The following is a 251089-nucleotide window of genomic DNA, read 5'->3' as shown; positions in this document are numbered from 1 at the left end:
TGATAGAAAGGGATTTTTGTGTAGTTTTTAAAGATATTATTTACTACCTTTCCAACTCCTCATGCAGTTGACTGTTACAGGTCTATACAGGTTCATGGTACAATGCATAAGCTTCAAATCGAGAGACTGAAACTGTATTTTCCTTTACCATTCTGTTTTAATTTCACAATAAAGTTAATAGTCATATTAGCCTATGTTTGATATTATTATGTTTTATTAACTACACCACTGGTTTTTTAACCCGCACCGCCTAGTGGTTAAAGCAGGTTATTGAATTTGGTTGTTGAATAAGTTTTATTTGATGAAAACATTTAAATATTAAGAGTAGCCTACATACAAAATTGGGGGAAAGTAGAAGGCATGATAGAAATATAGAATAGAAAGAAGATACTGTAGCAGGGTCGGCTCTTGAACAAATCGAATGGGGGGGGCACACACTGCCGTCAACAACCAACACACAAACACCAACGCAACTTCAATTTAAAAAAACATGCTGTAAAGTCTATTGTCTTTCGCACACATTGCAGGGTGTAGTGCTATTGTATAGCGCACCTATGACTTGTGCATATATGCACGGTTGTGGCACAACCACCAAAACAGAAACATATGGACATAGGCCACCATATAAAAAGTGTGCAAATGTATTTAGTATCCTATCCATGTGAACATGTTTTAGGTGGGGGTGGACCTAACCTCATCTAGGAGGGTCTGGGGGCATGCTCCCCCGGGAAGATAATTTTTTTAATATTGAAGTTAAATGCATCAATCTGGTGCACTTTGAGAGCTAAATGAAGAGATCTATGGATAGCCTATACATCTCTCAGCATCCATATGAAACAGAACTGTAGCCTACACAGATTTACTTTTTCTTTATGGATATTTTACTAATCACTCCCCTTTTAAACTGTATTCTTGTGTTACTGTCCTATAGTATTTCATACCCGTTTTTCATTTATTCTCTTATTTTTGAATAACTATAATGATCATATAAAGGTGTTCCTCGCAAATACTTGTTTACATAAATGGTGACCAAACCGTTTGAGACCCACTGAGATAACTTACACTAAAGCTGAGCTGAGGTTATACGATCCTCTCAGTCTGACAGGAGAGGACTCTCCTCCACCTTGGTGTAGAAACAGCTCTTTATATCCGTTAGCATAGCTAGTTAACCAGATGCTAACAACAACATTCCACGTTACCGCTCGCGCACTCACAAAATGCGCTCACAGAGAGCACACAGAGCCGAGCTTGAATGAAACACAGAGACCCAAAAGTAGGCTATACTTGTACTGTACTGTATATCATATTATTTTCGATGGCTTTACTGTATAATCAGTGTAACAGATGAACAGATCGCCACTGGGCTTTCATCTAAACACATAGCCACGTAATGATAACAAAACAAAAGTCGGGGGTCATCAGAGAGCAGCAGTGAGCACAGCTCAGGCTGTGTTTTTGTATTCTTTATTTCTGATGTATTTCACACAAAAAACCTTTAGTGGAAACGTTTTCACTTATATGATTTATTTTTTTTAAACGGCAAAGTGGCAAGGCTTGCCCACCCTGTGTTGGGGGGACACAGTGACTCATTTGGGGGGGGCATGGCCCGCGAATGACCCCCCATGACGCCGACCCTGTACTGTAGTGATCTCTACAGCTGAGCCGGGTGCTGGACCCGTCCAATTCCAGTTTTGGAAAGTCTGCCGTGGTTCCATTCCATTTCATAGAGCTGTGACCAGGCCCGGTTCCAGAACAAAATGACTCAGGGTGCATCTGAGATTAGAGAGGTTGCAGGGGTAAATTGCTATTTTTATAAGTGGGGAGTGGACCTAACACCCTCTAGGGGGGTCCTCACCTCCTCTAGGAGGGTCCGCACCTCCTGTAGGGGGGTCCAGGGGCATGCTCCCCCGAGAAGATTTTTTTTTAAATATTGAAGTTAAAAGCATCAATTTGGTTCACTTTGAGAGCAAAATGAAGACATCTATGTGCTCTTTGCTTGATTCATTCATTCACCAGTTGTGGTGAAGGCATCTGACTTACTTGAACCGAAATGTCTAAATGCATAGCAGAAGATGGCATATTTTTTACATGAATATTCCAGCCAATCTCTGTTTTGAAACCATGAGCTGCAAAATGAGGGCCTTACCCCACTGTACAGGCGAGTTGGGTACTTTTTTAAATATACCTGGGCAGGCTAAGGCCGACGTCCTCTGGCACTTGCGGGCCGCTGAGGGGTGGCGGTGTTTGGGGCAACGAAGACGGCTGCGGCTGCCGGCGAGTCGGGTGTTAGTGTCCACGACAGTGGCCGCGGGTAACGTAATGTCCCCATGATCTGAACTGTTATTACCTGCAGTAGATGCAGTGTTACTGCTGGCGATTAGGACTGGTTGTTTTAACCATTTTCTGAGTTCCATCATTGACTGCTATGTAAGCACCTTGCAGATGACGAACGCGCAGCGGCACAGGTCACGCACACCTGATATAATAACGTTACTTACCGTTTAAATTGAGCAAATACATGCAGCAGACAATGTTATTTAACCACATTTACAATTTATTTTATTTCAACTAAATTCTTCTTCTTATTATTATTATTATTATTATATATGTAATAGTTTTACTTTTATTTTTTTTTTTTTCATTTTTCACTTTTCAAATGAGGGTGCATAACGACTCAACTGAGGGTGGAATGCACCCTTATGCACCCCCGTAGAACCGGGCCTGGCTATGACGCTCAGCGTAACCTTGTCGCACTGCCACTCCAACATCCAATCACAGGGCTTGATGACTCATCACGGGGTTTGTAAAGCAAGGCGGATGTTGTAGTCCCAAACGATAGCTGGGGATTCTGGGTAGGGTAGTGTCTTCGGAAACTGTAGCGTCTTAACTCTGAAAAAACTATTTGTTTCTCTGAATCGAAGGTTAAAAACACAAAAGCATTGTACACAATTTAAACTAATCAATATTGTGTAATTAACAAGGATAAACTGATGTTTTTTAGTGGATGAGTAATGCAGATATCACTGTGTAATCATTTGACAGTGAGGGGAATATATCCGGTTTTATTATGAAAACTTCGAGACCGGAAAAACTGTTTTCACCCACTGAGGGTGGACGCTAACTTTACATGGAAGCTGCACGTTATCCTGGCGAGACCTCAAATCATCTCCGTAATATCTATCAAACTATAGATCCTACACATCGACTGGACGTGGATTCTAAGAGTACAATATACACTTCTCGCCAGAAATTGAATCAAAAAGTATTTTAATGGCCAAAGTATTCCACAATTTAGGATTTTCCAGAGAGGGTTATTTGTGAATAAACGTCCCTCCGGAGCGTTTGTAATGAACGGGCCGGGAGCATGTTGTTTCTTGCACGACCACTAGAGCACCTCTAGTGGTCGTGTAAGAAACAACATACACTTTAAAACGTGTCTCTGGGTCGTAATAAGGGCATGAACAATCGGCCCATATGGTCGTTTTTTGTAGGAGGACAGGCTGATCTGGACATTTAAGTATTGGGTAAAGATTTCCTTATAAATATGAACTTTGTATTCATTAGGGGCCTACATTCGAATCAAATCAAATCAAATCAAATCAAGTTTTATTTATATAGCACATTTATAAACGATTTATGGTCGAGCCAAAGTGCTGTACATATAATACAATTAGCCTACAGTAGAGACACTTTACAGCAAATACAACAGCACAGATTGTTCAGAATATCAGTATGAGAAGAAAAAAAACGACACCCTCTATCCTTACATTGCCTATTACACTGCCACCCTGATACATTATAAGTCCAGGCACATCAGATAACTTGTCATTTTAACAGTAAATACAGAATCAAAAACATCAGTTTGCAATTGCTTCACTTTCAATTAGCCTAATATTCCTGACATTCGGTTTTGGCTTTTGGATGTGGTGTGCTACAAGATTTCCAATGGCCATAGCAACCCTTATGGAAAATGTATTGTGGCAAAGTTTATTTTAGGCCAAAAATAAATAAATGTGGTTTGTTTTTGTGGGTTGGAGCCTTGGAGGTTTGAGTGGGGCATAGCTGAAACTCGCATCCTATTGAGGAAGATTCTCAAAGAGTCTTGTCTGGTTTAAAGCTGACATGATGATAACTATAGACTGCCGATCTCATGCTGGATTCACCTCAGCCTGCCGGATGAAGCTGATGATCAGTCCGTGTTGTGACAGCTCCGCCTGCCACAAACCACTTATGTTGCATGTAAATTGTGGCATCAGATGATCTATGGCTGTGCTTGGTGTGACCTATAGTGATAATATGTCTGGAATGAAAATGTGGCTGCTGCATGATCTCATCTGGCGGGCCTCTCTCCGGGATATTGACCGCGCTTTGTTTGGAGATGCGTCTTCATTTCTGGCAGTCCGGGCACTTCATATTCCCAAATTCCCACCGAGCTGCGTCTCTGCTTTGTATCGGCCGATGACCTTTTTTCAGAGCAGTCCGACTTGATTAGCACATCAGGCGGGACAATGAGCGGCCGCCCTGTACACAGCCATTACCCAGATCCCTTTATCAATGTCCTGTAATTAAAATGTCACCGTTTAATTTTCGAGCCGTCGCTTTCCTCTCGGCGGAATCTTTCCTCCAATAAAAAGTGCAATCGAAATGCTCTTTTCACTGGAAACAAAAAAGGCTACGGAGAAAGCGTTTAGCAGCGAGGGATCAATAGGCCCTTTAGTCCGAGAGGAGGATTGATTGGTCTCTAAAATGGGATTTATAGGGGTCATGGTTTTATAGGGTGCTGATACAACTGTTAATTATAAAACATTTGGCCCCAATTGCTGCTGTTATTAAACCTGTCCTGATTGAGGCGGGCTTGATTTATCTTTTGACATCATGAAAAAATGCATTTGTTTGGGAAATAAACACGTCCTGCAGAAAAATATAATATAATCAGCTTCAGCTGCAATCCGTTTAACTCGGATCAAAGATACCCAAAATCCTGTGGACTGCTTTACAGATTTATTTCACGTTTTTGTTTAACAAGGATACATTTTTGCATGCAGTGGACCACTCCATTTTACAAAAACACGTGGCTACAGACTTTTTTCCTATCATTTATGGGCTATGAATGAGATTGCAATGGACAACAATACAGGAAGTTAAATAAGAGGTTTGAACTAGATCTGCTAAGAAGGCAATCAATAAATCAACATAAAAAGGAAAAACGTAACAAATTATTTGTGGAATATATAGGCCTACAACATAGTTCAACACATAGCCTACAAAAATAATAAAATAAAGTTAAATCAGTAGTAGGCTATGTTATGGATACAAAAAATATTTGTTTATGTAGGCTAACTTGGTGACCTCTGAAATTTAATTCATTTTGTCGCATTAATTGCGAATAAAACGCTGATTTAATGTTATTTCACAACAAAACACGTCGCATGCAGTGCCGTGTTAAATAATCCATCAGGTCTGGGTTCACCTTGTGAGTTGTGACTCCGAATGACCTCAACCTGAAGCGCAGAATGAATGAATGTTTCAGGTTAAAGGTTTGTTTAAACAATTGAGAGCATATCAATGAGGCCCGGGTAATTTGTATCCAACAGTAATAATAAAGAGCTCGCCTAAAATTACCGCTGAAATGTCTAATTAAAAACTCCTCGCTGCTGATCCAGCCACGTCAGCTCACGTTTCTCCGGAATAAGCAGCGACAATGGCTGCATTCAAGTCGGCGGTCTAAATAATTAAAAAGAGAGGAATAATTACAGTATAAAATTGTAATTATTGGCGGGGGCTGCAGGGGAAGCCTCTTGATGGGGAAAGAGGAGAGGATGCGCTTAGGATCAGGTTCGGCATCAATATTGCAGGGAGGTAAAACTGGCGAGCTCAGGCTCATGATGCTCCATACAAAGTTTATAATACACACACACACACACACACACACACACACACACACACACACCAAAAACACACACACACAGCCTCTGAAGTGTTATCTGCTGCTGTGTCACTCATTCTTGATAAACGGACTTATTTCTTCTTCTTCTCTTGGCTGCCTTATGCTACTCCCCATAATAAAATGTATTTACAGTAACTGAGCTTATAGGCTATAGCAATTAGCAAAATAATAATATATTTGTCTACAGATTATGGGAAACCCATGACTCTATCATTATTTAAGGCATGGCCAGTCCAAGACTTTCCAAGTCCAAGGTCATTTGATGCGCTCGAAACAAAATACATGCAGTAAACAAGGTGTCCCTCATTATCAGACAGTGAATGTTAATAGCTCAACTTAATTTTCCTTTTATTATCTTGTCATGAGATTTTTTTAACAACATATGAAATAATACAATCCTCATCTTCTCATTTTTACTTCAGAGCTCATCTAGGACATGGTTGTTTTCTCCTATTGTTTTATTTAGCTCTAACATGAAGACGTTATTTCACAATTCATATTGTCTGTATAGTCACCTTAATATAATAAAAATAAAACAATAAATATGTGAAAATGGACCCTAACTTTACACTCCAACCCAACCAATGAAACCGATATATGGGTTAAAAACTTAATATATAATTATTTTATATCAGATTGTAATTAGCTTTTCTTTGTTACTTTAACCTAACACCATAACAACACAATATAAGCAACTTTGTTGATAATCTCTTCAAACCCATTAAAATATGTTTCTCTTTATAATAATAATAATATACATTTAGTTGGACATTCAAGTAGAAAAACCAACCTGTCAGTGCTGGCAAACACACTGATACAGATATAGGCAATATCATTCTTAAACATAGGAGACAATTAATGTTATGGTATATTTTAAGTAGAAAAGATTGGTTGATAAAGAAGTCTTTCACATTCACATTTGTTATCATTCTCAATGCAACAGCCAAAATATAACCACGTCATTGGGGGGGAGCTTCTGTCTTTGAAGGCGTGGCTCTTTTTCCAATTATGCTACATGATGAAAAATGTCTGAATGTTTTAGCCTTTTCCTCCCTCAACTTATTATACGTCCTTCCCAAACTCTGTAAGTCTGCAGGTATCGACACGTCTCAATCAACCATCGATCCGCTTATTAATAATACATTAAGGTCCTCAAGGGCAGCCATCGGTTTGACTGTCATCATTTACATCACTGACATAAGTAATGTGTGTGTGTGAGCGCCTGAGCGCCTGAGGCATCATCATGTCATCCCAGATTCTCTTCATTTTCATCACAAACATGAAGCATCTCCCTGTGAAATAGTTGCTGCATGAACAACATACTAATTTCCCTTGTCCTTCGTTTCTTCTTTTTTAACTTCTCTTTTATCGCGCAGGCGATTGATTTCCGTGGCCGGTGGAAGCCTAACAGATGGCGGTGTAACTTGATAAATGAGCGGGGGCTTTTGTCATTCCTGTTGCCCTCCAAAGTGCCACTCGCGCTGCCTCTTGTTGTCAGCTCGCTCCCGCTGCGGTGGAAATAATACGGCATGTAGAATGATTACATGAACCGATGTTAAAAACACACTGTGCAGTGTATGTGGGGTCCCCACAAGAGCGTCATTGACATATATCACGAATATCATTTTGAATAATATTGTATTATTATTTTGTAGTTATTTCCCAGGCTTTATATCTGATGTTGCTCTTTTCTTAATTTCATAATCCCAAATATATTAATGTTTTTTTAGGGCTATAAGGTTTTCCATGTTTTAGGGTCAGCAGGGGCCTATTTTCTGTTTCTGGTCATGTTTGTGCGTTAGAGCTGCACATGTGTGAATATGAAGACTGCAGCTATCCCCCCCAAAAAACAAACAAACACACACACACACACACACACACACACACACACACACACACACACACACACACACACACACACACACACACACACACACACAGGTGTTCATCGTTTTCTTCTGATTGTATGAATTGTGCATTTGTTCTTTTGCTTTGTAATCTTACTTGTCTTTGTTACACTCAGGTTAATAACGCTTTTTGGATTGAAGGCACATCAGCATGACAGGAGAGTGTGTGAGAGAGAGAGAGCGTGAGGGAGAGGGGGAGAGGGAGGGGAGGGGGAGAGAGAGAGAGGTGCCATGTGCTTCCTGACTCCACGCCATTCACCTCCCCGGGATCCAACAGGATGGAGGTCCTGTCTGCTGCTCTGAAATAAACGAAATAAAGCCTCCAGCTCAGAGTTTCTACTCTCAGACCGCCTTTTCTGCAGCATCGCTCCCTCTGGACTCTGGACCTGCTTTTCCATCCTTTTATTTATATTAATCATCACTTTGTTCATCAAGGAACCTATTGGAGTGTGTTGTCTAGGAGATTAAGGTATGTAGACTATTTTATTTTAATCAGAATTAAGACAGCAATTAAGCCAAAAATGTGCAGTCGCTCTTTAAATTGTTTTCAAAATAGCATGCACATTTGCAGCTTATTCAATATTTAATGTTACACATTTTTCGCGTATCAATCACTAGTAGTATGACTGTCAGTTGTTTAGAGAAATATTGGATCTGCTGCGGGCTGTTTACATGTTGAGGCCTTCGTGATGACGAGATGCCAAAAGTAAGTATGCGCAGGTGAACGTGAGATAGGCCTCCTGCTTCAACCTCATTCCGAGCAACTGACAGAGGCTAATCTACGTAGAAGCTTTAATTATATATAGGGCTGGTCTTTTATTAACAATGCGAAGACGCGCTAGATCTGTGTAATTACCAGGAAAGCAGCTTACAGTTGTTCTTTTCCTCTCTGTAAGCGCATTGGCTCAGCTCAGCCTGCATTTTCCTTCTGTTCTTATCCGTGCATAAGGATCTTATGTGACCCTTAAGTAGTTTCCTCATAAGTGACTGAGCCGATTTCAAGATAAGAGCAGCAGCTATCCACGAGCCGGGATAACCTGAGAGAAGAGGCCGAAAACAGCCAGGAAGGAAGCGATACGAGAAATGATTAACAAGACCTCTGATTGATTTCACTTTCCAATATTACTTCCTGCAACTCCCGGATGTTAGTAGGCCTAATATTTAGCAATTTAAAATAATAAAAATAACTTTTTTTTGGTAAATAATTATTTTATAAATATAATTATTAACAGTGTTATTATTGTCTTAGGCCTACTACCACTACATATATATATTTAATGATATAAATACTCTAACGAGCTTTTTATTATAATAATGAGGATTGTTGTATTATCGACGTTATATTTAGTTAAAACTTGATATCTATTTTACATTTTGAAACCCGAATCCCATACTTAGAAGAAGAAGAAGAAGAAGAGGAATGTATTAGTTGTGTGTGTGTGTGTGTGTGTGTGTGTGTGTGTGTGTGTGTGTGTGTGTGTGTGTGTGTGTGTGTGTGTGTGTGTGTGTGTGTGTGTGTGTGTGTGTGTGTGTGTGTGTGTGTGTGTGTGTGTGTGTGTGTGTGTGTGTGTGTGTGTGTGTGTGTGTGTGTGTGTGTGTGTGTGTGTTTTAGTCCCAATGATTTAGTCTAAGTCATTTAAAAATAATCCACAGAAAATTGCCCCATGTCAAACACCCCCCCTCACTCCAGTTTGCTGTTTGATTGACAGGCTTCCAGGAATGGAGTCGATGCCCGGACAGCTTCGAGACGCGGGACGGGACGCCAGCTCTTCCCCAGTTTCGAAGCATGACGCCCCGAGCTTCTCCAGCTCCCTCAAACCCAACCAAGTGAGCGAGACCGCCCTGTATGGGGTGCCCATCGTATGTCTGGTCATAGACGGAAAAGAGAGGCTCTGCCTGGCGCAGATTTCCAACACCCTGCTGAAAAACTACAGCTACAACGAGATACACAACCGCCGGGTCGCGTTGGGCATCACGTGTGTGCAGTGCACCCCCGTGCAGCTGGAGCTCCTGCGGCGCGCGGGGGCCATGCCCATCTCCTCCCGGCGCTGCGGCATGATCACCAAACGGGAGGCAGAGAGGCTCTGCAAGTCCTTCCTTGGGGCGCACAGTCCCCCAAAGCTACCGGAAAATTTCGCATTTGACGTGATTCATGACTGCGCCTGGGGCTCCAGGGGTAGCTTCATACCGGCCAGATACAACAGCTCCAGAGCAAAGTGCATCAAGTGCAGCTTTTGCAACATGTATTTCTCCCCAAATAAATTCATTTTCCACTCTCATCGCACCCCAGAGTCCAAGTACCTGCAGCCGGACGCGGCCAACTTCAACTCGTGGAGGCGCCACCTGAAACTGACGGACAAAAAACAGAATGACGATATTCACCACGCGTGGGAGGATGTAAAGGCCATGTTCAACGGGGGGAGTAGAAAGAGGATTCTGCCCATGAGTGGGTCGGGGATGCACTCGTCAATAAAATCGCAGGCCTCGTCCAGCCTGGCCCAAACCAGCTCCCCTGAGATTCCTCACAAAACGTTACGCTGCGAAGAGAATCAGGGAAATAACCTGAGCTTGGCGAGCGGCACACGGACCTACCCAGTCATCCCGGTGCCCAGCAAGAGCTTTGGCATGCTTCAGAAAATCCCCCCACCTATGTTCCCCCACCACCCCTATGGCTTCCCCAGCTATGGACTGTGTCCGAAAAAGAGCGACGGTTTGCCAGATGCAAACAAAACTAGTGTCTCTGGTGTGTTTTGGCCTGGCGCTAAGGACGCCCTCTACCCTGCTTTCCCCATGTTTTGGCCTACAGCTGGCGGACTAGCCATGCCACCCTACTCGGGGTCTCCACCCAAAACTCTTCCAGAACTGCCAGGCGTCCGGCAGGCTGAGCTCGACTTATCGGTCCAAAGCGACCGGGGCGCCAACACAACCAAAGACACCAACCACCACCCGCACCATCAGCAGGACGGCGGGGAGCGCTGCTCCAGCTCACATTCCTCCTCCACTAGGAACGACGATGACAAGTCCGGGGACGAGACTCCCCAGAGGAAAATTAGCTACATTTCGGCCTTTCGACCTGTTGTGAAAGACGCAGAGACCATCGCCAAACTCTACGGCAACCGGGACAGTTACGGTGCGCGCCCCGGTTACCTGTCCCCGGATTTTATCAGCGAGAGCTCCAGTTACAGATCCGTCTCACCGGACAGAGACAGCGTTGTGGACGACGATGACGACCTGGACGTGGATGTGGAGTCCAACCGGGGACAAGATGAGGAGGAGCCGATCCACATCTCGCCAGGTGCGGACCAAGTTCCCTCACCTGTCCCGGACCGGGTCCCCTCGGCTGCTGAGGAGAGCCCGGAGCAACCGGAAGCTTCGAGCCCCGGAGCAGCAGCAGCATCATCGGAGGACTCCGTGCACTCTGGCTCATCAGATGAGGACAGACGGATGCGTAATGGCTCTCCTCTTCATGAAGTAAGATTAGATTAAATGAAACTTTAATGATCCCCGTGGGGGAAGTTGAATAATCACACTTGTGGATAATATGAACCTATTTGAGAGAAGAGAGGCAGCTGATACAAATGTGATCAAGAGCAATTTCCCTAGAATTTGAAAAAACATTATATTTGATAGGCATTAATAAGAAGAAGAATAAAGCTTAAAATGGGACCTTACGTTTGTAAAACCAAAAACTGCCCGCTGAAGTATCGCAAAAGGCAAAACGCTGATGTTCAGTGAAAGAAAGTTTACCCAAAAAAAGAGATCATTTATTAATGTGCACTTTGAGGTTTTCAAATCAATCTGCACTATTTGGAAGACTCATCACTTCTTAATTGGGGTCTTCAAAGTATAATCCACGATTTAATTAAGTTATTCCTATTTAAAATCTGTGTCAGTTCAATAATAAGACCTATTATACCGCCAAATTAGTTTTTTTTTAATGCAGAACCTTCAACATCTTCACAACGAATTACAGGGATGCTGGTTTTTTTAAGAAAAAATGGCCTCAATTATGTGAAGAACTGCAGTAAATGACATATAATTGTTCTGCGTTATTAAACACGATTGTCCACCTCTTACAGGTGTACGCTCATGAAAAGGACGGCCACGTGCTTCTGAATGAGCCTTCGTCGTTTTCGTCCAAACACTCGAGCAGCCCCCGCAGATCCAACGGTAATTATTGCACCAATTGATGCTTTGGTTTTTTATGCAAATAAGTCTGTTTTGCGTCTCTTTTAATTTAAAATTCGTCTTTATGTTAAGGTGCTCACCACGTGTCTGAAATACAACACCAACGCATCACAACTCCCTATCAGGAGCAGAAGGACAGACAAGGTTTGTTATTAGTCTGTTTATTATTCTTAATGTATTTCATTCTTAATCAACATGTTCTTATATTTGAGCTGCTTTCATCAGAAGGCTTTTACAATATATGTGTTGCACAGATCACTTATTGGTAGGTTAAGTTTATGTGTTTTATTGTTTTTGTGCAGCCGATGGCGCTTTACGCATCAATATCAGCGTGCATGAAAGAGATCTGGAGAACATGGCTAAAGGTAGGAGGCTGTTTTCAGGATCAAAAAGAGAAGACATGTGTAGCAGGTGAAGATAATTATCATCACAAATTATTCCTGTTTTGATCAATTAACTAATAAAAACCGTTTTAGGTTAGCCAGCAAATTGTTCTACATTTGATCCTAAATACGTATATTTCAGTTAATTGCGATTTAGGGTGCATTTCTGGATTTATAAACCCACATTTAACTCACCCTGCGTCCATAGTTGTTTAATTATCAAAAGTAAAATATCTATTTTACATTAATATTAAACATTGAATTATCGCTCATTTAAATGCAGCTAAATGCCCACGGCTCGCTAAAGATGACGTGCCGAAATCCAAATGTGAATTTACATTTTGTGGGCCTAAAGTGTTTCCATAGTTGTTAACCACTTAATCACGAGATGTGGGAGTTTTGACTTATTATTGTAAGAGGAAATCGTTTAGAGGCTATTAATATTTTAACGAACAGAACCATAACCCCGAGGCACGGCAGCTAATTATTTTACAACGCTTGGAAAAACCCTGGGACTCCATTATTATCGTCTCAAGCTCCAGGCAATGCATGGCAATTACTGTGGCAGCGAGCGAGAGCAAAGCGGTGAAATGGTTGTTACCAGGGATGTAAACGCACCTGAAGCCGGTGTACTGGCCTGACATAAATCTTACCATGAGGATTGAGAAGTAAAACGTTTTTTTTGTTTTTTTTTGGGGGATTTTTGCATAAATCGGTGTTGTGATTGGTGGTTATTTGCATTATTTGGCATGATTTCTTATTGCACCATTTTCCTGCTTGTTATTCAGAAGTCCTTTAGGTGCTGATGGGGTGTGTTCCAGTGTTTTAGGATGAATAATTACATTACCTTGCAGCAGATGAAAATAAGTTGGTCTTGAAATTGACACATTTTTGGCTTCTGGCTTTGCAGAGGAATTGCAGAAGCAGCTTGTGGAACAAGTGGAGTTGAGGAAAAAGTTGGAGAGAGAATTCCAGCATTTAAAAGGTAGGAAAAAAGTGAGTGGAAGCCACAGAGATGTTTGTTTGGATCTTTAACCCTGTGATTGCAGCCTAGAGGTTAGGAAAAGAGCTAGTTGTATTGTGTCCTTTTGTATCCAGGAATATGTCTTTAAATGTATCACAATGTCAGAGATTTCATTCTGATGTGGCCTTCGGTACTCTTCAGATAATTTTCAGGATCAAATGAAGCGTGAGCTGTCCTACAGAGAGGAAATGGTCCAGCAGCTGCAGATTGTTCGAGGTTTGTCTCTCTCTATACTTTGTGCCTCAATAGATTATGACTGTAAAACGGATATAGATCAATGCTCTTTAAGTCTATGGGAAAAATAATCAAGGCTATATAAATCAATCTGAACCAACTAGCTTCTGAACTAAAAAAAGAAAGGAAAAGTGACACTTGCATATTGAGATATTGGCCGTTCCTCTCCACCCTTTTTCTTAACTCCATCTTTTCTTTCTCCAGCAGTTGAGTAAATTATTAGATATCAGAAGGTGAAACTGAAACCACATTGTTTTGTTTGCAAAGGTTATTTTCTCCTAAATCATGCTCTGGAAAATTGAAAAGACAGACCATTATGTAGTGCTGTATCGGTTACATGTAGTAGACAGCAACTAATGCCAGCCGTTAAAGGATTGGTTTAATGTTACAGTTGTTTAAATACAAGGTTCAAGTACACGGAGGGGTCACTCTAAATACCATAAGGGCAAACGGAGAACATTACACTTCTCGACTGCAGATGCAACGCAGCAGCTCACATTTTCTTCTATTTTTTCTTTTTATACCTTTTTTTGACCATTATTTTATTCTTGGGTAGACACTTTGTGCAGCGAGTTGGACCAAGAGAGAAAGGCTCGTTATGCAATACAGCAGAAGCTAAAAGGTAATTTGATCTGGTCCAAAAGAGAAACAAGAAACCTTACACAAACATAAATATGCAAGTGCTCCTTTTTTTATATCACATTTTATTTTTTCCCCCTTCAATCCATATTTACAGTTAGACACCGTTTTGTTTTATCAAAAGCTTTCTTAAAACCACACTCACATGCCCATATTTGCGTACATTTTCTACTGTTTCTAGCTATAAATGATCCTTCTGTTCATTGTGAATGGAGAGGGGTCTGAAAGCACTTTCATAAGAGTGATGAGGAAATCCACAATCCTTGTTCTGTGCAAAATATAATTTAGAAAAGAAAGCAAATGTAATGCTTCAAATGAGAAATTAGTCTAATAAAGTGTCTTTCAATCTTCAAAAGTTTTTATACAAAATGTACCTAATTTATCAATATCAAGAAATCTCAGTCTATAAGTGTGTTTGTGGTTTTTTGTATAGGTTTTTTACACTTGTCTTGCGTTGAAAAAGCTGGTGAATTAAAATATTAAAAGCTTTATTTAACAACATGCATTAGTAAATCATGATGTATGAAGCATGTCACTTAAAAGTTCAATGAAGAGATTACAAAAGCATTTTTAAAGGCCACATTTGTGTATGTTTTTAACATTTTAAGGTTTGACTCTTGCTCTTTAATTACGTCATCTCATTGTGCCCTCTTCCTCTGAAATGGTTTAATGGCACCAAATTGAAATTAGCATCACCAGCTGTTCATCTCTGATGAACGAACTCCTAATATTTCCATACATTCATATATCATGCTTCCAATTTCCTAAAATTTGATTGAAATGTACATAACACCTGGCTGATGAAATCAAACAGGGGACATTTTATGGAAGACTCCAAGTTAATATGGTGAATTAAAATAGCGCTTTATCCTCAAAGCACTTTCCATATACAAGTCCTCATTCATCCTACTTATTCATGCCTGCTCAAGGAAGCTACAATGCACACACATTCACACACCGTTGGCCACGTCAGTGTGCACATGATGTATTGAAATGTTAGCTGCTGGGGTTGATCTCAAACTGCTGCAGTCTCCAATAAACTTCGGCTCAACCTAAAAAGTGCATTCACAGAGCAAGGGTTTTGGATTTGTATGTCCATCAATTACATTTGAATGATGTTAGAGCACAGATCTCTTCCTGACCCGTAGAGACTGTTTAAAAGTGCACGTTAGTACTGTTTTAATCTGTACATTGAAGAATTATCAGTGTGTTTGTTTGCTGTTCTAACTGATGGACTTGTTCCTCCCCAGAAGCTCACGACGCCCTTCACCATTTCTCCTGCAAGATGCTCACCCCCCGGCAGTGTACCGGAGCCTGCACCTTCAAACCTCCGCTGCTGCCTCCCTAGAGCCCGGCACCACCCTGCAACTGACCCCAGCACAGCCAAAAAATAAATAAACACGTGTTCTTCTCGAGAGCTGTCATGTGTTCACTTCACAACCGTAACCCAAGGATTACCAACCTGCTGTACAGATGCACCTCTGATGTTAGCACTTGAGCGAAGACTCAGAGAAGGGACTGGCTGCGACCTCTCCAAAAAACTGAACTCTGGAGTAAAGGAGATCTTAAAATGGAGTTCATTTTGTGCTATGAGTCAAAGGATTGTTGATCCGACACTGCAAAGCTCAAACCAAGGAGTCTCTCTGAATCAAAGTCGTCTGCTGATTAGCCTTTCTGAAAAGAAAAAACAACACTATATACATATAAATATATATATCACGTGACGATGTGCAATGGCTCGTATAATTGTGATATTAAGTTCGAAATGTATCTCATTATTTAGCTTTTGTTGCTTTTTGAATGTCTTGAGTTTTTACATAATATGTGTTGTTTATTGTTCTTTGGTTTAATTTATTATTATTTATTTGCAACACTGCATATGTTGTTAAGCACTTTAAAAAAGGACAACATTTCTGAATTTGACCATGTCGTCCTATACCAAATTATTTTGATCTAAAACACGAGGATTCCTTAGGTTTCAAATATAGTACATTATTAAGAGCACTTACTTCAATAGCGTTCAGGTTTGACATAAAAAAAAAAAAGGTGACAAACTTTGAAGATACAAGCTTTCAAGTTACATTACAAGTGATACTTAAAAAACAGTCGAGCCACTTATAAATAACATGTACAGTTTAGACTGAGTATTTTAACACAAATTTGATCCTATCATTTTCTCTGTTTCAGGGTTTTTCTATCATTAAATGAATCTGTGAGTCACAACAGACAAAACCAAACGTTTTTCTTCTCATCTGATGGTGTTTTTATACGAAGAAGACACTTTATGACTTGTGTGTAATCTGCCATTCAGGTGGCTGCATTTCATTTTCTCTCATTTGTTGTTTCCGACACAATCTACCAATAATTTTCTCATTAATGTATGTACCCATGTCAATATTAATAAAATATGAATACCAAAGTCTGCTTTTATCCTCACTTATTTGTGTGTGTCTTTGCTGGTGTGAGGCTGACACCTGCTGGCCTCCGTACAGAAGGACATCACGAGCTGATCATATTTCCTCTTATTGTATTTGAGTTCAACATGATCTCTTTCATTAGGCGGCTACATCAGTGCCTGACATGCCCAGTCGACTTATGAAGTTTGACGTGGAGTCAGGGGAGCAGGCTGATCTAATAGTGAAATCTAATTCTTCTGATGGGAGCACTAATAGATATTGATTACACGGCTCTCGGTCCCTGGATGCTTCCTTCTGAGAGAGATACTCACATAATGTCACTGGCACACGATGAATGTTAATTTTCTGTGAATGTAATTGCCCTCCGTGGCAGAACTGCTTCCCTGTGAATACTAACAAGGCCTGTGAAGATGAACAACACTGAACTACTGTGGGAATGATTGGCTGCTTTAATGGGTTTTCATTTAGCTCTTTAACATTATATGTGGGGACAAGCATGGAGGGATCATATGACAAGAGGACCCTGGGCACAGACATGTCAAAGTGTCCCCCAACCCCACCAATCCTCATAGACAAGAAAAAGAATCACAGGTTAAAGAGACCCAAAATGCCCCAAATAACACCGCCGAGTGTGGTTATGAGTCTCTTTGTGGTGGTTATTTATATTTGGTCATTGTTTGTTATTGTGGTCGTTTTTGTATCTCCTTTTTCTTGTTGTCACCTATTTTGTTGTATTGCATCTTTTGGCGGTCAGTTTTGTTTCTCTTTGCAACTCTTTAAATGGTTTTGTGCATCTGTTGAGTCTCTCTGCATAATTGTGTGTCTCTTTATGTTTGTTCTGCACCTCATCTGGGTGGTTCTTCTATAGCCGCAATGCATCTTTATTTGGTCATTTTGTATCCGTGTCATTTTCCCTTTTTTTGTGGAAATGACTTGTCTCTTTGTGCTCTTTTGCATATTTATCTGGTCGATTTGTGTCTCTTTTAGTTGTTATTTGTCTCTTTGTGGTTTCAAAAGCCCCTTGCCCCCCTGGGCCAGCCTGGTAGATTTGTTAAGTAATACATGAGCAACATATTTCAGTGGATTTCAGGCTTTTCATAAGTTGAACTCTAAGGGGGCAGAAAGCCTTAAAAGTAGCTGACTGCAGGCATCATTCATTATTTCATGATCATTTTATAATCGTGCAACTTTATAATTTAAAGTAGGACTTAGGGCGCTCATTCAAAATGTGCCCCATGTTCCCACAGTGCTTCATGGTGCATGTACGTACCTACAATAGCAGTTCATCTAAACCAAAATACATTGCAACATTTATTATGGCATTTATTGCCAAACCAAGCAATGAACTAGAAATGGTTTATATCTATATATAATCTTGTAGCTGGTATGCAACTGATTTGTTTACATGTTTTATGTTGTTTGTTTAATTGAATCTAGTAAAAAAACGATAAACTGGTCGTATTTTTAAACGTAGAACCATAATCTGAGAAGAGGCTTGTAACTTTAGCAGTAAAATAAAATGTACTATGAATTTTTCTTTCAATATATCAAATGTTGTTTTATAAATACATACAGAATATGAAAAAGAACAAGTGCATTTAATCTGAGAAAAATAGTTCACTACTGGGATTATCAATTTATAAAAACAATTAATATTTTTGTATATTATATCCATGAAGAATTTCTGAATTAATTTTCTATATCATGACACATATTTTTATATCGCAATACAAATTACACAAACAGGGCTGCAATTTAGTATTTTATCCATATCCTTCAACTCTGCTTTTGTTTACACATTGTGGATTTGAGCTGTCCTGATACAGCACAGTGAGTGCATTTACACAAGCACACATTAAATCCATTCACTGTGATATCAAACATTTTAAAAGAAGAATTATGTTTTATCCTGCTGCTGGTCATATTGTGTCTCAGTATTTGCATTGTGCACTCATCATCAGATTTGCTTATATAAACATGTGAACTGAGCGGACACCTGTCCCATCACTGGCCAGCAACAAAGCAACAGATGGCAGCGATGCATGCTGAAATAATAAAACCTCTGTGATTAGTAACTAGTTTGTCAAAAGATTATATTTTGTATACCAGAGGAAATAAGCAATATCTGATAATAGATTTGGGCCTGAAGCCTAATGTGTTTGATGTGATGGCGAATTCTGTATAAAAACACTAAGTAAAGATGTCAATGCTTAGGAATAAATATGCTTCGCAGGCTGATAACACACTGAGCAGGACCTGAGAGCTCACTTCACGTCATTGTAGTTTCATCTTTATTTGAAATGAGAGGGCGCCATCTACTGGCTTTCCCTTGCTCTGAGCTTATTGAGCCACTGTGTTGTTTTTTCTTAGCCTTTTTTTCTGACTGTACTAAAAGGTGATAGAGAAGGCATTGCTGTTAAATTAAATCCCCTATCCCCTTGCCTTGCCTAGCCTATATGACAATTGTCTCGTCATCATTTTAGAAAAGTAAGTTCTGGAGACACATCTCACCACAACTCTCCCGCAGGATTTGGAAAACTTGTCCATGCCTTTATCTTCAGTAGACTCAACTAGACTCTAATGGTGTCTTTGCAGTTGGGTTTAGGCCCAACATAAGTTTCTTACCTCCTGCTAAATGATGAACCATCCAGATCTCTCAGGTCTTCAGGGACTGGTCAGCTTTCTGTCCCCAGAGTCAGAACTAAACATGCTAAAGCAGTGTTCAGTTATTATGCTCCAAATATCTGGAACAAACTCCCAGAAACCTGCAGGTCCGCTGCAACTCTTATTACTTTTAAATCCAGGCTGAAGACTTTCTTTTTGTCGCTGCTTTTAATTGAACTCTTCATATCTTAAACTGCACTGTAACTTTTATTCATGTATTTTTCTTTTAATGTTTATTTTATTATCTTTGCTTTTTAATGACTGTTTTTAAATGCCATTTTCTTAATGTCTTTCATTTTTGTAAAGCACTTTGAATTGCCTTGTGTTGAAAGGTGCTATATAAATAAACTTGCCTTGCCTCGCCTTGCCCAACAACATACAAACAATGCCTTTACATTTTCTTCCAACAATTTATGTTGTGTATTTATTTAAAGGTTCAATTATTCATTATTTTCTAGAGACTCTAGAGGAAATATTGAATCATTAATTGTGGTTTGACAAAAGATTGTCAAATAATACAAATAATTCTGCAGGGCCCCTGTTTGCTTTACGGCTTACTTATTTATGACAAGGATGTAAAAATACAAATAATAAAGGCAAGGTTGGGCTTGTTAGTCTAATTAGAAATCTGAGTCACAATTAAGTATTATAGACTTACTCACTCAGATTAAACACCTTATACATTTGAATGATTAAACTATACACAATAATACAAATACACAAAAAGCTAACAGTACAGCAGAGTCAGCTAATATTAAATGACATGACATTGATCTACAGGAGGGTCAAAGGTCAGAGTCACTTCAGCGGGTTTAGTGACTCCTGAATCTGGAGTTTGAAGCTCTTTGTCATTCTTCTACACAATTTAGATATTTTTCAGAAAACTCATTTTTTTGTTTTTGTTGCTAACCTGACAGGCACCATATTAGTTATACTCGGCACACCCCTGGCAAGACTAAAGGAACAGTATGATTGTGCATGTGGAGATTCACAGTAATCTGTCAGACAGTGATGTGAATATATATTTTAACTGCCTAAAAAAATGGCCCAACATCAGAATATTTCCTCACAACGGTTAAAAATGGCTGCAGGTCCAACATTAGATGCATCTCTTCTTTTGCATGTAGTTATTAAAATGTTTTACATTTGAAATGAAACGTACCTTAAGTTAAGAGTTGCCACAATATCAGATTTTCCTTACACTCTTATTTTGGCCGAAATGAGTATTGGACATTATTGGGATATCTATATAAAATCTAAAGATGCACTGATATACAGGATTCAAAATGTAGTTTTTTCATAAATAATATATCTATTGCCTTTATATCATTGTGATGTCTGTGTTAAGAAAATAATGATTGTCAAACTTGCCATTACTTCCCTGTGATTGAAATGCTCTAGTGCAGTGGTTCTCAAAGTGGGGGGCGCTCCCCCCCAGGGGGGCGCAGGGGCATGACAGGGGGGGTGCAAGAGACCAGGGGGAAAAATGGTTATTTAAAAAAAAAAAAAGATTTAAAAAAAAAAAAAAAAACTTATTTTGAAAAAGTATTGATTGAAAATAATATGATGCAGTACAGTACTATTACGTCTGGGTCTCTGTGTTTCATTAAAGCTTGGCTCTGTGTGTGTGTGGAACGAGCCATTTTGTGTGTGTGCGCGAGCGAGAGAGAGCGCACCGGTACCGGAGATTATTCTTGTTAGCTTCTGGTGCTAGCGAGCTACGCTAACGGATATAAGGAGTTTTTTCAACAACAAAGTGGAGGAGAGTCCTCTCCTGTCAGACTGAGAGACTCAGTGAGCTAAAGGACTCTCAGTGTTATCTCAGTGGGTCTCAAACGTTTTGGTCACCATTAATGTAAACAATTATTTCCGAGGCACACATTTATATGATCATTATAGTTATAAAAAAACAAGAGAATAAATTAAAAACAGGTATGAAATACTATATGACAGTAAAACAAGAATACAGTTTAAAAGGGTGATTTGTAAAATATCCATAAAGAAAAAGTAAATCTGTTTACAGTTCTGTTTCATATGGGTGTTGAGAGATGTATCCATAGATCTCTTCATTTTGCTCTCAAAGTGCACCAGATTGATGCTTTTAACTTCAATATTTAAAAATCTTCCCGGGGGAGCTTGCCCCCGGGAAGATTGGTGGATTGGAGGTCCACACACCACCTATAAAAATAGCACTTTACCCCTGCTTACACCTATATGCCGTGAGCTGATTATCGAGCCTTCATTGTAACAGTTGTGGGTACACTGTGTATGTGCGTGGGGATTGTTGCAGTAGAAAATTCCACTGTATCGACAGGTACATTAATGGGAAACCCTAAATGTTTGAGCACCCTCTATGAAACGTCAAGCTACCCCACAGCACCTCCAAAATAAATCTCTGGCGCCGCCACGGAGCCTGACTATTTGTGTTGGGGGGGCCCGACTTTTTTTTTTCTCCAAAGGGGGGGCCTGACAGAAAAAGTTTGAGAACCACTGCTCTAGTGTAACAGGAGGATTATGTCTAAAAGACTTTGAAATGTAGCTTTTCTGGTGAAACAGGGTAGTTCACATTTTGTATATAAGAAAGACAAAGGAATGTAGAGTGACAGGTCTATTTAAGGGGCAGTTAACCATTACAAACGAGAAAACTAATATTTGAAAGGGTTCAGCTAATCAGATAGCTTTGGGTATATTTGTCCATGTTTTCAGCTCAACCCAATGGAGGTGGGTGGGATTTTGTTTGTGGAGACTGAAGAAAATATGCTATTTATTAAATTATTTGTTCAGATTATAGGCATATACGCCTACTTGTAAGACATAATGTCACTCTGGATTTTTCATATGGACTACTTCTACAGTAGTTCCACTGAAAATTGAAAGGTAAATTGCTGTGAAACGTCTTCAAATGTTTTCATTGTTTTTTAAATGTTCTGTGGCTTCGAGCAGCACAATTGAGTACATTTTTAAAAACAAGCCCAAGGCAAATGCTTTATTTATGTACGTTATGTATATATATGATTTTTCTATTAGAATACAAAAAAAGAGTTGATCTATTGCATGTGTTAGACTTATTCTATTCTTCAAGATAATAATGAATTCAGAGTGCCAGTAGCTAAACTACAGGCTGGATGAACGAATATATTCAAATTGTTTTGATCAAAGAATGATGTAACCCACAGAGCAGCAGGATCTCCTGGCCCTCAGGTCAGTGTTCAAAGATTCAAAGGTTTTATTGTCATATGCGCAGTAGCTACAGTGCATAGTTATGGCAAGGAACATTTTAAATCGCAGGCTCCTCCAACAGTGCAACATAAATATATATAAGACATACAACAATACAAATAGTGCAAAAAGAAATAGTATTGATATAAAATAGTGCAGGTAAATGAGTAAAAGTAAGAAGTAAACTATACACATGTAGAACATAATAAATGAGCTAAAAACTGCATTTAAATGAAATACTCTGTGGTTTATTGTAATAATAAATAAATATGACAAATAAATATGTATTGGCCAATGGCCAATGAGTTAAAATGTATTAAAAGAACACTTTAAAACATTATTATATCTGATTACGCTAAACAATTTATATACTAAGACTTAAGAAGCCAAAATAAACAATTAAGATAATTTAAAGCTAAGATTCTGCCGCTGTTTTTCCCACCCATTTTATGAGTACCTGAACGCACCCCTGTCTCTGTGTGCGCGTTCACGCAGAGGCTCAGCGCGTCCCAGTCATGTGACAGCAGCTAACCACGCATGCGCAAAGAAAATACAAGATGGCGGAGAGTGCGGAACTGAAGGTAAGGCGCAGCCTGAAATCGTTGTAATTTTACTCGGTTACTAAGCGCTTGGTTGTCAAGTCCTAACGCCCGACAGTCATTTTTAGCATTAAGGTAATGAAATGTTGTCATATTGTATTTCTTACCGCTCAAATGCAGGAGCAACTTTCTTGTATCGACGAGCATGTTTATGTTGATATTGACTCTCGCTGCTGAGAACCGTTTTGTGAGCAGCGGCTGGCTGAGCGGCTTTCACTTTAAAACATCCTCTGTGTGCTCTTTAACCCCGGAGACAGGCACTCACCTCCGGGCAGCATCCCCGCCTCTGTCCGGTGTTTGGGTTATATATATTTGAGAGGGAAAGTCTTGAGCTGCAGAGTATTTTGTCCCGCTGATAATGTGCAGACTGTGTTTGAATGTGACAGCGGCTTGGTGTTTTAAAGCATGCACACATGGACGGATACTGCTTACTTGGGATGTGCATGGTTATAAAGTTTATAAAGACAGAGGTAGACTGTCTGCAGCTGCAGTAACGTCACCTGGTCTGCACTTTACCTGTTGATACAATTAACTCTGTATAACGGTGCCCTCCACGCACCGTTATACAGAGTACACTCAGGGGGGAGAGAAGCCCTTTACTTTTACTCTCTTACTCTTTGTCCTCTTTAAACAGTGTTTTATTTATTTTTCAACAATAATAAGTCAAATAGAAATACATTATTGGAAAACCTTACTGTGGGAAAAAAGCTAAAACAATAAAATGGTACAAATATTTGGTAAAAGTCAATATTTGTTTATCCTCTCGAGAAAAAGATAAAACAATAAATTGGTGCAAATATTTGGATACAAGCTAAATAATTACACATATATACCTCAGCCCCTTGCTTGTGTTAAAATACTTGTATTATGTTTCAAATTAAGTGAATACATGGTAGTGAATAAGCAGTGGTGTAAAAACTACAATATTTTCTTCCAGAATGTTATGAAGCAATAATATAAACTTGCATAGAATTGAAATACCGGAGTACAGTACAAGTACCTCAATTATATTAAAATGCAATACTTGTCATGTTGTATAAACTTGTATTGAATAACTTTGCACCACTGAATATTCATCACTGATGCACCCTGCCTTTAACATGATTATGTTGTCTCTGTAGCAACACTTTAACACTGTTTAAATTTAGCCTTATGAAGCAGAGTTGGAACATATCTAGCAGTTATTGATCACAGTCTTGAGCTATTTTTAGACTTTCCCCCGCTGTGTTTCCACTGCCTGGCTCTGTGGATCTATACGTGCTCCTTTGTGCCAGCTGCTGTTCGTCTGCACACTGTAATGAAGCCTCGCCTGCTTTGAACAGCCAGATGTGGTCCTACTAAAGGCTTTCGTTGATTTAACTAAGTGATATTCTCTATGTAGAAGGCTTCTTAAACTTCTACATTTGCTTGCTTTTTCATTTTCTTAATGTAAAATGAACACTTGGGGCTGCTGACAACAGACACAAATGTTCAATATCTTTATGTCAGATAAAAGTGATATGCCCACAAATCTAAATCTATTTTGTCTGACAAAACCCAAAATAAACGTGGGGATTTTAAACAGCTATTTCATTGCCAAAGTTATTTCATGATGATTTCAGCTCTGAGGATGGAGGGGTTTTTGTGGTTATGCTCTTTAGAATGATCAGAAGAATTGGTGCCTTGCTTAAGGCCGGACACTTTCATCCTCCATGAATTTTAACCTAGCACTGTGATGCAGTATTGATGAACTACTGAGGAAGCTTTTATAGATGCAGATGTTTTAATTCACCCAACTGTATACAACCACTGTAGACGAGGATAACATCAACAGCTGGTCTGAAGTCTTTGTTTAAAAACAAGTGAGGTTCCCTTCAGTTGTGATTCAATGCTGATTGATTTGGCTCTTTCTTGCTGTCTTTAAGTTTTATAACAAGAGTCAGTTACTTACAAAATTCCTGTCAAAATCCCCCTTCTGAAAATATATTTGTCTTGGTTGTAGGTAGAAATATTTCAAACCCGACATAACTCTTGAGGAAAGAATAATATGAAACTGTCAAATATGGGAAGCAGCTAAACCTTTTCTGTTACATTTGTTTTTACAAAACCAAAATGCTCAGAGACTTCAACCCTGTGCACTTACCATATAGTATTATCTTCAATGGTGTCTAATTTCTAAGAGAATATTACAAGCTTGTGAATATCGATCATAAATTCCCACATGTGTTAAATTCGCTTTGTTTACTTGGAGCAGGTGAGAGGTGATGGCCACTTATTTTGGTGTCATTAGTTTTAAACCAAAAGTACTCTGGGTAATTTTTTGTGTCATTAGTACTAGTAGTATAATTTTATCGTCCAGGTTCTCAAATAATGTGCTAGTATTATCCAAGCCCCCAAAAAGTGCGCCGGACTCTGAGGAAAATATTCGTTGTGGCCAAACGGCAGTACTACACTTCCGTATCAGTCGCTGGGCCCGGAAATACTTTTTCTCATTGACTAACATGGGGAAAGATACGTCTGTAAATCGTTGGATAATTTTTTTTAAACTAAATAATAAACTACCCAGTATGAACATTGTATAGCCCTTATTAAAAACATTCGGTCCTCAAGTTGTAAAATGTGCTAATAACGTTATTCTGAGAGTTATTTTCCTCTGCATTATGAACGCGCATCTACATCCATGGATATAACCGATCTAACCCACAGGACCGCGCCGCCCGGCACGTTCATGTGACGTGTTCCGTACTACATGAGTTTTACCTTTACCCATGGATGCACAATAAGAACGGATTATATGATTATATGAATACTTTCGTGACGTTTCGCTCTCTCAAAAGTTGGGCCATTTTGTCTTCATGCGCCAATGAGCAACTCTCATAGGAATGAACAAGGCCCCGCCTCCCACACTGTATCCAGTTCTTATTATACATCCATGGTATTATCCCACAAACCAGCAGTGACTCCTTGATGCTCTCCCCTGACTATGAGCACATTTAATGATGTTTTTAAGTATTTATGGTGCAGGGCATCTTGCATTTTCAAAGCACAGTCCGCACACTTTAAGGTGTGACAAAGCAGGGGACATGGCTCAGACAGTTCACAGGAAACCAATGATACTTTTAACACAACCGAACAATAAGTGTTTTTTATTTCGTCTTTATTTTGTACTCGTTTGCAACAGGTACATGCATGAACAAACCCTCTGACGTTTGCCATCTTCTCAAATACATTTTGTTTCATTCAATGATGCCTAGACCTCTGTGGGTGAGTACGGAGGATCCTCTCCTGAGAATTAGATTTTTTAGGTGAAAAATATAATAAATTGATTCATCTGATGGTTTGGCCTAGCATGTGACCGCTTTATTTGTTTGATTTCAGTCAAAGAAATGTTCATCCTTCAGAGTGTTGGTTAATGGCAAACTTATCAATTAATCAAGATATTCCAAAAACATAGTCCTTTGGTAAAAAATGAAAAATACCTGAAACCAAAAGTGGCGTCTTCAAATCGCTTATTTTATCTGACTCATTTTTAAAATTCCAAATATATTCAGTCAACAAAAAAAAGCAGCACATATTTGCAACTGAGAGGCTAAACATTTGTAGTATTCGTCCTTGAAACATTACTTTTTGCTTCACGTTTGTTCATGGTTGGCCTAGGCTTTGTATTATAGATTATACCCCAAATTGGTGCATCGATCTGTATGCAGTCACCTTAGATGAAAGCTGTTTGTGAATGCCTCTGATGTTACCAGCCCCTAAATGTGTCCTGTTGCATCGCATTCTGTTTGGTGGGAGTCCCGATCCGCCTCAGCCTCTTTGAACTGTCTTCTCTGTTCTGCGGAGCTGCAGCAGCTACCTGGCAGTACAAATAACTGTCTGTGCGCTGGCAGCTTATAGGTGGAGACAGTCTATTTGTAGAGCCTGTGGCTAGGTTAATCCCTAATGATACAGGCCCTCCGCTCTGCTCCCCGACATCCTTTCAACACTTGCCTATTGCTCTTGTTGTCATCGTCATTATCGCTGCAGTTAATTTTCAGTTTAAAGAGAATTAGACGTTGGAAGTGACAAAGAGTGAACCCTCTCAGCTGAGGCTGTATTTAAAGCTTACATGCATACGCAGATGTTGGCGCGTGTGTCAATCTCATACTGGAGGATTAAATGTTAGCACTCGGTGCGTTTTACGGCATCATCTCAGCCATAATGTAAAAAGTAGGGATGCACGATATTGGGTTTTTGAAACCGACACCGATACCGATAACTTCCTGCTTCTCAAGACCGATACCGATAATAAAAAATGTTTTACGCCACTAATTATTTTAACGCGATTAACGCATGTGTATTTTTTTTCCTTGGCCGCCCCGTAGTTTCAGAGCGCATCGAGTTTAAAATACCATCTACAAGCTGATGCTGACAGCCCCGCTCCTGCCGCCCGCTTGTGGCAGACCACACTTCCATGCTCACCGGCAGGCACCGACTGGCCATCTGGAGGACCGGGAGGGTGTGTGTATGTGTGGCCCGAGCGAGCGAGAGAGAGACCTTACGTGCATTGTTGTTGTTAGCATCTGGTGCTAGCTAGCTGCGCTAACGGATATAAGGAGCTGTTTAAATGAAAACAGAGGAGCGACATTTCGCCACAACTGCGCCGAGCACTTGACTTTATGCAGGAAGCCAGACAGTGGGACATTGTACGAAAAGTCAGCACACTCAGCACGGATAGTGCGCAACATGATTGCAGCGTCCAGGCAGCTCCGGTTCGAGCATATGCCTTGAGTTGCACATAGCTCCAACGCCCATACCACCGACCAGAGCCATATAATAGAAGAGTTACGACATCTCACTCCAATGGACCACTTTTTTACAGCAATAGCGGATCGTGGAGCCTCTCAATCGTTCCCCGGAAGTTAGCGCCAAGGCTAGCAGAGCTGTAGAGTTGCAGCATAATAGACCGTTCGTGACGGACTTTTAAAGGTAAGAAGAAGTTTAAAGATTTATATTGCGGATATTATCAGTACATCTGATTCAAATTAACATGTGTATTAAAGGATGTCAGTGGATTATCCCTAAATTAGTAGATTTAGGGAACGTTTACAGATAACAGATTAAGCTAGGAAACCGAAGCAAGTTAGCAACAGACGTTGAACAGCCTTTTAATTGTAAATTCCGTTCTCTTAATGTCAATTCGTCCAACGTTGTTGAATTAGAGAAGAGGGGATTGTATGCGGGGGTGGAGGGAGTTAAATATTAGATAAATATAACTTTGGTGCGTGTAAGAGTGAGTGTTTTTAGCAGAGCCATATTGTGTCCTTGTGATTATGTTGATTATTACCTGTCTGTATAATGTTGCAGCTCAGCTGATTTTGGATTGATGGCAAAGGGAGAGGGACAACACAAGGTAAGTTTAATACTACTGTTTTATATAAGTAAGCATACTAAACATGTATTCTATCACTGTATTATATAAGTAATCTTGTTAGTAACCTACTGTATGGCAGGTGGAGGGGCAGTGATGTTACAGGTGGAGGAGCAAAACGGCAAGACTGCAAACTCTCAAGACAGAGAAATCAAAGTTTGTTCTCCAGAGAAGAGGTTGATTTCACTTCAATTTTTTATTTCATATTTTCTAAAGATGTGGAAATGGCAACAAAAAAAACTTGAGAGCTGTAACCAAGACAACTGTAACAACATGAGTAGAGAGCCACCAAGGTTTTTCAAGTCCCTCTCTTACTCAATTTTGCCAACCCAAAGTTCCAGGTACATGACGGGACACCTTGCATGTTTTTGTTGTTTGCGCTCCTCTGGCTGGGTGCTGGCAGGTGGAGGGCAGTGATGTTGGCAGGTGGAGGGGCAGTGATGTTACGGGTGGAGGGGCAGTGATGTTAGCTGGGTGCTGGCAGGTGGAAGAGCAATGTTTAGTCCAAATATTTCCATTGCAACGGCTAATGGAAATGATTGCAGCTGTGGATCTGTTTTGGGGTTGCTGGATGTGGTAGCTTGGCTGCTGTTGTTCCTTTTCACCTTTTTGGATTGGCTCTTGCTTCCAAAATGGCCATCTTTTAATTTAATTTTTTTTCTGTCATTTCTGATTTGTTTGGCCTCAATTCTCAGCCTCAGCCGTATGAATCTTTTTACGAGTTTTTGTTGTACTCCACAGCATGACGGAAGCCTGCTGGAGAGGGCCTGAGCTTCTTTCTCCAAGACACCCACTGCGTTGGGGAGCTGCATGAGGGAGGAACCAGTCTTGGTCCTAAATAGTTCCTCAATTTGGTGAATGACGTCAAAGGCTTCTTGGGAGGGACGACAAAGAGCACCTGCCTCATCCCTTCTTCCCTCAATCTTTGAGACTAATGTAGAAGACATGGCACTGTAAATGTTCGAACATTTTAAATATTATACCACTTAAAAATAACAAATATTACTTTTGTTACTAAGAGTTCATACTTATTATACCTGTGTCACCTTTCACACTATAGCTGTGATCATGAGCTATGGGCTTTGTAGATACAGGTCCCGAGGTGAATCGTGGTGCAGGGGCCCTTCTCTTTTTGACCACAGGGCGATGCACGAAGATGGTGGGTATAGCCTCTGCTCTCAGCCTAGTCTTGCCCTTTTTTGTCTTGACAAACTGGTCTGCATCAAAATGTGCCTGCGGAGTGACTTGAGGTTACTTCACACACAGAATAACTGTGTCTGAATCTTGTCTACCCACATACATATTCCATAGTGGTTGAATACACAGTATTAGGAAACACTTTATACTTACTGGACATGTTATACTCATTACATACTGTATATAAAATATGACCAAGAATGTGAGACAACTTTATAGAAATTCATATCACATCTGTTATTGATGCCATTTGTCATACTTTGTTAAACTCACAAATAATAAAGTTCTATAACTTCAGTTGGGAACAAAGACCACACCTTATCTCCCCAAGGCAATTTCCCATCCAATAGGTGTGCTATATAGGTGTGTATAACCAGGGCTGCACATAACTGGTGCGCAGGTGCGCATGCGCACCTCCGCCAAAAAAAGAGCACCGGGTCATTTGAAACAAAGCGCATTTGCGTACCAACATTGAGAGAGAAAATAGAGGAGAGATGAGAGAGAGAGAGAAGAGAGAGAGAGAGAAAGATATTTGCGAGTTGCATACATGTATGAACCATGATATGAACTCAGGGTCGGTCCGTAGCACTGGCTAGATGTTCGCCTAGGGCGCCAGATCTGTGGAGGCGCTGCGCTGGCAGTTCTGGGAGGGAAAAAAACATTTTGACCGTCGGGGCTCATCCTAATTTTCGGCCTTGATGTAACAATATTCATAATTAAGTCAATGTAACACCCTTTTCACCCCGGTTACACGTTTCATTTGCCCTGTACGATGGGCGCTGTAAGTGATGAAAATGGGGGATGTTGGCTTATCTGGCGCCCGCAGCTCACAGCCAAAATGCGAGTGAGCGAGGGAGGGTGCACCGGTACCAGCGCTGTTGTTATTAGAATCTGGTGCCGTGCTAGCTGCTCTAACGGATATAAGAAGAAGATGTTTCTACAATAATGTGGAGGGAGAGTCCTCTCCATTCAGACTGATAACTACAGCTCAGTGAGGTCAAGTCTAAGTTCAAACGGTTTGGTCGCAATTTATGTAAACACATATTTCCAAGGCACTCCTTTATAATTATTGGGATAAACAGGTTTTAAATCATTCCAATGTATACTATAGGACAGTAACCAAAAATATCCTTTAAAACTGGAGAGATAAAAAAAAATGCATAAATAAATGTTAAGGTAAAATAAGATATGAATAAACAACACAAATAAAATAAGTTACATTCATTTGTTATTGGCTATGGTAGGTTATTGGTTATGTTCACATACTTATTTGATTACATCCACTTGTCTAAGATGACAACAGAGACTTTCGACCCAAAACCAGCTGATGACTTGTGGATGCAAGCAGCTAATCGCAGACTCAACCAGAGAGAAAGAAGTAGGCCTACATCATCAGCTACCATGTCTGACAGAGAGGAAGACAGTGAGGAGAACAGTCAGGAGGGTAGTGATGACAGCTTGTAGGATTACTGCTCGTGCTAATGTTGTCTTGTGTTCACCTCTGCATGTGTGTCCAGTGCCGTGTGTCTGGCAAATAAAGTCAAGACCCCCTCAAAAGTTACGGTTTATTTCATTTTAAGGATGAGCACCAAGCAACATCTCCAGGTGCTCCTTTGAGAACCAGGGCAAAAAAGTTATGTGCACCCCTGTGTATAACCCTTTCTCCTGTCTGTTTATCCCTCTTTCAGCACAAGAACCAGAGGGGGATTCAATGGAGCCTGAATACCTGCACTGAGACCCTCACATTACATTACATTGCATTTAGCTGACGCTTTTATCCAAAGCGACTTACAATAAGTACATTCCACCAGGAAGACACAAACTTGAAGAAAACAGAATCATATAAGTACATCAGGTTTCATAGAGCCAAACATTTCAAGTGCTACTCAACTGGCTTTAGGTAAGCCAGTCCTTTATTAGTATAAAAGTGCTTCGTTAATAGTTCTAACGCTCGAAGTGGAGTCGAAAGAGATGAGTTTTCAGTTTGCGCCGGAAGATGTGCAAGCTATCTGCCGTCCTGATGTCAATGGGGAGCTCATTCCACCATCTTGGAGCCAGGACAGCAAACCCACGTGTTTTTGTGGGTCTCACCCTGCACCCTGAGTCTCAACTCTGTGTTTTTCAAGCCTTTCCCTGTTTTTTTGTATTAAACAAAACATTAAGCTTTCCCAATGGTGTGGTTTTCGTTTTGTGAAAAAGTGCAAATGCAGTGTTTGTATATAATTACCTCACATATTTTGTTGCTGTTGGTCGTGAAATTGCTCCTGCTGACTTGAGCCAGCCATTTTTTCCTCCACTCTGTGTCAGTGGGGAAGCTGGACATTCGTACTCCTTTCTCGGAGCGATTTGAGCATCCCCAGGCAGCACAGCAAACCATGGTGGCGACTGGGAGGCAGCACAGCAAACCAGGACAACATGGAGGAAAAGGCACAGACAGACTGCATGATATGCTATTCAATGTTTATTGAATTCCATGTATTTGCAATGGATGTTCCTAAAACAACACATTTAACATCATCATCATCATATGCTGCTGCTAGTCCTTTGATAGTCACCTGTCGGTCTCCTGTCCTTTCTGAAAGCCATAAAGATGACATTAGTCATTTAGATAACTTGTGTCCTCAATTACCATGGTTACTGAAACTACCATGACTTTAAGAAAATGGTAGACATTAATCTAATCTGAATTTTAAAGCATTACTTTAGATCCCCTCCCTCTAAATATATCAAACATTAGAAAGTGATGCTCCTGACTACCATACAAGTTTAAGTAGATAATATTGGTTTTAAAGAATTCAAAGCTATAAATAAACAGCAACAGGCTCTTTAACCAAGGCACTGTTAGCCTAACATGTAAACTAGTTGTCCACACTAATCCTAATATTATCACTTAATATTAGCAAATTCTATTTTATTTTTTAAAACATATTGATGTAAATACATACGCATATCGATTTGTTGTATAAATATTGCAAATCAAAACCTTTATTCACTAATAATTACCAAAAATCGTAGTTCTATCTCCTGTTATCAATGCATTCACATTGCCCGGCATGAACTTCCGGGGAACGATCCTCTTCTACATGAACCACGTGACGATAACCGTTTTTGGACTTCCGTTGTCGTAACTCTTCTATTATATGGCTCTGCCACCGACGACATGTTTGTTTACTGTCCTGGCTTCACGGCCGCACACCATTTACGTCACAGCCAGGCATGAGTTAGGGAGCACTGGATTTGTGAAGAACTCCCCTCTTCCTAAACCACTAATACCACAGTACTGGCAAAACGGGAGGAGCCGAGTGAAACACAAGCGCACCCCATCCCAATCCACCCACACCGCAGTATTTTTTCTTTTTTTTTACCCAAAAAATATATTGTATATTATCGGGGCTATTAATACTGGTATCGGGTTTATCGGGATGACGGGATGACGTCATAATTCCTAATATCGGACCGATAATTATCGGGCCGATAATTATCGTGCATCCCTAGTAAAAAGCCAAATGGTGATCGTGGATGTAGGATGAAACACAATACAGATGTTGCATGTCTCGTCTCTCACAGAGATGTCAGAGGCGTTTAGCGTTGAATCAGCTGTTGTAGAGAGTTATTGCCATTTCCTTGTTCTAAGCATTAAGGGACAGATATCAGACGGGCTGCCAGATAAAGACATAGAACGTACTTTGATCCTTCAGGCTGCATTACAGACTGTACATTCTGTATGTTCAGGGAAAGCAGCATGAAAGCTCTCTCTATTGTCAGCTTTCTTTTGCCCTGTGAGAGCACTTGGTGTCTGCAGCCATCAACTTGGGCCAGGCTCTCGGTGAGATTGCAGCTTTCTCTTAACTCCCGTGGTGATTTTGTTACACAGTCCTGTTGCCGTGGTAACATGTCACATTTGAGACCGACATGGGTAGGTAGCAGTTTGGCGCTCAACGTGCGTTTCCGACTGGAGGAAGAAAGGCCGGCTTTTCACTGGACACCTTCTTGGCAGATATTTTAGGTTTTTTAGATGTTGGTCTATCAGAAAGATTTTGCTGTGAATCTGAAATAAATAAAAAATATAATGTCAAGTTATTTCTCCATCCTGCTGCAGGCTTTAAAAGTGTGACTCCCTCCAATTTAGTTGAATTTGGTCTGTTGAGATGCATCAAGATGAGCTGTGGTTGAGTGCATTATGTTAGACGTTGTTCTGGCCTGATAACACTTATTCCACAGGTTTCCCAAATAGTTAGACAGTTCAATTCATGTTCCCTCTTTAGATGTTTTTTTCTTACTTTATAGGTAAACGAAAGCAGGCTGTGTCATCAATGAGAAGAAATAAACGTGTACTCTGCAGAAGGTGTTAGTCTTTCTGGGCCAATAACTTCCTCTCTCATGTCTGTTTAACATCATGACACCTGCAGGGGGAATACAGCCAGCTGGTGAAGGTGTTTCTGCTGTTGGTTCCTGAACAGGCAGCTTAGAGGGTTAATGTCTAATAATAGCAGTGAGCGCAGGCAGTGGCCTCTCCAGTGACCTGTGACCCAAAGGCCTGCAGCTTAAGACACTGGTGCACCAAAGGAAGTAGCCTGGTGTGAGCGGAAGACCCCTCTGCTTTCTTTAAGAAACTGCATTTGATCTTTTACTTTGACGATACATTGAAATGACAATGTTGTGGTGATAAAGTGGGTCACCTCTTACCTGTGAAATAATGGTAGTTGATTCTGCATTCAGTGTTTTGACTGCATTAAAGACATGTTATCAGCTCTGTTATATACCAGCAGATGATTGTAGAAAACTCATCTAAAAATGCCCTTTCTTCCTCTTTCCTGTAATAATAGTGAATTGATTTCCTTAGATTGTGGTTTTATCTTTTGACTCATCGATAGGTTCAGCGTGCGCAGTGAAAGTGGATGAAATGACAGCTGCACAGTTACACATATTTGTACCAGGAGCACTATGATTTAAGATGATATTTAACAATGACACATGTTGGTAAATCTTTAAGAAATGGTGACTTTACTCAGGAGTAGTGTGCAAAACATTATTGAGTCCTAACTCACAGTCTTACTTGTCGAGCCATCATGATATTCATTATCAGTGAAAGTCTAATAAGCTCAGATTTGATAAAATACTATTCAAATCATTTTTCCTTGTCAGAAATGCTATATATTTCTTTGAAGTCATTACTCAAAATGTCCCATTGTACCCTTTTACTTGTACTTTATTACATTAATAACCAGCGCTACCTCCAATATAAAACAAAATGGATTCATCATCTTGGGTAAAACAAAGTATTAGATTGTGATGTATCATGAGGATCTTTTTTCCCTGCTTGTTAAGTTTAAATTTAGAAATATAGTTCATTTTCTTCCCATCATGCAGCTGTAGTGAGATGTGAGGCAGATTAGAAATGTAATTGGGACTTCACTCAGCACAGAGCAGCCTGGTGCTCCAAACCAGGCTGCCTACTTTCTCTGAATGAATCCTGGACAATAGTATCACAGAGAGTTTCCAGGCAGCACTAAGATGTAGCCCCACATCAGAGAGGCCACTTTGATGATAAAAAGGCATGGGTGCACTCTCCCTGCAACATGTTTGCTGCACAGCCTGCAGTCTCAGGCCACCTTATCTTTCTGGCTACTGTCTCAACAATCTCCCCTTCATCTCAGTGAGACCTCCTCCAACTCTGCAGGATTAAAAAGGTGCAGAGGGCAAGGGCAACTCGTGGGTGTCTTCCTTCTCCACTGCAGTGGGATTTTGGTGTCTACAGTCTTTATCAGCTTTTTAGCTCTCGTTCCTTCCTTTCTTCCTTCCTTCCTCTTTGAGCAAGTCAGTGATAATCAAACAGGTGTTATGCCCCCGCTCAATTGTTTGTTCTTTGCCATCACACTAGTTAGTCAGAGTGTTTCCTGCCAACTGTCTTTGTCCACATACTTGGCAGCAAATCTGTGTTGGTTGGTTGCTACCAGCAGGATGTACCTGCACTGTTTTGGCAGCAGATTACAAACCTTCCCTGTCATCACATCTTTGTGCCGTTCAGCATGGAAGAATATGGGCTTCAGATTCAATCTGCCCGTGGCAGGCTGGGACTAGACCTCTGAAGCCTCAGGTGTGATGGCACCGCATTAAACACGCTAATGATTAAAAGGGAAACCGTTCTGAACTCAGTCCAGCTGGGTTGCATGAACTGATCCTGATCCATATTTGAGTCCCTAACTTTTGTCTTATGTTTGATCCACAATGTGCAAAGTGATACCACAGAGGCAGGAGGGAGAGAAAACAACAGGCGAGGTATTTCAGAGTTAAGCCTGAGTCGGAGTAGCTGGAAGGGGGGATGGGAGGACAGAGAGGGGAGGAGGATGGGGAGGGAGTTGGCACTCAGTACAGAGCCCTCTAGCCGAGAGTAGGAGCTTTATATAATGGCCAGGTACTGTGCAAGCTCCCCCCCCTCCATCCGCCTTCACAACCTCCGCACACCCACACACAAACACACACACATCCTGCAGAACCTTTGCAGAAACTGCTTGGCACAACATTATTAGCCTCACCATCTCCCGGGCTCCTGGGACTCAGAAGAACTGCGTTACTGTTCACATCCTAAACCCATGCAAAGTGCAGCAGATTTGTTTCAGCTCTGCTACCCAATGTGGAGCTTAAAGGGTAACAATGCTGGTTGCTAAAAGCTGCTACTTCGGTCTGGTTCGGTGAAACAACCTGCTCCTTTGGGACTCTAGCGGAGGTTTTACATTACCTTTCCCCATTCAATCTCATGCTCGTTTAACCACTTGATCTGAATGGGTTGTCAGCTGATCTTTGTTTGTGACTCTCCATCCCGGGTTCAACTCAGGTCGGACACCAACTGCCTTTGGTGAACAGAGTGTGTGTTGGGGGTGGACATTTTATTTAATTATATTGACGTTTAAGCATCATTTCACAAAATGCATACTGGAGAAGAGCTAGAGACACACATGTGATTGTCTGCTTTCGGCAAACCTATTTGCCAACTTGCCACGTCGCTCTGACCAACACACTCAATATAAACCATTTTTGACTGGCTTTGTGGTGCAGTGGAAAAACACTCACTGTGCCAGCAGCTGTTCATGGCACACAATCTGGCATCCAGTCAGAGGATCCGTTTTTGATTTAAACTGTAATTTTGCTCATTTAAGACAGTTTTAATCTTGTGTTGAGTCAATACTTAATATTTGAGGAGTTTAGCTTCTTTATTGAGACTAAGGGTTTTTGAAGATAACATGTTTACATTCCCCAAATGAAGGCACTTCACTTTGCTTTATTATTGGTTCCTCAACCCTGATATCGTATCTGCATTCAACACTAGTATTTCTATCAAGACCCATCTCTTACCTGTGAACCTGCAGCATACACATAATCATATCATTCTGTGCATTCAAAACATATACTTCAGTCATTCAACATTTCTGTGATGATGTTAACTGTACCTCCATTTAGCTCCCTTACATGTTCCTACAAGAGAAATAGTAGCAGCAGTATTATCAGGAGAAACTTGCTGTCTGACATTTCTAACAGGTAGGAGATTGTATCATACAGTATATAGTTAGACCGTTTTGGTGATTGATATAAATTGTAGTCCTAATAGCATGTGTGTGAGTAAATACAACACACCCAAAGATGTGTTCAGACTAACATGTGAAGCTTTTAAGAGGAATATCATGACATTGCTGAAGGCTGCAAGAGTCACCCTTGAAAAAGAGATCTTTTGATCTCAAGGGGCTTTCACCTGGTTAAATAAAGGCTACAAACAAACACACAAACAAGAGTCAGAATGAAGGTGTGGTCTAGAGACTCCTGTTTCACTGCATTACTTCTCAGTGTCGTCAAGAAGGGAGGAAAATATCTATGGTGTTCACTGTCGCTTCAGGCAATGGGAGAAAAGAAAGCATACCTAAACCGGACCCTTTTAATCATGCACCCAAGGATTAATTTCTAAGCAGGTGAAGTTAATCATTATCCAACATCTCTGTGGGAAAAGTTGGGTTTTAATCTAGTTGAGCAGCTTTATTCCCATACACACGCAGACAGTGTGGTTGTGTGCATGTCATATGATAATCATGGGATTGAACGCTGCATTGAGGTTTTTTTTGCACACACCAGCCATTTGGCCAGCACATGCGATCACTGCGATAATGATCTGTGCGTGGGTCCCGTTCGTTGTGTGTGTGAGAACATGCCCCCCCCCCTCTCATGCTAACTCTGTGGCATGCAGGCACCGTCTTTGTGACACTCGTGTGTGTGTGTGTGTGTGTGTGTGTGTGTGTGTGTGTGTGTGTGTGTGTGTGTGTGTGTGTGTGTGTGTGTGTGTGTGTGTGTGTGTGTGTGTGTGTGTGTGTTGTGTGTGTGTGTGTGTGTGTGTGTGTGTGTGTGTGTGTGTGTGTGTGTGTGTGTGTGTGTGTGTGTGTGTGTGTTGTGTGTGTGTGTGTGTGTGTGTGTGTGTGTGTGTGTGTGTGTGTGTGTGTGTGTGTGTGTGTGTGTGTGTGTGTGTGTGTGTGTGTGTGTGTGTGCAACTGAACTGAAGCACTTTGCATGGTAGCGGTGAAATATTTGATTCTGTGTGTGCACTTTACATTTGTGGATTCCTTGTTATCATTTTCCCCTTTTTAAAATGTGTTAGTTGGATTAAAATTAATTGGGGTAAAAATAAAAACATAAAAACAGCCAATAATGGACCCCTTTCACAGTAGACGTTTTGACATTTCACACGAGGAGGTTGCTGATTGTAGTTTCTCTAACAATTAAGATCCTTAATATAATCAGAAAAAAACATCCGTCTAATTGTTGATTGCCATTAAAATGACTGAACATACAAGAGCTGGTTTGCACGTTGCAATAAGATGTGAGTTTTAATTCTTTTTAAACCTCTTACTGATGCAGTAGTGTCACAGATTCTCTCTCTCTCACACATTAGGCATAGAAACAAGCTATCTTCAGTTTAGTGATCCGTTAGCCATACAGTATTTAAGACTTTCTGGAAGTAAAGCCCATTCATTTTCTGCATAGACAATGTTAAATGACTGACATTTGATGCATGTCCAAAGTTTGGACATGCACAAAACTCTTCCAATTAACTCATCACTAAGAATATTTATGATTACTTCATTTAAAAGTAAAAGTCTGTGTGCATGCATTAACACTTAAGGAGAGGAGTTACAAGTGATCACATCAGGCCAGAGGTGTAAACCGGGCCCCTTCACTTCATACTCCCCTACTTCCAGTACTACCGACTGGACATTACCAATTTCCAAACTCCAATTTAATTGTAATCTCAGCTACACATTGTGATGACAGTCTGTCCACTAAAACATAAACACCTGGCAAATTACTCAAAGCAGCCTCTGTGGTAGTTCCCCTTACACTGAGTGCCTCTGGGAGCACATTTTGCATTAATGACACACACGGACTCAAGGTGAAAACAATACCGGTTGTGCTGTTGTCGCTGGTAACTACAAATCCCAAGGTGCATTTCGGTAAGAATCGTTTCTTACAGAAAGTGGAAGACCACAACTAGAGCTTCAACAATGAGTTAATTAATTTGTTTGGATCGGATTGACAAAAGTAAAAGAAACGTATATTAAGGTTCCAGTTTCTCATATGTGAGGATGTGCTTCTTTTCCTGCTTTACATTTAGCCAAATACATGTGTGTTGAGTTGTTGGTCAGACAAAGGCAGTGATGGGCAGTCAGTTTAGGTCAAGATTCTGGATTATTTTGGATGTATAAGGACGGTACAGTTCTTCCTTTATGAATAGTAACAATGGATGGGGTTCATTGGTTTCTTTGTTTAAAGCAATGTCACCGGCCATAGCAAACTGATGGCAACATCTAGAGCTGTGGAGAATTTTATTGGGTTTAGAGGCTCAGCTGCTCTCTCTCTCTCCTCCCATCCCCCTTCCCTTTATCCCTCCATCAGTCATTCTCACCAGCTCTGGACACAGCAAATTATCACCCCACACCCCACACACCACCAAGCTCCAGTCTGACAAGAATATAGCAAACACACAGAGAGATATGAGACTGCAGATACCACTGTGTCAGTTGAGCTCAAATTGAACACGACCAACTATAGAGAGGCGAAGTCCTGCCCTTCTACTTCCGAGCCATGGGACCTTATTTCAGAAAAATTATGTATTGAAGTCAATGGGGAGAGAAAGATTATCTTTCGATCCCGTTTGAATTGTGCCACAAATTACACATATGATGTTTGTCAATCTTAAAAAATAATTTCCATGTAAAAAAAGTCACAGATTGTCGTAAAACTGTTGAAATATAAGACTATGAAAAATACGCAACTAGAAAGACTACAAATCCCAGAATCCCGGTCCTGCATGCTGGCTCTTACGGAACCGACTAATTCCCCTGTTGTGGAATGCCCAGACTTGTAGTGATTTTCACCTCGTTTAATACTTTTTGCCTCATTCTGAAAGAAAGAAGTGAAATGTGCCAACGTGACGGCCGTCTTGGTGTTGGTGTGGGACGGGAGATGTAGTTCATTGAGCGGTTTCACACTAAAAAAAGTGTTACATTTAAAAAAAATGTACTTGCAAAATTACATTTTAAATTGATAAACATCATATGTGTAATTCGTGGCACACTTCAAACGGGATTGAAAGATAATCTTTCTCTCGCCATTGACTTCAATACATACTTTTTCCAAAATAAGGTCCCATGTAGGTCCCCCGGAAAGGGAGGGACTTCGCCTCTCTATTAAAAAACATTTAGCAGAGTCTCATCGCTACAATTATTTGTTACATTTTGTGAATATGTTCACACTAAAACCGGACCAAACAGGATATATTGTATTATCTTCCCCCCCGTTTAGTCATTTATAAATAGTGATTTGAGTGATTTGCAACCTGTTATTGGCTAGATAGACGTTTACAATGGGACACAATGACCGCTCTGCTCTACAACAATGTGTGATGTGCCAACTGCAGGCAAAGTATAGTAAAGATGGCTAAAACTGCCACGAAATACAAGAATGCATCTTTAGATTTAGCAGTCTTTGGATAAAAGAAGTCTTGTGGTCCTCACAAGAAAAAAAGAAGGCCTAATAGCTGCTTCTTATCAAGTATTCAAGTTGTAATGTAAAGATAGACATTTAGAAGATCAACAGAGATGGAAATGTGTCTGTTGGAGCTCCTTGATATCAAGATATGCAAGTTGGGCGCCATTTAGGCCAACACTGTTTTCTCCGCTTTGGGCCAGTTTGAACAGTCAGCACAGATGTTTTGGGAAAAGGAAGCAACATGTCTCTGCAAGCATTAGAAAGAAACAGCATGAGGTAGAAACAACACTGCATCTAAAAGCTTTGAGTCTGAGGGGTTATGGGACTTCTCATGACCCAGAGATAAAAGATGTTAACTTTATGTTCAGCCAATTTGTTTGATTTTTGTCTTTGTGAAAAATGATGGTTTGCAAGGACCAACGCCGATTTGTATCTTTTAGTGCTCTGTGGAGTCCAACATGGTTTTCATTCCATCCTCTTCCCTCTGTGTTTGATCACATGATTTGATTAAAACCTCTTAAAAAAAGATTAGTTTAGTTAGCTTTTGGTAAAAGACAGTTAAAGTTGCATAGCTTTAGCAGAGACGACTGCTCCATCTGATCGTAAAGTCATCTCTTCTGCAGATAGTATGTTTACCATAATTCATCACTTTTGCTATTCATACACTAAATATTGAACTTATTGGTATCTCTTGATAAGATCTGATATCTAAATGATTGTCCAATTGCCCAACCCTAGTCTTGAGGAGTTGCTGCATTTGTTTTCCAAAACAATTATCTGTAGACGCAACGCACTGCCACAATCCCAGCTGTAACGTTACTTCTACCTTTATACTCACTGTCACTCATACACTTGATTTTGCACACTGGCTGACATAATGCACAGTATGTAAGCGCTGAGTACGTTTTGGCTACTAATTAATTTGAGTGAAATAAAACATATAAAACATCATTTTTGTTCCATTCAGTAGAGGTCGCCTGGCCTAAATAAAATGAAACCCTGGCAGTAACAACAAAACACAGATGTAATGGTAATAACATTTAAAACGTTAATACTAACCATTAGGCATTTGACCAGTTAATCAGTTACCTGTTACATCCGTAAGTCACACAAGTGTTGACAAGTGTTTCCTTTTATTCTGAATAACTAATGAAGCCCGTCGTAATCACTAACCGGTCAAACACCAGAAACCGCATTATAGGACTGTTACAGAGAAACAATGCTGCTGAAGCAGAAGATGCCTCCTGTTAGAGTATAGTGGTAGAACTATAGGTGTATGCAGGTAGAGTTTTCACCATCTAAATAATTATAGCCATGGTCCAACATTAACATATCAATCATTTAGATTGAGAATTATTTAGTGTCTTCTGAGTTTGACTTTGTCTTAATAAATGTGCATATTTATAACTTCCCAACTATGCAAAATATGAAATGTTGTCTTGTCAGTTAAGGACACCAACCTCTGATATATTGGCGTCTCTTGTTCTCTGCCGCTAGATTTCATTCGATTGTAACTCTTTTAATAGAAATGTCGAATTTACTATCTTTGGAGAGTTCTGGTAGCGTGTGACTATTTTTAAATACATTTCGGTGCAGTGGTTTACTTCCCTGAGGACATTTCATAATCCTGTATTTTTGTAAGTTTCATTTTTAGCAGCATAGTCAAAATGTTTTTTATGGGCATTTCCAATCTGACGAGTATACCATTGTGGTGGACACAGTGAATCCTCAGCTTTTCTTAGCCAACCAAAATGGTCTCATTGAGAGATTGTTTATTGGTGCAAAATGTCACAGGCTGGGAGTTTTAAGGCAGAAACTTCCTCTCAGGCTATAAAAACCCCCACACTGGTCTGCATGCTGTTTGTGTGTGTAGAAACCCCCCCGTTACCCCCAGCTATTCTCTTTGTGTTTTATCCCCTCTCTCCCTGCATCCTTCCTTTGTTCCAGCTTCTTTTCCCACCTACATGTCAAATTATTCCAGTCAAACAACCCAATAGAGCACGAAAACCTGGCTTTTCAGTGCTCTCCAATCATGATAGTGTTTATTGTGAATAAAACAAAAAGGCATATTTCATGTAATCAAGTTAAGAGGATTTTGACTTTCATGTTCGAGATCAGTAAGCAGCATCTGCCACACTGGCTATATGAACATTGTGGCACTACAAGGTCTTTGACATTACTTTGAAGCATTCTGTTGTTTTTAGTCGAAGGCTTTGATCAGTGTCACGTCTAAACCAGGCACACATTAGTGTTTCCCTTCCTCATAAGCTTCACTAATAAGTGCAGGAGAATATAATGCAATAATATGCAATTCATTCCTTACTGTCTGACTGTTTTAGTAATGTTCTTAAATGTTCACCTCCCTAGATGTGAGGATTTGCAGACTTTCTTTGTGTCATATGACAGTACACTGAATGAATGTTGGTGTTAATGTTAAAGCTGTGGGGTTCTCCGTCAGAACTTCTGTCAGATGGTTGAATGTCTTCAGAAACTTCCACTCCTCAATTCTGTTGGAAGATGGAGAAGGAGCAGAACTGGCTAATGGAGAGGAGGACAAAAGTGGAGATACTTAGTGAGAGGTGTTCATCTTACTCCTTCTCCACCAGCTCCACCGTATTCTTGTGTGTGTATATATTTTTCAGACAAATATTGCGATTGCGATTCGATTTGCGATATTTGTTTTTAAGCGACCCAACGGAAGTTTATTGTAAAATGCGGCCATATCTCCGGCTAGGAAGGTCGCATCAACATGCTCCGGTCTCTAGCACCCTCGCAGCCCGAGCTACGAGTGAAAGAACTAAACTTACATGAAACTTCCGTTGGGTTGCTTTAAAGTCAAGCTTCAGTTTAAGATTCACCCTGTAATAGATGTAAAACATGTGATGGAGCATTACTAACCTGACCCAGATCTAGGAGAGCTCCATTGGAAGCCATTTGGAAAGGGCAGGCACTTTCAAAAATACTTGGCAGGTGATTGGATCAATCCGTCTCTATCATGGGCCACTTCTGATTGGTTAACAATGGCTGGTACATCATTTCAAATTGCGATTAATCGTTCAGCCCTCGTGTGTGTTGTGTGTGTTGTGTGTGTGTGTGTGTGTGTGTGTGTGTGTGTGTGTGTGTGTGTGTGTGTGTGTGTGTGTGTGTGTGTGTGTGTGTGTGTGTGTGTGTGTGTGTGTGTGTGTGTGTGTGTGTGTGTGTGTGTGTGTGTGTGTGTGTGTGTGTGTGTGTGTGTGTGTGTGTGTGTGTGTGTGTGTGTGTGTGTGTGTGTGTGTGTGTGTGTGTGTGTGTGTGTGTGTGTGTGTGTGTGTGTGTGTGTGTGTGTGTGTGTGTGTGTGTGTGTGTGTGTGTGTGTGTGTGTGTGTGTGTGTGTGTGTGTGTGTCCAGGAATACTAAACGGATAAACCTTCTTGGCTCAGGCAATAAAGTGGAATGATCAAAATGAATGTTCAGTTAAAGAATATCTCAAGATGTTGGGACTCCACAGACAGCTGCTGCCTGCGTGCTGCACCTGTGATGGAGCTTCCTGCTGTACGAGCGTCTGTGTTTGACTGAAATGTTTTTATAACTGCAGTGCGGCTCAGGCCTCGGAGTTACATTCAATGTCCTTCTTCCTCCATGAATGTGCCTTTTTAGCTTATATCTGTAGGGACCTAGAAGAAGGACAGGTCTATGTCCTGATTAGTAATTGTGTTACATATATTGTGCGTGTGTTTGGATATGTAACAGCTGTGCACAACATGCAGTGTGTGGTGTGTAAACAGCAGCCTCTGCTCTGTAGCCGTAGAGAAGTGTGCAGCTCGTTTGAGGCCCAGGTTGTCTGAAATCTCTTCTCCGTGCAGGAATCTAACAGCGGCTTGGAGATCAGTCAATTCACCCAAATATGTATCTGCAACAATATTGACATTTTATTCATTTTTTATATAATATTTTCCATCAAACCTGTCAAAAATCACAGTTTTCCCACATCTAAATGTAAATGATTGACGCATGTCTTATACATATAGTAAACTTATAGGTGCGTTTTAGACTGTTGGAAACAACACATTTGTAGGCATCTCCTTGGCCTTGGTGTTTGTGATCGACATAAAAGAAGAATCTGGGACAATATCTACATCATAAGCTGTGTTTTGTTACTGCTGTGAGAAAGTGCTTTAAGACTAAGACCCTTTTCTTTGGTTAGTGTTTGATTACCGCAGAGCGCCATCTTCTGCTTGCAATATGCTTTTGTAACGATCAGAGTCTTCTGAAGACATTTAGCTGATTTAGTGTTCCTGAACAGAGTTCCTCCACATGTTGTCATTGGAAAAGACAACATTATAATCATGCCTGTTGGACTGTTGGTAATTCATCTCTCCTACCATCCAGAAACTATTTAACTTTAACTTTCTAATTGCACCTTTTAATTAATGAGAAAAAAGAAATATTTCCCAATAATTTTCTTGAACATTTTTCTTTTGCATTGGATTTTCGTGTTCTTTGTTAGCTGAAGCACAAATGTGTTTTCTGCTATTGCATACCCTTTGGAGGAAGCCAAATGTGCAAACATATTTTTACCATAGCCTGCAACATTTTGGGGGTTTCAGTTCTTTTCAAAACGATCGTTCTGTGGTGGGACCAGAATGAAAGTCTTTCTCACACCTGGGCCCCAACGCTGAAAATGGAAGTAGTTAGTTTTGGTACTGGAAGATGTATTGGTTATACTTTTTACATTTAGACGATACAACAAAGTAAGACAGCAGAAGTTATAGTTTTTCTTCATGAACATTGCAAATAAATAACAGCTCTAAAAACATTTGAAAGATTATGAAATGGTGCTTTAAGGAAATCAAAAAGCCACTGTGATGAAAAAGTTATGTTTGTTCAATTTGATAACAAATGTTTGATTATTATTTGATTATGCTTTCGTCATATCGGTTCGATGTACTCCTATGGATGAATGATTTCAAACAGCAGATGGTAAAAGAGTTAAAAAAAACTCTTTATGATCAATGTTTGATATATAACGATATTATATTCAAATCGGTTCTAGCTATGGATTTTGCATCTAAGTGTTTTTGTTTTGCTACTTTGTACAAGTCTACAAAGTAGCTGCCATGCTAAGGTCCCAACAAATTGCCTACATCACTCACAGTATATGTGTCATGTACAATGCCAAATAATTCAACACTTCAGTGTAACCCAAAAGGAATATGCAATATGCATGGTTATATGAAACAACAAGAAAGAGCTTAAAGGTTTCATCCTATGTATGGACACCACTGCACACATATTGTGTACACAACAATTCTAACTGTGTGTATAATTAATTACCCGGAAACTGACACACTGGGCACTAACAGCCCTGTGTGTGTGTCATTTGTGGGGCGTGTGTTTATGTGCGTCTGCGCTTTTCTATCCCTGCCCTGTCATTAAAGGAGATGAAGGGAGGATGTTTGTCCAAGACATTCTTACAGGCTACCCAGTGTGTGTGTGCGCGGATCCCAACGTTGATGCATTCAGTATGTGTGTCCAGGTTTTTAGTTTGAGTAACGCGGTTAAGATTGGCTTTTTTTATGGTCTGTGTCAAGGCTATCATTTGCCATAATGCTATCCACCTGCTCCATGTCGGCTAGTGAGGGCTGCTAGAGAATGAGCCAATGCTTTCTTTCTTGGTTCATTACGACACACACCTCAACTAAACAATACAATTAAAGAAAGTATTGTTTTATTTTTCTTTGGTCGCTGACTGAACCTTGATACTTGAACTAAGACTTACAATTGAACTGAGTGTGGGTTTCTTCTCATCTTCACTATTTAGTTTTAGTAAGTTTTGCTTCTTTGGCTTTACCATGAGTGATGATTCAATTCTATAGGAATCTGAGAAAAATAATGTTTCCCCGATCTCAAGCTCTCCTTCAGGCCAGCTTGGTAACTTAAAATACTCCGACACAGACAGAAACGTACTGCATTGAGCGGGCTGCTTCCCAGTGTCAGTGGTGTGTGTTCAGTATTTGGACAGGTGCTGATCCAGCTGACAGATTCTCACAAAAATGTATTGAAATGAGGCTGTTCTAAAATGAGACTTGGTGTGAGAATGGTGTTCATTCCAGTGCAATAAAAAGCTTTCCTGCCAGAAAAGCTTTCAATGTTTTTTTAAACATCTGTATGGCAAACTGCCAGCTGTGTCAAGCTGTGTCTATAGGGAGAGACTTAGCATATAATTAGTATTTCTCAGAGCAGGTAGAGCCCGATAACGACATATATAATATAATATATAATATAATATTAATGCAAACCATCTCATTAGGAATTTGAAAATTCAGTCCATTTATTTCCATACCTGGATGGCCTGACAGTGGCGGGGGGGGCGCTTGCAAAGAAGCTGAATGCCTTCTTCCTCAGTATCTGCTCTAACTCTTCCCTGAGACTGCTCCAAGACACACAGAGTACGGCTGCACTCACACAAAGTAGTAGAAGGCAGGCTCTGGCCCCTCGTAAATCTGAGTGTGTTGCGTTGCACTCGCATACTGTGCTCTGACTGGACAGTTGTTTTCTGACGTAGCCACCATACTACGCACAGGGATATCATTCATTTTCTGTCGCACTGATGTAGAAAACATTGTGTTGAATATCTTTGTTAATTCTAACGCGTTCTAACCCCCCACCATAACTCTGTGCTTCTGATTCTCTTGCCGGTTCGTTCCTGCTTTCCTTAAATGGACATTTGTGTCAAATTGAACTTCTCCAAACTAGTAGTATAGCAGCAGCTGGATAACCTTTTTTCAAATCTCTGTGAATCAGCTGTCTTTATGAAAAGTGTATGTAGACTCTAACCACCTTTTGTATTCCTGGCTGCACTGGGGGTCTCTACACATCCATTACTGACTAATTCAATGACTATTGTGTTGTACATTTTTGTATCCTATATTAATCTCATCTCAAAAATAAATTTCTCATCCTCTTTGTCCTCACAGCAAATGGTGATGAGCCTGCGAGTGTCGGAGCTGCAGGTGCTGCTGGGATACGCTGGGCGCAACAAACACGGGCGCAAACACGAGCTTCTGACCAAGGCGCTGCACCTGCTGAAGGCCGGCTGCAGCCCCGCCGTGCACATGAAGGTCAAAGAGCTCTACCGACGACGTTTCCCGGCCAAAATGGTGTCCCATTCGGAGCTGGCCATGCCCGGGCCGCACCACCCTGCCTCAGCTGGCGTGGTGGGAGGGGGGGGCGCCGCACTGCCCTCCGGCCTGACACAGCTGGCGTACGAGGGTCACGGCGGAGCCCCGTCGCCCGCTGCCTTACTGCCCCTCTCGCTGCTGGGCCCCGGGAAGCACGAGCTGACGGGGCTGACGCACCACCTGTCCGGCTCCACGCTGCACCCGGTCCACCCGGACGTGAAGCTGCAGAGGCTGCCCTTCTACGACCTGCTGGACGAGCTCATCAAGCCCACCAGTCTAGGTGAGGGCTCCAGTGTGTTCTGTGTGTGAGCTTGACTTATGGGGAACAATGGTAGATGGATACTTTTCAATTAATATGTATGCATCATATTTTAAACATTTATCATTGCACTTAATTTGTGGCGGCTCAATTCCCATTTAAATTAGAGTCGCAGAGAGGCTAAGCTCGGCTTTATGCTGTGACGCGTTTTCAATGAGAAAGTCCATACTTAAGGTCGAAAGGTTGAATATATTTAATAAACAAAATCAAACACACAATAACTTAGAAGGACCAAAACGGTCAACAGAAAAATGTCAGCGCAAGCTCACCCTCTGTCATCCGCACCTGACATGTAACAGGTGACCTATATACACAAACCACACCCATGTGACGATTGCCGGAAGTGCTCAACAAATACAAATAAAAGCGACGTAAACAAATAATAATAATACAAATAACAAACTCAGGCTAAGTAGCATTTTGGCTCCTACATAATTAGTATAAGTCTTGAATGCAGTGTTTCTTAGTTAACAACAATGTTGGTTCTGTCTCAATAAGACTTTTTATATTTTTTTAAAGTTTAGTGTTTTTTTATTCATGATAGCTTCATGATGCCAGACTTGACATGGCTGCTTTGTAAGCCAAATAGTATTCTTAGAAATGCATTAAAACACGCAAACAAAAACATTAACTGCAGCTGAGCGTGAACATTAGTGCACAGCCTCCCTCTCTCTCTCCGTATGTTTCCGGTCTATATCCTCACCGTCAATTATCCACTGAGTGTGAAAATGCTGAAAATATGATCTGCAAGGTTGTGGATATTTATGTCATTATATCAATCTAATAATCATGGCAGCAGCCTCAGAAAACATTGATATTTGTGTTTCCGCTCTGTTGGAGAGGCTCCCTGTTAGTGTCTGTGTTGTGCTGCGTGCTAATGCTCTGACAGGGCACAGAAATGCTACTGCAACAATATCATTTACAATATTGTTGTTACCCCACAAGAGTTCAGAGTAAACTGATGCAACAGTTGGTTCATTACAGGTGTAAGTGAACATATTTTTAAATAGAAGAGTGTGATTTTGCCGACCACATTGTCTAACCTAATAGTGGTTTTACTTGCTTGGTTGGTTATTTCCATTAATGAGCAGCAGAGAAGAAACCAACATTTACTGACTTATCATATAAATAGTTTACTTTTTTATAGATGTGTAGTACATTTAAGAGTGACGTTTGGACACTGAACACTTGCCAGTATGCATCATAGGTGAATATTGGTTTTTATTTTGATATTTATATTGTTACGGACTGCTATGCTAGAATTAACTTTGGGTGGGACAAGCAACGCTGCCACATGATGAATTGTCCTATTTTAATCGAACATACATTTTTCCTGCTGTGAGACCAATTTGACATCAGTGTGGAGCCACTGAATATTAATGAATCTCTGCATGGAGACCATCAACAACATACATTACTGCATATATCTACAGCAAATTCACGTCTCCTAGGAAACTATATTTAGTGATAAATGAGAGCAGAGACACTCCACGTCAATCTGTAGCTGAGAGAATAGTTCTGCACCGGCTCTGCAAGAACTAAACTGTCTTGCTCCAATGTGGCAACACACCGCTGTAGTGACACCAAAATAAGATCCTAAATAAGTTTCAAATGTAATACTTTACATACGGTTTTGTCTCTCCTTTTGTGCTTGATTGTGCTTACAAAAATGTTTATATTCACAAACAATTTTTAAGATGTGAATCATAAACTTCAGATTATAACTGTACGAATAACTTAAAGCATTAGAAATATTTCTATAAAATTAAAGATGTAATAATAAAACACACTGTGGTATTATTTATTAAGAGTTAAACTGTCGGAAAGATCAGATTTGAGTGACGGTAGAACCCTAAACAAACAACTCACCAACTGTCATCAGACTTTCATTCGGATATTGCGAAATCCACGTCAAACCAAGAACAAGTAAGCAGATCAAACTCAAATCCTTCATTAAATACACTTAAACTTTTCCAACTTAAAACCGCTTTGACGCAAATCACTGCAGTGATTCCAAATATCCATATCAAATATGTTCTTGAATTAACTTCTTAAAAATACTTTTAGTCTTAATCTCGCACTTGTCTTTAAATTAGATGTACATCCAGTACCCAGCCCACTTTGAGCACAAACACGCTCTGGGCTCTGGGATATATTGCAAATAAATGGAAATGTCTCGATTTTCCCACATTAGCATTTTAATGGAGTATGGGACCATCTTGTGATTAATTTGCCTGCAGATGCATGTACAAACACAGCGCCTGCAGCTCTGCCATCACCCCATCTTTCTCCTCTTCCCCTTCCTCACTCCATCCATTTCCTGCACATGTACCATTCCTCTCTCCCTCTCTCACCCACCCTGCCTTCCATTCGCTCTCGGACTTGGCGGCCATCCTCGGTTCAAATTTGCATGCAAAGTGATGAAATCATACAGACCTACACCTGTGCCCGCAAAACACACCCTCCCCTCATTTGAATCTGAATCGTACATTCAAATCTGTCTCACACACACTCACACACTTCTGCACACACAGTACTTTTCAAAACACAGACATACTTTCCAATAAATAATGCATGCTGATCGCATTGTTCCCGCAGAAGCAGAGCGAACGAAAGAAAGACTGAGAGGAGGAACTCGCCCATCAAAGCTTAAAAAAGAATTTACTTTAATAAAATCCCTCTTTATCCTTCCTAATAATGAAGAGCAGTAATGAAACCCCTTGATTCATTTGAATGTGCCCCTCATGGGCAGAGATGTTCTCCTTTTGCTATAACACTGCTGTAGTACTCTCTTTCACACACTCTTTCACATACTCCCCCCCCCCCCCCCCCCCCTTCTTTGCTTGGTTACTTTTCTATGATCTTCTGATTACTGCTCTATAACACTCCCTCTCTCCCCGTCTCTCCACCATTGACTCTCCTGTTGTGTTGCCTCCAGTTTCTCTCTCCCTTCCCCCACTTGCTGATATCATTTCTTTTTGCTGGAGAAAGCTGATGTGTTGGCCCTGTATGTGCTTTTTACAAAACTGCATGTGCACAACAGACTTAAGACGCTGCAGTGAGAGAAGACATTATGTCCTTGCATCTCAAATCTAAACCATAACTCTGAGGAAGTCTGTTTCCACAGCTGAACTGCAGGCTATTCATACAATTCACATGTGAAATGGAATAGAAAATGGTTTTATGTTTGTACACAATTTGGCATAAAATAAATGAAGAGAAGACGGTACAGGAGCAAAACAGTATGCCCTGGCAAAATGGTCAATTATAGAAATGACAGAAGCTCTGTTTCTTCAACCTGCAGATTCTTCTCATGTTGACATGTTGGAATGTTCTTTATAAATACCTTATGCCTACAGTATTGCACACATGCACAGTAAGAAGAAAACTGTGCTCTCGCTGCAGAGCCATTTCTCTCACTCATGGAGCTGAAGCAGCGTATATCATTAATAAACTTAAAAAACATTGTAGAGGGGGAAAATGTGGAATCAGATCTATAGTAGCTGTAGAATCGCCATGCATGTGAACATGTTTTCAAATGTTCTGCCTGATTTCTCACAGTAACCTGGTGTCTTGTGTGTGTGTATGTAATTGTAGTTATTATCGCTCTCACACCATCCTCCCACCCTCCCTGTCATTATCCCTCCCTCCCTCCCCCCCTTCCTCCCTCGCAGTCTTGTGCTCTCTGTTGAGTCTTATCAGTTTGTGGGATGAAGGTTAGCCGGCCTCCAGTCGAGCCCTGCCAGTCTAAACTGGGCAGTGGTCTCGGCTGCACCAGCTACTGCTTCATTACCATGGCGACCTCACTGGTTGAACTCTCCATCATTATCCATCCTCCATAGAGAACTATGGCTCTGTGCTCATTATGGATATCATTGTGGAGGGCATGAATTATACATGATGTAATCACCATATCTTCAGGAAAAGGATGCCAGCCTATTTTCTGTTTGATGAGCATTTGGTGCATAATGGATTTTTATAAGGGACGATTGCTGCGATATTCACACAATGGAAGAAAATCAGAAATCTGTCTAATCAAATGTTTGGAAAAAGATGTCAGACCATGATTTTATTTGGTCGAACTTTAATAACCTTTTTGAAAACTAGACATTAGCGTTTTAATGGTTAATATCCTATCCACTAAAAATGTTTTCTTTTACTCCTATTCCCCTTAAAATGTCTGACCTTGACTATTTACACTTGATCTGAGATTGAAATGTACCCAGGTCGAACTAGATCAGTAATGTCACAAATTCAAAAGCCAATCACTGTTAGATCTGCAAATACAACAATTAGCATTAGCATAATGATATCTAGGCAAACATAGTAATGGGCAGTTTTGGATGTAAACCTGACCCTCAAGCTTCCTTCCACCATCCACCCAAAAATCCGCTGAATATTATTGTTTATGTTTTACTGTCACTGCCAGTTACAAGTGAACATGCTAACAAACAAGATACAAAAATCAAAGATGCTAACTACACTACACATTATGTTATTCTGCTAGTACCTCATTTTTCACGGCCATTTTGAGTTTGGGTTATTTTTCCTCCCATTTATTGAACTTGTGATGCCAGTGCTACCATAACACCCCAAACATTTTACAAGAAAGATATTCCCCAATAATGCTAAATGTCGCTTACTTTGTTCTTTAATGTTAGGCAGCGGTGTGTGTTGCCTCTCTGCTGCAGGACCCTCACAGGTTTTCTATTCCGGTCAGGGAGTGTCTTATCTTCAGCTCTACATACAGTTAACTGGTGTCATGAAGCACACTGTCATCTGCCTGTCAGTTACACTCTGAACACAAAACGTACTATTATCTCTCATGCCTTATTAGGGCTGCTCGATTATGGCAAAAATCATAATCTCGATTATTGGGTCAATAATTTAATGATTATTAAAAACGATTATCCATTTACTTTGAAAACATCAATTTATTGGAGAAAAAAATGTGAACAGTATGTTTTTAACAGTTTATTACCCTGAACTTTAAGTATAATTCAACTGAAAAACCAAAAAAATGCATTATTATGAAATAGATAGATTCATAGTTTTGCTTTCTCATTGCTTGTTTTATCTAATCAAAAGTATAAAACTCAATTGTATTCAATTTGCTACAAAATATGGTAAAACAAAAACATGAAATCAACATATTTTGAGACACAGGACATTTATAAGATATGGCAAAAGCAATGTATTGATGTTTAAAATAGTTGAAGATTTATTTGATATCCTTTAATTAAAAGACCATTCTACTAATGCGTGCAGACCTATTTTGGAGTACCCCATTACATTTGTTTTATATAAGTGAAAGTTTCTTGAAACTTTATGGATCTAAATAATTATTTGATATTAAGTTAATGATAAGTTAATAACTTAATAAGTTAATGATATGTTGTATTTTATAAATATAAGAATTAAAAAAGTTGTCAATAAACCAAACCAGGACAGATAACACTATGTTTAGGTTGTCAATAAAGATAAATTCAGGTTTCCTTAAAGGCAGTCATCCTCCCTGCCGGAGTGTCCCTGAGCAAGCACTCCTATGCCCCGGCCACACGAGGACGAAAACGGTCGTTTGCGTTACTGTTTAGTGTCATATAGACCGTTCGGCCACACGAGGACGACCGAATACGGCACTAAACGACTGCGTAAACGATAACGGGTCCCAAGGTGGATAGAACGGCATACGCAACGCTCTGGGGGGTCCAACGGGTCCGTGTGTACGCCCTATACGATAATTTTCTGATAATGATGACGCAATAGCCCCGCCTCTCCCCACCTCTGCTGCTCACCCTCGCGTCAAAATAAACTGCACACTGAATTCAGATTATTTATCTTTCTCTCGATATGGACCTAAACGCGAGTGAAGTCTAATCTGACAGAACGGAGACACGCAGCTCTGCTCACCTGCAGCTCCTCCCGCTGTGATGCGGCGGTGAACGGAGTAAAACACACACTTCAAGTCCGATCATCACCCTTCGCTATTTTAATTACCTCTCAAACTACCTAAACTAGATATAAATATGTTTATTTTTACTGTCGGCCGGGTCACTCGTTACTGGATCAGCTGCTGCATGAGACAGACACTGACGCTGTCCGAAGAGAGGGAGGAAAAAGAGAGGCTCCGTGTATTTTATTATTATATTATATAGAGTCGTTATTCATTTGTTTTAAAGCTCAATAAATAACAAAGAAGACCTTTGACCGGCACTTTTATAATTTTGTCGGAAGATTTAAACTTTAATACACGTTGACTGGCGAAAAACTCTGCCCGGTTCCCTCGGCCCCCACCGCGGAGAATAAACAGAAGGGCAACCATGACAACCATGCTTCTTCTGCTTTTGTGGAGGAAGTTACAGCGCCACGTACAGGCTCCTGCATATGTACTGCAGCTTCTCCAGCGGTTAGAGCTAAACGGAGCTGTCTCGTGTGGACAGACACTATCCGGATGACTATTGCGTGTGGACGGAAGCTTTTTTGCGATTGCGTTTGCGTTAATCCTATGCGTTTAGCCGTTTTCGTCCTCGTGTGGCCGGGGCACTAATCTAGGTACATCTTGTTTTGGACATCCTTGAAATGGCAATCAAATAGAGAGGTGAAGACAGACACTATCCGCCCTTCTACTTCCGCCCCATGGGACCTTATTTCGGAAAAATGATGTATTTAAGTCAATGGAGAGAGAAAGATTATCTTTCGATCCCGTTTGAATTGTGCCACGAATTACACATATGATTTCCATGTAAAAAAAATCACAGTTTGTCGTAAAACTGTTGAAATATAAGACTATGAAAAATACGCAAATAGAAAGACTACAAATCCCAGAGTCGCGTAAGTGATGTCATTAACGTTACACATTACATTCGTGTTACTCACCGAAACCTTGTAAAGCCGGTCCCGCATGCCGATTTAGTCGGTTCTTACGGAACCGACTAAATCCCCTTTTGTGAATGTACAGTTCTCAACATGCCCAGACTTGTAGTGATTTTCACCTCTTTTAATACTTTTCGCCTCATTCTGAAAGAAAGAGGTGAAATGTGCCAACGTGACGGCCATCTTGGTGTTGGTGACGTGTGCAAGACCAGAGATGTAGTTCATTGAGCGTTTCACACAAAAAAAAGTGTTACTTCACAGTTTTACGACACATTTTTATTTTCTTGACTTGCAAAATTATCTTTTAAATTGACAAACATCATATGTGTAATTCGTGGCACAATTCAAACAGGATCGAAAGATAATCTTTCTCTCTCCATTGACTTCAATACATACTTTTTCCAAAATAAGGTCCCATGGAGGTCCACCGGAAGGGGAGGGACTTCGCCTCTCGATACATGTCTCCTCTGGGAATCAGTAAAGATATTATGTCATGTGCATTATCAGCTACATACTCCTCTCCACTCGACATCGGCGCACAAGCTGAGATTCAACAGCTCTTGTGTCTGCTTGATCCTGAGCACCATCTTTATCTCCTAGTAAAGAACTCGGCCTTGTCACATCAAATGAAAATCAGCAAAGGAGCCCTGGCTGCTCTTAACTATAAACACTCTGCACAAAATGGCTTCCATCTCTCAGAGTTTATAAAAGCAGCATTATTTGTTTCTAAGTCAGCGCATCATCATCCGCAAGAGTTACCTGATTAGACAGTCCTAAACAGTAATGGTCACAAACATGAGCAGCGCTGAGTGTTGCTGTTAGGGGGCTTCGTGATATAATGACTTGGGCATGGCGTATATATCTCATGGAGCCAAACGCTAAAGACAGGATATACATTGATGGGGAAAGCAGGTTTCAGCTGCCAGAGTGAGAACACATAATGCCAGCTGTAGCAGTCCTGTAAGCACACTGGAATGTCCTAATGAGCCCTGTCAATAAATAACTGTACAACACCCTCATGCAGATAATGGAGGATTCTGGAAAGTTTTCCATTGTCAGTGTGGGTGTAACTTTCAGATCTAACCTTTTGTTGCGGATCCCTCTGGCATTGTAGTTTTTGAATTTGAGTGATGCTGAAAGGATTTGTGTCTTTGTTCTGCATGTTGTTGTATGTTGTGTGTGTGAGTGTGTGTGCCTGTGGTGTACCAAACAGGAAAAAAGTAGCAAAGCCACTAGCAAGTTAATAAACTCCAGCTGGGCTTTGTTGTGCTGAGGACAGGCAATAGAGCCCAGCACATTCTCTGTAGCTGAGCTCACACATCTTCTCTGCAAACCCGAACTAAGCCCAGCACCCGGGGTTTTCGAGGTTTTTTACTGAAACGTTTTTAAGAATATTCATACTACCCCTACTTGTAAGCATTGGTAGCCACAACGAGAGTTGAGACTTGTACAGCTCAGTGTAAAAGTGTAGTAGCATTTCATTTTGTTTTACTATTGCGTTGAAACCAGATAGTAGCTAACTAGTTATACATGTATTTAAAATAATTATCATTGTGTAGTTTTGTTTTATCTTATCATGTTATCTTTATAATGCTTCCAAAAATAATAAGTAGTGGAAGAAGTAGTTGAATCCTTTACTTGAGTAAAAGTAAAAAACTGTAAAAAATGGTCCATTACATTTCAAAGTCCTGCATTCAAAACCTCACCAAAGTGAAAGAAGAAACGTATTATCACCAAGATGTAAAGTATGGAGACTCGAGGTAATCACAATGAAGTAAAGTGCAGGCACCTCGAATGTATATTACTAAATGTACTTACTTATAGTACATTCCTCTGCTGGTCTTACAAAATGTTTAACGTTGTGTAATGGACCTTAATTTCCCTTTATGAAATGTGCACTTAGTTGCCAGTTAAACTAAAAGCAGCAGACCTTCAATAACTCCTTTCTTCATGAAGGTTGTAATGTTCAGTCTTTGTCAAAGCAGCCTTGCAGAGGTGTCAATTCAATTGAAAACACTTTTAAAAGCTGTAGTTTGAAGTGCTGAAAGTGTTATATATTATGTTGTATGAACTATTTATCTATAGAGTCAGTGGAAACACAAACTATACAAACTATGGCTGTAACCAGGTTTTTATTTTATTTACCTTGACGATTACTTCTCAAACTTAGGTCGACATATTATGAAAAACGTCTCAGAATAGTAGTTTGAACACCATACTTAATAACATAGCAACTGACTGCATGTTTAGTGTCCTCTTCACAGTAAACAGGTCATTTTCCCATCTGTCAGTCTCTCCCCCACCATCTGTCTCTCCAACACATAGTCAGTTTACATTGTTACTCTATGTAAGATGCAGCACAGGGGCTGGTGCAGCGGGGGTCTCAAACAGTAAACCATGAAGGACAGAGTCTGCCGTCTCTATACCTTATGCTCTCTTAGGTGCAAGATAGCACATTTAACATCATTCCTGACAGTTAAACCATGATTTAAAAACGGTTTGATTTACCTTCGTCAGGCACACAGATCACATGTCCTTTTTTACTTTTCAAGTCCATTCTCTTCTAGAGAACTCTGTAATACCCACTCTCCACCGTTACAGGCTGACTCTAAAGCAGAGAGCGAGCGATGTTTAGTCAAAACAAACTGTTGATAGTGAATGACGCACAGTCACTGCACTGATACAAGCTCTTGTTCGTTCATTTTAATTACACCTGTGAAAATGTGTGTCCCACTTATTTATTCATGTTCTTGATCTAATAAGCACCACTAAGCAGAAACAAGATTAGATAGAGCTGTGGCAGAAATGTGCTCCATAACTGAAATGACATTTCTGCTTATAGCATCAGTCATTTTGTGGCGTTAAATAGACACTCCATTCATTGAAATTACATTCTGTATGAGATATAATCAACTAATGAGTTTCTGCTTCAACTACATGTCATAAAATCAAACTAAGCATCCTCTAATTATATGTATTAAATGATCCAAAGTCATTCATGCAGTTCATGTATTTTCAAAGATCCACCAAAGCTTCTTTTAGAATGTATAGCAAGAAATATTTGTATTAATAATGATGAATGTTGTATCATCGCTGACATTTAAAAAGCAGTAATACATAGTAACGCCGGAGCCACCAGCCACTTAGTTTAGCATAAACACTGTAAACAGGGAAACAACTCCCTAGGAAATCCTCTGACAAATCAACAACTCCCCGCCCTCGCACTTTTGGATTATAACTCATTACTGAGCTTAATAGAAGCTGATCTGGAGCTTGTTCAGTCTTTATGCGCTGCTTAGCTAACCAGCTACTGACAAACTAAATGTTTTCTAGCATAAGCAGCTACACAAACTGAAAAACTGCAAAATGTGGCAAAATCATGACTTAACTTAGACCATGCCTGATCATGTATAAATATAAATCTTTGCATTTCCTGCTGGGTTTCAGTACCTAACTGCTATCGATCATTCAATACCAAAAAATGATTCTGGTCTGATATCCTTAAAAAACAAACAGTGTATGCATTTCACATATTGAAGAAGTGTGTGTGTTGGGGTAAAAGTCAGTTTGTGTGTGTGTGAGAAAGAGGAAGGCATCAATCCAAGCTCATTTCAACCCTTCTCATATCTCTCCTCAGCACACATTCAAACACAAGAAAAAAAGAGTCTACTGCCAAGGGAGGGAGGGAGGGAGGGAGGGAGAGTGAGATATAGAGCGATGGAGAAATGATGGGGGAGAGTGAAAGAAAGAGAGAGAGGACAGAGTGAGCGAGAGTGAGAGAGCACTTTCTATTTATAGCCTGTGTGCCCGAAGAGGAGGAAGACTGTTGTTCGAAAGCACACTTGGTGCTTATGATTGTGTTCTGCAGAACACAGGCTGCCACTACGAAGGAAAAGGAATACAATAAGTACATGCCATACAAATGATACACCATGTGGGTGGGAGAGTGAGGTCCTTACTGGGTAGATAAATGGCTGTTTGAAAGGCCGATGAGAGGAGGAACCTGATTGGTCCAGTAATCTCCCCCCTCAACGGCATACATGAACTATAATAACCTCTACCTTCTCTATCCTGCTGAGTGTGTTGATCATTCATGCACACAAGTTCATTAAATAAGAATATGGCTAACTACTCTGAAAAATAAAATATAGATGTTTTTTTAGGTAAATAGGATAAATGAATCCCAAATTGGGAAATGTTTTCTTGCAGCAGGATGTAAAACAAATTATTGCACATAATTATAAGTAAAAAAGAGCAGAAATAAACAATTACAGAAGACAAAACAGAACTAAAGAGTGAAATATTTGACCGTGAATAAAGCAACAATGGTAATGTTAAAAATATATCTTTAGTGCTGCGTGGGTGAACAAACCCACCACTGACTCATTATCTCAATATAATGACAAAATAAAATCATTAAACATTTTCAGTGAAGGTCTAAAGTGTATTCACTATATAACACAAATTGCCATAACATGTCAATAGGCTGTTTGGCTCATTTGTAGCCTGCCTGCATCTTCAATTTTGGATTGTTAACATATTTATTTAAAAAACTAAATAAAAAAAGATCATTAGAGTAATCAAGTTAACTTTTTTATATATATATATATATATATACACTTAGAACATAACATATGTCCTGTCGGTAGAAAAATGTATCCTGTAAATGTTTTGTGTGACGTGAATAAATAATGTATAGTTTTATACAAAAAACCTAAATCTTTACTAAGTCAGTATCTGCAGAGACCCTGCCCTCTGTCTGTATTTTCAATGTTCTCTGTTCAGGACATCCTCTTTAATAAGTGCACCTAAAAGAGGAAGCTACGGAAATGACTGACATAGTGCCAGATCAAACACTAAATATATTTGTTTACCTTTGGACAGAGCCAAGCTAGCTGTTGCTACCTGATTCCAGTCGTATTGCTAAGCTAATTGCTTTAAACCTTTAGCTTCATCCTGAGCAGAAACAATAGCGGATGCAATGTTTTCATCCAATACTCAGTGAGAAAGTGAATACGCTTATTTACTAGAAGGTTGTCCTTTACCTTTAAGTACAAATAGCAAAACACCACCAGGTCTCAAACCGTATAGCTCTTCGTTACATGCTAACCTCGGTCTAACATGTACACTCAAACTTTTCTGGCCTTTGCAAACTTGCTGTCTCTTCAGTGGAGGCTGTTTTAGCACACCAGTTATTTCCAGGACCTCTCAGTGGGCCTATAAATAGAACACACACACCCAATCACAGACAGTCACACACGCACACACACACACCCTTCTATTTCACCTCTGTGCGAGGTGGTTTTGACGTCCAGGTGTTCTTAAGCTCTTACTAATTGGATGCCTGTCTACCTCAGTAATGCATAGCTGTGCACACATTTTTCCTTTTTTGTCTTCTTTTAATGTTTACTTCTGTAGATTAAAAACTTTGACTAACTGTATTTTACTTGAACTTTAATGCTTGGTCTCATTTGCTGAGGCTTTGTCTTCTTCAACTCCCTCTTTCTGGGTCACTGACAATTTCATTAAGTACAAAACTTGTATGTGATTTTCCCGGGTATTAAACATATCTCTCCTTCCTGTCTTCCTGTCTCTGCAGCGTCAGACAACAGCCAGCGATTTCAGGAGACGTGTTTCGCCTTTGCATTAACGCCACAACAAGTCCAGCAGATCAGCAGCTCGATGTAAGATGAACACCGCTCCGTCAGTGCAGCATGCTGTTCATGAATAATTCATACTTGAGCATGATTTCTGTAGATATGTGGTGATATTTGTATTCCTGTGCTCGAAGGGACATCTCGGGGACCACATGTGATTTCTCAGTTCAAGTTCAGTTGCGGTTTTGCCTGTCGGAGACGAGCTGTCCTCAGGAAGACCATTTTCCACCCAATCTGTGTGTGAAAGTCAACGGGAAGCCATGTAACCTTCCGGTGAGGAGTACTCTCAGTAACTCTCGCATGCTAGTGTTGAACCCATTCTCATTACTATTTGACTTTTTAATAAACACAACAGAAATGCTAATATTCATCCTTTCCCCTCTGATATTCATGTAGGGTTATCTTCCTCCAACCAAAAACGGCGTAGAGCCCAAGCGGCCGAGCCGGCCCATCAACATTACCTCTCTGGTCAGACTGTCCACCACCGTGCCCAACACCATCGTGGTGTCGTGGACCGCTGAGATCGGAAGGGTAAGAACCAGAGTCAAGGAACAATTTCATACCAATGACAGTTAGTAGGTAACAATCAGAATCAAGTTTATTGCCAGGTACGTTTACACATACAAGGAATTTGCTTTGGTATCTGGTGGTGCGAACATAGACAATCTAAAAAAAAAAGTTGCAAAGTAGGTAAAAAAAAGAAATATGGATAATAAAAAATAAGTATTTTTATGAAACAATTTAGGATTCAAAAGGATGCTAAAGACAAGTATTTACACCAAGTTTAAATGTAACTATATCAATGTAAGTAGGATGACTAAACATTCGCTGCCAATGGCTACTTAAATATATTGATTTGCTGGCTGACTATGTTGTTGGGGTTGGAGACATCACTTCAGACTTCGGTTACTGATGATGGTTCTTTTTCGTCATTTTATATACTTAATGTTGAGACTGAGCAATTGTTTGCATCGCTGATTATCATCTTCAATCAGATCTTTCCAGTTATGGTAATGAGACAATCACTGATTTATAATTTCATCTATTGATTTGATTTGAATCTATACCGTCCAGGCTTTACACGCCTTTTATATAACGCAATATATTAATATGACCTCTTTATCTTAAGGAAGTTGCTGATGCATATTCTTGTTAACCCTGATATGGGAAATAAAGCAGCTGTATTCGCCACACAGGAAACACATATTTAAAACGGTTTTGCCTGCCGTTTTTGTGTACACAAGCATTCATCAATGGTTCGGAAAGTGGCGCTGTACCTTAATAATATAAAAGATTGTATTTGCGTGCATTTCCTGTTCGGAAAGTGGCAATGTACTGAGAGTGGATGATTACATGTTGTTTTTGAAGTTTGTAGGAAATGAATGTACACTTAAAGCAGACTTATATTCTATAATTACTAGGGCCGGGACTCGATTAAAAAAATTAATCTAATTAATTAGAGGCTTTGTAATTAATTAATCGAAATTAATCGCATTTTTAATCACATATAAATATTTGACCTGAGAACAGTGAGAAGCAATTTTTTTCACATGGATTTTAGTATACCATTAGGCGCATTCACACCGCAGTACTTTTCCCACAAAGGTTCATGAGAATTTAGTTCATGAGAACTCTTTGAATTTGGGGGTGGATTAGGCAAATGAAGCCGCTGACGTCACTTCTTCTTCTTCTGCATTGGGTTTACTGGCAGGCAGCAAACCACTTCACGTCGTATACTGCCGCCCAAAGTCCCCGGAGTTGGGGACTGGCTTCAGTAGAAGCTGCTGGGAGTCCCAGCAGCCTTCCGAGTAAATCGCCAGAACGCCGACACCTCCTCATCTCCACCGCTCCCATGTTTTATTTTGTGTTGCCATAAGTTAGTCTCTCTGCGTTTCTGCGCTGGGCTAATGCTAATAATGCTAATGCGAGGATAATAAAATGGCGGCTTCACAAAACTTTTTGGGAGTTTTACGGGGCGTGGTTTGCAATCCACCCAGCCAATCAGAAATATAGCTCTTTTCTCACAAGAGAGCCGTACGAAAGTCCCTGCTCTCTTGCAGCTCTCTGCTCTCTAGCAGGGACTTTCGTGGGGGTAAAAAGGTTCTCATGAACTAATTTTAGTACCGGCTCTTTTTGGTGTGAACGCGATAAAAGAGGCTAACGTCCACGCTAGCTGCTATATGTTTTGCATTGAGGTGATGCTTGATGTGCTGCGGTGATATGTGAATTCCTTTTTGCATAATTTGCACACAACCGTGCTCTTATCGACGCTTCCATCCGTCCGTTTTTTAAAACAACATTTCCCACTGTTGTTCACTGTGGTTTGTTGTTGTCTGAAGTCATGAACGTTAGTTGGTGCTCCAGTATAATCGGTACGCCTGAAACTCATCCAGTGAGAAACGTTCCGCGGTGCAAAAATAAGTGCGATTAAAATGCGTTAATTTTTTCAACGCGTTAATTTGTGTGTAATTAATTAATCTTAATTAACGCGTTAAAGTCCCGGCCCTAATAATTACACTTCTTGCCTGCAGTGTTTATGGGATTAAATGGTTATATTAGGTTGAATTTGTGCGATGCAGTTTGAAGCCCAACTCGTGATTCATTAAATAGTGTAGAGTAATGAAACATAAAACTTCAGAAAGTCTGTGCGTATAACCGTATAGAGTCAAAAGGCAAGCTCAGTCAAGGCACAGTTATTGATAAGATCCGCCTTTTAGACCCAATAAATGTACATTTATCTTACAATAGCTTTATTATCTCATATGCTCACTTATATTCAGTGCTTGAATTGGAATGAAAAAGGTGCCAGTACTCTAAAATCAGCAACTTTTTCAAGTCAATTGTATATATACAGCCCACAAATAAGAATTTGGCTACTATAATGCTGGTGGGTTTGTCTCTTTACTACTGTATATTTTAGAAAGGTTCACTGTACTTAACATTTTTTATGATAGGCAGCGGATATGGCTAAAGCTCAGTAAGGTCAATATTAACTGAAAATATAGCAATCAAAGTCTAGATCTTCTGCTGAAGACACATGAAGCAGAGACCTTTCAGGTGAGAGCCCCTCTGGTGGTGTTCAACATTAATGACAAGGAAACAAAGCTCTGGTCAGAAGCATTTTTTATAAAAAGCTTTAACAAAATTAAGTATTTCTGTACATTTTGAATGCAATCTAACTTTCCAACTCAGAAAACGAAAAACGAAAAAGTGCCAAAAGTCTTCTCACATGGCTGAGCTGCTTTGCAATATACTTCACCACTGAAGAATACAAATATGTATAAAGTAAACTATGATACAATCTAACTTTCCAACTCAGAAAAATGATAAAGAGCATGAACAAAAAACATGTAAAAACAAATGCAAAATTTGCACAATCTAAAATGAGAAACTGTAACTGCAAGTCACAAAGTCTGAGCCATGGTAAAGAGTTACATTGAACACCAAGCTGATCAGATAACTCCCTGGTTGGTCTGAAGCAGTGGCGTTTTCTCCCGGAGGCCAAGGGAAGCCAGGCTTCCTCTGTTTTTTCGGATTGTAGTTATAATTTAAATAAATAAATAAAAACACTTTGTTTTGTTTCGATAATTCTCCTTTACTGTGTGTTGCTGCCGGCCCGTCTCTCCCCCATTCTCATTGAGTATTTTACAAAGAGTGAAACAAACAGCGCCCCTCTAGATGTCATGGTGAAACAGTAGATTGCACTCACTGTTGCGAGAGGAGGCCAGCCGAATCTGGCTTCCTTTGGTGAAAAAAAATGGAGGGATTGACCAATCAGATGAGGCCCACGTGATGCCCCTGCCAACCTGTGATTGGTCAGGGCCATGCCAAGGGAAGCCAGCCGCCTCTAGCTTCCCTTCAGGGGCGGCTGGCGGCTGGCGATTTGATTGGACACTGCCATCCAATCAAATCACATCAACATCAGTTTTAATACTGTAACTGTCATCACCGCCGTTAGAAATTATCAAGCAAATGAAGCATTATGGAGGGTGGAGATTTGGCGTACTTAATCAAACATAACTTTACTAAACTTCCGCTACAGCAGCAACTAAAAATTAAATCAGATGACAGGCCAATGCCCGTACTCGAGCTGTGTGTACACAGAGGAAAAAGGGAGATAATCGGACGTTCAGTGAGGACAATTATGTCCGCACAGAGTGGCTAACTGGAAGCGCTAAACTTCAGCGTCTATTTGGCTGGCCATGTCTTCTTTTTGACAAGGATTCGTGCTCCCTGAACAATACTTGGGCAACTTCAGGATTCATCGACCTTGCCAACCTGTCACGGGCAATTGAGAGGCACGGTAAATCCAAAAATCACATAGATTGTGTGATTGTTTGCATACATTAATAAGTAAAATGCTTAAATTAATAAGAAGAGAGTTTCAGCTGGAGAGTGCGTGCGGACCTGTCGGTTAGATAACAGGCGTGTGCAAGTCCTGCATCTGTGTGATACAAATGTGTGTAAAATGATACCGGGCGCTGTAATCACTCATCTGGTTACGTTATTGACCGCCCCCCGACCCAAAAAATGGGCTTCCCCTACATTTTCCCCCACGCCACGCTACTGGTCTGAAGTCCTTCTATCTCCAGGATCTGTACAAATCGGCACATTATGCCAAAAGTCTTCTCACTGGGTGAGCTGCTTTGCAATATACTTCACATTGTTAGAAAAGGCTCCAGAAGGCCTTGGGGACATCAGTATCAGGGGCTGGAGCTGGACAGGCTCTTTCATCAGCACTTCTCCTTCCCTTTGCCAGCCAGGACCTCACATACTGTTCCGGATTGAACTGTCCTGGTGATGGTCCATTACATTTAATGAAAACCAGGCTGGACAGTCGGCTGACAGAGAGAGCATTCCTTTTTGCAGTAAGGATATCGTTCATGCAGCTGAATGCCCGCTCACACTCACTAGTGGAGACAGCGATGGTTCGGACTGCTTTCAGTAGAGGCTCCATGGCAGCAGGTGTACGGGATGCCCTGGTTTCCTTGTATTCGCGAAAGCCCTGAACAGTCTCTCTTCTGTCCACTTTCAGCACATCGCACAAACGTAGCACCTCTACGTCCCCATACTGTACGTCTAACTCCTCTTCAGGCCAACTTCCAGGATGGATAACTTTCATGTCCTGGATTAGCTGATTGTCCCGGGCCTCCCGGCCATGTAATGGGATTTCTCTTGTGCTGACATGAGAGGAGGTTGTGGAAGTCATTCTGTGTCTCAGATTCTCTACCATACTGCGGAAAAACTGACCTGCATGAATCTGTACAAGCCTGCCATTCTCACGCAGGGCAACACCCTTGAAGGACTTCTCAGCTAGAGCTGTATGAACTGTAGTCATGTGTGGGCCAGGCATGGTGACCATGGATTCAAAAACTCGTATTTCTCGAGTTAAGAGCCTATCTGCTGTAGGCAGTGTCATCTCTCTTTTTTGGAGTTGCCGAGAGAGGTCGCTGAGCTCTGTGAGCGCATCGTACATCAGTCCCAGATTGCTGACAAACGTTGCAGATGTGAGCACATCATCCAGGCCCTTGTACTTTGCTCTGTCTCTGGAATCCCTGCTCGTGTCGTTTGCAGCATTTGTGAAGTGATCATGAAGCACTCGGTAGTTTTCCCAGACTGCTCTGACGCTCCTTTCACTTGAAGCCACCCAGCGGATGGACAAAACACGCCCTATCACCAGGAGACGCTGTCCGACTGCCCGACACTGCGCTAACTGCCTCTGATTTTTGGGGGAGGCATGGAACAAGGAATAGAGTTTGTCAAAAAAGATCTGGAAATGATTGAGCCCTGAGACCTCCTTGACCACATCCCCAACTGCCAGCTCTAGACGATGATTGGAGCAGTGCCACACAAACAGGCTTGGGAATTTACTACACAACTGGGTAGCAACGCCTGTTCTCTTCCCTAGCATGACTGAAGCCCCATCACATGCAAAAGAAACGAAACACTGACCTAAAAAGTCCTCGTTAAAATCTCTTCCAAGACACTCCATTAACGCCTTTGTGATGTCATCAGCCGTTGTTCCATCCAACTCGATCAGCTCCCAAAAAAACGTTTCGGGCTCAGCATCAGCTAATGCTGAGCGTAGACACACAACAAGCACCGTTTTACCACTAATAGTGGTAGATTCATCGACCAAAACACAGAGTTTTCTTTGGTTTTCTGTAATGTCTTTTGCCATTTTTTCTTCAGCTCATGAGCTATGTGGTCGATGATTTCGCCACAGGTTTTATTGGAGTGCAAAACCCTGCCCACGTTTAGCCCATTCAGTTTCTGTACATTCAAATCAATTGGCATGTCTGTGAATGGCCGGCTATGTTTGCCAATTTTATATGCCGTTCGAAAAACTCTGATAGTGGTGTCTAATTCAGATTTATGCATAGACTGCACTTGATGTTGAATAGTTTCACGTGAAGCAGATGTAAGGATGTCAGCAGCTTTTACATGGGCTTGTGATTCTTTATGTTCTTTGATTTTTTTTCTCAGGCTAGCTTGTTGTTTGCCCTTGTCAACACCGAAATGAGACACTGCACACTCACCCCATTCAGTTGACAGTTTCAGTCCTTGTCCAGTGTGTATTCCCAAAGATTTGACATCTCTGCATATCCGACATCCTAGCTTCTTATCTTTAAGAAGGAGCCATGCATTGGTCTTGCAAAAATATTGCACCTGGTCCGTTGTCCAGCAGTCAGGTGCATCGCTTTGCCCGGTGTTGGTGGTGGCAGTTGCGCCAGCAGCAGCTAACCTTAGAGGCTCTGGAGGAGGTGGCGGAGCTAGTGCTAATGCTAATGCACTAGAACTTGGAGCAGGAGGATCAACCAAAGAAAGCTCCCCATCAGACACAATTTCCAACACAGGCACAGCATTCTCTGTATTTGAAGTTTCTTCCGGCGACAACCGCTGTCTTTTTGCACTTTTATTAATCCACGCTAACATTTTAGAAATGCTAATTTGTGACGTGACTTGCTTTCCTTCTCTCGGGGGCGTGCCTGCTCTGTTCTATCACTCTACATAGCCACCCACTGGGTGGGAGTTGCACTGCATAAACACAACACACGTGCATCTAGGTATGTAAATTGTAAAGCATTAAAACATGGTTTTACTAACAGTTTTCAGTATGTTGTTACTTCGGCATTATTATTATTATTATTATTTTGAAACGTGTATTACTATTAAATCACGGTCAAATAGGTTAATTTTGACATAGTCGTTTCCACCACAGTATTTACATGGAGAAGATAAGCCCCGCCCCCTCTCCAGCATGTTCTGTTTGAATGACAGGAGTAAACAGCTGACAGCCGCTGTGAAACTCCAGCGGTTAGAGCGATGAGAATGTCCGTTCGGCACCTCATGACGCATCTACTGAGTACCGGGCGGCTGTATATATATATATGGATGTATAATAAGAACGGCGGGAGAGTGTTGAGTACTGGCACGGTGCATGAGTACCGGAGTACCACCAGCATGCCGGTACTGAGCAAGAAGTGCCGGTACTCCATGGGTCAGAACCAGAAGTGCCGGTACTGCGTACCGGTGAGTACCGGCCCAATTCCAGCACTGCTTATATTTAGCTTGAGGTTGTTCTACAGATGGCAGTAGACGAACCATCTCAAAATGAAAGTACATGCTGACCTCCAATGTCTTCCTCTCCTCGGTGCTCCCGTACACATGGCTGAACATACATTTGTCTCAGAGCAGGAGGATCGACTTAACGTTACAAAAACATCCCGCCTGCTGAATCACCTCCAGTAACACCATTAGAAGTCATTCTCTGTGCTGGCCTAGAGCTTTGACCAAAAAATGAAAAACAAAAAAGCGTCTCTGGGTGGGATTTCAAGTTGTATTCTGCCCATGCTGACATTGTTTCCTGCATTAATGTGTGTCCTCAGAGTTACTCCATGGCAGTTTACTTGGTGAAGCAGCAGTCGTCCACAGTGTTGCTACAGAGACTACGAGCCAAAGGCATCAGGAACCCCGACCACTCCAGAGCTCTCAGTAAGGATGGTCTTTTTCTTTTTTTAGAGAGATGCACTGATCAATATTTACCTTATATATACGCTGATCAGGCACTGGCCAGACATGACAAATACACATTTGAGATTGGATTCATCATTCAAACTCCTTGGTGTGTTTGTTTGTTTGTTCTCTTTGTAATCAAATAATAATTGGTAAAAAAAAAGAAGTGTTATAACTTGCCTATTCCATTAACGCCACAGATTGGAATAGTAGAAAGATTTGGTTTAAATATAACTTGCCTTTCGTTGTAGAAAGTCTATGGGCTCAGAACAGTCTCATAATGCACACATGCACACAGAAGGATTCACACTTGTGTTTTTCAATGCACACACAAATGTGTTCCGTTTCATATACATGTAAATACAATACAATTACATATGTATTTTTGATCCACACATATTTGTTTTCCGTTTAAATCCCCTGAACCTGCAAACACAAACAGCTTTCTGTGCACGGATCGCTTTGCATTCGTGTGTGGGTTTTTTGAGACTCCCCTGACGGTCAGCCGATTCGTACTTGTAATTTTTTCTATCTATAGCCAATCAGATGTCTCCTTCATTCTAAGCCAATCACATGAGCGCGCCCCCACCAGGGTATGATTTCTTGCGTTCATGACACTTTATATACGCATTTTGAGCAGTCCGGTCAGCTCGCTAAACAGAGGGCGGAGCTTCAGGTGATCATGCAGAGCTGCGTGTCTCCATCAGACTCAGCAGCTGATCTGATCTCTCTCTTGCGTCCGGTTATACTTCACTCGCGTTTATGTCCATATCGATCAGATCCAGCTCTCCTGATCGGCCTTTATAGAGAGCACCGATCAAACTATTAAGAGTGAATATCGGCCGATAATGACCGGCGGGGCTCCCCCCCGAGGTCACTGTCTAGCACTGGCTTCGTAGTGCACTGATCGATTAGGCTAAGCTAACCTGTAGCTGCTCCCTCCACACTCACAACAACTTCATACAGACATAAATAAAGCAGCTATATTCGCCACACAGGAAACACATATTTAAAACGGTTTTGCCTGCCGTTTTTGTGTACACAAGCATTCATCAATGGTTCGGAAAGTGGCGCTGTACCTTAATAATATAAAGGCTTGTATTTGCGTGCATTTCCTGTTCGGAAAGTGGCGCTGTACTGAGAGTGGAGGGTGTCCTGAGATTAGCGCCTGCAGGCAGGCTCCATGGAGCTGTCAGCTCCGGACTGCGCAAAATGCGTACATGAAGCGCTACGTCATGAACTCAAGAAATCTACCCTCTCATTCTGTGTGTGAGCGATATAAGAAGCTTCAGGTGCAGAGAAGCCTACGTCAGCACCACACAGCATGATGAGCTCTTTCTCTCCAACATTATTCATTACCTCGGTTTAAATCACCTATTCAAGAAGTACAAACCTGTTGTCTGGTCCTTGCTCACTTATGAATGAATGTGTGTGTGTGTGTGCGTGTGTTTCCCTTCTTCCTGCAGTCAAAGAGAAGCTCACAGCAGACCCAGACAGTGAAATAGCCACGACCAGCCTCCGAGTGTCGCTGCTCTGCCCGGTAAACATGCTCCCTGCTCCTCATGACTTCACAGCAGTGTTTAGAGATTTAGTCATGCCAAGACACGTCCGTCCATTATTTTCCTTTGCATGTGTCTCAACCTGCCTATATGCCCTCAAATATGTGTTGTGTACCTCATCCACCTTTCAAATGTCTTCTCTTCCCCCATCATGCACCTTCTCCATGTGGGTTTGGGATATTTGTGACATGTATGCATGCTCTCCATCCCTGCTGTGTGTGTCCTCTTCATGCTCTGACTAAACGTGTGTGTGTGTGTGTGTGTGTGTGTGTGTGTGTGTGTGTGTGTGTGTGTGTGTGTGTGTGTGTGTGTGTGTGTGTGTGTGTGTGTGTGTGTGTGTGTGTGTGTGTGTGTGTGTGTGTGTGTGTGTGTGTGTGTGTGTGTGTGTGTGTGTGTGTGTGTGTGTGTGTGTGTGTGTGTGTGTGTGTGTGTGTGTGTGTGTGTGTGTGTGTGTGTGTGTGTGTGTGTGTGTGTGTGTGTGTGTGTGTGTGTGTGTGTACTTTGCAGCTGGGGAAGATGCGGCTGATGATCCCATGCCGGGCGCTGACATGCTCCCACCTGCAGTGCTTTGACGCCACACTGTACATCCAGATGAACGAGAAGAAGCCCACCTGGGTGTGTCCTGTCTGCGACAAGAAGGCTCCCTACGAACACCTCATCATCGACGGGTACGTTTCTCAACCCGGCATCCCCCCATCCTTCAACCACCCGTCAGAAAATAGATGTTCAGAACCATTAACCTTAAAACACAACAGGGCCCCATGTCCGACCACAAGCTTTTTTTCTGCCGCATTTCAGCTGCATGTTTGGGTTTTATACACTCATTCATTTGTGTTGCATTAGCTGTAAACCTCTATTAGCTGTTAACCTGATCTTAACACTTTTGTTACTACATTACTCATTAGCCAATTTCTACACTGATACATTGTGATTTATGTAAAAACCTAGAGCTTCACAGAAACACAACTTATCTAAATCTCATCTTTTGAAGCCATTTGAAGGATTAAACATTATGGAATGGACTTGGTATTTGCTTTAGGATGACTCTAAGTTTGTGTGATGCCTTCTTGTGGATTTGCTATGGTCGGCTTGAATTCACTGGAGAAACTGGGTCACTGAAAACATGTCTTCGCAATTATTTTCAAACCACTCTTTTTTTCCATCCTCGATGCATATGTTTATGTTACAAACACTCACTCGGCTATCTTTAAATCCTGAAGGAAGAGGGATAGTATGTGGTATAAAAAAGAAAGGTGTTTATTATCTCACTAAAAGAACAGTGCTAATGTTTTAGCGCAAGGCAAGGCAAGGCAAGGCAAGGCAAGTTTATTTATATAGCACTTTTCAACACAAGGCAATTCAAAGTGCTTTACAAAAAATGAAAGACATTAAGAAAATGGCATCATTAAAAAGAAAAGCTAATAAAAGAAACATTAAAAGAAAAAATACATGGATAAAAGTTACAGTGCAGTCTAAGATATGAATAGTTCAATTAAAAGCAGCGACAAAAAGAAAGCCGCCACACAGCGTACATTCCTTTTCTGTAGAAGTGAACATTCTTTGCTCAGCCTTTGTTTGAATTAAACCAATTTCTGTTTGTGTATACTTTTTTCAAATAGTTTTTGTATGACGTGTATGTTTGTTTTCAGGCTTTTCGTGGAGATCCTCAACAGCTGCATGGACTGTGATGAGATCCAGTTCAAGGAGGATGGCAGCTGGGCCCCCATGAGGTCTAAGAGGGAAGTGCAGGAGGTCTCCTCTGCTTCCTATAGCAACGGGCTGGATGGTGAGGCATATCATGAGGGATGAAGAGGGGGACAGGGCGGGGTTAAAAACCAGAAAGGCTGCTTCTACATGAAGGCAGGGAGAAAAGCCTGAAAGTAATTAAGTTAGGATTACACACACATGGCAACTGGAACGTGCATTTCTATTCCCTCTTTGTGTATGCATTGTCAGTTTTAATTTGGCGGGGCATCAATCATGATGCCACTGAATAAACTGCCTGTCTCCATAGTAACAAACACTGTTTTTCATTTGAGAGCAGGGGAAAATTGTATGTCTGCATTTTAGCACAGTTACAGTATTCAGCGGTGGTTTGTTTTTCACTCTGCAGCCTCAGGAAATGATAAACATGAGCACAGTGACTATAACAATGTGGCGGCTGCTCTCCAGGTTCATGTCGGACGTCTGCAGGCTCGGACCATCGGGGCTCGTCCAACAGCCACGGTGACAGCAGCAATAGACAGAAGGTGGAGGTGATCGACTTGACACTGGACAGCTCCTCAGAAGACGAGAGCCAGGATTCACCGCCTTCGCCACCGCTGCCACTGCCTCCTCCGCCCAAAAGACCGTGTCCCTCCATGTCCCCGCCCTCTCCGCCACACAACAAAGGGTCAGACACACACACACACACACACCATGTGAATGAGAATTTTTAATTACTTTTTACGATGTTTTATTTGATTGTTGCCTCTGTGTTTAGTGTCCTGTCTGTCTGTAACTTTGCGTGGTAGTGTTACCACTGAACAGGTCTCTCTTGAGAATGAGACCCTGTGTCTCAATGAGATTTTCACCCGTATAAATAAAGGCTAAAAAAAAAAAACCTGCACATTTAGTTAAATGGGTAAATGAGGCATATTTTAGCTGCTCAGATGGGTATTTATGAATTTAGATGTTTACAAATTCACGAGTTTTGCACTTGAACACACAAGTTGCTTTTAACAAATGAACAGCGCCCACAGAGGAAAGCAGAGAGTGCTGACTGAGGAGTTTTTCAGAAAGTGAAGTTTGATTTTACATCTAGAAATGGTTGACTTTCAAAAAAACACACAATCGTTTTATGGCACATAAGAATCGGGATCATAGGATTAAAGTTCAGCCAATCGTAATTCAATATGTATATAAATGTCAAGACAGCATGAAATGCTTCACAAACCTCTCAGGATCAGAAGGATTGGAAACCTCTTCCAGCTGACAAACAGAGGTAGGGGGAAGAGCTTTTTTGGGCGCCCCTGTTACTATTCATTTTGACCATGTTATGAGATGCACAGTTTCAATGTATGTAGAAGGTGGAAGCTTATGTATATACAAATCTGGAAACGTGAACTACATCTCCAAACGATTCACAGCCAGTGGAAGCTCAATATTTGACTTGTAATCTGCAGCTTACATTAGTTCACTTTTAATATGGGGTCAACGCTCTTTTTTCATTTTCTTACAAACTGCAAAAAGGAAGCGTTTGAGTTGGCTCTTGTTCTGATTCACGCCTCTCATGAGACTCTTTGGGTATTACAGTTTCAAAAATGTCCTTTATATGAAAATAATGCATTAAATATGATTTATCAGAAACAAGTATAACATATTAAGTGACAAAGCAGAATTGAAAAGATCAGATTACATATCATTTGTGCTGTTCAGTAATAAACAGATCTGAGTCACATATGTGCAAAAACAAGCTTTGAGTCAACTTGCAGTCTATGTAGCCGTAGTTGAAACAATGTTCAACAACTCTGAGGAATTAGTTACGAAACACCTTTTGAAACAGCTGCTTTATCTTTACGAATTAAAATACATAATGAACATCTGGAAACTTCTGCTGCTTCATTTGACTTTTATGAATCATGTGACTGTTCAGAGGATTGTGCTTCCAGGTTCAAAGGAGGAGACGAGACACCCTCTGTCCTATCAAATACATATGAAATGAAAGCAAAGCCTTATTATAGATTAATTTGCTTCTTCTCTAAACCTCTTCCTCTGTATCTGCTGCAGGGTGTTGAACCTGCACCACCAGGCCTCTCCTGTCAGCTGCACTCCCAGCATGCCTGCCGTGGACACCAGCTACATCCCTCCTGTCCCCCCCCTCATTCAGGACTACAGACCGTACTACCACACCCCCAACGACCTGTCAGGTAAACGTTTAAGGGGTCAAATGTACTGCATTTTTTTATTAAATAACCGATCTACAGTAATACTTGGTTTTATTAAATGCATATTGTTGAGAATACCATTAGACACATTTAGCTATATAATATAACTCCAGCTTTTAGTAACTTTAAATAAACATTATGCATTTGCACCTTTGATATCGGTTGTTGTTGATGTTCACCATTATTCTGCCTGTGCTCGATTTCCAGAGTTGAGCTTCTTCTCGTTTCTTCAAGGTGACAATCATCAGGTATGTAAAACATCACTGAGTTTGGGGAGGCGTGTGGTGCAGTGGGTTGTGCGTTGGTGTTCGGATCAGGTGGTCTCAGGTTCAAACCCCACTGCAGTCAGCATGGGGGATTGCCCACAGTATTGAGTGTGTAAGTCGCTTTGGATAAAAGCATGTAACATGTAATGTAATGTTTACCCCTTTTCAGTGAAGCAGAAGCCGGTGTGTTTCACACTGACTGTGCTTACATGAATCAAATCAAGTTTTATTTATATAGCACATTTATAAATGATTTTTGGTCGAGCCAAAGTGCTGTACATATAATAAAAATAGCCTACAGTAGAGACACTTTACAGCAAATACAACAGCACAGATTGTTCAGAATATCAGTATGAGAAAAACGACACCCTCTGTCCTTAGACCCTCACATCGTACAAGGAAAAACTTCCAGAGAAAACCCCACAGTTTAAAGGGAACATGGGAGAAACTTCAGGGAGAGCAACAGAGGAGGGATCCCTCTCCCAGGACGGACAGACGTGCAATAGATGCCGTGTGTAAATCGAAGAGATAATACATTTTACAGCATATAGACCGAATGTTAGGAAATGCATGTGTCTGTAATAAGAAGATGAATCCACGAGGATGTCAGCTACAATCCTGAGGAAGCCATCAGGGAAGCAGCATGGCGAGACCCAAGGCAGGACCGCAGAGACAGGTTCAGCCACGACCCGAAGTCCATGACTTAATCCAGAACTCAGGATAGAGGATCCAAGACACAGGACTACAGCAAGAGGATCAGCCTCGACTCCGGATCCCGGCGTAGATATAGACACAAAACAAGAAGAAAGATTTGGCTGGGTTAATCGGAACAAGAGAATACACAGACACAGACAGAGAGGGAAAAGGTCATTGGATAAAAGTTATTCTTGATAACCCTCTAGAAAGATCTCATGAACTTCCCCACTCAATCTATCAAGACCCGAGCAGTTCTATTAGATATAGGATAAGAAACAGAGATAGGGAGCACAACAACCTATCTCTTCGTCAGATGCACTCCCCCGCTTATCTAAGCGACTCTGTACCCCGTTACCCTCTACAAGGCCATAGACCAGCAGAGGGAAAATGGGGGGCGTGTAAGGGTTTTTAAGAATAAACCGCAAGGGTCTAAAGGGAAAAAAGATGAAATATAAGGTACTATATTTTAAGTAATCCTATCTACATGAAAAACAAATCAGAATCGTCAAAGTGTTATCTGATGAAAAACCTCCTCTCTGCAGTGAGCAAAGATCTTTCATGCAGAGTTGAACGCTTCAGAATGAAATAAAGAATAGAGATTTTTAACGTATTGTGGCCATAAGATGTGAGACAGTCTGCTGCTACACGCTCTAACTGTGTCACTGTCTGCTTCTGTCTCTACGGGCTATTTAAAGGAGACATGAGAGTGAGACGTTTGACAAATGATGGTCGTTACCCACCGGTTACTGGGGGGCTGAATTCTCCGAGGCGCTCGAACATAAATACAGTTGTTGCTTGATTTCTAACATCCTCATCTGTCAATCTTCTCCGTTTGAGTTCTATTATCTACAATGTTCTTTATAAAGGGTTGGTTATCCCACATTACCAACAAAAAAGCTATTTTCTTTTAATGGGACACTGTATCTAGATGTTTAGATCCTTTTGCTTTTGAGATTTCAGATACAGTAAGCTTTAATAGAATTTCAGAGAGTTTGAGAAAATTACATTTTAAAAATGTAACAGCAATTACCTTTCCAGAATCAGCAACCCCCGTTGCCCTGGCGATTTCCCCTCGCTGTGAACAGTTTTTATTGGATCATGATTCTCCCGGAGACTTTAAGCAGCATTTCTGTCGACAAAAGATAAATTGCCTCTGGAAAGACGCTACTCTTTAATATCTTGAAACACGGACTAAACAAAACCCGAACTACCTGCACCCCTCGTAACCACCAAAGATTAGTAAATAAACTCATAGTATATTCTCATCTTTGATGCTTTGATTCTTCATGGGACACATTCAGTAATGAATAGCCGTGCTGTCTGAACTTCCTAATGTCTGGTCTTTGGTCTCGCCTCAAACGGGGAACATTTTCACAAAGGATCTTACCTGCAATACTAAATTGCACAAAAAAGCAACCTTGTTCAAAGTGTTCCTTTAATACCCGTTCACAAAGCTGCTGATAGTCCTGAGATATGGAAATGGATGACCTCAATTATCATTTGTGAATTTAGTCATATCTCAACAGTGATTGGTAGAAAGATGACATTAAGTCAGTTAATGCGAAATAAAATCAATACACAGGGGCTAAACATGGATTACCATTAACAATCTGCTTTAGCCAAAAAACGTAACCATTAAAGCAAAGTAACAATACTGACTTGTTAAAGACCTTCCTCATGCCAGCAGGGTACTTTTGTTTTTCCAGCTGATTTAACTTGTAGTTTGGTTATTCTACATACAGAATTAATATCTCCTCGTAATTCAACAGCCATGAAATCAGATGTATTGGTTAAATGTAGGGTAGGTAATTTTGGAGAAACCAGCTCGAGTGCGCTAGACTTTAAAAATACACAGCCAGAACAAATCTGCCACTTCCTTACAGAGCCCCTCCTCCAACACACACGAACGCGCACATGACCAATGAGGGCACGAGATAAGTTTGTGCACAGATGGAAGGCTGACAGGCAGGTAGGCCATCCAGTTACTTTAGCCGGGCCGGCGATTGGTCGTGCTTTTTACAGTACTACGGCTTCCACAGATGACATTTTTAAGATTAAGATCTTAAGATATTCATTGCTATCGGGATGTTAAGAGCATTCCATGGAATATAACAAAAACGGTATCTCGAGCCGGTTTCTCAAACTTACCTACCCCACCTTTAAGTTTAATTTAATTTAGTACATTTCAACATACAACTTAAATACTCATATAATGATTTAAAAACAAAGGTAATTACTTTTGAATTAGTGACGAACCAAAGCAGGTTTAAGGAAAAAAAATGTGTGCATTATATATTAACAAGAGTCTAACACAAAATATGATACACTAGTGTTCATTTTTCTCCTGGGTATTTTATTATTGCTTAATGTGCCTCGCTGCACATTATCCCTCACTTGGGACACCATGATAATATGCTCTCAACAGTTCTTTAAAGGTGGGGTAGGTAAGTTTGAGAAACCGGCTCGAGATACACTTTTTGTTATATTCCATGGAATGCTCTTAACATCCCGATAGCAATGAATATCTTAAGTGCTTTAACAAAAAATCCATAAAAAAACGTCATCTGTGGAAGCCGTGGTACTGTAAAAAGCACGACCAATCATTTTAGCCGGCCCGGCTAAAGTAACTGGATGGCCTACCTGCTTCCATCTGTGCACAAACTTATCTCGTGCCCTCATTGGTCATGTGCGCGTTCGTGTGTGTTGGAGGAGGGGCTCTGTAAGGAAGTGGCAGATTTGTTCCGGTTGTGTATTTTCAAATTCTAGCGATCTCGAGCCGGTTTCTCAAAATTACCTACCCCACCTTTAATATTGTTTTTATTTTAACTCGCTGGTGCAATATTTATTGCAAAATGCTTTGTGACCTGCTCTCAGACTCAAAACCCAGCGAGTAGGGTCTTCTGTTTTGAAAACACTCTCCATGGTAACCTCATCAGCCTCTGAACTCACCCTTGCTCCTCTCTTCTGTTTCTCATTGGTTCAGCATTACAACATGGTGATGGCTGCCGCGGCCGCAGCTTCAGCCTCAGACGACCACGAGCTGCTTCTCAACCGCTTCCTGCCCTACAGCACCTCCTCCTCCTCCTCACAGCTGTTCCTCGACCAATCAGGAGGCTCCTCAGCCCCCTCGCTGACCGTGCCCACCAACGGGGCGAGCAACTCGGGCAGCAGCAGCAGTCTGGTGTCGTCCAGCAGCCTCCGCGACACACACTCCACACACTCGTCTTCACACTCTTCACACTCCTCACACACACACCCCGTGGTGGTGGCCACCCGGAGCAGCGCTGAGGCGGCAGTGGCAGCGATTTACGGCGGGATACCTGACGTTATATCGTTGGACTGACTGGAGAGCAGTCAGAACTACACTTTGGGTCCAGCTGAGATCCAGTAACACACGTTTTTTGACTACAGGGTGAAGTTTTGATCCAGAAAGTTGACTGGCGCCAAGTCATCACACTTTGTGGAGTCCTAATGAGGAGAGTGCCTCAACGAGAGCACTAATATTATATATTATATAATATTAACAGAGGGTTCTCTTCACTAGTCCACTAGGTGGACTTCTGTTTGTGTACTGACTTCAGATCAGGAACCTGTCCAGCATGTTTATGGTACCAACGCGGCACAAACAGCAAAGACTCTACTTGAGCAAATCACACGAAGGACAAATGCTCTTTTCTACAAAAACGAGGAGTTAGCACCGTGTACAGAGAACAAATATATTTTCCTCTTTTACTTTTGTATGTTATATCGGAAAATGTTCAGTCAAGTGAGCTGCTTCAATTGCTGTTTTTAATTAGAGGACTGAGGTTGCATTTCCCTTTTTTCTCACAAAGCTTTGACATAACGCCTGTTGCCATGTGGTCGTCTTTTGCTTCTCTTTTTGTCCTGCTTACATTTAGCTTTATTTGCATTTCTACAATATGAACTTAAGTTCTCTCATTCTTAACTGATCGAGCTCCATTTTAAAATGATGCTTTATTCTTTCTCTGTCCAATAACAAGAACACTGAAGTTACAGTTTTTATTCATGTGCTAATACTTTTATTATATTTTAAGTTATGTATGATATTTAAACCGTTATAAATATATAGTATATATATATATATGCATTCCTTTTGACCTTCAGGTTAATGCTGTAGGAAGTGAGTAGTAGTAGAAATCACTCCTTGATTTCCAAATCCTCACAAAGACTCTGCCGGCAAACAGCATTTAGAAATGGAGACTTTTAAACTATTTATACTTGCAGATTTAGAGTTTTGAGCTGGAAGAGTTTCTTTTCTTTTTCTTTTCTTTTTGCACAATGCCAAAAACAAGATAAAGTACCTGATGAAAATGATCATAATATTCAGAGTGCAGTTGAATCTGTGTGCCACAGTGTTCTCCGTCCAAGTGTCCACTTCTTCGGTTTCAGCTGATGGTTATTTAGACATCTCTGTTCATGTATGTCTTGTCTTCTTAGTTCCATCGTTCTTTTGCTTGACTGTTAAAAAAGGTATTACAATGAAGGCCGAGCTGTTGTAGTAGCACAGTCCTTCTGGAGAGACGGCGTCCATGGCATGTGACCAAGTTTAAACTAGTGCCTGTTTGTGTGCATGCTTCACAGCGTGGTGGGGATGTTTTGGGTTTCCAAACTCAAAAGAATGTCTTTAATGCTCGCCCACAACCTCTGTCCCATCTCTGTCGAAGCTTTTTGTGGAGATTCGTGATATCTTTGACAGCCTAGGCGTCATACAGGGAGTTATCTTTGGGAAACTGCTCTTGGAAAAGCATGGAAGAGTGCCACAGTGAAAGAGGGAGATGTCAACATGCCAACTTATACACTGGGCACAAAGCCAGCTGGTTTAAAAATACATGACCTAAACCGTACGAGCACTTTGTGTACGATGTGGAAGTGTGCGAGTGAGGTGGATTACCTCCATTCAGCTGGGGACACAGTTTGCTCATGAATGTATTGTGTAATTAAGAGGAGAGTAGACACACTTTAGGTGTTTGCTTCCATTTCGGCTTTTAGCAGATGTTATCAAGGTGACATTAGCAGTGACACACACAGTACACCTGGCGCCCCGCCCAGTCAGCCCACTCCTCCTCCTGTGCATCCTGTAACGTTCCCCTCTCATCAGCCTCTCCTCGATGTTCCACTTGCAGACGTCCGAGACAGGCAGCTCACTTCGGAAACAAATTATCACCAGGGGATAATCCCTTCTGACAGCGGCCCCCCATCCCCTGTCCCGTCCTTCAGCTTCTCACTGAGATGTTGACCCAAAGTGACTCCCCCCCCCTCTCTCTTTGCATCTTTAACTTTATTCCCAGTTCTTCTAATGGGAACAAACCCCCGGCTCTCACACCGACCCAGAACCAGTCCTTGTGTATTTCCAGTGTTGTTCAGTATTTTATTTATTCTTATTTCTATATATTATATTTTTTACAAATTGTTTGATTTCCGTTGGTGAGCGTCAATCACTTTCACTCGGGAGCTGTTGTGATATGATTTTATTTAATATGCATTTTATTAATATTCTTTGTCAGCAGCGCAATCTCTCACAATGGAACTAATGAGTCATTCGTCATGTAAAGGCTCCTTCCTGTGTGACGCTTTATAATCAGGACACAAAGCACATGCTTAATTAATACGTGCATGACTCATGGTGATTTAATGTTTTAATTAATTCAGGATGTGTTATGAATTCTGGTTGCTCACCAAGTCGCTGAGAGTTAATGTGATTAGGTAATGCTAAATGGATTATCAATGAATGATTAGCTCAGTGACTTCATACGTACATTTATGTACAGCCAAGTTAGCAGGAGTTCAGTTACATAAATATGGCAGTATTCCATTTTATGGCAATATCAAGCCATCTTTTTTCTTCAATCAGACATTTGCCGTTGATGGCATTTATCCACATTTTGAGAATTAACATTTTTCTGTTGTCTTAATTTGTTTAGATAATCAAAAATCTTATTATCACATTAATTAAACCATTTCAAACCCATCTTTGAACATGCATGTTCACAGATGGGTTTTCTTAGCTAATGCTAAAGTAAACATTTTGGAAATGTTGTATCAGCCATGCCACTGTATGTAACTGGATTCCAGATCATTTGGTAGCATGTCAATGTGTGAAAAAACATTGATCCTTTTAGTGTTATCTGCTAACGTAAACTCACTTCATGGCAACAACATGAATTTGCGTCACATTCTGCATAAATTCATGCATCAAACCAGTACTTGCGTAATATTTTTTGCATTTATTTAAATATGTGTTTTCCTTTATTATAAAGTGTTACCCTGACTTAGTACACTGATGAAGATGTTGATCCTTTAGTTTCCTTCTTGTTACTTTGAATATAAATCACCAGTATTTGTTAAGATGGTCACAGTTTTCTCTATCACAATTGTATTTATTTAAACTTCTTCTTTCCCTACGCTTGTCAGGAGACAGTGCCGCACATGAAGAGAGAGAGAGCACACCGTGTTGAATGTGTTTTTGTTGAAGTGATCTACATCTGTATGGGGATACAGGGAGGCTTCATAATGTAAAGTGTCCACAACTCCATCCTGTGGTGCACGTCTGTTTGGGAGAAGCTGTCCTTTTGGAGCTCGGGGAGTTATTTTGTTAGAAAGTGTCAGATTGCAGGCAGGGATGGATGAGCTGCCATATCAACCCCTCTACACCTGGAGCCGTATATATAGAGCATTGGTTGCAGGAGCTTATGTGTTGGCTGGTGTGAGCGCACTGGGAATAAACCAGCGTCTGCTCAGAATAAAGTGAATGGAATAAGGCCACTATTATAGTTAATCTCCACAGGCTACAGTGAAGAGATGCCTCTGCTAAATTAAAAGGGAAAAGTCAACAATGTGTATATTCTGTCTGTGTGGAAACCTGAGAGTTCAGATCCAAACGTGGGTGTTTGATGTCCGTTTGTATGCTTTTTGTGTCGATTCAGAGCGAGAGAATAAATTAATTTATATATTTTTTAGAAAATGAAAGCTGTCATATTATTAAAAAAAAGGACTGTGGCCAATAAAGAGTCTTAAACAACAGAAGTAATCTCAAAGTCAGACTCAAGTCGACACCTGCACTCACTGCCTTAAAACATTCACAGGTTCTGTTTCACGGCTCTAATCCGAGAAAAATCCTAAAAAGGCTTTTCGACGAGAGCAAGGAGAAGGCGGTGTACAGTGGACCCTTGTCAGTTTGTACAAATATACCAAGTGAAAAAAATATTTATTACCTGCATTGGAAGAAATTGTTTACTTATTGAATGTTACCTGTTTATGTAGAGAAGTTTAGATGTAATAAAATGCATTCTGGTATTTCTCTGTGTTTGTGTTCCCTTATTTTTAAACGATGGGGTTTAAGGCTGGGAAATATATCAATATTGTAATATTATCCTAGATATCGTCCTATATTTTGGATGTCCTAATTTCAGAAGTGTTGTTTTTTTTAATGGGTTTCAAGGCTATATTAAATAACTGATGTTATTTTCTGAATTTGAAAGAAACATTTTCTAGCTGTTTTAGTTTGCCTTTACTGACAAAATCACATAACTGATTGTTATTTATCAAATATTTAATTTTGTAAATATTTTAGGAGAGCATCAATGGTCAATTGTGCAAGGTCTTTACAATATCGATGTTAAGGTATTTAGTTAAAAATATTGCAATTTTTGATTTTTTTCATATCACGAAGGCCTTTTTTGCACATTATGCTGTCATAACATTTTAACTGCCTGTTATACTTAGAAGTGAGCACCAGGTGTCAGCACAGAGTCATTGTTCTTGATCGACTTTTCCCTTTCTGTGATGGTACAAAACCAATTATTCATGCTCTATCAACACCACGGTGCCTTCCCTACTGTGACACGTGCTATATATAACATCTTAAATTATTAACGTGATGTTTTATTTGGGATTGAAAGTGATGGAGAAGCCTGCATTACGCACAAGACTGATAGAGGCATCAACCATAATGCTCTCCAATTAACACCTCAACCCAGCCATTACTGTCATGCTGTCTGAGTAGAGGATGAGTCTTGGAGATGAGAGGAGGGGACAGTGCAGGACAGGAGGGTGGGGTGGATAGACAGAGGGATGGCACCATGTACACCAGCTCTCTGTGAACAGAAATTATTGTACCTATCTTAATGATAGACCTCTAACTGAATTTCTTCTTAAACTGAAGACATTATGACTGAAGAAAATGAGAGCATGTGTCTGAACAGGTCACTGGTGGAGGTGGACTGCTTCAGCAACATGGATGATATCGACGTGACAGCCGACGGGAGCCTGATCCTGAGGTTCCTCATCTGCCTGGTTTACTCTGTGGTCTGCGCTGCAGGTCTGGTGGGCAACCTGCTGGTCCTCTTCTTCATCAGGGTCAAACAAGAGAGGATGAAGTCCACCGTGAACTTCTTCGTGTTCAATTTAGCAGTGACGGACCTGCAGTTCGTGCTCACTCTGCCCTTCTGGGCCGTGGACACCGTGCTGGACTTCAGCTGGCCGTTTGGAGACGCCATGTGCAAAATCATCCTCTCGGTCACCGTGATGAACATGTACGCCAGCGTGTTCTTCCTCACTGCCATGAGTGTGACCCGCTACTGGTCTGTCGCCTCGGCTCTGAAGAACAGCACCCCGCGCAAGTCCTGTTCAGCCAAATGGACCTGTGTATTTATTTGGACACTGGCGACTGTGGCTACTGCTCCAACGTCTATTTTCTCAACTGTCAGCAACGTCACAGGAGAAAAACTCTGTTTGTTGAAGTTTCCTGGTGGACAGTACTGGCTAGCAGTGTACCACATACAGAAAATAGTTGTGGGGTTTGTTTTGCCCATGTCCATCGTGTCCATCAGCTACATCATGCTCCTGCGTTTCATCCGCAACCGGAGTATGAAAACAAGCAACCCCAAACGGAGATCCCAAGTTACTAAATCCATCACCATCGTCGTCTTGTCTTTCTTCCTGTGCTGGATGCCCAATCATGCCATCACCCTGTGGAGTGTTCTGGTCAAACTGAACGCGGCAAACTGGGACAAGGCGTACTACATAGTGCACACATATGTGTTCCCTCTGACCGTGTGTCTGGCTCACACCAACAGCTGCCTCAACCCCGTTATTTACTGCCTCATGAGGAAGGAGTTTAGGAACAAACTGAGAAGTTTGATACACAGAGGCTGATGTTGTGGAGCATTGAGAATGATTCATTTAAAGTGTTGGAAACAGTACCCAAGACGCACCGAGTGTGCACAGCTAAAAAGGCTTGGAGTGAGAGAGAAGACCTGTCAGAAAGCACAATTAGAGACAAGCAGCATCATGTCAATATATTTATTCCATCCTGCTTAATGTAAAATGTCCTTTTCATCAGCGCTTCTTGTCCTTATAGCCTTGCGTAATGTGGCTCGTGTATGTGGAGAAACCGCTGTATCTGCTTTACGCATAGGAATTGCTGTGTAAGAAAATACGCTGATGTCCACTTTAGCATTGTTTGTTAGATAACTATTAGCAGTGTTGTTTCTCTAGTGTAAAGTCTAAGTGACTACGTGCGTAATTGTTCATAATTATTATTATATGAGTATAGTGTGCTTGCGTCATAACTGATCAAACAACATGTGGCTCCATCTGTGAATATATTTGCAAGTAATGTAACTAGTGTTCGATAAGTGTGTTTTTAAGACAATCATGGTTGCAACATATGCTAAAGCAAAGGAGAAAAAAATATAGCATTAAGTTATTGACTTTAGCGGGGCAAAATACATATTTTAGGCATAGAATACATGAAAATGTGATATGAGTGTTGTAAATAAACATATCCACGATGTGACATAATAAAAAATGTATTCTCACAAACTAAATGTGATTCTGCACGACTCAAATGCAACACATCTGATCTGCAAGTGATAGGCCTATAAGAAGTTATGAATGACTGAATAACAGTGAGGACGTGTGTCACTGACCTGAACATTGAAACTGGCCTTATTCATTATCAGCATAAAGTGCTAATGAAATAGACAGAGAAAATGCCAATACATGGCTGTTCCCAATTCCCAATGTTCCCTATGGGTCTAGCTCCCTCACAGTCTTTACATAAATGTTAATGTGTCTTGAAATATATATTTTAGGTTAATCTACCCATTTAAAGTATACAATGTAATCCAAATAAACACCACATTAACCAAGTGCAACATTAAAGTGATAAATACATAAATTCATCAATAATTAAAATACAATTATTACAAATGTATGGTGCTTAAATGGGCCATTCTGCAAAAAGGTACTTTGGTATATTTTGATTCTAATACTTACATACTTTGCTTAAGTAACATTTGGAATTAAGGACTTTAACTTTAACAGAGTATTTTTACACTGCAGTATATTAAGTTAATTTAAGTAAATAATCGGAGTACTTCTACCACATCATTAATCGTTTCTCCGAGTTTCAGCGGGAGCCCCTTGAACGCAGCACAGTGTCCATGGTGGTCAGGTGACCAGCAGCAGCAGGCGGGCTCTCCTCAGCTTCTTCTTCGCTTTTGGCACCAATGTCGGAGGTGTTTGAGCCTGGAAGAAATGGACTCTGGCAATGCTCGAGTTTGATCATTCAGAGATCCGACCCGTTGAGTCTGTGAATGGCGCCAAAACAGGACCCTAAACCTAAATTTCAAGAAGGTTTGTACCGAGAAACAACGCGGCGGTTAGCGCCTGAAGGGGGCGGGTTTGTTGTTGTTGTTGATGCTGCTAGCTAGACAATAGTGGTCTTCAGGGAGGGGGACAGAGCCACAGAGCCTTTGTTATTGATTGTATATGTAGTTCGTTATTTCAAAACATACCCATGTTTCAAATGAATTAAACGTCGTCACCTTAAAATTGAGCATAATGCATAAAACAGAAGTGTACGCTAGGCTAACGGCTAGCTAGCTTGTTATTCCTCCCATGTATTAGGTAAACCGTTGTTTATTAAACAGCCACTGACACAAAGAGCCGCTGAAACCATGTCAGTACACATTATATCAATTCAAAATCTATCAACGGACCGTCATCGTTCTCGCAAGACTTTTTACATTTTGACATATTTTGGTATGTTGGTATTATTTTCCCTCTCAATCTTCTCTTTGTTATTCTCTCGTCGCAGGTGAAAGAGTCCTGTGCTTTCATGGGCCATTGCTTTATGAAGCTAAGGTTTGTGTCTGTACTAACGTTGTATATATGTTATTAGTTGATAGTTAACTGCAAAACAAATGTGAGCCAACGACTTATGCAGACCTGTGTGTGTTCTCTTCTTTTACAGTGTGTAAAAATCAACATAAAGGATAAACTGATCAAATACTTTATTCATTACAGCGGATGGAACAAAAAGTGAGCCTCTTGGTTTGGATACAATTTGATTTTCTTGTTTACTACAGACAACTTTCTGTGAATGAAATCCACGAGTACTTTTTCACTGTGAATTTTAAAGTGTAAATGGTATTTTTCATTGACAGCTGGGATGAATGGGTTCCTGAAAGCAGAGTTCTCAAGTATGTGGACAGCAACCTTGCGAAACAAAAAGAGCTTCAAAAGGCTAATCAGTAAGTTTAGAGAGGATAAGAATCATTTTGTAAGGCCTCTGTTACTGTGTGAAACTAACGATGTCGAACAAAAGTCCACAATGTTAAATATTTGTGTAATTTGTCCCCAAATAGCTTCAACATTAACAAAGCGTAAAATAATGCATGCTTGATGTACTACATTTTTAAATAAATAGGTACTCTAAGGTTTGTTTGTTTTTTAACTTGCTTGTTTTCCTTCCCCAGGGACCATTATGTTGAGGGAAAGATGAGGGGTTTAGCACCAAGCAAGAAGATTGCTGCTGTGCAGCAGAAAAATGTTGATCTGTAAGTGTCCACCTTGTCCCTACCTCTCCTAATTCCAAATATTATAAACGTATATATACTTTATTGTATTCAGCTTTGGATAAAAGCGTCTGCTAAATGAAACAATGTATTGTAATACACATTATGTAAGTAGAATGAATGTTGGCGCGACGATGTATATTAAATGGAGGAAGCATAAAGTGAACATGTGTTATATCCTCTTGTCCCTCATAATGCTTTTTTTTTTGCATCCTAGGAAAGTGAAAAAGGCAAAGCAAAAGAGTAAGTACAACTTTTCTGCATGACATGTTAGTTTAACCTTGTTATACAATCCATAATCATACATTGTGACGCACATGCCAGTATGTTTTAGTCAGTCAGCATGGGACACTGACATTTAAATATAACAAGGAAATGCCATTTTAGCAAGTTCTAAGAATTGGCAAATATGTCCCTGTTTGCACTTTACAGTGAGTCAAGGAGCATATCTCTGATAATGGTATTGTTTATAAAAGAAAGACATGTAAACATTGTTTGCATTTGGTGATATCAGGATTTACATCTATGAATTCAAGTGTAACAGTTGTTCATATTTAGTCTTTTATCTTCATAGTGTGAAGTCATTTGAAGGCATGCTGAATGTGAGAAAATCACAAGGAAAACAAACTCAAAGTGTTTTCAGTAGCAGTGCTGATTAATGCACGTGTCCTTCAGACTGCATAATGACTCTTTGTTTCCTGCTCATCCTTTATTCCTAAACGCACTGTCCTATTTTGGGAACCTGTGACAGATCTGTTAAGTTCAATAATAGGTGTAGACTTTGACAACCTGACAGTTTTGATATGAAAACATTTATTTCTCCATAATGAATAAGCGTTGTTGTGTTGTTCAGCCCCAGGGCCGGGTGAAGGCACCAGCAGCGGAGAGACGCTGCAGGGACCCCGGAAGAAGAGGGCTCGGGTCGATCCCACTGTGGAGAGTGTATGTATCTCAACATATTGCGACTCCTGCTGACACACATACAAAAATATACCCAGTTGATTATATAGCTCAAACTCTTCATAATAAGCCTTTTTTATGTAAAAAGGTAGAAAGATTGAACCTTCTTTGTTGTCATGTGAGTCACTACAGATGAATAGGTTAACTTTATTAACTATTAGAGATAAACCCATACATTTATACAGTTAAATAAGGACATTAAGAGAATATTTTTTATATTACAAGTTTTGAAAATGTGTATGTTTAAATATGCACATTTGGCATTATGCGATGCTAACTTGTTGATGTTTTAATACATTTTACACAAATAAAATACATAAATGTGTATCTTTAGTTTTTTTGTTTCCCCTAGCCTAAAAGAAAAAAAATGTATGCAAGCAAATAGCCCAAAAGATAAGTGAGACTAGATTAAAACCGTAAATGACTATTTCACTTGTAAAATGAAGTGGCGATCTGCTGAATTACTTTCAGACCTTTTAAACTCCACATTAGAAAACTGGAACATTACTTGTGGGACTTCCACTTTGCCGATTGTGTGAAATGTTCTCCTGCTCCTAAACACCCATTAAAGAAAATCCACATTGTGTGTCCAGGAGGAAATGTTCACCAACCGTGTGGAGGTGAAGGTGAAGATCCCTGAAGAGCTGAAGCCCTGGCTAGTGGACGACTGGGACCTCATCACACGACAGAAACAGGTACAGAAAATAGTGCTTTAGATTTCACAACTAGTGCCATGCTGTTGGATGTTAGAGGGACTGTGATGCATGCGAGCGCAGATCACGCTGTTCTGATTGCATAGAAAACGGTTTTCCTAAAGATGGTTCAGGAACTGGCAATATATTCCCCCTCTTACAGTACTGCAATATATTATAGTGACCCCTGTATCATGATAGGTCTCGCCAGATTATTGCCAATACTGTCCAGAACATGCCATGATAACGCTTCTACAAAAGGTGGTCGATTTGCAACCTAAGTCAGATCTGTATAAAGTAGCACTGCCATGAAAATGTCACTATTTATTAGAGAATATGTGGGAACACTTATGTCTGAAATGCAGTGACAACAACCCTTCTGTAGACGCACACACCCCCCGCCGTTATAATGTCTGTCTTTTCACTGAATTGTCGTCTTGAAAAGGGTACTGACAACAATTCCGCAACAACAGCATCTTCACCTGTTGCACTTGCCATTTCAATGTTAAAAACAATAAAACAGCATGAATTGCTTCGTCACATTCATCTGATCCTCTGTCTCGAGCCAGTTAACTAGCGGGCCTTCTAGAATACCCTGGAACCGAGGGAAACTCTGAAAGAACACGCCCACATTTGGCTACAAATCAATATATGATTGGTTGATCAAACTGTCAGTCCAAACGTACGCTCTCATTCAGTGCAACGGCCAGGGCATTCGATCAAGGATGTAGAATACCTTGGTTGAAGGATATTCTACCCAGAGACCCAGAACAAGATCTGATTGGTTGCTTTCTTTTCTAACACAAAATCACTGAAATGCGTAGTGCATGGTCCGAGAAGGACAAACAAATCAACGTAACACTGTAATATTACAGATCAACAACACAGATACGATTCTCATTTATTCATTTTATATACATTTTATTGATATAATTAAATCGATGTTTAGTTTGTTTTATCTGAGTGTTCCAGGGTATTCTCTGAATACCTTGAAGGCCCTGACGGTTCGCCACTGATGAAATAAAGGGAGGAACAGTGATATTTGTACGTTTTGCTGTCTAAATGAAGCTTTTCTGTTGCTTACAGTTATTTCATCTGCCTGCTAAGAAGAATATAGAGACTGTCTTGGAGGACTATGCAAACTACAAGAAATCTAAAGGAAACTCTGACAATAAGTAAGAATAACCACCATAACTTTTGTAGAAATATTGAAGATAATGGGTTAGGCGTCGCTTCATGTGTACAGCGCTTTGTTTCCACCTGTTCAGTTACAGTTCTTGCAGTGTCCCTATTTTCATCCTGCAATGTGGGAGGAATAATGGTAAGCTTGAATACAATTCTGTGCAATTTAACCAGCATGCTGCCACTTAGGCGCATCAAGTGCAGCTATTGTACAAAGAAGACCTCCTGCTGAATTTGAAAGTATGTCTATAACTGAACTCAACGGAAGTTCCACGTCTCCATTTACAGCTCATTACAGACGCCTTTACATTGTGTTTGCTTTTGTTGAGTTCCGATGGGACATCTTTTCAAATTTTTACCAATTATGGCTCCTTAAAGCTGCAATCTCTTACATCTCCATGGAAACTCTTTGGAGAAATATGTGACCTCTTTCTCTCCCCCCCACTCAGGGAGTATGCAGTAAACGAAGTGGTGGCAGGGATACGGGAGTACTTTAACGTCATGCTGGGAACTCAGCTGCTGTACAAGTTTGAGAGGCCGCAGTACGCAGAGATGCTGGCTGAACACCCGGACACGCCCATGTCCCAGGTGTACGGAGCCCCCCACCTACTGCGTCTGTTCGGTAGGGACACACACGCTGAAACACACACACATATACACACCTCCATATGGAGCCCACACACAGAACAGTGAACCATCGGACTAAATAGATCCTTTTTAACCGTTGTACTGAAACTGCCGGTGCTTTCAGAAAATTCTCCTCTTACAGGAAAGTGAGAGTGAGAGTGAATGAAAGGAATGCCGTTCTTGTCTGTGACAGGTTCTCTATGGAGGTGTACGAATAATCGCCCAGCTTTCTTTGTTGAAAGAAAGATTTGTGAATGGTCTCTTCAGATTTCTCATGATTAGGTCCAGCGTGTTTTTTTTCCAACATAATCTCCGCTGTTGAAACAGCAAATGAATCCTCAACCAAGCTACCCACAGTTTAAAAAAAGAACACAGTTGTATAGCACTATAAAGAATGCTGCTCTTTACTGTGTAGAAATAAGATACCCCATAATAATAATAATCAGGTCAGCTGTTCAGTGGGACATCTGTGGGTGTTCTTAATGATAATTGCAGTCATTTTTTATCGATGGGAGAGTAAACATAACTCTTAAAATGACTCCTCTCTTTGATCACTGGCGTAGATCAACTGATTCACTGACACAAATTCACAAGTGAAGCAATCTGTGTATTCTCCAGATTTCTAAAAATAATTCAACAAAGGAATCATTCAGTATGGCAAACACTCCAAAGGTCTGCGGTAGAGGATATTATTATCATCATTTTTAAGTATTAGCATTTTAAACTTACACAAAGCTTATACAGCGTCAAATTGCATTTACTAGTTGAGAGAAATGTGGATTCTAGCTATCTCTAGCTCGTGCTTGTTTTCTGATAAAGCAAAAGAAACACCTGTTATCTTAAAACAGCTGGTCTACATTGTTATGGCAGCATAAAGAGCTGCAGGATTGACATCTTTTTGTAGGCAGACCTGGAAGTGAGCATTGCCATTGTCCCTTTGAGGAAAAGCCATGTTTTTTATTTGGATTTTGAGTATCCCCCTCTGAGTTGATGATTTTCGTTTCTGCGTGATGGCGTGTCCATGGCAACCTGTGTAGTTTCTTGGATTGATCCTCATTTTTATGAAGCAATTTTACATTCACAACATCAGTCCTATTTCATCTTCAGCCTGCAGTTGCCTTCTGCGTTGTTCCTCACTTACTGTATGTTACCCCCCCCCCCTTCTGCGTTGTTCCTCACTTACTGTATGTTACCCCCCCCCCTTCTGCGTTGTTCCTCACTTACTGTATGTTACCCCCCCCCACAGTGCGGATCGGATCCATGCTGGCCTACACTCCGCTGGACGAGAAGAGTCTGGCTCTGCTCCTCAGTTACCTCCAAGATTTCCTCAAGTAAGTTTGAACTCCCAGTCGCATCACGCTCTGTCATGTCTGGCTAATTCTCAAATGTCCTGTAACAACCACGTTCATATTTAGTGCAGCCAGGCTTGTTGCAAACCCTCCAAAACATCGATTTTCTGCTCTGAAAGATATTCCTGCTGCGACTCATGGATACCTGACAGCTTTTATGACGTGCAGATCTGAAGCTTGGGTTATGTTCATTTTAAAATGAATTGTGAGCAAAAGTTGTCAAGGAGCCGATATTACCCGAGTGTCTTTTTTACAAATATGGAGCTGAAGTATTTGGGAGCGCCAGCAAAGGGTTAAATGATGAACACATAGAGCCTTTTATTTCTTCAACAATGAAACTTCTGTGTATGAGAGCGTGACTTTGCACTCATATTTGAAAAAGAGGCAACACATTAGCCGTATAAAAGAAGGGAGAACAAACACCATTAGAGATTTGTGTTACTTCAGTGCAGAAAACATGTGACTTTTCATCTCGCATCCATTTAGCTGTTTTCATTGTTGCCACCTATACACTGAGCTATAGAGCTGCCAGACTTCATAAGCAATCTCCTATAGAACGTGTACATTTACTGATGCAAACACTCAAGGTTTAGTCTTGAAGTATAAATGCCAAACCTTCCACACCTAACCACAGTAAAGTTATTGAACGTTTTTTTTACAGGTTTTTTAATGCATTTGAAAACAAAACACTTACTTGTATTTTATTGAAGTACGCTGAGTTTCTTTCTTATCTCCCAAGTGGATAAGTCCTGCAAACTGATTCAGTTTGATCTGTGAAGAGCGTTCTCTTATATTTCCACATCTCCTGTTCATCCTTACATAATGCATAACAGGACACGACTCCTAACTTGCCAAAATAGAGGATGGAATGATATTTATTTTATTCTTTGAAAGCCTGTTGTAAAAATCCCCTATGGAGGCATAGCCAAGGAAATGGTGACTGTTGACTGCTGTTTTAGCTTTTTTTTAAACATTTCTATAGCACTCTAATCATTGACATTTTTCTACAGGTATCTGGTAAAGAATTTGTCCACCCTCCTGAGTGCCACAGATTACGAGGTCGCTCCCCCAGAGTACCACCGCAAGGCTGTGTGAAAGCTCTCGGCACACTGCGCTCCTGAAGAGACTCCTCTATCACACCACATGTAAAATAACCATTACTACCTTTTGAGGTCACGCTTGGATGACGTTTTTTTTTCATGAACTGAATTGCCTCCTGCACAAAGGTCTCAGGAGCTTGTCACACTGAGGAAGTCGGAAAAAAACGTAGGAAACCTCTTTTTGTTAATAAAATGTCTCCTCTTTTCTCTCACCTTGTCCTTTTTCTCTCGCTTCTTTAAAAAGACACAAGAACATTTACATTTTCTGTCGATAAGTTACCCTTTCCACAAGCATCTCTTTGGTGTTTTGTGCATTTCACCGGATAGATAGTTACTGTTGCATGTATTTATTAGTGTTCCTTCTGTCACATAAGGTGCAAATGAATGCTGGATAACACGGTCAGCACTCAGCAGTTGATGTTTTTGTATTTTGTGGATTTGTATCAATTTGTTAAAAAAAAAAAGTTACTTCCCAATATAAACTTTGTTTACTGTGTTTTTTTCTTGATATCTTGTAAATCTTTTGGTGTCATCACAGATAATGCAGGGCTCAAAATGGCATTATACGGTACTTACTAGTTTCATATTGCTAAATTATGAAATTAGTTTATGAAAAAAATGCCATTGTGCCATATGAAGGGGCTGTAATTAGAACAAATCTCAGTAGTTTGAACAATTTGTTTTATTTTAATTTAAGAGTATACTGGAAATGGGGAGAATTCTGTTGCAATTCTAAAAAATAGTTTTTAGTTTATTTTAAGACTTTCCTGAAGGGGCCCTAAGACAGGCATTACTGGCAGTGAGTTACAGATAACACCTGTCGGATCACAAAATAGTACCTAGATGGAAATTCCGTTAACACATACTGTACATGTGTTGAATTCTCTGAGAAAGACAGCTGTAAAAGATTCCACACAGAGGAAGCTACATACCCCATAATGAAAATAATCGCTAGTTGTATTGCTTTATAAGAAGTGTAGAAATAAAAGTATTAAAAGTATTTCATTCAAGAGTTAACTTGAGTACAAAATAGCGCAAGAATATACATGAAGTACTAATTAGTGATACGTTTCAGTTTCAATTGTTGAGTTCAATTAAACAACTTTATTGCTAGGAAGCTTTTGAGTTTCCCCCTGGGGATCAATAAAGATTGATCTAAATCTATAATACTACAACAAATATTTGTGAATTATATTTTGTGTTATCTGATTGTGCAAAGTTACCAAGTCACACAAAATAAATGTAATGGAGCAAAAAGTACAGTATTTGCCTCTGAGATGAAGTGTGAAGTATAAAGTAGCACAAAATGGTCACATTTAACTAAAGTACAAGTACCTCAAAATAAAAGCTAAGTTCAGCAGTTGAGTTGTACTTAGTTACGTCCCACCAATGTGTATACGTGCTAGAGGGTCTGAACTCCTCCCACTCATTGTGAGGAGTGAGGACCCCGCCTGTAGAGTAGTCTCTAGCCATAAACGGAGGGAACAGTAATGGCAGTGATGTCTCCATGGTAACACTGTTGTCATGGACACAAAGACAAGTAAAGAGACACATTTATGCCATGTACTTCCTCAAAGTCAGAACTGCCGCATGATAACATTGAATGTGTGTTGCTGCATTGTATTGATGAATCCTGAGCATTTGATGATTCAAGCATAATGTAAAATGTCTGTTTATTCTGACTCATGTTGAATTTTATTGTTTCCATTTTGCTAGTTTACAAACTTTTTTAATTAACTGTTTGAGTCATTGTGTGTGTCAGTTATAGATCTAGCTCGCCACAAAGGGGCAGCATCTTCCCCGTCTTTTGATTGATTCTCCAAAAAACGATGTCAACCTTGCTTCCTCTGGAGTGTTAATTATGTGATCAGATCCTTTACTTAAGTAAAAGTAAAAAAAAGCACACTGGAAAATACTACAAGTTAAAGTACTGCAATCATATCCTTACTTAAGTCAAAGTATGCAAGTATTATTGTCTACATTAACCTCCAGTATCAAAACTCAATGTGCAGTCAAATGGACCCTATAGCTGTCTGTTATATATTATGTTTTTAGATGAATATAACTCATGTATTAATGTTTATGTTACATTTGACTACTGTATATGTTTGAGTTTGTGCTAATCTAACTATTATATAGTAGTTTAAGCAACATAAATAGATCCAATACAATCATTATTTGGTTTTAGCATCACTGTTAGTGACAAAAGTCTATAAATACACTATTGCAGCCTATTATCAGCTTTGTGATAAAGCATTTTCCAGCTGATCCAAGGGGGTTTCTAAATAGTTTATCAAGCCCACGTAGGAGAATTGTTTCCATATAAAGGGAACACTTCATCTTTCAGTAAATAACAAAGATTCATTGTTTTCACTAAACAGGAAGGGTAAGAAAAGTTTAAATCTGAAAAATAGCTGCATCTGTCAGTACTTCGCAGTTCAAGTGGGTGTCATGTACGCCATTGTAAGCCATACAGATGGTGACACAGTTTAACTTATATATTTATAGTAAGTTATTAACATATCAGGGCATTAAGCATACAACTAATATGGGAATGAAAACAAGGTATAAGGATATTTTACTGTTGGTGTTCCAGCATTTATATATCTTAAATCTATATAACTCAATATATTACTGAAACCATCAGCTATTCTAAAATCAGACATTTAAGCTGATGTGATTTGCTCCCTTAAATGTCTCTGTTAAATATTTTTGAGATATGACAAAAGTTTGCCCAAGGTAATAAATAAGCTTAAACCAAACAAACATTTTTTTCATTCTTTCTGAAGTCTAAAAAAGCTTTTGGCAGAAATACTTTAAATGCTTATAAAGACTCTTACATAAATGGTTGAAGTGACATCATCTGTACTGAGACTAGCTCAAGCACGTTATCTGTTATATCAGAATCTCATCCATCCTGTGTTATATTATATCGATGTATAACATACAATAGTCTCACTATTCGTAACACTTCCTCTTAACTTTATCTCAAATATATATAGTTGTCTTCCTTGATGTTTCATGAAAACAAATATAGTCCAATGTTTTTTAGAAAGTAAATACTTTTGAGATATTGACATACAGATGTTTTCTTTAAAGCAGTCAATATAGATGAATGAAGCTTATTATCAGATTACTTACAATACTGTTTGTGTGTTAAGTATATAGATGTATCTGATGTTTAAGATGCAAATAGATACAACTGGTTATATCATGTACGAAAATGCAGATAGGACAGACACATTCCATTGAGTTTATCTAATCAAATTGGTAATAGTGGATAAATAAGTGTGCTCCCTGATAAATATTAAGGACTAATATGTTGGGTTGATGCTTATGCTTTTGATCTATTTAAGTAAGATTTGGAACACTTACTTGCAAAAGGTTATTGTGACAATGTGGTTTTGGTATAAATAAATAATATTTTCTCCTTAAATCTTTTATTGTGTTAACACTTGCAAGGTGTATGACTAATACAGTAAGCTACATTATCATTCAACAGGCAGGTATTTATAAAACAGTTTTGTACAGTTTTTAGAGACATGCTGTGCAGTTAATAATATTGTTAGCTGTAGGAGTAAGATTCAGGTTAGTAGACAGTTGTGTAAACCGTTGTTTTTGTTTACTGTAAATAACCATTAGTGGTGAGTGGTTGACAGCTTGACAGCTTGACAGGTGCTTTATTTCCAGGTGTTTCGCTTTCTTCAGGTACGGTACGCCTGACGTCATTCCAGGTTTTTCCTGCCCTGTCCCAGGATGTCTCCAACTTCTCCCAATGACACTTTACACGGAAGTCCCGCCCTCCAGCAACGGCAATTGGATCAAAAGAACAAAAACGGTTCATGCTGCAGTCTGATTGGCTCCTGGAGTTGTCAGTCAAAGTGCAAGCAGAGTTTGAGGTTAGGCGTCAGGTGAAACTCGCTCTGGGAGGAAGAACAGACAGATAAAACTAAGTTCGCATGAACTTTCTTGGACGTTTTTTATACTATTTATGAATTTATCCACCAAAGGAAACTTTTAATATCCACCACCATCAACTTGCAAGATGAAGAGCTTGAAGTATCGATTGAAAAAGCACGAAGTTACCATCACAGTAAGTAGTTTCTTTTACTAAGTTTTGCTAACATCCCCGTCTCTTGACAGTTAATTAGTTTGTCCACAATGCTAATGCTAGGCGTTGTGTTTGAACACCAGGATGGAAGGGGTTTATTATTTGTAACCCTGAACTACTGCCCTCAACAACCACGCTATGTGCGGTCATGTTCCCACGGTGGTGTGTGTGGAAAACACACCGACAGCAAGTTTAGGCACCTGCATCTCCGCGCTAATGGTAGATGTGGCCCTGGCACTGGCTTATTACTGTAGTGCCTTCAGGTTTAGAGTTTGTTTTCCATCTGACCTACATCAAGAGCAGCTGACTGTGTTGTTGTTATTCACAAATCGCGGCAGGGAGCAACGTTCCTCAAATCAATGCAGCAGAGCCCTTTCTCCTGCTTGTTATTACCGGGAACACTCAATCTGAGCTTTAATTTGAAGACTGTAACCTCACGACCCCTGAGAGCTACGGTTTCTAGTTATTGAATGCAGAAGCGTACCATCAGATGTGAGACGTGTTCTGTGGATGAAGTTTCAGTAAAAAATAAATGCAGTTGCTAGATAAAAAGGTTGCGACAAAATTAACTTTTTTCTCCTCTGGCCAAATGGCTGAATGTTCACATTTTTGCATACAGTCTCTCAATACATGATGCTTGTTTTTTTTAGCTCGATTGTGATGCAAATCAACTTGCCATGTGCATATTTTACCAACATATGGCTGGTAAATGTGCTAATGTTGTCCCCTGTGTACACCTAGCTTAACTGATACAGTGTAGTACAACAGGAAGACGTTCAGTAAGAATAGCAATACCACACTGTAGAAACAGTTGACCTATCACTCTGTAGTTCAACCTCATTTTAGTCTTTTATTTATTCTCAATGGCAGAAATGCTTTTTCAGCATCTAAAATGTGGACATTTCTTTCTTTCTCTGTTTTTAGTAAACTGAATATGTTGGGATTTGATACTGATAAAATGGGATCACCTTGGACAGTGTCAACTTTTTTCCATCCTGCACATATCATTGGTTGCTTTCCTAGTGTTAGTCTTCATTGCTGTCAGCGAATTTGACCTGATACAATGGCAATTTATGTATGTCCTTACTTAGAAGAAATGCAGTCATCCCACCACAAAATAGAGGATACTTAAAATAGTATACATAACGAACATCTTTATAGAATGGTTGTGGGTAACCATCATGGCTCCGTGGATACACTATAAGCCCCTTCAGGAATGTGTCAGAGATGTTGTATGCATGTGTTACAGACAGTATTGAATGAACAATACAGTATAATTACTGGCACAATGTCTAATATCCATCAGGTCTATGCTTTCCACCTACAGTAGGCCATCTTAAAGTCTGTGTATTCCTCCCAGTCCAGCTACAGCCTATGAACTCTGCCTATGGACTATTGTCACTACAATTGTGCACCGTTCAACGTGCAGTGGGTGTTTTGGCACGGCACTCTGTTTCCAGCTCCCACAATTACCATGAGAAAGGCTCTCAGCCAGGGGAGCTGTGTGTGGTAAACTATCTGGCCCTTTATAAAAGGGAGGGGAAAAAAGCCTTTTCAGCAATGAAATGGTTTTGTATCCGCGTTGGTTGGTGGTTGTCTCACCCCTGCAGCCAATCAGAATTCAAGTCAAAACAAAAAAAGCCTGTTTTTTGCCCCGCAGCATTTTCTGTACCATTTGTTTAAAAAAACACCTCAGGAAAAGCTGGAGGTATGCTGTGTTGACGAAACACACATGACATTTTACACAGGTCTGTCTGAGGGATGATTTCATGCAGGCAGATACCAAAGATAATGTGATGGCCATATAAAACGTAGTCTAATCTTTTTTTAAATGTATTTTAAGTTGCATCGTGCCTTAGTTCTGATTTGCATGCTGTCAACAGTAAAGGCAACGTTTTCCTTTCAATGGATGGTTCATCTTTCACAGCTCAATCCTGAAATCTTTGATGATCATAAAACGGATAAATCATATCAGGAAGCATTACATTTACAGCCACATCTTTCTGTAACTGTTTCAGATGCATGCTTTCCTCTTTGTTACACAACGCTCCGGATCTGAACTCACTCTTTCCTGGTGTGGTGAATAATTAAGCTAAATAATACGTGTGGGAGAGGCGAGGGGAATTTGAAAGGAAACTTTATTTGAACAAACTATAACTGAATTCTGTCACCTTCCACTCCTGTTATTATCTTTACTCTCTCATCAGATAATACTACATGGATGTGCTTTGATTGTAACTAACTACGAAGCTAGGAAGTTAGCCTTTTCTTACCAAATTCCAAGACATTCCCTCCAAACCAGCTGTAGATGAAAGGCAGGGGGAGGTGTGTATTTGTGTCTCTGGTTTGCAGGCAGGGCTCCAGTGTCTTTTATTCTCTTTTGTAGAAGACTATTATGTTAAGGGTGAACTTTACAAGGCTCCCCATAACAAGCAGCGACATGTATAATAGCATACAATCACGGAAAGAAAACATTCATGATCATTTCATATCATTTTGGCAAAAAAGAGATGCATTATATTTAGCCTTTATTTATACAGGTGTAGATCTCATTGAGACACAAGGTCTCATTTTCAAGAGAGACCTGTCAGTGGTAACACCACCACACAAAGTTACAGACAGACAGGACACTAAACACAGAGGCAACACTAAAATACAACATCGTCAACAAGTAGTCATTAAAATCCATATACAGTAGTCAGATATAGCAGGTGCAAACACCCACAGATGATTTCTCCAGCTTTTTTAAAATGAGTTTAAAATCCATGATGGGTATCAAAGTGGTCAGCTTAAGTTCCTGCTGAAGTGTGTTCCAGGTCGAGGGGGCAGAGTATGATATGGCTTTTTTCCCAAGCACCGTGCGTACTGAGGGGACGGACAGAGTGATGTAATGTTGAGATCTTAGTCTATAGCTGTACTGTTTGTGTGATATGTAAGTAGTAGGGGCAGCAGTCCAAGCATAGCGGTTAGGGCTGTGCGATTATGGCAAAAATCATAATCACGATTATTTGGTCAATAATTGATATCACGATTATTTTGACGATTATTCATTGACCATTTATTGAACTTTAAAACAAATAATATTTTACCAATAAACAAGATCAATAAATGTGTTGGAGCGCACTTCCAAAACCATACTAAACATATATTAATATGATAAATAAAAATAAATTAAACCAAAATAAATTAAATCAAACATGTTGCAGTGCACTGTCACAACCTACTGAAAACTCCTTAACATATAGCCAACATTTTGGTAAAACATATTCAACATATTCCACTCAGTTAAACGTTGAAGGCTGGCCAACCGTCATGGTCCAGAAGTAACAGGAAATACATATTGAACTACAATTTAAGACCAAATAAAAATGTTTAGGCCACCATGGCAAATGCTGGTAGGGCTGCTCATGTCATCTCTTAAAGATTGTTTGCAAGAAATACCAGCCTGTTTACATGGTCTGGTTTCAGAGATGAGCGCAGGCAGGTGACGATATTGCCACCTGTACTGAAGACCCTCTCTGAAGAGGAACTTGTGGCAGTGCTGCCACATATGACACAGGAAAAAAAGAAAAGACTCTGAAGAACCCTTTCTTTGCCATTATATAAAAATAGTGTTGCTACAAAAGTATAAATTAGGCTTACTAATAAGACAACTCAGATCTGAAGCTACACAGTAATCTGCTGCAGCAACAGTGCAATAAAAAAGACAACATTAATAGAATCAAACCCATTTTTTGTTGCATTTTATTAGAGTATAAAAAGAAATGCCTTTTAAAATAGGATGCAAGCAACACTAGTTTCTGAACTGATAGACTATAATCAATTTAAACAGAACAGATCTTAATGTTTGCATTCTTATACCATTTTGTACAATAATTATCATGAATAAATTCAAACAAACCAAAACTTACAGCAGATTAATAACGGTATCTAAATTGAGTTTTTATTATATCAAAAACCTGTTGAAATGCTGCTGTTATTTTTACTGTCCCACAAAAGCGCGTCGCAGCCTCCAGGAAAGCTTCTTTCATAACTTCGCCGTCTTCGAAAGACTTCATGTGTTTCGCAAGAACGTGACTGACACGTTAAGATGCTCTGGTAGCAGCCTTGCTCTTGTTGTTGGGCCTGGTGAAAATGGACTGCTGTGCATTTAGTTGTCCTTTCAGGCCCCTCCCCTTTTTGAGTGTAGGGCAGAATTAGGAGGGAGTTCCGTCTCGTAGCGTTTGTGCACTGTTTTGAAATGCCGCTCCTAAATTACCCTTCTTCGATAAAGCCACGCTCGCATTGCAGATGAGACAGATGGACTTTGAATTGGAATAGATACAAAAATAATGATCCTCCCACTTGGAGTGAAAATTATATATTTTGGGCTTTTTTGCTTCTGCCATAATTGCGGTCTTGTGTGTGTGCGGACTGTCACTCCTGTTGACCATCCATGCTGTTGACACGGACAACGTCAGCGAACTAGTGCACTGCTCACCAGCCACGCCCGGACACATGGGGTGAGGCCGGCCAATCACAAAGCTTTGATGCGTTCAAGTGCATTATTCTGGCACGGGAACATTATGTTACAGGACATTAACGATAAAACAGAATATTGTTGTTCTATTTTTAGACACATCTCGCGATCGACTGGGAATCTCCCCGCGACCCTTCTTTTTAACTAGTTGCTGCTCTTGTTCTGACATCTTCGCTTGCGCTGAACACTCACAACACATGTCACTCCCACGTGGCCGAGTGGGCTTTTAGGGAGGGGTGAAAGCACACCCAGCAAAATAATCGTATTTTGTCAATTATGCTGTTTTCCTAATCGTCGCAAGCCATAATCGTAATCGCGATTAAAATACGATTAATTGCACAGCCAGCCCTAATAGCGGTAGAGATGAGTTTGTACCAGTGCAGTGATCTGCGCATTGATAATGATGTCCAGTTGACTAAAGCGTACAGCGTGCAATGGTGTGTGAGGGGTTTACAGTTGGTTATTGACCTCAGAGCCCCATGGTAAACAGCGTCCAGCAGATGAAGGGAGTGAGCTGAGGCGTTCATGTACACAACATCCCCGTAGTCCAAGAGCGGCAAAAATGTGGCAGCTACAAGCCGTTTCCTCGCACTTGTGGAGAAGCAGGCCTTATTTCTAAAAAAGAATCCCAGCTTTAATTTCAATTTCCTTAAAAGATTGTCAATATGTGGTTTGAAGCAGAGATGTTCATCTATGGTGATGCCTAAGTATCTGTACTGTAGGTAACAGCTTCAATGGGGTTATGCTGTGCAGACATGATGCAGGGAAGAACAGTTGGTAACCTTTTCTTATTGGAAAACAACATGACTTTTGTCTTATCTGAATTTAACACAAACCTAAGGTGGAACAGATGTGACTGAAAAGTGTCAAAAGCAGACTGCAGACGTTCAAATGCAAGCGCAACAGTGCTAGCACAACAGTACACAACAGTATCATCTGCATATAGATGTACAGACGCATCCATACTTTGACCCACATCATTTATATAAATAGTAAAAAGGGTCGGTCCCAAGACCGAACCTTGAGGAACGCCTCTGGGCACATTAAGAAAGCTTGAGGAGAGACCCCTGAATTTTACACATTGCTTGCGATTTGAAAGATAGTTTGCAAACCAACCAACAGCTTGGTCGGACAGGCCTATATGGGATAACTTCTGGCACAGAATGCCATGGTCCACAGTATCAATAAAAAGGACTAAGGCTGTAATTTATAATGATCCTAATCAGAAATACATCTGTTATCAACTCTTCCGTTATTAAATCTGTTTATTAATGCAAATAATCAGTTGCTTGTTTTATATTAGTTGCATCATTCCCAGGCGACATCCTCAATCTCTTGTTTTGTTCGATCAACAGCAGACCCAAGTTTAAGCCAGACATTTAAATAAATAGAAATCTTAAGAAAACACAATTTCAATAATTGCACATTTGTTGTTGATCAAATAAGGGATTAACAAGCAATGCAATAGGAAATCACTCATTTATCTTTCACTTCACAAAAACAAGGCATTTATGTTTAACCACTATTTAATACGTTTTGACATCGATTATTTTTGCAATAAAGTAAACGACACGTATAATCATTCTATTGAAAAGTAGATCCTTATCAATAGAAAGGAAAGCCAAATAAAATATCAAGATAAGTATGTCATTGGCTGGATCACGATGTCATGTTTGAATATAGCTGGACTTCTCCAAACCCCAAAGCTAGCCACAAAGCCTAGTTTTTTTTCTAAAAGAAATATGTTGAAAATGTTTCAGCTTTAGCAGAACTTGGCAGTTATTCAGAGTTGAATCCACAGACACAGGAGCAGACAGGACGGCTTATGGAGGAAACAAGGGGGGGAACTGGATTCCCTGGTTAGTTTTGAGATTAGTATGAACACACCAATTACAGCCTGCTGTCCCAGCAAACATCTGTTCTGTCACTTGAGGCATTCCACTATGTGTTGTGTGTCGGCTCAAAAGAAAGTAAAACGGGACACAATCATGAGCCGCAGGGCACAGTAGAGGTGAAACTGTCTGACATCTTTCTCTGTTCCCCACATGAAAGGTCTTCCTTGGGCAGTTTCATCCAACAGCCTTGCAACACCACAATGAGAAGACCACACAACGCTGCATGGCTTTGCAAAGGCTTGTGTTATGTCATTTCAGACAATTTCCTTGTTCCAAAGATTCAATTCCCAAGAGCTTTAGTTGCATTCTGCTCGCTGGAACATGAACAAGCAGTTCTGTCATGAGGTGTTTAGCTTTCATTCCCTGTGCACTGCACTATTGATTTTCTGTGTTTGTGTACTCCTTTTGATATGAATAAGAAGGGAAATAAGGTTTGAAGTTACAGCTCTGGGAAATATGAAGAGACCACTGCAGCATTATCACTTTCTCTGGTTTTACTATTCATAGGAATGTGTTTGAGTAAAGTTAAAACAGATATATTTTATTACATATACTACTGACAAAATGTCTCTGTGTTGTAGTTCAACAGACACTGGAATGGAATGGCTGCCATACATGTAGAGATTGAGATTTAGGAAAGATTAGGAGAGGTCGCTTCATCCGGAGCTGTTAACAGTACAAAGTGAACTGATGCAGTTAAAAAGGGTTGGTTTAGTTTAGTCATATTTTGCACATTGCACTTTTGTCACAAGAACAGTTCCTTTGGTACAAAGTATATGCCAACAATACATGGCGTCACTCATTTTTCTACAATATTGTCATGGTTCGAGACCAACAACGTCTTCCTATTATGTATTCTTGTAAACTTTAATTTCAGGTGAGCAACTTAAATACATGTACTGGAACAAGATGTTGTCACAGCAATATAAAATAGATATATGAGAGGGAGTATTGATCCGATTAACTTTCTAACCAAACATTTTTCATGTTATTGAATTGTGTGTGTGTGTGTGTGTGTGTGTGTGTGTGTGTGTGTGTGTGTGTGTGTGTGTGTGTGTGTGTGTGTGGTGTTGTGTGTGTGTGTGTGTGTGTGTTGTGTGTGTGTGGTGTGTGTGTGTTGTGTGTGGTGTGTGGTGTGTGTGTGTGTGTGTGTGTGTGTGTGTGTGTGTGTGTGTGTGTGTGTGTTGTGTGTGTGTGTGTGTGTGTGTGTGTGTGTGTGTGTGTGTGTGTGTGTGTGTGTGTGTGTGTGTGTGTGTGTGTGTGTGTGTGTGTGTGTGTGTGTGTGTGTGTGTGTGTGTGTGTGTGTGTGTGTGTGTGTGTGTGTGTGTGTGTGTGTGTGTGTGTGTGTGTGTGTGTGTGTGATGATAAATGCTGCAAAATGAAAGTCCTTTTAATGGTGCACCATGCTCCCTGTGGCGCGAAACACGTTTTAATGGCGCTTTACGATTAAAATCTGATTATGGCAAACTAAGAGAAAGGGATTATTCTCATTAATATTATTTCACCAGATTCTTGATGGACTGCTCCATCGATATTCCTGTGTTGGTGTGTTTCTCACCGTGTGTATTGTTCCACTAAGAGTTTTTGTACCTACCAGAAAAATGCAGTAGCTCGTGAACAGTATTCCTATTTTCAGCTGTATTTGTTTGTCTCATTAATACTAAATTGTTCCTGTTATATTTCCTATGACGGTTACATTTAAAATGATTAATTCATTTGTCAATTAATTATTATTATATTTTATTTATCTTGATAATCATTTAAATATTTTGTAAGCAATGATTCCAGCATTTTTCAGAAGGCAGCTTTTTAAATGTAAGGAAATGCTGTTTTTCTATCTCTTTAAAATGTAAACTGAAGTGTTTAAAACTGTTGATCGTACAAAACCAAGTCCCTTTAGGTATGTTTAATACCTCGGAAATGGTCCGATTTGAATCTATGGCATCTATCAGGCTTGTCTATTCTTAACCTCATTTTCTCTGTTGTACACAATTTCAACCGCAGACGGAGGCTGCTCATCAAAACCGATGAAAGCCCTTATCAGTGATTGGTTGAACTAACTTTTGAAAAATCTTTTTTTTGAAGATATTAACACAAGGTTTGCAAATCAAGAACTAATCTGAATACATTTTAAATTGATAATAAACTATGAATTCAATAAGAGGCAGCTTGAATTGGACCAACAGAGGTATCTCAATTGTTTTAAATCAAACACTGGGGGTAGTTTGTTTTCTGTTATCTGAACTTTAATTTTTAAGTACCGTGGTTGCTTTTTGAAGAGACGCTGCATGAACCTTCAAAGCCTTTTGAACTGTGATCAGGATTTTGCAAGATTTTATTAATTTGTTACTTTATATGAGCGTACACACTATACTTCCACTTCTTCTAAATTAATCTCATCAACCCTGATTTGCAATAAAACCCATTAATTACTGCAAATAAAAACATAAATGTAGTGCTTACAATATTCATATTTTAAGCATGCAATATGGAGTATAGCAACTTTGATAACTTTAATGAGTTTTTCACTGGCAGATTCATATTTTATATCTTTATTATTTATAATCAGTTATTAATACATTTTGTTTTGTATATTCACATATTTTCCAGGGCTCTATTATTAACGGGCAACATAAGAATTGTGAGCAAATGGAAATCAAACCCCAACTGTTTGCCATTAGAACTGAAACTTTTATAAAAACAAATAATGATTGGTGTCCATCTCGCTCCTCTGTGCTATCACCTGCTGAGGCTTTTCAAGCGGCTCCCTGGAGGTTCAGTAATGGTTTTTTCTGCAATTCAACCCAGGAGTGGTAAAAGATGCAGTGGATTTGATCAGCAAATGGATGTCTGTGATGCAGCGACAGAAATACATTAGTGTCTTTGTGAGATATTATTAAGTTGAGAGTTTCACTTATTTTCAAACATGGACATTGTAACGTCTGTGCCAGTGAGTTCTATCTGGGACCTTAATCGCTGCTTTCCCAATCCAGAGAGAAATGGCATGTAGACAAAATGTCTGCCAAAGTAGAATCAGTATTTATCATACTGCCATGTTACAGAAAGATGAGAAGTTTGTTGATTTATAATCATAATAAACAGTGTGGGAACTTGCAGCCTCCTGGACCCCTGAAGAATCTTTCAGAAGCTGCTGAGCTTCGTTTAAAGCCCTGCGGACACACTTAACGTTATCAAGCAGCAAGTTAGGGTCTCAACTCGGAGGCCCCCAGCAGGCATTCCCTCTGCTGGTAAGAAGGCTTGGGATTAAGAAAATCCTCTTTTCCTCCCTCATTTTCAAAGTATGTGTTTTGTCTGCTTTTTGGGCTTGAGTTGGTTTAGACTAAACGTTTCATTTGAGTTAAACCTCGGACGGACTACAAGACCATTTCAACCCTTCGTCTGACAATTGCTGTCAGACTAAATGACTGGTCTTCTTGCTGCACTGTCAGGAAGATGTTCAGCTGGACAAAAAGAATGCTGTCACACTCATGTATCCTAGGGATCGCCCATACCTCATTGTGTGTCTGAAACACGTTTTTCTATTCATCCACAACAGTGAAAGGTAATGTTATAAGATTGCTCTGTTGTCTCTACCTTCATGGCAAAGATTCCTTGTACCTTTTTGGAAAACATAACCAAGATTTAGCTCCTTTTATTACCTATAGTATCCATTTATTTTAACTTGAATAAAGAGCAGTTCTGTGGTTTCATATATTTATGGATTGCATTTCATCAAACGGCAGCAGTGACTTCATCAAAGTTTATGAAGTAAAAACTATAAGTTTAGGGAAACCTTTGGCTTACAAATGAGCTGGAAGATAAATGATGTTCTTTTGGTATGACTTAGGTTGAATTCCCAACAAATCAGGTTACCATTCATTCCCATCTTTGAAAGAAATACAGCTCTATGTCAGCTGTCAGGTAACCAGCTGGTCTTGAAAGAGTTCAGTAAACATCCCTGCCTCTAGTTGCCATTGGTTGCAGGCTTCAAACAACAAGTATAAGGCTAAAAATAAGGAATAGCAAGCACTTACCCAACTGCCCAGGAGTCTGTGTAAAGGCTGAACACATGGATGCTTCTTGAAGCATCTCTGGGGAATTGGAAAATGTGCAGAGCTCTTTCTGTTTATGTCAAGCTGTGGGGAAATTAATGAAGAAGTGGGGTTGGAAATATCAAGCTCTCAAAAGTTCTCTGAAAGAATATATTGTTTAATAAAATATAAAGTCCATTTGTGCTACATTGGATTGTGAAAGTTAACACTGCTGTCACATAAATTGGCCCTTTTTTTTGTTTTAAATCAACGCTGTCCTTCTAAGAATAATAATAATGCACCTAAGTTATTGTGCAGGATAGCAGAGAGAAAGATGCTTTTAAAAGTCTCTATGTTCAGCTTTCAGTACTTTTATAGTATCTGCATGAAACTCTGGAGTTTAGTACCAGTCGTCTATGACTCTGTTAAATCACATCAGGTTGAAACCCAGCATTTCCTGATTTTAACAATAAAAGCCTTTAAATAACGAGATCACACGGGGCTTTTATTGTGAAGAATTAACAGGAAATTGAACGTATTTACCACAGTATTAGCAGTGCTTTTTGTAAGCGGCTATCCTTCAAGTCTACTACTAAGCCCCCCATGCTGATTCGTACGTTGGCAACAATGGCAACGGTCGAAGCTTTGAAGCATTTGGGTCAGCCCTATTAGGGGTCCATGAATCCCGATATCACATTTCATGGCAGTGGGTTGTAGGAGTTGACATCTTGCTTGGAACAAAGGACCAACTGGAGGCTCCATTCTTCCCGTTTGTATTTTTCAGAAAAATTAGCAGTTGTCTTTCTTAGTTCTGCAGATTTCATGTAGAATAGCATATCCTAGTGTGTTAGTTTGCATAGACATTGTACTTATAGTGACTGCAGGAGGCGAGCTCTCAGGCGGGCTCAGCAGAAGTTTATTTAGGCTGGACGTTGTGTTGTCTGTAGAGTAGGTGGTAGCGTGACGGTCTGTGTTTTTAGGATTAATGTCTGGCTCCATGGGGGCAGGCACAGCCATGAGGTCATCTCAACAGTGTCACCCGTCTGCGTTCCCATGCTGAGAGGAGACTGTGTGTGTGTGTGGTGTGTGTGTGTGTGTGTGTGTGTGTGTGTGTGTGTGTGTGGTGTGTGTGGTGTGTGTGTGTGTGTGTGGTGTGTGTGTGTGTGTGTGTGTGGTGTGTGTGTGTGTGTGTGTGTGTGTGTGTGTGTGTTGTGTGTGTGTGTGTGGTGTGTGTGTGTGTGTGTGTGTGTGTGTGTGGTGTGTGTGTGTGTGTGTGTGTGTGTGTGTGTGTGTGGTGTGTGTGTGTGTGTGTGTGTGTGTGTGTGTGTGTGTGTGTGTGTGTGTGTGTGTGTGTGTGTTTGTGTGTTGTGTGTGTGTGTGTGTGTGTGTGTTGTGTGTGTGTGTGTGTGTGTGTGTGTGTGTGTGTGTGTGTGTGTGTGTGTGTGTGTGTATATATTATATAGGGCCTAGATACAGTAGGTGGACTGTGAATGTGTAACATGAACCATGACGGGTTAATGATGGCGAAATGTTGGGGGAGGTTGTCATGTGAGAGGGGGGCTAAGCTTATTGACTGACTTTGGGTGGGCTGGAGCTGACATCAGCCCACACACACACACACACACACACACACACACACACACACATACACATATGTACAGGCAGGCGTGGTGTGCAACAGGAGCACAAAGATTCTGCTGATGAGGGACAAACTGCTGTGAAATGGCACAGACTAAGCCCATCACGCTGTGCTCTGTGTTTGTATTTTTCTGACTCATTGCAGATTAGACAAGTGTCTCTGCTTTATTAGAAACTTAAAGTAGGTTAAACCGTTTTTCGCAGTCCCCCCTCTGCAGAAAAGACAGCGTGAGAAAAATGTGATGGATCTAATTGAAGACCGGCGTTGGCTTCCTATGTTGACTGAGTTTTGATGACAAACACAAAGTGCGTCTGAGACGACTGACTGATTGTAGCAGATAAGAAGGAGGGTGATGTGACTTCCAAAGGTCCACGTGTTTTGAAGGCATTTTGACATGTGTAATGAGACTTTTCCGGGAAGACATGCTTCTCCAGAGCTTGGTCATGAGGAACAATAGGTGTAGCATTTTACTCCTCAGAGGGGCAAGTCAACACATGCTCTGTAGCTACCTGATCGTTATCTTACACCATGGGTGTCGGGAGATGTTTTCAGGAATTGGAAATAGCAGCTCAAATGTATTTTTCTAGGCTTTATTTTCCCAGTTGTATTATTTTCTTATCAGATGTCTCTATCTAAAACTTGGCAGATGTGATTGAATAGAATGTGTACACTAATGAATACTGTAAAGTGGTTATAGAAATGTTATAACCTTTGACTAAATGTAATTCTAACCACTTAGCTAATGAAAGTTAATTATGGCAACCATTGTTTAATAAATTGCGTAAGATGTCAGAGAAATATTTTTGAGTCTACGCATGTTTTTACAAAGAGTTAGTCCTTTTGACCTACCCTCCAGTCACATTCCTGGCCTTGCCTGTGTGTGTGATGACTTGTGAGAGCTGGCCAAACAAGCATCAACACCAGTATTTCTGCCCAAGTACTAGCATGCCCAAAGAGCTCATATTTAACCAAATACGGCTCTGTAAGACAAAAGACTCCCGTGTTGTTTTCTGTCATTTTGCGTCATCTTTCGCCTTCAGGTGAGATAGAAGAAAGAAAAGCTTTCATTCTTCACAATACTTGCTTCAACCACATTAACATTAAAGCACAGTTGTCACATCCCTGATTGTTAATAATTTCACAGCCCCACGGCTCTCTGTCTGCCCTTGTTTTTTCACCTTCATATCCTCAGACCAGCTGCAATAATATCAGCCATACCAGAGGACATCTATAGCCAAAGCCCTCAACCATGCTTGTTTTTAATTCTCCTGACAGTGTTGTTTTAATGATGGCTATTCAAACTTGTCAGTTAAGCCCGTGGTATTTTACAGGAAATTGCTACTTTAACATTACACCAAAGCTACAGAACTTGTGCCTTCATAATTATGTTTGCTCTCAATTGATTGGAATGAATTCATTTCTTTTAAAATGCTTCGAGCTAAGTGTTAATGTCAGCATCGTCTTAACATACTGTATTCTGATTCTGAGTGACATGTGGTTCAGCAGGTCTTTACCATCTTCACTTTTTAATTTCAGGGTGTTCTCTTGCTAAGACAAAGTGGAACTAAAGCTGATAGGATTGCCATTAGTTTTGCATGTATTTGTTCTAAACTGAAGTATACATTAGACCCCTTCTATACATTTGACCTGATTTTGGCGTTAGAGGAAATATCATTGGAACACTAAAGTACTTGATTCATTCTCCCCATGAATCTTTGTAAAACACGTTGCCCATCTATCATTCAGTATGTCATATTTCAGTCTGGACAAACTGGTGGAACGACAATCATCCCAGGAGAGGAAGATGTCAGAATGAATTAATTATGTGTTGGATGTCAGGGACTACGGATGGAAATGAGCTCAAAGCTCAAATCCGGCATTTACACTTGAAGCATTATTTGTCTAAAGTGTTCATTAATGTGCATTGTCCCTGATTAATTACAATTTAGGTGGATATTTAGTTTTGTACATGTCAATTGTTAGACGCTTTTATCCAAAGCGACTTGCATACATTAATTACTTACAATTTGTGGTGAAGGGTCTTGCCCAGAGGCACATCGACATGCTGCCTGCAGTGGGGATGGAACCAGTGCTCCCCTGATCTGAAGATCAACACACTGACGCAATAAGCCACAGCTTTTAGTGCGTGAGTTTCTTAATATAAGTGGCATATTAGTGTTTATATATTTACATATTGTTGCGGCTTGCATTTTCCCTTAAATTGAGCAGTTCATTACAGACTAGCTTCATGTGAATGGATCATTGTATTTACTGCCATGAAACGGCACACGTTAGCTCTGCATATCTTAGTTTCTGACTTCAGAAACCAGCAGTGCACCTTGTAACCATCTTATCAGAACAACTGCAAAGTGTTCCCTTTTTAAGGCTCTTCCTGCTGAGACAAAGAAAAATATATAGAACGGTAACAATATTCTTCAATAAGCTTTATTAATCTTAAAGTCACAGTATGGTAGAAGCCATCACATGTATTTAGTATAATTGCCATATAAAGAAATACACAAGTTATACTTTAAGAGAGGTTTTGTCCAGATTCAATTATCTACTTTTTTGGATATCAACTGATAATGGAGTAGTTTGACACATCTCTCCCATGAATGGCACCATTGTCTTCCTAGAACTATCTATCAGAAACTATATTATGGTCTTTTGTATTTAATTATCATGTGAAGACTGCCTTCACTAGGGACTTGAAGGGGGCAAAGGTCACAGAGTTTGGGTAACTGGAAAGCCGAGCTCCCTTCCTGGCAGTGGGTGTCGGAAGTAGAGGAAAATAGCAAGGAAAAGCATTGCCCTCTGGGTCATAGGTCATCTAAAATGGTGTGACCCAGCAGCTGGACCAACTCCATATTGATCTGTGGGAAACATTAGTGAGGATAGCTAAAGAGTGCTTCAGGAATCCATCGGTATTCAACTTTACTACACAGGTTTATTGTGTTTGGAACAGGCTCAAGGCTAAACGAAAGCATTGTAAAATAGAGGTATGTTATCAGTTTTGATCAGTATCTGAGGGCAGCCTGCACTTTGTTTTATTTTCCTAGAAATAACCTTACTAAATCATCTAGCGTTGTATATTCTGATTGAAGCTTGCTGGCAAACTTGGGAAAATTAGTAATGTTTACAAAAAAATCCACATTTACTGTATATTTGTGTAACTTTGTGTATCAAAGCACCTGTAGTCACACAGCATGTTGGTACATTTTCAACAAAATGGTAGTACTTTGTTTCTTTAATTATCAAGTCTAACTATATTTTTAAAATAGGAGGAGAGTAACAAAACAGCTGCTCTATCAGTTCTTAATCAAGTAAAAATAACATGCCGCTTTTCCTGCTTTCAACATGGCTTTATATTTTTGCTGTCGAGTTTCTGCAGCTCCCACTAGAATGTAAGGAAGAAGTGTCATCCCCCCCCCCCCCGAGGTTCACAGTGTGACTTAGGCAAGTCTTGACACAGTAATTGTGACTGACATAGCACATATCGCTGGAGAGGATGTACCCTTTCCTTTGTCTCCCTGGATCCAAACAGTCCAGGGTGATTTAGACCTGTAATGTGTGTGTCCACCACCAGAGGGCGTGTCTGTCTGTCCGTCCTCCAGCATCCAGTCCACACTGCCCAGCAAAGTGCTCAGTGTTTAGCAGCGACCCAGAAATGCTCTCAGTGCCTCATGTGCATAACAAATCAGAGCCCCTCATTACTTTTGACACTTGGCCTGATTCATCAGTGGGGACTTGGCCCAATCAGAGAGGAGCTTTCACTCCGAAGTATCTATTTACCTGTCCCATAACAACAGACTGCTTTCAGGAGGGCTATATGTTGTCACTTTCTCACCTCATAAAATGTTCTTTTACTTTGTTGTTTCTTTAGATATTCTTTCTCTTCCTCCACCATTCCTGTGTCTGCCCTTAAAGGGATGTCACTTTCACTCCTCATGCCCAGACAGTTGCTCAATTTCACCACTTCGTGCACCGGTCTATCGCCACAGATTAGACAGGGGTGTGTATTGAGGTGGCTGGGGGACTGTAGGTGTTAAACTGCTACTGCGAACGGCAGTCCCAGAAAAACCCTGTTTATGTGAGAGGGTTGCAGTAGACATGGAAAGAGAAAACAGTGTCCTTAAAAATCCTGTTTCCCACTGAATTAACTTTAACTACTAGCGGAAGTATGTGTTTTAAAGGCACTCACTCACAGGACAAGACAAACTTGTTTCTTAATGGATAACTGCTTTGACCAGCATTGTTTGTTCCTGTATTGTCATTTAAATCCATTCTTGGGTGACAACTGTGACTCATGTACTTTCTACAGGCTTATGTTATACAGTTACTGGTATTTGAGCTCTCTTGTCATTAACACGGATGCTACCAGAGTTTAGGCTTTTCACTTCCAGGGTTTATTACACAAATAAATCAGCCTGAACTGAGAGGTACACATAGCATGCAGCTATTATAATGTCACAAACCGGTATGTCTAGTTATTAATGATACAACAAATATAAACAGTTACCTCAAATCAGAATAAAGTAGCGCCACACTTCTGACCAAATAGCTGCAAAATGAATGAACACCCCATCAGCCTCGCCATGTTAGCATGTAGAGGTTGGACACAGTATCTAATCTTAGAGCTCAACTATAACAATGTAACAATGTTTGTGTGTAATCTGTATCACTGTGAACACTTAATATGACACTGTGGTGGTCACAGAGCCATGTTCTACATCTAATGTTGTAGTTATGTAACATTTGAATAACAGTGGACACAATATAATTATAATTTGATAGTAATGGCATGCTGTGTCTTGGAGTTTTGAGAATCCAAATTAAGCAGTTTAGTCTGCATCATCATCACACCAAAATAGGCATTAAAGGATTCAGAGCTGCAAAGCCTGCCTGACAACAATCCTACGCCTCTATGCACAATGTAAGAATAAATGGTCGCTGTAATCATTTCTCTTCAACTCTGGCCATGTAATTATCTCTTTCAAGCATGACTAACATGTAATAGATAAGGGGTGGGAGAGGATGTCTACAGTCCTGGTTTTTTTAAATTAAGGAGGTATTGTTTATTAAGGAGGTATTGTTTATTAAGGAGGTATTGTTTATTAAGGAGGTATTGTTTATTAAGGAGGTATTGTTTATTAAGGAGGTATTGTTTATTAAGGAGGTATTGTTAATTAAGGAGGTATTGTTTATTAAGGAGGTATTGTTAATTAAGGAGGTATTGTTTATTAAGGAGGTATTGTTAATTAAGGAGGTATTGTTTATTAAGGAGGTATTGTTTATTAAGGAGGTATTGTTTATTAAGGAGGTATTGTTTATTAAGGAGGTATTGTTTATTAAGGAGGTATTGTCAAGTATTTGTCGTATTCATTTCCATCCTTGCTTTTCCACAGATAGTGTTTCTTGCTCATCTGTTGTTAAGGGAATTGTGTGGTCCAATCACAGAAAGTGGTGCTAAAAACGTTTACATTTGAAAGACACCTTGATTTTCTGAAATCTCATATTAGCTTTAGATTACTTTCTTATTGCATCTTTCACAAAACCAGGACTTGGTTATCTTCCTCATGGCAGTCACGCTAAGAAGGTAATACCCCTTAGTGGCCAATATGAACACAAAGAGTTAAGAACTTGTCCTTCAGGCAAATTAGGTTTGATCCATAATGTAAAGTACTTATCTTACAAATAAGTACTGTAAATGGTCTGTACTTCTAGATACCTATCCCCCCCCACCCCCTCACTGCAAATGTCAAAGGATTTCATTTCATGACATAACGTCTCTTCACTATGTCTCCTAAGATCATAAACATCCTCATTACCATAAGCTTATGAAACCACATGAGTAGTTTGGCATCGGACACCACTACTACTTGACATATTGGCATACAGCTTTATGTTTTGGCTTTGCTCTGGGCTGTTATCAGATGACCAGTTTTATATTTCCTGCTGATGATTTCATCTGGGAGGACATTAGAGGACCATTAGTCTGGCGGAGGGTCCGAGCGAGGCAGGAAACTGAGGTGTTGGAAAGAGTTACAGTCCGCAGACAGTGATGGAAAACCTGAGGATGACAACAGTCTCCATCTGACACCCAAAATAATCTGTGTGGACAGGTAGAAGTCTAAACTGGCTCATCCAGTGTCAGGTGATGTTTTGTCCTGAAGGTCACTGTGTCTAAATAGATGCTTTAGGTAATTTGTTTGTTTCAGTTGCACGCAGCAAGGGATGACTGCTTTGCAACGACATCAACAACTTATGACGCAATTGACTCAGGGGAAGGTACAATTCCAGGACAGCTTGTTTTCGAATTCGCCAATTATTATTGTAATAATAGCATATTACATTTTCTATTTGACTTCTCTGCATATAACAGCCCCTCTCTTTTTTGAAGCCTCTCTACCAGTGTGGCATTAGTGATGGCAAGGTTAATTGAATGGCTGGTTCACTTCCTTCGAAAACAACGCAATATCTCTACATTTCCCAAATTTGGTCCATATTCCCAGAGGGACATTACATTCTCATCAGCCTCACCTGTACTTCCTGTTTGGTGCAAATTAGAAAATAATAGCATGAACCGACTGAACTACGGTCCTTTATAAACCTTCTTTTGTTCCTGTTGCTGAACATCTCAGATGTTAGCCCATGGGAATGCGGTCTACCGATTTCATTTTCATAATCCACTGATATTATACCATCATTCCTTTGAAATATTTAAGTGACTTTTAAACTCACAAAACAATGAACATATTTACCAACATATGTATTGTAAGACAGGCTTTTTTAGCCTTACACAACTTAGATTAAATGTTGTTGAACTCAGTCACCTAAAATAAACTTTACACATATTCATGTGCTTACATTTCTTGGCATTATTCCAGCATATGAAAGTCAAGCAGGGAGATACATTTACGTCATGATATGAAACTAGATATCGTCATGTGTTCTCGTCATCATCTTTCCTGCTCTTAAAGGCTGCAGTTACGTGATTTAAGTTTAGATCATTTAACTACTCTGCGTAAAAACGAAACTTACAAATAGCTATGACCAAATATTTTATGAAGGCACCAATTATCAAGCATCCAACAAGCATATAAGTATGTATGATTGTGTCAATAAGTGAGTTACTACTGCAGTGTTCACTCTTGCCTGCTAACTAGATTCCCAAACAAATAGGCACACGTACACACGTACACACGTACACACCCATGTGAGATATTTAAGTGACCAATGTCCAGCATGCTGCGTGGCTAGGTGCCATTTTGGCGCCTTTGTCTCTATGCTAGGGCGAGCAGCTTTCGTAAGTTGAGACCGACTTCTTCATATGACATGTCATGCGGAGAAGGTCTTTTTGCATGTTAGTGGATCAGTGCCGCTCTGTTAACGCCAGTCTGGCAGCAGGCAGTAACACGAGGCTACAGGGAGCTGATGCAGGCGGTAAATTAACCCGTTCCTGGCTGTATCTGTACCTGTTTGTTCCTGGGTTGTTTACCTAAAAAAGTAAAAGGTTGTACTATTAAAGTGTGTGTGGGTATTAGCGTAAATGAAGAGACAGGGTAGTTGTAGTTTTTGGTGGGGCTGCAGACAGCTGGTTGTAAAGAGTCTGACATCTAGCCTTGCTCCTGTGCAGCTCGGATCAGGGGGCTTTGTAGCCCCACCACCCTCTTTAGATGGATGGGTTAACAGCAGCACTTGGCCCCGCTGGCGTCCTGTGAGGGTCACTGCCGAGACCACTTCAAATGTGCAAACCATAATCCCCCTCTGACATTAATATTTTCAGATGGAGGCAAGCTGGGTGCACAGTGGGGGGTGGCAATGTAAGCAAGGTCTTTTTGGCTGGCCTTGTTTCATGCTGGCTGTGGTGAGAGACACTAAAGCCATTACTCACAGTGCAGGCATGTCCAGAATGTATTCTTAGCCCCTGTCTTCCTATCAGTCACTACATAAAGGTTGGAGGGTCAAAAAATAAAGAGGTAACCAGTCTGCAGGGCTGTCTGCACCACCGCTGTTTACCGGGGAGGGGGTGATATTTAAAACCTGCGAGAGCTTACATATTTACCCCAGTGAGCCTGACTGACTTGCCATTTGGTGGGTGAAGACGCTGGAGACCACTCATAGAGAAGAGGAAGAGAGTTTTTTAGTTGCTACTTTTAAGCTAGTAGGTTGCAGCTTTTACAGATAGAAAACAACCCAGAGAAGAAGAGGAAGACATAGAAAAACAAAAGAACAGTTGAACCCAAGGTTTGAGGATAAAGGCGAGAATAGAGGGGGAGGCACTTGGGGGAGGCAAGAGGTAGCCAGGCTGAGCTGACTTTCCCCCCCGAGGAGGAGTTGCAGTTGCCGGCCAGGGCAGGTCCCAGGGCTGGCAGGGCTGGCCCTACTGCTTCTCCACCTCCATTCCTTCCTCCTCTCACTCCTCTTTCTCCTCCCTTTAACCATCAACCACACTGCTGTGCAGTGATGAACTCTCAGGCTGAGCCCGTGAGAAACACAGGAATGCTTAGAAAATCCTGCCAAATGAACTTTTGTTCCTCAACTGAGGGAAACTCCAGAGGTTGAACCTCCACAGCAGTAGACTGTCACCCTTCTGTCTTGTCTTTCTTTTTCAGTGCACTCACTGGTTGAGTGCACTGAAAGACTGAGGGGATTTTTTATACACTTTTTTCTCTCTATTTTTGCTTTCGTTAACCGCAACAGTGGCGACCTTTTCAGTAGCACGGTGCAAGGACCAGCTCCACTCACCCAAGATGAGCCGCTGGCTGAAATGCACCTCCATGCACTTTGTAGGTATTCATTGTCAGTATTTAAGTTTGTCACTGTGATTTATTGTATTGTTACTCTTTCTTCTGATTTCATGCTTTGTCTACAAATGGATTTACATGAATGTTTTGTGATAACAAAAGAGTACTTGTATATACAGTATATTGTGAGTGCTGTCACATGTCTGTGGTTTAAATATGTTCTTATTGCCTATGTGTGCGATGGTGCTATGTACATACAAATGCTTATCAGTTAGGTTTAAAATGTGTTCTTGTGTGTCTGTTCATTTGACGTCCTGTTTAAGACTCCATACTTAAAGTGTGCCTCCCAGAAGCCCTAAAAGTACTCTGTTCCCATGCTTAACAGCCATCACTCAGGGAGGGGGGATAGTGGAACTGCAGCACAGCACATTCTTGGCTTATTCTGCATTAAGTTGGGTCTATTATTGTACTACAAAAGGACAAATTACATTACTGGTATGTATGTTGTCTTTAAGTCACAAATAGACTTCCTAAGCATATGTCCCTGTTGTATTTATTAGTAAGCCAAAATGACTGGGAACCAAATTATAGTTATGACTTTCTTTTTTTAAATTAAGCAGGTATTTGGACAAATATTTGTTTAACTGTTCGATTTGGTAAATACTGTCAAAAATACTGTGTGTCTGATAGTTCACTTTCCTCATTGTCAGAACACAGACTGGAACAAGTATGATGACCGGCTGATGAAGGCCGTGGAGCGCAGAGAGTTGGACAAGGTGGCTGCTGTTCTCAGCAAGAAGGGCATCATCCCAACCAAGCTCGACGTTGAAGGGCGCTCAGCGTGAGTAAACACGGACACACACACATCTAGAGTATAAAAACATACATAAGCACATACATGTTCAGTGTGTCTACATTGTTTTGTCTTGATTGTTACAAACTATAAATGTTTTAATATTTCGAAATCTAAAAATGCTGAATGTCACAAATTCCAAACATTGTTGTGGTCTTCCCGCAGCACATTCCCACCCCTGTTACTCAGATAAAGCATCCTTAGATGGACATTTCTTTAGAATCTCTTGCGCAAAAACAGTTTTCCCTCTGGCCTAAAAGTCACCCTGCATGACCCAAGATTTCCCTTGGCTGAACTGACCCCCATGCACATTTCAGACTCAAACCTTCACCCAGCTGCTCTGCATCTGGAAGGCATTGCAGATGCATATTATCATGTGTCCATTATTATGTCCTGAAGTGTCTCTTTTGGTGTCCATCTGACTAGAGGTCAGTGTGGGAGCTGGCGTAAAGAATGTTTGTGGCCGCTGAAGGCTGGAGCACATTGGCTGGAGGCTGTTTATGTAGTCCCAACAGGAAATGACTCCCTGTTAGTTCAAATCTGAGCCACTGTGAGGCTTGAAACAGAAAGTAATACATTTTGGCCCAGCTGCAGGCTATTATCAGGATCTATTGATATCTTCAAGAACCTTATTTTGTATGCTAGAATCTTTCTGTGGGAACCTCAGGTTTTGAATCGTGTTTGCTTTGCTAAGAGCTGGATTCACCCCCTTATCAAGTGTCATTACAAGAACAGAAAGATTGAAATAGGTTGAAATGTAAGTTGTGGGTAGAAAAGTAGGTCAATTTAACTGAAACATGAACAAAGCTGATCCAAAACATTTAATTATCTTATACAGATCTCTTTTTATGGTTCTGTTACTTATATATCGGTGAAATGTTGCGTTGAGCTGTTTAAAAAAGCAGTTACCTGGTTATATTGCTAAAAGTAACCAGATTCCAACACAAGTGTTTTGGGAGGCTCGGCGCCCTCCTTTAATCCTAGATATATGAAGAAGTCCCTGGTAGAACTCTGGCCTGTGCCTCAGATTTATTTTCATAAAGGCTTTGTTAGCATAAAACTATGGAGCCACAGAGCGCACAAGCAAAGGTGCAGAGTATTTTAAGCAGTGTGTGAATTATCTTGTGGCACCATTGGACAGACCAATGATTGTATACATGTGTACACACAACCTGATAAATGCCTGGTCTCATAATAAGGTGCTAGAATTTGTCTGAACTAAATCCAGTGACTGTAAGGGTTTTTGTAAACAAAACACATGCACACACATCATTTAGTGTTCCCCTGCAGGGCGGACCACAACTATAAAATCAACACATTGAAAATGTATTAAAAGAGGTCACGCTTTTGCCAAGACTACCCAAAACAAAAGTCAACCGCAAATGCAACTCAGCAAGTCTGCTTTTAGTACAGCGGGCCACACACAGACCAACACGTGTCGTTAGCTAGCTGTCCTCTGCAAAAGCCAACATAGGAATGTTGAGTGGTGATGCTTGTAATCATGGACCTCTGTGGGGAAACTAATTACAAACCGTTAGCCCTAATATATAATTTGGTTTGCCCTGGATTAGCCTCACTGTGTTCAGCTAATGAATTCAGCTCCAACTGCTCTATCGCTGCTTCCAGCTGAGTAAACAGTTTACAAATCGGCCCTGGTATTAACTGGATCCCAGTGAGGTTAGCCCATACATCACACCTGCTCATTCTGTGCAGTGGTGATAGCTAGCTGACAAGGGCTTAGCAGCAAACAGAAGTTCACATCACAGCAAGCCACCGCTCACAAGTCCCTGCAGCAGGAAACTGGCCCTGAGTAGAGGCACTGCTGCGCGCCCATCGCATGTTCAATTCATTGTGCTTTTTTCAAGGCAACTGCAAAACATGCTGTGTTGTAAAAAAAAAAGCTCAGAAAACATGGGTTCATTGAAAGGATTATGGGGATTTATGTTTTCTTTAAAGCTACATTAATGGACTTTAGTTCACTGGGGAGCAGAAGGAGGGGTTGAGTGAATCAATTGCTGGGGCAAGCCAGCTCCATCTCACTTCCATAGAGCTGAATGAACGCTTAAGTTATGCCAGGGCCAGGGGTGAAATGGTGTCCTGTCAGTACTTGTTGGCTAGTTAATTGATTTTGGGTGGGGTCGTTCTTCTTGATAAATGTAGATAAAAAAAAATAAAGAGTGCTTAAGTTAAATATACTTGAGTGGCTGTTAATGTACAATGTGTTGGAAAACATTGTTAAAAATGAATAATGCTGCTTAAAAGTTTATCTTGCAACCAAGCGTTTAGCTTTCCAACTAAGATATTATAAATGTTGTGGCTTCCTACTGGCATGCATCAGAAGACTTGCAGACTTTTTAAAACAATGTGTACCAAAGGTCAAACAAGTGTGACAGAAATAACAGAGTAGGATTTAGAAGTATGAGAAGCTCCAACAGTCACAGTATTGAACTGTTTTGCCTTTAGAGACACACTTAACCATTCACTGTATATGGTTCAGCCACCAGCACATACTCTCTAGTTTACTCTTCCCTGTACGCTCTCTAAATATAGCAACCGTTTCCTGTAGTCTGTCAACCTGAAAGTCGCCCAAGGAGCAGGTGTGAAGATGAAATTACATTACATGTAGCTGACACTTTTATCCAAAGTGACGAACAATAAGTCCAAGAAAATAAATGTGCTCTGCTTAAGCCCGACTCATTAGTCTCTTACATTTCCTTTCTAAGGATTGTAATGAGGTAAGCAGAATATATCTTCACAGTTCACAACCATCCCTTTTCAGTGTTAAACATCTTGGTAGCTGTGCCACTAACTGTCACAGGGATCATCATTGTTATTCGTCAGAGAGAAAATCCCTTACCCATAGTTCAAGTCTGCCATTATGGGTTTTTAATTCAGGTCAGAGACATTACTCGGTAAAATCCCACTAACTTGGATAGCTCTGCTCGGCTTCCTGTCTGCCGTTTGCTCCGAGAGGTCGGGACCCTCGCTGCTCCCCAGAGGACCGGCATCTCCTGGCCATCAACACTGCTTTTAATACCCGCGGCAGTGTTGAGGTGACAGCCTAGCTGTCTCCTTGGCAGATACCTCGGGGTTAGTGTATAAACAGGTCCATGCAGCTCGATGGGTGACAGACTGAGATTGGTTTACACACAAGTGCTCTGCAGACCTTGATGGTCGGGGGTGGCAGTGCTGCTGTGGGGTGAGTTCAAGAGGGGAAACGGGAATGTTTCCAGGCAAAAGTAATGTTTAAAGTTATTTTGACTAACGCATAGAGAGTATGAAACTCCCTAATTAAGTAAGGACTATGCTAACTTTGTGGCAAATGACTAACAATCAAAACATCCAGGTTAATTTGGCAGCTCGTCTCAAGCATTCACTCAAATGATTTGATCCTCATTGGCACGTAGAGTTTGTCCAGTTCTCATCTTCTTTTGTTAAGGACTTCTTGTCAATGTTGGATTAAGTTTTAAGGCTTAACTGATATGAACACTTTCATTTTGTAATTTTAAAATGTGTCTACGTTTACAAATAGAAACAAACAGGGGTTACAGAAAGGGTGATTAAGACTTGTTCAACCTTTTCATGCAGGTCGTCACTAATTACCATGTGACAGTACTTGGCAATGAAACAAGGAAGCTGATACATTGGCAATGCTGTTTGTGTGTAGCTCCTAGTCGCCTTGGGTTCACAACAGACTCTGAGGTTTCTTGTTATTTGATTCAAGAATGCTGATCTTGCTGATAGCAAGGAGCCAGGCGTCCTTTCCCAGTCCCTCTCTTGTCCTTAAGTTTCACCCTCACCCCCCTTCTCTTTACACCCTATCGCTTTTTCACTTGCCCTTCTTTACTACTTGCTATATACTCATTTCCAACTCCTTCTGTCTGATTTCCTCTCTCATTATTCCTTCATCTACCTTCTTGTTTTGCAGGTTTCATTTGGCTGCAACGCGAGGACACCTGGAGTGTCTTAACCTCATCCTGGGACACAGCGTGGATGTCACTGCGACTGATGCCACGGGTGAGTTCAGGTTTGATGAAAGCAGTAACCTGGAGCTTTAGTTATATACTTTTATGTGTTTTTAATATTTTGTCCATCTCCAAAATGTCAACAAGGATACACTTACGATAATATTAAAACAGTTTGCAGCAACAGCAAAAACATTGGACAGTTTATTTAGACTTGTACCACATACAAAGTCTTAATAGGTGAAAATAAACCACATTGTGCACGTTGTACAACATAGTGTAGACTTAAGGTTATTTCCACATCATCAAATAATAAATTAAGGTAGGTTACGGTACTTGTGCCAGACCCTATTTCCTGTTAAGAGGAGGGAGAGGAGGATGTCATACATAGAACATTGGTGTTATCAGTGGTCTGAGTAGTTGATTCAAAGAAACAGATTGCTGATTAGCATTGTATTCATTAATGGGGATGTGCAATTAGGCTGAATAATGAAAAAGAGACATGCAGTGATCTCATCCCTACTTTCAAAAGGTAGCATTCTGGTCTCATTTTTACACTTTGCCATAACTTTCATGTTGGGAACAGAATATAATTGCATGACATACAAACCAATGATATATTATAAATGAAATGAAATATGTCAATAAGCTCTTCAACATCAACAGTCAGCTAGTGAAGACACAATAAACACGTAGATTGTTATACCAGCAAGTAAACTTTCAGCAAATGAAACAGATCGACCAAAAGAGCCTTTCAGATAAGATATTGGAAATGAACGTGCATGGTTGAGCACCCCTGAAAATGTGACTGGAAATGTGCAAATGGTAATCTAGTGAGAGGGCTCATTTTTGTTGATGAACTATCCAATCCTGGTTTTGGGCACTACTGAGAAATATTATTGTCACAGTGACATGGACTTTAAGTGGACTTTGTTATTCAAAATGATACGAATATATCCAGGCGCATGAAAAGTAATGGGCTTGATGTGCATTTGAATCTGGTACATTATGTATTGTGTATGTCCTGTACATTATTTGTTGTCAATCTGTGCCTGTTAAACGACACACTAGGATCAATACTCGCGGTGTGGGGTTTAACAAACAGCTTGAGACAGTAATGCACTCAATAAACTCATGATGGTTAGGTGTGTGGCATCAGCAGAAAGATTCACACATTGCTTGTTACAAGAAAAATATATTTTAGAAGAACATTGAGTTGTCAAAGTGATACAAGCATGGTCTTACGTGCTGTGTAGCTTTTTGTTTGGGCGATTTCCCACAGTATGGTTATGACTTTAAAGCACCTTTTATGAAGGGTTGTTAAGTGATTGTTTTTTGTACAAATGCTTACAAAACCATCTCCTGATTGTGAATCTATTTCATTTTCTGATTGCTGCATTTATCCCTTTCAGGTAAAAATGCTCTCCATCTGTCATCAAGACATGGACATTCTCTGTGTGTGCAGAAACTCTTGCAGGTAAAGTGCATCTCTAACACTATTTGTACCCGACTAATATATACTTCTGTGAACCAAAACTTGCCAAACTGCACGATATGATCTCATATGTTTGGGATTTTTTGGTTTATAAAGTGTTTGGCTTTATGTTATTTGGTTGTGAGTATGTTCGTCTGTCGGTACGCCTGGAGAAAAGTGTCCTCAAATTTGATCCACCTTGATTTTTTGTTTTGTTTTTGTAGATCAAAGGCAGCTTTGACCTCAAAAAAACTATTTTTGGCCACTTATGCAGACTTATTATGACAATTTATAAAAAATGTAAAAGGGGTTACAATAATGGAAATGTATTGTGGTGGAGAGATTTAGCATCTTTACTGTTTGGCTGAGGCATTTTATCGCAAGGTGGTTATTCTAGCTGGTTCACTTTGCTCCTCATGTTGGTGTGTTGGACTCTACTGTATGTATTCTGCGCAGAGCAGCGTCCCAGTCACTGGCCAGTCAGAGCAGTTTCTCTCTCCGCTCCTTTAAATAATTATTGCCATAGAGCTCTGGCAGCTGAGCCCACTCCGTATCGGTCACCAGTCGGCCCTGTTGAGTCACCGTGCCCCTCTGGGGGATTTATGTGTTTACAATCAGGGGGCTATCTCTGCAATATTGTGCTCTCACAGCGTCCCTGCCCTTTCCCCCACCCACACCTCTCTCTCTCAGGGTGGTGATCTAACGGAGGTCTCTGCTGTTGGCAGGCGGGTTGTCGCTGGTGTTGACAAGCCTGCCCTGCTGCAAACTTGCCGTCCATTCTGGGTGCCGTCATCACACCAGACATAGCAGCTGGACGCCAACACCCTCCACCTCCACTATCTCCCTCAGTCAGCCCGAACCCTCAAGGTGTAGGATGTCCCCCCCCCCTTCGTGCTCCACCGTCAGCTCCCGTTGCTGCTCTACACCCCCCTCCTCTGCGCTTTGTCATTTGAGAGCGCTGCTCAATTTTGGCCCTTGTTGCTGGAGAGAGTTTTTTTTTTTAGGGGAGGCCTGAGCTCCCTGCCAAGCCTACCCAGCAACATGGGGCCCCCGTTAGCATTGAGTCCTCAAGGCTTTCATAGCGGACCCTCATCACTGCAGTCCTACTCTCCTGAATGCCTGGGTAGAGATGTCATAAGCAAATCAGCGCAGCGCCACTTAGCCTAAAGTGACCTGCACACTGTTGCCTCGCAGTCTCCACTGTGAACATTTATTATTTACTTTCACAACTACATTATTGAACAATTATTAAACGCTTTTTTAAAAGAAGTCAACCATGGTCTTCCCTTTTTTTGGAGTAGAGTCTTTCATTCATCTGATCCATATCACTGAAATGATTTTATTGTCAATTAAAATAAGATGTTTTCCTTGTGGTTTGTTTGTCTGGCTGTCAGCAGGGTAGAGGAAAACATGTTTTAGCTTGGTGGAAATGTGTGGCCAGGAAAGATCCCATTACATTTGGGAGGGGAACACAATCACGAGGCAGATACACAAAGTCATTTATTCTATTGAAACAGCCTTGTAAGAGTTCTGGGCTCTCCAACCTCACTTAGTAGTTAAATAGTTTCTAGTTTTTCTAACTTTGAATAAAGGAAATCAGGCCTAGGATCAATGACTCAAAAACAACCAAATCAAGCCAAAATAATTTTCCACTCTGCTTTTGTTGATCTATGGAGTTGGCTAATTAGCTATAATGAAGAGGGCCAACCACTAGTGGATCAACACTATCATATCAAGTAGACTCATTATTTAATTGGATCTCAAAATGTATAATTGGGTCCTTTGTGTGCTTTGAAGAATGGCACCGTGCCTTTTTACTCTACTGTGTGAACATCAATTTTCATGTTCATTTCACTAATCAGCCAATGCTGCCAATGCGTAGGACTATGGATCTTAAATGAATATTGTACTTGATTATTTTACCAATATATATTTTCACTGCTCATGGATCTATACAGTACATGTATCAGCACAAGTAAAATAATTTGCTTCATTTGATTTAGTTGTTCTAACTTTTCTTTGTTATTTTGCAGCACAACAGTCCAGTTGGAAATGTGGACCTACAAGGAAGAACAGCTCTACATGATGCTGGTAAGACTCTACTCTGAAACTGACTGAACTATCATTTACCCCAGTCCTAACTCCACTCTTCAGTTTCTAACTTCACTCTACTACAAATACTACTTTACCTTAGTACTGACTTGAGTCCACTACACTTTTTATTTATCTGTTGCTGCAGAGTTGCTTTACTTTTCAATGCAGGTGCTCTGAAAAAAAGGCTTCCTTAAGGCAACTACAGCAAGAGCCCCTTACAACATCATTTGTTTGTGCTTTTGAAATGACTACGACTAAATTAGAGGGTGCATCTCAATATGCAGAACAGCCTTGAAACAGTACGTGATGTACAGGACTGAGGGACAGTCGGTGAGAGAGAGAGAGAGGCAAACCTGCGTCAAACAGCTGTTTCTATGTGCCTCTCCCTGATTTTCAGTGACTATTGTTAATGCTCTGATTTATACATTAAAATATAATATATGGACTTACTAATGGTAGCTACAGCAGCCTCGTCCTCCTCCCTGTCGCTGCCTATGTTTACCTCATTAACTAGTTTACCTTATTTGACTTACCTTAGTAATGAATATTTAAAATCATTGAAAACCCCGACAGCTCTTTGACTATATTTTCAGCCCCTTAGCCGAGAGGATGTCATGCTCACATGGATGATAATATCTTCCAACTTACACAAAAGGTTCTGGTATAATAATGTGAAAATGTGCTTGTGATGCTTTTCACATTTTCAGCATGTAAACCTGGTCTATGCTGTGGCTCGACCTGATAGATGGATGTATATCTCAGCGATAAATGTGATTGCAGTCGTTTTCACTCTTTTCCCCCACAGTCATGGCTGGCTGCTCCTCCAGTGTGAAACTACTCTGTGACAGCGGCGCTTCTGTGAATGCCACTGATTTTGTGAGCATTGATTTTATTTATTCTTACACTCCACTAATGGCCTCTTCTAAGATGTTCAGTTATCATTGTAGAAAAGAATATTGATCTTGATATTCTCCTTAAAGGCTTTTACCTTTTCATGTAAGGTCAGTTAGACAGGCACAAAAAGCTTTTCACTAAATACGAATTCAGTCAGCTCCAATGAGCACTCTCTATTGTGATCCTTTCTACAAATGGATTTTTTGGATGGCACTGTCATACCTGTGATTTTGTGGATGGGTGTACATGTGTTCATTTCTGCTTGTGTATTTTGTTTTTCTCCAGGATGGCAGGACACCTCTGGTACTGGCAACCCAGATGTGTCATCCACGTATCTGTCAGCTCCTGCTGGAGCGAGGGGCCGACTTCACCACCCGCGACAAACAGAACAAGTAAGAAAGCCCCCCCCCCCCCCCATGGTGGTGTTTGTCTCTGAAGGCTTGGCAAATGACAATTTTAATAATCATTCATGGAGAGTTCCCTGCAGTGACAATCTTTCAAACAATACAAACATTTACAAAGAGTCACACTATTTAGAGCCTTTTCTATAGATTGCAGTAGTGTCATGATTTCATACATTTTAAAACATATGAGTGCCTGAGAATGTCCTAAATGTATCATCAACAATGTGTATGGTATTGTTTCTCATCAGCTTTTTTAACACAAAAACAATTCTTAAAAAATGAATTAGAAAAACAACTCCATGTGGGGACATACAAATAGGGCCCGGCTTTAAATAATTTAAACCAAATAAAAGGTGAATTGTTGTTTTTGCTACATACTTGTTCCATAGCTAGTTTGTGAATGTTTTTCCTCATGAACTCTGTTTGTTGACCCCCTCAGGACTGCGCTGATCCTGGGCTGCGAGTACAGCTGTAAGGATGCAGTGGAGGTGTTGCTGAAGAGCGGCTCTGACGTGAAGGCAGTCGACAGCTTAGGTCACGACGCTTTCCACTACGCTCGCATCAGCAAGAACATGGAGCTTGTTGCGATGGTCAAAGGTTACCTGGACAAATCCACCAGAGGTCAGAGTCAGACAGAAAATAAGAGTATTGGAGCAGTTTGTTTGAAAAAAAACATTTGCATGATTATAGCAAAAAACAGACATCAGACGTGTAGAGCAGAAAGGAAGGTTAACTTCTTAAATTGTAGCCTGTAGATAGGTAGCCCAGGAAGTGCTGTTTTAAAATCCACTGAAGTCGTAATTTTTAAACTAACCTCACCATTTGTTTAATAAAGATAATCTGTATATATTTTCTGTTTATAGTGAAAGGTGATTTTAGATGGAGAGCATAATATCTGCAGTGTTGTACCTTAAGATTACACTTGTGGAAAGATGTGGAAACAATACATACATGCATGCAAAAACAGCTAATACCTTGAGGATGTTTTGCTTTTTAGGTAGAATTTCGAATGATTGTCTTTGCAGATTTTAAATATTGTCGCATTATTCTGTATGGGTTTTTATTTTCATGTCTCTATGTCTTTAGGTGTTTTCAACAATTTTCAGTTTTAATATCTCACAATATTTTGAGCCATAGGATTGACCTTTACAATCATTTCCTGTGACCATATTTTCTGATGCATTTTTTGCCTTCTTGTGTGCATTCCTTATTGTCACACTGCTCTGTAAACATACCTGTTTTTGTCCAATCTTGATAAAACGTAGGAGGAAGTCTGAACTTGCTGTTTTCTTGCTTTCTCCAGATAAGGAGGCTGCAAAGATGGAACAGTGGAAGCGACAGGTAAACCTGCAGCCTTACTGACGCACCATATCCATCAAACCCCACCTTTATCAAAAATCAGCTTTATTCTCTATGCTTTACATATTCTAATCTATAGGACTTATGTCTATGAAGCATGATGAGAATAGCAATAAACTGACGTCTTGTATCCACAGTCTCTTTTGTTAAAAGATGTCAAAGGTCAGGGTTGCTTGCACCCAGAAGCCATTATTGACATTAACACTTTAGAATTCTTTCTTTACAGCATTCAAATGCTTAGACTTCTGGCACCTCGAGATTCTGCATGTTCTTCCACTTTTTCCACATTTTATATAATATTTTTTGTGGCAAATTTGTGAACACAGCCGCTCAGGTATGCATGACTGCCATCTAGTGATTTAAAGTGAGAGTTGTTACTAAGGTGTGTATAGCCTATGGTAATGTTATATCTTTAAAACATGGTCGTTAAAAAGATCCCGTCTCCTCCTCAGCATTCAGTGGAGAAATCAGAGGCAGCTGAGGTTAACCGAAGGGATCAGGTCATACATGTAAGTGCTGTATAACTTCAGCCTCCCAGCCTATTAATCACAATTACTCATTTATTGTTTAAGAATGAGTCATTAGGACATCAATGTCCATAAAGAAGTGATTGATTTCTTATTTTTATGACAGTAATTGGATTTAACTTGGTTCAAATTTGTATGGTTTATGGTTGTGTGTGTGTGTTGGCGTTTGTTCAGGACTTGGAGAGGCAGAACGAGGGCCTGCAGGAGAATCTCAGGAAATACCAACAGGATCAGAGAGCCCTGCTGGATAAGGTCAACATGCTGCAGCAACAGCTCACACAGGTGAAAAAACATGCATGTTTCTCATTTGAATACTGTTTATATCTGTGGGTGGGTAGATCTGAGGGTCCTAAACTAAAGGTCTAGTGAGGTATAATCAAATATACAATATAAAAGCCGAGAAATAGTCGAGCTCTCTTTATTTATTTTCCTCATCATACGTTTTTAATCTCATGTGTTTCTTTTTCAGTGAGCATAATAGATTGCTCAGTAATAGCTGCCAGAATAATATCTAACAACATTCAATTGTATTGGAGTATTGTCGGTTATTAATAACTCAATTGACTGTATTTACAATCTCTTTGTATTCATCTACAGGAAAAGATCACTGTAGGAGACACTCAGAAAGAGGTATGAAGTAAAGCATTTATTGGACATGGTTTGCCTCATTATCAATTGTTTTGTTTCCCTATTGTTTCCTTGGTTACATTTGTTTTAAAGAACATTGACACACATTGTATTGAACGTGTCATTATTATTCAGCCGTAGCAGTCATTAGTGTGGTGTGGAGACAGTGTTAAGTTACTGTATGACCTCTGAGACCTAAACATAAGTGAGTGGTGCTGCATCAACACAGAGCTGTTGGAAGTGAAGGAAAGAAAACGGGAGGTGTCACAGTTTGAATGCAACTCGATTGTTACTTACTTAACTTAATAACATCTTACCGGGTCCACACATTCAGGATAGTAGAAAATAGTCTTCCTAAAACACACTATAAATAAATGATGTTTTCGTCTGGAAGTAAGGCAAAAGAGCTTTAAAATCACAAAAACGTACGAACCTCTCACATATCTTTGTGCATACATATAAATCAGATGCATGCCCTTCTATATATCATGAATAAGATCAATTTTTCCTAAACTGATGAATGATACATGATACAATGATAAGTAAATAAAAGTTAATTTTAAGCTTTTTTACTTATTTCGTAAAGCGTCATTTTGTGTGTTTGCCATCTCTCAATAATTCAATATAATCATTTCTTGATGTGCTTTGTTTTTCCTTCCTCTTGGATCAGAAGGACCAGTTGAAAGTGCTACGTGGTACCAAAGAAAGAGAGGAAGGGGCTCGAGGCCCAGAGACGGTCAAAGTCCAGCTCCGGAGTACTTTGGTCAGTGAATTTATAAACGTGTTCTACTTTGAGCCTTCTTTTCCTCAATATATCAAAATATGATATCATTCAGACTTAAAACATACTGTATGTTTGGTTTAGGTTCTAAAAAGGATAATGACTGTAGTGAACTAGACAGTAGATTTAAAAAAGAAAAGAAAAAATATTTTGTAAGTCTAAAAAGTCTTACAAAATAATATCCGTCTAAAAAGCCCCAAACACTTATATTGAGTATGTGTATCTGTTTGTTTCACAGGGAGATTACTCTGGACAGTCTGTCATCAAAGGTAAGTATTGAGAAACATTTGTTAAGATTATTTCAACGTTCAGCTGCAGAGTATGAGGAAGTTTGAATGTTGTACCCTGTTGTCTTTCAGGTAAAGAAAACATTTTGGTGAAACAAGCTCACAGCCTGGATTCTGATCAGGTACGTGTTTATCTGTGGAACAGTTCCACATGGCTTTCAAACGCTTAAAATGCAGTGTTGAGTTAGGACCTGCATACAAATGAAACTGCTTATACATTGTTCAGATCCTCATTGCCCTAGAGAATTACAACTAAGAAGGCAAAGAAAGCTGAGGAACCTTTTTAACTTTTGAATGAAGGGGCTTAAATAAAAATGACTATTAATGCTGATTTAATATGCATTTCATCTTTCTCTGCAGATGCTCAAGAATGCTCCCATGGCGCGTTCGCTATCCAGATCTTCAGAGAAGGGTCCGTCCACTGTGGGCTGGGCAGTCTCTGGGGAACTGGACGGACTCCTACAAGAACTTGATGAGGTCAAGAAGAGACAGCATGCTTCAGATGAAGATGCGGCACGGCTTCAATCCGCCCTGAACCGTAAAAACCGAGAGTACCAGGAGCTGGTCCAGAGCCGAGACACCATCCAGAAACAGGCCGACCAGCAGGTCCAAGAGCTGGAGGACGCCCTGGGCGACGTCCAGAAGAGGATGCTGGACTCTGAGTGTAAGGTTAAACAGCTGCAGGCCCATGTAGTCGCTGTTAAGGAACACCTGGGGGGCCAGGGGGCCGAAGAGTTGCGCGCCCAGCTCCAGGACATCAAGGCCAAGTATGAAGGAGCTTCCGCCGAAGTGGGTCGCATTCGTAATCGCCTGAAACAGAGCGAGAAGGCCTTGGAGGAGTACAAGAGCAGCGAGAACCAGCTGGCAACAGAGGCAGAAAGTCTGAACCAAGATCTGCAGGCGCTGACTGCAGAAAGAGATGAACTAGCAGAAGCCTTTTTAGAAATGGAAACCAATTTGAAGGAGACCCTGGCTAAACAGGGCCACACGGTACCAGCTGAGAAGTTTGACAACATGAAGAACCTGCTGAGCAACGCAGTCGACGAGAAGGAACGGCAGATCGCCGAGCTGAGGGAGGACTACGATCGCGTGCTGGAGGAAGTGGCAGAGCTCCACCGAAAGCTGGACAGTCCCTCATCCCAGGGAGGAGCGGGGGCTGCTGAGGAGCAGCAGAGGATCCTGAAGGCTCTCGAAGAGCAGAATGCTTCTCTGAAAAGGAAACTGGTGGACGTGACTACCAGGAGCCAGTCTCTCATTCTGGAGGTGGAGGAGAGTGAGGAGGAGAGGGATATACTACGAGAGCAGCTGGACGAGCTCAACAGTAGGATGGAGAGCGACTTCGTACCCATGACGATGCACGATGAAGCCCGGGGGAACATGGTGACAGCTTTGGAGGAGTTAGAGGACAAACTGGTAGAAGCCAGCGAACGTTACGGAAAAGCAGAGGCGCAAGTCCAGCAGCTTCAGAGCGAGAGGATAGCGCTGCAGGAGACAGCCGTGAGCAGTGTGCAGAGCGCCAGCGAGAGACACCAAGGTGAGATGGACGCTCTGAGGTCTCAGAACGCCGACATGATGAAGAAACTTGAAGCTTTGCAGAGCAGATGTGAAGACAGAGATAAAGAGTGTGTGCAGCTGAGCACGCAGAGCCAGACTCTGAAACGGAGCTTGGAGGGAGAGTACGTTCCCAGGCAGCAGCACGAGCAAGTGAAGATGGAGTTGAGCTCCACCTTGGAGAGAGCCAAAGCTGAGATATTGAAGTTGGAGACCAAGGGAAAAGAAAGTGCAGAAGAATTAAAGAATATGAAAGAAGGAAACGATAAGTCGAAAGAAAAGTTGGACAAAGCCCTGTTGGAGATGAAAAAAGAATATATAAGTGTAAAAGAACACAAAGCTATCGCAGACAAGCTGAATGCTGCAATTGTGGAGGCAGAGAACAAAGCTAACGAAGTGTCAGGGAGGTATGTGTCCGCTCAGGAGGAAACCATCAAGCTCACCCAAGAACTGGAGGCGCAGAAGAAAGAACTCGATACCATTCAGGAGGCTATTCTGTCAAAGTTCATCCCACTGACGGCGGCGGAGGAGAAGGAACACTCTCACAGTGCCAAGGTGAAGGAGTTGACAGTGAAGCTGTCGGAAATAGAAGAGAAGTATAACAAGGAGAGGTCTGTCAATGAGGGCAACCAACAGGAGAAAGACAAACTAAAGGTTGAGAGTGAATCTGTCCAACAGAGACTAGACTCTGCCAGTGAAAAGCACAAGAATGTGGAGAAAGAGTTCAAGGGTAACATTGAGGAATTAACTCAGAAGTTGGCCAGCTTGGAGCGGCAGCACAAGGAGGCAACGCTTCAGAAGGCTGATCTTCAAGAGCAGAAGGCCCTGAGCAAGGCTCAGATCCAGAACCTCCAGGAGCGTCTGAAAGCAGAGTTAACTCGGATAGCAACATACGACACGGAGCTTAAAGCCCTCCATGACGCCATGCAGCACGCACAGGCCGACTGCAAGAAAGCCAGAGAGGCTCAGCAGGAGGAGGCCCAGAGGGTGGGCGCCTTGCAGAGAGAGGTTCAGGAACGCCGCGGGGATCAAGCGTCTCTGCTGCATCATCAAGCCGAGGCCCAGGATGCCCTGCAGGCCGAAGTCACCCAGCTTCGATTGGCTCTCCGTGAAGAGGAGGAGAACAACGCCCAGAGAGCCGAAGATGTGTCTGCCCTGCAATCTGAGCTCCTGCAGGCCACACAGGCTCTGGAGAATCACCGCTACAAAGAAGACCAAATCAACCAGCTGAAGAAGGAGAAGCAGCAGCTGGAGGAGCAGGCCAACGCCCTGAGCAGCAAACTACTGAGCTCCACAGAGGGGGGAGACGAGGCGCGCAGAGAGGCCCAGCACGCCAGGGAGGGGGAGGGCAGGGCCCGCACAGAGATGGAGGAGGTCACGGAGAAGGGACGCGTCATCGAGAGGGAAGTGAGGGAGCTGAAGGAACGATACGAGGAGTCGCTCGGCACCATCTGTGATCTAAAGAAGAGGATTCAGACGTCAGCGCAGCAGACTGAAGCCAAAGACAGGAAGGTAGTAAACACCTGTCATAGTTTTATTTTTGCAGGCATTATGTGTGTTTAACAAGTTTAATGTACTATACTGTAGATAGAAAACAGGTTTCTTTGAAAGAAAATCTGGTTTGTTTCTTTTTCTAGGCATATAACTCTTCTTTCAGTTTGGTTAAGGGTTCATAAAGTAATGTTGTAATATTTGTGTGTCAGATCACAGAGTTGCTGACAGATGTTGAGCGGTTGAAGCAGGCGCTGAACGGTCTGTCCCAGCTGGCAATCACAAGCAATGCGCCCAACAAGAGGCAGACGCAGCACATCGACACACTCCACGCCCAGATCAAGAACCTGCAGCAACAGCTGGCTGTGAGTGGACATATGGAAATCATGTTAACATTGATATTCTCCTTTTTATTTCATTGGATAAACTGCACAGCAACTCTCCTTGTGTTATCTACTTCAAACCATGAGTCATAAGTGAATTGGGCCCAGACATCTAGTAAATGTGCTGTTTAAGAAAGTTAGGGACCTTGCTTTAAAAACAACCATAAGTAGATAGATAGATATATATACTTTTATTTTGCATTGTACCTATATAATGACAATAAAGGATTCTATTCTAACAATTAACAATTACAAATAATATTTAAATGAAAAGTTTAGTTTAGTATGTGAAATATAAACAATGTAAAATATTCTGGAAGATAAAAATGTTCTCATAAAGGGCCAAAATACTACAGGAGCATAGACGTACTAAGTGACTCATTTATAATAGTGATCGCACCATGTATGTTGATTCTTTTCCCAGCAAACATCATGACTAATTAAAAATTGCAGTTCTTATCCTAACAGTTGGGCGTAACATATATAATAGCACCACTGTGCATGTGTTGCTAACAATAACCACTGTGTTGTCTTCTTCTCTTTCTCCTCTGCTCCATTAGGATGCTGAGAGGCAACACAGGGAGGTGGTTTCCATTTATAGGACGCACCTTCTCAGTGCAGCACAGGTAAGTTCACCTCATCATCTTTATTGAAGGGCACATTTAATTGTGAACAGAAAATGAGGAGATTAATGATTTTAAAACGCACTTGATTTCATAGAAGGTAGAATGATACATTTAGCTGTAACCCGCACGGTGTAGATCCATGGCCATTCCCTGCAACACTTTTATGATTTAATGAAGTAAACCTCCCTTCACAGATGTTATTATGAAGTTACTCGTCGTCATACATTTCTAACATCCTTATGGAAACAGAAAGTAATTGGGAGCTGCCACAACAGCATCTGCATGACTGTAGTTAGCATGCAGTCATTATTATTGAGGAGAAACAGATCATTAAAGGCTTGTGTGACAAACCGAAAGAAATGTATGTGAAGCTCTTTTCTGGTTCTTTTTTCCACGCAGGGCCACATGGATGAAGACGTCCAAGCCGCCTTACTACAGATCATCCGCATGAGACAGGAGTTTGTGTGTTAAAGCTTCCTCCGACGAAACAAAACGCTGCCTTCGGACTCAAAACTATCATTCTCCCATCATCTTCCTCTGCTGAGCCCCCTGCTGTGGCCCCTGTGGGTGCCCAGTGTGTGTGTGTGTGTGTGTGACACACACACACACACACACACACACACACACACACACACACACACACACACACACACACACACACACACACACACACACACACACACACACACACACACACACACACACACACACTGTGTGTGTGCGACTATGACTATGTGTTTGTCATCCGGCACAATTTCTCCAAACAGGCAATATTTTGTGGTATCCCCTCTTTGGTTCCCAAATCTCCATTTTTAGGGTAAAAGTGAATAACTGTAGATTTTAGATACCGATGTAGATACAGAGGTTGATTTTTAACTCCAGTAGAAACTCAGAAAACCAAGCAAAAAAAAGGATGTTTATCAATTTCTGTATAGAGCTGACTCGTATTGATCATTACAGTATGTGAAAATGAGATTTCATACAATTCTGTCAGATCTATGATAAATTATAATACACACCTATGCATTTATATCAAGCTTCATATTCAGTGCTCTGCAGCGTTAGTTCAAATGTAGGTCCCATTCTTAGATTACTCTCTGAAATGTAAAATGGACACGATCTCAAAGACCACTTTTCACATTCCCTCCGGACAGTCAGCTCTCATACGGTACATCTGTGTTTTCTTCTTTCTGTTTGCTAACATCTTCTGGGTAGGTTCACAGGGTTTCAAGTCTGACCACTGACATATATGTTGCTTGCTATAATTGTTCTTGAACAAATTCCTTTTTGTGTTTCCTTGCTGAACTGTAGGGACATCACAACAAAACGAGTACATTTCGCAAAAACATCTCTGTTTTTTTAGAAGGTAGCTACTTGATTTGACTTCACAGAGTGGAATTTGTCCCCTCTGTCTTACATTCAAATAGCAGTATCAGGTGACCCCTGTATACCTGTTGTAGAGAGGAAGAAACAAATAACTGTTAGTGCTCAAGTATTGTTTAAAGGCAGACTTGAAACAATGTGAACCTATTCTTTAAAAGCCACAATGAGTAGTTGTGTTAGTTGCCAATGGTAAACACAACTAAATGAACATCAGCAGTTGAAAGTCAACTCCAGATTCAATCTCATTTTGAAACGAGCTTTGTCTGCTTGACATCTCACCTTGCTATATGTGTTGTTTTTTTTGGTGCCGTGTCCACCATTCTTGTAGCTTTCTCTTTAGCCAGTGCTTACGATCTTGCACTTTTATCAATTTGTTTTTTATAGAGATTGATATACAGGTTTAAAACAGGCAGAGGGCTGCAGTGTCTGCAGTAACAGACATGCCACAAATATTATACACATATCGAAAGGGATTTCTATTTCTATACATAGTTTCTTCTAAAACCTACTCATTGTGCCTTTGACCTTGTTCATGTCAGCTTGTTCTTGCGACCTTTGCTTCTTTCTTTGTTCATATTGTTGGTGGTTATCATCTCCACCAGGTCCAAACTACAGTAGCAGATAAGTTTTCAGAAAAAATCCAAAGACCTTAATCTAAAACTACTCGCCATTTTATGTTATGTGACAGATTTGGGAGTCATGTCACGCATACAGTCTGCTTTATTCAGTCTGGACATGCTTTGTGCTGGATTTGACTCATAGAGAGGAGATCTCTTGCTGTGTCCTAGTTTGCAGTGGCACGTCGTCCTTTTGTTGGAACCAGAGTGTCCTCTAGTGGAGAGACTTGGCAGGCCAAGTTGATAGAAATTGTAATAGTCAGTGTGGCCCAGGGGTAGGCAGCTGTTGTTGTTGGATGCTGTGATATCTGCATTACATTGGGAAATGTCAGAATAGAATTTGAACTGTGAATTGGTACTCTACATTGTCAGAGTTAAAATGACTAATAGCTGTTGATTTGCATTAGTGGTTGTACACAAAACTACTTTCCAAAGACAGCAAATGTCCCGGCTTGATAAAAATGGTGATTTCTGAAGCGGTGAACTCGTCTAGAGCAACTCTGCGTACCCCTGAGCAGCTCTGTGTGAATCTTGATGGTGTCGTGTAGTGGTGTTGTGATTGTTGAGCGAGTCTCTTATGCCTTTACACTGATATATTTTTCATAGCTTTGTACTACTCTAATTACTGTACTACAGTGTGACAATTCTGATATTCAGCAGGTCTGGAAGTAGAACGGCACGAAACGCGTTACTGTCGGACGCCATGTGACGAGTTCCCTTTATTTATGTGGATAGACAAACACCTTAATGGTTAGTTTTTGTAAGCACTCCTGTCTTTACCTCTCAGTTAAAACACTACCAACTAATAATTCTCGCTCTCTTTTTTTATATTTTGGCCAAAATCTCTGTTTAAACCAACAGATAGTTTAGAAAATACCTTTTGCATTTTGTTATGCAGATGTTAGGATTAACACTTACTGTATTCCCTCTACTGTTAACATAGTCTATTTAAATTCAATCAATGTAAATCTCTGTATAAATACACTGTACTCCAATCTGTTTTAATAGGTTGACAATAATTCTTGTGTTTGTGAATCAGTAATACAAAATCAATAAAAGTGCCTAACATAGAAACTACTTTTTTGTTCAGTGTTTTTTGTCATTAAAGAACTTCAAGCATTTTTGAGTCCAGACGGAAATACCTCGACAAATGTTTGATGAATTGACATAATTGTTTGTACGTATATTTATGCTCCTCAAAGGATGAATCCTTCTGACTCTGGTGACTTCCTGAGCCCTAGTGCCACCAACAAGCAAATGTTTTACTTACTACTTTCAATAAGATCAATTTCTATTCAATGGGGTGGCACATTTAGTACAGACATTCATGGTTCCCACACAGCGCACTTTAATGCCTTCAGTGGCTTTTCATGAAGCACCTCCATCTGGTCAAATCATCAAATCAAATCTAGTTTTATTTATATAGCACATTTATAAACGATTTTTGGTGGAGCCAAAGTGCTGTACATAGAATAAAAATAGCCTACAGTAGAGACACTTTACAGCAAATACAACAGCACAGATTGTTCAGAATATCAGTATGAGAAAAACGACACCCTCTATCCTTAGACCCTCACATCGTACAAGGAAAAACTTCCAGAGAAAACCCACAGTTTAAGGGGAAAAAATGGGAGAAACCTCAGGGAAAGCAACAGAGGAGGGATCCCTCTCCCAGGACGGACAGACGTGCAATAGATGCCGTGTGTAAATTGAAAAGATAATACATTTTACAGCATATAGACCGAATGTTAGGAAATGCATGTGTCTGTAATAAGAAGATGAATCCACGAGGATGTCAGCTACAATCCTGTGGAAGCCATCAGGGAAGCAGCATGGCGAGACCCAAGGCAGGACCGCAGAGACAGGTTCAGCCACGACCCGAAGTCCACGACTTAATCCAGAACTCAGGATAGAGGATCCAAGACACAGGACTACAGCAAGAGGATCAGCCTCGACTCCGGATCCCGGCGTAGATATAGATACAAAACAAGAAGAAAGATTTGGCTGGGTTAATCGGAACAAGAGAATACACAGACACAGGCAGAGAGGGAAAAGGTCATTGGATAAAAGTTATTCTTGATAACCCTCTAGAAAGATCTCATGAACTTCCCCACTCAATCTATCAAGACCCGAGCAGTTCTATTAGATATAGGATAAGAAACAGAGATAGGGAGCACAACAACAATCATCAATTGGTCCTACACTTTTTTCTACACTGACGAAAATACCTGATGTAAGATAAGATAAGAAGTATTTTATTGATCCCAATTTGGGGAATGTTTGCATTGCAGCAGCATAAAAAGACAAGGCATTGTACATTAGAGAAATTAAAAGACTAGAAATAAACAATCCAAAATGTAAACATCTCAAATAGAAATAAAATAGCATTAACAAAAGTAGAAAATATACATGTTGAGATACAAATTTACAGTAATAAAATATAAAGCAGGATATTATATATATAATATATACATTAAGTGAGTAAGGAATGGAATATGAAATTGAATATAAGTGTAAAATGTACATATGTATATGTACATTTTACACTTATATTCAATAAGAATATTGAATATAAGTGAGATTTACATGTAAATACATGTAAATCTCACCTCTCAATCAGCCTCAGTTGATTTTTGCGTTTAGTGCCAAGTAGAATATTTTAGCGCTAGCATTTGTTTTCAGGACTGTCAATCAAATCTGATCACCCACTCAAACTGATGGAGCATTGTGTGGGGTTTGTTTTTCTGCACTTGATGCTCATTGAATATTGAATGTTCCGTGTTATGAATATTTGATGTGACAGAGAAATACCAAGTGTTCAGGGGCTTTAAGCGGTGCAGTAAATGTTTGCGGTTAGCTCCACACGCCTTTTCTCCCCTTGTGAGAAGCACTCAGTTCATGTGGTTTCACTCGAAGTACAATCAACCCAAGAATGAGAGCGAGTAGCTCTCTGGCACACAGCGCTCACTTTTATCTTTGAGCCTCTATTGATTTCTCTGTTAGTCTTTTTTTCTCATCACAAGATTTATTTTTCATTAAAGCTCTTTCCAATGGGATGATGAGAACTGAGGTCAGACCTATTTCAGTTATCTCATTTCAGATACATTCTCTGCATACACAGTCAGCACAGGGGGATTTTCCATTCAAAGAAAGCACTGTGTGGTTAAATTGGCCTGAAAACAATCAAGATTACTAATACTACAGAAAGAAATCAGTAATAAAAGAACTTTATCCCCTTTACAATCCTCTGTTCACACAAACACAACATGCGCACACTCTAATTGATACAAGACTTGTCCTGGGTTTGATTTCTTCAGAAAAGCTTGTTGGTTTCAAGTGGCAGCCCTCCCTCATCTCCTCCCTCCTCCTTCCTCCTTCCTTGGTTTTATGATTCTCTTTTCTGCGGTCTGCACTGAATAAGCTGTTCTCAGCAATTATGGCAAATACAATTCAATCTGTTGCTAGATCTCTCTTTAATCTCATTTCCAGGCTCCTAATCAGTCCCATACATCCACTTGCGGCCCTTTGGTTTACCAGTGTTGCCCCTTCACCGACCGCAAAGGATCCCGTTTTTATAAAAGATTCTTCATCCAGAGAAGGATCAGAGACTTTATTTATGTTGGAGTAAGCCCCGGCCATACACCGCATGCCTCTGGAGTGGTGAGCTGGCTGAGGAGGCAGGCGGGCGGTTAATAGACATCAGATACACGCTCACATGTTTGCTTCCTGTCCCACGAGCTGTCACGAACGTTTGTTATCTCACACAGCAGTCGGCCACCTCTCCCTGGAGAAGTCCCCTCACACTGTATCACAGAAACTGAGGGGCCTTTTTGTGTTTTACAGGAAATGTGACAACTTTTGTTTTGAATACCTAACACATGAAATAGCTTTCAAGCAGAGATGAGGTCTGTTAAACTAACTTTTTCAAACTCTACACTAGTGTAGAGTTTGCCGTCCTGCCACTCTTATCAATCTTTTGCAGATTTTTTCTCCTCCAATGTAACAACAATCCTCTCCCACTGCTCCCATGTGATGATGCTATCATGTAGTGGGCCCTCAAACTCCACTTCATTGTAGCAACACTTACATAAGCGGTACATGCACTTCTGGTTGGTCGAGTCACAAACAATGGTGTCCAGAAGTTCCGAAATGCTGTTAGTCTGACAGAGTCTGTCAACAATCATTTTAAAGTTGTCATGGTCAAAGCAGCTACAGGTGTTTCGGTCGGACTCTTTCGCTTGAGTAACATAAAAAGGGCAGTATCTGAGGAACTGTCGATAGGAGACTGCATGGTGTTTCAGGGCGGTTGTATTGTAGTTGGAGTGGAGGTCTTTCAGAGAATGAAGAAGTACTCTCCTTTGGTGTTTCATTTTATTTTTTGTAACTGTGTCTTTCTTACCCGACAGCATGCGGCTATTTTCATCTCTACAGAGAAAGCCGACAACCCTCTCCTTTTTCTCCTCTGCAATTTTCTTTTTGTCTCTCTTCGTGTTTCTCACACTTACTTCCTTTCCTTTATTCACTTTGAGCTTATCAACTTTCCGCTGCAGCTTTTTTGCCTTCATTCTTTCACTCTTAAGTTCCTTCTTTATTTTGATGAGCTCAAACCTTAGCTTTTCCCTTTCCTTCAGCACTGCTCTATGTTTGCTGGTACTTTTCTGCACTGCCCTCACAGGAGTTGAGGATGCCTGTGGTCTCTCTAAACTTGGCTGCACATAGTCATGATCAGCAACAACCACTATGGGCTCTGGAGGGCCAATAAGCTGGTCATCTTCTATTGAATTCAGTGAGGGAGGAGTAAGGTTCAAAACTTCAGCAAGCACCCTTTTCTTCTCTCTGTACTGCCTCTGATACTGCTTCCACTTTTTCCTCATCTGCACCTGTTTTTCCCTGGACAGATCTGCGACTGGGATGTTTGTGATCTTTCCTTGTCTCTTTCTCCTTTGATAGCTAAGAGTAAAGATGAATAAAAATGTTAGTCCTATGTCCAGAGCCTTAATTCCTCTTCCATTTTAACTTCACATCTCTCACTAAAACTACCCTTTTAGGAGATCTACATCACTGATATTTTGCTTTCTCATGAAGCACTCGTGTGTGTGTGTTTATGTATGTAGTGTACCTTTGCCCTCTTTTAGCCAGGTAATTTGCCCTTGCAGCAGGATCCGCATTAACCCGCGCTCTGTGGCGAGCCACTTTTTGTTTACTTGTAAGAGGCATCTATTAGGAGAAGAAGAGAGAGTTTGTTGTTTACATACACACACAAGTTTCCATCTACATACTGCTTGCTTACGTGCATTATCCTATAGAAATGTGAAACTAAAAAAATATTTGATTTATAGATTTTAAAGTTCTTTTAGACTATATTTCAAGCTGCACGTCCTATTATCATTTTAACAGTAACAACAATAATCATTTTTGAAGTTATTCTTATTACTAGTATTATTATTATTATTAATAATACACATAATTAATAATACACATCCAATTATGATTTTAACAGTAACAACAATAATCATGTTGAAGTTATTCTTATTACTAGTATTATTCTTATTATTAATAATAATAATAATAATAATAATAATAAAATAATAACTATTGTCCATACATTGATCAAATTACTCTCATGAAGGAAGAGGTCAAATGGAGTAACCTGGTTACACCACTGGACCTTTCAAATTTAAACCAACATTTGCAGGCATTATTGTGGACGACTATGTAAACACTTGACCTTGATTTAAATATTTAAAACTATTTTTCATATTAAATTGAATATTTTATGATCATCTATGTTTATTAACATTTTACTGAGGTCATACCATTTGACATGTATTCTAATCATACTTGACCTTGACCTGAAAATGCTTTATTTTGTCAAATTTTAGAGAGAGTTACTAACCTTGACTCGTGGCAGTTGGGGTCTTCAGGGGTCCTTCAGTTTGACATCACATTATGTCACATGATCTTCTGGCTCAACATTTTCAAAATGGCTCCAAAATGGGTGATTACACCACTAGACATACCAGAAGTTTGACTTAGCAGACATGATTCCCCATGTTAATGGAAATATTCAGAACTGCTATGTGTCTCTATTATTATTTGGTATTAAAAAATACTTGTTTAAGATTATGCCAATGTATTTCAGAGGCTGTTTAGAACATTATTACACGTTTTTTCAACAATTTATATTCTTGGTACTGCATTTTTATGGTTACACCATTTAGACAATATTGCCCTTATTCTCTCAATATTATCTCAAAACTTAACAAAATCAGGTATTTCAAGATATGGGCCCAAAGAAAATGATATTTTAAAGTAAATTATAACTTTATTGTGACATTTTCACATTTTTTAAGTTATTCAAACCTCAGGGACAGAAACAAATTAGTGGCACGTCTTTCACCCACTAACAGACTTCTTTTTTTTCATTCTTAAACTTCTTCAGCTTCAGCCACAGTTTCCTTTCTTAAAACTATATTTCAATTCTGCACCTCCCTCTGGACAAAAGCCTTCATAAAACGTTTTCAGTAGTGCTCCTCAACACCTGTAAACAGACTAACAGAGTCTGATGTGTAAAATCAGTAAAGTGAACACAGCACACTGTTGATGATGATGATGATGATGATGATGATGAAGATGATGTTTCATCATAGCACTAGGACTTTTATATTGAAATAAGGGCCTTTACAATATCAGATATTCAGTAAATGATTAACATGGCTGAATAATTCTCACTAATGATATTATTGCGTTATTTATCTATCCAGCCAAACTATGGACGACGGGCAACATTTATTTGTCACCACAGATGCAAAAAAGGAATTTCTACATGCCTTGAGTCGTTGTAAACCTCCAACATTTGAAATGTTATGCGTTTTGTGTTAATTTACAAATTTCATTTAGGAGAATGCACTTGTGAGCACCACAGGAAATTGCACTTCAAATTCGCCCGAACATAAGCCAGTCCAAAAGGTGCCCAGTATAACGAGACTTGTCCTATCTTCTATTTGTGTTTCCTTCCTCTCCCACTGCTTCCTTTCTGCTGTTTCACCTTTCTGTCTGTCATCCTTCCTTCCTGGTTAATTCCACAGGTCAGTTCAGTCGAGAGGTCTGCGCCATATTTGTCTCCCTGGTGTAATTGCTAACTATTTCTTTGTTACTAATAGGCCATAACTCAGGCTGTGCCGTTGAGGCTGCACTGGGGGCAGCGAACACGAGGCCAGGGGCCCCTCTCTTTTTTTCATTAGTCCCCTGAGGAATCGGACTTCTCTTGGCTCCAGGCCGAGACAGGCGAGGCCCCTTTAATGTTTTCGCAGAGCTCCAAAGCACTTTGTTGCCTCAATAAAGTTCATTTATGGGATAATAAGGCTCTGGAGGACACATGGTGCTGATTTGAGTTGAATGGTTTCAGCATGGCTCACATTCCCAAAAGTAAGCTCCTTCTCTTCCATCTCTTTCTTTTGTTTCATCTTGTTTCTTTTTCTTTCCACACTTCTCACCTTTCTCTCGCTCCTCACCTCACGTCCTGCTCTTTATCCGCCGTCATTTATTATTCCTCTGTCTAACATTTTAGCTGTGTCATGTGATCCTGGGTTGACCTGGGATTTGCACACCTGGGAATGAGTAGCAGCGAAGGGGCAGGAGGCCTCTCTCATTTCCCAGGATTTATTCCAGAGCTTGGAGGTGGTGGGGGTAGATGAGGGAGGAAAGAGGCGATCAGAGGAATGAAAAAGCCTCAAGCCTCAAACCCTGGCAGGAGGATCAAGCTTTACATGCCAAGACTACACCAGAGCCCAGTGCCCCGGACATTTGCTGTATCAAAGGTGTGGAAGTACATGTACGGGATACACATACTCTGAGGATGGTGTTAAAGGCACACGCACACATCAATTAGAAACAGGCCCAACCTCAACTTCTTTATACCTATCTGCTTTTTGCACATGGACTTATGTGAGTGTTCTCTTTCCCTGAAACCCAGTTAGGATACTGTACACCTCTGTATGCTAAATGGTTTCATCTGAGTTCAATGTTTTTCTTTTTCCCCTCATTAGTAGTTGGTTAACCGCTAATGCTTAGTGTATCTGCTCAGCTTTTTCTTCCTCCCTTCATTGACTTAGCGAGAAACAGATGGAGCCCAAACCGCCACATCTCTGACTGTCATCCTGCCCACCGCTTCTTTCACAATAATCTCTCGCTCTCAAACGGAAAATCGGCCCAGTTTTGCATGTCTGTTTGTGGCGCAACACATGAGACGGTGTATGTGGTTTAATAGGATAAGGCTTTTGGGGTTGCTTGGTGCTTGGAAACATGGCTGAGGCCGCTTCTGGCTGCTTCAATCATCTTAAAGACGTCAGGCCATGCCTGGGGGTGTTAGCTTGAGCTTGTTAGTGCGGTTGGAAAAGGCCTGCTTGATTCCATGATGAGGACTGGATGAAAAACGATGGGTCTGGAGGCCTGACGCTGAATTTAATGTTGGCGTTTGGTTGCTGCGCGGTTTTAAGTTGTGGTATCTTGGGATGGCACGCTGGCTAGGCAGTCAGTTCAGCCGAAACAGACCACTGACACAAAGGGTGGCTCAGTGATACAGGAAACACTAACTGGTACATGTTACTCAGGATTAATATGGAGATGGAGAATTGAGTGGTCTGGATATTTAGGCTCTTTGCGGCTCTATTTGGCAGAAATATTTGACCGTATAACTTTAAAAACCTTTTGGCACTTTAACCCACCATTTTCAGCAACTGAATGTTTAGAAATGTGTGGGGAGTATCTCACTGTAAACCATATTTATGTTTGTGTATGAATCTCTTAAGCCCCACGGACCCGGTTCCGGGGCCAAAATCGCGTCATTTGCAGGAAACAACGTCTAAGGAACCTTAATATTTAATAAACTATGAATATTTTATATCCATATAACGGGAAAAAACTAATTTAACTGATCTTTTTCATTTAAATTTTAAAAAAACACACACAATGCTAACAGTGAGCCTCTGAATTAGCCCCGAGCGAAAAATGCTAACCTATTACTGCACCGAAAATCACTCCTAGCTCCCTTATTACTTATCCTAGCTGAACATCCAACACATCGTTTATGATCGTAAAGACACAGAATCTAACGGTGCCCACCTCAACACTGAAAGATACAAACTCGCGACGTTATTAACAAAAACGTACATCAAAACATGTGGCGCTAGGTAGCCTAAAACGCTAACATGGCTTACCTTGGTTTTGTCTGGTCAAAACTGGTCTTCAATGGCATTAAAACGATAAAAACGATGCTGTAGTTAATCCATAGGTTAAAATCCAATGTAACGGTCAGAAAGAGATGTCAAATGTCAAAATCGAAGAAGAGATAAGGAAAATCCACCCAAATGGCCCCAGAAGAGGGTTTTTTTTGCTAAATCTGTCTTAAAAGGTCAAATATCACTTGTTTTGCATCAATCTTGATATAGGGTACTTATTATATGTTGTACTTTGGATTCCTAAAGCTTTTAGTCTACTAACCCATCATCCAAGGTTAGTTTTCACTATAAGTACAACATATTTTTTGGACGGACACTATAATACATTTTTTTTTACCATGCTCAATCTGAATTTTCTTTAAAATAAAAAACATCTATATTGATTCTGACTTTTCTACATCCAACTCACAGGTTTATCATTACTTTAACCCTTTTAGAAAGGAAGATATGGCCTTTTGTTCTGGGAATGTTATTTTGGAGCCTGAAACCTGAAAAACAGGCTTGGGGTTTACAAACAAGAGATTAAATAGGCGTTGTTTCACGTTTTCAGTCTGCATGCTAAACTAAGTTAATCACCTGCAGTCAGTCAGTACTTTTTGATTAGCGAGAAGATCACAATGTGTGTTGCATGTCACATAGCTCACGAAGGACGGTGCTTCAAATAATAACATTTTAAACTTATTTTTTATTCTGTATTTATATTTATGATTATTGAATACTCTATGCCTTTGCCAGGGAGAACATGACCATTGCTAAGGAGGATCAAGGGACTATCTAAGGGACGAGCTGCGGACAACACACATGACTTTTCATCAGAAATCACCATGGAGTACATATTTATTTGACACAAAAGGAAATTCACTGTACATGCAAACCTATTTGGCAAAAAAAACAGCGAGACGGATAAGCAGATTGTTTATACTCATGTGTGGAGGGTAAATATGAAGCTACAGCCATTGGTTAGCTTAGAATACAATCTACCTAACAGCACCTACGGTATATAATGAACTACTGTAGTTATCAAAGCGGTAAAAACTTAATGTTGTTCGGTTATGTGCTGTTTCTTGGCAAACAGCAGTGATGCGTATGCAAGGCTAAGCGGCATTTTAAATGCACAGACATAAGTGTGGGATACATTTTCTCATCTAACTTTCAGAAAGTAAGCAATAAGGCATATATGCCTTTTTTTTTAAATTTTTTTTTTTTTTTAATTGCTTACTTTTTTTAATTAATTTTTTTAGATATATTTCAAAGTGTATCATACTTTAATATATGCAGCAAACATCTGTGTAATGAGTAGGCGCTTGAAAAAAAGTGTTCTATTTTTTGTTTAAAAAAAAAAAGCCCACAGGAAATAACACGGTCATGTATCACTGGATAATTGGACGGATGATTTGTGTTAGTACATTTCACAAACATGACAGAAGTTCTTGATCTGAGTAACAGACTAATTTAAAGTGTCTAACTCTTGCCTAATTTGCAGCCTCTTGCCCAACATGAATTAGCTTTTAGTGCTGCTTTGTAGCATGATGATGATGATATAGTGGCTCAGGGGTTCATTTCCTCAGCAGACCAGAGCTGGGATTTCGGTAGCCTGGAGGTCAAAAGGTCAATACACTCAAAGCCTCTCCCAGGTCTGGGCCGTAGGTTCGCTTGCTGAGTTATCGTCATGTTGGATTCTAGATATTAATTCCGTGTGGCTTCAAATCAACTTTATAGGATGGAGCCGGCGCTTTAAAGCTGAACAACTTAAACATGTCACACCATCTCATTAGACACATGAGAGGAAACTTTCCTTTGGGCAGGAGCTCACAAGATGTAAACAGGCTGTAAAACATCTGTGTTTATTCCTTCCTTTTTTTCACATTTGGTAATCTTAAGTCAACAATGCTTTAGTCACCAATGCTTCAACTGAATGAAAAAAGGATAACTTTTGCCAAATAAATAAATCCTGCACATGTTGCACATTTCTTCTCCACACCTCTTTTAAATCAGCACAGCTCTCCACTTTATATAGTATATGTCATATGAAAATATTGTTAATTTGTTAGAGTAGTCTCAAAATAGTTTTTTTAAATAGCTGTCATAACAGTCCTATTTTTATTTTGTTTTGCTTCTTTCTATGTCTTTGTATGCACCACATATACCAAAGCAAATTCCTCTTATGTGTTAACCTACTTAACTACTTAACTTAACTTAACTACTAAAACCGATTCTGATTCTGATATCATCTTGTGTAAAGGTCCATATCAAGCCAATTTCTGATTTGGCTTGATCAGGTATGTTGCATGAACATATAATAGATTTAATAGAGTCTGGATTTGTGCTGCTTAAAAGTGTTTCCTGGCGATAATGCGACAGGTGGACCAAATACATTATTACAAACAAAATAAATGATGAAATCCTAATTATTTGTTGTGATGTTCTCTAAACAGTGAATAGCATTCTCCTTTAATCACTGACTCTGAAAAAGACAAACCTCGTCACTCTCCCCTTATTACGTCCACCCCCACTGTGCAGTAACATAATTTAATTGCATTCAACACAAGTTTGAATACAGCGGGCTGTCTTCAGATTGTCAGCACGTCGAAGCGTTTGCTGTGATCTCAGCGTTGTTGGGCGATGACTCGTGTGTCTTTGATGCAAATTCACACTGATTGGATGTTTCCTGCATTCCAGTTTGTAATCTCATGGGAAGTGCTCCTGTTCACCTGATGAGCTGCAGAGAGGTGTGTGTGTGTGTGTGTGTGTGTGTGTGTGTGTGTGTGTGTGGCCTAGCATGACTATACTTGTGGGGACCTAAATCTGTTTACACAGTCACGTGTGGGGACTCGCCTCCGTTATGGGGACAAATTGGAGGTCCCCATGAGGGGAATCATTAATTTTAGGGTGAAGACTTGGTTAGGTTTAGGATTAGGGTTAGGGTAAGGGTAAGGGTTAGGCATGTGTTGGTTATGGTTAAGGTTAGGATAAGTCTCCAGGAAATGTATGTAAGTCAATGTAATGTCCCCTGAAGTGATGTATACATGGTATGTGTGTGTGTGTGTGTGTGAATACTTTCATGCAAGCTGAGTCTGTTGGGTATGTACTGTATGTGTGTGTGTGAGTACATTCATGCAAGGTGTGTGTGTTAGCAGGCAGGCATCTCACAGATCTGACTTTCATGGCCTCACTTCAGAGAGAGCTTTCCCCTGGCCAAGATTACTGTTCCCTTGCCAAGACCAAAGGGACATATTAATGAATCATCCGCACAACAAATATTGAATTCAACCCGAGAGGTCAAAGACATTCAGATGGACACCTTCCCCAGAAATGTGCAAACACACCTCCAAGCTCGCCTGCTGACCTACTAGAGCTTCCCTGGAACCCCATCTCTGACACACACACACACACAAACCTCTCGAACCTATTAATACCAACACGCTCCCCCTGGGATTGTGAACTGCTGGAAGATCAAATGTAAACATCTGGTCCTGTACTGGAGTGATAAAACTACTTCCAGCAGTCTTTCTTCACCACACTGCATCTGCTTTTTGTTGTCGCTGTCCGACCCATTTGACTTGATCGTCACTGTATGCTTAATGTGAGTTCTGCTCAAGATGAGCATGACAATAGTAATTAATAGTTGTTTAATATTCCCCTTATGAATCTGATGGGTTATAACAGCCCAACAGCCCAATTACTGTCTATAATTTGAGACAGTGTTTTGTCAAGGTGAGGAGGAGATTGACTATCGCGTTGTTGTTGTTTTTTTAGGTAAGTGGGAATTGAAGTATTAAATTAACCATCAATTCAATTTGAATAAGTTAGGGTTACCTATTTTTAGAGGTTTTGAATGTTCTGTGTTTTGAAATGTGAGGTGGAACAAAGTTTTTTGCTTGGTATTAAAAAATAGAGGTCAAGCATTTGTTATCAATCACAGCTTACATGGGTATCAGCATCCTGTTAATCCATTTAAAAACATATCCCTATTTGATCAAAACCAGGATAAACCTCAGGTCAATTTAAACACACTCACTGATGGATTTGGATTTGATTTGGTGGAGAATATCCTGAAGGGTGGTTGTAATATCATATGTTTCATATTTCAAATACGGTATTAAAATAAATCGATGATAAAAAGGTTTGGTGCACCTAATCGTTAAAGTTTATACAAACAAACTGGAAACAACTTCAAACAGCAAGTAAAAAAAAGCTGCACCAGCACACTGTCTATATTTTCTCCATATTGTTCCTCTCGACCACAAGTGCTTTCACACAGTTTGCCGGTGATTTATAGGAACATACACTCTAATGTGTTACAGACGGGTGTGTTTGCAGCGTGGCCCTCGGACACATGTGGGAGGCATTATTGTTTTGTACTCGTGGGTGCTGTCAGTGTGAACTTTGACCTGTTTTGAGTTGTAATTTATCCGTTCAGTGCAACAATATATTGAAATAGTGGGTTAAATATTTTCTGAATACACTCATGGACACAATGTGTGGGTCAACAGAGAGAGAATGATTCAACCCTATTACCAGCACAAGTTGTGAGATAAAGTAAAGGCATACAAAAATAGAAAAAGTTCAAAGTATGGACCTTGCAGATAAAATAATAAATAATAAATACTTTGGGCTTCATCAGATCTTCAACCTAAAACTGTCTAAATGAACTCCAAGCTTTAAAAAGGTTAAGTCCAAACTGGTGCAATGAGCAAAATATATATGATACCTTCACCAAAGTTATTAGGTTTTGCAAATTCCCTCTTGAATACAAATTTCAACTTTCAACTCCAATATTGGATCTCCACGTTAAATGAACCATGTACGAAAAGTTACATATTTATTGTATATACCCCCCCCCCACCCCAACACACACACACACACACACACACACACACACACAACACACACACACACACACACACACACACACACACACACACACACACACACCACACACACACACACACACACACACACACACACACACACACACACACACACACACACACACACACACACACACACACACGCACACACAACTTATGACATGGCAGATAAAATAAAGCTTTATCTTTTATTTAGAGAAAAATAACAAGGACACCAACAGTACAATTCATTGAGATAGGGAAGGAAAACATTACAATTTGAATAAACTAAACATACAAAATATATGTGTATAAACCATACATGCAGTATTGTTATGTTTGGTTGAGTTTATGCGTATGCGGTGTGGTGTTCAGTAGAGCTGCAACATCAGTTTTAACCAGCAGAGGGCAGCATGCTCCCATCTGTTCAGTGCCTCATGTAGCTGAGATCCCTTTTTACAGCAACAGTGTGAGTGGACTGACACCTCAGAGAAGATGGTGTTTTAATGTGAGGGGTTTCAGATCAGGGGAACCCCCATCCATCACGGTTGCCATTGTCATTTTTGTCATTAACTAATAACATTTCATCATTTTTTTTGCAACATATCCTGCTTCTTGTATGACTGCTGTTTCAAAATCTGTTACTTTTAGGTTCATTTAACATTTATTTTGTTGTTTTTGACCTTCATTTGCTTGCCACCTCTGTGTCAAATCCATAGAGGAAGGAGGGTTATGGGTAGAATAAAAGAGGTAGTGGCTGAACAGAGAAAATGAAAGAGAGTTCTCGTTTGCAGCCTTCTTGTTATTGCAGCCTGTCAGAGGAGCTGAGTGAACCCTGACCTCTCTGCCAGCAGCATGAGGAAGTGGTTAGACAGACTCATAACAAGACGTGGTGCAGCTGAGTACTGAGATCCCCAGGCTGAGGGCGAGAGAGAAGTGCATGTTCCGCTTTTAGTTTGTCTTCTGGCACGGCACCTCCGGCCCCCACCGCAGTTCTCATGTCTCACAAACTCTCTCAGATTGTTGCATCTACGACCAGGCCGCATGTTTTTGTGTCAACCTAATCGGCGTCTCCCCTGTCTTAAAGTGCCATATTCTCCGTCTGAAAACCATGCTCTCATGAGACAAAGCGGCCCTCAATCCCATTAACTCAACCGCTCTCTGCTGACCGTGTGGGTGAAGTGCAGATGGATAAACCAGGCTGCTGCTCTATTGCACGCGGCCAGTTTCACGCTCATAAACACAGTCAAGGCTCAGTGCAAGCACACTCATCGTTGAACTCCCGCCCTTCCAATCCCTTCATGTTGTACCAAATGTTCTCTCTTACTCACAAACACGCGCGCACACGCACCCACACACACACACACACACGCACACACACACACAACACACACACACACACACAGAGCAGTCTGGAGGGGGCATGCCAGATGTCAGTGCTTCGTCTTGGAGCAATTAAACCGGTTGTTATGATGAAAGAATTTATTTGCCATTTGTTTCTCGTGCTCAAGTCTAATTGAGTAATTGAGATCTTAATTAGATTGGCTCTCGTTTTTCACCTCCATTGTTTCACAGCCTCTTTAATCCCTCAATTGTATTTAACTCTTAACTGTTGAAGTTATACCTCTGTGTTTAAAGACTTCAGTGCCGAGCTGAGATAATTACTGAAAAGCCACCGCAGTGACTGGACTAAGCTTCGAAAGCAGCGATGCTTTTCCTGTATTTTCAAATGTCTTGATGCTACTTTGGAACTTTGGTATACATTAACGCTATCTGAACTTTGCACATTTTTTACATGACGAATAAATCGCATGACTGCATGTCAAAGGGGCCACGGTAGTGACAAACCCACAGAGATTTATAACCAGACTCGCAGTTCCTCTCAGCTCTAACGAGCATTGCATCATCTTTCACCTTTGTTTTGGTTTTTCTGGCCTTTACCGTCTTGGTTCATTTTCACTCCTCTTTACCCTTCTCTGGCTGCTGGTAAACCTGCCCAGCAACAAACAGCAGGCAGCAAGGTAAGCAATTAGCTCGGGAACAACAAAAAGGGTGTTTAGATCTTTGCCTCAGGAGTTACGGCCCGTCTACACTACAGGCGTCAAAAAATGCTTTCAACGCTTCGCCCATTCATTTGAATGGGGTGACGTACGATATTTTCAAACTTCACCGAACTGCATTGTGGGTAGCATGGCAAGGCGTTGCAAGCATCGCGAGCGTCTATCGGCGTCAAAAGTTGAACAAAATGTTCAACTTTTGACGCTCGATGCTTGCTCGAAGCTGGCGTCAGCCAATCAAATCCCGTTTTTGCAATTCCCGCCAGTACAAGCGCTAGCCAATCAAACCGCGTGTAAGCTGGGAGAGCCAGACCGCAGTTCATTTCCTCATATTCCAAACGAGAAATTACGGTAGCAAATCACCCGGTTCTTTCCGACCAGAACTATTTACCGGGATACAAACCGGAGGAACCAGGCATGGAGGGAGGTGGCAGAGACAGTGGGTGAAACTGGTAGGTTTTTGCCTGTTTGGGGAGTTTATATCCAGTTTACTTCGTTTTAACATTGCTATTGCTTTGTATGTCGGGGGCGGGAGATTCATGTGATTGGTTGTTGGTCGCAAAAAATCGCCAAGCTTCAGACACGCCCAGCTTCAAGATTTTTTGATGCCTGTAGTGTAGACGGGCCGTCGGCAACATGTGATCCCTGTCCTGTAACCTGATTTGGACTGTGAACAAGCTGCTGATGTCTCCAGTGTTGATTCAGTCTTGTTCAGCGTCCCTGTCTTTTGCATGGATAGTCAAATTATTGTTTCAAAGTTTAAAAATGAACTCTCACACTTTATTCTACCTTGATTAAAGTTTGAACTTTAATCAATAACCAGGGCAACGTGGCTGACATCGATTTCTGGAGTGCAAAACCATTAGGATTAGAACAGTTAAGTTTTGTGTCAATCTAATAAATGTAAATCCAATATTCAGACTCCAACTCTCCACTACGGCCCGTCTACACTACAGGCATAAACAAATCTTGAAGCTGGGCGTGTCTGAAGCTTGGCGATTTTTTGCGAGCAACGCGACCAACAACCAATCACATGAATCTCCCGCCCCCGACATACAAAGCAATAGTAATGTTAAAACGAAGTAAACTGGAATCCCCAAACAGGCGAAAGCCTACCAGTTTCACCCACTGTCTCTGCCACCTCCCTCCATGCCTGGTTCCTCCGGTTTGTATCCCGGTAAATAGTTCTGGTCGGAAAGAACCGGGTGATTTGCTACCGTAATTTCTCGTTTGGAATATGAGGAAATGAACTGCGGTCTGGCTCTCCCAGCTTGCACGCGGTTTGATTGGCTAGCGCTTGTACTGGCGGGAATTGCAAAAACGGGATTTGATTGGCTGACGCCAGCTTCGAGCAAGCATCGAGCGTCAAAAGTTGAACATTTTGTTCAACTTTTGACGCCGATAGACGCTCGCGATGCTTGCAACGCCTTGCCATGCTACCCACAATGCAGTTCGGCGAAGTTTGAAAATATCGTACGTCACCCCATTCAAATGAATGGGCGAAGCGTTGAAAGCATTTTTTGACGCCTGTAGTGTAGACGGGCCGTAGATAGACCAGAGAGCAGATCACCGGTTATCACATGAGTTATTTTGTATTTGTCAAACATTTGTCCAAGTGTTTTATTTTGTAATAATCATCTCGGTTTCTACAATTGCCTCCACAATTGCCTGTCTGAAGAATTCAGTACCACATATTAATCAGTTCTGGGCTTTGGCGATGATTCATCAGCCCAGTGTTGCATCAGTTCTGGCTGAGGACAGGGAATCATGTTCATGAAATCAGTCCACAATGCCTCAGCTTCCTGTCCCACAACATCTGCTCAAAGGATTGAGAAACAATCTCATCACGGTACCTTGTCGATTAGAGCATCCTCATGTGGAAGTAAACATTGTTTGTGAGACGATCATGACCTTCCTGAGAAGGCTGTAAGGACGTTTTTCAAATTCAAGATTTAAAAAAAATGGATAATGATGCAGTCCTTTGCTCACAGTGAAATATGTTTATACCGTTTTTTTTAATAACAGTTTTTCTCTACAAATTAGTTGTCTCGCTCTTGTGTTCCTGAGCCTGCCAGAGACTAGCCAAGTTGTTTTGCTTTCTTGTTCTTGGCAGCAGTAGGGTAAAAGCTATAAATTATGTATCCACTGGTTGTTAGTAGTGATACCCTGGAAGCTAATAAACTCCTGGGATGTTTGATCTCTTCTGTACCTTTGTGCTGAAAATAGTTGATTTGGGTTGTACTGTAGCCTACCATTGCTGAATTTCAAAGGATCTTCTTCATTTTCTATGTTTGTTTACGCTGGTGCATGTTTGGTTTGTTGGAAAGTTAATACACCTTGAGATATAAGACATTAATACGTAAAGCTTTGTTATATTAAAGGTTCATGCCATGGGTTTGACAACATGTGTGTAGTTAACTTTATTTATTACATTTGATTATTTATTTTCTTTTTTCACAAGTACTTCAGCCCAAAGGCCTTAAAGTAGCGCATGCGCAGTCAATCGCTATATGTAAACAAGGAGGTGTGTAGATTACCGATAAGTAAAGTAACCCACAGCTCAGCAACATGAACACTTGACTTTATGCTATTTATCGGGACGGTTTAGCGTCACAACGTTAACACATCGTTGTTGCTCTCCGGTAAAAAAGCACAGTAAGCTATATCCCTGTTAACGAACAGTGAGACGTGACAACTTCATGTCACAGACAATCTGTTTATGTCAATAACTCTGTAAATATAAGTCAGCTGCACTGAGGCTTCAGGAAGCACGGCATATAAATGAAGCGACGGCGAAATATTTGCGTTTACATGCTAACGTTAGTTTCCCCAGTGATAGCTAGCTAGTAGTGACTGAGCTAGCCCAATCTCTTGGCTGGAGATTCAGTTTTGGTAAAATAAATAAATAAAAGTTTACTAGTCATCTGATCTGAAGGGACGCAAGGACCCCAAAACGGGGCCTCTGGCTGTTCAGTAGAACCGGAGGGAGGTAGCAGGTAAAATTATCTTCACCTGTGGCTGTGGAAGACAAGAAATCCAGGGGGAAATGTTGAGGCAAATATCGGTAAGTGTCCAGAATACCATTATTATTTATTTCTGGTTGTCATTTGTGTCACTGTCTTGCTTTTAGCTCTGTACGGGATATTTCTTAATTAGCTAACATTACTTACCTAGCAACAGTAGGCTACTTTAGCATGATTTTGTACTTTTACCATTAAATGGTTACTGTTCTCTGGCATCACTTTGACTAAAACGATCTTAGTGCTTCTTTCACTACAATGTTGTGTTTTTGAAACAGGTGGATTGTGTTGGCTTGGTGGTTGTCTGAAAGTTATGTTTTTTGTTGTTGTTTTTAAACTGTTTTCTAAATGTCTACATTTAACCAAAGAGCTCTTGATTCTTGCTTAAGTTACTTTAAAGCAAAACTTTAGATGTTTCAGTTGCTCAGAATGGAGAATTTCTCTTCTTTTACTTGTTTTTACCTTGCATTGTAGTACATGTTTCTACATGTTTTTAGGGTGGCCATTTAAAAGTAGTTTGGTTGTGGTAAGTGTTTATGTTAAAGCTTATTGTCCAGAGCTTACTGGACAACCCTTTACTTTTTTCCAATGTCACAGTGGGCCAGAATGAATAAAAACAGGTATAGTTGCAGGCAGTCTGAGGATAATTTGTCAGTGGAAACCACCTGCTAAGTGAAGCAGGTCTTTATAATTGCCCACTGGCACACTGTCTGTTAATCATATATTTGTTCTTACACAATATTTAAAAGGTGAAATCGAATGAATTTAGGCTCAACCAGTCAACACTCACTCATAAATGAGGTAACAACGGAAGTATGTTAGCATTTAGTTGATTGTTATTGTAATCATGTCAATACATTAAAGGCCACCAAAACATATGCACTCCCACCACCTGCATCCTCCACCCTCAAATAAAACAAATATTCACTTCCAGCTCAGTCACATTGGCTAAATACATCCACCTACTAAGTTTTTTTTTTTAAAGCTGAGCATTGGCAGGCCTACATGAATAGTATTTTCCGCATTAGGACATATTACTACCTATGAATCAGAGTTGGGAAAGGGGGGGACTTACTGTTATTAGAAAAAGTGAAAGTTATTAGAAAATTATACGTCAAACATTACCGCCGTGAAGTAGTGCTAAGAGACTTGTAAAAACTGTTGTGCTTTCTCACCAAGGTCAGAGGCTTTTAACAGCAGTACTTGGACAGTAGCACATGCTCTGCCACCTCCACGATACTACATGTTAACACCTCTGCAAACACATGACATAATGCTATGGAATTCATGTGTAGGTTCTGTGTTGTGTCAGAGTTTCATGAAGTGTGCTAGGATTTCTGCTTCCCGAGTTGAAAACTATTCAAAGGCACCGAAGGCCTCTGAGGCCCCTGAGAACTTATAACAAGTAGTGGGTAGTGGGGTGAAGAAGTAGTACTTCCTCAAACGTTGTAGTTCATATGCTACACAATTGGCCTACACTACGGTTAACTTGGGGGGGGAAATATGTATCTTGAGACTATATGAATCTGTCTTTTCAAATATTCTGGCAGACTGTATACTGTTGGAGCTATGTCTGAGACAAGACAAGACAAATCTGGAAATCTATCAGCGAGGCTGTTCTACAGAAATATTTTATCTTTATACTGTATGAGTTCTGCTTGGATTGCTTTGAGTGGTCAGGTATTTCATTTACTGGGTTAGCCTAAAATAAAACATCCAAGTCTGTATTTTATCCGTTAGTATAGTTACTCAAGAAGAACATTTTTACAAGAAGGTCAAACTTAATTTTTGTTTCCAAAGTTTTAACCACATTTCTAGGGCTAAATCAGGGGATGGAGTTGGTCAGTTGTCATGGTCTGTTATTCGTTATCATGTGATTTAGGAATGGGATTTCGGTCATGTGCTATAAGTGTTCATATACAGCCGATCTTGTGTATTTCTGGTGTTCATTCAGTCCCCACAGCAAGGTCCTAAAAATGGTTTGCAATATAACATCCTCTCTTGACATGTAGTATTTACTGTAATACTTAACCTTACTCTCTGTCTCTCTGTTTGTATCTGTTGAGAATTTGCATGCTAAGTATATCCTGGGGAAGGGTATGACTAAACTTGACCTGACCCCTGCTGTGACCCACAAGTAAATGACAGATTCCAAACTGCTTCTGGAAAAAAAATAACTCTGCAAAACAGGACGTGGAATAGTTAGGTTCTCTGTACACATCCTCTCTGATAGGTAAGGTGCTATAGTAATAAAAAAGTGATTTATATCCATAAACATAACAATGCACGCGTGTATTTGGGCATTATGTTAACATGACTGTTTCTATTTTAAGTCAGCAGTCAGGAATTCCGAGTGTTTAAGATTTCTCAAGAAAGAAAGAAAGAGGTGGATATTTGCAGGTTAACTTGTTTCATCATGGCTGAAGTTGTAGCAACAATTACAAAGTTTTTAATGAGGTTTGGCAACATTATGTGCAACTTTACATTTCACCATTTAACCCTTTGTCATGGGGTTAACTGCTAAGAGGCCCAAACTGAGTATTTAAAAGATTAGAAGCATATTAAATGTAAAGCTGAGCGGCGTCTACATTTTTAATTGTTTCAAGGTAGACAGATTCTGGCAGGTTTTCATCTTAGTAATCACGGATAAGATCTGATGACGAGCCGATACGGCTTGAACTGATTTTTACTAGCTGTCAGCTCAAGTTTGATTGAAAGTATTGGGCTTGATTAAAGTAAGGAAGCCTGAGCAGCATGAAACGCAAGAGTCTACACCGCAGGCAGCTGGGGATGTTGGTTTATGCTCATGTTATGGATTTGTATAAACTCTGATATGCTACTCCTCTTTTACCGCAGGGGGGCATTTTGTTTATGATCCCATCCGAGCAGACCACCATGTCTGTATTTGCAAGCTCTTTTCAGCGTGAGAGCTGTAGCCGGCCAGAGAAGTTTCTGTCATGTGTTGAGCCAGACAGAAAATGGCACTCTGGGGAACCACAGGCATCCATAAATATTCAAGCCCAGAGAAGTTTATAGAGTTTGTCGTTAAGGATTTATGGTGGGCTGCAGAAGTGGTCAGAGAGAGGGGGGGGGGGGGGGGGCTTAGGAACCGTGTGTCAGACACGCTCTAGACTCTTGAGAGGGCTAGAGCTGGTGTTCAGAAACAGAAATAAGTGTTAAGATTCACCGACGCAAACATCACGCACCCTGCTGGTGTGAAAGTAATTAAGTTTGGTGTTTGGAAGGTTTAATATTCCTGTCGAGATGTTGCGTCATAGTGTTGGCCAATTTCACTGCGCTACATAGCTTTCTCTCTGGTGAGCAGAACAATTTTGTGGATTGCCATCTGTTCAGTGGTTTAAGGGGTTTGGAGGAAGCCCCAGGACAATGGGCTTCCACGTCTATCTCGTCATCTTTATATTGATGCTTTGGGCTTCATGATTTAACATATGCTTACTTAAAATCATGGAGCAGCAGAAACATAACAGTGACCCCAACATTTAGGAGTTCATATTTTTAGCTGAGAGAAAATTAAAGAGGAATACATATGCTTAAAAAAAAAGTAATAAAACAAAAACAGGCGCAGCACATACACATTTGTTGTGAGGTTAAAAAAGGAACATGAGTTAAGCAACCTTTGAGATCTAGCTTTTGTATGTTGTTTTGTGTGAACATGAAACCACGCTAACGTTTTGCGGAACCTCGTGGGTTTGGGTCAGCATATTTTTCTTTCACAACATACTTTCCATACGGCTGGACGGAAGCCCGTCTGTAGTCACCACAACCACATGATGCTTAAACCAATACCCAACATTATGATTACTCCATGTTGCATTTCACACCTACTTCCCCTTTCTAATTTCTCTTTTTCTCTTCTTCAACTTTTACCCCTGATCAGCTTCACTCATACGCTCAAACGTTTTTCCTAGAAAAAACATGTGCCATATTGTTGTCTCTTTTCCACACAAGATAATAGCAATTTCAGATAAGGTCACAGTTTTTGTGTAGTGGCAAAATGCAGAGTGCTTCCTGACAATTGGTGTCATAATGTGCAATACGAGGGTTGTTACCATCTCAGTGAATGGCGGGCAATTTAGAAAATGTACTCTGAAGCCCCTGAAGGTATAGCTTTTAATGGCCTGGCTTGTCAGCCTGCCTGGGGGCAGAAAAGACGAGTCAGGTCTGAGCCACTTTCCTGAGGCTATTGGGACTACAAGTATGTACCATATCCTGTTTGTGTTTGTTAATTATGTATACATGTGTAAGATCGATTAACACATGAATGGCTTTGTACAAGTAATTAACAAAAATGCCTGTCACTATTTCTCAGAGCCAAGGGTTGCCAGTTCTTCCATTAGGTAAAGATTAAAACAACATAATGCATGTAACAACTACCTATTTTAGGAGCTAGAGAAATATTTTTGCTTTAGAATTTACATTCACGAGTAACCATTAGTCAACAGAAAGCTGCTGGCAGGCCGCCGGATAGCTCAGTGGTTAGAGCTTTAGAAACCAGTGTGTGAACACAACATGCTGTGCTTTATACTTCAGCGCATGGTGAAACAAAAATGCACTTTTTCACTCTTTGCAACCCTTAGCATCCGATGTTGCGCTATAAGTAAACTAAGTGACTATTGCTGTCCTCAATAATGTAAATTAATGAAAACTAGCATGCCTACTTAACTAATATGACATCGTAACATTAGCATGTCACAGAGGCAGAAGAGGCATTGTAAAATGAACAAAACCGTTTTGATTAGTTAAAGTAATTTCAGGTATAACAGGTTCGTTCTTATTTATTCACAAAAAGGAATATGTATGATATGTAATTACGGTAAAACATGTATGTTTGCAAGAGAGAAAAACCACCAGGGTTTTAGTCTTTTACCCAGAAGCCACACATCCCTAGCAGTCATGTGATCCTACCAGCATCCCAAAAAGCAGGAAGCTTCATTTCCTCTCCTGCCAACAAATTGCTCATCCATCCCCCCCTGATCTGCACAAGCACTCAGATTTAGATAAAGAAGACACAGAAAACAGGCAGTCAGTGTTACAAGAGAGTAAACAAGGGCGCCATGTGAAGAATCCAGCTGCATTTTTGCAATATAAAAAAGGGAATTGTTGATGTCTATCTCTCTGTGACAGATGGGGTTACAATAAAAGCAGGGGCCAAAGTAGATGGGCTGCTTTGATATCAGCGAAAATATACTAAGTAAACTATTTGAGAATGCGACAGGCATGAGCTGCTCCAGACATTGCTTGTTGGGAGAGCATTTTTGGCATCTTAAGTGAGAATGCCACAACATATTGCATATTTTAGGAGATGGAAGTGATGCCTCCATTGTTGTTAGACCATTTAAACATAATATCCTCCACAAATAATCAATACATACTTTCCTGCCGTAGTCATGTCTTGTCTCTTGGCTAGTAGTATTTATTTGGCACTCATTAGCAGGGGCGCCGTAAGGGGGTGAAAAGTTAGGACGATTCTAAGGGCCCGTGACTGACAGGGGCCCAAACAATTTTAGAACATTAAGAAAAAAAAATGTAAGTAACCAATGCGATATCTTTTCATGGGGCACAAAAATCCCTGGCGGCGCCCCTGCTCATTAGTTCCAGTCTTGATATTATGCAGCGAAGGTTTTGTGTGCACATGTGTTTGTGGCGGTGCAAGCATGCATTCATCCATTGAATCATTGAATCCACTTGAGTGTGCGGTTTAAATGGTAAAAGGGAGCGATGGTTTTAGGTAATCCAGTACTTATTATACGAGAGTGAACCACTACTGATTAAGGGTAGCCTAACTGTAGACTCTTAATTGTTTAGCATTATGCAGAGCAAAATGGCCCTTAGCACCTTGAGATTGTAGACTGCTGTGTGAAAGGTCTCAAAGTTCATTATTAGTAGAGCTAATGGGACTAACTAGAGGGCTGTTTTCTCATCTGTGTCATTAATTCCTCTTGCACAAGCCCTCTGTTGTCTGTACGCACGAGGTTTGGAAGTAGGTCTTTTCTGCTTTTCATTAGTTGTTTTCTCCCTCGTCTGGCAGCCCACGAGTGAAAATAAGATATTTGATGTTGTTTTGCTGTCTGCCTTTTCCTGCACCCACTCCTCTGTCACTTTTTTCACACTCCGGTGTCTCAATCATGCAAGTATTCAAATGTGTGCACCCACACGCTCTTTCTTTCTCAAACAAGCACACAAACACACACAGGCAACCACCAACAGGCACACATACACAATCATAGAGAGGGGAAAATCAGGCAAAATGCCCTCATGAATTCTTATTAAAGTGAGATTATTGAAATGGCAATCCTTGCTTTTCGATGTCAATCACTGCGCAAAATGCCAGTGGCGATAAAATAATGTATTCTGGCTCAAGGTCCAATTACTCCTGCTGTTAACTGCAGTGAAATTCAGGCTCTCAGACCAATCAGCAACATGTTGACAACATCCTGTCTATCAGGATTAAATATGAGGTGTCAATTAGGACTTGCAGGAGTTTGACAGGCATCTCCGACCGATAAGGCTGTTGCTGCCGGATACCCTGTGCTCAGGATATGCATTTCTCCTAAGAAGCACATCATTTTCTGCCCATATTTGTATCTCTACCCCAAAAATGTCAATACCATATCGCTGGAGGTTTACACACAAATAATTTGATTATTTTCTATTTTGTAGATATTGTGGAGTTTATATGCAGACAGACATGTTTAAAAAATGAGAAACGGCACTAAAATGTGTCTGACAGTAAACAGGCTGCTCATGTTATCGTGTAATGCTGCTCCTGGTGCCAGTAATGGAGCGTCCACACTACAGCTTCAAAAAAAGCTTGGAGCTGGGCATGTCTGAAGCTTGGGGATGTTATTCAAGCAACGCGACCAACAACCAATCACATGAATCTCCCGCCCCCGACATACAAAGCAAAAAACCTCGGGGATTTTATGGGAGCAATATATATATAAACTCCCCAAACAGGCGAAAACCTACCAGTTTCACCCACTGTCTCTGCCACCTCCCTCCATGCCTGGTTCCTCCGGTTTGTATCCGGGTAGGTGAAGAGGGTCTGGTCATACAAAACCGGGTGATTTGCTACGGCGATAATTAGTTCTCATTCATAACACTCCGTTCGATGTCTCACTATGGGATGCGCCTCATCGCGGAGCAAACAGAAGCATCAATCTCATTACGCCAATCCTGATTGGCTGGTGATCTTGACGTCAGCGTCAGGGAATTCACCCCCTATAAGTAGCTTGCGCCACGACGCATGCGTCATTCAAACACCTCTTCTCGCTTCAGAGCACATCTCTATAGTAGCCGGACAAGCTTAACGGTCCACAGACTGAACCCAAATATAACCATTTCGGTCGACGGGCGCTCGCCGGCTACTCCTTCTGCTTCGCAAGAAGACGGTAATACTAACGCCAGTTAGTATTAAAATCGACCTCGCCGTTTCTTTCCCCGGAAAGTAAGGTAAGGTTTTGATTTTTCTCAAGCTAGCTACGCACCTGTTGCTAGCTAGTTTCCCCTTACTACCGACACCACGGTAGCGAGGACGCTTTTCTTTTTCTCTCTCACAGAGGAGAAAAGGATTAGAAGTATATTGACACACCAGTCAATATTCTTTGAGAACAAAGGACCCACACCGTCCCTTTTTCTCCGGATTAAGGACGGGTTGGTAACACTTTTTCTCTCAACGACGTACCTGTTACGAGCGGGTCCTCTCCACGCCACGAGGCGAACAAGATGGACGCCTCTCCCCCTCACACCAGAGGAGTCAGGGACTCGGAGGCTCGGTCATGCGGCTGCGGGTTGAAGATAGCAGGCACAGACTCACACCAGGTCTGCTCGTCCTGCCTCGGGCTGGAACACGCCCAGGAGGCTATCGACAACCCCGGCTCGTGCGGGCATTGTGCCCGTTTCACCCGAAAGAGCCTCCACCGACGGCTAGCACACCAAGCTAGCTTGTTGGAACAGGACTCCCTCATGTCCACTGATTCGCCGTTTGGCAATCAAGACACGGGGGCGTCCGCCGCAGAGACTGAGCCCCTCACTGTGTCGGTCTGGGGCTCACTAACAGCGGCAGCTGCGGAACCGGGATCACCAGGCGGGAGCTCCCGGCGAGACCTCACCATGGTCTCGCCCGCAGAGGCTCGGCCTGCTCCGCATACCGCCGATGGAACTGCTGGTGGCAGCCCACCTCCTACCGAGGATGGGCCCGTCACCAAGAAGGAACCCCACGCTGCCAGCGAAGCTGGACCGTTTCCAGTCGACCATGACTGAACGGTCCTACAGAGCCGCAGCGTTGTCCGCCAGGGCTCTGAACGTTTCCTCACTGCTAACCGCATACCAAGCGGAGCTCTGTGAGGATATGTTGAGTAATCCTGGACCGGCCGTTCTGGATGAGTTGGCCGCGGTCACAGACATTTGTCTCCGTGTCCAACGCTGCGCCGTCCAGGCGACGGGCAAAACAATGGGGATCATGGTGGTGCAGGAAAGAGCTAGATGGCTCAACCTCACCAACCTCCCAGACCGGGAAAAGGAGGTTGTGCTTGACATGCCCATCGTTCCCGAGGGGATTTTCGGCTCCGCTCTTGCCTCCATGCAGAGGAGATGTGAGTCGAAAAAGAAGGAGGACGAGGCCTCTGCCTCCCTCGAAGGGCCCAGCCGCTGCCTTCGCAGCGGCAGCCCTTCGTCCAAGCTGCCCCGAACCCTGCTCGGTTCAAAATACCGAAAACGCAGAGGTCGCAGTCCGCCCCGAGTCCCCAGCCCAGGCAGGGGACGAGGGCGAGCTGGCCTAGAAAATCTCCGGTTCCGGCTGCAGCCCAGGCGCAGCCAACCCAGAATTTCGGCCAGCAGTCGAGGAAGAAGAAGCGAGCGGCGTGACAGCCCCTCCTTCTCCCCTCTGTGACAGAGCTGGAAGTCTACGGTTCCCCAGCTCTAAATGTGTTCCCGCCGCCTCGAGAGATGCCTCAACACCATCCTCAAGTCCGCATAAACACATGTCACACACTTATTGATTTTTCTGTCATAAAACATTTTCCGCTGACGCATCCAGGCTTCAAGCCAAGGGCGCAGCTCGAAAAAATGAAAAGAAAAACAATAAAAACAATAAACAGTCCGTCAACTGTTCCCCTTCTGAGAGCAACTACGGCCTCTCTCAAAGGGCGGACAATTGACTGGTCTGTGAAGGCACCACCGTCACGCGCATGCGCAGTGCCGGCTGGGGCTGTAAAGGCACCACCGTCACGCGCATGCGCAGTGCCGGCTGGGGTCGTGAAGGCACCACCGTCACGCACATGTGCAGTGCCGGCTGGAGCTGTAAAGGCACCACCGTCACGCGCATGCGCTGTGTCGGTGGGGATTGTCGAAATGGGGCACCACAGTGCACAGACACTGGAGGGCCCCATAACACAACAAATAGAGACTCAGAGGGGAAGAGACGTGACATCTCAGCTGGCTCTAAGGAGCATACAGCGGGAGATGCTCACGACATCTGCTTGGGTTTCTCAAGACAGTTACACGGAGCTACAGACTCCAAGTCACCGTCACCCCCCCCCCCTCGCTTCTCAGGCATTCTGCATTCGCAGGCCCGAGGAGAGTCAGCCCATATTCTGGAGAGAGAGATTCTCTCACTCCTAGAAAAGAGGGCTATATCTATTGTACCCGCCGAGCAGAGTCAGGGCGGCTTCTATTCCAAGTACTTCCTCGTTCCCAAACGGGGGGGGAACGGAATTCGGCCAATACTTGATTTGAGGGCTCTGAACAAATATCTAAAAAGATATAAGTTCAGAATGCTCACTCACACATCTCTGCTGCGGCTCGACAAGACGACTGGTTTACATCAGTCGACCTGAAAGATGCGTATTTCCACATCCCAGTATATTACCCACACAGGAAATATCTGAGATTCGCATTTCAGGGGATCTGTTATGAATACAGAGTACTCCCCTTCGGTCTGTCTCTCAGTCCAAGGGTGTTTGTACGATGTTAAGACAACAGGGTATTCGCCTGGCGACCTACCTGGACGACTGGCTGCTTCTCGCACAGTCGGAGCAGGAGGCTGTTACGCAGACAAATGTCCTCGTAACGCACCTGCTCAACCTGGGTTTCATAATAAACACAGAGAAGAGCATGTTGTGCCCCGTGCAGACTATACTCTTCCTGGGTTTACGCCTGAACTCGGTGCCCTTTTCAGCTCGCTTGTCAGCGGAAAGAGTGAAAGCTTTCAGAGCTTGTCTCGCTCTTTTCCAGCTGCGCAAACATGTTCTCTTCAGATCATGCCTGCGATTGCTGGGGATCATGGCGTCAGCCATCCTGGTCGTACGACATGCGGAGAGTGATGCTTACTGTGAAATGCGTAATGGCACTGCGCCACTGGCTGCACCCGACTTTTCTAGTACGAGGTGTGCCTATGGGTGCTGTCCTTTCACGGAAAGTGGTCACCACGGACGCATGTCTGACAGGTTGGGGAGGTATTTATGAAGGTCGCCCGGTGAGGGGTCTCTGGAGCAGAGACCTCCAGCGGGCGCACATAAATTACCTGGAGCTTTAGCGGTGTTTCTCACCCTAAAACGCTTTCTGCCTTTCCTCAGGGGACATCACGTCCTCGTGAGGACAGACAATACGACCACAATATCGTATATTAACCGCCAAGGGGGTTTTGCGTTCTCTCCAGTTACACACACTGACGCGCAAACTGATCCTATGGAGCGGTAGACGTCTCCTCTCTCTGAGAGCGACGCACGTACCGGGAGTGATGAACCTCGGGGCAGATCTACTGTCCAGAGGTATACCACTTTATGCAGACTGGACTCTACATCCAAGGATTGTGAGCCAGCTGTGGGTGCGTTACGGCAGAGCCGCGGTGGATCTGTTCGCATCGAAAGACAATGCTCAGTGTCAGCTGTTCTTTTCGATGCGCGATCTAAATGCACCGTTAGGCGTGGATGCACTCGCGCACGATTGGCCTTCTGTACGCGTTCCCACCCCTGGCTCTGATACCCCCAACTCTGGCCAGAGTGAGAGAGCAACGCCACACACTTATCCTGATAGCTCCGCACTGGCCAGCTATGTACTGGCTAGCGGAGATATATCAGCTGCTGTGCGGGCAGCCATGGCAGCTCCCACTACGCAGGGACATACTGTCCCAAGCGGGGGGGGGGGGCGATCTTTCACCCACACCCAGAGCGCTTGGCTCTATGGGCCTGGCCCGTGAGTGGTACAATCTGAATACAGTGTGACATGAAGCTGACCCTGGCAGCTGCCAAGCGAGCCAGTGGCACTCATGCACTATCTGTACAGTCTTCATGCACTCAGTTCGCCCCAGGGCAAACAGAGTGTGGTTGAAGCCCAACCCTGCCTTTATCTTAAGGTGGTTGGTTCAGGTACCACATTTGACATTGAGGCATCCTCCCCGCCACTGTATTCCTCCGGGGAACAGCGGCCGGATTTGGCGTGTCTAGCCCGTGCTTTACGCACGTACAGGGACAGATCAAGGGTGCTTCGTCATAATGACCAACCCCTTGTGTCCTGGGCTAACCCTTATAAGGTCAAGCCTGTTACTAAGCAACGGCTCTCCCACTGGTTTGTGGAAGCAATTGCTTTGGGGCTCATACGAGTCAGAGTTCGCAGGCACCCTCGGGTCCGCGAGCTCTTTCGACTCAGGGTCTGGCTGCATCCTGGGCTCTTTCCAGGATGTCTCCCATCCAAGACATTGGTGCAGCGGCGAGCTGGTCCTCGCCGCTCACTTTTGTCCGCCTCTTAACAGGCTGGACGTTCTGCTCCCAGTGCTGGGCACCTGGTTGAGTCAGAGCTCTACCTGTTAAGTTCTGGTTGGTTTGGTGATTTTCGAGATAAGCTCGTCTGGCAATACGGGAGCTACAATTTCCCATAGTGAGACATCGAACGGAGTGTTATGAATGAGAACTATAGGTTACTTACGTAACCCCAGTTCTCAGAGTAACATGAAGTGAGATGTCTCACCAGACGGCCCTCCTTGCTATGGTGAAGCGAGAAGAGGTGCTTATTTTGAATGACGCATGCGTCGTGGCGCAAGCTACTTATAGGGGGTGAATTCCCTGACGCTGACGTCAAGATCACCAGCCAATCAGGATTGGCGTAATGAGATTGATGCTTCTGTTTGCTCCACGATGAGGCGCATCCCATAGTGAGACATCTCACTTCATGTTACTCTGAGAACTGGGGTTACGTAAGTAACCTATAGTTTCTCCTCCATCTTTTTTTTAAATATAGAAATGAACGGCGGGATATCTCTCCCAGCTTAGACGCGGTTTGATTGGCTACGGCTTGAGCTGTCAGATTTTCCGAAACGGGATTTGATTGGCTGGCGCTGGCTACTCCGCCGTCTCCGGAGACGGCGGAGACGGACCGCTATGCTACCCACAATTCAGTTCGGCGAAAAAAAAGCGGCAACGTGACGTCACCCCATTCAAAGTGAATGGGCAGATTGAAGCTGTCGACGCTGTAGTGTGGACCGGCCGTAATAGTTCTGCAAACCTCTCAGTGAATTGGCCAGAGTTCCCGTTAGCCGGTAATTACCGGACTACGACCGGTAAAATATGCTGAAGACCGGCAAATCTAAATATCTCCAGTCAAAGTGTCCGTTCAAAAATAATTTTCGTTTAGCGCAATACCACATCAGTTGCGCAACTTGCGGCATTTATGTGACAGACAAAAGAGTATGTGACAGACAAGAATAGTCAATTCTAATGTCTAACCTGTGTCTAACACGTAATGTGGAGAAAGAGATGTCCTGTATGGGTTGATTGTGCGTTGATCTGTTGGTAATGCCTCGGGGTTCCGGTGGGCATGTAAACAAATGCATAATGCTGCGCTATACTTTGTGGCCTCACCCGGTTGCATAGCGACACTTATTGTGTAGGTGTCTTTTGATAAGCAGGTAGTCATATCATTAGCTAGAACCAGCTAGATCTGCTCGATATGGACATAAACGCGAGTGAAGTCTAATCTGACGGGAGAGAGAGATCAGCTGCTGCTGACGAGTCGACACGCAGCTCTGCATGATCACATGCAGCGGTGAGCGGAACAAAACACACACCAGGTTAGAATATCACACGTAGCTATTTTAATGACCTCTCAAACTACCGTAACTAGTTATAGATATGTTTAGTTTTACTGTCGGGTCACTCATTACTGATCCGCGAGCTGCATGATACTGACGGGCTGTCAGGAGAGGGAGAGCGCGTTGTTGTAAGTTACTGTACACTTTTGAATAATGTAGTTAATCTACTATAATTAGTTTGTTTAATATCGAATCATATCAATTTGTTTTAAAGCACAATAAATAACAAAGAAGACCTTTGACCGGCACTTTTCTCATTTTGTCCGGAAGATTGAAACTTTAACGGACATGTTGACCGGCGAAAAAATATTCTAACGGGAACTCTGGAATTGGCTAAGGCCCCGGCCACACGAGGACGAAAACGGCTAAACGCATAGGATTAATGCAAACGCAATCGCAAAAAAGCTTCCGTCCACACGCAATATTCACCGGATAGTGTCTGTCCACACGAGACAGCTCCGTTTAGCTCTAACCGCTGGAGAAGCTGCAGTACATATGCCGGAGCCTGTACGTGGCGCTGTAACTTCCTCTACAAAAGCAGCGAAGAAGCATGGTTGTCATGGTTGCCCTTCTGTTTATTCTCCGCGGTGGGGGCCGAGGGAACCAGGCAGAGTTTTTCGCCAGTCAACGTGAATTAAAGTTTAAATCTTCCGACAAAATTATAAAAGTGCCGGTCAAAGGTCTTCTTTGTTATTTATTGAGCTTTAAAACAAATGAATAACGACTCTATATAATATAATAATAAAATACACGGAGCCTCTCTTTTTCCTCCCTCTCTTTGGACAGCGCCAGTGTCTGTTTCATGCAGCAGCTGATCCAGTAATGAGTGACCCGGCCGACAGTAAAAATAAACATATTAGGTAGTTTGAGAGGTGTCTACGTCCTGTCAGATTAGACTTCACTCGCGTTTATGTCCATATCGAGAGAAAGATAAATAATCTGAATTCAGTGTGCAGTTTACTTTGACGCGGGGGTGAGCAGCAGAGGTGGGGAGGCGGGGCTATTGCCTCATCATTATCAGAAAATGATCGTATAGGGCGTACACATGGAGCCGTTTGACCCCCCAGAGCGTTGCGTATGCCGTTCTATCCACCTTGGGACCCGTTATCGTTTCCGCAGTCGTTTAGTGCCGTATTCGGTCGTCCTCCTTTGGCCGAACGGTCTATATGACACTAAACAGTAACGCAAACGACCGTTTTCGTCCTCGTGTGGCCGGGGCCTAAAACTCAGCAGTTTGGGGCTTTCAAAATGGACACTTCCCAATGTTTGAAGAACAGCGTCATAAATGTTTCCAAAATTGAATACACAAGAGTCTATATTTAATATGGCTGGTGGAATTTTGCAAATGTAATGTTTTACAAAATACATGAATTTGCCCCAAAACAAGTTGAAATAGTTGATAGCCATCATCTGTGAAATATGTGTCCCTATTCAACCCATAGGAATTAGTTAATAGCCATTCAATTTAGACACTATTTTTAGTTTGTGTCATTACTCCCGAAAAGCATAGATTAAAAATTGAAATTATATAATTTAATTGGAAAATAAATTACCGTGCAATGCTGTATATTGCAATTTGGAAACATACAGGATTGTTCAACAGCCGACAACAACGTAATTTGTTTGTTCATTATCTAGAGGGGACTGCTTGATGAATTGATAAAGAGTGATTGTGATTGGTGGATCGCTGTGCATGTATAGCATGCATGTATCTCACTGGCAACACGCTCTATGTATGCAGAACACTTAGGGTTAATTGTGTTATTTTGGAAAGATTTATCCTATATAATCATAGAAAATAAGAACAATGTGCGTTTATTCTTTGTATCAAGAGGCAAACAAATAGTAACATGACATTGTTAGACTGGCCTTACTTGACTATTGATTCAAGGCTTTATTGTTATATGCACAGTAGCTACAGTGTGTAGCTACTGTGTAGTGTAGATCTGGCAATGAAAAATTTAAGTCCCAGGCTCCTCCAACAACCCAACATTAACATATATAGGACATAAAACAGATAAAACCAATACAAATAGTGCAAGAAATAACAGAATAGAATTAAAATAGTGCAAGATGTGCAAGTATCTACAAATAAAATAGAAATAGTGCAAGAAGAGTATATACACGTAAATGGAATATGATATATTGCGCATGCACACAATGCGATGGTGATGACGATACATTGTGCAGCCTCATCTACGAGAATGTTTTCAATTCAGAGGAACATAAAAGGAGCGGCCCTGTGCACCTTGTGTCTGTGTAACAGCTCTCAGTCTGTCGGCCTCCATCTCTCTGCATGTCCATCAATAAGTCAGCATTACATCTGTTAGCCGGTTTCCCTGCTGATATATTTATTGGGATTTCCTGAGGCTTTCTTCCTGCATGTTAGATGTTTCCTTACTAGTGTAACTGGGTGACATCTGGCTGAGCATAATGTTACATCTGAGTTATCTGTTGTGACTGTGGACTGTCTGAGGACATTTGTCAGTATTTACTGTTGGAGGTGAACAAAGACTTCTCCTCTCTTCCCCTCTGTGACTCCGTGTTGACAAGGTTGCAGAAGGTTCATGTAGTGTTTGTTGGGAGCATGACCAGGGCCCAGCCAGACATATAGACTGTGGCAGGTTGTCTTTGTTTAGGCTGAGCCAACACAGACATTTCCCTCTGGACGTCAAAGAACAACCTCCCAGACGTGTTCAGGTGAATTTTCATGTTCACCCTCTCTGTCTTTCTCATTTCCTCCTCTTTGATATCCCTGCTTGCTTTTCTCTGCTTTTGTGCATTATCTAACATTTAATAACAGCTTAGAGGATTTGACTTGAGGAAGCTCCATAACAGAGATAAGAATCAGGGACCAATAACTTTCTTATCTGTTTATGTACTGGAAACTCAAGTTCTGGCTTGATTTAGCAAGTTATGCATTTTAAAAAAGGAGTAGAAAAATATCTGTGGGCTCAGAAGATCATAGGTTTCTGTAATGCAGCTCAGATGCATCAGTGGTCAGCCATAACACAGCTTGTTGTGTCAACAAATACAAACCAGGGGTGTAACTAAGTAAAGCCAGACCCCATTCAGGACATTCCTGTTGTTTTCTTCTCCTCACCCAGAGCATATGGAGGGTACACATTACTTTAAATAGGTTTGATGGATTGAAACCTGCATTTATTTTTGTCTTCACCTGGTACAGCGTAACAATCTGCAATCACAGCTTTGACATATTTTCATCTTTTGTGTCAGCAAACAGTTGATTTTATTTTTTTCGACTGAAGAGAAACTTAAGAATTCATCTGAAGCTGTGTTTCTCGACACGTGGCTTACCCCTGTTCTCTTATACACAAATTCTTCAGGGAAATATCAGTTTTGTAGCTGTTCTTTGCTCTCCTTCATTTACTTGCTAGTGGCTAAGGCCTAGGACACGTGCAGCATCTTTTATCTTCTGCAAAGCGTGAGCAATGTCGGTTGGGTGCTGAATATCGACTCTTGTGCCATCGTTAAAGAGCGGGGAGGCAGGTTGTGCCTGAAGTTGCTAAGTGACCATAAGCAGATAACTGTATCATTGATAAACTTCAAAGCTGAACTGTTACTGTTGTTTTTGAAGTGTATCAACATTTCGTCTACATTATCCCTATTTGCTTTTGAGCGTGCCAGTTACATTGACAACAATGAATTTCTGTGCGTTAAAATCACTGCATATGTCCTGGCCCTAACTTTCTGTCTGCTGTTTGGTACTAGGCAAGAAGCACAAAGCAAGTTCATCAGAACGTTTCACCTAAAACAGCTTCCTGTTGTTTCTGAAGGCAATGCTGGAACTGCAATCGTGGAATAAATGTGATATTGGTATTGATTGGTTTACTTCGATAGCACATTTACATCTAGTAGTTGCTTACACTCTACTTTGTGCTTGTAAATCCTGCACAGATTTTAGGGTACAAATGACTAATCATGCTTGATCCCTCGCAGGCTTTATAGTACTACATAGTGATTAGCATTCTTTAGTGACGGACGGGTTATAATAAATCTCACTGATGATATCCTTTCTGTCACAAAATTGCATCATAAACTCTGGTCTGTCGGCAGGCTGCGACCCTGAATCCAGACACATTTTCATGATGATGCAGCGGTCTGAGGAGTAGAAAGATCTGTCACTGCGAATAGTTATTTGATTTTGATGAAAGTCAACATCCTGGAAAGTGCTAGCTTCTTAACAAAAGTGATTCATTTCCCACTAAAGACAATTTTCTGACAGTCCACTTGTTGACAGAGTTCACTTGCACCAGGTTCGCTGCATAGTCTTATTATCCTTTTATCCCAACATTTATCTGACAAGAGAGCAGGGAGGGAGCAGCCAGGGTATCTTTAAAGATTAATAAAAGGCAGTAGAAAAGAGAAAAAGACAGCCGTAAAAAAGAAGGGGCCTTCAAGCAGAAATTCTGTTTAATGTCTGCATGTGATAGGGTTGACAGAATTATTAATTAGGAACTAAAGAAAATTCAGACCTTTGCTCTCAGCTGCCTCACTTAGAGTCTTTAGTTACCACCATTACATAGCAACTGGAGGTCGGGAGGTCTGCCACTAATTGGTTCTACAGGGTTTTGAATAACAATGAGCAGAGCCCAATTATAAAATCACTATGAGACACCACTGAGGAGTAAGAGAGAGGGAGAGAGAAACAGAGGGAGAATAAAAGAGTGAGAGAGAGTGACGAGGGACCAGCTGGACCAGCGATGGGAAAGAGGGACTGCGTGGAAAGAAGTCAGAAGTGAAGCTGTTTCATCACTTTAGCTTCTCTTTCCACAGCAGCAAGCTATTAATAAAATGTATAAATCAGTGGTGGCATACATTTTAATAGAGGGCTGTGGAAAACAGCCAAGGTCTCTGCAGATAGCTCCACCTCATCTGAAATTCCATTTGCATAAAAGATTCACGTTACACAGGCGGATTTGAAGGGAATCTTTTTTTTCTATCGTATGTTCATCTATTATTAATAGAGCCCTTTTTACATGGCGGGATCTGACACGAGCACTTTGGAATATAAATCAGTGTCTATTTGGAACAAGTGTCTCCTCCTTTTTTTTTTTTCTCACTCCATGTCCATGTTGGATTTTTGTCTGAGCATTCATGTTCTCATGCAGCGGCCACCTGGTGGCTCTGTTCCTCCCACAAACAAAGGAACAACCACTCCCCAAATTAGTATTTTGTCAGCTGGGCGGAGGAGCTGTGTCCCTTCCAGTGCCTCACTGTACACACACACACACACACACACACACACACACACACACACACACACACACACACACACACACACACACACACACACACACACACACACACACACACACACACACACACACACACACACACACACACACACACACACACACACACACACACACACACACACACACACACACACACACACACACACACACACACACACACACACACACACACACACACACACACACACACACACACACACAATTTACTATGAATTGATGTGCTTACACGTTTATCTGGAAGCTCTCATACAACTGCTAATTTCAATGGCTGCTTAGAACAGAAGACTTGTTTCTGGTTTGGAATCACACTGAAAAACAAAGTCAATCATTTTTTTGGGGGAGCAGACCACTCTTTGATTGTTATTTGATTGATCACTGTGGAGTAAAGTGAGTACATGATAAAAATAAATGATGATACCCCGGTGTTTTTCCACTGTGACTGTGTGTGAGGTTATAGTCAGTCTTTAATCAGCCTGGAGCAGAGGCCACATCCTGCTGATTCACCTAAACCCTCTACCCATGATTGTATCGGCAGTATTGACAGGATTATCAAACAAAGGTCCATGCACACACTGAGGCATTACGTTATTTGATCTTTGCTGACCTCCAAACCATTAATCAGATTTTATCAATAGAATTAGTTAACTTCTCAACATGACCAGAGTTATCAATACCTGCCAGTTTTAAACTCCGCCGAGCTGCCTAGAGACTGCTACCTCGTTGTCTACCTCCATTTGTTTTATGCCTAATAAAGCAATTCATGTTTTCCATTTTGATTGTTTGCTTTTTGCCTTGGTGCTGCCAAAATAGTGCTCTACATGTCTGTTTGTGGGAGGAAAGCACTTTGCTGAATAATACATGGCACATCACCTCAACAGACAGCATTGCCATTTAAATGATAAACACGCCAAATGTGAAGCTAACATCCTCTGACTAGATTGTGGTGAAAATAGAGAAAGATATGGAAATATTTTTATCTTTCTGAGCTTCTGCTTATTCACCTTTGATTAGATGTGAAAGATTAGAGGAGGAGTGGACATCTTGGCTACTTTCATGTGTCTTGGTAAACCCCTCTGAAACTGAAGTGAGGTAGCGCTGCCTGGGATGGTGTCGCTCTAAACGCCGCTCATTTAGCACATGAATGTGTCTGATCTGCAGGTGAATCTGGCTTTATCTGCTCTGTCGTTGCACTCTTGCAAATGATGAACATCAGATATTTCTGTGGCCCTTTCCCTTTTGTCATTCCTTTTTTCCAAGAGGATTTTGTACTTTGTTAGTCTCATACTTCTTGTATTGCCTTGTTGTCATTAATTATAAACTGATACAACAGCAATAAGCTTGCACTAGCTGCACTCAAAGGTCCAAGTCAGTGCATAGTTCACCTACAATGTTTCACTTTATCTGGGGTGTTTTCACTTCTACTGTCCATTTTTCAGTCCCGGTACTTATAAATCACTACAAATAATAAATATACATTACAATATTACTATCATCTTTTTTAAATCCCCCCCAAAAGTGTATACTTAAGCAATAGCTCACGACAGGCCGTGGTATATGGTCATTATATCACAGCTAAGGGGTGTGGTTCGGCCAGACGCGAAACTGTCCAGCATCCGTAGAATGGCTTACAAGGTTACTTGTATAGGCTGAGGTTGTTCTAGGCTGTTGCTTGGCGTGGCGAGAATATTGCTCCATTTTCTCCGGTCCGCGAGATTCAACTTCCAGTAGCTCTGGAGAGAGCTTTCGCACCTGTGGCCACTAACGGTCATTAATCAATCAATGTTTATTTATATAGCCCAATATCACAAATGTTACATTTGTCTCAGTGGACTTCACAGTTTGTACAGAATATCAGTATGACAATACGACACCCTCTGTCCTTAGACCCTCACATCGTACAAGGAAAAACTTCCGGAGAAAACCCACAGTTTAAAGGGAAAAAATGGGAAGAAACCTCAGGGAGAGCAACAGAGGAGGGATCCCTCTCCAGGACGGACAGACGTGCAATAGATGCCGTGTGTAAATTGAAAAGATAATACATTTTCAACATAGGTAGTCCAAATGTTTGGAAATGCATGTCTGTATAATAGGAAGATGAATCCACGAGGATATCCATCCAGGACCTATGATCCAGGACCACAGCCACGACTCAAGATCCAGGGCTCGCGATCCAGGACACAGGACCGCAGGATCATCCATGACTCCGGATCCCGGCGTATATAGACACCAAAAAGAAATAAATTGAGGGAAGCTGAGTTAATCGGAACATGAGAGTACACAGGTATAGACAGAGAGAAGGAAGAAGTAAGATGTCCCCCGACAAACTAAGCCTATATCAGCAAAACTAGGGGCTGAATCTAATCAGCCCTAACTATAAGCTTTATCAAAAAGGAAGGTCTTAAGCGCACTCTTAAAAACGGATAGGGTGTCTGCCGCCCGAACACAAACTGGAAGCTGATTCCACAAATGTGGAGCTTGATAAGAAAAGGCTCTGGCTCCCCATTGTACTTTTAGAGACTCTAGGAACAACCAACAACCCTGCATTCTTGTAACGCAATGCCCTAGTAGGACAGTAGGGTATAATGAGTTATTTAAGGTAAGATGGCGCCTGCCCATTAAGGGCTTTGTAGGCGAGAAGAAGAATTTTAAATTCTATCCTGTCTTCTATAGGGAGCCAGTGTAACGGAGCGTCCACACAGCAGCGTGCGTTGACGCATGGCAGTGGGCGTGTCTGAAGCTTGGGGATTTTTTGCGACCAACAACCAATCACATGAATCTCCGGCCCCCGACATACAAAGCAATAGCAATGTTAAAACGAAGTAAACTGGATATAAAATCCCCAAACAGGCGAAAACTTACCAGTTTCACCCACTGCCACCTCCCTCCATGCCTTGCTCCTCCGGTTTGTATCCCGGTAGATGAACAGAGACTGATCATACAGCACCGGGTGATTCACTACCGCTATAATGAATTTTCCCTCCATTTTTTGGAATATGAGGAAATGACCTGCGTAGTCTCTCCCAGCATACACGCGGTTTGATTGGCTAGCGCTTGTACTGGCAGATTTGCATAAACGGGATTTCATTGGCTGACGCTTCTGCCGAGGCGCCAAAAGTTGAACATTGCTCAACTTTTGAAGCGAGCAACGCCAGCAACGCTCCACGTCGCTTCCCAAAATGCAGTTGCTAAAAGTGACGTCACCCCATTCAAAGTGAATGGGCAGAAGCGTTGGAAGCTTCAACGCACGCCGCTGTGTGGACGGGCCGTAAGGCAGCCAGAACAGGAGTAATGTGGTTCCTTTTCCTAACTCTGGTTAGTACACGAGCTGCAGCATTTTGAATCAGCTGAAGCGACTTGACTGATTTCTTGGTACACCCTGATAATAAGGAGTTACAATAATCCAGCCTTGAAGTAACAAATGCATGGACTAGTTTCTCTGCATCGTTTTGAGGCAAGATATGCCTGATTTTTGCAATGTTACGTAGATGGAAGTAGGCAGTCCTTGAAATTGATTTTATGTGGGCGTTGAAGGATAAATCCTGATCAAATATAACACCAAGATTCCTTACAGTCTCACTGGAGGCCAAATTAATGCCATCCATAGTTAGTATATCTTTACTGTAGATAATTTGTTTCGTAGATTCTTCGGGCCAAGTACAATAACTTCAGTTTTGGTCGTGTTTAACATCAAGAAATGTAAGGTCATCCACGTTTTTAAGTCCTTGAGGCAGTCTTGAATTTTATTTAGATGATTAATTTCATCAGGCTTGATTGATAAATATAGTTGACTATCATCCGCATAACAATGAAAGTTTACAGAATGATTCCTTATAATATTGCCTAACGGAAGCATATATAATGTGAACAAAATAGGTCCGAGCACTGAGCTCTGTGGCACTCCATGGCTAACTTTGGTTTGCGTGGAAGATTCATCATTGACACGTACAAACTGAGAGCGTTCACATAGATAGGACCTAAACCAGTCTAAAGCAGTTCCCTGTATGCCAACTAAGTGCTCTAGTCTTTGCAATAGGATATCATGGTCGATAGTATCAAATGCAGCACTGAGATCGAGCAAAACAAGAATAGAGACACGTCCCTTGTCTGAGGCTATTAGAATGTAATTTGTGACTTTAACCAGAGCTGTCTCTGTGCTATGATGTGTTCTAAAGCCAGACTGAAAATCTTCAAATAAATCATTGTTTTTTAAGTAATCACACAGCTATTTTGCGACTGCTTTCTCAAGAATCTTTGAGAGGAACGGAAGATTAGAAATAGGTCTATAGTTGGCTAAAAGCTCTGGATCGAGGTTGTGCTTTTTAAGAAGCGGTTTTATCACTGCTACTTTGAATGATTGTGGAACATAGCCTGATAATAAAGACATATTCATAATATTTAATAAAGAAGTGCTAATTAATGGAAAAACTTCCTTCAACAGCTTAGTTGGAATTGGGTCTAACATGCACGTTGATGGTTTCGAAGAGAGAATTATTGAATTTAATTGTTCAAGGTTTATGGCTGAAAAGCATTCTAGTTTACTATCTAGTGTAATATTAGAACTTACGTTTCCGGGAGCTGTTGATAACACTATACTGGTCAAAGGCAAGAGGTCATTAATTTTGTTTCTAAGAGTAACAATTTTATCTTTAAAAAAGCACATAAAATCATTACTACTGAGTGCTATGGGAATAGAAGGCTCAATCGAGCTATGTCATAATTTCTCTGCTTTCAAGACCCAGAAAGCTTTTGAATGGTGGTACTGCGGAGGCAGTGGTTGGTGTATTTCTGCTGTGTTCCTGCTTGCTTGCACATTCTAGGCAACATTGTTGAAAGGTGATTCATCACGCCCATTGGCTCTCGAGTTAACCTGTAACACAGCAAATGTGATTTTTAGTAGCTATCCTAATCTAGCCTAATCTATTCAAATAATATGCACTACACATAATTTACCAAACATTGTCGACATCGCAGTTCACTTGTCTTCTTGGGTGTAGATTTTTATTTTTTTATTTAGCCTTTATTTATACAGGTGTAGATCTCATTGAGACACAAGGTCTCATTTTCAAGAGAGACCTGTCAGTGGTAACACTACCACACAGAGTTACAGACAGACAGGACACTAAACACAGAGGCAACACTAAAATACAACATCGTAAAAAAGTAGTCATTAAAATCCATATACAGCAGTCAGATATAGCAGGTGCAAACACCCACAGATGATTTCTCCAGCTTTTTTTAAATGAGTTTAAAATCCGTGATGGGTATCAAAGTGGTCAGCTTAAGTTCCTGCTGAAGTGTGTTCCAGGTCGAGGGGGCAGAGTATGATATGGCTTTTTTCCCAAGCACCGTGCGTACTGAGGGGACGGACAGAGTGATGTAATGTTGAGATCTTAGTCTATAGCTGTACTGTTTGTGTGATATGTAAGTGGATATGTAGAGGGGCAGCAGTCCAAGCATAGCGGTATAGATCAGTTTGTACCAGTGCAGTGATCTGCGCATTGATAATGTTGTCCAGTTGACTAAAGCGTACAGCGTGCAGTGGTGTGTGAGGGGTTTACAGTTGGTTATGAACCTCAGAGCCCCATGGTAAACAGCGTCCAGCAGATGAAGGGAGTGAGCTGAGGCGTTCATGTACACAACATCCCCGTAGTCCAAGAGCGGCAAAAATGTGGCAGCTACAAGCCGTTTCCTCGCACTTGTGGAGAAGCAGGCCTTATTTCTAAAAAAGAATCCCAGCTTTAATTTCAATTTCCTTAAAAGATTGTCAATGTGTGGTTTGAAGCAGAGATGTTCATCTATGGTGATGCCTAAGTATCTGTACTGTAGGTAACAGCTTCAATGGGGTTATGCTGTGCAGACATGATGCAGGGAAGAACAGTTGGTAACTTTTTCTTATTGGAAAACAACATGACTTTTGTCTTATCTGAATTTAACACCAACCTAAGGTGGAACAGATGTGACTGAAAAGTGTCAAAAGCAGACTGCAGACGTTCAAATGCAAGCGCAACAGTGCTAGCACAACAGTATACAACAGTATCATCTGCATATAGATGTACAGACGCATCCATACTTTGACCCACATCATTTATATAAATAGTAAAAAGGGTCGGTCCCAAGAACGAACCTTGAGGAACGCCTCTGGGCACATTAAGAAAGCTTGAGGAGAGACCCCTGCATTTTACACATTGCTTGCGATTTGAAAGATAGTTTGCAAACCAACCAACAGCTTGGTCAGACAGGCCTATATGGGATAACTTCTGGCACAGAATGCCATGGTCCACAGTATCAAATGCCTTGGATAAGTCTATAAAAAGGGCAGCACAGTAGCTCTTTGCGTCCAAGCCTTCAACAATGTCATTCACTACTTTCAAAGCAGCCGTTACTGTACTGTGCTGCTTCCTAAAGCCCGACTGGTGAGGAGATAGAATGTTGTTCAAGCTTAAATATTCTTTGATTTGATCATTCACCAGCCTTTCAAGTACTTTAGCTAAAATAGAGAGCTTGGAAATTGGTCTGTAATTATTCATCACCATGGGATCACCACCTTTCAATAAGGGGAGAACATTTGCAGTTTTCCAAACATCTGGAATGACATTGCTTGTTATAGAAAGATTAAAAACATGACAAAGTGGTTTGGCTATAATATCTGCAGCTAGCCGTAAGAAATAAGGGGGGAGATCGTCCGGACCTGCTGATTTTTTGGGGTCTAGGCCCTTTAGAGCCTTACAAACCTCCCCAACATTGAAGGGGTTGAAGGAGAAAGTGTGGCTACTAGTGGCATGACTGGTGGTGATGGAGGGAGATGATTTACCAAAAGATAATGTGTCAAACAAGGAACTGGAGGCAATAAAATGTTTATTAAAACAATTAAGCATCTCTGTCTTATTTGACACAGGGGTGGAGTCAACAACAATGTTAGGAGGCAGCTCTAAGGAGCGAGAGCTGGCAGAGAGGGATTTTATGGTATGCCAAAATCTCCTAGGATCGTTTAAACTGTCTGTGGTCTGGGATAAGTAAAAATCGCTTTTGGCTTTTTTAATGGAAGCAGTACAGCAATTACGCAGTTGACGAAAAAGAAGCCAGTCAGCCTCAGAACCTGTCTTCCTCGCAGCAGCCCAAAGGAGATTCCTCTTGCGTAAGAGGGCTGCCAGATCAGAAGTGAACCAGGGGTTATCACGGCCCTTCACCCTGAACCGGCGAAACGGAGCATGTTTATCTAAAAAATAACTAAAACTGTCATAAAAATACTTCCAAGCATGGTCAACATCACCAATCAATAACATACGATCCCATTTTAAATGAACTAAGTCATGAAGAAAGGCTTGCTCTATAAAGTGCTTAACATTTCTTTTCAGAACAACACAGGGTTTGGTACGGGGGATTTTGGTATCCCTAATAGCACCAACTATACAATGATCACTTAGGTCATTAGCAAAGACCCCGGTTGCAGTATATTTATGGGGTTGATTAGTAATTAAAAGATCGATAAGAGATGATTTATTTAGACACCTGGTGTTAAGACGAGTAGGACTTTGAATTAATTGTGTACAATTTAGCGACATACAATGAATTTTTAAAATCATCAGACACTGGTGAAGCCAGTCCCAGTTAAAATCACCTACCAGGATGATTTCCTTAAACTGTAGTTGAGATAAAAGCTGCATTAGCGAGGATAATGTGTCGTTTGTAGCAGAAGGGGGCCTATAGCAACCAACAACAGTTAAAAACTGACCACCAGATAAATCAATCTTTAGTGCTAAGATTTCAAACTGCTTAACAGCAGATTTGGAGAAGATGACCTGTGCAGCAAGATTATGTTTTACGTAAATCGCCACGCCACCACCTTTCCTGGGGCGGTCCGAACGATAAATATTGAAGCCGTCAATTCCGACATCTTTATCCAATATTTTCTTTGAAAGCCAAGTCTCAGAAACAATAATTAGATCAGCTCCAGTTGACTCTGACCAAATTCGCAACATATCCATTTTGGGAAGCAGGCTGCGAGCATTTACATGGATGATGTGTAACCCAGACAAGTTCTTAAAGTCCGTTGGGGTATTACATGCCATTAAAGGACCAGGATTAGGCTGAATACCAGACAGAAGTAGAAGCAACATGATTAAGCACTTATGCTTAAATTTCGTTATAGTCGGGAGACTAGAAGAGTTAGAAGAAGAATACTGGCAAAGGGCATCTGTAGGGTTTCCCACGGTGAAGGCCCCAGGAAAACAACAGATCTCGCGAACCCAGGGGCAGTAATTCCAATGAGAAACATTTCCAAAACGAATCACATGCGACACATTATGTTCATGGCCCCGTGTGGATGTCACACCATCTGCGGTAACCAGCCGCGGGCGTAAAGAGTCTGGGTTGCCGATAGCATAGCCGCTAAAACTCCATGCCACGACAAGGCAGAGGAACACAGGAAAATACGCCATCGTAATAGTCAGAGGGGAAGAGCGGGAAAGATCCACTCAGCAGGTAAGCATAGGCCTACCCGATCCGCCGATGGAAACCCGTCCTGGATAGACGGGGCCCGGACTACTGGCCCAGGGCTCGGCGCCGGCGATGACAGTTGGCAGTAGCCTCCACACGAGCGAAGCCCACTCTGTGTTGCTAGTGAGTTGAACGGGGCTCGGCCCTCCGCAGGAAAAAGTAAAAGGCAGGTGCGTCCGGGGGGTAGGAGGGAGATGTATTTTTCTAACGAGGAAAGGGTGCAGGACCAGGCAGTTCACACATAAATCCCCTTGTGCTCTCTTTATTTCTCGCCTGCGGGTCGTTGTGGTTTTTTTGTGTGCTCATTGAACGTCAGCGTCGCATACTTTAGCCCGTTTTCGTCTGTTTTGGTGGTGAAAGACGAGGGTTTGAGCTGCCGATTACCCTCATTTCCCCTGCGCCCAAAGTGCAGTTGAACATCAAACCACACAGAGTTTTATGGATCAAGTACTTGCTTGATAGCGTTGAAGTCATCTTCTGTTATGGAAGAGTAATGGACTGAAGTGTAGAGTCCCTTCTTTCTCAACATTTTCACAACGCCGGTGAACACATTGTTGCAAGTTGTGAACTCGTTGTCTTTGAGGAGGGACCAGGACAGACTGAGTGGTGGGTCATTTATGTGCCGGTTGAGCATAGGCGGCGCGTGAGGCTCAGGTTTGGGAAGGCTAAATAACTTTTTTTACCGGACGCTGCCCGCTTCCGGTGTCTATAGAAAAGAGATCAACTCACTCAGTGAAAGCACCGTCTGCTGACCAATCAGTGCTCAGTGTGCGGAGTTTAAATCTATCAAGTCATATTACAGGATAAAGGAAATACAGTTTAAACTGCCGTATGCAGGGAAGACGCCGACGTGTCGCATTTATCATTCATATCACATCATCAATCAGTACATCGATAATATCATAATATATCATATATTTCCTTATCTGAGTCAGCTTCTCCAGCCGTATCTGGCCGTGCATCACCTACATTGTCACATACTGTATGCAGAAGTATTATTTTAAGCAACACATTAAGTTGACGAAACACTCAACTCAAATGTAATTAAAGTCAGATCCACTCGTGTCTTAGATGGGGCAGTGATATCATATAACTGTTGTACGCTTTCAAACACTCAGTAGTTACTCAGTTGTTCTATATTCACCTTGCAGGTGCAACTATGTGGCTTGTATCCTGGATTATATGTTTAAATCATGGATGTTTAAAGTTCATATTTGTATAATATTAGTTTACTTTTCATTAATGACGTATGACGCTGCGCTGTCATTACACTTGTCCCTGTTTGTGATTGGTCAAATGTAACTAACCCCGCCCCTTTCACATGAACGCGCTCTCAGCTGGAGAGAGAAACCCTGGCTTGATTTACCGAGTTGATAACCAGCGTCGTAGGACCGCTAGCGAGATCTCGTTTGTTAGGGTTTGTTAAGATAACTCAAACATATCCAGGGTCTGTTGAACTGGCTTCGTACATGGCACTGGTGGCTGCATAGCAGCGCTAATGTCAAAGACACAAACATTATACATTATATTTTTATTTTACCAGGATCAGGATGCAGTGACAAAAATATTTGGGAAGGCTTAGCCTTCCCTAGCCTACAGTACCCGCCGCCCCTGCGGTTGAGTCCAGCACGTAGACCGATATAGCTGCTCAGGCCGTATAGTTCGCCTTTACCGTTTCTGACAGTTGCATAAAAATCTCTCAACACGTTATTGAGCTGCTGTTTTGTCGACGTCTGAAAGTCTATGACGACAGAATTATCCTGACACCAGTCTTCAAAGCACTTAACTTCCCATTTTGTTTGCTTCACGGTGTTCTGTTCATTTCGTTTTTTTCCAGTTGGTCTACCTGCTCTTCACGTAGCTCTGCATGCCGTCGTTTAGGGGCCTTTTTTTCTGGAGATAGGCACTCCTCAATCCACTCCTCCATAGTAAGACCACCCCGGAGGTCGAAGTTAACCTTAAAGTGGACCTATCATGCTATATTTGAATAATATATTCAGGGCTGCACATAACTGGTGCGCAGGTGCGCATGCGCACCTCCGCCAAAAAAAGAGCACCGGGTCATTTGAAACAAAGCGCATTTGCGTACCAACATTGAGAGGGAGAGAGAGAAGAGAAAAGAGAAAATAGAGGAGAGATGAGAGAGAGAGAAGAGAGAGAGAGAGAAATATATTTGCGAGTTGTATGAACCATGATATGAACTCAGGGCCGGCCCGTAGCACTGGCTAGATGTTCGCCTAGGGCGCCAGATCTGGGGAGGTGCTGCGCTGGCAGTTCTGGGAGGGAAAAAAACATTTTGACCGTTGGGGCTCATCCTAATTTTCGGCCTTGATGTAACAATATTCACAATTAAGTAAATGTAACACCCTTTTCACCCCGGTTCCACCTTTCATTTGCCCTGTACGATGGGCGCTGTAAGTGATGAAAATGGGGGATGTTGGCTTATCTGGCGCCCGCAGCTCACAGACAAAATGCAAGTGAGCGAGGGAGGGTGGTACCAGCGCTGTTGTTATTATAATCTGGTGCCGTGCTAGCTGCTCTAACGGAGATAAGAAGAAGATGTTTCTACAATAATGTGGAGGGAGAGTCCTCTCCAGTCAGACTGAGAGGCTGATAAGTTAACTACAGCTCAGTGAGGTAAAGGACTCTTAGTCTAAATTCAAACGGTTTTGGTCACAATTTATGTAAACACATATTTCCAAGGCACTCCTTTATAATTATTGGGATAAACAGGTTTTAAATCATTCCAATGTATACTATAGGACAGTAACCAAAAATATCCTTTAAAACTGGAGAGATAAAAAAAAAATGCATAAATAAATTAATGTTAAGGTAAAATAAGATATGAATGAACAACACAAATAAAATAAGTTACATTCATTTGTTATTGGCTATGGTAGGTTATTGGTTATGTTCACATACTTATTTGATTACATCCACTTTTCTAAGATGACAACAGAGACTTTCGACCCAAACCCAGCTGTTGACTTGTGGATGCAAGCAGCTAATCGCAGACTCAACCAGAGAGAAAGAAGTAGGCCTCCATCAGCTACCATGTCTGACAGAGAGGAAGACAGTGAGGAGAACAGTCAGGAGAACAGTGATGACAGCTTGTAGGATTACTGGTCGTGCTAATGTTGTCTTGTGTTCACCTCTGCATGTGTGTTCTGTGTTCACCTCTGTGTGTTCTGTGCCTAGTGTCTGGCAAATAAAGTCCAGACCCCCTCAAAAGTTACGGTTTATTTCATTTTAAGGATGAGCACCAAGCAACATCTCCAGGTGCTCCTTTGAGAACCAGGGCAAAAAAGTTATGTGCACCCCTGAATATATTGTAGGGCCATACCTATATAAAACATGTCAGTGAAGTTTTTTTTTCAAAATACCAAACAGATCATGCATTTTAGCCATGCCTCATTTCGCTCTATTTGCTGTATTCCAGCCCTGTTTTTGCAGGGGCTGATTCTGTGGCAAATGCGCTGCAGCTGACCACGCCCCCCTGCAAAGGAGGGGGGCGAGGCACGAGCGTCATGTTACCATGCTGTTACCATGCTTTTACCATGCCACGGCAACCTCTCATTCCCCTGATAGGTGGAGAGTTGGCCATATAGGCGGAGCTCCTCGTTCCTGACGTCAGAGATATTTCAAATCTGTATCGGTCTGTATCAGATCCGTTAAAGCCCCGTTTTTAGAGATTTGTGTATGGAGGAAAAGAGAGAGGGTTGTGTTTTCTGACACTTGGTGAGTTCCCTGACACACCGGGGACACATATGTATAAAAGACGTACAAAAGTGCATTTAGCATGATAGGTCCCATTTAAATGTTTCCATCTTAAGCTTTGTAAGTTTGTTTCGTAACGGACGAAATGTAAATATATTTATAAAACGGACAAGTCAAATCAAGCAATCTGATTGGTCGATAGCGTTTTTGCGGAACTTTTTGATTACAGATTTGAAAACATCGTTGCTTATTTTAAAAGTAGCACAATTCATTATGTCAAATCTTGGAAAGTATCTAGATATCCCTGCCCTAATGCCAAAGTAACTGGCAACTGAATATTTGTCGCCGTTTGATGTCTATGTCTGGACCGTTGCGTAAAAAGGAGGGTTTCTGCCCCGTTACTTCTCCGCTGTTTTCTTGTCCCAGTTTGAAAAGCAAACTGTATACAGTTAAATCGACCGGACTTCTTTCTGCAGATGTGAGCGTCCTTAACAACGGTCAATAAGTCCTTGCTGCACATTATCCCTTACATGTTTCCATCTTAAGCTTTGTTAGTTAGTTAGTTTCGTAACGGACGTAATGTAACAGTTGTAACGGTTGTAGCTTTTCTCAGACACGGAGGGATACTGACTTGTTGTGAAAAGTAACTACAATTCTACCCGTGGTATATGCTCATTATATCACAGCTAAGAACCAATCAGATTGCTTGATTTGACTTGTTCGTTTTTTTATTATAATATTTACTATATTTGTTTTACTAGAGTAATGACATTTACACATGAACTATACTAATATATATGTCTGAATATACAATATTGCCTACAACATTTGTGACAGCCTTTCAAAATACAATATAAATATATAATATATACAATATTTAATTGTTAACCTGTCAACATTAATCAAAATATGTACCTTAATGTATTAATAAAGGATATTCCCCCACTTTTATGCCTCTGCTTTGTATTGCAAATTAGACGAAGAAAAAAACAACTTAATGCCACTCAGTATGACCAACAGGCCATTGTGAGCATGTTAGCATGCTGATATTAGTATTTAGCTACACGGAGGTTCTACTGTGACCGTAGAAGAGATTTGAATACAAATGGTGTATTAAGGTAACTTTCATTCCTTAATACTTAAGCATAATTCAAACTCATTTTAAGTCAATCTTGGGTTACCTTACTACATTCTCCCATTTATCTAAAGATCAACATTTCCTAAACTCTGACAATACAAATAGAGTACACTGATGCTTCTGCATAATCATTTATACAGCGCCCTCTGGCAGCTCGTCGACTTCTCTCCCTCATACTTGTTCCTAGCTATTCTTTGATAAAGTTTATAGGGATAAGATGGTGTTTGATCTGTGGGAATCGCTTTGTGTGCTTTGTGCTGAAGAGAGTGTGAGAAAGACATTGGGGAGTGCTTTAGGGGCGAATTGGGCGTACAACAGTCTGTCACCTTGAAGAGAGGCAGGATGTGCAGTTCAAATCTGCAGGGAACAGATTTGTCATGAGGGAAGTCTGGGCACCTCTCTCCTGGGAGAGGGAGGGAGAGACGAGAGGGGGCTGTGGGTGAGAGACAAGGTGAGAATGGCACTGAGAGGAGAAGTGAGAAAGTGTGTGTGCCAAATCCAGAAGAAACTGCCTCTGACAACGTATTAGCACATGAAAGTGAAAAAAAGGGGCAACAAAACAAAAACACAGCGAAGCGGCTGCAGCTTTTAAGGACATTCTGGCCCTTTTTCTGCAGCAATGCACAACATAAACTATGCAAATCAGGCTCAGTGTTTGCCTAGCTTGAAAAAGCCACTCTATTATTATTAACAGCACAAGACAAAAGTCTGGCTGGGGGTTATTTTACCTCTCCCAGCGGGAAGTCTGCAAATTAACAAAAAGAAAATGGAATGTTTGCCGCTTCTATTGTTTTCCATCTCTTCAACACATGAAAACGCTACACGCTCTAAATGAATTAGCTCTGAATATGTCTTAATGATATTTATACTTTTTTAGTGTAATTGTCTAATTGTGCTTTTCTTAAAAAACAAATAGAGTATGTTTTTGAAGACAAGTTGTTTGCAAGGGAGGGAATTTTTCAGCTTATTAAGGATTTTTGTTGATGTTCAGCACCTCATTAAGTCTGCTCCCATTGTGATTGTGCCTAACCAGCCTCCTCTCTGCCTCTCGCTGCTGTCTCTCTGGGGAAGGATCCTGCACCAAGCTGTTGGTCAATTAGTCAGTGTGTGTAATTCAAAGGCTGAGAAACGACCGGAGGGAAATGGCAACTTTGTGTTTTCTGCTTTTTGTATGTGTTTGTATGAGTGGGGTATATGGTGGTGAAGGGGCAGCACAAAGAAAGAAAGTGGTAATTGATGGATGTTTGGCCTTGAGGTAATACATCTGTCCTCCTAAAATATATGCAAAATCACTGTGTAGTGTAGTTTACTTCTTAAAGTCCAGCGGTAAAAACTGGCACCCCGATGGGTTATAGAGGGCGTTATAGAGAGCACATTAACATAGTAGTTTGTATCTCTTAGTCAGTGTCTGTCTTCCTATGCCATTTAAATGATACATTCAGACCTTTGCAGGTATTTGATGTCAGTCATGATGAACATCCTGTGGGATCACTTTACATTGGAAATTCAACCGGATAGAAGAACAGACCTCACATGACCTTACTTGACCTTACCTCATTCCACGATTAGCCCCCTTGTCTTATCACAAATGTGGGAAAAAAAATCCTGCATGTGAATATGATTATACATATGCAATTATCTCACTCAGCACAGCATGTAACACTTAACTGACTCACACACCTACACCACTTACTGTAAGATGCAAACAGATGGATGGGATTGAGTACGAACACAAACACACACAAATGCATATTAATATAAGCTGCACACACACGCATGCACGCACGCACGCACGCACGCACGCACACACACACACACACACACACACACACACACACACAGCCATTGCTCGGGGCTCATGGCAGCAGCTTGATGTCTTGATAGAGAGGAAATGGACTGGACAAATCAGATGGGCTCTGAAACACTTCTGTCACTCACTAGTTATATAAAAACTATACGATTATTGTAATACCAAGATTAAGGTAATTAGAATAATTAAGTGTTAACATGGTACCTGATTTTCACAGTAAGCAAAATGTTGGTGTTTGTGAAGTGGTTCACGATATGGGATGTGTGGTTTCAGTAAACATCTTGTAAGTGATGCAGAATTAAGGTATTAACACGCAGAAGACGGCAAAGATGGCAGGAACCAGCGACACCTCGCCCACTAAAATGCACGTAGGTGGATTCATCAAGCTGTCAATACGAATGCAGCTGAAATCTGTGTTAAAAATAGTTGAAGTCAGCTACAGGAAGAGATCGCCTCTCTTGTCTTGTCTGATTACATTTATTTAACCTAGCAAAGCATCGGTGAGATCTCCTTTAATTTTCCCATCTGTTTTATTAAATCCGACATTATGGCCTTCTGCTGTCAATAATTTAAAGTTAAATGTACAATGTGCTATATAAATCAATGTCACCTGAGCTGAATTACAAGTAACAGATGTCCTCTCCATTATCAATGTTATTCCTGGATGATGGTTTAATCCATTACAAGCTAGATATAAAGCATTCTCCTAATACCTGAGGCTTTATATTGCCATTAACCATGGCCTGATGGCTGAACTTACTCTATGGCCACAAATTATCCCCCCATAAATTACAGCAATGTATGTCAGCTACGTATGTTATCCCAGCAACAATTTTGGAAATCTTTCAGCTCACATTTTATTATTATGATATCGTTTTTAGAGCTGCAATGCTTAGTTGCTCCACAGGAAATTAATAGTTTGTTGACTTTAGAGAGCAGCTTAATGTGAGTTCACTTTCATTACTCCAAAAAGGAAATTTAGACTGAATACTTGATAGTGTGTCAGTATTAGATTTGAAGAAGGTAACCCAGTTATTTGACAATGGGATTGTTGCCTTAATCTAATTATATTTGAGCATTCAAACACACAGAATAACTTCAAATAACACTAGGCTGTTTGTTGTTGCAGTATTTCTCCAGCATATGGCTAGTGAAGACCATCTTGTAGTCCAGGGGTAACCAACAGGTCGATCGCGATCGACTGGTCGATCTTCAAAGCCTTCACTGTCGATCTCTAGCATTTAAAAAAATATATATATATATATTTTCCAAAAACATAATATTTTCCACAAAAAAAAATGTTCATGCTCTGGTTGGTTGTTTAAACAAACGTTTTAGACCTAGCTCTGGTTTGTTGATTTGAATCATGCACAGGTCATTTTACAATGACAATGGTAGGCTACAATGGTTATTAGATATGTTGACGTCTATGAATTGCTGCATGCAATTGTGGGTGGGGTTAACAATCGTATCTTAACGGTCATCTTGAGGAGTAACTTAAACTGTACCAAGTTCTGCTAATCTTTAACCAACATCGATATGGCTGAGGGTCCGGCGAAAAAGAAATCAAAAACGTATTATTTCCACCCGGAATGGGAGCATGAATTTCTTTTCACATCAGCGAAAGAGAACAATATGACAATATGCCTCATATGCCAACAGGCCGTAGCCTTGGCGAAACGGGGCAACCTGGAGCGCCATCATGCGAGCACCCATGGTAAATTCAAAGACTCATATCCACTCAACAGCGCATTAAGAACCAAAATAATTGATGAACTGGAAAGAGGACTAAAAGCACAGCAGTCGCTTTTCATCGTGCCTACATCAAAGAGCAATGCAGCTACAGAAACGTCCCTCCGGATTAGCCATATTTTGGCTCAGCACAAAAAACCATTTACGGATGGTGAGATGATTAAAGAAGCAATGAGCGCCACAGCTGACGTCTTGTTTGCGGATTTCAAAAATAAAGAGGACATAAAAGCAAGGATAAAAAGTGTACCACTTGGTGCACCTACTGTCGCCAGAAGAGTTGAGTCATTGTCCGAAGATGTATCCCAGCAAGTATTAAAATACTTGTCTCTCTTGGAATACTTTTCAGTTCAATTTGACGAGTCTACCGATGCCACAGACGCAGCCCAGCTAGGTGTGTTTGTCCGGATGGTTTTCACGGATTTTACTGTCAAGGAGGCCTTTCTTGCCCTTATCCCATTGAAAGAAAGAACCAGGGGTGAGGATGTGTACAAGGCATTCAAGGACTATGTTCGTGAGTACAAGATTCCCATTCATAAAATAGTGTCCTTCACAACCGATGGTGCACCAGCGATGCTCGGTGTTCGTTCAGGATTTGTTGCGCTGTGCAGAAAAGACCCAGACTTTCCACCATTTGTAAACTATCACTGTGTGATACATCAACAGGCATTGGCAGCTAAAGCAATTGACATGTCACATGTAATGAATGTTGTTAAGATTGTCAACTCAATTCGCGCAAAAGCACTCCAGCACCGGCTATTTACCGTAAGTCTTTATTGGACGAGCTGGACTCTGTGTATGGAGATTTGATCCTTCACGCAGATGTAAGGTGGCTCAGTCGGGGCAAGGTTGCTCCAGCATTTTCTGCCAGAGATCATCAGTTTTCTGAAGTCGAGGAACGAGGAATATGAGCAGCTGTCCGACGATACTTGGTTATTGGACTTGGGATTCCTTACCGATCTGACTGCAAAACTCAATGACCTTAACCGAGAATTGCAAGGGAAAGACCGAGAGCTTGGTCACATGATTAGCGCAGTGGAGGCATTCAAAGTGAAGCTCAGTTTGTGGACCACTCAGTTAAGACATGTGAGGTTGACACACTTCCCAAATCTTGAAAAGGTGTCACAAAACCTCACAGACAAAACTGCTTTCCATCCTGAACAATTCTGCGCCCATTTGAACATACTGATCGATTTGTGGAGCTACAAGACATGGGGCAAGTAGTTGGTTTTGTATCAAACCCTTTCCTCAGGGTTGACATTGAACAGCTGTCAGCTAAAATGCAGGAGGTGTTTACATTACCTATGGGTGTTGACATAGAGATCATTGAAATGCAAAGCGACATTGAATTGAAGGCCAGAGCAAGAGATCAGGACTTTTGGTCACTCGTGAGCAGAGAGAGGTATCCACTGATTGTGTCCTGTGAGCTTAAACTGAAGGCCTACTTTGGCTCCACATACTTATGTGAAACGGCCCTTTTCACAAATGAAAATAATTAAATCCAAGTATAGAACTCGTATGACTGACGCACATCTTACTGACTGCCTCCGGCTGGCAATCACTAACTATCAGCCAGATTTCAAAAGGCTTACAGATAATGTGCAGTCACAGCAGTCTCATTAAAGGCAGGCTGATAGAGCAACTTGAGCATTGGAAATATATTGTGCATTGAACAGAGAAACTTAATATGGATTACATTGAACTGTAGGCTAATATCTGTACATGTGAATACTACTAATTGAACTGAGAAACTAAATATAGTGTGAACAGATACTGTAAATATGAATAGTTTGTATTGAACAGATAACTGTGCATAACTGTGTCTTTCTTTGTGTGCATCTTTACACGTACATTGAGCCTGTTGTAACATAAATTGATTGCAAAAATAAATATGACGATGAATAGTCTTACTCCTAAGTGGGTTTTTTGGAAGATATCGGATTGGTAGATCTCGGTTTACATTTTGGAATAAAAAGTGATCTTGCGCTTGAAAAGGTGGGTTACCACTGCTGTAGTCTGATCCTGGGTGATGTGAGCTCTGCCTCTTGTCTACTCTTGAGGGATTTTGGTGAAATGTAGATGCAAGTCAAAGAAAGTTTGGTGTTGGTTTAAAAAAATGGCAGCGCTTTCAATAACGTGCCCTGCATTCACTCTCGACTAAAAGAAAGCCTGCCTTCACCTGCAGGGCTCACCTGTCTGTTTTATCTCTGCACCATAGATTAATATTGCAGAGCCTATAGCTGCTACCCTCATCCTCTCCCTCTTGTTATCTCTGCATCCCATCACTCCCAAAACACATTCACTCCTCCACCTCCCCCACTGCCCTAATCTCCAGGTGTTGATATTGCTTTTCTTCTCTCCATCGCTCTTGTGTTCTCCACTGCTCCATCTCAATCACGAATGCAGCAAGTTTTATGTTTTCATCAGAATGATCATGGACAGTCCAGGGAGGCATGCGGAGAGGCAACAAGGCGAGACGATGGCTGTTGGAACAGACGGAGGAAAGGGAGGAAAAAGAGAGAGGGAGGGGGAAGAAGAGCAAGGCGAGGGGGGTGTTGCTGTTCTGCTGAATTTTAATGAGTACCAGGGGGAATTTCTTCTTCCCCATTAATTTTTTTCCTGGGATGCACCCATCTCCTAAAACTCATCCAAATCACAAATGAGCTTTGACACAGTCTGTCTTTGGCCTGGACAGCAGCGCGTCACAGAAAGGAGCCATCGGCAACGCACGGAGAAAACAGCAAACCAAAAGTCCCAATTGAACTGCCAATTTGTCATGTTTATCTTTGCTGTCTTCTATCCACCATAACCACACATGCGGCACCCGCCACATCCTCTTCCCGGAAACCAGTCTAGATGTAGGCCGGGTGTCTCTCCATGACAGATCTGTTGCTCATTAGTGAATTATTCATTATTGTCATTAAAGTCTGCCAGATAGCGTCACAAGCGTCCACACATTCTTTCTGTTATGCTCCTACAGTCCTTCTCCTCTATCTTCCCCCAGTAAGCCCTTATGGCCGATGGCTTTCTACACTATCTATGCCTCGTCTTTTCTCCTTCTTTCTCTCTCTCTCTTTATCTGTCTCTCTTCGGAAGACTTTATTATGCTTTGCTCTGACGGCAAAGTACACAGATAAAAGATAATTGCCTGGCTTGACTCCTTCATTGATATGAAAATAGGATTTAAATTATTCACAGTGGTTTAAAGGTTGGTTGAAGGTTAGTGCTGGCAGATAGAAGTAGAAAGGCACAGGCTAAATCGATAAAAAACAAAAAAGAAAACAGTCTTGTGTGTTGCAAGCTGTGGCTGGAAGGTGAGGTGCCTTTCTGAAGGGATAATTTGCACTGCAGGCAGCAGAGACATCTTGCGAACAAACCACAAAAGCCTCTCAGGGGGATTTGAACATGGTGGTGGAAGTCAGTTATTAAGCAGCAAATTAAGGCTGGCTTCTCCACAGAAAAACATTGTCAGTTATAAATAAGGCTGTATCCGATCCTTACCAACGCTCTAATCCTTTTCCCTTTGACTCCTGTCTAGCTTTGCATAGCATTTCCCACTTCATGCGGAGCCATCAGCGCATGTTAGGTAATAAACAGAGCTTTTGTACAGAGGATAAAAAGGTTGAGTTTGAAACAGGGTCAATTCTGTTGGGAGGACACTGGCTTGGACTCATGGGACATGGTGGGCTCGGGGGGAGTGAGGGAGATTTACCTGCTCGGTGGTTGCTGGCGTCCCTGAGGACACGTTCACTGATCACAGCATGGGATTTGTGGGAGGAATGGAGAGTTATTTTTCTGCTCCCATTACATTAGCTCGGCACTGGCTTGTGTGTCTGAGCGGCTTTGTTATTCCTGCAGACAGGATTCAGACAATTGTCACATGAATAGTGCAGAAGGTGGTCTGTAAACAAAACATTCTTGTCATCATCCACAGGCTCTGCTGACACTACCGAATCTGCTCTAATCTCACAACTATTAGACTCTAGTTTTTATGAAAATATATCAAATAATGGAATAATTGTGCATATTTTGAAGAGCATATCCACTGTTATTAACTTGTTTGGTTTAGCTACACAGCCTTAAGGAGACGCCAGACACATACTCCAATTAAAACCCAACTTTCACTTAAAGTTCAGACTTTCTACAAACACATCTTTAAACTGCATTTTATTTTGACTGCCACATGGGGGCCATGGTAATAAACACAACACAACGAAACACAACATTGTGTGTCATTATAATCTTACAATGACACACAGTTGATCATTTAAACAGTTACATAGCAACATAATAATTCCTCTTTTGGGTCACCTGATCATTTTAAAGAAGAAACTTCAAGAAGTTTATTATAGGGACATTGTGATAAAGTTTGTGTGACTGAATGAGACTTAAATTAGCTAGAATTGAATGAGAATTGTTTCTCAGCAATACAGAATACAATTTAAGATGTGTTAAAAACAAGAAAGGCAGACTAGAGATAAGATAAAGGGCTCAATAGGCAGTTTTTGGTGTATGAGAATTATAGTGCTTGTTACATTTTGGATTAATGAAACATGAATCTGTTCATACCGTTGCATCCCCAAACAGAGGAAGTTTATCGAATTTGTTGGCGAGAGTATAATCTTTAACATTATTAGACCGAGAAGGCTGTTCAGTTATTTAGTCAAATGTAAAATTACTTTTACTTGTATCTGTTCGTCGGCGTTGGTCAACACATTTGCATTTATAGGTTTTAATTAACACGTGGTTCTGATCATTATAGATTTCATATCGTGTTTTTTTTCCTCCCATTTCACCCCCAAAACACTGAGATCAGTATTTTATTTTCCTCACTGGGTATTTTTTATTTAAATGCAAAATGAAGGGTCCTATCCCCCAGCCTCTCCCACCCAGGCAGCCTATTGATTACCTGAAGCCAATCATTTGACAGCGGCGTATCCTTAGAGAGCAGCCGAGCACCGTTTTCTCTCTTATACTTTAATTAGCGATACAACCCGTCGGCACTAATCTATGCGTCCTTTCTCTGATATTCCTCAGATGTGCACCACTTTGATTCCTCTGACCCAACAAGGTGGATTGGGATTGGTGTGCGCTGCAGGAATGCTAATATGTTTCTAGAGAGGGAGAGGCTGTCAGCCTGTTGGCAGCTAAGAGGAGATCAAGCAAGAGTTTTCCTCTCTCCAAATTCACACCTGTACACATCATCCCTCTCAAATAGCTTCAGATCGATTGCTGATGAAGGATGAATGTAATACTCAAATGTGGCTGGTCATGAGGCGTCATGCAGAAGCAGATCCAAGCTCACGTCCTTGAAAGTCTTTCTGAAACAGAATGAGAGGGGAAAAGTGAAAAATGCCCTAAAATTGTCCTATTTAACAATATGATGCATTGATTTCATTCTAAAATACATCATGTGGTTTGCACATGCTAACAAAATAAAATGACTGACTTCTGGCTGATTATTCAGTTTCATATCTGTGCAGTACACCGCTCAGTGTACATTTGATCAGAGGTTTTGTGTCTTGCTTAAAGATTATTTCTTAAGCTGCCATTTTGAACCAAGAGTCCCGTGCCATAATGTTGCTGCCTCATTGAGAATCCTCCATAATCAACTGTAGAGTCAGTAGCTCGTGAATGAATCAGTCGCTGATGTACGACTAAAGCGAAGGTTAGGCTGCCCGGGCATCCTTTTGATGGGGCCAGACTTGTGTGTCAGTCACAAGCCAGCACCACTACTGTGCACACTTCAAACAGGCTTAGTGCTAAACCAATTAGCATGACTTTGCATGGTGTTGATCTGCCTGTGACATGGTTCAGACTGGGCTTAATTGCATATTGCTACACTGGCTAATGCTAATTTAGTAGCCTCCTGGAAAGCTGAGCCCTGAGGTAAACAACAGGGTTAATATGTTGTTAGCATGCATGCACCAGCAGAACTACTGCTCGCAGTGAGCAGCACGCAGTCAACCACCTTCAGGCTATGCAATAATTTTTGCTCAGAAAATTAATGTTTATCTGTCACTTTTACTGTACGGCTACGGTATGTGGTTAAATATTAATTACCTCAGTGATGATTGAAGTGGATCAAAAGTGATAAATGACTTTCAAGAATTTCGTCTTACTCAACAGGAATGGATTTAGGCAGTGTGAAATTGATTTAATTTTACACCTGTGGGATACGCAGTCTGCCACCAACTTTCTGTAAGGAAATCAATACTTCAAAAAGTATCTGGGTAAAGACAGTGCTGTCTTCATAAGTATTTCTTGCTAGTTTATGCTCTGGTCATCCTCCCCAACCCGTGACTTTAACTATAAATCTTTGCGTTAACACACAAACAGGTTTTAAAGTTATCAATTCATTCATTATCAATAAACAATTCATAATTTCTGTTACATAAAAGTGCACTAATGTACATTCCAAAATATATTGAAGTGACTGTTATTTTGTATATATTGATTGTTGTGTTTTTTTTTATCTTAATGTGTGCACATGTATTAATGTGTCTGTTGATTGTGTGTATATATAGGATATACATATTGTATACATATTTGTTTACATATTGTATTTTTATATTCGGGATTGTGGGAAACCGTATTTCGATATCTCTCTCTACACACAAACTGAAAGATTGGCAATACAGTTGACTTTGACTTTTGGCTTTGAAAAGTGTATTTCTGTACAAGAAAGTCTTGTCTTATTTTCAACTATCTTGAAAATGAATAGGCGCTTTCAATCCTTACTATTTGATACATCTGCTAGTCCCAAATGTTGATGTCTTCGGTGGGCGTGGTAAGGCCAGATCCAGACCTTCTCACTGATGGGGGAAAGTGTAGATGTGCTTGAAGAGTTATTTATATAATTGTTAAGTGGGAAACCCATGTTCAACAAAAGATCAATCAAAACATAGTATTTGTACATACTTTTAAACATTCCTGAATCAGACTTTTAGTATTAATAGTATCTGAATATCCATTGGTTAACGTATTGGTAAACAAACACAGACACAAACATGATGTACACTAATTAGTTCTCTCACAGACCGGTAGAGGAGATAGGGGATTAAAAGTGTGTGTGTGTGTGTGTGTGTGTGTGTGTGTGTGTGTGTGTGTGTGTGTGTGTGTGTGTGTGTGTGTGTGTGTGTGTGTGTGTGTGTGTGTGTGTGGTGTGTGTGTGTGTGTGTGTGTGTGTGTGTGTGTGTGTGTGTGTGTGTGTGTGTGTGTGTGTGTGTGTGTTGTGTGTGTGTGTGTGGTGTGTGTGTGTGTGTGTGTGTGTGTGTGTTGTGTGTGTGGTGTGTGTGTGTGTGTGTGTGTGTGTGTGTGTGTGTGTGTGTGTGTGTGTGTGTGTGTGTGTGTGGTGTGTGTGTGTGTGTGTGTGTGTGTGTGGGGTGGCGGGTGCAGTGAGGGCAACCAGTCTCAGATCTGAGGAGGCCTGCAGGAATGTTCCCTGCCTTTGAAGAGTCTGCTGTCTGCGCTCAACAAATATCATGTCCAGAATGAAGGGAATGTGGCTTCACAAGCCTTCACCCAGCTCTGTTTTATTGAGGGATCCCGTTCGCCCTCTCATCCTGCTCCCTCTGTTGTGAGGGGTGCAGAGGGTTCATACATACTGATGAGGGCAGCTAGACTCCAGGCTGGAGCTCAAAGAGACATTCACCTTCTGTCAAAACACAAAAGCAAGGACGCGTCTGGAATGCTATAGTTTTTTCTATTACATTTACTAAAGTAAAAAATATAAGAAAATTGTAATAAAAATATTGCAGTAAATGAGGGAGAAGCGATATTACAACAAGGTCCAGTTACCACAGACTGCAGATTGTGTCCCATCCTCTTTTGGAGTATTACTTTTTTAATACCAGGACTAGTAGTTTGAGTTGCTTAAATTTAAAGCTGCTCTTATAATTTGATACTTATGTTAACAACAAGTCACTCTGCATGTTGTTTGCAGATTCAGACGGCAGTAAACACTACCAAACAGTGGACAGACAAAGTGTCTAGCCTTTGAACAAGCAGAATTTTAGCATCAGGGTTACATATTAGCCATGGAGTGATTACTGGACTTACAATTGCCAGGTGACCAGAAATGCGTATCTAACCTCATGTTTAAATAGATATCTGTTTGTTAAACCTGTTTGCTATAACATGTCTGCAGTGATGCAGAATTGTGTTACAGCTTGTTTAGCTGCCACCAAGTGGTCAAAACAATAAATAAATGCAGGTTATGACATTGTTTTTGGGTTGTTATGAAAACAGCTTAGGGTGCCTTGTTACTCCAAAACTAAATATTGAGAGGCTATTAAGGACTTAAAGGTCTTATAGGTAAGAATGGAGAAACCAGCTCGAGTGCGCTAGAATTGGAATATGCAGCCGAAAAGAATCTGCCCCTTCCTTCAGACTTCCTTACAGAGCCCCTCCTCCAACACACACAAATGTGCACATGACCAATGAGGGCACAAGATAAGTTTGTGCACAAGATGGAAGGCTGACAGGCAGGTAGGCCATCCAGTTCCAGCCGGGCCGGCTAAAATAATTGGTTGTGCTTTTTACAGCGCTACGGCTTCCACAGATGACATTTTTTTGTATGTACATGTATTTATTGTCAAAGCATTTAAGATATTCATTGCTATCGGGATGTTAAGAGCATTCCATGGAATATAACAAAAAGTGTTTCTGAAGTAAATTACCTACCCCACCTTTAACCATTGCTAGAGGGAAGGGTGGGGGAAAACAGTCATTATACTTACTTTCCATCGAGATGAGTACAGGCTAATTGCTCCTTTCTCTGTATCCTGTACTTCAAGAATCCCAGAAAACCATAAAGGCACAGCATGAGTACATGTGAGTCACGCAGTCACACCCTCCCTTCAAGAAAGACTGTTGCAGTTGTTAAGGTGTCTAATGTTTAATTAAGACTGACAGAGACAACGTGCAAGACATTAAGGTAAACGGCCTGGGTGTGTTGCATGTAATGATCTATTATTTTCCTTCAGAGAAAGACTGCAATGTAATGCTACAATATGTCAACCTGCCCATCTGAGAAAACATAATCCAACAATAACTCAAAACTTGAGTTCATTAATCGACTAGAAATAAATGGATATAATGTCTGTAACCTGAGAAGTTTATTGACCTTCAGGATGGATGGAGCTTGCTCAGTGTTACTCTCCCTTTATCCCTCCCTCCCTCTGGCACTGCATTACTTACTCCTGACTCCTGACTCAGCGTCTCACCAGCCCAGACGCCAATATTGAGTGCTTTTTATCGTAGCCGCACTTTTTCCTCGTTTGAAACAATATAGCCTGACTGTTGCTATTGATTTTAGTGGATCGTGCTCTGGTAAGCACTTCTTCAAGCCCCTGCTGCTATATTGAGCAATCGTTTCCCACAATAGATGACACTCTTTGCCTGCCTCCCGCAGCAATTTGGTTGGCTCTAATGGGCCTGGCATTACTCAAACTCCACATTGATTGCACAGTAGAGAATTTTAAAAGGGGAGGTTGAAGTTTCCGTCAATGTGGCTGTCACAAACGAGCCTGTTTTTAGATACATTGGGCTTTTTTTTTTTCAGCCTGACATTTCAAGGTACCCATGCCATTAAATGATGTTCGAACACGCTGTGATGTAGACGTGAGGGCAGTGCAAAATGCAACTCAATAGCCCACTATGAAGTATCTTGGACTCAAAATGAAACCTTGAAACATTGATGTGCCTGGATTGATTGCATTGGCCCAGCATTTATTTGCATGTCTTTGGTTCTAATGTGATGTGACTACATTTCACTGCCAGGCACTGAGGCCCTCTGAAGTTTGTCTCTTTAAATAACTGGGGCCTTGGGAGTGCAACTGCAAATCATTTCAGACGCTGGGCTGCTTTTCACATCAGTTGTGGTGCATTGGATTCCCGCTACGCTATCTGCTATCTCCTCCCCATGTCACTGAGCGTCAATAAATCAGTTCGCTCTACAGGCAGAGCAGAGAACATGTGGGGAGAATAACATGCCCTATAGTCACGGATATTTAAATATACAAGGGCTCCGTGTTGCTAGTGATTGGGCCACACATCACTGCCCGGCGCACCCAAGACAGTGGAGAAAATGGCGGCCCTTTGGGAACACTTAAGTGGTGGAGCCATTTAGCGTGTGACTCACAGACGTAATCTAATTGGCTGCACAGCACAGACAGGAGAGCGGTTTGTGTGGAAGTATGTTTTGTGTCTTTGACAAGGCATGGTGAGTGAAATTTAGGAAGGAAATAATTTCACACTGTATGCATACAGTATCTGTGTGCAAAGATCTGCTCATCAGTGGCCAGTATAATGTATAATGCAGCCTTTTTATTACAGTATTGGCCTTATTTATGATCATGTAGTGCTCCTTCAACAAAATGTACTTTTATTTTCAATTAAAAAAATTATTTTTGTGTTGAACGGTTTGTTCCATTAAATGTCAGATAAAATAGTGGACTTTCATTTAACTGTTAATATAGTCTTGAATAATTGATTGAAGCTTTTGTCTAGAAAATTATCACATCTTTCCAGAGCTCCAAATTTCACTTTATTGATTTAAACTTTGCCCAACCAAAGACCAACATTTAAAAAAAATGTATATTTATATTTTTGAGAAGCGAGAATCTCAGGAATTATAAATATTATTAATAATTAACTGAAGGTGTTTATGTTTTTGTTAATCAACTCCATGTTTTTGACAAATGAATGTTCACATTTATGGGCTCGGATGAATTCATGTTTAGCATTTTTACTATCTTTATGGATTGAGTTAAGTGAAATATCGGCTGGCATTTTATTTCTGTTGATTGACTATTCAGACAATTATTATCTTATTTTTTTAAGCTCTATTCATATATTCTTAATGAAACACCACCTTCCCTGGGGCTGGTTTTGCTCGTGATTATCCAATGAGCTTCATCTTATTTGTTAGCTTAGTTTACAGTCAGCTCAGTAGGTCAAGCTGATAGCTGACCTCAAGAACCCCCTCTTCTGGACCACCCGCACACTAATCTAGTAAACCACTCTAGTATTTTCTCTGTAAATTGTCCATCTTAACTTATCACCACATTGTTTTTACTCATCACTGTACCACTATTCAGTTTGACTTGCATTTTTGAATTCACAGTATCTTCTGATACATTCAAGGTAAATGACGAGTGATGCTGGAGGTGGACTGTATTATTCGTTATGAATAATACAGTCAGGGCTACGTGTAAAGCCTGGTGCTCCCCACCCAGCTGTCTGTCAACATCTCTGAGGGGACAACTGTCAGATTAAGAGCCCTAGCTTAATGTCAATAGATCACAATCTGCCTCCTGGCCTCAATTATAGTGCCTCTCGTCCTCCAACCTGCCCCTGGTGAGGAGAGGAGTATTAGCTGTGAGCCTCATCATGTATTCAGAGCTGTAATGGCTTCTCCGCGCCTGCTCTGCATAGATTAGCACCAAGGGCCGAGGGGAAGCTACATGTTGGCACAGGCTTTATGAACATTGCCATGATGGATGTCAGGCCCGGGTGTCATTAGGGCTGTTGTGCTGTGAATTTAGCACTAGATTGCCAGAAAATCCTCTCAGCACGGCTTGATATCCTGTTAGTGCAGTGTTTCCCACAGGTCTGAAATATACTTGGGGGGGGGGGGGGTCGAGGTGACGTGCAACAACATTAACATTAACCTTACTGTTGGTTGCTTGTTAGCAGACCCTTCACGCCATGGCAGAGCGAACAGGTACAGGCAGGGCCCTTAGTGATAGCCCTATATTTTAAATCTAACACCCACAAATAAACATATGGACATGGGTTACTATTTAAAAAAAATGGTAAAAGTATTTAGGAACCTATCCATGTGAGTTTAAGTGGAGGTGGACCTCAAATCCTCTAGGGGGGTCCGGGGGCATGCTCCCCCGGTAAGATTTTTTTTTTTTAATGTTGGAGTTAAATGCATCAATCTGGTGCACTTTAAGGGGAAAATAAAGAGACTAGATCTATGGGAACACCTATTTGAAACAGAACTGTATACATTTCAATAATCATAAAATCATGGCCATTTCCAATATGAAAAAAACACTGAAACTAGTTTATTTATTTATTTTTGGTTCATTTATAGTTGTGAGTGTGTCTGTGCTCCTGAATCAGCTTCTCCTGTCTCCCTCCTCTCCGCCTGCTCCTCTATTGCCCCTTTCACACCAGCGCTTTTTCAGCTCCGGCTCGGAGCCGGAGCCTGAAAAGCGCCGGTTTTTCCTGTTCACACCGCAGCGGCGCCGGCTCTTAGCTCCGGAATCCGGTTAACTTCCAGCTCCAAAAAATTGTCGGTCTAGAGGCAAGAGCTTCGGAGCTAAGAGGTGGCATCGCTTACGTCTCTCTTACGTTGAGGCGTGCAGGAAACTAAACCCACCTCCCCTGAACATGGGTCGACTGTCATGCCTGCCTACAAGCAGTAGTGCTTATAAACACACTTTATAAAGTCAGGCAACACTAACCAGGCTTCGTGTGATTCTGTTTATTTGTACCTTACTTTGACCATCCGTTCACTGTTATTGATCATTGTGGAGAGAGGCAGACGTTTTGTTTTGTATTATAGCAGCTATCGGATGGAATCAATACATGGGCTGCACAGGTTGTCGTGTCCGACTATCACAAGTAGAATCATAATAAAAATACGCCGGTAAAATGTGCCTGTAGAAAACGGTTTATGCCACAATAGGATAGCAATAGCAAGTAGTCAGTTTAGCTTCGGTTGCTATGCTAACATCACCCATTTTATACCAGAGAAACTTTCATAACAGCGTTGTGATACCAAACAGCGTCAATTCAGACTGACACACATTCACTTAGGCTAAGGGGAACTGGGGATATGTATCAGCTGCTTGTGTGAGTCGGACAGTGAATATTTTAGAGCGGCCGCTGCAGTGTGAGCTAACCGGGAGCTAACGGAGGAGAATAAACTCCCGTAGAAGAGCAGCCAACACTGCAGCGGTCGGTAAATGCTGCAGAAACACATTAATAAACAATGAACCACGGCACTCTGGAGAAAAGCATAAGGTTAGAGAAGTCGTTATTCAATTTATTCTGGCTTCGTGTGATTAAAAGCAACACGATCATTGACCCGACGCAGTTCCCCGTTGTTGTGAGCGCCGTAATGCCGTTGGGGAGCAAATCAGCGATGTAAACGGTGACGTCATGACGCAGCAGCGGCAGCACCAGTCGGGTGCTGGGCGGTGCGAACAGAGCGGGAGCAGAAAAGGGAAACCGGAGCTGAACCAGAAAAGCTCTAGCTCGGAGCTAGAAAGGGAAAAGCGCTGGTGTGAAAGCCGCATTTGAGGCAGCAGCAAAGACTAGTTTTAGCTCTCAACAAGTTTTAAAAGTGTATCTTACCTTTTTCTCACCTACTTAACGTTTTTATTTTTTATTCATGCATATTTTACTAATCACTACCCCCTCAAATAGAAATATATGTTTACATAAATGGTGACCAAACCGTTTGAGACCCACTGAGAACTTAGACTAAGTTAACTATCTAAACACTCAGAGAGTCCTTTACCTCACCTCACCTGAGGTTATCCCGAGCTTGAATGACACGCAGAGACCAATCAAGGGCTTTGTTTTATGGTCTGTATGACAGTGGCCATGTCGGCAGGCCACATCATGTAGACAGCCAGTCACCCTGTGTGAGGCAGGCCACTTAACAGGCCAGGCCATCGGGAAACCCCCCGGTCCTCCTGATGGCCAGTCCGGGACTGGGTATAGGAGGCGTAGAGCGAGGGATCATTGTCCACAAGTTAATCGATCGCAGATGTCATCATGATCGCGGACGAATAAAAAAGGAGACGCATCCAGGCTTCAGGCCAAGGGCGCAGCTCAAAAAAATGAAAAGAAAAACAATAAAAACAATAAACAGTCCGTCAACTGTTCCCCTTCTGAGAGCAGCTACGGCCTCTCTCAAAAGGCGGATAATAGACGGGTCTGTGAAGGCACCACCGTCACGCGCATGCGCAGTGCCGGCTGGCGTTGTGAAGGCACCACCGTCACGCGCATGCGCAGTGTCGGTGGGGATTGTCGAAATGGGGTACCACCGTGTTCAGACACTAGAGGGCCCCATAACACAACAAATAGAGACTCAGAGGGTAAGAGACGTGACATCCCCGCTGGCTCTAAGGAGCATACAGTGGAAGATGCTCACAACATCTGCTTGGGTTTTCAAGACAGTAACACGGGGCTACAGACTCCAATTCGCTGTCACCCCCGCTCGCTTCTCGGGCATTCTGTATTCACAAGCCCGAGGAGAGTCAGCTCATATTCTAGAGAGAGAGATCCTCTCACTTCTAGAAAAGAGGGCTATATCTATAGTACCTGCCGAGCAGAGTCAGAGCGGCTTTTATTCCAAGTATTTCCTCGTTCCCAAACGGGGAGGGAACGGGATTCGGCCAATACTAGATTTGAGGGTTCTGAACAAATATCTAAAAAGATACAAATTCAGAATGCTCACTCACACATCTCTGCTGCGGCTCGTGTGACAAAACGACTGGTTTACATCAGTCGACCTGAAAGATGCGTATTTCCACATCCCAGTATATTACCCACACAGGAAATATCTGAGGTTCGCATTTCAGGGGATCTGTTACGAATACAGAGTACTCCCCTTCGGTCTGTCTCTCAGTCCAAGAGTGTTTGTACGATGTACGGAAGCCGCGATAGCCCCGTTAAGACAACAGGGTATTCGCCTGGCGACCTGCCTAGACGACTGGCTGCTTCTCGCACAGTCGGAGCAGGAGGCTATTACGCAGACAAATGTCCTCGTAAAGCACCTGCTCAACCTGGGTTTCATAATAAAACACAGAGAAGAGCATGTTGTGCCCAGCACAGACTGTACTCTTCCTGGGTTTACACCTGAACTCTGTGCCCTTTTCAGCTCGCCTGTCAGCGGAAAGAGTGAAAGCTTTCAGAGCTTGTCTCGCTCATTTCCAGCTGCGCAAACATGTTCTCTTCAGATCATGCCTGCGGTTACTGGGGCTCATGGCGTCAGCCATCCTGGTCGTACGACTGGGACGCTTACACATGAGGGAGTTTCAGCGCTGGGTAGCCGCTCTAAAACTAAACTCCGCGCGTCATGGCGCGCGGAGAGTAATGGTTACTGTGAAATGCGTAATGGCACTGCGCCACTGGCTGCACCCGACTTTTCTAGTACGGGGCATGCCTATGGGTGCTGTCCTTTCACGGAAGGTGGTCACCACGGACGCATGTCTGACAGGCTGGGGAGGTATTTACGAAGGTCTTCCGGTGAGGGGTCTCTGGAGCAGAGACCTCCAGCGGGCGCACATAAATTACCTGGAGCTTTTAGCGGTGTTCCTCACCCTAAAAAGCTTTCTGCCTTTTCTCAGAGGACATCATGTCCTCGTGAGGACAGACAACACGACCACAATATCGTATATAAACCGCCATGGGGGTTTGCGTTCTCTCCAGTTACACATGCTGGCACGCAAACTGATCTTATGGAGCGGCAGACGTCTCCTCTCTCTGAGCGCGACGCACGTACCAGGAGTGATGAACCTTGGGGCGGATCTACTGTCCAGAGGTGCACCACTATATGCAGACTGGACTCTACATCCAAGGATTGTGAGTCAGCTGTGGGTGCGTTACGGCAGAGCCGCGGTAGATCTGTTCGCATCAAAAGAAAATGCTCAATGTCAGCTATTCTTTTCAATGCGCGATTTAAACGCACCGTTAGGCGTGGACGCGCTCGCGCACGTTTGGCCTCCGGGCCTTCTGTACGCGTTCCCACCCCTGGCTCTGATACCCCCAACTCTGGCCAGAGTGAGGGAACAACGCCACACACTTATCCTGATAGCTCCGCACTGGCTCGCAATGTACTGGCTGGCGGAGATATATCAGCTGCTGTGCGGGCAGCCATGGCAGCTCCCACTACGCAGGGACATACTGTCTCAGGCGGGGGGGGGGCGATCTTTCACCCACACCCAGAGCGCTTGGCACTATGGGCCTGGCCCGTGAGTGGTACAATCTGAATACAGTGGGACTCCCTCAGAAGGTGATAAACACTATTCAGAGTGCGAGAGCTTCTTCCACCAGGTCTCTCTATGACTGTAAGTGGAGGGTGTTTGAGGAGTGGTGCCTTCAAAAAGGACACATCTCTTTTCAATGTCCTGTCGGGGTGATTTTATCATTTCTACAGGACTTAATTGATAAACACAGAGCTTTCTCTACAATCAAAGTGTACCTGGCTGCTATTGCTGCATGTCATGTGGGCTTTGAGGGAAAGATGGCTAGCCAACATCCTTTGGTCTGCCGTTTTATGAAAGGGGCTCACAGGCTCCTCCCTGTTTCCAGGTCACTGGTGCCCTTATGGGACTTGGCAGTGGTTTTAGATGGGCTCACTCTAACCCCATTTGAACCCCTGGAAGAAGCTGACATGAAGCACTTGTTACTCAAGACAGTGCTGTTACTGGCCCTGGCATCCGCTAAGCGAGTCAGTGACATTCATGCGCTATCTGTACATCCTTCATGCACTCAGTTCGTCCCAGGGCAAACGAGAGTGTTGTTGAAGCCCAACCCTGCCTTTATACCTAAGGTGGTTGGTTCATGTACCCCAATTGACATTGAGGCATTTCCTCCGCCGATGTGTTCCTCCGGGGAACAGCAGCCGGATTTGCTGTGTCCAGTCCGTGCTTTACGCACCTATATGGACAGATCAAAAGAGTTTCGTCAACTCTTGACCAACTCTTTGTGTCCTGTGCTAACCCTCAGAAGCAACGGCTCCTCGCCGCTCACTTTTGTCCGCTTTTACAGGCTAGACGTCTCTGCTCCTAGTGTGGCCCGAGCAGTGCTGGGCACCTTGTTGAGTCAGAGCTCTACCTGTTAAGTTCTGGTTGGTTTGGTGAATTTCGAGATAAGCTCGTCTGGCAATACGGGAGCTACAATATCCCATAGTGAGACATCGAATGGAGTGTTATGAATGAGAACTATAGGTTACTTACGTAACCCCAGTTCTCAGAGTAACATGTAGTTGTTACGGTTATCTGAGAGAACCCAAACGCAGGACACGGCAGTGTGTTACAAAGGTTTTATTTGGAGGAGATAATCCGGCTGGAGAGTATATACTGGAGCGTAATCCATTGAAGAGTATCCTCCGGAGTTTTAATCCACTGGAATGTAATCCACTGAAGCGTAATCCTGGAGCACAAGAAGAACAGGTAAGAATATATTCAGGTGTAGCGAAAATAGTCACTATACTTTAAGAAGGCTGAGAAGGCTAAGAGTTTTACCACTGGGGTTTAACAACGATCTGGCGCTGACAGGTTGTGGAGCCTCCGCTGATATACCATCCGTAATGGCTGATGGGAATCAGGTGTGTCGCAGAGGAGAGTGCTCAACTGTTTGCAGCTGGTGGAGATTTGAGCCGGGAGCCAGGAGTGACAGGCACCACGCCCACACAGACAGGGAAAGGGAAAACACACACACAAGGAAGGTGGCTGGAGAATGCAACCACCACAGTACCCCCCCCTTAAGGGACGCCTCCAGGCGGTCTACCAGGTCTACCAGGTCTTCCAGGGTTATCCCGGTGGAAGTCCCGTATCAGAGATGCGCCCACGATGTCTCGCCGGGGAACCCAACACCTCTCCTCTAAACCATAGCCCTCCCAATCCACCAGATATTGGAATCCCCTTCCACGGCGACGAACGTCCAACAATCGCCTGACGGTGTAGGTTGGATGATTATTGATGATGCGGGGGGGTGGGGGAACACTCACTGGAGGAGACAAAGGACTGCTGGCAACAGGTTTCAACAGAGATACATGAAATGTTGGATGAACCTTCATGTGTGAGGGAAGTTTGAGTTTGACTGCAGATGGATTAATAATGGAGTCGATGATGAAGGGGCCGACATACCGTGGGGTAAGTTTCTTTGACTCTGTCTTGAGTGGGAGATCTTTGGACGAAAGCCAAACACTGACCTGGTACACACTGTACAGGCAGCAACAAAGGCCCTGGTGTCTTGAGCCATGGAAGGCCACCAGAAGCGTTGTTTGAGAATGAACAGTGTGCGATGGACACCAGGATGACATGAGAAACGAGAGGTGTGTGCCCACTGCAGGACCTTGGAGCGAACAGGGGTAGGCACAAAAAGACAATTAGCTGGGCAGTTACCTGGGCTAGGCTGCGCTCGCTGGGCCTCCCTGACCAATGACTCAATCTCCAAGGTAACAGCCCCCACCACGCAGGAGGCAGGCAGGATAGTGTCTGGACTGGCAGCTGGTCCCTCGGAAGCGAACTGGCGAGAGAGGGCGTCAGGCTTGAGGTTCCGTGACCCTGGACGGTAGGTGAGGGTGAATGAGAAGCGGCCGAAATACAGGGCCCATCGAGCCTGACGGTAGTTAAGGCGCTTGGCAGATTGGATGTACGCCAGGTTCTTGTGGTCCGTCCATACAATAAAAGGGAGTTCAGCTCCCTTCAGCCAGTGCCTCCACTCCTCTAGGGCAAGTTTGACAGCCAGCAGCTCTCTGTTACCCACGTCATAGTTCTTCTCAGCTGGGGTGAGGCGGCGAGAGAAAAATGCACAAGGATGCAATTTTTGGTCTCGTTCCGAGCGCTGGGAAAGAACTGCTCCTACCCCGGTGTTGGAGGCATCGACCTCCACAACGAACTGGCGAGAGGAATCAGGGTGGATGAGCACAGGGGCAGTGGTGAAGAGTCTCTTTAGCTCTGAAAAGGCTGCATCGCACTCTGGGGTCCAGGAAAAGCCAGTTGTGGGAGAAGTGAGTCTGGTTAAAGGACCCGCCACTCTGCTGTAGTCCCTGATGAAGCGCCGATAGAAATTGGCGAAACCAAGAAACTGTTGAAGCAGTTTGACTGAGGTTGGTTTGGGCCACCCCACCACTGCTTGGATCTTCTCAGGGTCGGACCTAAGCTTTCCTTCCTCAACGATGTAGCCCAGGAATGAGACTGTGTTGACATGGAATTCGCATTTCTCCGCCTTTACAAAGAGTCTGTTCTCCAGGAGTCTCTGCAGCACCTGCCTGACATGGATAATGTGCTCCTCCTTGTTACGAGAGAATATGAGGATGTCATCCAGGTAGACAAAGACTGACCGGTTGAGGAGGTCACGAAGCACATCGTTCACCATCGACTGAAAGACTGCAGGGGCATTCGTCAGTCCAAAAGGCATCACCAGATACTCGAAGTGACCGAGTGGTGTGTTAAAGGCCGTCTTCCACTCGTCCCCTTCTCGGATTCTGACGAGGTGGTAGGCATTGCGGAGGTCCAGTTTGGAAAAAATTGTGGCTTCCTGGAGGGGTTCAAAGGCGGAGTTAATGAGGGGTAGTGGGTATTTGTTTTTTACAGTAATGGCATTGAGACCCCTGTAATCAATGCAGGGCCGCAGTGAGCGGTCCTTCTTGGAGACGAAGAAAAACCCAGCACCGACCGGGGAGGAGGATGGCCGAATGACACCAGCAGCCAGGGAGTCATGGATGTAATTTTCCATGGATTTTCTCTCAGGGCGAGATAGGTTGAACAGACGTGAGGAAGGCAGAGGGGCCCCGGGAAGGAGGTCAATGGGACAGTCGTAGGGTCGATGAGGAGGAAGAGAAAGAGCTCGCTGTTTACTGAACACCTCTCCTAGGTTATGATATTCAGTGGGAACAGATGACAGGACAGGCGGCTCGATCTTGAGTGGTGGAGAGGCGGCCTCTGCTGGCGGTAGGGCAGACTGCAGGCATGAGGATAAGCAAAAAGAACTCCAACTAATGATTTTGCCAGTTACCCAATCAATCTGGGGGTTGTGAGTTCTTAACCAGGGATGGCCCAACACTATGGGGGCCTGAGGTGAGGAAATTAGGTGAAACTGAATAAACTCACGATGGTTTCCAGACAGAATGAGGTTTACTGGCTTGGTGCGGTGAGTGACTTGGGCCAGGAATTTTCCATTTAGACCATTAGCACTAAGAGGTGAATCTAACACTTCGCAGGAAATTCCTGCCTGAGCTGCAATGTCAATGTCCAAAAAATTCTCATCTGCCCCTGAGTCCACTAAGGCGAGCAGGGGTAGGGACTGTTGGTTGCAGCAAAGCATGGCTTCTAGCTGTGTTCTGGGTCAGGGGTTGAGAGAGGAGGAAGGGCTCGCCAGAATCCCCACAGCTACTGACGAGCCTGACCTTTTGGCAGACTAGGACAGGAGGAAACGAGATGACTGGTTTGGCTGCAATAAACACATTCCCCAGCATGGATCCTTCTAGCACGCTCAGATGGTGAGAGGCGGGCCCTTCCCACTTGCATGGGCTCCTCTCCATGGGATGAGGCTGAGTAAGGAGTCGGGAAAGATCGGGGAATAGGGGTAGTGGCAGTTCCAATTTGGGGATCAAGTGAGAAGTCGCTGGGATTGGAGTGACGGCTAGTCCTATCCCTACGTCTCTCTCTGAGGCGATTATCAATCTTAATTGCTGTGGCAATTAAATTATCCAAGCTACCTGGATCATCCCTAGCCGCTAGCTCGTCTTTAATTGCTTCGTTCAGCCCCTGAAGAAAAGCATCCTGTAGTGACTCGTTATTCCAGCGTGAGTCGGAAGCCACTGTTCTAAACTCCACTGAAAATTCGGCTACACTACGGGAGCCCTGCCGGAGAGAAAGAAGGCGCCTAGCAGCATCCCTCCCCCGTACCGGGTGATCAAAAACTTTTTTCATTTCGGAAATGAAAGTATCATATGACCAGCAAATGTGTGGCTGGCTCTCCCTAACAGCTGTAGCCCAATCTAAAGCCCTCCCCCTCAACAGGCTCATTACATATGCTACCCTAGCCCCATCTGTGTGATAAGTACTAGGCTGCTGCTCAAAAACTAACGTACACTGGAACAAAAAGGCTCTACAATTACCCAAATCTCCAGCGTATCGTTCAGGTGTGGGAATGACAGCCTCTCGTAGCTGATGGAGGAGTGCGGCAGGAGGGGGGGAGGGGCTGTCGGCTGTGCAGCGTGCTGCGGAGGAAAAGCCTGTGAAGTGAGCAGTTCTACCTGCGTGCCGATCCTTTGCACATTAACGGAGAGGTTCCGGAGAGTCTCCAATGCCTCACGGAGAACTGTATCATGATGCCCCACGAGAGCGCCTTGACTGGCCAGGGCTTGGCAGAGTTCGTCCGTAGTTTTGGCCTGGTAGCCGGTGTCCGCTGGGTCCATACTGGCCAGATCGTTCTGTTACGGTTATCTGAGAGAACCCAAACGCAGGACACGGCAGTGTGTTACAAAGGATTTATTTGGAGGAGATAATCCGGCTGGAGAGTATCCACTGGAGCGTAATCCACTGAAGAGTATCCTCCGGAGTTTTTAATTCACTGGAACGTAATCCACTGAAGCGTAATCCTGGAGCACAAGAAGAACAGGTAAGAATATATTCAGGTGTAGCGAAAATAGTCACTATACTTTAAGAAGGCTGAGAAGGCTAAGAGTTTTACCACTGGGGTTTAACAACAATCTGGCGCTGACAGGTTGTGGAGCCTCCGCTGATATACCATCCGTAATGGCTGATGGGAATCAGGTGTGTCGCAGAGGAGAGTGCTCAACTGTTTGCAGCTGGTGGAGATTTGAGCCGGGAGCCAGGAGTGACAGGCACCATGCCCACACAGACAGGGAAAGGGAAAACACACACACAAGGAAGGTGGCTGGAGAATGCAACCACCACAGTAGTGAGATGTCTCACCAGACGGCCCTCCTTGCTATGGTGAAGCGAGAAGAGGTGCTTATTTTGAATGACGCATGCGACGTAGCGCAAGCTACTTATAGGGGGTGAATTCCCTGACGCTGACGTCAAGATCACCAGCCGATCAGGATTGGCGTAATGAGATTGATGCTTCTGTTTGCTCCGCGATGAGGCGCATCCCATAGTGAGACATCTCACTACATGTTACTCTGAGAACTGGGGTTATGTAAGTAACCTATAGTTTTTTTGCTGCTTCTCACACTTCCCCAATATCCTGGGTGCAATATATGCTGGTGTTGTGAGCATGTGGAGTGGACTTATTCAGGTGCATGATGATTAGACACACACATAGACTCCCCCCCCCCCCCCCCCCCCTCTCTCTCCATATATTGCTTTTACTCCCCCACTCTTTCACACATGGTCAGTCCCTCTGGGCTCACCTCTGCTAGCCAAGGTTTATTATCTATTTGACAGAAGGGCTGGCGGAAGGCATTTGAACACCCCATAAATTGTCATGCAGGCTTCAGTGTGATGCCTACCAGTTTCGTTGCCGTGGCAGCCGGGCATATAACCTCAGTGCCAGCCCTTCACACTGCCACTCGCCAATCCAAGTTGAAACAGTGCATAGCGATTAACGGCATAGATCATTTACATGGCAGTAAAACTCATTTTCATAATGTTTCCTTTATTATCCGAGGAAGAAATTAACCCAGGAATATATTTACATACCGACCGCCAATGGTAACAGCTTGCTAATTGCCTGTTAGATGATTAATAAGCTTACAGCAGATGCTAACAAATCGAGCACTCATTGTTTCAAAGGTGCTCATGTGGCAGGGCCTGTGTTTTTTTGCAGCTTAATTATATCCATAATTATGTACTTGTTGCATCTGTTTCGAAGCAAACACAATCAAATAATGGAAACGATATATATCTGAGTAAATGAATGGCTAATTGAGGTAGAGTGTTGTCACGCGTTGCAGTAATAAACCAAAGACACGTTCCCTGACATCTCCCTAATTGAGGATGCTTACTCAAGGCCTGGGATATTTATGTAGATTGACACAAGTATTGTTTTCTGTATACAACAGAGCATGTGTAAGGCAAGGCAAGTTTATTTATATAGCACTTTTCAACACAAGGCAATTCAAAGTGCTTTACAAAAAATGAAAGAGATTAAGAAAATGGCATTTAAAATCAGTCATTAAAAAGAAAAGCTAATAAAATAAACATTAAAAGAAAAAATACATGGATAAAAGTTACAGTGCAGTCAATTAAACATTAAAAGAAAAAAGTACATGGATAAAAGTTACAGTGCAGTCTAAGATATGAATAGTTCAATTAAAAGCAGCGACAAAAAGAAAAGTCTTCAGCCTGGATTTAAAAGTAGTCAGAGTTGCAGCGGACCTGCAGGTTTCTGGGAGTTTGTTCCAGATATTTGGATCATAATAACTGAACGCTGCTTTACCATGTTTAGTTCTGACTCTGGGGACAGAAAGCTGACAAGTCCCTGAAGACCTGAGAGATCTGGATGGTTCATAATTTAGCAGGAGGTCAGAAATGTATTTTGGGCCTAAACCATTCAGTGCTTTATAAACCAGCAGCAGTATTTTGAAATCTATTCTTTGACACACAGGAAGCCAGTGTAAAGACTTCAGAACAGGAGTGATGTGATCCACTTTCTTAGTGTTAGTGAGGACTCGAGCAGCAGCGTTCTGAATCAGTTGCAGCTTTCTAATAGATGTTTTAGTGAGACCTGTGAAGACACCATTGCAGTAGTCGAGTCTACTGAAGATAAAAGCATGGACAAGTTTTTCCAAATCCTGCTGTGACATTAGTCTTTTAATCCTAGATATATTCTTTAGGTGATAGTAGGCTGATTTAGTAACAGTTTTAATGTGACTGTTGAAACTCAGGTCAGAGTCCATGACTACACCTACATTTCTGGCTTTATCTGTTGTTTTGAACATTGCAGACTGAAGCTCAGCGCTAACTTTGATACGTTCTGCCTTGGCTCCAAAAACCATTACCTCAGTTTTATCTTTGTTTAATTGGAGAAAGTTCTGACACATCCAGTCATTGATTTGTTCAATGCACTTACTCAGTGTTTGAATTGGAGCATAGTCTCCTGGTGAAATTGTTACGTACATTTGTGTGTAGGTGCAGTAGGTCACAAATAAATGTTGATTTGAACACAGTCAGAAACATTTGTGTATCACCAAAATCGTCTCTTAAGCCATACTAGCCGGCTATTATTATTCCTCTGATAATGTATACGTGTGATTTATATTGAATTTTCCTGTAGCACCCCCATGAGTTTTAAATGAACACTTATTTGAAGTATTGCCATTCAATTTGGGAAGAGAATACTTGAAATTGGCAGAGATTCATTCACCTCAGGATGAATTGTAAAAACTTAATTAAGTAGTTCCCCGAGGGTATTATCTTGTGCCATATTCAGGTCAAAATGTAAACTAGTCCAAAACTTTGGTTTATTAACACCTGAAAAATTAAGACATTTAAATCAGCCCGAGCTGTAATTTGTGTTCAGTAGTTATTAGCACATGCTAGACTGCTAACATGCTTATCTACCATTGTGAACATGGTTAACATTAAAAATATAACCTGTTTTAAATCTGCATGTGAGCGTCAACCCTTTCAACACTTTATGTTGCACTTTATTGCATTAAAAATAGCGAAATTAGTCATAAAGTTGATAATAACACAAATGCGAAGATATATTATGGGTTCATTCTAGCTCCTAGATTGCGACACATAGAACAACATTAAAACGTGTGTGTGTGTGTGCAAATTCACCCTTTAATCCTGTCTATTCTTTGGTACAGTATTATCATACCCATCCTAACAGACAGATAAGCTTACGGGCTAAAGGCTGACTCACCAGTGATGCAGAACCGAATAAATCCCTTTTCAAATCCGCTGTTTTGCATCAGTTATTATTTCAAATATCCCTTGTGCTGTTTTAAAGTCTTGAGCTTGAGACATGCCTCCATCATACACACACAATCTCTGTCATTTTACAATGAAGCATGCTCAGTGCCCATGTTACACATTTAGAAAGAAAAGTATTTCCCTAATCCCCAGCTCTTTTTTTCCAGGCTTCAGTTTACAGTTTAATAAATGGCTGTGATTTAATTGTACCACAGCACAGTGCTCTCAGTGCAGCGAGTGATTAGCACGACAATGTATTCTAAAGCCCTCTGCTGCTGTTTATTTAATTGTCCCTATGATGCCGCAGCTATGCTCTATTTATTCTGCTGCTTAACTAAAACAAAAGGCAGGGTTCAACTTTAGTGGAGGCTCATGCAATATTGAGCAGAGTGGAAGACGGCAGAGATGTATCTTCCAAACGCGGGTGCACAAAGCCAAGCGGGTGTGTGTTGTATACACGTGTGTGTGATCGTCAGCTGGGTTTGTGTTTTCGCCAAGCCTCAGAATAACACAACTTTCAGTCCATGAATAATTTCCTGTGTTTATGCTTTCTTTGCCCTCTCGAGTTTCTATTTTTTTCCCTTCTAGCTTTCTTCCATTTCAAATGCAGATTTATTTTCTCCATCTCCCACATTTTACCTCGATGATCACTCGTAATCATTCCTGGAACATTTGAATATGTTGTTTCCACACAACGTTTTGCTTTCAGCCATAACAAAACTCTTGAGTTGGTCATATAATATTAAAGCAAAGGAACTTTTTAAAGTGTTGTTAGTAGAAAATGGATTACAATTATAAATAATGCCAATAAAAGTTGTGTGTCCACGTAGTTTACACTGCAAGATTGTCTGCAGAAAAGACTTGTGTAACTGCAATCCATACACTGTTTTCATTTTGGTGTTGGTGCCTGGCCTTAGGGTAGAAATGTACTATTTGCACTTTCCCTCTCCAGAGTTATTCCCCTGTTGAAGGAAAAGTACATGTTGTGAAGTAACCTCTGAACCTTTGAACGTCACCTCGTAATGTCACATACACGCTGATTTAGTTGATAAACCAGATTAGCATTCACTTCATGCACTCTGTGAAGTACATAACGTTTGTTATGTCTTCCAAATACATTAATCAACATAAGAGTTTGATTATAATCTGTCTGATCTTCTTACCTTGTTGCCCTTTTCTCTCTGTTTCTATTGAGTCGCCATTTTCCAAGACTTCATCAATCAGATAGTGGCACGGTCAAATCATGTAATAATAAACCATAGTTTTCCTTGAAGATGAGGCCTTTTCGTATCATTGTGACCCCCCCCCCCCCCCCGTTCACCTTTCAGCACTGGGACCTTCTGCCACCTGGTACAGTTGGCCTCGTTAAGTGGAGATTGAGGTAGGGGGGTGAGAGGAGTTTTAGAGAAAGAAATAGCACTTACCCATGTGTTTTACCACTTGAAACCCTGTCTGTGACCTTTATTTACTTTATGTATTGCTCCTCAAGAATGACTTAATTAAGCTTTCACAACATCATGTTGGATTTATGTTTGGATTGTATGTTTTCTTCTTAAGTTTTTATAAAGCTGGTTTCTTAACGACTAAATGGACTTGGATCAAATATGTGTCACAAAAAAAGAAACTCCCAAGAAACAATCACTGAATGTAATCTTACCTAAAATGGTATTCTTCTTAAAGCACCAGTCATAAACGCTTTCCGGATGACGCACGTTTCATCTGCGGAAATCAGGAAATTGATAATTGGCTCATGATGTTGGTAATTTAAGCCGTAACTCATAATGGCGTTATTGTTACCAGAGGTGCCCGGAGTGCCGCTTACCACATGCATGACGACAGCTACATGCGCTGACAGGCACCTTCACCTTTTGAATCTCACAGATTATTGATCAAAGAAACCTGAAACGGCAGACTGCAGCGATGCAGATGGTGGATAACCTGGAACAATAGGTTACCTCATATTGGGTGTCTGCAGACAAATTCAGATTATAAAGAATCCTTACATTTTCAACTGCGATAAATCAACTCGGAGCCCGAATACAAATATAATAATGGAGGATTCTTCACGCCTGTTTGGATTGGCATTTTATATATAATCCTGGCATTAACTGACTTTCCAGAGTCATATTGTTTAGCACAACCTGGATTTTATGTTTTTAACTGAAACTTGGTTAGACCAAAACAACAGCACAGCTGTTCTTATAGAATCAACTCCTCCCAACTTTAATTCTATGAGTCAGGCAAGACTGCATAAGAAAGGGGGTGGAGTAGCTATTTTGTTTAATGACTTATTTCAATGCAAGCAGACTATGTATGGACACTTTGCTTCTTTTGAATATGTGGCCCTTCAGTTGAAATGCTCCTTTCGAGCTCTTTTCCTAAACATCTACAGACCACCCAAATACTGTGCAAGCTTTTTTGATGATTTTACCGAGTTGTTGTCTATAGTGTGTATTGACTTTGACCGTTTAATCATTGTTGGCGATTTTAATATCCATGTTGACAATCCCCAGGACAGAGGGGCTAAAGAACTGTTTTGTGTTATCGACAATTTTGGACTGACTCAGCATGTCAAGGGTCCGACGCACAATAAGGGGCACACCCTGGACTTAATTGTATCAAAGGGTCTGAACATCTCTAAGCTTGTGGTGACTGATGTTGCGCTCTCCGATCATTCCTGTGTTTTCTTTGAGAGCTCTATTACCGTCCATACAACTTTTAAGAAAGAGGTAACCACTAGATGTCACTTAACTGAAAATGCACCATACATTTTTACTCCCTCACTTGCCCATGCTAACTTCTCAGTAAATGAGCTAGTTGATCATTTTAATTCTAAAATAACAAATGTCATGGATACCATCGCTCCCATTAAAATAAAGGAAGTATCTGGCAAGAAAATATCTCCATGGAGAAAAGCCATGACTGTGAGAACAGCAAAAACTGAGTGCAGAAAAGCTGAACGCAGGTGGAGAAAAACAAACCTCCAGGTTCACTTGGAAATATATAAAGAGAAACTCGGTTTCTATAATCAGGAAATAAAAAAGGCACGACAGTCTTTCTTCTCTGACATCATTAACAAAAATAAAAACAACTCACGTGCCTTGTTTGCTACCGTCAACAGACTAACAAACCTCCCAGTGTCGATAGCCTCAGAATTTCTATCCACCAGGGCCTGCAATGACTTTGCCTCCTTCTTCACTGACAAAATCATGCAAATTAGACAGGCAGTCAGTGCCTCTGCATCAGGTACAGCAAATGTACTGTCCCTGTGTTCACCTAAAGCCAATTCAGACACCATGTCACAATTCCGTCTGATAAATGCTAAAGACCTGGAAGACATTATCCAACATCTGAAATCCTCCTCCTGTAGCCTCGACATCATCCCGACAGGATTTTTCAAAACTGTTTTTCATTGCTTAGCCTCAGATATACTACACATAGTAAACAAGTCTCTTCAATCAGGTGTATTTCCACAGGCCCTGAAAACTGCAATAATTAAACCGCTCCTAAAAAAGTATAACCTAGACGCAACCATAATGAATAACTACAGGCCAATATCAAACCTTCCTTTTTTAAGCAAACTGATTGAAAAAGCAGTTTTTCAACAGTTTAGTAATTTCATGTTTTTGATGTGTTTCAGTCGGGCTTTCGACCTAACCACAGCACTGAGACTTCACTTGTTAAGGTCTTAAATTACATCCATTTGAACACAGACTGAAAAGTAGGGAATTAGATAAGGACTGTATAATGAAAGTTCCACTCGGAATGACGAACGCCTTGGGGTGTCGGTAAGAACACAGGAGTCTTGGTAGCGGTTAATTCCTTTCACTGAAGATATCAACACAACAGTCACAGTATTACAGCCTTGGAGCAGGTGTAGTGTATGTATATAGTGTGTGGTCTATAAGAGAGAAATACAAAGGTACAAGTATAATTAGAATAAATTATTCCAATATATTATACAGTGAAAATATGCATAACTTTCGCATTAACAGTACTAAATGACATATTCTACCAGGCTAATTGACTGCTCAACAGGCAGGTTGTAATATAACCCTTCCACATAGAAATGAAGTATACTGCACAGATAATTCCTTTAACTTAGAGTATAAAAGGTTAATATGCCATCTAAACATTAGACATTGCCAACAGGGTCAAACATAACATTTCAGATGGAGATAAGTACAGCTACGTAGTGCTAACGTTAGCTTTGTTAGCTTAGCTCAACTTGTTGATAATAACCGGAGTTAGCCAACTCCAAAACAACTAATAGTGAAAGGCTTAATACTGTCCAGTCCCATGCGAGTAACATTAACTTACTGTTGGTCAGAGACGCACAAAGCTCACACACACTAAGTTGCCACTGAAGGTCCAGGCTGCGCTCCGTCGACATGACCTGCTTCTCTCCCTTTCTCCTAACAGCTGCGCTCCATGTGCTTAATAGTTACAATTGCGCGTGCCGCCAACAGAGGGCGCTGGAGTAACAGTCAGCAGGCTTTCCAACACAGACAGTGGCAGAATATCAGTGTTAGTATTATTAGATCTCAGCGCTGCCTTTGATACTGTTGACCACAACATATTGCTAGACCGTCTTGAAAACTGGGTGGGAGTTTCAGTAACAGCTCTAAACTGGTTTGGCTCCTACTTGAAAGACAGAACAAACTTTGTCTCAATAGGCAATTACAAATCAACCCTGATAAATATGTCATGCGGGGTTCCTCAAGGCTCCATCTTAGGACCTTTGCTTTTTAATATTTATATGCTCTCTCTGGCTGAAATTATTAAAAAGAGCGATCTAAGCTATCACATCTATGCAGACGACACCCAGATTTATTTAAAAATCACACCAGGAGACTATTCTCCGATTAGAACACTGAGCAAGTGCATTGAGCACATCACTGACTGGATGACTCAGAACTTTCAAACAAAAAACTGAGATCATTGTTTTTGGAGCAAAGAAGGACCGATTAAAAGTAATCACAGAGCTTCAGTCGGCAGACTACAAAGTAACTCACAAAGCAAGAAATCTGGGTGTAGTGATGGACTCAGACCTGCATTTTAACAGTCACATTACAACAGTTATTAGGTCTGCATACTACCACCTGAAGAATATATCAAGGATTAAAAAACTAATGTCGCAACAGGATTTAGAAAAACTTGTCCATGCTTTTATTTTCAGTAGACTCGACTACTGCAATAGTGTATTCACAGGGCTCACTAAAAAATCTATCAGAAAGCTGCAGCTGATTCAGAACGCTGCTGCTCGAGTCCTCACTGACACTAGAAAAGTGGATCACATCACTCCGGTTCTGAGATCATTACACTGGCTTCCAGTCTGCCAAATAATTGATTTTAAAATACTACTGCTAGTTTTTAAATCACTAAATGGCTTAGGACCGAGGTATATAGACGACCTACTCCATCACTATGAAGCATCCAGGACTCTCAGGTCTTCTGGGTCGGGTCTGCTCTCTGTTCCGAGAATAACCACTAAACATGGAAAAGCAGCTTTTAGTTATTATGCCCCAACAATTTGGAACAAACTGCCCAAATCGTGCACGTCCGCTGAAACACTTCCTATTTTTAAATCCATATTAAAAACGCACCTCTTTGCCGCTGCTTTTAATTGAGCTGCCCATACTCACACTACAGTATGCCTTTTTTAGTCATGTATTCTGTACCTGCTGTGTTTATTTATTTATTTAATTTCATTATCTTTGCTTTTTATGCCTGTTTTTAAATGCCTTTTTAATAATGTATTTATGCTGTATTTGTTCTTAAATGTCTTTTGCTTTTAATCTGTAAAGCACTTTGAATCGCCACGTGCTGAAAAGTGTTATATAAATACAATTACCTTACCTTGCCTTGCCTTGCCCCTTGCCTTGCCCCTTGCCTTGCCCCTTGCCTTGCCCCTTGCCCCTTGCCTTGCCCCTTGCCTCTTGCCTTGCCCCTTGCCCCTTGCCTTGCCTTGCCTTGCCTTGCCTTGCCTTGCCTTGCCTTGCCTTGCCTTGCCTTGCCTTGCCTTGCCTTGCCTTGCCTTGCCTTGCCTTGCCTTGCCTTGCCTTGCCTTGCCTTGCCTTGCCTTGCCTTGCCTTGCCTTGCCTTGCCTTGCCTTGCCTTGCCTTGCCTTGCCTTGCCTTGCCTTGCCTTGCCTTGCCTTGCCTTGCCTTGCCTTGCCTTGCCTTGCCTTGCCTTGCCTTGCCTTGCCTTGCCTTGCCTTGCCTTGCCTTGCCTTGCCTTGCCTTGCCTTGCCTTGCCTTGCCTTGCCTTGCCTTGCCTTGCCTTGCCTTGCCTTGCCTTGCCTTGCCTTGCCTTGCCTTGCCTTGCCTTGCCTTGCCTTGCCTTGCCTTGCCTTGCCTTGCCTTGCCTTGCCTTGCCTTGCCTTGCCTTGCCTTGCCTTGCCTTGCCTTGCCTTGCCTTGCCTTGCCTTGCCTTGCCTTGCCTTGCCTAGTGGATACAGTGAGTCTACCTACAATGAGACATACTAATATAAGACATACACGTTTTTTCTCATCTCCAAGATTAAACTTGTCTCCAGTGAAGCTGGTCTTTTCCACCACAGGAGTTTCGAGAGAGGACAGACTGCGCATTCATAATATTAATCCCATATTTCTGTCACCAGGGGAGCATGAACTTGCCTTTCATTGATATTGTAAAAACTATCGGACTTCACTTCTCCTCCCCATGCAAAGTGCAGTTAAGAGAACATCTGAGTGAGTTTATTCAAGGACTGCTTGGAATAAAAACTGTGAAAAATAATGAAAATAGACACGCTGCGATCATATTCCCTCAAACCACACACATAATATACAGGTCAGAGTAGTGATACACACCGCAGTACATTAGCTGCAAATGCTGGCAGGGGATATTCAGGAACCTCATCTCAGCTCATTTATTTCCAAAAAGTTGGCCGGAGCCTGCAAAATCGTGGTCATAAAATATTAATATCAAGAAATCTTTTAGGGATGTGTAAGAAAATATTGTAGAGGGACCAATTAGGCATAGTGCCTCAAGATTTCTGCAGCTTATTTCTTTCAGGGGAAATACATTTTTTTCATATTCAACACTAACAGAGGAAATGCTGGTTAGTGAATCAACACACTTTACTTAGGAAGTGCTCTCTATCTGAAATGTAAATTCCTTAATAAATGTAATCTCAAAAGCTACACATAGGATATTAACAAGCACATGTGCACACATACATTGCATACTGAGCTGATGTGTATCCTCGCCTGTATGAGCACACCGCATTAGCCTGTGTGTGCTTTTTAACTTGTGCATTATTAATCTATTCATTCAAGCAACTACTTACATCTGCACTCGTTTCTCCTTGAAAGGAAGTGAGCAGGTTTTTGAAAAAACTCAAGTAGACAGTTTCACTGAGCATTTAAATGTTATTTAGGAAGTTTGTAATTCTATTCATGTTTCAAAATAAAGCAGTCCTTGATTACAGTAAGTGTTGTGCACTATGAATAACTTGAGCTTGTGATACATTTGGTCCCTTCTGATCCTATCTGGTATTTGTTTTCAAGGACAAGAGTCAAGTGCTGCTGTGTGTAAATAAAGTGTTTAGAGAAATGTGCTTCAAGCGTTTGATCCTATTAGGAATGTCATCTGTATAAATCACTTTATATTGATGATAAATGCTTCCCATATTTCTTTAAATACCTGTTGAAAAACACTTCACCTTTTCAAAGTTAGTTCTGGCAATAATGTTTATTTGCCATTTTATTTCACCCAGAGGAGGTGGCTTTGCATTGATAGAGGTATCCATGGTCGTTGTGTATTCAGACTTGAGAGCCACCTGTGGTATTTTCTTCTTTAGACGTTGACAAGGTCAAGTAAACAACAGGAAGGCAGACCACCAGAGATGGTCAGCTAAATCCCTTTTCTAGAAAGATCCCAAACAAACCTCCAACACAGTTTATTTGTTGTCAAAAGAAAGGACCTGCCTGCTTGGAGAAAAGGTGCTTGGTATTTGTTTTAGCGCTCTGGCTCTCAGAACAGAATGCAGCGCTTTGATTGAACTTTCACTCTTTCATTTTCTGCAGTGATGTTGCTGCTTTAATCACAGCCTAACTGCTGTTGACTGCAATGCTCAGGTTGAAGTTAGGTAAAGCTACATTGGGACCAAACCCCATGTACTAATAAACAATGAAACCATTTTGGTGACCTAATATCAGGTAAAGTTTCCGGAGAGGTCATATCAGTTGAATCAGTTTGAGTTGCCCAGAAAGACAGCAGTTTTTGCAGCTATGACATGTAAAAGTATTATGTGTAAAGGGCAGTCACAGCACACAGTTCCTTTTGCTCAACCAAGTGAAATAGGTGGGGACTGAGGCTTGGTGATGTAGTAAATACTCAAAGGGCAAAGTGGTGAAATGTTATAGCTGGCAAACTAATCGATAATCAGAATAAGTCAGTCGCAATACTGTAGCTCTCTCTCTCACAATGTAAACTTCTTACAATCGACAATAATCCTCCTTCATACAGTACATCTCCTTTTTCAATTGATAAATAGCAAGCATAATTTCCTTTGTTAGAAATGTGTCAACTACTGTAGTCTTTATAAAATCAAAATTAGGTTATTTAGAGACCTTACTAAAAGTACCACAACAATAACATGTCAAGAGAACCCTAGGGAGCATTAATAGCTTCAGTAGTTCTTTGTTGAGATAAAAGACAACAACTCTTAAAAGGCCCTAACAAAGTCAAAAGTATTTTGTTGGCAAGGAAGCCAGTTGAAGTGAAAATGTAACTTGTAGAGAACAGCTTTTTTAACATCCATTTTCTTCACCTAATATCCAGCCTCATGACTGCTGATGTTTGCGTAAGACAGCATTCCACATAAATGTGCCTTTTAATTGCAGACATCTGCCATTGGAGCAGGTTAAGTGATACTAAACAGCCAAATCTGTAAAACAAACAAAAGAGGCAGACAAAATGATTGTGTCAGCGCAGTAAAACGCAACCGGCTTGAAAGTCATAACATTGTCAGCTGTGCGTTCGGCCCGTCTTCACTCTAACTTCTGACACAGTGATTTGTCTTCCTCAATCTTAATTGCTCACCAGAAGGAGCCGAGTTCAAGGTTCATTCTCTACTGCCACCTCATACTAATTATACAAACAGTATTGATTTGGCAGCATTGCACTCATTCAGCATTGTTTTTCTCTCATTTGATAAACTCGTTTCATAGGAAACTAATGTTACATGACTTCAAGGTCACAACCACTGAGCATCCAACTCGTAATTCGGTTTTCTGAAAAATACTCCTCCATAAATGTATGAATACATATGTTTAAAGTTAGGGTGTAAGTGCAAGTATAACAAAGCTATGGTAAAGTTAGTAGATGAGTTTATGTGTTCAGGTTGATGGTTTTAATTCTCCCCAACAACCTTTGTAATCTTGTTTAGCCACTTTATTTCGTCCAAGAATAACCCTATAGACTTTGAGGCGAGGTAACAGTTAATGCAAAAGTGAATAGCTGCTTTTTGGGCTTTATTCCTGCAGAACTCTATTGGCTTGGGTTCATGCTTACAAACTAAACATTTTGGACTTAGTCAATATTATACCCTCTAAATATCAGAATCGAAGCATTGGCCTTACGAGCATGTCCGCTTTAACAAATACTGTGGATAAGTTGGGGTGTATTGTGGAAAATGTATATTTTTGTGTTGGTGAATTGACAGGATTTTCAAATACTTAATTGTCATAATGTTTGGTCTTACATGTATTACTGTCATTATTGGGACTTTTATAGATAAGTATCCACTCACCGAGGTTAGACTTACAAGTGGAAAATAAACCCTCTGCAGACTCTCATCGTGACCCTGGCTCACCTGACCTTCATCATCCCTGACAGCCAAGTAACTGTGTGGATTCGGAACCTCTCTGTCTAACAGTGAGCCGCTTCAGTCATACAGAGGTGAAACCTATGTTTTATTAACATTTTGCCACTGGCAGCCATGATGGAGACACTTAATGAGATCCCTCTTGCTGTCAAGTTCACTAGGAACAATTTGGTTTAAACAAACACACGTCATCCTTATTCTGTTCCTCCAAGTTCCACATAGTCAACGTTGTTAAATCTTGGCCAGTCCTGTTATTTCACATTAAAAATCTCTAATTGATTATACCAATTTAAAAAGTCAACAACCTTCCACAATTTGGACTCCGCCTAACTTGTAACCTTCTTTCAGACATTCAAGCTCTTTGCCTTGCCTCATAAATTGCGACATCTCATAGAGATGTTACTGGACACAGTGCATTCATCTGTAAACTACTGTTCAATTGACTATACATTTGGAAACTTCCAACACTCTTGAGGCCCGTAGAGTCGTTAACACTGTCATGTCACTTAGGGAATTGGTGCACTTTCCCAGATGTCAGATGTGCACACTGTCTCCATTAAGCAGCGGAGGGGGGGACAATTATGTCAGCTATCCAGCAGAGGACACAGGCTGCAGCTGTACACCCATTACTTTGATTTGTTCAAGTCTCTGGGGACGGAGTAAATAGGAGAGTAGAGGTAAGGGAGCAGAGGGAGGTTTCATCAGATGCCTATCAGAGGCAAAATGGCAGGTGCCAACATCTTGCTCTCCTGCCAATGTGTTCGTAGATCCAGTTGGCTGTTCTCCAGGCCCCTTCTGCCCTTGGCTGATGACAAACCAGGCAGGCGGGTAGGTAATAGCTCTCCAGCACCTGCTTATTCATCCAAAATCCTTCACTTAAAGGACGAAGGAGATTAAGTCTCGCTCAGGTGTCCCACTTCCCCTAAACCTGCTGACCTTTGCTGATTGACTCGTCAATACTGAGCCAACTTGCTGCTTTCAGAGTCAAACTACCCTGCACAGCAGAACACAGCGGCTCACCTTTGACAAATGAAGACAAATGTCTTTTGGAAGGCAGCCATTTTGTGGGGGAAATGTTCTCGTGTGAATCACTCATAAATTCAAGGATCTCTCTGTCTCTTTCTGATTGTTGAGTGCTGAGTGGGAGAAAGTGTGCTGTTTTTTGGAAAGATAGAGAGGGGATAGGCTATCTGTGATGTGGGGTTCTGTTAAATGTGAGAAAGTAATTTTTTTGCTCATTGGGGATTCTATTGTTGGCTTGCAGAAAGCCAATCGCCATAGCTCATTGGCTCTGACATTCTGGACTGATAGACTAACTGAGTGTTCAGCAGGAGGCCTGTGTTGCAGACTGGTAAACAAAATCATTGCAAAACAAAGTACGGAAATGCAAAGAATAAAACAGAAAAACAAAATTGGGGGAAATTACATTACTGCGTTTTTATATTTGTATTCATTTTACATGCTGCAATTTGTTGTGCTTCAACAAATATATATATATATATATGTATAAAATAAATATAAATGTTTTCATTAAAAAAGCACAGTAGGAAACATAAAGTTGCTGTTGTTTTGCACACACACACACACACACACACACACACACACACACACACACACACACACACACACACACACACACACACACACACACACACACACACACAAACCTGTCTGAGTGTGATAAAATCATCTTGTCCTTGGTAGATCCTGACTACAGCAACAATGTCAGAGCCCTCTCTCTAGCATCCTCTGCAGTCCCCTGACAGCAGCTGAACCAAACTAGCCGTCTGTGAGGCAGAGAGAGACTGAGACATCCTCATTGCTAAGTCTGGGCACAAGCAAACAAGGAAATAGCTTGGCGGTGGTCGAACCTGAAAATAATGGAAAAAGTGGACTTTCAATTTAGCCATTCCTGAGGTTTTTTCCACATTTTTGGGGGGGTTGAGTAGAGAGAGGTATATATAGCCCCGAGCAAAGCAAGGTAGATAGCTTGGAAGTCAACTGACAAAATACCACTGAAAAATGGAAGCAAGCTATAAATAAACAAGCAGCAATATCCTGTGTTATGAATATATCATTTCTGTCTTTAATAACTATTGAGGCCTCAGGGATAGTCTACAAACGGCTCAGCGAGCACTGATATTGTGATTGGGAATTGAACACGTATTGAATTATTAAGCCACCTGCAGACTGGTTCCTAAACTCAGGTGATCAACTCTGTTGTCCACACATACCAGTTCTGAAGGCTGAGGTTACATTTAAAGCTCCTAATGTATTTTCCCCTAAAAAGAAGAGCTACAAGGATTATCAAACACATTTATTTGCAAAGAAAAAGAGAGTGACAGTGACTTGTTTGTTTCAATGTAATAGTGGTAGAGAGGTGATAAAGCAGCAATTACATTTTTAAGACATTCTTCGAGTGAACATGTCTGGTTCTTGCTTTTAAAACGTGATCTTTATAGTATTTAGTATTTATTGACACCACAGTAAGTTCCAGTTTTGCAGAATTGTTCTAAGTATACTTACCAATTTACATTTCATCAAGAATAACAATTTCTTCACTTGACATATTAAAACAATACAATGAAACAGAACCACATTCATGGCCAGTGTACTTAAATTCATTAGCAATCCAACATTAACATATCATAAATGAATGTTTTATGATGATAGTTAATGGGAGAGTAACACAGCTATAAAGGAGCTGATGGAGGGCAGCAGCCACAGAGACCCACTATGGAGCAGCCCATTGATTCTCTGTGGAGCTCTATTGATCGGCCATGTTTTCTTTCCACTACAGCCTGCTAATCGCTGGCTTATTAGGGAGATGGGTTCAAGCACTGAATCCCTGAGCACTCCCCAGATATGAGTAGGTGCTTAAGCCATGATCACTGATTATTATCCTATTTCAGAAGATTTGATTGGCTAACTTCTTTCAACAAGAGAAAGCTAGCATGTGAGGGTTGCAGCAGAAAACTGAAGATGGAAAACTGTTGTAGTGTTTGCTTCTATACTATTTGCTCTGTTATTTACACTCTAAATAATGTAAAAGTTTCAAAGTACAAGTGACTGATGCATTGAGTTGCAGACGCTAATAAGTAATTAGTACGCATTTTTTCTGTTTGTCTTTCTTGAAAGGTATAGCATGCCACTTAAGCTCACTATAAGTATTATACATAGAAACAAAACTACACCTCTATTAAACTATATGTATGTCAACAGAATTGGAAAAACAGGAATATTTTTTTCATTTACCTATTTAGGTATGACAATGTTAAAAAATATGACTTTCTGGCTCTCTGAATTGATAACATATATAACATATATATACATAAATATTTGATATTGTTTTAAAATGGATGATCGGTGCGTTTTCTTGCCATAATGGATCAGACAGATGCCAAAACTATTGTTACAGTTGGCAAATCATTGTGTGTGTGTGTGTGTGTGTGTGTGTGTGTGTGTGTGTGTGTGTGTGTGTGTGTGTGTGTGTGTGTGTGTGTGTGTGTGTGTGTGTGTGTGTGTGTGTGTGTGTGTGTGTGTGTGTGTGTGTGTGTGTGTGTGTGTGTGTGTGTGTGTGTGTGTGTGTGTGTGTGTGTGTGTGTGTGTGTGTGTGTGTGTGTGTGTGTGTCTCTAGCTATGTTGCTGTCAGGGAGAATCAAAGAGCAGTCAAGAAAGAAGACAACTTAGTTTAAAATGTTTTAATTCATAATCAATGCCTCATCTGAGACTATTTAACAAATATCGGGCCGGACAGTTGGTAGCCGATTTAACGGATCCCTCTTCATTAGTTTCTCAGCTAGTCACACTCCTATTCATACACACATACATATATACATACATTATACAGGAAAAAGGAATCTATTAACAAGAGAGAACTTCACCAGAGGACCATTAACATACTACTGCCTTGCACGCATTGCTTGAGTTCACAGTGGGTCATTTCCTATAATGAATTGCCAAATTATCAGGTCTGTTTTCTTGTCAAATAGAACACGATAATGATGATGACAAACGAACAAAAACAACATAAAACAAGTTGTATCATGCCCTCCAGCCAACAGTGGTGCAGTGTGATTTTCTCTCTCATACACAGACACACTTCTCAAGCTGATAATCAGGCATTTATTCCATAAACAATGCTGGAACTGACTTGGGATTTGCCTAACAATGTCTCATTACTAGTGTATGAGCTTCATTTTTTTTTCTTGAGATAATGCAATTCGTCAAGGAGAGCAGATAAGGGAGGGAGCGAGAGTGTGAGAGAACGTGGGGCGGGGGTAGAGTGAGGGGAGGAGGACAAAAACACTTATTAATTTGCACGAAATGGAATTAGCAGCGGGGAGTTCGAAGCGGCAGAGTTTCTAATTTTACCCTTGCCCCCGTGCGCCGATGGTAAATGGAGATTTGTCACACTCCACTTGGCTGGCTCCCCAGTTTGATGAGCTGTCTCTCTTGCAGGAGCCCCGCTCAATCTCTAGCATTAGCCACAATGCCAGCACTCACATCCCTGCCACTGCCCCACTGAGTCGGCAGGGAGTGGGTGGAAGTGCCATCAGTCGCCACATTTCACTGGTGACACTGAATAAATAGGAGGATGTAAGAGGCAAGGGATACAACTTGTGAGCTATTCATCTTCTCACCTTTTCTACGAGTAAAGGTGAGATGGATGGGTGCTAGGGCTGCACGATTAATAAGCTGATTGATATTCATATAGGCACATGGACATATTCCAATAGTGCAATCTGCTGGCGCCCACAGAGCGGCGAGCATGATAAACAACATGCTGTTAAATAGGAGCACTAATCAATAACACACATAGTGTTCTGGTGAGAGCATCCAGGAGAAAACAACCTGCTTACCCTCAGCTCATACCGCAGCACTTCCATGTGGGACTACTTTTCACAGAGGTCAAAGGGCACAGTCAGTTCTTGCGGCTGATAAACACAACCGGAGCATCCTTGGTTGTCCTGCCTGTTAAGCTTCTTTCTGATACCAGATAACAAGATCTGAATGATCACAGCCCTGATTAGATGAAGTGCTGCCTCCCCTTGTGCCCCAGTTCCTTTGATACATGGATCAATATATCTGTGATGATATGATCAACTGTTGGAGTCTGAGTTGCAGCTTTGGAGCTTTTCAAATCCCTCCTTCTATCTGCAGAAGATCTGTGTATAAAATGGTTTTATTGATCATGGTGTGCTTGTGGATTTTGTTTTCTTTGTTAGTGCACTCCTTTGCATCTGCACCCGCTCTCAAAGAAAAGAGAGGAGGAGGAGGAGGAGGAGGAGGAGGAGGAGGAGGAGGAGGAGGAGGAGGAGGAGGAGGAGGAGGAGGAGGAGGAGGAGGAGGAGGAGGAGGAGGAGGAGGAGGAGGAGGAGGAGGAGGAGGAGGAGGAGGAGGAGGAGGAGGAGGGGATGGGGTGGGGTGGGTAACATTGTCATACAGCACTTTAATTGGAAGCATCAAAAACACAAAGAAGGAGGGTGGATGTTTATCTTCTGCATGTATACCTCATTTTGCAAGGAGATGGTTTGTTTATCCATTTGCTAAAGTTCCTCAAATCCCAGGTCAGGTCAGCCTGGCTGCAAGGCCAAAGACAGCTCTCACTGATTAAATGGAAGCAACTGAGACACACACACACACACACACACACACACACACACACACACACAGCGCCTGCAGCTCTTGCCTGGCGATAAGGATCACAATGTGTCTGACAGCGAGGATGACTGCAGAGTGTGAGGGAATTAGGGGGATTAGGGGGTTATAGAGTAGCGTGATAGCCTCTGGGATGACGGAGGGATTAGCCCGATTATCTCACTCTCTCTCTCCCAGCCAGTCAGGCCTAGTCTGGAGCCGAAAGCTGCCAGATGTGGCACCTACAGATAGAGAGAGAGAGGGAGAGAGAGGGGGAAACAACCTGAGGGAAGAGAGAAAAGGGGTAAATAAAGGAAGGAGAGGTTAAGTGATGGGAAAGGTCGGAGACCGTTTGTGAGTTGGGAAAGGTTAAGGATGGGCAGAAAAAATAAGGGGGGAGGGGGAATAAAATGGGAGGATATTGTGTGGGGCGTGACAGACAAGGTAATGATAGTGCAGAAAGAGAGGGAAGGAGAAAGGAAGCAGGAGTCTCTGTTGGCTTGACTTCACTCTCATTCCCTCCAGTGCACATCGACTCCCTGCTCGGCTTAATAAAGGATTTCATCAAGGTGCTGCTAAAACCAGCTTTACATTTTAATTTGCGGATTTTGTTGGCAGTTGTAGTCCATAACTGAGGCTCTACACTCTGCAGCATTAACTGTTTGTGTAGTTTTCAGTAGGAATATGATTCTGCCACAATTTATACTACTGTCAACTTACTGTCGTAACCTACTGTATTTATTTCTACATTTGTATTTCTACAGTGTTGACCCTCCTCATTTTCTCCCATATTTTAAATGAGGAAACTTTGAAACATCAAACCGTTTGTATTCAGATCAAATTCCCCCTTTCAAATGAATTGACAAAAGTTTCAGGCATTTTCTACTCTTATCGTCTCGTTCACACTTTTGGCTAGAACATCAACATTCTGAATATTATTCAACTTTTTAATCCTAAAATGTTTTCATTTGAATCTCTTTAAACTAACGGCACGGTCACACAGGCACATTGATGTTCAACTTTCGTGAACTTTGGATACGTTGCAACCTTAACCAATAGCAACAAAGTGTGTGTTGTTGACCCCACTTGGCACATTCAACACAACTATCATGGCATCACACTTAGAGTGGAGAACAGATGTACACTCTTCTTTTATTGTTCTTCTAAACTTGCTCCAGTTCCAACTATTCCCCTTCTTATTACATTATTGTAGCTTCAAACTGTTGGATAATGAGAGCTCATTCATACAATTTAGCAAACAGACTTTTACATCTGGCACTGTGAGCCTGAACGTGCCCTAGAGCTGCCAACGCAGGCAAGCAGACAGTGGCAGTTTCTGACCTGCATGCTCAGACTTGTGTCACTTCAAACATATAATTGGCATAGCGTCTTCTTTCTCTCCTCATGGTCACATTTTGGCGATTAAACTCAAATATTTTAACTAAGAAGTAGGTGTTTGAAAGGTGAGCCACAGTCTGACCCACGATTCACTCAGTCGGTACCTCACCATGACGGAGACTTTTGATTACACTAATTACAAATACTATGTACCACATCTTTCATACATTATTGGTGCTATTCATATTTTAAAGCAAGCAATTCCTTTCAACAAATCTTTAAATATTCAATATCTTTTGAACATGATGGGCTTTATTGAACTTTTGAAGCAAGCTATTTAGTTTACTTTTTCAACCTCAATGGTTCACGACCTTATTCGTACTGTTTTGCAAATTCTCATAGCAACTAAATCCCCCATGACAGCATGTTGAACACATTCAGAACAGAAACAATGTGAACCAAAATATCATGAGATTCAGATGTGTATGTCGACATTCATAAAATTCTAAGTTTATATCACAAGTCTCAGCTTAAGGACATAACATATTTCTAGTGCATTAAACTTAACACAGTTTTTACCCTGATGTTAATCAAACTACTGAATTCCCATCCTCTGGGAAGGACTGTTATTGTGAAATGACCACATTATGAAGAGTTGTTTTCATCTTCAGAGTGAGTTGTCATAAGTGACTTATCGCTGTTGTCGGTCTTGTGCTGTGTTCTGTGGTGGAATTTTCTGAGCTGCCCAATTTGGAGTGGTTAAAATGTAAAAGCATTGCATTGTTAAAGACATGTGGTTCACCAGTCACAAGAGCGGTGCTTAGATCAACTGTGGAACCAATGGCTGTCGGTGTCAGTCTAGTCCCAATCGGGGGCAAATCAATCAAGTTCATTTGAAACCACATGTTGCACATTGTCAAAACACACTGTTTTCTTTGTTTCATACACATATGCGCGTCATCAATAGATATGATACATTCATCATAGTATTAGCCAATTTCCAATGGATCAATGTCACTAAATGTTACACAAAGGCGTTATTACAGGCTCTTCTTTATTGCTATAATCAATGTCAACGGTTAACTGGTAATCGGTTAACCAACAGCAACACTTACGACCAGTTACGCAAAGTTGATCTAAATTCACGGTCTATGTCAGAAGAATCAGAATCGGTTTTATTTACCAAGTAGGTTTACACATACAAGGAATGTGCTTTGGTATAATTGGTGCACATGGCCGTATCCACCATTGAGGTCACCGAGGTCCGGACCTCGGTAATATTTTCCGAGCTGTGTATGTGTATAACAAAACTTGTGAAATAATTGCACTAAACGGGGTTCTTTGTAGTACTTCCAATTACTGCCGATGGGGGCGCTGCATAACTACGTAGCCTCGATTAAAGCAAACAGAAGAAGACGACATGTATCAACAAACCACCGCAGCCCGGACTTGAACCGGAGCGGCGGAGGAGTGATGAAGTATCTAGAGATCTGAGTCCAGCGGGCTGCTTGTGTTTTTGTTCATCAGGACATCTTATGACCAGCAGATCCTGTGTGAACGCTCTACGTTAGTCAGTGGACGTCCGATAACATGCACACTAACTTATATTGCAGCTATAGGCTATACTTTGGTTTAAATAGCGTGAATAAACTAGCGAAAGAGCTAAAGTTAATTACATTCATCCCATGTCAGAAGGATTACCTTTTCAAACGTATAATGCTTTTCTTCATTTCAATTTGAGTAAAACATTGAAGATATAACATTGTATTGTTTTCTTTTTACACTGACTCAGATATAATGAAAAGACGTCAGTCGAAGCTCAGCTTTGGTAAGAGAGAGACAGGACAGGCAGAGAGAAAGAGAGAGAGAGAAAGTGATGGAAGTCAGGGAGGAACTGCAGGTACAGTCACACAAAAATAATGTAGGCTTAATAAGCCTATCTATTTATCTATCTGGTTTATCTATAACAATAGGCATAATTTTTAAACAACATACATCTATTGCAGTTATGATGTCATAATAACATACAATTGTATAAAACACAATTTGCTTACATCTTTGTTCTCTTTTGAGAATCAAACAAAACAGATTTAAATAAAAAAAGAATGCAAACAAACAAGTGAAATTAACTAAACTGCTGAATTGCTTTTGATTCACTGGCAGGAGCGACAAGTGAGGAGGAGCAAACAGTGAACAACAAGGGAGAGATTGAACAAAAAGAAAGAGTAGAGGACAGAGAGAGTAATGAACAGGAAGAAGACAGAGAGACTAAAGAAGATGGAAGAGAGGCTGCAGGTTATAGAAAGGAGAGAGACATGGGAAATGAATGCTGACAATGTGTTGTGATCATTTTAGCCTCTTCTGCATGTCCAGATCATTACTAGTAACAATCAACTGATTCTTATGTATTACACTTTCAAAAATAATTGATGCTGACATTGTCAGCCCACTGACATGGTTTGAAATCAATATATTATCCAATGTGTGACCCCCCACAGGACTTAAAAAGCACCTAACTAGATCATGAAAATCCCAAAAATCTCGGGGGGTATCCCCCGAACCCCCCTAGCATGTTTGGACCTCGGTATTTAGGAAATCCTGGATACGGCCCTTGTGGTGCATACAGAGACGCAGAAAGAAGAATACTTACCCAAAAAAAATTAGTACAATTATAAAACTATTACAAAATAATAATACTACATACAAATATGATTAAGTAGGAAACAGTTTATTTAACTAAAATAGGTTCCAAAGCTGATTGGAGGTCAAGTAAAAACAACTTTTATTGAATAAAAACTAACTTCTACCCAGATCATATATCAGTATTTGGATCTGTTCAACTTAAACTAGTATTTGGTTAAATCCTTAACTATTTTAAAGAAAGATGAGATGAGAAATAAGGAAAGTTGTTATTTTAATGTGCCTAAAACACAACCAATCTCAAATAAATGTTTAAGTATCAGCAGATTATCCAAAATCAAAGAAGTCAGGAGATCTGGTCCAAAAACCGTTTTTGTACGTGCCCAAATTTGCAATGTTTTTTTTATTTTGTGAAACGTATTTGACCTGGCCCAAAATAAAGCTTTCAATTGAGTATTGTTGACTGAGTATTGACTGTTGACTTTAGATCTTATCAAATGTAATCTTGTTCATGCAGATGCGAAGCTAGACACTGTCATCACTATTTGTATGTTCCTTTTTTTTTGTTCTCAACACTTCTTTTGTCTCAACCCCAGTGGTGGCTTACATAGTCTAAATCTGCTGACAGGGAAACTGAACCGTTATATCTTGTACAGAAGCCCGCAAACCCAAAAGCCACAAGTAGCAGCCTCTCTAAACCCAGAGCTCACTTCTTCCTGCTGCTCTGAAACCATTTACACAGAATACTGGAAACGTTTTAAGAAGGAATCTGCGCTTTGCACCGTCGTCTTAGGATTTCACAACAGCTTTTAAACAAATGTTAAATGAAGCTTTTAATCTTTCTTTTAGTTTCTCATTGTCTCAAAGAGCTTGTTTCAACCCGGATATCTGACATAGGAACTGTATCACCACATGCAGTTGTGGGTTACTGTATTCTCTGGTGGCTCACATCTACACAGGATGTGCCGACTGAGCTGCTTGAAGGTTTTTTGTAGTGAAGTGGATAGATTGTTTCCGTGCAGTGTGTGTGTGTGTGTGTGTGTGTGTGTGTGTGTGTGTGTGTGTGTGGTGTGTGTGTGTGTGTGTGTGTGTGTGTGTGTGTGTGTGTGTGTGGTGTGTGTGTGTGTGTGTGTGTGTGTGTGGTGTGTGTGTGTGTGTGTGTGTGTGTGTGTGTGTGTGTGTGTGTGTGTGTGTGTGTGTGTGTGTGTGTGTGTGTGTGTGTGTGTGTGTGTGTGTGTGTGTGTGTGTGTGTGTGTGAGCCAGTCTCTGCGCTGTAAACAAGATTTGCTTCTGCCCTCAAACCATGGCCGACAGAGTGCTCCTGTGCGCATGACGGCTATACACACATTTCCCACCGGTTATTGGGTATGGTGGGTTGTCATGGCAACTGGTGAGACTATCATTCTTTCTTCTGAGTAAAGAAGGAAGAAGCAGGATGCAAATTGACTCCCCCCTACCAGACAAACTACATCAGAAGAACACAACTGGAACTAGTTGCAAATAAGGGGGGGGGGGGGGGGGGTGAGGCTTGTTTGTCCTCCCACACAGACGTCTCCCACACACATTTAATGAGCAAATCCTGCACAGAAAAACTATCACACTATTTGTTCCTGTTAATTTGTGTGCCTGGATTTTTTTTCTTCCATTTCAACCAAGCACAAAAACATTCCAACAACAGCAAGATACATATCACTTTATATTTGATATTTTTGGCCTTATTTCACCAACCTAGATAAATGTACTTTTGGACGCAGTGAATTCATTTTTAATGACTAGACTGAGCGCAAAGACATTTCTTCCCTGTTGCTCTCGTTCATTGTCTTTTATCTTCATTTTCATAAACACGTTTGTCATGCCATCTGCAGGTTTGCCCTGCTTAGACTGAAACTGAACTTATCTGTTATCTTTGATCTGTACATGTGCCACGCTGTCAGAGTTGTTAAGGTAGTCTAGCTGATAAGTCAGAATGGAAGCAGATGAGGTTTATCTTTCCACTGCTTAGTGCTTAGCTCAAAATGTCAGAACCCTTTTTCAAATACACACATGCTTCGAGAAACATGCAAATTGGTTCACACACTATATACATATTTCATGTCTGAAATGTGTTAGTGTGTGTGTTTGTGGAGGATGTGCATGTGGTCATGGATGTCTTTAGACGTGCTTCTGGCTGACGTGGCGCAAAGTCACTGTCCACCACACAGCACTGCACGCAAACGCTACAAAAAAGACATGTACATGGTCAAAATAATGCGAGTAATCACACTAGAAAGTAAACAAAGAAAACTAAACACCTGTATTATAGGATGATTTGTTTTTTAGCAACAAGCTTGTCTTTTGATTTACTGAGTTTTGATTGTTTGGTAGTGGCAAGTCAATGTATGTTTAATATCATAATACAAGTTATTATAATATGGAATGACTATCTTCACAGAAAACCGAGTTTGTTTGAGATGCAACTGATGATTTTTCGTTAGCAACTTTTTTCTCAATAGATTATAAAAGACAGTTGATATATTCAAAGGGAAATGCTTGTTTGAGCATTAGACCGACACCAAAATACATTATTATACATTTTTATTTTCAGAACACTAGCAAATATTGAGTCTGGAAATAAGTCACTACTTTACTGTTCAAGAAGTATCTAAACAATCAAACTAGTTGCCAATAAATGTTCTTTCAATTATTTATTTGAATAATAGCTGCTAGTTTTTTGGATTCAATTGGAACTTCTTAACAGAGCGAGAGACCAAGGGAAACAAAAGAAAGTAAGAGAGAAAATAGGCTACCCCTACACAATTGCATAACTGTGACCTATAATGCACCGCAACCGAGACGAAGAACAAAGTGGAATGGAAACTGTTTGAGTGTGTGAATGTGCGCACACGCATAGGTCTGTGGGTGTGTAGATATGCAAGATGACACACTGTATTCTCAAATGTAAAATAGAGCAGTGGAGGTGTGTGTGAATGTGTGTGCACATCGAGTACACACCTGCAAGATTAAGATGTTTTGGTTTCCGGCCTCTTGCAAACGGTGCTTCATAGAATGCGTTGGTAGCACATTGTTTTTGCTGTGCTGCTCGCCCACAAACCCACAACGACAGTGTCATGGCTATGTTGTCAACATCAATGCATTAGATGGATTGTTCATCAAATTGTTTTATGATCAAGATGCATTACTCTTCATCAGGAGCGTGCAGAGGTTTAGGATTGGAGATATGAAATCACATCGATGCATTTGATGGAATAGTGAGGCTGAGAGATTTTAGATATCTTTCTTATGGCTGGTTCAAATTAATAACTTTGTTGTCAATGCACTGAAAGAGGTGTCCAATCTCGATTTATAATGTATTTGTTAATATTGTTTGTCTTGTTAAAAAAGATATACATTCTCATTTAAAAAAAAGAAGAGCATTTATACGTGTACAGGGACTAAACACCTAGCATCTTTCTAAAAGCCTGCTCATGTGTTAAAAAATACATATTACATGTTGGACTTCCCATCCTTTCACTTCCCTTTACCTCTGATTACCTTAAGCAGCTGCAGCATGGAGAATAGAGCAGAAGAGAAAATTGAGCCCTAAATCTAAACATGTGACATCAGAAGACAAAATGGCAGTGCAGACAGGACCACCCACAGGCAGTGTGGCTTCCCTCTAACTGAATGTGGACTGAATTAGAGGCTGCCTCAAACCGTCACCCAAGAGCTTTTATTAACCACACTAGAACCAAATGCATCCGTGGCCTGTTTTGACTTCTGCTTTTGACTCTATCAAGCATGTGTTTCTAATATTGAGGAAGTGTTCTTAAAAAACGTAAGGTTTTTAGAGGGTTCTTAAAAGTGGAGCGTGAGTAAAAACACTGCGTTCAGATGCTGAGGGTGTGTATGTGAGACATGAGGGAGTTTGTCTGTTTAGGGTGGAGTTGCGTGACACATGCAGAATTACTACATGGTGACAGTACTGCATACACATAACTAACTACTACTGAAGAGTGTCAGCATGTGTGTGTGTGTGTGTGTGTGTGTGTGTGTGTGTGTGTGTGTGTGTGTGTGTGTGTGTGTGTGTGTGTGTGTGTGTGTGTGTGTGTGTGTGTGTGTGTGTGTGTGTGTGTGTGTGTGAAAGCATACTAACAGAAGCACACGCAACTGTGGAGGTGAGGGAGGTCAGCCGTCTGTTCTTCCACCGTCTCCCACACACACACACACACACACACACACACACACACACACACACACACACACACACACACACACACACACACACACACCCACACACACACACACACACACTTATTGAAATCTGCCTTTTGACATCACATTGTCATTCAATTTTGTTCACTACAAATGCTATTTACGAACATGCACAACACGTGTGGACAAATATGAATAACATGCATATTCTCATGTACACAACCCCATGCGAGCACACACTTGGTAGCAGTTGTGGGAAACTACCGGGCTCCCATGCACGCCTGTATGGTTATGGGACCCATGGAGAGAGGGAATGAGCTATTTGTGGTGCCCTGCTGACTGGACCAAAGGAGAGACCGGAGCTGCAGTGAGGCTTGAAAGTGGAAAGGAGCGGGGTGTCATTAGGCTCGAGGCCAGAGACCTCCATTTACTGTCCGTTCTGTCTCCCTGTGGTGGGCTGTAGGGCCACACAGCAGGGAGCAGGCTATCTGTGCAGCACACACACTCAGAAGCTGCCGTTACCCTCAGATCATACGAGGTGAAGGGCAGTTGTGGTTAAAAGAAAAAGTGAAGGACCATTGAGGAGTAATTACTTTTTGCGTTTATAGGTAATTGTTATAATTCACATCGAGAGAGCCTTCTTGCTGCCCGCTCCCTCTGGAACTTTCTCCCTAAACACATCGGAGACTGCACCCATCTGTCCATGTCATATCACAAATAAAAATTCACCTTTGCTGATTTTATTTTTCATTCTGTTGCTTTATATCATAAATTTGAATATGTTAAGTGTTTTGAGTATAATTAAACACTTTATTTTTTAAATATACTTATATTGTCCTAATTAAATAATTATAAGGTTGTGTTATGGTCATAAGTTAGACATATTTAAAGTCGTCTTGAAATCACACTTAGTTAGTTTGCTTTATGGTTCGTTTCTATGTTTTTATTATAAAAAGTAAGAAAGCCTTTGTGAGAATATCCAAAATGCTCCTTTTTGTCCCCGCTGGTTGTGGAGTGTGTGAGTGTTTGATTGACAGCAGGCTGCAGGCTGAGCTCTGATCCTGAACACTGGCACGAGGAAGAGAGTCAAAGTAAACACACTTTTGCTCTAGCTTACAAGTCAATTTCAAGTTCTTGAATAACAACATAGAACATACGTTACTCCTTAATGGTTTCATAATTCTGTTTTCAGAGGACGATACAGGACATGATGTTTACAAAAAAATGAAATTTGATTTCACATTTTGTTTATTGCAGATAGCATTAAAAACTACAATACCAATGAGCCACAGCAACCGTTACTATGACAAAGATGCGAACCAGGAGCATTAATAGCTTTAGCAACTCAACTCATAAAACAAATGTTTCCAATTTGATTTTGACAGACTACATGATTAGTGCATATAGTGAGTCTGCTCTGATACGTTCAGGTATTAGACGCATCTACACCCTACCCCTCCTACAATTTGTACCCATCCCCCAGGTGTGTCTCTGATAATAGGAACTATCGGGTACTAGGAACTAATGGACACTAGGAGGTAACGGATATCAGGAACTATGGGATACTAGGAAGTAACGGATAATAGGAAGTAACGGATAATAGGAAGTAACGGATAATAGGAAGTAACGGATAATAGGAAGTAACGGATAATAGGAAGTAACGGATAATAGGAAGTAACGGATAATAACTAACGGGTACTAGGAACTAATGGATACTAGGAAGTAACGGATACTGGGATCTAATAGAAACCAATAGAGGGCCAAGCCATTCAGGCATGCGTATTATCTGTAGAAAAAGTATCTGTTCTGCTGCTATCCTACATATACATTATTCTGAACTAACGGTCACAATTTGATTTGCTGTTCTCCGTCCTGAAGGCTTCCCTCTCCGAATGAGCAGCAACAGAGTTTGTGACTGCAGTATTGATTTTAATGGCTGCGGTCGCTGCAACTGTTGTGATGCTTGGCCTGCTTTTATGAGCAGCCATAAAATAACAGTGAGGAGATGGCCTGGATGCTTTCCATGTCTTACAATCAGAATTTATAAATTGCCCCATTACCCACCTTTCCACTGGTTACTCTTGGAACATTAGCAATTATTTTCACATGGGTCACTCTCATAAAACCAATAATCTAGTGATTTAAAGCCCTGGTGGATGAGCTGGGCTGCGGGCTTTCAGAGGCAAGAGGCCTTTGGCTTTTAGACATCGATTTCAGGCTGCTATTAGACGGGCTTTGCAGGGACAAATTGCTTCTGGGTTTATCTAAGGTTGAAGGATTGAGGGAGACAGAGAGAGCGACATCAAGAAAGAGGAGGAGATCATCCAAGTACAAGTGTGGGAGTCAGGTGAAGTGAAGTTATAAAACCATGTGATTGACTGTGCTGATACGAGGTCAGTGTGTGTTTATAGGGCATTTACAGTGTCTATTTGTGTATAAAAAAAGGTGATTTCTAAGGTGTATGTCGTCACTGTGTGCTGTCCTTTTTACCACTGTTTGTTTAATCGTCTTAGGTGAGTATGTGCTCGTAGGTCTGAAATGCTAAGCCAGGCTTTATCTTCTCAGTCAGTGTGTGCTATGGAGATGGATACAGAAGGTGGAGGGAAGGTGAGAGAGGGCTCTGCTGCATGGCAAAACTCCTGATGGCCGCCCACCCACCATCCCATTAATACTCCCCTAGGAGTAGCATGTATATTACAGTATTATTAGTATACAAGTATTATCAGTTAAACATACTCCAAGTATATATATAAGTGCAAGACCTAATTTTGCTTTGTCAATGTCACATTATTGTGTTTTATAATATAAATATTTCCTTCTGAAACATGTAGAGGAGTGAAGTATTAAGTAGCATCACATTTGAATAATAAGGTGAGACACAAGTATCTAGTGTGTGTGTGTCTCTCTTTCTGCGTGTGTGTGTGTGTGTGTGTGTGTGTGTGTGTGTGTGTGTGTGTGTGTGTGTGTGTGTGTGGTGTGTGTGTGTGTGTGTGTGTGTGTGTGTGTGTGTGTGTGTGTGTGTGTGTGTGTGTGTGTGTGTGTGTGTGTGTGTGTGTGTGTGTGTGTGTGTGTGTGTGTGTGTGTGTGTGTGTGTGTGTGTGTGTGGATGTGTGTGTGTGGATGTTTGGGGGGAAGCTTGGAAAGGCTTCTGTGACTTCTCTGACCCAATAGAGCTCCTCAGCGAACTCATTTACACTGAGTGACAGCACTGTGTGACATCCAGGGTACCTCGGAAGCCACACACACACACACACAGACAGACACACACACACACACACACACACACACACACACACACACCACACACACACACACACACACACACACACACAGACTCTAACTCACCCCACATTTGGAGGTCATTCTTGACAAGTTACAGCCACTTTCTTCTACTTGCATGCATTTAACATGTATGTATGTACATGAATTTGTATGTGTTTTACATGTGAACAATGTAGCATTTCATCATTTTATTCATACAGACTTTTATTTACATCCGGACTGTCCCATTGGGATAAAAGTCAATGTTTTATCCCAATGGGGTTGAGCTCAGAAGTCTATTGAATATGCTCCTGTTTTCATTTAAAGAGGGAAGCAGTTGCGTGATGTATCATGAACACTCCTTCAAATACGGCATAACCCAAAACTGCCACTCACTCAGGCCTGAAGAGAGTTAGGTATTTTTCTGGTCCATAAAAGACACAGGACCATCTCCTGGTGGTGGTTATTTAAAGATCATTTGTCTATTTTTGAAAACCTGGGCTCCATCTGAATTAGGGTGAAGTCTCTTCTAACTTGGGACTTTCTCCTTTTTCTTAATTTGCCTTTAAGTGTGGGGAACGTGCACAAACCATATACAGACATACATTAGACATGTAATGTGAAGGCACAGATGCCTGAGAGAGGGATTAAGATACACACCAGTATATGCACATAAGCAAACAGTTATATCTACATTACACACATAAACGCACACATTCTCATGCACACAGTGTGGTCCAGCCCTTGGCTCCGGAGTCTGTAATGAAGCCTTAGTTAAGGTTTACCGAGGAGGCTGGATCAGGCAGCCAAGTCGGCCTGCGGTCTCATTCAGACAACCACCTCGCCCTCGCCAGAATCCCGGGCCTCAGTTCGCAGTCACTGGGTGGGATGGCTACGAGATCTAATCCGGCAAAACGGAGGATGGAGGTTTGAGGTGGACTTCTCCAGATATGGTCAGTGTGGGACACCAGCAAGTACCGTCACTTTTTTGGTGCCCAAAAAGGGCGAAGGCGGCCCTTCCTGTTCTTCGCCTCATGATCCCCTGGCCTACTGATGAGTGGAGCTCACCACAGACAAGACACAGTGAAAACCAAAGTCCACGAATGAAACTTTACACGTCCTGTGTTTATCCATTGCATCCAGAACAACAAACATTGTATCAAAGGGGAGCTCAGACTATTAACAGATGTGGATTCCTCTCACTTTCCACTGGCATGCCACATATCTTTACAAATACACAAACACACACACAGAGACTCGCTGTACCACTGTGGCTTCCTCCACACACACAATACACCCACCACAATGACCTGGCAGGGCCTACACCACGCTGGAGCGTATATTTACTCCACAGCAATTTACCCTTGGGCTTTGACAGCTCATCGTTTATGCCACTGTGGCGTTGCAGGGCACCACTCCCTGTCTGTCTGTCCATCTGCTGCTTTGTCTGTGTTCCCTTGTCACAGAACGACATGAATGGCAGACGAGTGACTGATCCTGGATCAGGGCCAGGAAAGAAGTCAAAGGTGTTTTGAGGGCACAAGGATGGTTGAGATGATTGCAAGTATTTTTGTATGACTTTGTTTGGCAGGCCTCAGCCTATGAGTAGATGGTATGCATATTCGTCGCAATTTGTATTTTTTTGGGGCGTCATTTGTTAAGTGTAACATGCAGCATAGATAGCTGATTATTTGAGTTAATTATAATATGCTTCATTTGTGTACATACACATTATCATTGTAACTCTATGAACGCTAATGTGACAGTGGGTTACTTTGTAGGTCTACCACTTTGGTCCACTGACTGAAAAAATCTTTACTGATTTACGTTACGTTTTTATTTTGGAGTGAAATGTCTCTAACTATTTGATGGATTGCCATGACATTTTATGGAACCAATCATGTTTCTTTTAGGTGGGATTTCTTTGTGATTTTCATCAAATGCCTTCAACGGTTTTGTCCAAAATGTGATTATTGATCAAATAATAAATGACATTCTCATGCTGTACTTTCTGTCAGCACGCATGTGTTATCATGCTGATGATAGCATTTAGCATTTATCTCGATGCGTTGCTGGTACAAACATTTAATCTTTTGGGTTTCTCTTAGTATACCATAATAAGCGTGTCCTGAAAAGTGAGATACATATCCAAATGTGAGTTTTGCGTACACGCCTAGCCCATCCTAAATGCTCTTACTGAAAATCTGGAGTGATTTAGTGGTATTAAGCTGTCAACAAGTTATGTCTAAGACATATTTATTTTATTTCCCCTGATTCTTATGGGAACCGCAGTTTTAAATTCATCATCCGCCCTGCTAGATTGTAGGTTGATGTAACAACAGCATTGAACATGTCTGGATGTCTTATTGAAGTAATTATCCTGTCTTAACCTTTCATCTCACTAAATTCCTCTGCCTCACCATATGAGACTCCCCTGGCCTGGCTCAACATTGTCAATTATGCCTGTCACATGGAAAGTGGTAAGCAAGCCAATTTCCTCTCTCCCTCTCTTTCTTCCCTTCAATGCCTTTGTCTTTCTTTTCTGCTCTCTTTTCATTCTCTCACTGCTGAAGTTGATAGATGAAATGGCGTGTTGCTTTTGTGTGAGTATAATTGCACATTTCATAATGATGCATAGCAGACACAGACACAGATAGAGAGAGAGGGAGAGATCGTGTCCCCAGAGTACCCTGTATTTCCAGCTTAATTGATGAAAACCACAAGTGAAGTTTGGATCCCCTTAGCTGGATTCTGTCAGCGAGACTGCATGGGCTGACTTGTGTTGGGATGATGTTAGAGTATATGCTACGTTGTGTCCAAATCCCTGCAGCGATGTGGCAGGCCTCTTTTATGCACATAGCAATCTGCAGGATGCTAATTTAAAGATGCTTATTTCCCATAGTAAACAAAGCATTTACAGCTTGTGTGGTAGCATTCAACAAGTTTCCAGTGTATTTGATCTCAGTGCCAGTGATAATGCGTAAGATTTATAGGGACTGTATAGAGTTATAATCATGCAACAGGTACCCATTTCTTTGTATGCACAGGAGACAAAGCAATAGCAAGTGCTCTCAGCTATGAATTAAAAAGGGAGGGGAAAAAACGTGTCTCCTTTGACTGCATGTTGCTCAATTCTCTCTCTGTGCTCTGGCAAGCCAAGCCCAATGTTAAGTGGCTTCTTGAGTTTATCCAGCGAGGTCAGAGGGAAAATAAAAACATCACGCGAGAGCTACAATTACAGCCCTCGAACATGACAAGCGTCTGTTTTTGTGCTTTTGACTGAGGGCCCACTTTTAATGGTCGTTCTGGCTGCAAGATAAACAAACAGTCTTAGGGTTAGCATAACCCTGTCTACAAGTGCTAGCCAACCCCAGTCAGCGAGACAGCCAGAGAAGCTCAACTCTGCCGCAGCGCTAGGCAGCAACAGCAGAAGCAGCGGTGGTTTTGGCGGCAGGGTAAATTACAGCATGGAGTAAAGCTGTGGTTTGTACACAGCACACTCACACAGTCACTCGCTCTGCCTTTCACTCGTTTGCTCTCTCACACGCTCAGGCTACTCAGTACTTCCTTTCCGAGGACTTGACAAAACCTTTCAAGTTAGTCACATAAATGCACACATACACACACATGCAGTCACTTGGGTGGGCCTGTCCCCGTCCCACAGGTGTTTCCAAAGCATGGCCAGCAATCAACATCGCCTCTGGCAAGACTTCCAACTTACAAACCTCCCCAACCCCATCAAGGGACCTGTAACCTCTTAAATTATTGGTTCCATATCCTGTGGGACAATCCCAGCTAATGGGACCTCATTATACAGAGCACTCAGGTGACATTTCCATGTTGCATCAGTCCGTGTACTCATCCAGTTGGGCCCGAGGGGCTAATCAGAGATCAGTGCAGCTGGATTTATTTTGAGAGCGACACCCTGTTCGGAACAATGAAATAAACCATGATGATTGCAGGGTAACAGCAGTCTGTCTGATCACATATTGTGAATAATAGACAGTTGCACCAGGTGGTTATGGCCTGACGCTAAATGTGCACATCACAATCACACAAATTGTTGTGACATACATAACACAAGATCATCATATCTTCAGCTGTGTGTTTTAATAATGATTTAAATATGTTTTTCTCTAATGCATGTTACCTCAGTATTTACTCTATACAGGGTAGGGCCAGGATCGGGCGGGGGTCACATCGGGTCATCAGTAGTTATTTAATAGATCTCTGCTTCATTCAAATAATATTACTGGAACATTTTACATCTGTTGACTGATAATTGGTTGAAGACATATTTTAATAATATTTTATCAACATTGTTGCATTTGTGTTTAAACAATATGTCATATTCTCTATGTATCATGTTCTTTAGTTTTCCATATATCCAATTTAAATGTTTTATCTAATACAACAGCTAAGCCAGACTTGTTGTACATATCATTAATTCAGAAGTAATTTGTGTGAAGGTAGTGAAAGCAGCTAAGCCAGGTTGCAGTGAGGAAACACTGCAGTTTGAGCTTTCCTCCTCTGTGACTCATTGACTCTGAATGTGTAAACAAAGTCGTCTTTGAACACATTTTCTCGCTCTCTGTACTGCGTTCACACCTGCTGCTGAGTTCCTGTAACAGATGCATCCATACTTTAGGGTCACAGTGCACAGTGTGTTGTGAGCGTACAGCCACATATTCACAGGCATACTGCGCTGCCACACAAAGACACCGCTCACAATTAACAATGTACTCACACATGATTATTATGTACATGTACACAAAGGAAAAACACAGACATACACACATACACACTGGCAGAAACACACCCATACACCCCCACACCTGCTGCTCGTACTCCTCCACAGCCCCTTGCGTTAATGGATGGGAGTCTAATTACTACTGTCACACTGGGACTACTTTCTCCAGTGTGTGTGTTCGTGTGTGTGTGTGTGTGTTAAGGTTAGCTTCTGTCAGCACAGAGCTCACACACACTGCTCATTAGCAGACTTTTTCTCTTTCTCTGCTTTTCCTCTTTCTGCTTGACTGGCTTTGCACAGAGACACAATCCTCTTCATATAAAACACGGTTTAACACGGCAAAGTGTTCAGATGAACATCCTGACACAGGTAGTAGCAGCTTATCTATGCATATGCATTCTACTCTAACATATAGTTTGTTTCCTCTCTCTCTCGTTGCCTTTTTCTCTCACATTGCTGGAGAAATGTGTTTGTTGCGCCTAAAGCAAGACACAACACCAGACAGACTCACTTCCTCATTCAACCACCACAGTTCTGGTTAAAAATAACGACAAGGAACTGTGAGCTATACTGCCTCCTTCTCTCACAGTACTAATGCACACATCTGCATGCACACACACACACACACACACACACACACACACACACACACACACACACACACACACACACACACACACACACACACACACACACACACATTCACAAACGCAGCGCTGGCGGTGGCTGAGGTATTCCGAGTCTGTGTTTTGACACGGCCTCGTCTGTGACGCAGTCTGTATTGTACCATAAACAGTCTCTGTACTAGACTGACCTCCCCCACCACTTCTCTGTTGTCTGTGTGCGTTTCATCTCCCCTGTGGCTTTCAGGCTCGAGGTCTAAGTGGAGCACAGAGGAGCCGACAGGTCTTCAGAGGAAACATTGCTGTTGAGAAGCGTCTGCAGCTCACAAACAAAGGCCACCTGGCTCCTAGCAGCAGGACGGATATGTGCTCTCCTCGGTGCTACAGTGACAAGTGTGTGCTAATAACGGGGAACGCACTCTCGAGGCCTAATTAGCCCTTCAGCTAATATGGTGCTTATCATTCATAAACGCTGAAAAAACTTTGATGTTTACGTTTTCAGTAATTGAGCCTGTTGTCAATTGTCTGAACTGTGTTATTTTCCGATCACACTTGCAGCAACTTTATATCAATGCTGCTGTAGTGTGTGTCCTCTTTAATGCTTTATTAATGTGGTGGTAACAATGAGTTAATACTGTGTTAATAGCCCGCTTGATTCTTAATGACTCAGTTACATTTGCGTGTGAGTACTTTGCTCTATCACATATTTTGAAGCTTATTGACATACTGCCGACTTCATAGGTTGGTCTGTTTTACTGATCTTGTTTCCTGTTAATTCATCTTTTACTTAAAATACACAAATGTATTTGTTCTTCCTCTGTCATTACCTTTTCACACAATTAGTAAGATTTCTGATCCTTCAAATATTTGTCTGTTGTATGTTCATGTACACAAAAGAAGATTTTGCATTAGCAAAATGCAAAGCAGTCGTGTTTCAACGTTTCTAAAGAAATTCTGATTTCCTGCCACATTTCTTAACATGATTGCTCGTACAATGGAAATATATCTAGCCTCTTCTGTGCGTTGTAGTTAGATGGTGGCGTGACACTTTAGTTGACATTTGTTCCTTTAGATGCTTCACATTCTCGTCTTCTCTGTGTTACACTTTTGCTTACTGCACTCTGGGAAGTGCTGCAGCTGTTTTACACAACAGTGTCCTCAAACAGGAACACATCCTCTCTTAAGTATCTGTCAAGTGAACATCAGCTGCCAAAGTCACAACCTTTGGATTAGAGCGTCGTGCAAAGCAACATAGTTTGGTCTACAGATAAAGAATGAAAAACAGGAATTGAGTCTTACAGGCAGAGGAGTATGGATTCATCTCTGTGTGGCTGACCTCATCCGCTGCTTACTGCTGACCAGCGATGCAGAAGGAGGGTGGGCAGAGACCAGCACCCGAGAAGACCCCCGGGCCGCTCGATTGCTCAGCCAAGTTGAAAATGTGTTCTCAGATCTTTGCCTGACATGCTGTCCTGTGGGGTTAGGCCTGTGTGTGTTTGGTTGTGTGTGTGTGTGTACGTCAGGGAGGATAGGAAGCACCGTTTGGCAGGAATTCACACTGATCATCCTTGACTGGTGTGTTGTGTGTATGTGTGTGCATATGCGTGTATTTGAAAGGGCATGGAGGTATGTTTATATGAAGAAAGACAATCAGATATGTAGCAGTTTGACCCAGGCCTGCTCAGTTCACATGGTATCGTATGTCATTATCCTTTTGGAGGTGATTTGTTTATATTGTGGCAACATTAGTGGTTAGCATTGTGGAAAGCATTGCGTGCTCATATCCTGTATGCTTGTTAAAGTTTGACCAAACCAAGAGTACTTTAGAAGTCATTTAAAGACGATAGGCCACTATTTGAAAAAAATAGTTTGCGTCTGAGTTTGAAACATGTTGTGTATGTGTGTTAAGTTGTAGTGGAGGCAGTGAAGCCATGATGCCTCCCTCGGTCTGTTTCCAACTGGAACACTTTGTCAGATTGAGCGACCTTCGGCTGACGGGCCGAGGAGTTCACTGAAGCGTGCGTGTGTGTGTGTGCATGCAGCACACTTACACTGTGATTGTATGGTCATGCATTTGTGCGATTGTGTGTATGAATATGGGTGAATGCACGCATGCGTGACTGTGTCTCGACTTTTGTGTGTCACAAGTCCATTGTGTGCATGTGTGTGTGTGTTTACAAATCTCCAAGGGTAGCAATCCATCTTGACAGTCTGTGTAGCCCCATCACATCGCTGTCATGCCACTCTCTCCGTTGGACGAGTGATGGAAGGAGTCCAGAGGGAGGGAGGGAGGGAGGAGAGAGAGAGAGAGAGAGAGAGAGAGAGA

General features: G+C 41.5%; 6 protein-coding genes across 17 annotated transcripts; 5 read left to right on the top strand and 1 right to left on the bottom strand.

Annotated features, from left to right (window-relative positions):
* The first annotated feature begins 8132 nt into the window (after nt 1-8132).
* Nucleotides 8133-16723, top strand: LOC117549340 (SKI family transcriptional corepressor 1 homolog-B-like). 4 transcript variants are annotated; one of them, XR_004569463.1, is made up of 8 exons: nt 8133-8323; nt 9564-11325; nt 11934-12024; nt 12115-12186; nt 12345-12453; nt 13336-13410; nt 13591-13665; nt 15576-15663. XR_004569463.1 is itself a non-coding variant. In XM_034221178.1 (8 exons), exons 2-8 carry the CDS (start codon nt 9574-9576, stop codon nt 15668-15670), a joined length of 2223 nt encoding a protein of 740 aa, XP_034077069.1. In that variant the 5' UTR covers nt 8133-8323; nt 9564-9573; the 3' UTR covers nt 15671-16723. The 4 variants fall into 4 exon arrangements, 3 of the variants coding, with proteins under 3 accessions (XP_034077069.1, XP_034077068.1, XP_034077070.1); XM_034221178.1 differs by having other exon boundaries at nt 12345-12407; nt 15576-16723; XM_034221177.1 differs by having other exon boundaries at nt 12345-12407; nt 15573-16723.
* Nucleotides 16724-23151: 6428 nt separating this feature from the next.
* Nucleotides 23152-82621, top strand: LOC117549341 (E3 SUMO-protein ligase PIAS1-like). 3 transcript variants are annotated; one of them, XM_034221180.1, is made up of 13 exons: nt 23152-23203; nt 47792-48275; nt 60787-60871; nt 60979-61117; nt 61241-61375; nt 68734-68839; nt 70327-70400; nt 70927-71087; nt 72069-72205; nt 72592-72811; nt 74188-74327; nt 74553-74593; nt 78291-82621. In XM_034221180.1, the coding sequence occupies exons 1-13, from the start codon at nt 23180-23182 to the stop codon at nt 78648-78650; spliced, it is 2106 nt and encodes a 701-aa protein (XP_034077071.1). In that variant the 5' UTR covers nt 23152-23179; the 3' UTR covers nt 78651-82621. The 3 variants fall into 3 exon arrangements, with proteins under 3 accessions (XP_034077071.1, XP_034077072.1, XP_034077073.1); XM_034221181.1 differs by having other exon boundaries at nt 23191-23296; XM_034221182.1 differs by lacking the exon at nt 23152-23203 and adding an exon at nt 37670-37768.
* Nucleotides 82622-83390: 769 nt separating this feature from the next.
* LOC117549348 (relaxin-3 receptor 1) lies at nt 83391-85063 on the top strand. The gene has a single exon (XM_034221193.1). It carries the CDS (start codon nt 83495-83497, stop codon nt 84479-84481), a length of 987 nt encoding a protein of 328 aa, XP_034077084.1. The 5' UTR covers nt 83391-83494; the 3' UTR covers nt 84482-85063.
* Nucleotides 85064-85772: 709 nt separating this feature from the next.
* LOC117549349 (mortality factor 4-like protein 1) lies at nt 85773-93581 on the top strand. 2 transcript variants are annotated; one of them, XM_034221195.1, is made up of 12 exons: nt 85773-85966; nt 86430-86476; nt 86639-86653; nt 86779-86865; nt 87091-87171; nt 87407-87432; nt 88043-88131; nt 88743-88844; nt 89928-90016; nt 90473-90645; nt 91897-91981; nt 93010-93581. In XM_034221195.1, exons 2-12 carry the CDS (start codon nt 86451-86453, stop codon nt 93092-93094), a joined length of 858 nt encoding a protein of 285 aa, XP_034077086.1. In that variant the 5' UTR covers nt 85773-85966; nt 86430-86450; the 3' UTR covers nt 93095-93581. The 2 variants fall into 2 exon arrangements, with proteins under 2 accessions (XP_034077086.1, XP_034077085.1); XM_034221194.1 differs by having other exon boundaries at nt 86586-86653.
* Nucleotides 93582-96989: 3408 nt separating this feature from the next.
* Nucleotides 96990-149350, top strand: uacab (uveal autoantigen with coiled-coil domains and ankyrin repeats b). 6 transcript variants are annotated; one of them, XR_004569462.1, is made up of 21 exons: nt 96990-97192; nt 117998-118083; nt 118752-118882; nt 122823-122911; nt 124272-124336; nt 126367-126424; nt 127233-127303; nt 127607-127713; nt 128165-128346; nt 129029-129066; nt 129537-129593; nt 129786-129893; nt 130209-130241; nt 130909-131001; nt 131258-131288; nt 131379-131428; nt 131667-134369; nt 134561-134713; nt 135292-135357; nt 135757-135949; nt 149326-149350. XR_004569462.1 is itself a non-coding variant. In XM_034221152.1 (20 exons), coding segments are annotated over exons 1-20 (4194 nt in total). In that variant the 5' UTR covers nt 96990-97191; the 3' UTR covers nt 135829-138528. The 6 variants fall into 6 exon arrangements, 5 of the variants coding, with proteins under 5 accessions (XP_034077043.1, XP_034077044.1, XP_034077046.1 ...); XM_034221152.1 differs by lacking the exon at nt 149326-149350 and having other exon boundaries at nt 135757-138528; XM_034221153.1 differs by lacking the exons at nt 117998-118083; nt 149326-149350 and having other exon boundaries at nt 135757-138528.
* Nucleotides 140857-142560, bottom strand: LOC117549352. Its single transcript, XM_034221197.1, has 2 exons — nt 142477-142560; nt 140857-142307 (listed from the first exon to the last, which is right to left on the bottom strand). The coding sequence occupies exon 2, from the start codon at nt 142229-142231 to the stop codon at nt 141326-141328; it is 906 nt and encodes a 301-aa protein (XP_034077088.1). The 5' UTR covers nt 142232-142307; nt 142477-142560; the 3' UTR covers nt 140857-141325.
* Nucleotides 149351-251089: the final 101739 nt, after the last annotated feature.

This window comes from Gymnodraco acuticeps, unplaced genomic scaffold (genome assembly GCF_902827175.1).
Source record: "Gymnodraco acuticeps unplaced genomic scaffold, fGymAcu1.1, whole genome shotgun sequence".
NCBI classification, from domain to species: domain Eukaryota; kingdom Metazoa; phylum Chordata; class Actinopteri; order Perciformes; family Bathydraconidae; genus Gymnodraco; species Gymnodraco acuticeps.
This window is presented reverse-complemented; position numbering and strand designations above follow the sequence as displayed.

Bases quoted from the DNA above. Each gene is read 5' to 3' on its own strand.
- LOC117549340 (XM_034221177.1), top strand. From the start codon at position 9,574: ATGGAGTCGATGCCCGGACAGCTTCGAGACGCGGGACGGGACGCCAGC. The intron at 11,326-11,933 runs GTAAGATTAGAT...CACCTCTTACAG, and splicing joins ATGGCTCTCCTCTTCATGAA to GTGTACGCTCATGAAAAGGA. The intron at 12,408-13,335 runs GTAGGAGGCTGT...CTGGCTTTGCAG, and splicing joins TCTGGAGAACATGGCTAAAG to AGGAATTGCAGAAGCAGCTT.
- LOC117549341 (XM_034221180.1), top strand. From the start codon at position 23,180: ATGGCGGAGAGTGCGGAACTGAAG. The intron at 68,840-70,326 runs GTAAGGATGGTC...TTCTTCCTGCAG, and splicing joins CGACCACTCCAGAGCTCTCA to TCAAAGAGAAGCTCACAGCA. The intron at 74,328-74,552 runs GTAAACGTTTAA...CTCGATTTCCAG, and splicing joins CACCCCCAACGACCTGTCAG to AGTTGAGCTTCTTCTCGTTT.
- LOC117549348 (XM_034221193.1), top strand. From the start codon at position 83,495: ATGACTGAAGAAAATGAGAGCATGTGTCTGAACAGGTCACTGGTGGAG.
- LOC117549349 (XM_034221194.1), top strand. From the start codon at position 85,927: ATGGCGCCAAAACAGGACCCTAAACCTAAATTTCAAGAAG. The intron at 86,866-87,090 runs GTAAGTTTAGAG...TTCCTTCCCCAG, and splicing joins GAGCTTCAAAAGGCTAATCA to GGACCATTATGTTGAGGGAA. The intron at 90,017-90,472 runs GTAAGAATAACC...CCCCCCACTCAG, and splicing joins AAAGGAAACTCTGACAATAA to GGAGTATGCAGTAAACGAAG.
- uacab (XM_034221152.1), top strand. The intron at 128,347-129,028 runs GTCAGAGTCAGA...TGCTTTCTCCAG, and splicing joins CCTGGACAAATCCACCAGAG to ATAAGGAGGCTGCAAAGATG. The intron at 129,067-129,536 runs GTAAACCTGCAG...TCTCCTCCTCAG, and splicing joins TGGAACAGTGGAAGCGACAG to CATTCAGTGGAGAAATCAGA.
- LOC117549352 (XM_034221197.1), bottom strand. From the start codon at position 142,231: ATGAGGAAAAAGTGGAAGCAGTATCAGAGGCAGTACAGAGAGAAGAAA.